Below are 288358 nucleotides of genomic sequence, written 5' to 3'. Positions count from 1 at the left end.
AATCCCATCAGCATTGAGCCTGCTCAATCCAATAATTTGTAATACCTTCTAATCATTTAAGGTTAAAATAAAACATAATATAAAAAGTAATCAATGAATTAAAACATACTACAATTACTTAATTGGAAGCCACAGAATCTGATTTAAGGTTGTTAATTAAAATACAGTAGAAAGTCAGTTATACAGAATAATTAATGTCCGACCTCTTCCAGATAGCAAAATTTTCCGGATAATCGAACATAAGGTAAAAGAAAAAGACTAAATGGAGTGAAAAAAAATGAATTTATTTAATTAATAAATTATAATAACTAAAAATTTGCACATTTACATATGTATGTATATTCAGATAGGTATTTTACTGCAAATTTTATGCGGAAAAAAATTCAAGGTAATTTTTTAAAATAATGTTCGATCATTTTTTTTTTTGTTTGTTGAACTTTCTTTTCTGCTGCAAAATCTCTAAAGTTCCTTAATAATATCAATTTGATTATATTGCATTCTTCCTGTGTTTCTGCCCATTTCAGTGCTGTTTCTTTCTATTGATATTTTATCGTAAAAAAAAACTGAGAAAAATAATAAATCACACAGTTTTGGGCTGATATTATTCTTACCAAATCTGGAGAGCTAAACTAAACATAACATGAAATGAAGAGAACAAAATATGTCATGAAAAATTGGGTTCACAGAAGCGAATGACTAAACTCATAGTTTCCGAGAAAACCCATTAGTCCTAATTCAACATTTCACCAGATACACGATGTAAAAAAAAAAAAAGCAGACAGAAATACTCTTGTAGCATAATAAACATTTGTTTCAAATACTACCATTAAGGAAAAAAAAAAGTAAAAATAAAAAAAAAATCAACCTTTCAAATTATTTTGGATAACTGACATTCTACTATATATAAGAGAACCATGCATAAGGTGGAAACAACTCACAACAGTAAAACTTATTAAAATCTTATATGTAAAAATAAAAAGATGGGCTAAGAAACCTAAACCAGTCAAGTCCACCCCCAGGTGATTTTGCTGGGTTTTAGATGCATCTGCAACTCATGACCATATTGTGCCACTTTGTATTACATCTGTAAAAATGTGTTCATGACTTGATTTGTATGTTGTGGGCTGAAAAATCTTCTGTTCTCTTCTGTTCTGTGCTGAAATAACTCATGAAGAAAGCCCCACTCCTTCCACCCGATATCACCTAACCATGGCCTCAATTGTAGAAACCTTAGAAATTCCTCCAGTCTATGATGACTCTCGAATTTCGAAACAAAACCTTTCAAAATAAGTAAAAAGTGGTAAAACCATTGTATGGTTACAAAAGATATTCCCCCAGTAAAGGCAAAAGAAGTAAATATTAAAAACAGTAAAAAACGAATTACACTAAAAGTTAACAGAATAAAAACTTGAGTAAACTACCTAAGAGATAAAAATTTAAATAAAACAAATAGTAAAATAGATTACAATTGTACTTAACTAGGGTACTATTTGTAGCATTAGTATAGGCACATGATGCAAGAAAGCAAGCTTATGCAGCATCAGCCAAAAAAAAAAAAAAAAAAAAAAAACAATCCCATTTCACCCCTCCGTTCGTTCCAAGTACATGTCCAGCTCAGCCTTAAATTTATTTAGGCTATCAACTTCAACAAAGGATGGAAATCTGTTCCAACCACCCACTGGCTAAAAGCAAACTTCCGCACATCTATCCTACATCTGTCTTTTCTCAATTTGAATTTATGCCATCTCAAATGATTATTCTGAGCAAGAGGAACAATTCCACCAGCATTGAGCATGCTCAAACCATTCAAGGCTTTATACACCTCAATCAGATCACATCGCAGGTGCCTAGTCTCCAGACACTGTAATTTGCAAAACTTAAGCCTTTCTTCGTAAGAGAAAGGCTTTATTCCATTCACTAATCTTGTTGCCCTTCTCTGTACTCGTTCCAACAGTCTACATTCTTCTTAAAATGAGGCCTCCAGACCTGTATACAGTACTCAAGGTGTGGCCTGACCATTGCCTTATATAAGAGGATAATCACCTCCTTATCCCTGCTAGAAAAATTCCTGTATATCATTGACAAGACACTATGAGCTACCCTTGCAGACCGTCTGCACTGCTCAGAAAACTTCATATCTGCCTGCACAATTACCCCCGGGTCCTTTTCGTTCTCTACCACTGTCTGTGGTACTACACTGAGTTTCTAGATCCTGTTGCAGCAGCGTACTGTCATTAGTGTCCTTAACAACCCTGCCAACCTTTGTATCGTCTGCAAACTTGTACATTAAGCTTGATATACCATCATCAATATCATTTATAAATACAGAAATATCATTATCAATATCAATATCAATATCATTTATAAATACAAAAAACAATGGACCCAATACTGAACCCTAAGGGACTCCTCCATGATGAGCAGTGTCCATTGATTACCACTCTCTGTCTTCTCCCACTCAACCATCCCTTTATCCACAGCAGCAATTTGCCTCCAATGCCACACTGCTCCAATTTGTGCAGCAGTCTTCCATGTGCAACAGTATCAAAAGCCTTTCTAAGATCCAAATATATGATATCAAAGTTATTCCCTGCACCCAGTTCCTTTGTGACCACATCATAGTATCCAATCAAATTGGTCAGGCAAGACTTTCCCTTAACAAAAGCATGCTGTGTCTGAGCTATAACTGTAGTCTCGTCTAGATGATCCTGCAGTGCTTCTTTAACCAGTGCCTCCATTAATTTTCCTGGAACAGAAGTTAAATTAACAGGTCAATAATTACTTGTGTTGCCCTTTGTGAATTGGGGTCACATTTGCACATCTCCAGTCCATGGGTACCTCCCCTGAGTTCAAAGAAGCTCTCATAATTATGGCTAAGGGTTTGCTTACTTCCTTTGCTGCCTCCTTTAATATAACTGGATAGATCCCATCCACCCCGGGTGATTTTTTTATGTTTACCTTCAACAATTTCTCCTCCACTTTCCTCTCAGTTATTACAAAATCGTCCAGCTCACTGCCAGAGTTTAACTCACCTCTGGCATTCCCCTCCCTGAATAACTCCTCATGGATGAATGTAGATGCAAAATACTCATTTAGTTTGTTAGCCACCTGAGCAGGATCATCAACAGTTCAACCGTCAATATCCAGTGGACCAATCTGATTCACCCTTTCCTTCTAGAGTTTACATAGGTAAAGAACTCTTTGTTGTTTTTCTTTGTGTCCTTTGCCAAGGATTTCTCATAATCTGCCTTTGCATGTCTAATCTCATTTGTGACTTGGTTACAGACCAGCTTATATCTATCATACGCTTCCATGTCACCCATTAATTTGTATGTATCCCATGCATTTTTCTTCTCTGCCACATGTCTCATTAGTTCATCTGACATCCATTGAGGCCTAAATCTAACAATATTTCTTAGTTGGTATGTAAAGCCCAATAGCTTCCAAGATAAATTCTTTGAATGCTTCTCATTTTGAATTTGCTGTTGGTAACATCATCAGTTGGTCCAACTGTATAGAATTTAAATACTGTCTCAGACCACAGTAGTCACCTTCACGAAAGCAAAAACCCTTCCCTTTACCCCTGATGGTAGTTACCTCTTAGAGTAAATCCCACTTCAGCACACTGTGATCACCACCACCTTGTCCTTTATCTGCAGATTCTTAGTACAAGAAGAATCACTACTGATAATCAGATGAAGAGTATTACTCCCTCTAGTTGCATCCCGAACATGCTGACGTAGAAAACAATCATCCAATAAATCCACAAAAGCCTTGCTAGTGTGTGAGTGACCAACCCACAAATTCCAGTCAATATTTGGGAAATTAAAATCCCACATTATAAGACTCTCTGATTTACTGGCTCACTCTATTTCCCTGTCTAGGAAATAAGTTGACTCATACACCAACCATTAAATGAATTTTACTCTAACTAAAATATTTAAAAAATTTTAAAATTTTAAATAAAAAAAAATATTTAGTTACATACACCAACATATAAAATTCATTTAATGGCTGGTGTATGTTGTCCACTCATTTCCTAGACATGAATTTTCCCGACCTCAGAGGCCTCTTTCAGGATGTTCTATTTCCCTGTACAGTTCCTTATTATACTCATCAGAGTCATTAGGCCTATAACACACTCCTACTCTCAATTTTGATCTCCCAATGCTTATGTTACACCAAACTGACTCGACACTGCACTGTTCAGCGATGTCGACTGGCTTCATTTCCTTGGATTTTACGTGTTTCTTAACTAATAGTATAACCCTTTCTCCCTTGTCTATCCTTCCTGTACACATTGTACTCCCCAAATTTCAGTTCTGCATTCCTTATATATGTAAGTGTGGTTGGGATATTTTATCATCTTTATGATTAATTAACATATTGAATTATGTTTTTCGTATAGTTTAAATACTCTTAGTCACGTTCATTAGCTTCTTTTTAAATTCTGCAAGCGATCTTGCAAGTTACGACTCACTACTTGTGTTTTGGTGCAAATATCATAGAACATATCACATTGTGCAGAAGAATAGCAGGGTTTCAATTGTGATAAATTAGTAACTCGAAAGGTTCTACTCACTTGTTGGGATATATCTATTTTATGTTTAGCTAAGGAATTTTTACTTTTTAGCAAGGATATAACTAATTTAACATTGCAATTGCTACAGTATAGCATAATGTATACGTATATCTCAAACTTACAGCATCAGTTATAATGTAAAACTAGATAGTGTAATACCATAACTGCATTTAGAAATCTGTTAGCTTATTGCAGTATTGTCAATTAATAAATTAAATTTATTAATTTTCATTGTAAAAATTAAATTGTATTTAAACAGAAATCATGCCCCAGACTAGAGCTGCAAAGCAACGGGCACAAACTACAGGAATGCTATGGCTCAAGGGAGAACAGAAGGGGGGGGGGGGTTGATTCTCCAATGCATTACAGTCTAAAAAAATGTGAGACTTGTGAAATGTTTGAAGACCTTTCAGGAACAGGCAATGATCTAGCCAAGGAGGATGTCTTTTTGTGTGCTGGTAGTAGAAGTTAAGAGTGACATATGATGCAAGAAAGCAAGCTTATACAGGATCGACAAAAAAAAAAAAAAAAAAATTCCCATTTCACCCAACCATTCACTCTAAAAGTTTGTCCAGTTCGTCCTTGAATTTATTTAAGGTATCAACTTCACAACGGCAAATGGAACTTTGCTCCAGCAATCAACTACCCGCCGGCTAAAGGCAAATTTCTGCACATCTATTTCCCAACTGTCATTCTGCAATTTGAATGTATGCCTGTCAGGTTCATAATCTGAGCAAGAGGAAGAATCCCATCAGAAGTGAGCCTGCTCACCCATTCAAGGCTTTATACACCTCAATCAGATCACCTTGCAGGTGCCTAGTCTCCAGATGCTACAATTTGCAGAACTTAAGTCTTTCTTGGTAACAGGACCCACATCATTTCACCTCACCAATCTTGTAGCCCTTCTCTGTACTCACTCAAGCAACTGTACATCCTTCGAAACATAGGCCTCCAGATCTGTATGCAGTACTCAAAGTGTAGCCTGACCATTGCCTAATACAAAGGGATAATCACCTTTTCCCTACTAGCAAAATTCCAGTATATCATTGACAATACCCCATGACCTGCCCTGGCAGCCTGTCTGCATGTACTACTCAGAAAACTTCATCATATCTGACCGCACAATTACTCCCAGGTCTTTTTCATTTTCTACCACCGTAAGTGTAGTACCAGACAGTTGGTACATTTCTCTGAGGTTACTTCTACCCATATGCAGTACTTTGCAGTTGTCAATGTTAAACTTCAGTTGCCACTTCTCAGTTCATCTGCCACTTTTCTACATCCGGTTGCAGCAGCACACTGCCATTACAGTCATTAACAACCCTGCCAAAATTTGTATCATGTGCATACCAGGATAGGAAGCCTGATGTACCTTCATCAACATCATTGATAAATATACAAAACAACAGTGGGCACAACACCGAACCCTGGGGGACTCCACAAATAATATTAATCCAAAAAAGAGATTAGTGTCCACTGATTACCACTCTCTGTCTTCTCCCACTGAATCACCCTTTTATCCATTGTAGCAACTTGCCCTTAATATCAAACTGATCCAATTTGTACAGTAGTCTTCCATGTGCAACAGTTTTAAAAGCTTTTCTGGAATCCAATTATATGACATCAAAATTAATTTCTGCATCCAGTTCCTTTGTAGCCACATCATAGCATCTAATCAAATTTGTCAGACAAGACTTTCCCCCTTAACAAACCATTGCTGTGTCTGAATTATTACTGCTGTCTTGTCTAGATGACCTGTTAATTTATCTTCTGTTCCCAGGAACAGAAGATAAACTAACAGGTCTGTAATTACTCGTGTCACCCTTTGATCACCTTTGTGAAATGAGGATACATTTGAACATCTCCAGTCCTTGGGGCCTTCCCGAGTCCAAGAATGCTCTCATAATTATGGCTAAGTGTTTGCTTACTTCCTTTGCTACCTTCTTTAATATAATTGTATAAATCCCATCCACCCCAGGTGCTATTCTTATGTTTCCCTTCAACAATTTCTCCTCCAGTTTGCTCTCAGTTATTACAAAATCATTAAGCTCCCTGTTAGAGTTTAATCAGCTTCTGTACTCCACTTTCCTGCAGAATTCATGTGTGAATGTAGATGCAAAATACTCATTCAGTTTGTCGGCTAACTGAGCAGGATCATTAACAGTTGACCCATTGATATCAAGTGGACCAATCTGATTCATCCCCTTCCTTCTAGAGTTTATATAAGCAAAGAAGTCCTTTCTGGTTTTCTTAGCATCCTTTGCCAAAGATTTCTTGTAATCTGCCTTCACTTGTATAACCACTTTTGTGACTTGATTATAGACTAGCTTATATCTATCATAGGCTTCTGTGTCGCCAGACAATTTATATGCATCACACGCATTTTTCTACTCTGCCACAAGTCTCATCAGTTCATCTGACATCCATTTAGGCCTAAACCAGGAACGACATTTCCTAGTCTGAATGAAATGCCAAGTAGCTTCCTCGTCTAATTTCTTGAATGCTTCCCATTTAGAATTTGCTGTTAGTAACATCATCGGTTCGTCCCACTGTATAGAATTTAAAACTGTTTGAGAGCAGTTGTAGTAACCTTCACGAAAACAAAAACCCTTCCCTTTACCATTGATGGTAGTTATATTTTTAAGTAAATCCTACATTGGTACACTGTGATCACTGCCACCTAATGGTTCTTTTATCTGCAAATTCTTAATGCAAGAATAATCACTGATGATAACCATATCAACTTTCTCTGGTTGCCTTTCGAAAATGCTGCTGCAGAAAACAATCATCCAAAAAAAACCTTGCTAGTGTGTGAGTAACCAACCTAAAGTTCTAGTCAATATCTGGGAAGTTAAAATCCTCTATTATAAGACATTCTGATTTACTGGCCCACTCTATTTCTCTGTACAATTGTCCATTGTACTCTTTAGAGTCATTAGGCCTATAACACGCCCTCTTACTCCCATTTTTGCTTTCCCAGTGCTTATGCCACACCAAACTGACTCAACATTACACTGCCCATCTACATCAGCTGGATGCTCTTCCTTAGATTTTATGTTTCTTAACTAACAACATAACCCTTTCTCCCCTTATATCATGTCAATCCTTTCTGTACACATTGTACTTCCCAAATTCTAATTCTGCACGGCTTATACCTGTGTGACACCACATCTCTGATATCCCAACAATATTCACAACAATATTGTTGGGATATCACTGATATCCCAACAATATTTACTCTTAGTTACCATAACACATCCCATGTATGTATTTGTTGCATGATGACTCCCATCAGTCTCTGAAAACTCTAGGCCACTGCTCATTCTAATAGAAGCAGTGGAAGAATCACTTTCACCTCTACTTGCGGCTACTGTTAATCTTTTAGTCTGGGAATCCCCCAAGTTACCAGTTTTCCAACCCACCTAACACTGCCTCAATAGCATCAACAAACACTCTTGCACCCCTTCTATTTAAGTGTATCCCATCCCTCTAGAAGCAGTCTTTCCTGTTAACAAGCACAACCCATGGTGAGAAAAATTCTACCCCATGAGCCTTGCACAATCTCTTCAGGGCTGAATTGATTGACAAGGCTCTCATCATGTACTCCCTCCTATTGTGTCTTGGCAGAAATGCAGACAGTTTCTAATTTAAATGAAAAAGACCTGGGAGTAATTGTGCAGTCAGATATGAAGTTTTCTGAGCAATGCAGACAGGCTGCTAGGGCAGGTCATGGGGTTTTGTCAATGATATATAGGAATTTTGCTAGCAGGGAAAAGGAGGTGATTAGCCCTCTGTATAAGGCAATGGTCAGGCCACGCCTTGAGTACTGCGTACAGGTCTGGAGGCCTTATTTTAGGAAGGATGTAGATTTACTTGAGCATGTACAGAAAAGGGCAACAAGATTGGTGAGGGGAATGAAGGGATCCTCTTATCAAGAGAGGCTTAAGTTCTGCAAATTGCAGTGGCTGGAGACTAGGCACCTGCGCGGTGATCTGACTGAGGTGTATAAGGCCTCGAATGGGTTCAGCACGCTGAATTCTGATGGGATCCTTCCACTTGTTCAGATTACGAACCTAAGGGGGTATAAATTCAAATTACGAAAGGACAGATGTAGAATAGACGTGCGGAAATTTGCCTTTAGCCAGCGGGTGGTTAATTGCTGGAACAAACTTCCATCTGTCGTTGTGGAAGTTGATAGGTTGAATAAATTTAAGGAGGAACTGGACAAGCATTTGGAGGGAATGGTGTGATTTTTTTTTTTTTCTGGCTGATGCTGCATAAGCTCATACATTTGCTTTCTTGCATCACATGCCGCCACTACTACTCTTAATGTCATTAGTGCCAATTTGTACAACAATATCACCCTTTATGCCCTTAAAAGATGATATCTGCTCTACAACATCATCAGCTTTTGCCCCTGGCAGACATCACTGCCACCTAATGGTTTCTTTATCTGCAAATTCTAAATGCAAGAATCCTCTTACCAAGAGAGGCTTAAGTTCTGCAAATTGCAGTGGATGGAGACTAGGCACCTGTCCGGTGATCTGATTGAGGTGTATAAGGCCTTCAATGGTTGAGCACGCCGAATTCTGATCGGATCCTTCCACTTGTTCAGATTACGAACCTAAGGGGGCATAAATTCAAATTAAGAAAAGACAGATGTAGAATAGATGTGCGGAAATTTGCTTTTAGCCAGCGGGTGGTTAATTGCTGGAACAAACTTCCATCTGTCGTTGTGGAAGTTGATAGGTTAAATAAATTTAAGGAGGAACTGGACAGGCATTTGGAGGGAATGGTGTTATTTTTTTTTTTTTTTTGGCTAATGCTGCATAAGCTCACATGCCACTACTACTACTACTACACCCTGGTCCTATTCCACCTATCCTTTTTACACAATATGTTACCTGTCTCCCTGACAATGGAGTCACCGACAATAACTAGCTCTTGTGGGACCAGAGCATTCTACCTTGGAGATTGCTGCTGTGTTGTCTGATGCACAAGAGTGAGCTCTGGCATTGAGTTGGGTAGCTGAGAGCTTGATGGTTTTCCCACTTTAATACCTTCGAGGGCATCTACCCAACTGTTCAAACTCTCATAGGCACTGATCAGAATGCTGAGTTGCCCCTAATTTCTTGACACTCTGCACCTAACACAACAAGAACATCCTCCTTGGCTAGATTGTGTCCTGTTCCAGAAAGGCTGCAAAACATTTCATAAATTGCACATTTTTTTAGGCTTTGATGTGTTGGAGAATTTTCCCTCAGTTCTCCCCCGAGTCACAGCACTCCTGCTACTTTGTGCCTGTTGTTTTGCTGCTCTAGTCTGGGGTATGATATCCGATTGAATACTATTTATCAACAAAGAAAATTAATAAATTTAATTAATTAATTATCAATACTATACTATCTAATAGATTCCTAAATGCAGTGATATGTATTAGGCTCTCTAGTTTTACCCTATAGCTACCTATTTACTACAATTAATAATTTGAATTCCCTACCCCTCTCTCTCTCTCTCTACTATAAAAATGGTCATAAGAATCGAATGAGACAACAGTTTTACTTATATTAAGTAGTGACCTATAAAATCTCTATCTAAATTAAAAATAAAAATAACAAGCATAACTAGGACTAGAAATATACTTATAAAGTACAATATAATATGACAATTAAGTAAATAAAATGGCAAAAAACTTCTGATTTCTTGGAGCTTGAAATTCACAGCTTGCGCTTGTAATAACACTCAATGCCCTGATGGGAGACTATGAGAGTTTTAAAAGGATGGCAGATGCCCTTGAAGGAATTAAAATGGAGGGCCCATCAAGCTCTCAGCTGCCCAACTCAACACCAGACCTCACTCTTCTGCATCAGACAACACAGCAGAAATCTTCAAAGCAAATTGCACTGGTCCCACAGGATCTAGTTATTGTCGGTGACTCTATTGTAAGGGAAATGGGAAATATGTTGCACAAGAAGGATAGGTGGAATAGGACCTTGGTATGTCTGCTAGGGGCAAAAGTAGATGATTGTGGAACAGATATCTTTTAAGTGCATAAAAGTTGATATTATTGTACGCGTTGGCACTAATGTCAGTCCATTGGTCCTGCAGCTTACTTAACAAGTACAGAGCAATGTTGGAAAGAAGTCACAAGTTAGGATTGAATTTAAAAGTGTCTCCAATTCTGCCCAGACATGATAGGAGGGAGTATATGTTGAGAGCCTTGTCAACCAATTCTGTTTTTTCAGGGATGGAATACATTTGAATATAAGGGATGCAAGAATATTTGCTGATGCTGTCGAGGCAGATTGGTGAACTAAAAAACTGCTAGCTTTGGGGGATACACAGACTAATATTTCAACAAGAGCAGCAGGCGGAGGTGAAAGTGGTTCTTTCATTGCTACTATTGGTATGCGAAGATGGGGGGGGGGGGGACCCCGAGTGCCATCAGACAACTAACACACTTTGATACTATTGGTATATGCAGCGGTCTGAAAAAGCAAAGGTGGGATTTCAGGTGCTGCTGTGGGTCATCATGGAACAACTGAATACACGAGATACATGCATGTTTACTTGCATGTACACTAATGCTAGCAGCACTATAAATAAATTTGATGAATTTAAAATACTGATTAAGTTGTTGAATGCAGACATTATTGGAATAGCGGAGATGTGATGCCACTCAGACATAAGTGATGCTGAATTTGGATATGGGGAGTACAATGTATACAGGAAGGACAGACAGGGCAGGAGTGGTGGAAGGGAAGGGTTATGCTCTTAGTTAAGAAGAATAAATAAATGATAAATTTTCTGTTTATACTCCGGGACGACCAAACGGTCAGAGGAGTTCACAAGATAGACAAAATATACGAAACAGCACCGTATTCAGCAGTCATGGGCTTGAACCCCGGTAACTCAAGGCACGTGTACTTATGTACCCACACGCCTGACCACTAGGCTACGGTGGCCTTTGAATATGAAATCTAAGGAAGTGCATCCAATTGACATGGGTGACGAGTGCAACCCATGTCAACTGGATTGATTCAGTTTGGCATGATATAAGCAATAGAAAAACAAAATTCTTCATGCATTAAGAATTTGCAAGTAAAACAACCAATGGGTGGCAGCCAGAGGCAGACTGGGTCAAAAATTCTTAACGGGGAAAACTTGTAGTGGCCTCATATTGGTGTTTCTGGCTATATTGTGAGGAAGTATGGGGGGGGGGGGGAAATTACAAATAACTACAGTAATTATCAATCATTAATTTTTTAATGAATTTTAAATATAAATCAATTATTTTATAAAAAAACAAAATATTTTTTCGTTTATTCAACAATACTTAACATAAATAAATGGTGACAGCTTCACAATCATAAAGCTTTATATAGTGAATTGTGGAATGAATGAAAGGGATTTAACATTCCCCTGAATTGTGGAATGTTAATCCCTTTAACTCTTAATTCACGGGTGGTTCAATTAACACAAATTACGAGCTACCATTCTACAATTCAGTGATGTCCATAAAATCTATACACCGCCTCACTCACATACTGTACTGAGAAGTCGCACTTGTCATAACCACACCACACCATAGCACAGCAGCCACACTACCTTGTATCAATATGTATGGTAGCCGCTAGTCGCAATGGAAATCTAGTAGTGCTGCTTTTATCAAACAAACTCTAACTGCAATGTTGCAACTACTGAACAGGCAAACAAAACATTTCCAAATGATTTGACTCGTATATTACTGTGGATAAGGAAGATTCATATTTTTCTTATTATGATTTTGGTGCATTTAGTTTTCATATATTAGTCAACAAATAGAATGTATCGGAGGTCAGAGTGCAATACTGAAAATCACACTGGCCTTCATCGAGCTCCGGCCCACCAGGGTTTTCCCAGTAAGTCTTATGGCCAGTCCGCCTCTGGTGGTAACGATCACACTGTACTAACGAAGTGCATCCAGTTGACATGGGTGGACAGTGCAATGTTGAGTCAGTTTGGTGTGTCATAAGTACTGGAAAAGGGAAAATGAGGTAGGAGTGCGTTGCAGACCTAATGATGTTAATGAGTACAACAAACAATTGTGCAGAGAAATAGAGTGGGCCAGTAAATCAGAATGTCTTGTAATGTGGGATTTTAACTTTCCAGATATTGACTAGAACTTGTGGGTTGGTCACTCACATGCTAGCAAGACTTTTGTGGATTTATTGGAGGATTGTTTTCTACAGCAACATGTCCGATGAGCAACCAGAGGGGTAGTACCCTTGATCTGATTATCAGCAGTGATGATGCATGCATTAGGAATTTGGAGATAAAGAAACCACTAAGTGACAGTGATCACTGTCTACTGATGTAGGATTTACTTAAAGATGCAACTACCATCAAACTAAAGGGAAGGGTTTTTGTTTTTGTAAAGGTGACTACAGTGGTCTCAGGCAGTTTTTGAATTCTGTATAGTGGGATCAACAGATAATGTTAAAAACAGTGAATTCTAAATGGGAGGCCTTCAGAGAATTAATCTTGGAAGCTACTAGACTTTTCATACCAACTAAAAAATACTGTTCAAGATTTAGGCCTACATGGAGGTCATTTTAACTAATGAGGATCCTGGCAGAGAAGAAAAATGCATGGGATGCATATAAATTAGCAGATGACAGATGCCTATGGCAGATATAAGCTAGTCTGTAATCAATCACAAAGGAGATTAGGCAAGCAAAGGCTGATTATGAGAAATCTTTGGGAAAGGATGTAAAGAAAAACAACAAAGACTTCTTTATTTATGTAAACTCCAGAAGGAAGAGGATGAATCAGATTGGTCCACTTCATGTTGGTGGTTCGACTGTTGATGAACCACCAACATCAAGATAGCTGGCAAATTGAGTATTCTGCATCTAAATTCACACGAGGAATTCTGTAAGGAAGGGAAGGACAGAAGTTTACTAAACTCTAACATGAGCTGAATGATTTTGTAATAACAGAGAGCAAAGTGGAGGAGAAATTGTTGAAGTTAAACATAAAAAAGGCACCCAGGACATATGGAATCTATCCAGTTATATTGAAGGAGGCAGCAAGGGAAGTAAGCAAACTCTTAGCCATAATTATAAGAGCATCCTAAGATTCAGGGGAGGTTTCCATGGACTGGAGATGTACAAATGTATCCCCAATTCACAAAGGGGGTTCAATGGGTGATGCAAATAATTATAGACCTGTTAGTTTAACTTCTGTTCTGAGGAAAATAATGGAATCACTGGTTAAAGAAGTGATGCAAGATCACCTAGACAAGACTGCAGTAATAGTTCTGAAATGACACTCAGGTATGGACCTGAGTGTCATTTCAGCTCAGCTTTACATTCTATTCTTATCCCAGAAGAGAATTAAAAAAAAAAAAAGAAAAAAAAAAAAAAAAAGAAAAAAAAAAAAAAGCATATTTATTCAGCTCCATTTCCACCAACAAAAAATATTTCACATTCAGAGCAGAACATTATCTCTTCAAAAAACAGAATCATTCCAAACCACAAGCGCCTTAATTAAAGCCCATTTTTGCCATGTATTAACGATATTATGAAGACATGTGAATGCTGGCAGGGTAATTAATGACAGAAATCAGGTTATGATTCTGCAACAATACCGAGAAGGGGTTAGCCAGATGGGTTGAGAAGTGGCTATTGAGGTTTAGCATTGAATAATGCAAGGTATCTGCATATGGGAAGCAGTAATCCCAGGATAACATAGCATTTGTGTGTTACCATACTCAAAAGATAAATAAAAAATTTAAGAGTAATTGTATAGTCCAATGTGAAGTTTCTGAGCAGTATAAACAGGCTGCCAGCACAATTTGTAGGTTCTAGCAATGACATTCAGGAATTTTTTCCAACAGGAACAAGGAGTTGGTTGTCCTGTTGTATAAGGAAATGGTTAGGTTGCTACATACAAATCTTAAAGCCCATTTGGAAAGATGTAGATCTGTTGGAATGTGTGTAGAGGAGAGAAATGAGATTATAATGGGAAAAAAAAGGTACTGTTACCAAGAGAGACTTCAGTTGTACAAATTGCAGCCTGGAAACTAGACACCTATGAAGAGATCTGATTGAGATGCTTAATGCTTTCAATGGATTCAGTAAATAAATGTTGATGGCATTGTTACACTTTCCAGACAACACATATAAGGGGACATAAGTTTAAATTGAAAAAGGATGGTTGTAGAATAAATGTGCAAAATTTTTCATTTGGCAAGAGAGTGACTGAATTGTTGGAACAAACTGCTGTCTGGTTTGTGGAAGTAGACAGTTTGAATAAATTTAAGGAAGAATCAGGCATTCTATTAGAATAGATTGAAAGGGGAGGTGTAAAGTTTTTTTTTTTTTTTTTTTTGCTGATGTTTGTATAAGCTTGCATCATTTGCTGCTATTAATACTAACAACTCTATTGAATCCATACCCATTCTAAGAAAACACCCAGTTCACTTAGCAGAAAATCCAGTTTCTTTGGGATGATTGTGGTTTCCAAATAAAATAAGTGCTTTATTTGGAAACCACAACCATCCCAAGAAGAGAGCGCCTGGAAGATCCAGAACAACTATAGCAGAACTCACCAGTATTTTTAGGGAAAACAGGATGTTCCTCTTAATTCTGTAATAAGTTTTTATATAGTTTTCCTGCTGATTCAGGGCAGTAGTAGTAGCAAATGAGGCAAGAAATCAAGCTTATATAGCATCAGCCAAAAAAAAAAAAAAAAAAAACACTTTGCCCATTCGTACCTCCAATAATTTGTCTAGTTCTCCCTTGAATTTATTCAACCCACACACTTCCACAACAGATACAAGCCTGTTCCAACAATCAACCATTCACTGGCTGAAAGCAAACTTCCACACATCTACTCTGAAACCATCTATCCTTAACTTGAATTTATGATACCTCATGTGTGTAGTCTCAGCAAGTGGAAGAATGCCATCAACATTCAACTAACTCAATCCAGTCACTGTTTTAAACACCTCAATCAGATCTCCCCGAAGGTGCATGGTCTCAAGACGCTGTAATTTGCAGAAGTGAAAAGGGTGCTTTCACCTTTCTAATCAAAGAAAAGCACCCTTTTCTTTGATTCGCCAATCTGGTTTTCCCATCTCTGCACCCATTCCAGAAGATCTACATTCTACCTAAAGTGAGGCCTCCAGACCTGTATACAGTACTCAAGATGCTGCCATCCTGGCCTTATACAAAGGGATAATCACCTCGTTATCTCTGCTAATGAAGTTCCTGTATATCATAGACTAAAACTCATGAGCTGTCCTGGCAGCATGTCTGCACTGATCAGAGAATTTCATGCCAGACTGTACAATTATTCCCAGGTCTTTTTAGTTCTCCACTACCCTGAGTTACCACACAGTTGATAAGTTACTCTAGGGTTTCTGCTGCCCATGTGCAGTACAAACAGTTCTGTTGTAATGCACATTTTGGCAATGTGAATTTGCTTCAACATGACTGATATATTAGGGAACAATGTGGGTATAACGCGATTTTCGCGTTGGCTCATGTCTGATTTTGTCTGCGAGTAACATCAGGTGAACGCAAAACCCGGCACCAAGCTGAACATAGCGACCTGTGCAGCAATACATACCGGTTCACAAAGCTTAAGAAATGTCATGTGTGTGAGAGCTATAGATCCCATTTACTGTAGTTGTATTGGTCAGAGACACACTGTTCTCATTTACTGTATTTCCTTGTTATTGACTGCTTATCTTTTTTACTGTTTTAAATTTTACAATCCAAAAAAAAATGTCAGTGAACACAAATATTAATTAATTAATTAGTATATATATATATATATAAATTTAAAAATATATTTATTTATTTATTTAAAACAGGTAAAATTAATAGTCAGAACAGATTAATGCCATCAGAAATAATTTAACATTACATTTGACTGAGAATATACAAATTCAATAGATATAGCATAAAATGGTATCTATCACGACAGATTAAAATTCAAAAACCAAAATTGGCAGTGAATATCTGCAATATATAAAGGACTCTATCAGCCTCTATATAAAGCATAGCTAATAATAATCATAATAATTCCATATTTACAAAATACAAATTCTAAAATACAAAATTTAACAGTTATTATTGAATAAGGCTTACACTGGAAAACACGTCAATATGGGGCTAGTGCCTCTCAATATATGCCATCAATAACAACCAAAACTATCTGTTTCTGCTAGTTATAATTATATTGACGCCTTTCAATGTAAGTCTTATTCAATAGACTATAAAGTGTTTAAGGGCAAAGGCCTCATGCTACGAGGTAGAATGACTATCACGTAGGTTAGTGCAAATACATCATTTTTAACATAGCTATCTACCAAAGTAGTCAAATTAATTACATTGGCATCATTTTGGTTATATCTCATATTGTGAATGCCTTCACAACAAGTTGCCATGGTATTGTACTACCTCGAATAAATAACACTTCACCAGTGGAGAAGACTTGTTATTTTTTCTCAGCGGATACCACCACCCATACGGCACCGTTTGAAAGCTTGTTGGCTTCTCTTCAGTGGGTGGGCAGGTACCCTTGTGTTGCAATAGTGACAACACAGTTATGAAGTATAACTTCACAATATGAGAGATGCTTGCTGGTGTGTAGTGATATAGACTATAAATTGTTTAAGGGCAAAGGCCTCATGCTACGAGGTAGAATGACTATCATGTAGGTTAGTGCAGATGCATCATTTTAACATAGCTATCTACCAAAGTAGTTGAATTAATTAATTAAATTGGCATTGTTTTGGTTATATGCATTTGCACTAACCTACATAATAGTCATTCTACCTCATAGCATGAGGCCTTTGCCCTTAAACACTTTATATCACTACACACCATCAGGCATCTCTCATATTGTGAAGTTATACTTCATAACTGGGTTGTCACTATTGAACACAAGGATACCTGCCCACCACCAACAACAAGCTTTGAAACGGTGCCGTCTAGGTGGTGGTATCCACAGAGAATAAATAACAATAGTCTTCTCCACTAGTGAAGTGTTATTTATTCGAGGTGGTACAATACCATACAGGTCACTGTTGAAAAAAAGCCATGAATTAGGGTTGAATTTGAAAGTGTCTGCAATTCTGCCCTGACACAATAGGAGGGAGTATATAATGAGAGCCTTGTCGATCAATTCGGCACTGGAAAGATTGTGCAAGGCTCAGGGGGTAGAATTTTTTTCAGCCTGGTCTGTACTTGTTAACAGGAGAGACTGCTTCTACAGGGATGGGATACACTTAAATAGAAAGGGTGCAAGAATATTTGCTGATGCTATCGAGGCAGTGTTGCATAGGTCTGAAAACTGCTAGCTTGGGGGATACAAGAACTAATAGATTAACAGTAGCCACTGGCAGAGGTAAACGTGATTCTTGCACTGCTTCTACTGGAATGAGCAGAAGCCTGGAAAACAAGATGCAGGATATTTCAGAGACAGCTGGGAGTTATTGCGGTACAAGTAAACACATGGGTTGTGTTAGGGTAGCTAAGAATAGGAACAGGTGCATGTATACTTGCGTGTACACCAATGCTATGAGTTTGGTAAATAAATCTGATGAATTTGAGGTATTGCTCAAAGCATCAAAGGCGGATATTGTTGGGATATCAGAGACGTGGTGTCACACAGATATAAGGAATGCAGAACTGGAATTTGGGGAATACAATGTATACAGAATGGATAGACAGGATAGGAAGGGAGGAGGGATTATGCTATTAGTTAAGAAACACATAAAATCAAGGAAGTGAAGCCGGTCAACATCGCTGGACAGTGCAGTGTCGAGTCAGTTTGGTGTGACATAAGCATTGGGAGATCAAAATTGAGAGTAGGAGTGTGCTATAGGCCTAATGACTCTGATGAGGATAATAAGAAACTGTACAGGGAAATAGAGTGGGCCAGTAAATCAGAGAGTCTTATAATGGGAGATTTTAATTTCCCAGATATTGACTGAAATTTGTGGGTTGGTCACTCGCATACTAGCAAGGCTTTTGTGGATTTATGGATGATTGTTTTCTACATCAGCATGTTCGGGAGGCAACTAGAGGGAGTAATACTCTTGATTTGATTATCAGTAGTGATTCTTCATGCATTAAGAATCTGCAGATAAATGAACCACTAGGTGGCAGTGATCACAGTGTGCTGAAGTGGGAATTTCTCAAAGAGATAACTACCATCAGGGGTAAAGGGAAGGGTTATTGCTTTCGTAAAGGCGACTACGATGGTCTGAGACAGTATTTAAATTCTATACAGTGGGACCAACTGATGATGTTACCAACAGCAAATTCAAAATGGGAAGCATTCAAAGAACTTATTTTGGAAGCTACTAGGCTTTATACCAACTAAGAAATATTGTTCAAGGCTTAGGCTTAAATGGATGTCAGATGAACTAATCAGACATATGGCAGAGAAGAAAAATGCATGGGATATATATGAATTAATGGGTGACATGGATGCCTATGATAGATATAAGTTAATCTGTAACCAGGTTACAAAGGAGGTTGCAGGCGATGGAAGATTATGAGAAATCTTTGGCAAAGGAAAACAGCAAAGAGTTCTTTACTTATGTAAACTCTAGAAGGAAGGGGATGACTCAGATTGGTCCACTTGATATCGATGGTTCAAATGTTGATGATCCTGCTCAGGTAGCTAACGAACTAAATGAATATTTTGCATTGATATTCACACATGAGGAGTTATTCAGCAAGGGGAATGCCAGAGGTGTATTCAACTCTGGCAGTAAGCTAGATAATCTTGTAATAACTGAGAGTAAAGTGAAGGAGAAATTGTTGAAGATAAACACAAGAAAGGCACCTGGGGTGAATGGGATCTATCCAGTTATAATAAAGGAGGCAGCAAAGGAAGTAAGCAAACCCTTAGACATAATTATGAGAGCTTCCTTGTACTCAGGGGAGGTATCCATAGACTGGAGATGTGAAAATGTGACCCCAATTCACAAAGAAGGATCAAAGGCTGACACAAATAATTATAGACCTGTGAGTTTAACTTCTGTTCCAGGAAAATTAATGGAGGCACTGATTAAAGAAGCACTGCAGGATCATTTAGACAAGACTTCAGTTATAGCTCGGACACAGCATGGTTTTGTTAAGGGGAAGTCTTGGCTGACCAATTTGATTGGATACTATGATGTGGTCACAAAAGAACTGGATGCATGGAATAACTTTGATATTATATACTTTGGTCTTAGAAAGGCTTTTGATACGTTGCACACGGAAGACAGTGCTGCACAAATTGGAGCAGTGTGGCATTGGAGGCAAATTGCTGCTATGGATAAAGGGGTGGTTGAGGGTGAGAAGACAGAGAGTGGTAATCATTGGACACTGCTCATGGTGGACTAATGTTATTAGTGGAGTCCCTCAGGGTTCAGTGTTGGGTCCATTATTGTTTTCTGTATTTATAAATAATATTTATGATGGTATATCAAGCTTAATGTCCAAGTTTGCAGACGATACAAAGGTTCGCAGGGTTGTTAAGGACAGTACTGACGCTATGCTGCTGCAACAGGATCTGGAAAGGTTGAGCAGATGGGCTGAGAGGTGGCAAATGAAGTTTAACATTAACAAATGTAAAGTACTACATATGGGAAACAGCAACCCCAGAGCAACGTATCAACTCTGTGGTACTACATTGACAGTTGTAGAGAATGAAAAGGACCTGGGGGTAATTGTGCAGGCAGATATGAAGTTCTCTGAGCAGTGCAGACGGGATACAAGAGTAGCTCATGGTGTCTTGTCAATGATATACAGGAATTTTTCTAGCAGGGATAAGGAGGTGATTATACCCTTGTATAAGGCAATGGTCAGGCCACACCTTGAGTACTGTATACAGGTCTGGAGGCCTAATTTCAAGAAGGATGTAGAGCTGCTGGAAAGAGTACAGAGAAGGGCAACAAGATTAGTGAATGGAACAAAGGGTTGCTCTAACGAAGAAAGGCTTAAGTTTTGCAAATTACAGTGTCTGGAGACTAGCCACTGGCGAGGTGATCTGACAGAGGTGCATAAAGCCTTGAATGGTTTGAGCCTGCTCAATGCTGATGGGATTCTTCCTCTTGTTCAGAATAATCACCTGAGAGGGCATAAATTCAAATTGAGGAAAGACATATGTAGGATAGATGTGCAGAAATTTGCCTTTAGCTAGCAGGTAGTTGGTTGGTGGAACAGACTTCCATCCCTTGTGGAAGTTGACAGCCTAAATAAATTTAAGGCTCAGCTGGACAGGTATTTCGAACGAACGGAGGGATGAAGTGAAAGTGTTTTTTTTTTTTTTTTGTTTTTTTTTGGCTGATGCTGCATAAGCTTGCTTTCTTGCATCATATGCCTCTGCTAATGCTAATGCTAACTTGTGAAGGCATTCACAATATCAGAAATAACCAAAACAATGCCAATGTAATTAATTAATTTAATTAATTAAATTACTTTGGTAGATAGCTATGTTAAAAATGATGCATCTGCACTAACCTACATGATAGTCATTCTACCTCGTAGCATGAGGCCTTTTTCCTTAAACACTTTATAGTCTATTGAATAAGGCTTACACATTGAAACATTGAAAGGTGTCAATATAATTATAACTAGCAGAAACAGATAGTTTTGATTGTTATTGATGGCATATATTGAGAGGCACTAGCCCCATATTGACATGCCTTCCAGTGTAAGCCTTATTCAATAATAACTGGTAAAATTTGGTATTTTTGATTTTGTATTTTGTAAATATGGAATTATTAACTTTGCTTTATATAGAGACTGATAGGTTCCTTTGTATGTTGCAGATACCGCCGTAGCCTAGTGGTCAGGCACGTGGGTGCCTAAGTACACGTGCCTTGAGTGACCAGGGTTCAAGCCCCTGACTACTGAATACGGTGCTGTTTCTTGTATTCAATCTATCATGCAAACTCCTCTGACCATTTGATCGTCCCGGAGTATAAACAGAAAATTTATTTATATTCACTGCCAATTTTATTTTTGAATTTAATCTGTCGTGATAGGTACCATTTTATGTTATATCTATTGAATTTGTGTGTGTATATATATATATATACAGGGTGTCTCAAAAATACACGGTATAACTTCAGGAATGAGTTCCTCATATGTAGACAATAAAAATATTTTATATCAACATAGTTCCGGAAATGCTTGGTTCCCGAGTTATTAACTGGAATGTTATTAACCAAAATAGTTATATCAGATGTTGGGGCTGAACCGCTGTTGCATGTGGGTTTTCCTCAGCATATACATATACATGCTGATTGTGAAAGTTTTGGATTCCGTCTTGTGTGAACTGTGCTTCATCTGTGACTATCACTAAGGCAGGAAAGTTAGGAGTTGTACCACACTGCTGCAAGAACCACTAGTAGAACATTACTCGCACAGGGTAATCTGCTGGTGACAAGGCCTGTACCAGTTGCAGATGGTAAGGATACAGTTGGTGTTCTCACAACACACTCCAAATAGTTGAACGTTTAACAGCCAGTTGCATTGCTATTCTGATTGTGCTGATTCCAGGAGTGGCATGCACAACATCCAAAATCTCCTCCTCTACTTCAGGAGTCGTAGATCTTGGTCGTCCTCTGTCGGCAATACGAGGTGTAAAGGTCCCATGTTCACAAAGGCGGTGATGGATACCTTCAAACGTTTTCCTGTCTGGACATCTTCTTTCTAGGAATCTTTCGTGGTACAAAGGACGAGCCTCAAGAGCAAACCGTACATAAAGTGCATATCCGATTGCTCCTGATTTGAGTACATGGTCGAAATGGAAAACAACCAGATTCTTTCAGTACCTTGTGATGAAGGAAATCACCTGTGGGAGATAAGACATTTCAGTTAATAACTCGGGAACCAAGCATTTCCGGAACTATGTTGATAAAAAAATATTTTTATTGTCTACATATGAGTAACTCATTCTTGAAGTTATGCCGTGTATTTCTGAGACACCCTGTATATATATATATTACAGTGCTATATTTACTGTAATATTTAAGTATTTATTAGAAATTTAAGAACATGTGTTAGCAATTTTATTGGGTTTAGCTTTTTTTAGTGTTTTACTTACCACACTGATGGTTTGTTTTTTTTTTTTTTTTTGAGTGCTCTGCCCCTATCCCTATTTTTCCCCATAAGCCCTGTTGTTTCAAATGTGCAAAATGCCATACCCCAGAGATTTTTAGGACACACGTACCACGTTATAGCAGAACTGACTGTACCTTGAATTTATCAATGTTAAATTTGAAGTGCCATTTCTCAGCCCGTCAACCCAATTTTCTTAGATCTTGTTACGATAGTTCACCTTGACGACTGTCATTAACCACCATACCAACCTTTGTATCATCTACAAACTTAGACATTAAGCCTGATATACCTTCATCAGTATCATTGATAAACATTGAAAACAACAATGAACTCAGCACTGAACTCTGGGAAACTCCACTGATAACATTAGTCCAGGAATAGTGGTGCCTGCCCATTAATAACTACTCTCTATCTTCTTCCACTGAACCATCCCTTGATCCATAGCAGTAACTTGCCGTTAATGCCACATTGCTCCAGTTTGTTCAGCAGTCTTATGTACAACGGTATTAAACAACTTCCTAAAATCCAAGTATAAGATGCCAAAATTATTTTTTTCATCCAGTTCCTTGTTCACTGGCACAGTAACCTACCAGATCAGTTAGACAACACTGCCCCCTTTACAAATCTATGCTATAATTACAGTATAATTACATGCCTGTCCAAATGGTCCTACATTACTTCTTTAATCAGTGATTCCATTATTCCCTGGAATAGACATTAAGTTAACAAATCTGTAATTACCCATGTCACCTTTCAGCATTAGCATTAGTAGATGCATATTGATGCAAGAAAGCAAGCTCATATAGCATCAGCAAAAAAAAAAAAACCCTTCCAATTTCACCCATCCATTCACTCCAAATGATTGCTAGTTCTACCTTGAATTTATATAAGTTTTTGACCTCCACTACGACAGATGGAAGTTTGTTCTAACTATCAACCACCTGCTGGCTAAAGGCAAATTTTTGCACATCTATTCAGCAACTGTTTCCCCTCAATTTGAATCTATGCCCCTGCAGGTTCATAATCTGAGCAAGAGGAAGAATCCCATCAGCATTGAGCCTGCTCTAACCATTCACAAGGCTTTATACACCTCAATTAGATCACCTTGCAGGGGCTTGGTCTCCAGATGCTGCAATTTGTAAAACTTAAGTCTTTCTTAGTAACAGCAACAATTTGTTCCACTTGCCAATCTTGTAGCCCTTCTCTGTACTCATTCCAGCAGTTCTACATTCTTCCTAAAATGAAGCATCCAGACCTGTATGCAGTACTCAAGATGTGGTCTGACCATTGCCTTATACAAGGGGACAATCATTTCCTTCTCACTGGTAGCAAAATTTCTGTATATCATTGACAAGACACAATGAACTACTCTTGCAACCTGTCTGCACTCCTCAAAAAATTTCATATCTGACTGTGCAATTACCCACAGGTCCTTTTCATCCTCTACTACCCTGAGTGTAGTACCACACAGTTGGTACAAAAATACTGTGAAGTTACTGCTCCATACGCAGTACTTTACATTTGTCAATTTTGAACTTCAGTTGCCACCTCTCAGCCCATCTACTCAACTCTTCTAGATGCTGTTGCAGTAGTATACTATCATTACTGTCATTAACAACCCTGCCAACCTTCATTGTGTACAAACTTCGACATTAACCCTGATATACCTTCATTAGTATCATTAATAAATACAGTAAACAACACTGGGCCCAACACCGAACCCTGGGGTACTCCACTAATAACATTAGTCCCCGAAGAGCAGTCTCCATTAATTACCACTCTGTCTTCTCCCAGTTAACCATCCTTTTATCTGTTGTAGCAACTTGCCCTTAATGCTATACTGCGCCAATTTGTACAGTACTCTTTGTGCAACAGTATCAAAGGCTTTCCTAAAATCGAAGTATATGATATCAAATTTATTTTTTGCATCCAGTTACTTTGTGACCACATCATAGTATCCAAACAAATTGGTCACACAACACTTCCCCTTAACAAATCTATGTTGTGTCTGAACCATTATTTTCCCTGAAACTGAAGTTAAACTAACCGGTCTGTAATTGCTCGTGTCACCATTTAGCATTAGCATTAGTTGGGGCATGTGATGCAAGAAAGCAAGATTATAGAGCATTGGCAAAAAAAAAAAAAAAAAAAAAAAACCATCCCACTTCACCCACCTGGTCATTCCAAATCTCCAAATGTTTGTCTAGTTCAGCCTTAAATTTACTAAAGCTATCCTTGCACAACAACAGATGGAAGTCTGTTCCAGCAATAAACTATCCGCTGGCTAAATACAAACTTCTGCACATCTATTCTTCAAATGTCTTTCCTTAATTTGAATCTATGCCCCCTCAGGTTCTTAATCTGAGCAAGTGGAAGTATCCCATCAGCATTGATCCTACTCAAACCATTCAAGGCCTTGTACACCTCAATCAGATCACCACACAGGTGCCTAGTCTCCAGATGCTGTAACTTGCAGAGCTTAAGCCTTTCTTCGTAAGAATACCCCTTTTGCTCCTCTCACCAATCTTGTTGCACTTCTCTGTACTCGTTCTAGCATCTCTACATCCTTCCTAAAATGAAGCCTCCAGACCTGTATGCAGTATTCAAGTTGTAGCCTGACCATTGTCTTATAGAAAGGTATAATCACCTCCTTGTCTCTGCTAGTAAAATTCCTATATATCACTGACAAAACTCCATGACCTGCTCTGGCAACACATCTGCACTGCTCAGAGAACTTCATATCCAACTGTGCAATTACCCCAAGGTCTTTTACATTCTCCACCTCCCTGAGTGTAGTACCACACAATTGGTACGTTTCTCTTCTGTTACTGCTACCTATATGGCGTACTTTGCATCTATCAATATTAAACTTCAGTTGCCACTTCTCAGCTCATCTACCTAACTTTTCTAGATCCTGTTGCAGTAGCATACTGTCTTTACTGTCATTAACAATACTTTCAACCTTTGTATCATCTGCAAACTTTTGATTTTAAGCCTGATATACCTTCATCGATACCATTAATAAATACGCAAAAAAACGATGGGCCCAAGACTGAACCCTGGGGAACTCTGCTAATAACATTAGTCCAGGAAGAGCAGTGTCCATTTATTTCCACTCTCTGCCATCTCCCACTCAACCTTCCTTTTTTCCATTGCAGCAACTTGCCCTTAATGCCATACCGCTCCAATTTGTACAGCAGTCTTCCGTATGCAACAGTATCAAAACCTTTCCTGAAATCCAAGTATATGATAAGAAAATTATTTTTTGCATCCAGCTCCTTTGTGACAACATCGTAGTATCCAATCAAATTGGTCAGACAAGACTTTTCCTTAACAAACCCATGCAGAGTCTGAATTATTACTGCTGTCTTGTCTAGGTGATCCTGTATCACCTCGTAAAATAATAGAGTCACTCGTCACCTCTTTAACCAATCACTCCATTATTTTCCCTGGAACAGAAGTTAAACTAATAGGTCTATAATTATTTGTGTCACTCTTTGAACCCCCTTTGTGAATTGGGGATACATTTGCATATCTTCAGTCCATGGGGACCTCCCCTGACCATAAGGATGCTCTCATAATTATTGCTAAGGGTTTGCTTACTTCTCTTGCTGCCTCCATTATAACTGGATAGATTTCATCTGCCCCAGGTGTCTTTTTTTTTATGTTTAATTTCAACAATTTCTCCTCAACTTTGCTCTCAGTTATTACAAAATCATTTTTCTTTGCGTCCTTTGTCAAAGATTTCTCGTAATCTGCCTTCGCTTGCCTAACCTCTTTTGTGACTTGATTACAGACTCACTTATATCTGCTGTAGGCTTCTGTGTCCCATGCATCCCATGCATTTTCTTTTCTGCCATGAGCCTCATTAATTTATCCGACATCAGTTTAGGCCTGAATCTTAAACAGTATTTCTCAATTGGTATGAAAAGCCTAGTGGACCCCAAGATTAAGTCCCTGAAGGCTTCCCATTTAGAATTCACCGTTCGTAACATCATCAATTGATCCCACTGCATAGAATTTAAAAACTGTCTGAGATCACTGTAGTCACTTTTACGAAAACAAAAACCGCGCCCTTTACCATGGATGGTAGTTACATCTTTAAGTAAATCCCCACATCAGTACACTGCAACCTAGTGGTTCCTTTATCTGCAAATTCTTAATGCATGAATAATCACTGCTGATAATTAGATCAAGTATATTACTCCCTCTGGGCCGACCGGGCTAGCTGGGTGGGTCAAGTCCCTACCTGGCAACCCAAAGGTCGCGGGTTCGATTCCCGCCTCGGGCTTGGATCAAAGTACTGCAAAGAGCTTAGGAGGTGCATTATGGCCACAGAAGCCTATGCACCAACAACTACAAAAAAAAAAAAAAAAAAAAAAACAACTCCCTCTGGTTGCCCCTCGAACACGTTGTGTAGAAAACAATCCTCGAATGAATCCACAAAAGTCTTGCTATCGTGCGAGTGACCAACCCACAAGTTCCAGTCAATATCTGGATAGTTAAAATCCCCCATTACAAGACATTCTGATTTACTGGCCCATTCTATTTCTCTACCCAACTGTTCACTGTGCTCATCAGAGTCATTAGGCCTATAACATACTCCTATTCTCATTTTCTCTTTCCCAGTGTTTATCCCACCAAACAGACTCAACATTGCACTGTCCATCCCTGCCAACTGGATGCACTTCCTTAGATTTTATGTGTTTCTTAACTAACAGCATAACCTCTACTCCCTTCCTACCCTGTCTGTTCTTTCTGTACACACTGTACTCCCCAAATTCCAATTCTGCACTGCTTATATCTGTGTGACACCATGTCTCTGATATCTCAACAATATCTGCCTTTGATGTCTTGATCAGCACTTCAAAATCGTCAATTTTATTTACTATACTTCTGGAATTAGTACACAGGCAAAGATAGAGTATTTTGAAATCTACATTCACACATGAGGAATTATTAAGGTTTGAAAATGGCAGAAGGTTATCAAATTGTAGCAGGATACTTAATGATTTGTAATAACTCAGAGCAAAGTGGAAGAGAAACTGTTGAAGTTAAACGTAAGAAAAGCACCTGGGGTGGATGGGATCTATCCAGTTATATTAAAGGAGGCGGCAAAGCAACTAAGCAAACCCTTAGCCATAATTATGAGAGCATCCTTGGACTCAGGGGAGGTTCCCACGGACTGCAGATGTGCAAATGTATCCCCAATTCACAAAGGAGGATCGAAGGGTGACACGAGTAATTACAGACCTGTTAGTTTAACGTCTGTTCCGGGTAAAATAATGGAGTCGCTGGTTAAAGATTCATTGCAGGATCATCTAGACAAGACTGCAGCAATAATTCAGACACAGCATGGGTTTGTTAAGGGAAAGTCTTGTCTGACAAATTTGATAGGATATTATGATGTGGTTACAAAGGAACTGGATGCAAAAAATAATTTTGATATCATATATTTGGATTTCAGGAAAGCTTTTGACACTGCTGCGCATGGAAGACTATTGTACAAATTACAGCAGAATGGTATTAAGGGTAAGTTGTTACAATGGATAAAAGGATGGTTAAGTGCGAGAAGACAGAGGGTGGTAATCAATGGGTGCTGCTCTTCTTGGACTAATGCTATTAGTGGAGTCCCACAGGGTTCGGTGTTGGGTCCACTGTTGTTTTGTATATTTATCAATGATATTGATGAAGGTATATCAGGCTTAGTGTCGAAGTTTGCAGATGATACAAAGGTTGGCAGGGTTGTTAATGACAGTAATGGCAGTGTGCTACTGCAACAGGATCTAGATAATTTGGGCAGATGGGCTAAGAAGTGGCAACTGAAGTTTAACCTTGACAAATGCAAAGTACTGCATATGGGTAGAAGTAACCCCAGAGAAACGTACCAACTGTGTGGTACTACACTTAAGGTGGTAGAAAATGAAAAAGACCTAGGAGTAATTGTGCAGTCAGATATGAAGTTTTCTGAGCAATGCAGACAGGCTGCCAGGGCAGGTCATGGGGTTTTGTCAATGATATATAGGAATTTTGCTAGCAGGGAAAAGGAGGTGATTATCCCTCTGTATAAGGCAATGGTCAGGCCATGCCTTGAGTACTGCGTACAGGTCTGGAGGCTTCATTTTAGGAAGGATGTAGATTTACTTGAGCTTGTACAGAGAAGGGCAACAAGATTGGTGAGGGGAATGAAGGGATCCTCTTATCAAGAGAGGCTTAAGTTCTGCAAATTGCAGTGGCTGGAGACTAGACACCTGCGCGGGGATCTGATTGAGGTGTATAAGGCCTTGAATGGGTTCAGCACGCTGAATTCTGATGGGATCCTTCCACTTGTTCAGATTTCTAGATCCTGTTGCAGAAGCGTACTGTCATTAGTGTCCTTAACAACCCGGCCAACCTTCGTATCGTCTGCAAACTTGGACATTAAGCCTGATATTATTATTATTACCCATATGGTGCAAGGAAGCCTGAGGCTTATGCTGTACCAGGCAAAAAAAAAAAAAAAAAAAAAAAAATCCCTATTACCCAGAGAGAGAGAGAGAGAGAGAGAGAGAGAGAGAGAGAGAGAGAGAGAGAGAGAGAGAGAGAGAGAGAGAGAGAGAGAGAGAGAGAGAGAGAGAGAGAGAGAATCACCAAGAAAGAGAAGAATGATGATATCCAGCTCAGGACCCTGGGTGTGTATATCATCATTGATATCATTTTTAAATACCGAAAACAACAATGGACCCAACACTGAACCCTGGGGGACTCCACTAATAACATTAGTCCATGAAGAGCAGTGTCCATTGATTACCACTCTCTGTCTTCTCCCACTCAACCATCCCTTTATCCATAGCAGCAATTTGCCTCCAGTGACACACTGCTCCAATTTGTGCAGCAGTCTTCCATGTGCAACAGTACCAAAAGCCTTTCTAAGATCCAAATATATAATATCAAAGTTATTCCCTGCATCCAGTTCCTTTGTGACCACATCATAATATCCAATTAAAATTGGTCAGACAAGACTTCCCTTTAACAAAACCATGCTGTGCCTGAGCTATAACTGAAGTCTTGTCTAGATGATCCTGCAGTGCTTCTTTCATCAGTGCCTCTATTAATTTCCCTGGAACAGAAGTTAAACAGGTCTATAATTACTTGTGACACCCTTTAATCCTCCTTTGTGAATTTGGGTCACATTTGCACATCTCCAGTCCATGGGTACCTCCCCTGAGTCCAAGGAAGCCCTCATTTACTTGTTAAGTAAATCTGCAGATCTCTTACTCTTAAGGTCATTAATGCCAACGTGTACAACAATATCACCTTTTGTGCCCTTAAAAGATGATATCTGCCCTCCAATGTCATCAGCTTTTGCCCCTGGCAGACATAACCTGGTCCAGTTCCACCTATCCTTTTTGCAAAATATATTTCCCATCTCCCTGACAATAGAGTCACCGACAATATCCAGCACATTCTGCCTTGGAGATTGCCTCTGTGTTGCCTGATGCACAGGAATGAGCTCTGCTGTTGAGTTGGGCAGCTGAGAGCGCTTGATGGGCCCCTCATATTAATTTCTTCGAGGGCATTTACCCTACACCTCAAACTCTTATAGACACCCATCAGAACGCTGAGTTGGCACCTAATTTCTTCACAGTCTCTACACCTAGTACACGCACACACACAAATACTAATCTAACAGATTTCTAATACAGTGCTATGTTTTTCGCTATCTAGTTTTACGTTAAACCTTATGCTATCGCGTATCATATAACAATGGCAGTAAGTTATAATCTATGGACACTAAGTATTAACTTTGAAAATCGCTATCTAAATTCAAAAATAAACCATGGAGCTTGGCTAGACCTATAACGCTACTTATAGAAAATAATTTAGTATAACAATTAAGTCAATAAAACGACTAAATAAAAATGAAAATTTAGCGTTCGCCAGAGCTGCAAAAATTTTGGTCAACGTCGTAATAACCACCTAAAAAGTTCCCAAAAGAAAACTGAATTTTACTGTATACTGGGCCTCTGGGATTGATTAGGTCCTTGGGCTTGATCAAAGTACTTTTTATCAAAATGGAAGTAACACAGTTACAATGCAGCTTCCAACTGTAAAGATGTTCATTATAGTCAGCCATAACACACTTCTCTCATCTTTTTCCACCCAATGCCAGGGCCACCGTGACCATATATGATGCCAGTAAGCAAAATCGAATTTTCAGCCCCAAAATATTTGGATTAAAAAATAAAGTAAGGTGTAAAAAAAAAAAATAGCATTCATTTATTGAAAAAGAAAAGAATTACAACAAATCTCACATATAATATAATGAAACAACAAACAAAAATAACAATCATTCTGAAATCCTGGAAATAAACTTTAAATTCTAAATCACAGTAATCGTATTCTATCACAATAATAAAATAAAAGGAAAATTATAATGTTAAAAAAATTATACCAATTTATGTTTCCTTGATTTAAGAAATGTGAATTTAATTCATTTATGTTTATTTTTTCCAAAAGGTCATTTTCTATTGAAATTATTGCCAAATTAGAAAGTCATTGAGACATTGTCGATCATAAATAATTAAAATTAATCAAAAGATTAATTTTGAAAAACTCCATTCACCTGAGGCAGCTGAAATTGGTAAAGTTAGAAAAATTCTTAGTGCAAATGCTACATTTGGAAAAGTATCTGTAAAATCGTTTTCAAAAATATATTGTAACAATTCAAATGGAGTAATATTATCTTTAAGGGTAGCGAAGAAGAATTTCTTCATACACTTTAAGGGCAGTGAAGAAGAATTTAAGATACATTAAATATGAATCATTTCATTCACCGTGTTTGGTTTTTTGTCTAACCTGTTGTTTGCTCACTCTCATAACCCAGAATCTGGAAATTACTGACGTCAGAGGACCAATTACAATCAGAACTTGTGAAGCTAATAATTATAGAACAATTTTATCAAGTAGAGAATTTGTTTACAGCACTGAGTGCACCTTCACAAGGTTCTTTGTGTGTGCTATATTTGGGAAAACCACATCTACATGCACACACCTCCAGGTCTGTGCAGGGCAATATCTGTTGTCGCTCAAATTTACACAGACGGGGTCAGACGACCATTCAGGCCACCTGGGATACAAACAAACACACGCTCTGGTTTGACTGCACAAACTTGGCCTGTGCAGGTAAGCCGGCATGTCTGTGGGCACCCTAATGCATACGAAGTTGGTAGTACTACCGCCAAATTTGGATCCACTAAAACTGCAAATAACAGAGCTTATATATTACCAAACAAGCCTCCATGCTAATTATTCAGTCACAGAACTCAGTCAACATTCGCATTCACATAATTATAATGCTCAAACAGATTGCACAGTAATATTAACAAAACTGAATTCCAGTTATAAACTATTATTAACACATGAAGCTTCAGCCATTGAATGATTTTCCGACTGAACCTCGCAGGATAACATCCTTAAAACATATAAAATTCCAGCGTGTGCATGTCAATCATGCACCACGGGAGCTAGAGTTAACCTTTATAACACTCATAATTTCTTTCCCGATTAAATGAAACAACTGATGACGAAACTGCAAAAGTCCAACGTTTGGATTCTTCTTATTCTTAGTTTCATAATCATTAATTTTTATGTATGACGATCCAAGCGGAAAAGAGTGCACTTTTTCCCCTTGGGGAATTCTTTTTTATATTTTTTAATTAGCCATTTTAATTTCTTCATTATATTTTAACCATACGAATTAGGAGATAAGTTTCATGATATTTGTAAGCAATGCTAGAAAACTGAAATAATATGAAGAATCGAAGCTATAAGCATATGCTAACAAATAAGTTGCACATGGTAACACAAAAAATAATTAACCCTGAGAAAAAATTAAAATACAGTATACAGTATAGTCAGTCCGCGTATAATACGCATTTACACTACACGAATTCGATCATACATGATTTATAAATATAGGAGGGAGTATATGATGAGAGCCTTGTCGATCAATTCGGCCCTGGAAAGATTGTGCAAGGCTCAAGGGGTAAAATTTTTTTCAGCCTGGTCTGTACTTGTTAACAGGAGAGATTGCTTCTACAGGGATGGGATACACTTAAATAGAAAGGGTGTAAGAATATTTGCTGATGCTATTGAGGCAATGTTAGGTGGGTCGGAAAACTGAAGGCTTGTGGGGGATACAAGGAATAATAGATTAACAGTAGCCACTGGCAGAGGTAAAAGTGATTCTTGCACTGTTTCTATTGGAATAAGCAGAAGCCTAGAAAACAAGATGCAGGGTATTTCAGAGACTGCTGGGAGTCATTGCGGTAAAAGTAAACACATGGGCTGTGTTAGGGTAGCTAAGAATAGGAACAGTTGCATGTATACTTGCGTATACACCAATGCTAGGAGTTTGGTAAATAAGTTTGATGAATTTGAGGTATTGCTCAAATCGTCAAACGCAGATATTGTTGGGATATCAGAGACGTGGTGTCACACAGATATAAGGAATGCAGAACTGGAATTTGGGGAGTACAATGTGTACAGGAAGGATAGACAGGATAGGAAGGGAGGAGGGGTTATACTATTAGTTAAGAAACACATAAAATCCAAGGAAGTGAAATCAGTCGACATTGCTGGACAGTGCAGTGTCAAATCAGTTTGGTGTGACATAAAATTGACAGTAGGAGTGTATAATAGACCTAATGTTTTAATCAGTATAATACAAAACTGTACAGGGAAATAGAATGGGCCAGTAAATCAGGGGGATTTTAATTTCCCGGATACTGACTGGAATTTGTGGGTTGGTCACTCACACACTAGCAAGGCTTTTGTGGATTTATTGGATGATGGTTTTCTATATCAGCATGTTTGGGAGGCAACTAGAGGGAGTAATACTCTTGATCTGATTATCAATAGTGATCCTTCATGCATTAAGAATCTGCAGATAAAGAAACCACTAGGTGGAAGTGATTACAGTGTGCTGAAGTGGGATTTACTCAAAGAGGTAACTACCATCAGGGGTAAAGGGAAGGGATTTTGCTTTTGTAAAGGCGACTACGGTGGTCTGAGACAGTATTTAAATTCTATACAGTGGGACCAACTGATGATGTTACCAACAGCAAATTCAAAATGAGAAGCATTCAAAGAATTTATCTTGGAAGCTACTAGGCTTTACATACCAACTAAAGAAATATTGTTCAAGGTTAGGCCTAAATGGATGTCAGATGAACTAATGAGACATATGGCAGAGAAGAAAAATGCATGGGATACATGAATTAATGGGTGACATGGAAGCCTATAATAGATATAAGCTGGTCTGTAACCAAGTCACAAAGGACATTAGGCAGGCAAAGGCAGATTATGAGAAATCTTTGGCAAAGGATGCAAAGAAAAACAGCAAAGAGTTCTTTACCTATGTAAACTCTAGAAGGAAAGGGATGAATCAGATTGGCCCACTGGATATTGATGGTTCAGCTGTTGATGATCCTGCTGAGATGGCTAACAAACTAAATGAGTATTTTGCATCTACATTCACACATGAGTTATTCAGGGAGGGGAATGCCAGAGGTGAGTTAAACTGTGGCAGTGAGCCAGATGATTTTGTAATAATTGAGAGGAAAGTGGAGGAGAAATTGTTGAAGATAAACATAAAAAAGGCACCTAGGATGGGTTGGATCTATCTAGTTATATTAAAGGAGGCAGCAAAGGAAGTAAGCAAACCCTTAGCCATAATTATGAGAGCTTCTTTGAACTCAGGGGAGGTACACATGGACTGGAGATGTGCAAATATGACCCCCAATGAACAAAGGAGGATCAAAGGGCGACACAAGTAATTATAGATCTGTTAGTTTAACATCTGTTCCAGGAAAATTAATGGAGGCACTCTTGCCTGACCAATTTGATTGGATACTATGATGTGGTCACAAAGGAACTGGATGCAGGGAATAATTTTGATATTATATATTAGGATCTTAGAACGGCTTTTGATACTGTTGCACATGGAATACTGCTGAACAAATTGGAGCAGTGTGGCACTGGGGGCAAATTGCTGCTATGGATAAAGGAATGGTTGAATGGGAGAAGACAGAAGAGAGTGGTAATCAATGGACACTGCTCATCATGGACTAATGTTATTAGTGAAGTCTCTTAGGGTTCAATGTTGGGTCCATTGCTGTTTTCTGTATTTATAAATGATATTGAGATGATGGTATATCAAGGTTAATGTCCAAGTTTGCAGATGATACGAAGGTGGCAGGATTGTTAAGGACACTAATGACAGTTTTTGATTGATTTGGTAGTTGTTGGCGCATCGGCTTCTGTGGCCATATTACACCTCCCACGGTTTTTGCAGTACTTTGATCCAAGCCCGAGGCGGGAATCGAACCCGCGACCTTTGGGTTGCCGGGCAGGTACTTTACCCACTCGGCTAGACACTAATGACAGTACGCAATGACAGAACGAAAAGGACCTGGAGGTAATTGTGCAGGCAGATATGAAGTTTTCTGAGCAGTGCAGACGGTTTGCAAGAGTAGCTCATGGTGTCTTGTCAATGATATACAGGAATTTTTCTAGCAGGGATAAGGAGGTGATTTCCCCTTGTATAAGGCAATGGTCAGGCCACACCTTGAGTACTGTATACAGGTCTGGAGGCCTCATTTCAAGAAGGATGTAGAGCTGTCTGTTGGAACGAGTACAGAGAAGGGCAACAAGATTAGTGAATGGGTTGCTCTTACGAAGAAAGGCTTAAGTTTTGCAAATTACAGTGTCTGGAGCCTAGGCACCTGTGAGGTGATCTAATTGAGTTGTATAAAGCCTTGAATGGCTTGAGCATGCTCAATGCTGATGGGATTCTTCCTCTTGCCCAGAATAATCACCTGAGAGGGCATAAATTCAAATTGAGGACAGACAGATGTAGGATAGATGTGCGGAAGTTTGCCATTAGCCAGTGGGTAGTTGTTTGGTGGAACAGACTTCCATCCCTTGTTGTGGAAGTTGATAGCCTAAATAAATTTAAGGCTGAGCTGGACAGGTATTTGGAACAAATGGAGGGGTGAAATGGGAGTGTTTTTTTTTTTTTTTTTTTGGCTGATGCTTCATATGCCTCTACTAATATTACTGCTATTGGGAAGAGTTGCTGTTTAATTGTTGGTAGCACTGATCTCTTTAGGAGCTCTAGTTCAGAGGATGAGACTGATTGGTCTGATGTCTTTGTTGCTTATAATGTTTTTGCATTTCAGTAGTGGAAAAAATTTGTAGTGAGCCCATTCGGAAGGGAAATAGTCAAAGTCTATATCCTTCAGAATATCATATACAACAACCCTCAGTTTTGGTTTTATAGGGTCTTCAACTTTTAAGCCAATATCCTTTATTTTATTGTAATCCCAAAATTTTTTCATGTTAGTGTCTATACTCTTTCTCTTGCCTTTCTCATACATTTTACCTTTATATTTCCTAAAACTTGTTTAACTGATTTTAACAGCTCATTCTGTACTTCATCACTCGATTTTTATCATTCCAAGTCCAGGTCCACTTTAATTATTAACACTTACCTCTACCCTTGCTGTTCACTTTCTTGTGCATTACTGATGCACAGGACCCTTTAGCTTCACTTCCTTCAATCTTTCTCTCATCTTATCTTGCTTAAAGGAAGATTCTGACTATTTCTATGTGGGTTCTAATTGCTTTAGCTTTATGATTTATCTTATTGTTGTCATCGAACAGCAAGTCATCAATTTGTTTATATAGTTTTTGGATATCTTCAAATTCTGGAAGTTATCAAATCTTAATTTCTTCTTATCTCCTCACTATCTTCTTTTCCTTTCGATAATTTTATTCAAAACACTAGATTTCACTACACTTACAGTTCCTTGCACAATCTTCCATCTTCTTGCATAGGTTCAACTTCCTTCACTTATTTTCCCATATATTTAATTATCGGAGTCATCACAGGCTTAAACTGGGAGGGTAAAGTCTGCTTCAACCAACTTTTATATAAATTGGAGGAGCAGACATCATTCTTTGTTCCTTCTTCAACTTGTGAGGACCAAGAATTTTTCCTACAACTAGCCATTTGTGCAATTTAAAAACCAAACTGAGAATCAAGTGAACTAAATCCTATAAATAAACACTGGACCATAAAACACCTTTTTCCATGGAAAATATTGCCTAAAATTCCACTGCATCACATGGTCTGAATGAATACTAAATGCATGTAATGAATTTTTTTTTTAGATCAGGCTATGTACTGCTGGTTTGGTCAATGCATGCATGTCATGTGCAGTTCTTGATAGTAGATACGTTAATTTTTTTCACCTACCAATGTGAACACAATCAGAAATGATTATCCAGTTTAAATTCCATTTTTATTACAAAAATATAACCCTTATTTCAACATAATGGGATCCAACAGTTCATATTTACTGCCTTTTATATTAATTTAATGGATGCAAGGCATTGCGAACTCCTCCCCATTGATTCGCTAGAAACAAATGTTTATTCATTAGCCTATATTAAATTTATTTTATAAACATAAAATTTTTTGTGTTACAAGTACTTAGCATAGTTAGCAAAAACATTTGGTAGGGCAGATCAGTAGTGGGGATATTGATTTCGGTAGCTTACGTACATGCTTTCTAGGTAGCACGCAACAAACCTTTCACTTGATATGCGTCACTACAGGGAAAGGTGGTCACCTCTCATTGTTGCATGGCATATCATTAAACTCATCCTTATTTAGCTTATTTCTATCTAGAAACCTTTTTCTGAAAAGGTTTTATGGGGAATTATCAAATAGCCTTACCTTCAATATATGATATACTAACTACCATTTCTCTACAACAAGCAGCTCAATCAATCTGAATTATTACCAGACTGATTGTAATGCTTAGTAATCATTTGACCTTATTCATGATTTTTTTGCATGGGTATAAGGCAGAAGAGTTTTTCATACACTGCTGGCTTCAAATTAAGGGTGTTAAATTATGCCAATGAACATGGAACAGGCCAACTGGAAGACATATTAGTCCTTCTCCTCCAACCAAGAATATGGTACTGTCACTTGTGAATTTTATTTCAAATGTTATGAAATAAAATATTTTATTGCATATTATTAATTGTTCTAAAATATGAGAGAATCTTATGGTCTGGTTATCTTAACACCTGATCGCCCAACAAATATAGTGTATAATAGAGCTATATAATACACATATATAGCTCTACAAAGTTTATAGAATGCTCAAACAATGCTGGTTTGGTCAGTGCATGCATGCATGCTACACAGAGCTCTTGTTCGTGGATACATTAGTTTTTTTTTGCTTACCAATTTTTATTGTCAAAAATATAACCCATATTTCAATAATGTCCTTTACCAAAAAATATACAATTCAAACTCATAAAAAGTGTATAAATGCATATACAGATAATAAATAAACTATACAAATGTACAATTCATAAGCAGAATCACCTACAAACTCTTCACAATCAGATATATACAATTAAAATCAATAAATTAACTATACAATATTTACAACCAGACAAATTTGTGTGAACTCTGTGCACTACAATATACACAATCTGAATATCTAGACATCAAAAAAGAAACTACAATATATAGAAGACTCTTCCCAATCAGAAAAAAACAAATTTGAATTCAGAGGACTGCCTAAGTTGAGGAACTCTGCACCTGACCAATTCTAACTCAAATGGCCCCTTGTCAAAAATGGATAAACAGACATGCTCGCAAAAATCACTGGATAAATACCACCTCCCCAAATCTCCAACACATGTCTGGCTCATTCAAGAGCATTGGGGATCAACTCCTACCACTCATCCCCCAGCTGCAAGGAGACAGAACCAACCAATGCATGAAAATACAGTACAATATATGAAGTTCTAAAATTCAATCTGTCAGCTATTGGCTAAGGCTTGAGCATTTTATGTACATCACTTGGCACTAGCCCTTTTTACTACTACAGAAAATTTGGCCACACATCTGATGCAACTGGTCATGTGACATAACTGATATTAGCTCTCAATGGTTTTAACTAACCATGTCAGAAAACTGGGCAACCCCCATTCTAGACGTTTGACAAAAATACTGCTCGAGAAATTTTTTTCTGTAGATCTCATGGTTAGCATTAGTAGAGCAATATGATGCAAGAAAGCAAGCTTATAAAAAAAATTTCCATTTCACCCAACCATTTGCTCTAAAAGTTTGTCCAGTTCCTTGAATTTATTTAAGCAATCAACTACCCGTTGGCTAAAGGTAAATTTCCACACATGTATTCTACAACTCTTTCTTCAATTTGAGTTTATGTCCCCTCCAGCAAGTAATCTGGGGAAGAAGAAGGATCCCATCAGCATTGAGCCTGCTCAAACCATTCAAGGCCTTATACACCTCAATCAGATCACCTCGCAGGTGCCTAGTCTCCAAACGATGCAATTTGTAGAACTTAAGCCTTTCTTGGCAAGAGGACCCTTTCGTTCCCCCCCCCCCCCGTCAATCTTGTTGCTCTTCTCTCTCTACTCGTTCTAGCAACTCAGCTTCCTTCCTAAAATGAGGCTTCCAGACCTGTACATAGTACTTAAGGCATGGCCTCCCCAGCGCCTTATACAAAGGGATAACACCTCCTTTTGCCTACTAGCAAAATTCCTGTATATTATTATTATTAGCCATATGGTGCAAAGAAGCCTGAGGCTAATGCTGCACTAGCCAAAAAAAAAAATTTTTCTGAATTACCCTGGGAGATAGAGAGAAAGAGAATCACCAAGAAAAAGAAGAATGATGATATCCAGCTAAGGACCCTGGGTGTGCCAAGCCCATACTCACCAGGTGTGAGCCCCTGGGGTTGTATCATTGACAAGACCCCCCATGACCTACTCTGGCAGCCTGTCTGCACTGATCAGAAAACTTCATATCTGACCGCACAATTACCCCAGGTCTCTTTCATTCTCCACTACCCTGAGTGTAACACCACCCAGTTGGTACTTTTCTCTTGGATTACTGCTACCCATAAGGAGTACTTTGCATTTGTCAATGTTAAACTTCAGTTGGGTTGTGTGATATAACTGATGTTAGCTATTAATGGCTTCACTAATTGACTGACAGCTAGGCATCTTCATCTATTCTACTTCTATGTTGCATTATATTAAGAAGTGGTGTGTGCGCGCGCGCAAGAGAAGTTGACCACGAATGACCACAGATATGCACCACTAGCACTCCTTTAATGCAGTGTGAGAAATGTAAAAAATGTTTTATTTCATCAACATGAAGTGACAGCCTTTCTTGTGAAGGAGGACAACTTGACAGCAGACGGCCCATGGACATAGCCATGAGTGTGAATGGTGTTAAAAGATGGGTCAAACATTGGAATATGGATATAGTCAGGAATACTAATATAGTATGTATACTGATCAATTTTCTGTTATGAGGGTGAACTACCAATGCTGCTCACTGCATTTGCACCACTAAGCTTCAATGTGCACTTTGTGTCAAGCATCCAGTAAATCTTAATGCATCATACAACACATCATCACATAATTGCAAAGTTTAGTGGGGAGGTGCTCCCCCCCCCACCAACTACCACCTGTTTGGACTTATTAAACATGAGTGGTATGTACTATGAGACAAGCTGTATGTTGTTAAGGGGAGCTAAAATGGACCTATACCATAGCACCATTTTAAAATTCCCTGGTGATGGCAGAAATGTGGATTTTACCAATTTTGTGAAGATTAGAAAAGTAAGTGTATAGTTATTTCTGAGACAATTTGCTTCTTCTTTTTCATCTTTTTTCCTGTGTAAAATTAAATGTGCTCATTACTTTTGGTATGACCCTTGTGTAAAACTTGGGGCATTTTATCTTATTTTTAATTTATATATTTATTTATTTCTATTTTTCAATGCTACATAAGCTTTGCTTCCTTGCATTGTTTTGTCACTTTAATAATATTCAATAGAGTACAAACATGCACATACAACAGAAATGTGTTGGGGTGGGGGGTCATAATCTTAAGTCGAAATAAACGTCGTCATGGTTGTAAAAAAATAGTATCCATCTGACGAAATAAAAGGTTCTGTTGCCATGAAATGGCAACTACAACGAACTTTAAAGCAGATACAAAGTAATCGGCGAATAAAAAAACATTGAGAGAAAAAAATTACTCACAGTTATGAAGTGTCTGACTATCCACGGTTTTTTTAAACATTGTAACCACGAACACCACACATTTCTGTGATGTATACGTTTGATGAGGCGGGTGATTATTCACATACCTTTGGTATATAGTTCATTACTTCTGAGATCTTCTTGAACATGACAAATTTACCAGCTACTGGGCGTACCCATAACTTTAAAACCAAATTTTGTTTTGCCAGTCATATTGAAAACAAACGTTCCTTACTGCGCATATACATCTTTACTATGTTGTGAGGTTACTACGAGTTCAGTTCAGTCAAAATTACAAGAAGGAAGAGTAAACATGAAAACGCACGGATTGCTATCGTAATGATGACTATAATATCCCGATGATACATCAATAACATATGACATTTTTTATTTAATCGAATCTTCCATTCTTCTACATGCCGATATCGAGAGTACAATAGGTTTTAATAGGTTTTTCTTCCCATCTTTTTTAATATAAAAGTACCAAAACGGATCATAAAAATTCTGATATTAGAAGTTACTTTTCCCTATTTCTTGGTACTTATCAAATATATACCAAATTCAATAATTTATATGGTTACGTCAGCAATTCGTTTTACTGGGAACGAGTATAAACGATTGTGTAGTAGCAGACGAGAAAGTGAAAACGATGGCGTCTTCTACTGGTGAGCCGTTTTTAATGTTTTAAATGAGGAAGCAGCATGTTCCTTGACCATTTTAAATATTGTTTTAATAAACAGAGAGGATTACATTAGAGTAAAGATATATTAATTATAAATTAGCTATTGTTTACTCCATATTTATGTAAAGAACACAATATGATACTGTCGGCTGCTTAGAATGAGTTTTTAAATCTAATGTTTTGACACCTGTGTGGCGCGTAGCTTTTATCACTGTACTAAGCTGCTTTACTTCTTTCTGTTAAACATTTTAAATTCGAGTATTTTGAGTAATATAATTTCTGAACACGCACAGCCAAATAAATTTACAGATTTCTTATATGCTTTATTTATAATATAATGTCGTTGCTCTAAACTTTACTGGGACTGATTTGTAGATGGAGTGAAGAGTACTATGTCACTAATTAATGCCATTCTGATAGCGACAGTTTGGAGTTTAATATTTATTATTACAATAGGAAGCACTGTAGTCTTTATAATATAGAATGGTGTTTTCTATTTTGTGAGACAACGAATTGTAGTTGTAATTGATGGTAATGTGCTTATAATTTTTTTTTTAATACTGTTTGTACCTATTAATATTTCTAGGTTTTCATAACTCTGAACACATTTACAAGAGCAACGTGAATATTATTATTATTAATATCCATATGATGCAAGGAAGCCTGAGGCTTATGCTGCACCAGGAAAAAAAAAAGTTCCCGAGTAACCCTGAGAGAGAGTCAAAAGTAGAAGGGAATCACCAAGAAAGAGAAGAATGATGATATCCAGCTCAGGACCCTGGGTGTGCCAAGCCCATACTCACCAGATGTGAGCCCCCGGGGATAAATATTATCAAAAATGATTTATACTTTTGTAGTTACAGCTTGCCAGTTATTTTTATAGTGATAAAAGCTACAAAAAAGTGCATAGTAGTTACAGGATGCGAATCTCTCAAATGTAATCACAAAATTTAGATCTATATATCTTTATATTGAAGCCCATTTTCATAGAATCCAAATGATATCAATAAATGCATTCACCGATATTTAAGGTATATATACAAATCTATATGCTTTATAGATTTGTAGAAGGCTTTTTATTGGGTAGATTGAACTAAATTATTAAATATACTGAATACAATAGGTGTGGACTGGGACAATGACTGGTAGATTATATTTGAGGGGAGGGTAATAATTAAGGTTGGAACAAGGTGAAACTGAAAGTGTAAAGATAGAAAGAGATATGAGACAGGTGTGTTATCTGTCCACAGAGAATTTGTTTGGGGGGGGGAGGTTATTGAGAATGTTAGATTTGCAGGCACTGATGGCAGATTTTGAGGAAAGATTGCAGAAATTAGTTAATAGTTAAAGGAAAGTTGTGATAAGTTTGCAACAAGAAATATTGAGAAGACAAAGGTTATAAGAGTGGGAAGAGATAGGTGTGTTAAATATTGGAGGAGAAAAAATACAACAGCTGAATCAGTATAGGTATTTGGGAAGCTTAATTGTGGATAAAGCAAAGCACAGCAAAGAAATAAGAATAGGAATGGTTAATAAAGATTTTGAGAAGTGAAGAAGAATATTATATGGAAGATTAGGAATTGGTTTAAGGAAAAAAATCGATACATTGTCTGGAGTGTGGTACTTTATGGTGCAGAGATTTACACTTTGGATGGAAGATATTAAAAGATTGGGAAGTGGTTGATAAAGTGAGAAATGGGGAGGTTTTGAAAAGAGTTGTTTGACTGAAATAATCAAGATGGCAAAATAAAAACTAATTAGAAACGTGTTGTGTGGTGAAGGGTTGATGAAGGATGCAATGGAAGGAAACGTTAAGGGGAAGAGGCACAGAGGGAGATTGAGGAAAACTATAATAGATGAATTGGCAGGGGAATGGTGGATATGGAGAAATGGAAAGGAGAGTGAGGATTGGGAAAAACGGAGTAATGTGTGGACCTGCTCTTGGCAGAGCACTGATGATGATGATGATATTTCATTTCAGTGTTTGAAAAATAAAGCTTCAATAAACAACAAACTCTAGCTTCTTACCAGCTAGAGCAGTTATAAGTTTTAAAATATTATTACAGGTTTTTTCAAAAATTAAAGCTTATCTCAGTCTATTTTCTTCAGAGGAGTGGAAAACTATCAAAAAAAGTGCTGAATGTGCACTTTTTTTGATAGTTGTCATTTCAAAAGACCATTTAATGATATCATTAAATGGTCTTTTGGCTCTCTCTCTCTCTTGCATCAGAATGCAGTGGCAAACTATGGTAAAAATTCTTAACAAGTCATGAAAATCAACTGATACATCCGATACCTAAGGAATGGACTTTGGAAGAAGAAATAAGTAATGACTTTTTGATTGAATTGGCTGCAGTATTCAGCATTTAGATCCAGTGTTTTAACCATCTACATTAATGATGTCCAACTTGAATTCCGATTACAATTAAACCATCTTGTTAAGGACCCAAATTTATCATATAATCAGACAGAATTCTTTGGTTCCGTATGGCAAGGGTGGAACCATGAAGAAAAGTGTACCAAGGTAACCTTTTCATGAAAATGTTAGAAATATTTGACTTCATTTTACTCTGAGTAGTGATTTAATATTTTATAATATGTTAATAAACATAGAAAGGCTTTGTGATTTGGTGCTGTATCACAAACTGGACAAATGATGTACATTCATAGATTCATCAAAGGCAAGGTTGTACTGATTGTACTTCCATATTGGAAATATTTACCCACCTTCCCTGGTTACATGCACTGATCATATGAAAGAATATGAAAATATACAGCTCCTTTTAGAGAGTATTCGCTTCCATAACAGTTCAGAAGTGGCCTGTTAGACTCCAGGATAGAAAAATGTGCTGTATCAGTTTTTTGAAACAGAGAGAAAAATTTTTTTGCTTCCACTCCATGTTAAACTTGCCCTGGTAAAAAAACTGTAAAAGTCATGAATAAGGATAGTTGTGTAGTTTTACATTTAAATAATTAAATTTGTGAGATTAATTATAGTAAAAATCAAAGAGGATAATTTTGTCAGTTTGCAAATTAGGCAACTTATTTAGGACAGTACATATGAAGCCATTTTAAATTTAATATGAAAAACAGCATGGGTCCCCTTCTGTAGATATGTTAGAGAAATGCCGGATGCCTTCAAAAAGTGAGATGTAGTGTGCCCTTAAAAATATTTCCTGCATTACATTTAGATTTTTTTTCCATCAGATTTGGGTGTTGTCAGTAAAGAGCATTGCAAAAAGTTTCATCACTATGAAAGGTAGTAAAGTAATTTTGAGTAGCAGCCTGTAAAAAGATTAAGATTATCTGGATTATTTCAAAGACCCCAATTAAGCTAAAATGGAAGGAGTGTGGTGTGGGGTTAGAAATCATGTTTATTTGAACCCAAGACTAATAATAAAAATTAAAATTCAGTTGTAAATTATACAAATAAATAAAGGGATAGACTTGAGGACTTCTCTGGCTATTAATTTAATACTGTAGTACAGTGCTTTTCGACCTTTTTTTAATAACGGCACCCATAAGTAATTTATTTTATTTTGTGGCATCTCTGCTCAATTTTCTGCCTGTTAGATCCGATTTTTTTTTCTCTCTCTCTCTCTCTGTATATATATATAATATTAAAAAATATATATAATATTAAAAAATATATATATTATATGATAGTTATTACAATAATATAATTATAAAAATTACATTTCATAATACAAATTATATATATACAGTATATAATAATTTTATTCTTTATATAGAGGTAAGCTAAGTAAAAATCAATTATAGATCACCACAAAATTAAAAAGATACTGTACACCTCTTTATAATGAAATAAACATATAAATTTTAAAAAAAGTTTAAGTAACTTAAACCCAAGTTACGTGGCACTCCTGGTGTGTTGTTGTGGCACCCCAGTTGAAAACCACTGCTGCAGTACATATTATAAATAAGGTTATACTACATGGTATTAGTAGAATTACATTGAATATTTTTTTGCTTTTTCTTGTTTTGTTTTTTTTCGGGATTTTATGAACAATCGATATAATATTCTTCAAATATAACAACTGTTTTTCTCGTTCCCATGGAGGGTCGTTATGTAGAACTTCCACTGTATTAATAATAAATAACTTGATTTAAGTTAAATTTAATTAAAACAATACTCTAATTATATGAGTAGGTTGTATTACAGTCTACTCAGTATGACTACTGCTCTGATTTTTATCATAGAAATTAGGCACAATAAGGAAACAGCGTCAGTATTGATATTTGTTATCATCATCTAGCTAGCTTAAAAGAGAACTTTGGTTTACTCTCCAGAGAACGGTGATTGGTTGTAATGATATGGTACAAACTTGTTTCCACCATTCTAAATGATTTTCTGAGATCCATATGCTGCTGTTGTTTTGGACTAAAGCAATTTGGCACTTGATGTTTTGTTAATTCTCTCCACTTAGGCTGGTGGAGGACTGGACTGCCTGTGTTAAAGAACCTTTGTCTTCAATTCAGGTCCTTCTGATTCCAACTTTGGGCCTCACTTGAGCTTTGAGTCTAGAGCTATTCAGTTCTTGAATGGGGCTAGATGGAGGATCAACTTTTTCTTGTTTTTTTGTTAAGGTTTGGTTTAGATGGTGCACAACCAAAACTTTATTCTTGTTATGAATAGTAGATGAGAATTGATTGCAGGAGGCTCATCTGGTAGTTTCTCTGATGGTGTGGCAGATTATTCTTTCATTCTTGTAGGAAGTTTTTGATATAATATTGTCCAGCATAGATTATAGTATTTTTTGTATGAGCAGTACTGTTGCTGATTTGTATGGGGGGGAGAGTAAGTTCCCCTTATCATGAAGAATGGGTGGAAGTGGTAAAGATATTAAAACCATGTGGTGTTGACCATCATTATGTAGATAAATTTGAGTGGATAGCAGCTGTGGTAAAGAATATTTTAAGTTCCTTGGGATGTATTTTTGAAACCCCTTTGGGCATTTGATTTTTGAGTATGCTGACTAGCATTTTTTTGGGGGCAATCACAATAAAAGTGTCGAATTTTTCTCATGGTTGCTGCTTTTCTGACCACCAATATGATGCTACTTTCTTGAATTATTAGTAGTGTCAAATGAATGAAGGAAAGCAAGCTTATAGCATCAGCAAAAAAAAAAAAAAAAAACACAACCAACATTTCTCATATTAATTGCCCATCTCCTCTAACAGTTTTTGTTTTTCATTGAATTTATTTAAATTTCCATCACTTCTGCAACACAAGCTGAAAGTTGTCTGTTCCAATAATCAACTACCAAGTGACTGAAAGAAAATTGCTGCACATCTATCCTTCAACCAATTCTCCTCAGTTTAAATTTTTGCTCCTTGTGTGTTGTCTGAGAAAGAGGAAGGATGCATTCAGCTTACTGAATCTGTTAAAAGCCGTAAACACCTCAATCAGCTCTCCATGTAGGTGTCTAGTCTCCAGATACTGAAATTTACAGAACTGAAGCCTTTCTTGGTAAGAATACCCTTTGTTTCCCCTCACTAGTCTTCTTGTTATTCTCTGTATTCACTCCTAGATCCACATCCTTCTGTAAATGAGGCTTCCACACCTGTATGCAGTACTCTTCTTCTTACCCATAATGGCAAAATTCCTGTATATCATTGACAAAACATCTTGGAAGCCTGTCTGCAATTTTCAGGGAATTTTATATCTGATAGCACAGTTTTATCCCCATGTTTTTTTTTTTTTTTTTTTTTTTTTTCTTCATTCGCTACCCTGAGGGTGGTACCACGCAATTGATACATTAATCTGGGATTATTGCTGCCCATGTGAAGTACCTTGCATATGGGTAGTAGTAATCCTAGATGATTATTGAGAAATCTGAGGTGATTATCTCATTGTGTAAGTCAATGGTTAGCCCATATCTTGAGTACTGCATATAGGTCTGGAAGACTCATTTGCAGTGGATGTGGATCTGTTGGAATGGATGCAGAGAATAGCAACAAGATTAGTGCGAGGAACAAAAAGGATTACTGCTACCCATATGATGTATCTTGCATTTGTCAATGTTAAACTTCAAATCTCACAACTCTTCAATGCCCATCTGCCAGTGCCAAGCATTTTAGTGATCAAGCATTTCTTGTGTGATTTTTATAAGAAAGTTAACAGTTTCATTTTCAATTGTGCTTCTCGCTTGCAATGTTACTGCATTACCTTTTTGCATCATATTACTGTCCTGCTTGCAGAGTGCTGCTATCTTGCTTGCATTGTACTACGTTTATTCATTCTCATTTGGGCACTGGTCCTGCCTCCATGTGGCAGTGCTGGAAATCTTGGAGGGGAGGATAGAGACTAACCCATAGGAGCTATTGTGAACAATTACAAATTCTATTGTTAGAGCCTCCTGCTGTTCAAAGATGCTGCAGACAGAAACTCCAACTTTCCTGGTGATGCACTCCTTATCTGCACACCCTGTAGGGAGACTATTACCTTTTCTAATTCAAAAATACCTAGAGTCTGTTGCTGGATTCCTGAAAATGGTGAAGTACCTTTGGTGTAAGAAAGAAGACTAGTTGATTGAAGCTGCTAAACCAAAACAATCTGAATGTTTACTAAAATTAATGACCTTTAATGGAATTCTGGTATTGGCCACTCCCATAATACTTTGAACACACCCAAAGCTGTTAACACTGAGTTGGATTTACTTACTATGGTTGAAGAGGAAATAACTCAGGAACTTGGTGAACTAAAGGTGATAACTCTGAGAAGAATTATGACAAAAAAGATGGCAATCTCATTCCAACTAAGTCCATCATCTTGACTTTAGCACTCTAATTCTGCAAACTGCAGTGAAGACAGCTTAATTAAGCTACAAGATCCATCCCAAATCCCATTCGCTATTTTAAATGCCAGAAGTATGCTTGCATTTCTAAAGAAAACATACTCAATCAGATTGTGCAGCTTCTGCTTCCATTTGCCCAGCTCCCAACTGTAGCAGAAGCCATCCATCTTTTTCTAAAGCATGTCAGCTTAAAAAAAGAATCAAAGTATAAAATTAAACAAAGTTACATATCCTGAGGCAGCATAAAAACAAGTTTTGCTAAATATGCCTAACTGCTTATATGCAACAGTCACTAAAAGCTATCATTCAGTTACAACCTAAACAAACGTTTCAGTTGAACCAGACAATTCTTTTGTTAACTGGGCCAAAACTGTATTAACAACCACCAAAAAGCAGGCAGCTAAATGAAACTAGCATTGGAGAGTTTAGCTAATTTCAAACTAGCATTTGAAATTAGCCAAATGAATACTGATTGGAGTACTCCACCACTTGCTTTCTCAGTTTTACATGAAATGATAAAACCAAAAAAAGTGTTGAAGTCCAGAATGCTGTTCAGCCATGTACTGGCAGCATGGAGTATATGGTTACTCTAACATGAATGACACAGTATTAGAATTGAATGTAGATACCATGGAATCAAGACACCTTACATTTCCCAGAAAAGAAAAAGAAAAGCAAGACCAACGGAAGTCCACCACTAATGGAAAAAAAAAACCCATCAGATTAATCTTCCTTAACCAAGCCCAAACAATGAATAAATTCATATGATGAAATTGCAGAGGAGTTCACAGTAATTTCGAATAATTGCTTATTCAATTCAGATTAATCTATTGGATTAATCCGAATAATCTGGCTTATACAGAATCATACTCTGTATAAGCAAGATGGGGTTACTGAGACCTGCCCACGGTGGGGATTGCAGTTCTGGTGAATTCTAATGTACCTTCCAGACATATTAAATTACAAACCTTCATGGCAGTTCATATTACAATAGGAATATCATTAACTATCACTTCATTTTATATTCTACCATCTTATCTTTGCACCCAGACCAAACTGGACAATCTTATCAGGCAGCTCTCACCACCTTGGTTTACTTGGTGATTTCAGCAGCTTCTATTTGCTATGGGAATATGGATAGAAGAGGTAAACTAATTGAAATATTTCTTCACAACCACAGCCTAACTATGGTTGTCAAGAAGTACCCATGTATTCAGCATCTGTTTCCCCCAAGTATGAGGCACCTCCGTAGAAAGGTCAGGGGATATGCAGTGGTCATTCCCTGACCTTTCTGCATCCTCCGTATTTGGTGGTCACAGGCTCGAACCCCGGACTAATCAAGAAGCGTGTGCTAAGCACTGCTGCTCCTGCGTTCGAGCCTGTGACCACCAAATACGGAGGATGCAGAAAGGTCAGGGAATGACCACTGCATATCCCCGGAGCAATATGGCCTTAGTTGCCAATGCTCCAAATAACAAAACACGAAACAGCCCCCAAGTATGGACTGGTCAGTACTTAGTGACCCATTCAGTAGTGATCATTTCCCCATTATCTGTTCTATTCAAACACAGGTTATTTCATACCCTACGGGATGTACTACTCAGAATTTCAAAAAAGCAAACTGGTATAAATATTCCACTTCTGTCCTCGACAGACAATGTGTACAGCAAATTGATGATGTAACTGATCACATTACTAGTTGCGTTTTTATCTGTAGCATAAGTCTCCATTCCAAAATGTATCCTAGTAAACATGTATACTAAAACCAGTGGTGGAATGCAAACTGCTCCAGAGATAAACTAGAAAAAAAAACCACACATGGAATCAGTTCTGTAGGTATCTAACTACCGTCAACCTAATTACTTACGTAAAACTGAAGTCGAAAGCTAGACAGATTGAATGGAAAACCAGATGAGACTCACAGATGACCTTTGTCTCAACTGTTAGAAAAAATACTGACTCTTGCCATATTTGTAAGAAAATAGAAACCTTGAGACTTGTTTTCTTCTGATGAGGAGTGTCAGAAAGTTAATATTAAAACATCTCTCACTTCTGATCAGCCCTTTCTCTGACAGAGTTCAAAGAATTATTAACCAAATAGTGCAGTGGGGCCTAGACAGTATTCACTACACTATTCTTAAGCATCTGTAAAACTGATCTTTGCATCTTATTGCTCTTCTACAACTGGTTCTATTCGGAGGTGATCTGATTGAGGTGTACAAGGCCTTGAATAGCTTGAGCAGGCTCAATACTGATGGGATACTTCCACTTGCACAGATTAAGAACCTGAAGGGGCATAGATTCAAATTGAGGAAAGACAGTTGTAGAATAGATGTGCAGAAGTTTGCCTTTAGCCAGCGGATAGATGATTGCTGGAACAGACTTCCATCTGTTGTTGCAGAAGTTGATAGCTTAAATAAATTTAAGGCTGAACTAGACAAACAATTGGAGTGTCTGGATGGGTGAAATGGGAAGGTTTTTTTTTTTTTTTTGGCTGATGCTCTGTAAGCTTTCTTTCTTGCATCGTATGCCTCAACTAATTCTAATGCTAAAAGGACACCTATCACCTCTAATGGAGCACTCTTTTATTTGGGCAATACCAGGAAAGGATCTTTCTAGTCCAGTACTACAGACTAATTTCAGTGAAAAGCTGCACGGACACAGTTTTTGAAAGGATGGTCTATGTGAAAATCACAAGGATTCTAAACTCAGAAAATATTCTCTCTGATTATCAGTATGGCTTCCATAAAAACAGATCTATCTCAGATGTACTAAAACTAGAATCCAACGTTTGATATGCATTTATCATGAAACAGCACCTAGTGATGGTCAACCTTGATATCGAGAAAGTGTATGACACTACATTGGCATCACGGTATTGTGATGGATATAGAAATTGCACCAATTGATGGATACAAATATACCAATTGTGCCAGTTGTTCGATATACAAATTACTGGCCCACTATGTATCTAGGCCTGATTCTAGATAAATAAAACTTTCAAAGTCATATGGCTCATCTTTAAACCATTTCATTAAAGAAGTTAAATATACTTTGATGTGCCTTATCCATTTCATGGGATGCTCGTCTCTGTAGCACTCTTATCAAGTCATGCTTTGGCTATGGCTCTCCAATATGTGACTCTGTAATGAAAAGTACTTTACAATGATTAAACACCATTCAAGTGATCTTAATATTGCCTTAATGATCTTAATGGGTGGTTTCAGAACTTCCCTCAGTTTTCACAGTATCTGCACCAAACCCAAGAACGTCTGTTACACATTCAAAGTAATACATTTTGTTGTACTCTGCAAAAATTCGCAGTCTTCCCATAAACCCTAATTGGAGATACTTGTATTCTATAATAGCAAACCAAGTGAAGACTGTCCTGTGCCACCTATCTTCCTCAAGCTTGGAATACTGAACTAAACAATGTAATTCAGGACATTACACTACCAAACCCACCTTGTATGGTTAGGCCCTGCCATTTTTGATGACTGCTTTCAATATTATAGAAACTTCACAGACTAATAGATTAACAGTAGCCACAGCAGAGATGAAGTAATTCTTGCAATACCTCTATTGGAATGAGCAGCAGCAGCCTGGAAAGCAAAGTGCTGGGGGCTTCAAAAACTGCTGGGAGTCATAATGGAAAAAGTAAATACATGGACTTTAGGGTAACCAAGAGTAAGAACAGGGCATATATACTTACATGTATGCCAATGCTAGGTATAGTAAATAGATTTGATGAATTTGAAGTTCTGGTCAAGACACCCAAGGCAGATAACATTGGGATATCAGAGTCATGGTGTCATACTGATATAAGGAATGCAGAATTCGAATTTGCAGAGTACAGTGTGTACAGAAAGGATAGGATGGGAGGGGGAGGGGTTATGCTGTTAATTAAGAAGAACATAAAAATCTAAGGAAGTGCATCCAGTTGACATATATGGACAGTATGATTAATGACTTTTGAGGTTATGATGAACATCGTGGCGAGATCCAATATTCCTTACATTTTGAGGGTACAGCTCTAAAACGGTGTTCGCAGGCCGACCGCTAGTTAGTACACCGGACCGAACCTATTGGTAACTCTCTAGGAGGCTTCTGGATCAGCTAGTGTATAATCTTGCTACCTCTACTCTGCCAGATAGTGACTGGAGGGAGTCCCAGTAGTGTGTATGCGGGGAGCATTGTCGAGGCCACGTTATGTCAAGGATCCGGGTATATTCTTACCACGTGTACGCCATATCCAAAAATTTCATTACTTCATGTCCCACCCACTTTTTCTTACTATTGAATACACCATGAATTATCAAACTAATAGAGCAAGCTTATCTGCGAAAAGATCTAAACCTCCCAAGCACTTCCTAATTCATTTCACAAATATACGTGGCCTCAATTCTAATCTCAACGATGTCCATTTCCACTTGCAGTCTGCCAAACCCCATGTACTTTTTCTGACAGAATCTCAGCTATCGGTTGATTCAACTACTGCTCATCTCAGATGCCCACATTATTCGCTGTATGATTCCTTTCGCCTCAAAGGTGGTACTTGTGCATATGTCCGTTCTGATATTCGCTGTCAGAGACTTGGCAATTTGGAATCTCCTCTCTTTGATCTTCTCTGGCTGAAAATCTCTCTACCTCATTGTGTCAAATTCATCTGTTGTTTGATTCAAGTGAGTCAAAGAGCTCACTTGGAGCTCTTTGACTTCCTCTCTTTGCAACTTGACTTTCTCCAGTTCAACTTTCCTAACAGTGAGGTAATTTTCCTTGGTGATTTTAATGTTCACAACTCCAGCTGGCTTCCGTTTTCTAGTTACACCGACCCAGCAGGTCGAGATGCTGAGGTTTTTGCAATTACTAATGACCTAGCACAGATTGTTCATTTACCTACAAGAATACCGGACAATCCCAATCATACACCCAATACGCTTGATCTTTTTCTCACAAACAACCCTTCTAAGTACACGGTCGAAGTGAGAGGAGGTCCTTTAGGCACTTCAGATGACAACTTGGTGGTTGTCTCTTCTCCAATGGAACATTTATCTCATGGCTATTCCCAACCTCGTGTTGTTTGGCATTACAAGAATGCAAAATGGGATTACCTGCGAGACTTCGTTTCTTCTTTTCCTTGGTCGGATTACTGTTTCAAAACTTCTGATGTCAACGTTTGCTCAGATCGTGTCGGTGAAATTATTCTTGCAGGAATGGAATCCTTTATCCCACACTCCACTTTAAAATCTCGTCCTTTATCTAAACCTTGATTTTCCAATAAATGTGCTAAGGCTGTTCAAGAGAAAAATGTTGCATATCGTAATTGGCTTGTTTCTAATTCTTCAGTTTCATTTTCTGCCTACACCAAAGCTCGCAACAGTTGTAAAGCAGTTATTAATCAGTCCAAACTAGAGTTTGAACAGGCTAAGAGTAGAAAACTTGCTTCTTGCCCTAATGGTAGCCGAGCATTCTGGTCTCTTGCCAAAGCTATTGGCCGCAACTTTTGCCCATCTCTGCTCCCACCTCTGTCCAAACCAGATGGTTCTGTTGTCACTTCAGCCAAGGATAAAGCTGACCTGCTAGCATCCCATTTTTCTTCCAGCTCATGTATTAATGATCTTGGTAAAACACCTCCCACCATTCCCAACACGCTCCATTCAATTCCTCCTGTGGTCTTCCGTCAAAAGGATATCAGAAGGATTTTGATGAATCTTGATGCTAAGAAAGCTCCAGGTCCTGAAGATATTTCTCAAAACCTGTGCTCCTGAACTTACTCCTATTCTTTGCCCCCTTTTTTCACTTTCTTATTCCAAAGGTGTTTTTCAAAAACCTTCTGCTTGGAAATTTGCTCATATCCAGCCAGTTCCTAAGAAGGGTGACAAATCCCTCCCATCCAATTATCGTCCCATTGCAATTACTTCTACTCTTTCTAAAGTAATGGAGAAATCAATTAACCGCCAACTCTTAAACTACCTAGAAACCTTCCGTCTGATCAACGATCACCAGTATGGATTCCGTCGATCCACTGGTGATATTCTGGCTTATGTTACCCATTTATGGACTAATTCAATGGAAAGGTTCGGTGAAACACAAGTAGTTGCACTTGACATCTCAAAGGCTTTTGATTGTGTTTGGCATAAAGGTCTTCTAAACAAGCTTCCATCTTATGGTTTGTCAACTGTTTTTAGTAATTGGTTATCCAGTTGTCTCTCTGATCGCTCACCGAGAGTGATGGTAGATGGCTCTGTCTTCTAACTTCTCCACTAATGCCGGTGTCTCCCACCCCCCCAAGATTCAGTTCTTTCCCACACTCTTTTCCTCTTGTATATTAATGACCTTCTTCCATTGACTGGAAATCCTATCCATAGTTTTGCCGATGATAGCACATTGCATTCCACTTTCCATTTTGAGAAACCTTGTCCTGCTCAATCAGCTTCAACTTCTCGAAAATCTGCTACCAATTCCTTAAATGCCGATCTTCAGGTAATTCTCCAGTGGGGCAAAGACAACTTAGTTGATTTCAACCCTTCTAAAACTCAGTCCTGTCTTATATCTCGCAAAAAGGATTCTTCTGCTCCTATGCTTATTTTTAGTGACACTCCGATTTCTAGGCAAAATGATATATCTCTTTTGGGGATTACCCTGACTTCTAATCTCTCTTGGCACAAGCACATTACAAATATTGCTTCTTCTGCATCTAAAAAACTTGGTTTTCTCTTTCGCTCTCGGCGTTACTTTTCTTCCAAACAACTGCCCACTATGTATAAATCGCAAATCCACCCTGCAATGGAATATTGTTCCCACATCTGGGGTTGTGCTCCCAAAACCTCTCTCAGGCTTCTTGATTCCATTCAGAAGAGGGCAGTTAGGTTAATTAATGATTCATCTCTAACAGAGTCTCTCCACTCGCTTTCTCATATACGCACTGTTTCTGCTGCATGCCTCTTCCACAGATACTTCCATGGGCACTGTTCTTCTATAATTCCCGCTCTCTCTTTCAAAACAGTCCGAACACGTGCCGCCACCAGCCAACATCCATTTACTATCCAACTTCAAACCCACAGAACCAACTTTTCATCTTCCTCATTTATTCATTCAACTTCCGTTTTCTGGAACAACCTTCCTTCATACATATTTCCTGAAAATTACAATCTACAGAAGTTAAAGTCCAATGTCAACAAATATCTTCTCAACCTCCAACCCAAGAACGGTACCAAGTACTATAGGTTCTAATACCTCTAGTGTTTGGGGTTCACATAAAAAAAATGTGTAATATTGAGTCAGTTTGGTGTAACATAAGCACTGGGACAGAAAAAAGGAGAGTTGGAGTGTATTATAGGGTCTAATGACTCTGATGAGTATAACAAACAACTGTATAGAGAAATAGTGTGCCAGTAAATCAGAATGTCTTATAATGGGAAATTTTAACTTCTCAGATATTGACTAGAACTTCTGGGTTGGTCACTTGCACACTGGAAGACTTTTGTGCATTTATTGAATGATTGTGTTCTACAGCAGCATGTGATGCAACCAGAGCAAGTAATACTCTGGATCTGATTATCAGCAGTGATTATTCCAGCATTAAGAATCTGCAGATAAAGAAACCACTATGTGGCAGTGATCACAGTGTACTGATGTGGGATTTACTTGAAGATGTAACTACTATCAAGGGTAAAGGGAAGGGTTTTTCCTTTCATAATGGTGACTACAGTGGTCTCAGACAGTTCTTAAATTCCATACAGTCGGTCCAACTGATGGTGTTATCAACAGAAAATTCTAAATAGGAATTACTTCCATTCAAGTAAGTAATCTTGGAAGCTACTAGGCTTTTTGTTTCAACTAAGATATACTGTTCAGGGTGTAGGCCTAAATGAATGCCAGATGAACTAATGAGACTCATGGCAGAGAAGAAAAATGCATGAGATACATATAAAATATTAGATGACAGAAGACTATGGTAGATATAAGCTAGTCTGTAATCAAGTCACAAAGGAGGTTAGGCAAGCAAAGGCAGCCTACGAGAAATCTTTGGCAAAGGATGCAAAAAGAAACGGCAAAGACTTCACTTATGTAAATTGTAGAAAGAAGGGAATGAATCTGATTGGTCCACTTGATATCAGTGGTTTGACTATTGTTGATCCTGTTCAGGTAGCTGACAAACTAAATGAGTATTTTTGCATCTACATTCACACATGAGGTGTTATTTAGGGAGAGGAATGCCATAAGTTTATCAAACTCTAACAGGAAGCTACAAGATTTTGTAATAGCTGAGAGCAGTGTAGAGGAGAACTTGTTGAAATTAAACATAATGAAGGCACTGGGGCAGATGGAATCTATCCAGTTATAATGGAGGCAGCAAAGGAAGTAAGCAAACCCGTAGCCATAATGATGAGAGCATCCTTAGAGTCGGGAGGTCCCCATGGACTCATGATGTGCAAATATATTCCCAAATTACAAAGGGGGGGATCAAAGGGCGACACAACTAATTAAGCACTGTTAGTTTAACTTCTGTTCTGGGGAAAATAATGGAATCACTGATTAAAGAAGCATTACAGGATTATCTAGACAAGACTGCAGTTATAGTTCAGACACAGCATCGGTTTGTTAAAGGGGAAGTCTTGTCTAACCAATTTGATTGGATACTATGATGTCACAAAGGAACTGGATGCAAAAAATAATTTTGATATCATATACTTGGATTTCTTTTGATACTATTGCATATAAAAGACTGCTGTACAGATTGGAGTGGTATGGCATTAATGCTATGGATAAAGGGGTGGCTGAGTAGGAGGAAACAGAGTGGTAATCAATGGACCCTGCTCATCATGGACTAATGTTATTAGTGGAGACCCCCAGGGTTTGGTTTTGGGACCATTGTTATTTTTTGTATTTATTAATGATATTGATGAAGGTATATCAGGTTTAATGTCCAAATTTGCAAACAATACAAAGGTTTTTAATGACAGTATGCTCTACTGCAACAGGATATAGAAAAGTTGGGCAGATGGGCTGAGAGGTGGCAACTGAAGTCTAACATTGACAAATGCAAAGTACTTCATATGGGTGGCAGTAACCTCCACAGTAACATACCAACTGTGTTGTACTACACTCAGGGTAGTGGAGAATTAAAAAGACCTAGGGGTTATTATGCAGCTGTATTATGAAGTTGTCCGAGCACTGCAGGCAGGCAGGCAGGTTGCCAGAACGGCCAGTGGAGTATTTTCAATGATATACAGGAATTTTGCTAGAAGGGATAAGGTGGTGATTACCCCTTTATATAAGGCCACATCTTGAGTACTGCATATAGATATGGAGGCCCATTTTTGGAAGGATGTAGAGCTTTGGAAAGAGTACAGAGAAGGGCAATGAGATTAGTGAGAGGAACAAAGGGTTGCTCTTACCAAGAAAGGCTTAAATTCTTCAAATTGCGGCACCTGTGGGGTGATGATTGAGGTGTATATGGCCTTGAATGGTTTGTGAAAGCTCAATGCTGATGGGATTCTTGCTCAGATTACTCACCTGAGGGGACAAATTCATATTGAGAAAAGATAGTTGCAGAATAGATGTGAAGAAATTTGCCTTTAGCTAGCAGTTGGTTGATTGCAGGAACAAACTTCCCTCTGTCGTTGTGGAAGTTGATAGCTTAAATAAATTCAAGGAAGAACTAGACAAACTATTGGAGCTAGTGGATGGGTGTAATGGGAACGTTTTTTTTTTTAATTAAATTAAATTTAATTTTTTGTTTTTTTTTGGCTGATGCTGTATATGCAAGCTGTTTTGCATGCCTCTTCTAATGCTAATTCTGAAAGAACATCTTGCCCCCTTACAGTATGAAGCAGTTGCATACAGCTCATTCTCCTTCTAAACCTGAGATCTGCAAAGTATATACTGATGGATTGAAATCTGATACTCTTGTAGGAGCTGCTGCAATCTTTCCCTGCTTTATCGCTTCAGCCTTGTTTCCTTCAAATGCAGTGTCTTTACTACTATTAAACTAGGACTGGATCAGATTATTGAAAATTCTACTATCGCTGTTCAAAAGAATGATCATAATTTTTCACTGCTTGCTATTTCTAGTTGATCTACAGAAATTAAGACTAAACCAGGCTGCATCATATAGTAACCAACAGTTGACTTGTGTAGATGGTGTGACTTTGGTAGTTGATCAAGTTTATGCCTGTTCGGTTTTGCCTACATAACAATGGATGTGACACACAAACTGTATGCTACTCTCAAGTTTTGTTTCTGTCTCAAGAAAACATTAGCTGAAGTATATGAAATATTAAAAGAGGCTTATAGTGAATCTGTGATTCCATGTAGCACAACTCACAGATAGTTTAAAATGTTTAAAGATGAAAGCGATTCATTCTCAAAAATGAGCAGTCCTCGAGCTTCAACCATTGCTGTCACCACAGAAACCATAAACACTGCTTCTGTAATCATGAGAGAAGATCGTCATATAACAGTAAGGCAACTGGCAGAGATATTGAGAATATCAATAGGAAGCATGCACTGTATTCTCCATGACCATTTGCATATGACACTTGTTTGTGCACACTGGGTTCCAAGGCTACTCACACCTGAGAAACTGCCAAGTTCACATGGAGATTTGTCAGGAGCTGCATTGGATGGTTACTGAAGATGGTGAGGTTCTGCACAAGGTTATAACGGCAGATGAGACATCATTTCGACCCAGAGAGTGAGCAACAAAGCTGTGTTTGAAAGTCTCCATCATTGCCAACACAGAAAAAGCAAAGTTGTGGCTTCTGCCGGAAAGATTATGGGCATCTCTTATTTTGACATTCAAGGAATGATTTACCAGCACGTTGTGCCACATCATAGGACTGTTACGGGACCTTACTATAGAACTGTATTGCACACTTTGCAGGATCACATTTGTTGTAAATGGCCACAACTGCACACACACACACACACACACACACACACACACACACACACACACACACACACACACACACACACACACACACACAGGGAGGTGGGGGTTGCAGCACATCAACGTGAGACCTCACAATGTTTATACTGTCATTGAGTACTTAGCCAGCGTTAATATCAGATGTGTTCCTCATCTGCCCTATAGCCCTGACCTTGCACTGTGATTTTTTTTTTTTTTTTTTTTTTTTTATTATTTCCAAAGTTAAAGAAGGAGCTGTGAAGAAAATGTTTCCAGTCATCATAAGAAGTTGTAATGACATCAGAGGCGATTCTTGAATGCATGTCAAAAAATGGCTTCAGCCATGTTTTTGAAAAATGGCAGAATTGTTAGAGTAAATGCATTTTAACCAAATGTGGGCAATTTTAAAGGTGCATTGTGAAATTATAATAGAAATTATGATCATTCTTTATTGAACAGCCCTCGTATCTTGTCTACCATAATATACAGTGAATCTCTCAGTGCAATCTCTGCCATAAGGGGCAACTCTCCTCTTCTCATCATACATTAAAAAGCATGCATACTCAGTTACTCTCTGTAAGTGAATCTAATCAAACTGTAGCATTTTGCTGGGTTCTAGGCCATTCTGGCATCGAGGAAACAAAAAAGCTGATTCTGCTGCAAAATAGCCCCATGACATTATTATTATTAGCTATATGGTGCAAGGAAGCCTGTGGCTTATGCTGCACCAACCAAAAAAAAATTCCCGAGTTACGCAGAGAGAGAGAGAGAGAGAGAGAGAGAGAGAGATAAATAGAAGGAAATCACCAAGAAAAAGAAGAATGATGATATCCAGCTCAGGAACCTGGGTGTGCCAAGCCTATACTCACCAGATGTGAGCCCCTGGGGTTAGCACATCTTTTAAGGGCACAAAAGGTGATATTGATGTACACGTTGGCACTAATGATATTAAGAGTAAGAGATTCAATCCTAACTTGCAAAAATTTGCAAGTTAGGATTGAATTTGAAAGCGTCTGCAGTTCTGTCCAGACACAATAGGAGGGAGTATATGTTGAGAGCCTTGTCGATCAATTCGGCCCTGGAGAGAATGTGCAAGGCTCATGGGGTAGAATTTTTCTCAGTGTGGTCTGTGCTTATTAACATGAGACTGTTTTTACAGGGATGGGATACACTTGAATAGAAAGGGTGCAAGAATATTTGCTGATGCTATCAAGGCAGTAATAGGTGGGTTGGAAAACTGTTAGCTTGGAGGGGAATGCACAGACTAATAGTTTAACGACAGCCATAGGCAGAGGTGAAAGTGATTTGTGCATTGCTACTATTGGTACATGCGGAAGCCTGGAAAGCAAGGTGTCCGGGATTTCAGGGCCTACTGTGGGTCATCGTGGAACAAATAAATACATGGAATGTGTTAGCGTAACTAAGATTAAGAACACGTGAATGCATACTTGCATGTATGCTAATTCTAGGAGCATTGTAAATAAATTTGATGAATTTGAAGTACTGATTAAGTCACCGAATGCAGACATTGTAGAAAAAAGTGGAGGTGTGGGGTCACTCAGACATCGAATATGGGGAGTACAATGTATACATGAAGAACTAGACAAACTGTTACGGCGCCTCCGTAGCCAGGTGGGAAGGAGCAGCAGTGCGTAGCACACGCTTCTTGATTAGACCGGGGTTCGAGCCCGTCACCACCAAATACGGAGGATGCGGAAAGGTCATTCAGCGAATGGCCACCGCATATCCCGGAGCAATATGGCCTTAGTTGCTAATGCTCCTACAAAAAAAAACCAAATAACAAATAACAATAACAAACTGTTACGGGGATGGATAGGTAATGTGGGACGTGTTGGCACTTTTTTTTTTTTCTAGCTTATGCTGTATAAGCTTGCTTTTTTGTATCATTCGCTACTACTGATGCTAATACATACGTATTGAAGAAACAGTTAATTGTGTAGATTTATTATTTTTTTTCATTGCTCACTACAAATCTATCTTTAGTTGATGAATTTGAAGTACTAATTAAGTCATCAAATGCAGACTTATAAGGAATAGGACTTAAGGAATAGCAGAAACATGGTGCCACTCGGACATACGTGCTGAATTTGAATATGAGGAGTACAATGTATACAGGGAGGAGAGGTGGATGGGTTATGCCCTTAGTTAAGAAGTATATTAAATCTAAGGCAATGCATCCAGTTGACATGCATGACGAGTGCAGCGTTGATTCAGTTTGGTGTGATATAAGCATTGGGAACACAAAATTAAGAGAGTAGAACTGTGTTATATGCCTGATGACATTGATGAGTATACCAAACAGCTATACAGAGAAATAGAGTGGGCCAGTAAATTAGAATGTCTCATGTTTTGGGATTTTAATTTTCCAGATATTGACTGGAATTTGTGGGTTTGTCACTCACAGACTAGCAAGGCTTTTGTGGATTTCTTGGATGATTTTTTTAAAGCAACATGGTAGAGAGGCAACAAGAGGAAGCAATACTCTCGATCTGGTTATCAGCAGTGATTCTTCATGCATTAAAAATCTGCAGGTAAAAGACCCACTGGGTGGCAGCGATTACAGTGTACTAATATGGAATTTAATTAAAAACATAACTACTGTCGAGGGTAAAGGGAAAGGTGTTTGCTTTCGTAAGGGTGACTACAGAGGTCGCAGACAGTTTTTAAATTGTGTACAGTGGGACCAACTGATGAGGCTATCAATAGCAGATTCTAAATGGGTAGTATTCGGGGAAGTAATTAAAGAGGCTACTAGACTTTTCATACCAACAAAGAAATATTGTTCAAAGCTTAGTCCTAAATGGATGTCAGAAGGACTATTGATACTCTTGGTAGAGATTAAAAGTGCATGGGATGTATATAAATTTTCAGGTGATACAAAAGCCTATGGTAGATATAAATTAGTCTGTAATCAAGTCAAAATGGAAGTTAGGCAAGCGAAGGCAGATTATTAGAAGTTTTTGGCAAAGGATGCAAAGAAAAACAGCAAAGGCTTTTATGCTTATATTAACAGTAGAAGGAAGAGGTTGGTGACATTGAGCAACTTGATGTTCATGGGTTAATTTTTGATGACCTTGCTCAAGTTGCAGACAAATTGAATAGGTATTTTGCATCTACATTCACACATGAGGAATTCTTTAGAGGGGGATACCAGAAGTTTATCAAATGCTAACAAGGAGCTAAATGACTTTGTGATAGATGAAAAGAAAGTGGAGGAGAAATTGTTGAGGATGGGCATAAAAAAAAAGGCACCTGGGGCAGATGGAATGTATCAAATTATATTAAGGTAGGCAGAGAAGGAAGTAAGCAAACCCTTAGCCATAATTATGACCATTGCCTTATACAGTGGGATAATCACATCCTTATTCCTGCTAGCAAAATTCCTGTATATCATGACAAAACCCTGTGAGCTGCCCTGGCAGCCTGTCTGCATTGCTCAGAGAACTTCCTATCTGACTGGATAATTAACCCTAGGTCTTTCTTATTTTCCACTACCCTGAGTGTAGTACTGTACAGTTGGTACATTACTCTGGGATTACTGCTACCCATGTGCAGTACTTTGAATTTATCAATGTTAAACTTCAATTGCCATTTCTCAGCCTATCTGCCAAAATTTTCTAGATCCTGTTGCTTTATCATACTGTCATTAACCACCCTGCCAACTTTTTTATCATCTGCAAACTTGGAGATTAAATCTGATATACTTTCATCAATATCATTAATAAATATTAAAAAAAATAAATAAATTGGGCCCAGCACCAAACCACAGTGTGGGACTCCACTAATAAAAGTAGTCTGTGAACAGCAATGTCCATTGATTACCACTCTCTGTCTTCTCCCACTCAACCATCCCTTTATCCATAGCAGCAATTTGCTCTTAGTGCCACGCTGCTCCAATTTGTACAGTAGTATATCATAAGCAACAGACTTGTTATGTAACATATATTTACTGTCACCACATATTCACATCTCTGGCCTTTAAGCAATTTGAGAATTTGTACTGTAGGAAGCACAAATTAAGAGCTAAAGGAATTACGATTCAGCTATTTTACGTGCAACAGTATCATAAGCTTTCCTGAAATCCAAGTAAGTCATCCCTCGTTTTGCACGGTTTTTTATTCTGCAGTTTCGCTGTTCCACGGTCAGGTATTTACTACCAAATTTTTTTAGATTGCATGGTGAGTTTTGCTACATGTGCAATTTTGTTTACAAAGCTTCAAAAATAGGAATGAAGAGCAGATTTTGAAATTTTATTTATGTTTTTACATGATTAAAGATTTCATTGAAGGAGAAGCACATTTCACCATAATAATGTAAAATCCCGCAGAATTCCAGCTGCCAGTATAATTGCAAATGCAATAAGATCGCGTTTACTACCTGTTTATGATTAGATTGCACTAACAGAAAAGCCCAATAAACCGGAAAGTGCAAATTGTTTTTATTGTTTTATGGTTGTGACCTCCAGAAACATGCTTTAGAAAAATATCACAAAGCTGTTCAAAATTGATTCTTATAACCAACCATAGCAATAAACGGTCGCCTGTTTGTCTGGTTACTTTTGAAACAACTTCCTCAGTCGGAGACCCCCCCCTTCATCAGTTATCCTACGTTAGCTGTTCAGACAGAATCTTTTTCTGGTTTGCACAACGTAAAGTGTTTTAATTGGTAAGCATTGCTTTTGTTGATTTAATATTTCTTGTCTATATAAAGTGTGTGTTTAATTAGTGCCTAAAATGAAGAAAGTTACAACACAAAAAAAAAATTTAATTTAGAGGAAAAATTAAAAATCATTAAGGAGTTAGAAAATAGCGAAAAGGTGTGACATTGGCCAAGAAATACAGCATAAATGAATCTAGCATTCAATGAATTAGGGAAAATGCTGAGAAAATTAATAGTTCAGTTATCTGTTCCACATCATTGGCTGCAAAAAAACACTACAAAAGTGAGAAATCTGTTAATAGTGAAAACCAAAAAATTTCTTTCTTTCTGTATAGAAGATCTTAATCAAAAGAGAATGCCTCTTAGTTCAGATATTATTCACGGCAAAGCACTGCAAATTTTTAATTGCTTACAAGAAGAAACCAGTCCATCCAATGTAAACGTCTTTTAGGCCAGTAAGGGTTGGTTTGAAAATTTCTTCACAATCTAAAATTAATGGGTGAAGTAGCCGGTGCAGATACGGAACTTGCTTCTTTGTATCTGAAAACTTTAAAGAATGTTATTGCAACTGAAGGCTATCTAGCAAGTCAGATGTTTAATGCTGATGAGACCGACTTATTTTGAAAGTGTATGCCAAGCTGAACATTCATTTCAAAAGAAGAGAAAATTGCCCCAGGTTTCAAAGCTGCAAAAGATAGGTGAACACTTTTGTTATGTGGCAATGCAGAGGGTGACTTTAAGCATAAACGGCTTCTAATTTATACATTTCATGCTCAGACTCACAACCACAACCCCCTCATTGACTCTGCCATTTCCATCATTAAACTAAAATCCAGCTACAGAATACTTCAATATGAAGCCCTAGCTATTGAATGGTACCGGCACCACTCTAACCTCAAAATTCTAAATTCCAAACTCCCCTTCAATCTTTCCCCAATTTGGAACCTCTCGTATTAAAGTTCCCACATGTCAAAAAGGCATCACGAGAGTATAATTTTTTATTCTTAAATACCATGCGCGTTCTCTCCCCACACATTGCCAACTGGAGACGTTTTTAACTGACGAAAGTCCTCGTAACGACTATTGGCTTCGCTGTATTCACTTATTTAGTTTTTAATTATTCTTTTACTTCAATGACAACCAAGGATTGGATGTGTACACTTCTGTTTCCTTGCACCTATTTTAACTCAGTCAACACTTACCTACTCCCCCCCCCTTTTTTAATTTTTTTCAATTTAACAATTCAACCGAAATATTAACCACACTGCCTAAGTAAGCCACCGCATTCAAGGTGAGTACCACTTTTTAAGTTTTCGCTATCCTTTACTACTTCTCAGTACTAAATTGCCAAATGGTAATTCCTTTAGCTCTTAATTTGTGCTTCCTGCAGCACAAATTATCAAATTGCTTATATTGCTTAAAGGTTTGTAAATGGAAAGTCTTGTTTGACCAATTTCATGTTACTATGATGTGGTCACAAAGGAAGGTCTTAAAGGACAGAGATGCAAATATGTGGTGCCAGTAAATATATGTTACATAGCAAGTCTGTTGCACACATGCTTTTTCATCTTTGCTTTGTAATTCAGTGCTTTCATGTAAACTTGGACGTGTTTTTCATTCTTCTGCTACTTTTTGTATTGCACGTTTCATTGTTTTTAAGGGGAAAAAAATATATTTTATTATGGGCGATTAGGTAATCAGAACAAAACGGACAAGGAGTGACAATATTGTTGCTACAGATACTTCAGAAGCTAAAAGGTAAGAAATATATGTGAAAATTTGGACACTAATGTTATTTCAAGTGTAGTGCAACCACCAATTTCTGGTGGAGAGCCATCCTATTCCAAATCAAAAGGAATAAAAAAGATTAGAAAATATAAAGGGGAATTTATGAAGTATGGCTTCACTTAGTGTTGTTGATGATGAGGAATGTCCTGTGTGTATAATATATTACAAAAAACTGGCTAATGGAAGCACGAAACCTATTAAATTAAAAAACACTTACATACGAAGCATCCAGAGCTAATGAAAAAAACGGAATCCTTTTTCAAAAGACACACCGATGCCATATAAGGTCTGAAAACTTTCATGATGAAATATACAACAGTTCCTTGTAAAGCTTTAAGAGCATTGTTGAAAGTTTCATATTTAATAGGAAAAAATTTGAAATCGCATACTATTGCTGAATCTTTTGTTCTCCCTACTGCTAAAAATGATTTCAATTATGCATGGAGAAAAGTACAGCAATGATTTAAAAACCATTACTCTATCCAGAGACTCAGTCTTGCGACGTATTACAGTTATTGGTAACAACATAAAATTAAATTTATTAAATTGATTGAAAGAAAGTCCACTTTTTTGCAATACAGTTAGATGAATCCACAGATATTTCAAACCTTGCTCAACTTATTGTACACACAGTGTGCCAGTTAAATAACGAGACTGTGTGTGTGCTCTGTGTTTAGTGTTAATGTAAGAGGCCAAAATAGTACATGATTAGATCTGCTAGAGTGTGCTCTTTCCAACGAGTGAAAGTTGAAACTTGTCCGTTCAGTAGTTTGTGATTTAATCCGGGAAGAGTAATAGTAGTTTTGTGCATGTCGTCAGAAAATTTAAAATGGAGCAAAGAGCAGTTATCAAATTTTATTGTAAATTGGGAAAAAGTGCTACGGAAACTTTTGACGATTTAAAAAAAGTTTATGCTAATGAATGTTTGTCTCGACCAAGAGTGTTTGAATGGTTTTCTCATTTTTGTAAAGGATGCGAGTCGTTAGAGGATGATCCGTGACTTGGCCGACCGATCTCTGTTTGAACACCAGAGTCACAAAGGTTTGAAAAATTGTGACTGAAGACAGGTCAATTTCAACAAGGTTTCTTGCTGAGATGATCGGTAGCAATAGGGAATCTGTACAAGAAATTCTAAAGGAAGATCTGGGTAAGAGAAAAATATGTTCCCGCTTTGTACCGCATTCATCGAGTTTTGAGCAACAAGAAAAGAGAGTCGAGTGTTGCATCGATTTGATGGCATGTGTTGACAATGACCCAACATGTTTGAGTAGAATTGTTACCAGTGATGAGAGTTGGGTATTTCAATATGATCCTGAGACAAAACGTCAGAGTTCAGAATGACATTCATCGTCCTCTCCCTGTCAGAAAAAAGTGCGGTTTGAAAAATCATGAGTGAAAACCATGTTGATCGTCTTCTTCGATGTCAAAGGCATTATCCATCGAGAATTTGTGCCTCGAGGGACAAGTCGTGAAAAAGTTCTATGAGGAGGTGTTGAAGAGGTTGTGGGATCGAATTTGTCAGGTGAGACGCAAAATGTTCAACTCCAAAAATTGGTGGTTGTTGCATGACAATGCACCCGCACATTCTGCCGTCAACATCAAGCAATTTTTGGCAAAAAAATCAATTCCCATCATTGAACACCCTCCATATGTATTCCAGATTTGGTGCCTGCAGAGTACTTTTTGTTCCCCAAAACAAGAACAGCCATGAAAGGAATGTGATATGGGAAGATAGAGGACATCCAGGCTACAGTGACCGACCAGCTGAAAACGGTACCAGAAGAAGAGACCCAGAAGTGTTTTCAAAACTTGTATAAAAGATGTAAACAGTGTGGACACATCAGAGGTGATTACTTTGAAAATATATAACCTTACTTTGCCGTTAGTGTTATTCTTTTTTTTGTAGTAGCATCAGTCTCGTTATTTAATTGGCACACTGTGTATGTTGGATACTGCTATGAGGGAGATATGGAAGATTTACTATTTTACAAAGCTTTGGAAGGAAGAATGACAGGTGAGATTTTTGATCTTATAAATATTTTCTTTCAAATAAATAATTTAACATGGAACAACTTGGTTTGATTTTTACTGATGGTGCAGCTGCGTTAACAGGAGAAAATAATGGATTAAAAGGCAAGGTAAAGGAAATTGCTTCAAATATAATTTTTAATCATTGTATTATACATAGGTAGGGAGGCATTAGTAGCAAAGGAAATGCAAACTGATTTGCACAATGTTTTGAAAGATGCAGTAAGTGTGATCAACTTTATTAAAGGTAAAAGCTTAAATAGCAGTCTTTTCACTAAATGGGATCTGCTTATGAAACACTTCTTTTATGTACAAAAGTCAGGTGGTGGTGGTAGTAGTAGTGGCGGCATGTGATGCAAGAAAGCATGTGTATGAGCTTATGCAGCATCAGCCAAAAAAAAAAAAAAAATCACACCATTCCCTCTAAATGCCTGTCCAGTTCCTCCTTAAATTTATTCAACCTATCAACTTCCACAACGACAGATGGAAGTTTGTTCCAGCAATTAACCACCCGCTGGCTAAAGGCAAATTTCCACACATCTATTCTACATCTGTCTTTTCTTAATTTGAATTTATGTCCCCTTACGTTCTTAATCTGAACAAGTGGAAGGATCCCATCAGAATTCAGCATGCTCAACCCATTCAAGGCCTTATATACCTCAATCAGATCACCGCGCAGGTGCCTAGTCTCCAGCCACTGCAGTTTGCAGAACTTAAGCCTCTCTTGGTAAGAGGATCCCTTCATTCCCCTCACCAATCTTGTTGCCCTTCTCTGTACATGCTCAAGTAAATCTACATCCTTCCTAAAATGAGGCCTCCAGACCTGTATGCAGTACTCAAGGCATGGCCTGACTATTGCCTTATACAGAGGGATAATCACCTCCTTTTCCCTGCTAGCAAAATTCCTATATATCATTGACAAAACCCCATGACCTGCCCTGGCAGCCTGTCTGTACTGCTCAGAAAACTTCATATCTGACTGCATAATTACCCCCCCCCCCCAGGTCCTTTTCATTCTCCACTACCCTGAGTGTAGTACCACACAGTTGGTACGTTTCTCTGGGGTTACTTCTACCGATATGCAGTACTTTGCATTTGTCAAGGTTAAACTTCAGTTGCCACTTCTTAGCCCATCTGCCCAAATTATCTAGATCCTGTTGCAGTAGCACACTGCCATTACTTCTATTTTCACTGAGTATTAATATATTTGTTCTCTGTCCTTGAAGACTTAAGTTTTAAATCAACACATTGCCACTGGTTGTCCAGTGGTAATGTGTTGACCTCAAACATGAAGTTTTATTGTTTTTGTCAGATAAAAATCAGAATCTTGCTCAATTGTTTACTAATTAAAAAAGGCTTGTAAAACTTAGTTATCTTGTTGATATATTTGAAAAACTTCATGATTTAAAACTTAAGTCTTCAAGGACAGAGAACAAATATATTAATACTCAGTGAAAATAGAAGCTTTCAAAAAGAAGCTTAATCTTTGGAAAACAGAATTTGAGTGTAATGATACTGAAATGTTCCAATGTTTTTCTGATTTTGTTAATAGCAATAATATTGACATTTTACAATTTAGGGATGTCATTGCTACCCACCTAACAATGCTAATTAAGAATTTTCCAAATGATTTAGTGTATCTCCAGAAAAATAGTTGCATTGGATTCGTGATCCCTTTGCTTTTGAAATTTCTTCATGCCCCGAAATTACCTTTCAGCAAAAGTAAGATCTTATCGGCCTGTCTTCTGACAAAGCATTATGTGCTCGTTTCAAGACTATTATGAAAAATTTTGGCCTTCTCTTCAAGACAAGTATCCAGAAAATGGCAATACGAATGTTGCTATCTTTCGAGTCTACATATTTGTGTGAGGTTGTTTTCTCAAAATTAAGAAAGCTATATAAACAAAAAGAGCATTCCAGATGTGATCCAGAAGATGACATGAGATAAACAATTTCAATTATTGAAATTGTTTATCTCATGATATTTGCTCCAAATATGGACCAAATATTATTGGTTAACCAGGCCCATCCTACTCATTAATTGTTTTGTTTTGTAATCTGAATTAAATAATAAGAATTTGAGTTGTTTTTTTTCTGTATTCAATTAAAATATTAAACAATTTTTTAATGTGTAAATTAAAAAGGAAACAATTTTTTTTATTCCTTTCTCAGTACTCGAATAAAATTTTCTACTACATAATTTATAAAATGCCATTTTTCTTCTGTAAAAATATGGTTATTCTACCTCGCGGTTTATATTGAGGAGTGGAGTCAATTTTATACTTAATAAAGAGGGTTGTGAGTGAAATAAATTTGCATATCACTGGTCTAGATGATCCCTCATTACTTCTTTTACTAATGACTCCATTATTTTCACTGGAACATAAGTTAAACTAACAGGTCTGTAATTACTTGTGTCATCCTGTGATCCCCCTTTGTGTAGATTTGCACATTTCCAGTCCACGGGGATCTCTCCTGAATCCAAGGATGCTCTCATCATTATAACTAAGGGTTTGCTTACTTCCTTCACTGCCTCCCTTAATATAACTGGATAGGTCCCATCCACCCCAGGTGCCTTTCTTTGTTTAACTTCAACAATTTCCCTTTCACTTTCCTCTCAATTATTAGAAAATAATTTAGCTCCCTGTTAGAGCTTGATAAATTTCTAGCATCCTCTTCCCTCAAGAATTTCTCATGTTTGAATGTAGATGCAAATTACTCATTGTTTGTCAGCAGTCTGAGCAGGATCATCAACAGTCAAACCATTGATATCAAGTGGACCAATTTGATTCATCCCCTTCCTTTTAGTGTTTACAGAAGTAAAGAAGTCTTTGCTGTTTTTCTTTGCAAAATATTCCAAAGGTTTCTCATAATTGGCCTTTGCTTGCCTAACATCCTTTTGACTCGATTACAGAGTGGTATATGTCTACCATGAAATATCTGCTATGAAAAAGACCTGGGGTAATTGTGCAGTGAGAAATGTAATTCTCTGAGCAGTGCAGACATGCTGCCAGGATAGCTCATGGGGTTTTGTAAATTACTTACAGTAACTTTACTAGCAGGGATAAGAAGGTGATTATCCCTTTTTATAAGGCCATGGTTAGGCTGCACCTTGACTACTTTATACAAGTCTGGAGGTTTCACTTTAGGAAGGATGCCTTTAGGAAGGATGCAGAGAAGGGCTACCAGTCTGATGAAAGGAACCAAAGGGTACCTTTCATCAGACTTTCTAGGTAACTCTTACCTAGAAAGGCTTGTGTTCTGCAATTTGCAGAACACACATTAGATCTCCCAGTAGTGCCAGTCTTGAGACTGGCACTGCTGGGAGATCTAATTGAGGTGTTTAAAGCCCTGAACAGATTGAGTAAGCTGAATGTTAATGGCATTCTTCCACTTGCTGAGACTAGCATTAGCATTAGTAGAGGCATTTGATGCAAGAAAGCAAGCTTATGTTATTGTTATTTGGTTTTTTTTTTTTTTTTTTTTTTTTAGGAGCATTAGCAACTAAGACCATATTGCTCCGGTGCGGTGGTCATTCCCTGACCTTTCCGCATGTTCCGTATTTGGTGGTGACGGGCTCGAACCCCGGTCTAATCAAGAAGGGTGTGCTACGCACTGCTGCTCCTTCCCACCTGGCTACGGAGGCGCCTGCAAGCTTATGCAGCATCAGCCAAAAAAAAAAAAAAAACCACTCCCACTTCACCCCTCTGTTCGTTCAAAATACCTGTCCAGCTGAGCCTTAAACTTATTTAGGCTATCAACTTCCACGACAAGGGATGGAAGTCTGTTCCACCAACCAACCACTCGCTGGCTAAAGGCAAATTTCCGCACGTCTATCCTACATCTGTCTTTCCTCAATTTGAATTTATGCCCTCTCAGGTGATTATTCTGAGCGCGAGGAAGAATCCCATCAGCATTGAGCATGCTCAAACCATTCAATGCTTTATACACCTCTATCAGATCACCTCGCTGGTGCCTAGTCTCCAGACACTGTAATTTGCAAATCTTAAGCCTTTCTTCGTAAGAGCACCCCTTTGTTCCATTCACTAATCTTGTTGCCCTTCTCTGTACTCGTTCCAGCAGCTCTACATCCTTCTTGAAATGAGGCCTCCAGGCCTGTATACAGTACTCTAGGTGTGGCCTGACCATTGCCTTATACAAGGGAATAATCACCTCCTTATCCCTGCTAGAAAAATTCCTATATATCATTGACAATACACCATGAGCTACTCTTGCAGCCCGTCTGACTGCTCAGAGAACTTCATATCTGCCTGCACAACCACCCCCCAGGTCCCTTTCATTCTCTACCACTGTCAGTGTAATACCACAGAGTTGATACGTTGCTCTGGGGTTGCTGTTTCCCATGTGTAGTACTTTACATTTGTCAATGTTAAACTTCATTTGCCACCTCTCAGCCCATCTGCTCAACCTTTCCAGGTCCTGTTGCAGCAGCATAGTGTCAGTAGTGTCCTTGACAACCCTGCCTACCTTTGTATCGTCTGCAAACTTCGACATTAAGCTTGATATACCATCATCAATATCATTTATGAATACAGAAAACAATAATGGACCCAACACTGAGCCCTGAGGGACTCCACTAATAACATTAGTCCACGACAAGCAGTGTCCATTGATTACCACTCTCTGTCTTCTCCCCCTCAGCCACCCCTTTACCCACAGCAGCAATTTGCCTCCAATGTTACACTGCTCCAATTTGTGCAGCAGTCTTCCATGTGCAACAGTATCAAAAGCCTTTCTAAGATCTAAGTATATAATATCAAAGTTATTCCCTGCATCCAGTTCCTTTGTGACTGCATCGTAGTATCCAATCAAATTGGTCAGGCAAGACTTCCCCTTAACAAAACCATGCTGTGTCCGAGCTATAACTGAAGTCTTGTCTAAATGATCCTGCAGTGCTTCTTGAACTAGTGCCTCCATTAATTTTCCTGGAACAGAAGTTAAACTCACAGGTCTATAATTGCTTGTGTCAGCTTTTGATCCTCCTTTGTGAATTGGGGTCACATTTGCACATCTCCAGTCTATGGGTACCTCCCCTGAGTCCAAGGAAGCTCTCATAATTATGGCTAAGGGTTTGCTTACTTCCTTTGCTGCCTCCTTTAATATAACTGGATAGATCCCATCCACCCCAGGTGCCTTTCTTGTGTTTATCTTCAACAATTTCTCCTCCACTTTACTCTCAGTTATTACAAGATTCTCTAGCTTACTGCTAGAGTTGAATACACCTCTGGCATTCCTCTCGCTAAATAACTCTTGTGTGAATGTTGATGCAAAATATTCATTTAGTTTGTTAGCTACCTGAGCAGGATCATCAACAGTTGACCCATCGATATCAAGTGGACCAATCTGATTCATCCCCTTCCTTCTAGAGTTTACATAAGTAAAGAACTCTTTGCTGTTTTTCTTTGCATCCCTTGCCAAAGATTTCTCGTAATCTGCCTTCGCCTGCCTAACCTCCTTTGTAACTTGGTTACAGATCAGCTTGTATCTATCGTAGGCTTCTGTGTCATGTGTTAATTTGTATGTATCCCATGCATGTTTCTTCTCTGCCATATGCCTCATCAGTTCATCTGACATCCATTTAGGCCTAAACCTTGAACAATATTTCTTAGTTGGTATGTAAAGTCTAGTAGCTTCCAAGATAAGTTCTTTGAATGCTTCCCATTTTGCATTTACTGTTGGTAACATCATCAGTTGGTCCCATTGTATAGAATTTAAATACTGTCTCAGTCCATCGTAGTCGCCTTTACGAAAGCACTAACCCTTCCCTTTACCCCTAATGGTAGTTACCTCTTTGAGTAAATCCCACTTCAGCACACTGTGATCACTGCCACCTAGTGGTTCATTTATTTGCAGATTCTTAATGCATGAAGTATCACTGCTGATAATCAAATCAAGAGTATTCCTCCCTCTAGTTGCCTCCCGAACATGCTGATGTAGAAAACAATCATCCAATAAATCCACAAAAGCCTTGCTAGTGTGTGAGTGACCAGCCCACAAATTCCAGTCAATATCTGGGAAATTAAAATCTCCCATTATAAGACTCTCTGATTTACTGGCCCACTCTATTTCCCTGTACAGTTTCTTATTATACTCATCAGAGTCATTAGGCCTATAGCACACTCCTACTCTCAATTTTGATCTCCCAATGCTTATGTCACACCAAACTGACTCGACACTGCACTGTCCAGCGATGTCCACTGGCTTCACTTCCTTGGATTTTATGTATTTCTTAACTAATAGCATAACCCCTCCTCCCTTCCTATCCAGTCTATCTTTTCTGTAGACGTTGTACTCCCCAAATTCCAGTTCTGCATTCCTTATATCTGTGTGACACCAAGTCTCTGATATCCCAACAATATCTGCCTTTGATGTTTTGAGCAATACCTCAAATTCATCAAATTTATTTACTAAACTTCTAGCATTGGTGTACAAGCAGGTATATATGCACCTATTTCTATTCTTAGCTACCCTAACACAACCCATGTGTTTACTTGTACTGCAATGACTCCCAGCAGTCTCTGAATTATCCTGAATCTTGTTTTTCAGGCTTCTGCTCATTCCAATAGAAGCAGTGCAAGAATCTCTTTCACCTCTGCCAGTGGCTACTGTTAATCTATTTGTCTTTGTATCCCCCCAAGCTAGCAGTTTTCCGACCCACCTAACACTGCCTCGATAGCATCAGCAAATATTCTTGCACCCTTTCTATTTAAGTGTATCCCATCCCTGTAGAAGCAGTCTCTCCTGTTAACAAGTACAGACCAGGCTGAAAAAAATTCTACCCCTTGAGCCTTGCACAATCTTTCCAGGGCCGAATTGATCGACAAGGCTCTCATCATATACTCCCCCCTATCGTGTCTGGGCAGAATTGCAGACACTTTCAAATTCAACCCTATTTCACGGCTTTTTTTCAACAGTGACCTGTACTTGTTAAGCAATTCTGCCGGTCTCCTACTCTTGATATCGTTAGTGCCCACGTGTACAACTATATCACCTTTTGTGCCCTTAAAAGACTACACACATGAGGGAGTATAAATTTAAGTTGAGGATGGTTGCAGGATAGATGAGTAGAAGGTTGCCTTCAGCCACTGGGGGGGGGGGTTATTGATGGAACTGGCTTCCTTCTGTTATTGTAGAATTTGATGGGTTGAATAAATTCAAGGAAGAACTAGACAAATTCTTGGAGGGTCTGGATGGGTGAACTGTGTAGGTTTTTTTTTTTACTGCTGCTATATAAGCTTGCTTTCTTGCATCATTTACCATTACTACCACCACCACAACAGGCTTCTGTGTCGACCAATAATTTATATGCATCCTGTGCACTTTTATTCTCTGCCATGAGTTTCATCAGTTCCTCTGACTAGCTGATTCTATATAAGCTCATACACTTGCTTTCTTGCATGACATGCCTCTATTACTTCCATTTAGGCCTATACCTTGAAGAGTATTTCTTAGTTGCTACAAAAAGCCCTAGTAGCTTCTATGATTAATTCCTTGAACTCTTCCCATTTAGAATTTGCTGCTGGTAACAGCATCAGTTGGTCCCACTGTATAGAATTTAAAAACAGTCTGAAACCACTTTAGTCATCTTCACAAAAGCAAAAACCCCTCCCCTTAATGGTAGTTACATCTTCAAGTAAATCCGACATCAGTACACTGTGATCACTGCCACCTAGTAGTTTCTTTATCTGCAGATTTTTAATGCTTGAATAATCACTGCTGATAATCAGATCCAGATTATTACTTGCTCTGGTTGCATCACATGCTACTGTAGAAAACAATCATCCAATAATTCCACAAAAGTCTTGCTAGTGTGCGAGTGATCAATCCACAAGTTCCAGTCTGTATCTGGGAAGTTAAAATCCCCCATTATATAAGACATTCTGATTTACTGGCCCACTCTTTCTCTGTACAGCTGCTCATTGTAGTGACTGGAGTCATTAGGCCTCTAACACACTCCTACTCTCATACAGTATTTGCTTTCCCAGTGCTTGAGTCACACCAACTGACTCAACACTGCACAGCACACGCTTCTTGATTAGACTGGGGTTCAAGCCCATCACCACCAAATACGGAGGATGCGGAAAGGTCAGGGAATGACCACCGCATATCCCGGAGCAATATGGCCTTAGTTGATGCTAATGCTCCTAAAAAATAAATAAATAAAAATCAACACTGCACTGGCCAGCTATGTCAACTGGATACACTGCCTTAGATTTTATGTGCTTCTTAACTAAAAGCATAACCTTTCCCTTCTATCCTGTCTGTCTTTTCTATATAAATAGGTAAAACCCTGGAGACCACCTATAATACAAGAATACTTTGTCCTTTCTGTATGCATTGTACTCCACATATTCAAATTCTAAACGGGACATGTTCAAGGAATTAATCATAGAACCAAAAATGAGAGTGGGAGTATGTTATAGGCCTAATGACCATGATGGGTATGACAAACAACCATGCAGAGAAATATTGAGCCAGTAAATCAGAATGCCTTATAATGGAATATTTTAACTTTCTAGATATTGGCTGAATTTGTGGTTTGATAACTCACACACTTTTGTGGGTTTATTGGATTACTGTGTTCTACATCACCGTGTTAGACAGGCAAGAAGTAGTTTTGATCTGATAACAACGATTTGTGATGCATTAATAATCTGCAGGTAAAAGACCCACAGTGTGTCAGTGATCAAAGTGTACTGATGTACACTTTACTTAAAGTAGTTTATTTTCTTAAAGTAGTAACTACTGTCAAGTGTAAAGGGAAGGGTTTTTGTGTTTCCAAGGATTACTGCACTGGTCTCAGACAGTTTCTAAATTCTGTCTGTGTGATGATCTGATAACGTTACCAACAGCAAAATCTAAATGGGAAGCATTCAGGAAAGTAATCATAGAAGCTACTAGGCTTTTCATACCAATTAAGAATTACTGTTCAAGGCTTAGACCTAAATGGATGTCAGATGATCTAATGAGACATATGGAAGAGAGGAAAAAAATGCATGGAATGCACATAAATTGTCAAGTGATGCAGAAGCTTATGGTAGATATAAACTAGTCTGTAATCAAGTCACAAAGGAGGTTAGACAGACCAATGCAGATTATGAGAAATCTTTGGCACAGGATGTAGACAATTGGTCCAAAGATTGGTCCACTTAATATCAATGGTTTGACTGATGATCCTGCTCAGATTGCTGATAAACTGAACAGGTATTTTGCATCTACATTTCACATGAGTGTTTGGTGAGAGGAAAGAAAGAAGTTCATCAAAACCTAACAGGGAACTAAATGATTTTGTGATAACTGAGAGGAAAGTGGAAGAGAAATTGTTAAAGCAGTGTGTACCCTATGTCTGTGGCAGCACTAGAGTAAAGCCGTTTAAATTTTTAAACGGTTTGATTGAAACTTACTTACACTACTTAGAAGGTTGATGTGATCAAAATCTTGAGAAGCAGATTTTATTAAAGTCTGCATTTTATTCTTGCATAATATTACTACCCGCTTTCTTGCATAATATTCTGCATTTATTCTTGCATAATATTACTACCTTCTGCTTTCTTGTATAATATTCTGCATTTATTCTTGCATAATATTACTACCTGCTGCTTGCTCAACCAAATCAGTGTTAGTGGTTGAGTTGGCATCATTTAGGAAGTGACTTCATTTCCATATTTTAGTATGAACTTGCTCTACTGAATCAACTACTTACTCTACCGAAAATCAATGTTAGTGCCTGAGTTAGCATCATTAGCGCCAATTAGGAAGTGACGTAATTTAAAATCTAACAGCCACCTAATAAGAAGTGACGTCAATTGCATCATTTCCATAAAAAAAATTTTGTTAACAATCAATTGCCTCATTTCCGTTACCGTAAGAAAATTTCATTACCGATCGATTTTACTCTAGTGCTGCCATAGATGTTTTCACATCAAAAAGGCACTTTGGGTGAATGGGATCTACTCAATTATATTCAGGGCAGTAACAAAGGAGCTAAGCAAACCCTTTGCCATAATTATGAGAGTATCTTTGAATTCTTGGGAGGTTCCTAAGGACAGTAGGCGCCTCCGTAGCCAGGTGGGAAGGAGCAGCAGTGCATAGCACACGCTTCTTGATTAGACCGGGGTTCGAACCCGTCACCACCAAATAAGGAGGATGCGGAAAGGTCAGGGAATGACCACCGCATATCTCGGAGCAATATGGCCTTAGTTGCTAATGCTCCTAAAAACCAAATAACTAACAAACCTAAGGACAGCAGATCTGCAAATGTATCACCAGATGATCACAATGGGGCATCAAAAGGTGAAATGAGTAATTACAAACCAGTTAGGTTAACTTCTGTTTCAGGAAAAAAAATGAAGTCATTGGTTAAAGAAATAATGCAGGACCATTTAGACAGGAATGCTCTTATACTGGAGTAACGACAGCATTATATTTGTTAAGGGGCAATCTTATCTGATAAATCTGATTGGACATTATTTGTAGCAACAAAGGAGCTGCTGGATGCAAAAAATAATTTTGATATCATGTACTTTGATTTCAGAAAGCTTTTCATACTGTTGCACATAAAAGACTGCTGTACAAATTGGAGCACTGTAGCATTAAGAACAAGTTAACTCCTCTGGATAAAGGGATTTTTGAGTGGAGAGGATAGCAAGTGTTATTAATAGACACTGCTCTTCATGGATTAAGGTTATTAGTGGAGCCCTCAGGGTTCAGTGTTTGTCCTATTTGTTTTCTGTATTTATTAATGATATTGATGATGGTATATTGGGCTTAATGTCTTAAAGTTTGCAGTTTATACAAAAGTTGGCAGGGATTTTAATGACATTAATCAAGGTAAGTTACTGCAACAAGAGCTAGACAAAACTAGGCAGCTGGGCTGAGAAATGGCAGTTGTAGTTTAATATTGACAAATGCATGGTATTGCATATGGGTAGCAGTAATCCCTAGTTAATATACTGCCTGGTGCCACACTCAGGTAATGAAAAATGAAAAAAACCTGAGGTTAGTTTTGCACCCAGATATGAAATTCTCTGAACTGTACACACAAGCTGCCATTACAGCTCATTGGGTTTTTTCCAGTGATATACAGGAAGTTTGCTACCTGAGATAAGGAGGTGATTATCCCTCGTACAAGGAAATTATTATGGCTCATCTTGAATACTGCATTAAGCTCGAAAGGCCTCCTTTTAGGAAGAATGTAGATCTGCTGTAACAAGTGCAGAGGATGGAAATGAGATTATTGAAATTAACAAAGGTGTGGTCTTACCAAGAAAGCTTCAGTTCTGCAAATTGCAGCATCTTGGAGATTAGGCACCTGCAAGGTGATATGTTTTAGGTGTTTAAGGCTTGAGTTGATTGAGGAAATTCAATGGTGATGGCAATCTTTATCTTTCTCTGGCAACACACATGTGAATTGACATAAATTGATGTTTTGGTAGGTGAGGAGGGTACCAGTCTAAGGAGAATGGTGTTTGAGATGTCTCCTTGGCCAGCACCTGAGATCAGTGAAGAGGGCAATCCAGGAGGGCTGGGGATCGATGTTTCTGATATTTGGCAGCTGTACTGTGTTGGATAGGCCAGGCTCCAGTGAACTCTCCAGGAACAATGTGGGTGCCCGACGCATGGGTCACTCTATCGCAGAGGTACTATATGAATTGTATTATCCCCATTCAACAGTATCAAGAATATGTCATTTCTGGAATAACATCTCATCGTGGACAGTGCTGTGGGCAGAGAAAGAAGATGGATGAACGTGGCTACCAACAGCTGTCTCGCATTGTTTAAGCCAACCGGAGAGCGACAGTGGCACAAATCACCACTGACTTCAACAAGCCAGGTGCCAGAAACGTCTTCACCATGTCCATAATGTAATTATTAGCTGCAATACTTTATGGGAGTCGCCTACCCACCAGAGCCGTGGTGACTAGGATATGGTTTGAAGAGCATTCAGCAGATTTTACCACTATGGAATGGCCTCCCTGTTCACAAACATGAAACCTGTGGAATGGCCTCCCTGTTCACAGACATGAAACCTTTCCACAGCATCTTAGGGATGCTGTGGAAAGGTCCATTCGAGGTTTGGATCTTTCTACAACACAGTTTCGCTCTAAAATGATTGATAAATTGCAGAAATCCTTACACAACACTGTACTTATATAACACGGTTTGAGAATTGCTTTAAATCTCACATAACACAGTATTTTTGAGCTTTTGTCCTGGGAAATCCCTGCTATTATGTTAGATGTAATTTTCAACGTTTCCATTCCTTTTTGTGAATCCCTGCTGTTGACTTGCTAGTTGTTATTGTCTTCATGGTATTTTTCTAAAGCACATTTCTGGAGATCACTACCATAAAACAATAAAAACAATTTGCAGTTTCTGGTTTATTGGTCTTTTCTGTTAGTGTAATCAGTTATAAATTGGTAGTAAACTTGATCTTCTTGCATACCAATAGCTGGAATTTTGTGGGTTTTCACGTTATTATGGTGAAATATGTTTTACTTCCATGAAATATTCAATCATATAAAAAACATAAATAAATGCTCATGAACTCATTACCCCGTGTCTTACTTGTGCATATCATGTTTGTTGCTACTTGTGCGTGTCATGTTCTTTAATTAAATGAACATACATTATCTGACATATAAGTATCACAGTTTGTAAGGTAAGATGTTTGTTCAGTTATTACTAATTAAGTTACTGCTATTATAAAAATAAAGTTAAAATGTTAAGTTATTACTGCTATAAAAATTAAGTTTCTGATAGTTATAAAAAAAAAAAAAAAAAATGGTGCATTTTTGTTAGCTTTTGGAACAGGAGAGACTGCTTCTACAGGGATGGGATATACTTAAATAGAAAGGGTGCAAGAATATTTGCTGATGCTATCGAGGCAGAGTTAGATGGGTTGGAAAACTGCTAGCTTGGGGGGATACACGGACTAATAGATTAACAATAGCCGCTGACAGAGATAAAAGTGATTCTTGCACTACTTCTATTGAATTGCAATTGAGCAGCAGCCTGGAAAGCAAGGCAATGGAAATTTCCAGGACTGCTGGGAGTCAGAGTGGAACAAGTAAATACATGGGCTGTGTTAGGGTAACTAAGAGTAGAAACAGGTGCATGTATACTTGCATGTACACCAATGCTAGAAGTATAGTTAATAAATTTGACGAGCTTGAAGTGCTAGTCAAGACATCAAAGGCAGATATTGTTGGGATATCAGAGACAAGGTGTCACACAGACATAAGCAGTGCAGAGCTGGAATTTGAGGAGTACAATGTGTACAGAAAAGATAGACAGGACTGGAAGGGAGGACTTATGCTGTTAGTTAAGAAACACATAAAATCTAAGGAAGTGCATCCAGTTGATGTGGGTGGACAATGCAATGTTGAGTCTATTTGGTGGATGGTTGTTTTCTAGAGCAGCATGTTTGGGGGGCAACTAGAGGAAGTAATGCTCTTGATCTAGTTATCAGTAGTGATTCTTCATGCATAAAGAATCTGCAGATAAAGGAACCACTAGGTGGCAGTGATCACAATGTGCTGAAGTGGGATTTACTCAAAGAGGTAACTACCATCAAGGGTAAAGGGAAGGGTTTTTGCTTTCGTAAAGATGACTGCAGTGGTCTGAGACAGTATTTAAATTCTATACGGTGGAACCAACTGATGATATTACCAAGAGCAAATTCAAAATGGGAAGCATTCAAAGAATTAATCTTGGAAGCTTTTCATACCAACAAAGAAATATTGTTCAAGATTTAGGCCTCAATGGATGTCAGATGAACTAATTAGACATGTGACAGAGAAGAAAAATGCATGGGATACATGTAAATTAACATGTGACACAGAAGCGTATGATAGATATAAGCTGGTCTGTAACCAAGTTACAAAGGAGCTTAGGCAGGCAAAGGCAGATTATGAGAAATCTTTGGCAAAGGATGTAAAGAAAAATAGCAAAGAGTTCTTTACTTATGTAAACTCTAGAAGGAAGGGGATGAATCAGATTGGTCCACTTGATATCGATGGTTCAACAGTTGATGATCCTGCTCAGGTAGCTAACAAACTAAATGAATATTTTGCATCGACATTCACACGTGAGGAGTTATTCAGGGAGGGGAATGCAAAAGGTGTATTAAACTCTGGCAGTAAGCTATATAATCTTGTAATAACTGAGAGTAAAGTGGAGGAGAAATTGTTGAAGATAAACACAAGAAAGGCACCTGGGGTGGATGGAATCTATCCAGTTATATTAAAGGAGGCAGCAAAGGAAGTAAGCAAACCCTTAGCCATAATTATGAGAGCTTCCCTGGACTCAGAGGAGTTACCCATGGACTAGAGATGTGCAAATGTGACCATAATCCAAAAGGAGGATCAAACGGAGACACAAGCAATTAGAGACCTGTTAGTTTAACTTCTGTTCCAGAGAAATTAATGGAGGCACTGGTTAAAGAAGCATTGCAGGATCATCTAGACAAGACTTCAGTTATAGAGTTCATACACAGCATGGGTTTGTTAAGGGGAAGTCTTGTGTGACTAATTTGATTGGATACTATGATATAGTTACAAAGGAACTGGATGGAAAGAATAACTTTGATATATATATTTTGATATTAGAAAAGCCCTTGATACTGTTGCACATGGAAGACTGCTGCACAAATTGGAACAGTGTGGCATTGGAGGCAAATTGCTGCTATGGATAAAGGGATGGTTGAGTGGGAGAAGACAGAGAGTGGTAATCAATGGACATTGCTCTTCGTGGGCTAATGTTGTTAGTGGAGTCCCTCAGGGTTCAGTGTTGGGCCCATTGTTGTTTTCTGTATTTATAAATGATATTGATGAGGTATATCAGGCTTAATGTCCAAGTTTGCAGACAATACGAAGGTTGGCAGGGTTGTTAATGACACTAATGACAGTACACTGCTGCAATAGGATCTAGAAAAGTTGAGCAGATGGGCTGAGAGGTGGCAAATGAAGTTTAACATTGACAAATGTAAAGTACTACATATGGGAAGCAGTAATCCCACAGTAACGTATCAACTCAGTGGTACCACACTGACAGTAGTAGAGAATGAAAAGAACCTGGGGGTAATTGTGCAGGCAGATATGAAGTTTTCTGAGCAGTGCAGACTGTTTGCAAGGGTAGCTCATGGTGTCTTGTCAATGATACACAGGAATATTTCTAGCAGGGATAAGGAGGTGATTATCCCCTTATATAAGGCAGTGGTCAGGCCACACCTTGAGTACTGTATACAGGTCTGGAGGCCGCATTTTAAGAAGTATGTAGAGCTGTTGGAACACGTACAGAGAAGGGCAACAAGATTAGTGAATGGAACAAACGGTTGCTCTTACGAAGAAAGGCTTAAGTTTTGCAAATTACAGTGTCTGGAGACTAGGCACCTGTGAGGTGATCTGATTGAGGTGTATAAAGCCTTGAATGGTTTGAGCATGCTCAATGCAGATGGGATTCTTCCTTTTGCTCAGAGTAATCGCCTGAGAGGGCATAAATTCAAATTGAGGAAAGACGGTTAGGATAGATGTGCGGAAGTTTGTGTTTAGCCAGCAGGTGGTTGATTGGTGGAACAAACTTCCATCTGTCGTTGTAGAAGTTGATAGCTTAAATAGATTCAAGGCAGAACTTGACAAACATTTGGGCCGAATGGATGGGTGAAATGAGGGGTTTTTTTTTGGCTGATGCTATATAAGCTTGCTTTCTTACATCATGTGCCTTTGCTAATGCTAGCATAACTCCTTTTTTGTACTGGTTCTTAGTCCCGCATAACACTATTTTGCATTATATGATTTTGTAGGAACCAAACTACCATGTTATACGAGGGTTACTCGTATCACACTAAACTAAGAAATATATAAGTACAATAATATCATTACAGTATTCCCTCTTATTTGATTGCAGTAGGTACTACTCTATAAAAATTATGCTAAGTATTACATTATGCAGATTCATTATCAAATGATGTTTGCATTATAAATTTTTGGTATACAGACTTAGAAACACTTATAATATTCGTTACACTCCTTCAGAATTACATAACTATGGTAAATAGTGTTTATATCATTCTCATATCGATAAATGAATACTCAACAATGAATTCTCTCCTACTTTGACATATGTTTTTGAGGAATTTCCATGCCAAATATTTTTACCTGCTTTATGAGATGAACGCAAGTAATAACCACATTACTAATTTGAAACAAAAAGACAACAAACAACTATTTTTATGTAATAAAATAAGTCTACTTAGCAGCATTCAAAAATGGAATCAGCTCAATGAGCCGTGTAGTGAAATGTGCTCTTCACTGATAAATCTCTCTCTCTCTCTCTCGCATCCAGTTGATATTGTTAAGAGTAACATTTGGAGGTGATGGTTTAATGATGCAGGTTGTTATCACTCTCATTAACCAAATCTCATGTTTTTAAAATTTCTGTGCGAGGAACTTGTTACTGAAAGTTAGCAAGATGAGATCCTTCAACCTTATGTTTGGCATTTTGCAGCAGTAATTTGCCTTGAACTTTCTTTTAAATATGTTTTTGATTTGTTCAAATGTGGTAGTGCACCATGTGTTTTTGTATCTGTTTTTGTTATGGACACAAATATTCACTAAGCTTAGTATTATGTGATTTTCCCATAAAACAATGGCTTTTCTTTAATCATGATTTGGCTACAATGCACTAGATGATTCTCCTTTTATCAGTTCAATAATTAACAGCATCTGCTTTACCTTTCATGTGAATGCATAAATGAAGATACTTTTGGCAGTTTTTGGCGATTTTATTGAAAAAAAAATCTGCTGTTAAATGGTTAATAACTAGTGCACAGTATCACTGTATTCCACATTTTAGCAATTACAGAAATATATTTAGCAATATATTTCTAATTTTTATTATTTTGAACAAATCAGTTGAACAAACCAGAAACAAATTTGAATTTGTTTTCTGCCTAAAATTTCTATAGAGGTATTGAAATAATTAAGTCTTTTGATTAAAAAATTCAAAGGATAAGCAAAGGAAAATGAACAGTTTATTGCAACACCAGCTCTGTCAGCAGTGTGTAGAACATGTCAGCTGCATTAGGGGCCCAGTTCTTCTAGCAGTCAGTTTGGTCAAACCATGTATTTAGTGGCATTCTTCTGTCTATCCATCCATTTTACTGAATAACATGACTCCAGTCACTTTGGTCATATATAATGGCCAGAAACTGAAACAGAGGTGCGAGGATGTATGGATATGAGCTTTAATTTATTTTGTATTAAGATAAAAATTGTTTTCATAAATTTACAGTAGAAGAATTTCAAGAAAGAGTGATACTAATTGCATTACTTCTGAGAGCTTCCAAATGTTGAATCCCAAATAAACTTTGAACAGTGAATTATGATATCAGGCAGTTATATGAATTTCTTTGTTGTGGACTGTAATGGGGATTTTATTGCACTGTGCTAGACTCAGATGATTGACTATATACAACATGTATTTTCAAAATGCAGATATGCTGTAATTTTCATACTTATATTTTAAAATTTACATAATATTATAATTTAGTTAATTAAAGGAAAGTATCTATTTTTTACTTTGATTTTTGTTATAATGTCCACTGTGCCAACTGTGATTTTACTGTGAATTTATTATTTCTGTGACTCCCTTCACAATGCTTGCTTCTCCCCCCCCCCCTTTTTTTTTACTCTGATTTTGTACATCTACATGGAGCTCTCCTAGTGAACCAGTATTTTTAACCCACATAGAATGGCCATTCAGGTCTTTAACACAGTCTAATGAGCATACCTGGGATGCTATAGATCAGTGGTTCCCAACCTTTTTGACTGCGAACCCTTTTCAACATATTTTTTATCGTGAACCCCTTTCAATGTAAAATTTTTTTTTTAGTGAACTCCTTTCAAAGTAATATTTTTAAAGTGAACCACTAAGCCTATATTCTCTGAAATTGTATAATATTTCTGAATTTTTATTATATTTCCAGTACTACATTTTTATAAGTGACATAGCATAATAATAAAAATTATTATTAAGTATCATTTTTACTTTGTAAAGCAGTTATTAATCAGTCCAAACTAGATTTCGAACAGGCTAAGAGCAGAAAACTTGCTTCTTGTCCAATGGTAGCCGACCATTCTGGTTTCTTGGATCTTTTCCCACTTCTGTCAAAACCTTCCAGTTTGGGAAACCTTTCCCTGCTCAAACAGCTTCAACTTCTCGAATATCCATTACCATTTCCTTAAATGCTGATCTCTAGGTAATTCTCTGGTGGGACAAAGATAACTTAATTTCAATCCTTGTAAAACTCAGTCCTGTCAAATCTCTCATAAATGATTCTTTGGCTCCTATGTTTATCTTCGATGACACTCCAAGTTCTAGGCAATATCTTGGGGATTACACTGACTTCTAATCTCTCTTGGAATGAAGCACATTACAAATATTGCTTTCTCTGCATCTAAAAAACTTGGTTTTCTCTTTTTCTCTTGGCGTTACTTTTCTTCCAAACTGTTGTTGACTCTGTAGAAATCCGGCCAACCACGGAATATTGTTCCCACATCTGGGGCAGTGCCCCCAAAACCTCTCTCAAGCTTCTAGATTCTGTTCAAAAGAAGGCAGTTAGGTTAATTAATGTCTCATCTCTAACAAAAAAACAAAACAAATTATGATATTAGGGTCACCCGTAAATGATTACATCTACCCATATATTTATTGTGTCTGAGACCAACTAACTCAGTCACTGAGTAAAAAAAGCCCATTAAAATTCCTCGTGTCATCGACAGGATTTGAACCCGGGCCTTTTCCAACTAGTGTGGGGAGGATGGTGATGATACCACTGTGCTACCTGCGCAACAGTCTCATCTCTAACAGAGTCTCCCCACTCTCTGTCTCACAGACCTTTCTATAGATACTTCTACGAGCACTGTTCTTCTGAATTGGCTTCTATAATTCCCGCTCTCTTTTTCAAAGCAATCCGAACACGTGTTGCAACCAGTCAACATCCTTTTACTGTCCAACTTCAAACTTACAGAACCAACTTTTCTTCTTCCTTATTTATTCACTCAGTTTCCATTTTCTGGAACAACCTTCCTTCATACATATTTCCTGAAAATTACAATCTGCAGAAGTTCAAGTCTAATGTCAACAAGTACCTTCTTTCAACTTTTCAACTTTCAGCCCATGCACAGTACTAAGTAACTGTACTAAGCACAGTTCTAAAAAAAAAGTACCTGCACATAACAATGGTCTTTGAGAATCAAAAAAAAAAATTAGCATGGAAAACATATTTATTTAACATGATATACTGTAAGATAGTAAACTAATTATAAGGAATTGTGGGAGATAAGGTTTTTCTTTCTTTCTTTGGCAATTCTTTACTTTTTATTTAATTTTATTTTACTTTATTGTTTATTATTAGTTATATTTTGTAGTTTACAATAGGCACCTCCGTAGCCAGGTGGGAAGGAGCAGCAGCAGTGTGTAGCACATGCTTCTTGATTAGACCAGGGGTTCGAGCCCGTCGCCACCAAATACGGAGGATGCAGAAAGGTCAAGGGAATGACCACTGCATATTCCCGGAGCAATATGGCCTTAGTTGCTAATGCTCCTAAAAACCAAATAACAATAACAGTTTACAATAATATACCTATGTAAATCTAAACAGACACCATTATAGAATTTTTAGTGCGAACCCCCGGTTGGGAACCGCTGCTATATAGATGAAGGGCCAGTCACAGGCCCTGTCCCTGAAATCTTACTGAGCTTGTGTCAACACACTGAATCCATGTCATGTCTCATTCCTACTCAGAGATAACATACCTAACTAGAATATGTTTCCATGGGTTATTGTCATACTGTATTTGGTCAATCATAAACTTATTTGCATAATTCTAATTTTAAATTGAAATTGTTTAGTTTTTGCATGTTATTAAGAATAAATCATAATCTAATCAAAGTTTTTTATTTTTTTTTATTTAAATTTTTTTTTTGTTCCTTGGCGTTGAGCACCAGCACAGTAAGTCCTTGCTGTTTGTTGTGGTTATGTTTATAGAAGATAAATATTATGTTCATTGATATTTATAACTAACATTGTCATTACAGGTCATTCAATATGTTTGCCATTCAAAACTACAGAAGGGGATTCATTTTCCACAGGAAAGGCCTTCTCTTCTGTACCTCTTTTACATATGCTAGCTGAAGTGGCTTCAGCAACATTGCAAAACGATCCTACCTTGTCATCGGCTTCTGCAGATCAGGAATCTTCATCTAAGGTAAGCTTTACATTTTTCTATGCTACAACATAGTCATCACTATAATGATCTATAAAATGAAATGACATCTGGAAGTTTACCTAGATTTTAATACTTTTTTTTTATAAAAAATTGCAACACACACACACACACACACACACACCATTCTTCAAACTATCAATTTAAATTGAAGAATCTGAGTTATTATAGGTTCTCTCAAGGTCATATTAATAATGCAAGTTATCTGTTAATTATTCAGACAAGGCATTTTGCTGTATTGTGAGACCACTTATGATTTACTAACAAATTAGTAACCTTTAATAATTTTAACTAATAGTTATATTTTTCTGAGAATGTTCTTGCCCTTCTTTAGTAGTTTTATTAATTAATGAAATAAGGTAAATTGTACATGATGAATTCGATGAATACTTCTTAGCATGATAGCATTGTTATCTCTGATTCTGGCAGATTACAGTTCAGCTTCTTGTTCAAATAACTAATTCCAGTTATTTGTTTTTTCTCATTCTCTAGTCAAATTTTTATTTGCATTATCTAGAGTCCAAAATTTGGCCTATTTGGGCAATTCTGGGCCTTTCTGAGAAAGCATGTGTTTCCCCCTTACATTCCTTCATGTGCTCCTACAAACTATCATAAAATTCCACTGGATTTTATTAGAATGTGATTAATTTCTGCCAGTTTTGCTGTTAAGAGCACAGCCTTTGAATTTTTTTCATATGCATGAATGGCTTCTTTATAGTACTATACAGTCCAGTATAGTATAGCCTTCCTGTTTTTGATAAACTTAACTGTGACTTTTTGATTTGAAATGGAAATGGTGATTTCTCAGTTTTCAGATTCAAGACTTAATTCTGATAATTCTTGCAATGCATTATGCAAAAAACCAAGATCAAGTATAAAAGTTAATAGAAATATATACTGTATATTATTTTACTTTTTTTTCAGCAAACCTTCATTTACATTGCTCTCTGTGAAGATAACATGGTGTTGTTAGTCTTCCGTGGCTTCAATAAAATATCTGACCAAAGCCCTTGTAATACTTCCACACTGCTTTAATAGATAGGAAATTTGGACTAAGGTAAAGAAAGTCAACAAGAGAATCACGGGAAACTTACCAGACAAACTGGTTTGCTGCTATCACTGCTTCTCCCTAAACAGATGGTACATGTTATCAGCAGCAGCAGTAGAAGTCAAGAATTATATACTGATTGACACATAGGCATGACAGACGATGTAATGATCAGTTTTTTCCTCATTATTAAAATCAGATTATTGGAGTTCGTGAGTGTTTTCGCTATTAAAAAAAAACATATTACTGATTTCTTTGTACATTTTTAAGGTTAGGTTTCCTAACCTTAAAAATGTACAAAATGTAAAAATGTTTCCTAACCTAACCTTGAAATAACAGGAAAAGATAGAAAGATTCTTTATATATATACGTATCATAAAGTTAATTAATGCTATGATGTTATCTTCTGTTGTGTTCACACACCAATCAGTACATCGTCTGTCATGCTTATGTGTCAATCAGTATATCATTCTCGACCTCTACTGCTGATACCGATAACACACACCATCTGTTTACCGAGAATGCAGGGAGAAACTAGGGTAGCAGCAAACCATTTTGTCCGGTAAGTTTCCCTTAGTTTGCCTTGGTTCTTGTGTTGACTTTCTTTACGTTCACCGAAAGTTGAAGCTGTACATCTTTTTCTGTGAAGTTTTCCTATCTTCAGAATTGAAATTTCAAGCTGATCAGCACACAAATTTAATTTACTGATAAACTGTACATTGTGTGCCATCAATCTTTTTGGAAGATTGATTGATTAACCACCGTGCCAACCTTTGTATCATCTGCAAACTTAGATATCAAGCCCTATATACCTTCATCAGTATAATTAATATATATAGAAAACAATAATGGGCCCAGTACTGAACCCTGTGGAACTCCACTAATAACATTAGCCCATGAAGAGTAGTGAGAGAAGGATCTTCTCTATCTTCTAAATACATTTCAGTGCCATCAGTTAAATGCATCTAAAATCTTGTTTACAAATTCATTCCAGGTAAGTGGTTTCAACACTATGTGATTATGGTTTTATAAATAATTCGAGAGTGGATTTTATCTTTAAACTGATTTGAGTAAAATACCTCCAGGGTCTTTGTTACCATTCTATTGTATAAATATTTCCAAGTCTCAATTTTTCCAAACTCAGTTTGACTATTTACAATGGCCTTATTATATGGTCTTTTAAGTGTTCTGTAAATGATTTTCAACTGTTCTGCCTATGCAGGAAGCCCAGAATGCCTGCAGCACTGAAACCTCGTGTGTATGCTTGGTGGACTGTGCACACCTGGTTTCAGTTAAGTCCCTATTTCACCAGGGAATTATTTTGTCACAATTAATTTTATTTTTAACAGATAAATTGGCTGCTTTAATAATAGAATTTTGTACATAATTCACCAATTCCATTGTAGAAATATTTTCCAGTTTTCCTGCATCTGTAAAAGCAATTGTTAATGCAGAATGAAATTTCTCCAATTTAACACATTTATTAGAATATCTTGCAGTTCTATTAAGAGAATTTTGTGCAACTTTAGGTGGAAATGATATACAAAAGTCAATAGCATGGTGATCAGAAGTGACCCAATTTTTGTATATATGCTATGAAAAAACATATGGTGTCATTGGCATTGTAGCAAAGGTCAGGTCAACAATTTTTTGACCTAGAAAATTCAAAAGGGCATATTAGGTTTATTTAATGTAACCAGATCATGTTGTAATATAAATTATTCCACTACATGAGTCATTTTAAAAACTTTTTTCAAATGTCTCATGCATTTACTGCATGAGTCATTTGAAAAATTATACCAAGCAACATATTTTGTATTAAAATCTCCACAAATTGCAATTTTAGTACTTAAAAAAGTCTGATTGCATTTTCTGAATAATTTAACAAGTATTCCACATGTGTTAGGAAACAATAAATTGAGAAAAATTAAGCACCATCTAATTTTTCTGTAATATGTATGCAACAAAAGGAGAACAAAGACCAGTAACCACTATAACATCCAGATCATCATTCACGACATTAATAGCCAAATGAGAATGTTTCTCACCAGTTTGAATTCTTCTTCTTCTTCTTTTTTTTTTTTTTTTTTTTTTTTGTTAATTGCCCAGAATTTTACCAATCAAGTAATATGGTTCTTAGATTAGAGCTAAATTTTTTGGTCATCTTTTGGCATTGGGGCAGGTACCCAAGGGTACTGGTATCAGAAGGGCGCTACTGACAGGCCACATCAGTTCCATGCCAAGCTATTTCGACACCCGAGGCTATTTGAGTACATACTGCATAGCAGGATAGATCTATTTTCCATCCAGAATGTAACTTTGAAGGGACTAATCAGGCGACCCCTTCATCAGCACATGCTTGAAGGTATAGCAGTTCTCAATTCACATATTGTGTACTTTGTATGATACTGAATAAGTTAGAAGTTATAATGTGTTTTATGGTGTTTTTATGCTTGCTGTATAAATGGGTAATTGTAGATATTGTGATTTATAATTTAATTAAAACAACAAAAGCCCAAAGGAAAAAAGTGGAAGCGCAGGGAAGGGGGAGATTCAGGTAGTTTATAAAACTGGCTTACAATAAGCGACTCCAAATCTGAAAGTGACATCAAAAACAAACATAATTTGAATGAGGATGAAACAAATGATGATGCCACTGAAATGGAAATCCAAGAAAAACCCAAATAGTTAACATTATTTTAAAAGAATTAACGAACAACATTGGCAGAAGAAAATGATGACAGCAATAATATTAATACAGAACATGTAAGTCTGAATTTTAATGATCCAACCATATGGAATTTTAATATCCATAAAAACAGATCTCTTATAGTGCAACACAGTCCTGAATATAGTGTTTAATACGTATCCTGTCACTTATGGCCGATGTTTTAATAATATGTGGAAATACAAAAATGAAGGTATCGAAAGCAAGAGAGGAAATGGTTATTTTATTTAAAAACAAAAATGCAATATATTGTTTTCCATGCCTCTTTTTTGTATCTGGCACAAATAATGTTCCATTTTGCAGCTTAGATGGATTTAAGGACTGGAAATATCTAAAACAAAATGTTCTATTTTGTGAGAATTCGTTACAACACATAAACAATTTCACAAAATGGAAATTATTAGAAAAGGGCCTTCAAAAAGGTGAGCTAATTGACGATGCACAAGCAGCACTAAGAAGTGAAATTTCGAAATGGTGCCATATATTGAAAATATAATATTAAAATGTATGTTGTTCTGTGCTGAAAATAATTTGCCATTTCTTGGACATGCTAATAATATCGATACTGAAAAAAAATATTGTGGTATATTTTTAAACTTGATCAAATTTATCAGCCAATTTGATGTTGGTGTGAAAAATGCACTGGAATCACATGGTAAACACCACACTAATTATTGCCAGAAATTGTGAATGAATTTATTAATTTGTTAGCATCAAAAGTACAAAGTGAAATAATAAAAGAAATCCAAACAGCTAAATATATTATAATATTTGATAGCATTCCAGATGTATCACCCAGAGACCAGTTAACAGAAATTATTTGGTATGTAAAATTTTCAGACGATAAACATACAATTGAAGAAAGGTTCATCGATTTTGTAAACACAACAGAAAAAATGGGAGAGGAAATTGCATCATAAATTAAGGAAAAACTAATTCAAGATAGCCTTATTAATTTGAAAATATACATGGTAAAAGATAATGGTACCAATATGTCAGGAAAGTACAAAGGTGTCCAAGCCATATTTTAAAAGGAGAATTATCCCTATCAAATCTTAATTTGATAGGCGTACATGCAGCCAGCATTAATGCAAATGTTGTGACATTTTTCAGAACTGTACAGTCATTGTAAAATTTTTTCTCTTCGTCCCTAGCAGATAGGAAAAACTATTATTGGTCATAAAAATCAGCCTGAAGAGACATGCTGATACAAGATAGTGTTCAAAAGTAAATGCCATAAGTGCTGTATATGGGCAACTCAAACCAATTATTTTATTATTAAACAAAATGAAAGATGATTATTTACTTGGTGACCCATTATCTCTTGCTAAATCATTGCAACGTCAAATGAGTAGTTATATTGTTTATTACGTTTTTAAGCCTGTGGAATTTGATACTGGGAAGGATAAATAGTCAACATATCACTGCAAAAACAGATCAGGATATTTATTGATCATCCATATTAATTAAAGAAATTGTAGATTATTTTAAAGATCTAAGAAATAACGAAATTTATAATGTTTTTACTGAAATTCAGGAAACTTGCAAAAAATGAAACTAGTACCAGTTGACAAGAGGAAGGTGAAACAAAAGAAAATTGCCAGGTTTGCATGCTGAAAATGAATCGTCGAACTTTGATGGAATAAAAATTTCTTGTTTTTCAATAATTGATTCTATTATAATGCAGTTCAATGAAAGATTTGAATCTATAAAAAGATAGCAGAAGACTTTAATTTTTTGACTGGCAAAGCATTCCATTCAATGACAATTGAGGATTTAGAAACTAAAGCTATCTTATTGTCAAGAAAATACCCTGAAATTAATCAAGACCAATTTAAATTAATTGGTCTTGATTAATTTGAAATTTGAAATTAATCAAGACCAATTGTTTTCTAATATTTCAATTATTTGGTGTAAACACCAAATAATTGAAATATTAGAAAACAAAAATCCCCATACAGTATATCACCCATACAAGAAACCTATGTAGTATTGAAAAAGCTCTTAAAATATTTCTTACAATACCAACAACAGTAGTCTGCCAAAAGGAGGTTAAGCAAGTTTAAACTTGTTAAGAATTATTTGAGATCAATATCAGGACAAGAGATCATATCGTTTTATCACAAATTTTGCTAACACTAAAGCAAGAAAAATTAAGCTTTGATATAATTTTAATAATTTTATGTTCCTATATAATAACTTTATATAAGAACATACATTTTTTTTTTTTTTTTTTTTGAAACTGTCCAAAGTGTCGGTTTGTTAGTAGATCCCTGGGTTAGGTTCTGTGCTATTGAACTTGTGCTTGTTTGAGACCATAAAAATTTGACTTCAAAGCAGGCAGTTAGTGACTTTTAAAGAGAGCAGAATGTACACGAAATCTAGATGATGCAGAAGAGATTTTGCTTAGCAGTGATGAAGGGGAAGAAAATTAAATGAACGTATATTATCTGACATAAGTATCACAGTTTGTAAGGTTAGACGTTTGTTCATTTATTACTATTTAATTTACTACTATTATAAAAATAAAGTTAAAATATTAAGTTATTACTACTATATACAAGTGGGGCTTAGAGGGGAACAGGTATCCTGTGTGTTATCAGACACTCAGCCTAAAACACTGATGGATCCAATATCTCTCTATTACAGAAGATTTAGGAGAAGTCCGGTTGGCCTGCCTCCCTAAAATCCACTCATGCACACCTTCTCGATGGTAAGCCCTGTTACGTCACTTAGGTGGCAACGAACGTGTAGAGTGGTTCTCTTCAAGACGCCTGGTCAGCGTGAAGAGGAAAAGACCAAACCCTCCAGCAATGAGAGCACAACAATACAAATGGCCCTCAGTCCCCAGCAGCTTTCACTCTCCCTCTTACGGCAGCGAGAGGATCAGAGTGGAAGCAGAGGGTGCTAAGAATCTCTGGGTACGACCAGGCTGCCATGCACGGAAATTGAACTTGGCCTGTTATAACGTACGATCACTCATCGGTGAAGACAGGATATTAGAACTGGAAAAGGAATTAGAAAATGTGAATTGGAATATCATTGGTTTGGCTGAAACAAGAAGAAGAAATGAATCACTTATAAGTTTATCAAGTGGAAATCTGCTGTACACCAATGGAAACAGTGAAAGGAGTGAAGGTGGAGTTGGGTTTCTGGTCCATAAAGATTTTAAAAACAACATTTTGGAATTCAAAAGTACATCACCAAGGGTGTCAAGACTAATACTCAAGATTTCTAAGAGGTACAAGCTAAAGATTATAATGATTTATGCACCAACATCGAGCCATGATGATGAAGAGGTTGAAGAAATGTACACTGAAATTGAGAGTCTTGTAGATGAGCAGAAAACCCACTACACTATTATCATGGGGGACTTCAATGCTAAGGTTGGAAAAAGGCAAAACAGCGCAGAAAGAGGAACTATAGGAAATTTTGGAATTGGTGAAAGAAATAAAAGAGGTGAAAGACTTGTGGAATTTGCAGAATCTCAAGGAATGTCAGTAATGAACACTTTTTTCAAGAAAAGGGTGAACAGGAAGTGGACATGGAAGAGTCCAAATGGATCAACAACTAATGAAATCGACTTCATCCTCACTAACAGAAGATATATTGTGAAGGATGTTACCGTCCTGAATAAGGTAAATGTTGGAAGTGATCATAGAATGGTAAGATGTACACTTGATATAGATGTAGGAAAGGAAAGGAAAAAACTGACTCGAGTAAATAATACAAAGGTCTTTGAAATAACAGAGGAGGAGAAAAAGCAGTATGTACTGGAACTTAAGAACAAGTTTGAGCTTCTGCAGACTGCTCAGGACCAAGATATCGACTAGGAATATTACAACTTTCTGAAAGTGATAAAGCCCAAGAAACCTATAGGGAAACAGAAATCCAAAGAAGAAAAAATTAGTCAAGAAACACTTGTCATGATGAACCAAAGACGACAAATGAAGAGCAAGAAAAACACTGACAGGGAGAAAATTGAGTATACTGAGTTATGCAAAGCCATTAGAAAGAGACTCAGAGAGGACATAAGAAGATTTAACACAAGAAAAGTAGAACAAGCATTAAGGGAAAACAAAGGATTTAAATCAGCAGCCATGAGCAGTAATACAGAAAGACAAATGATACTGAAACTGAAGAATAGCGATGGTGTACTTATAAACAGCAGAGAAGGCATAATTCAAATAGCAGAAGACTACTATAGAGAATTATACAAGGAGCGAGGGAATGATACCAGCAGTGGGGAAGATGGATTGCAAAGTAGCAACACATACGACATACCCGATATTCTTCCTGATGAGGTAGAACATGCATTGAAGAAAATGAAGAATCGGAAAGCCCCGGGGGAAGATGAAGTTACTGTAGAGTTGTTAAAATTGGGAGGAAGAGACATAACACAAAAACTGGCAAGGCTCTTCACAAAGTGCATTAGAAAAGGTGTGATGCCTAAGCAGTGGAATAATGCAATCATAGTTTTGCTGCATAAGAAAGGAGATAAATCAGAAATTGGAAATTATAGACCAATTAGCTTGTTATCCCATATCTACAAGTTGTTCACAAGGGTCATTACTAACAGATTAGAAAGAATACTTGATGAGAATCAACCGAAAGAGCAAGCTGGCTTTAGGACAGGATTCTCAACTATGGATCACCTTCACGTAATATCACAGCTAATGGAGAAAGCAAATGAATATAAAACACCATTATGCCTGGCATTTGTGGATTATGAAAAGGCATTTGACTCCATACAGCATAAGGCAATGTTTCGGGCACTGGAAAGACAAGGCATAGATACTCCATATATTATGATTTTGAAGAAAATATATGAGAGTGCTACATCCTTTATTAGACTAGACAAAGACAGTAGCAAATTTAAAATCGAGAAAGGAGTTCGACAAGGAGACACATCTCCGAAGCTGTTTACTGCTGCCCTTGAGGAAGCTTTCAGATTAGACTGGTCACAGAAAGGAGTCAATGTGAACGGAGAGTACCTAAACCATTTACGATTTGCAGATGACATTGTGGTCATAAGCCACAATCCCAAAGAATTAGAGGAAAATCTTAATCAGTTATGCACAGTTAGTAAGGATTTTGGACTAAAGATGAATATGGCTAAAACAAAAGTAATGATGAACAAGTATGCCACGGAAAGGGAAATAATGATTGAAGGAGCAGTAATTGAAAAGGTGGAGTCATATACTTATCTGGGACAAGTTATTAGCTGTAATAATGATAAATGGCTGGAAGTCAAGAGAAGAATAAATTTTGGATGGATAGCATTCAGGAAATATAGTCACATACTGAAGAGCAATATCCCAGTTTCTCTGAAACGTAAAATAATGAATCAATGTATACTCCCCACCATGACTTATGGAAGTGAAACTTGGGCACTCACCAAAAGAATGGAAGAGAAGCTGAGAACTACACAGCGAAGAATGGAACGAATTATATTGGGAATCAGACTGTTAGATAAGAAGAGAAACACATGGATTAGGCAGCAAACTCAAGTAAAGGACATTCTTATCAAAACTAAAGAACTAAAATGGTCTTGGGCAGGACACCTAGCTCGAAGACATGATGACAGATGGACTAAGAAAATAACAGAATGGTACCCAAGAGGAGCTAGAAGAAAACCTGGAAGACAAAGGCGGAGATGGATAGATGAAATTCATGAGTTTTTGAGTAGTAAATGGATGGCCAGTGCTCAAAACAGAAGGAACTGGAAAGTTGCTGGAGAGGCCTTCATCCTGCAGTGGATTGAAAATGGCTGATGATGATGATGATGATGATGATATACAAGTTAGTGCAAATGCATCATATTAGTACACAGCCAAATCTAGATTAGCAAATTATTTGCAAAAGCGGCATCATTTAAGTTATATCTCATATTGTGAATACCTTCACAACGAGTTGCCATGACATTGCACTACTTCAAATAAGTAATGCTTCATCTAAAGGAGAAGACTATTATTACTTATTCTCAGTGGATACCACCACCCAGACGGCACCGTTTCAGGGCTATTTGTCCCTTCTTCGGTGGGTGGGTAGGTACCCAAGTAATGTAATGAAGGCAAAACAGTTATGAAGTATAACTCCACAATATGAGAATGCCTGATGGTATATCAGATGAATTAAGACTATAATTCATTAGGGCTTATGCCTCAAGCTGCAAGAGAGTTAGACTATGTACAAGTTAGTGCAAATGCATCATATTAGTACACAGCCAAATCTAGATTAGCAAATTTCTAGATTAGCAGTGGCATTAAGGGCAAGTTGCTACAATGGATAAAAGGATGGTTGAGTGGGAGAAGACAGAGTGGTAACAATGGACACAGCTCTTTGTGGACTAATGTTTTATTAGTGATGTTCCCCAGGGTAATATAAAAATTAAGTATTTGATGTGTTTGTGGTAGTCTCTGGTAACATCATGTGGCGTAAGGTTTAATTAAAAATGAAAATTCAAATGAATGTCCATTATAAAATAATTCATGCTGTCACCAACAGAACTGAAGGAATAATGTCTTTATATGCAATTGAATGTAATTGCATTCAATTGCAGCAGATCATCACCACATGTCATGATACACATGAAACCACATGGCTTGAGATTTCATATCTGATGGTTGATTGGGGGAAGGGGAGAAAAAGCAAAAGAGCCCAAAAGGTGAGGGGGGGGGGAGAATGGGAAAAAATAACGAAATAAAATAAAAGTAAATGAAAATTAAGAAATACCTATTTGTCTGGCTTTGGATAAAACTGATGACTCGTACTGGCAACTGTTATACTTCTGCACATCTATTTTACAACTGTCTTTCCTCAGTTTGAATCTCTGTCCCCTGAGGTTTGTAATCTGATCAAGAGGAAGAATCACATCAGCATTAAGCCTCCTCAATCCATTCAAGGCCTTATACACCTCAATCAGATCGCAGATGCCTAGTCTCCAGAAGCTGCAATTTGCAGAACTTAAGCCTTTCTTCATAAGAGCACCTCTTTGTTCTCTTTACCAGTCTTGTTGCCCTTCTCTGTACTTGTTCTAGCAACTACTCTACATCCTTCCTAAAATGAGGCTTCCAGACCTGTATGCGGTATTCAAGGCGTGGCCTGACCATTGCCTTATACAAGGGGATAATCACCTCCTTATCCCTGCTCACAAAATTCCTGTATATCATTGACAAGACCCCATGACCTACTCTGGCAGCCTGTCTACACTTCTCAGAAAACTTCATATCTGACTGCACAATTACCCCAAGATCTCTTTCATTCTCCACTACCCTGAGTGTAACACCACATAATTGGTACATTTCTCTGGGGTTACTGCTACCCATATGCAGTACTTCATTTGTCAATTTTAAACTTCAGTTGCCACTTCTCAGCATTTCTACCCAACTTTTACAGATCCTGTTGCAACAGCATACTGTCATTATTGTTATTAACAACCCTGCCAACCTGTGTATCATCTGCAAACTTGGACATTACTACATACTGTCATTACTGTTATTAATAACCCTGCTAACCTAAAAAAAAAATAAAAAAATTAAACCTAAACAAAATTATGCTAAAATTAAAGATTTAATTTTAGTGTAATTTTGATTTTTACCTTTTATTTATTTTAGTATTATATTGGTTTTGTTTTTTATTATTTATTTATTTTTTTGGTCTCTGTCGGGTCGGCTATGATGTATATGTCTGCTCGCTTTTTCTCTCTGCTATGTATACAGCAAACAGAAACAGAGGCCTTGCTTATTGGTGTGTTTCCTTTGGTTTCGGCTGGCAACCATTGATGACACAGTTAAAATCTTAGGACCTATAGCATTAAGTACTATTTATATATTTTCATTTAATTTTACTTGAAATGTTTATATAATCTGTTTTTATTTTTCAGGCACTTTTAATTTTTTCCATCGTTACTACACCTGACAGGTCAGCACCCCTACCCATACATTTATATAATCTTTTTGCCTATATTTTGGTTGCTGGGCATTTCTGCTATTACTAGCAGTGTCCCAGATCCATAACCCTTTATAATATATCATTATTATTTTTTTGTTCTTTTTTAGATGTTCCGCTTTATCACTACAACTTATTATTATTATTTATATAATATATATATATATAATTATCTATATGTTCAACTTATTGTGGGATGTTTACGATTAATGGCGTTTGACTATAGGTATTAATGTGCTTACGGATCAGGTAATCAGGTTAGTCCATTAAGGCTATCTTAATTCTGTAGGGCCTATAAACATATTATATTTATGTAGCTTATTACCTAATGGTAAGGAATTTTCATTACAATTGCCTGATGAATTTTCATTACCTGCAGCTAACATCTTATCAAAATTAATAATTATGCATATAAATATACTAAATTCTAAATTACAATGCAATTTAATATTATACATTCCATCACGTGGTTAACAATTTGAGCAGATTGATGGCCCATCTGATCGAATGCCTCATACATACCCGTTTCTGTTGTCCCTATACCAGTTTTGCTATTCCTTAATTTATGTATAGTTATATTAATTATATTATAATGTTTAAATTTATTTTTGTATTAAAATTTTTGGTTCTTGTCAGCGTTCTATGCAGCAAACTGAGATAGGTGACACAAAGCCCTACAGGTATGTATCCGAAAATGGGAAGGTACATACTTACCGTTACTAGTCCAGTGCCGACCGGGCTAGCCGAGTGGGTAAAGTACCTGCCCGGCAACCCAAAGGTCGCGGGTTCGATTCCCGCCTCGGGCTTGGATCAAAGTACTGCAAAAACCTTGGGAGGTGCAATATGGCCACAGAAGCCGATGCACCAACAACTACCAAATCAAAAAAAAAAAAAAAAAAACTAGTCCAGTAGATGTTGTAGTTTATAAAGGGGGAACTACCCACCTTCAAATCGTTTTATATGTAGCAAAGTTTTGTCATGCAGTCGCACATACTGTAATCAATGGCGTGATGGTGCTTCGGGCCCCGTTATCCTATGCTAATGCTTGTGGTGTGTGGGGAGGAGGTTGTAAGTGGTTGAGTGCAACTTTGGTGATTTGGTAGTTATGCTGTTAATTCTTTATGAAATATGTTAACATTGGAATTTATACATGTATTACATAAATGTATTTACATTTGCTTTGCCATACCTCGGACTGTGCCAGTATAACTTTTCTTAGGCATAACGGCATGTATGTGTCCAAAGGTATGGCTATTTACAGCCTCTTACTAGGTGATATTATGTCGGTATTTTTATTTTTGTCTGGAGGGTATTTTTTTGTATTGGTTTGTAGTGCAGTCAGACGACGAGCCTCGTCTCAGTGCAATAAACCCATTTAAAACATGGGATAAAATAATTTATTGCTTTGGTATTTTTAGAATATTTTCAATGAATGTATGTGGGTTGACATTAGGGTGGTATGTTCTTAGGTTAGCGTGTATGGCTGTTTTTATGTGATGCCTGCTGTAATGGATGGGTATTTTATTTATCACGAGTGTTTTTATGAGTTTTTGAATGGCTTCTTTTGTGCTATTTATATTGTTGCATATTTTTAACAACCTGTTTGTTTGATTTCTTATGGTGTTTCCATGCATGTGTTTGGCTATATTGTTTTCCCAGTAGGCGAGTTTTATTGTAGTGAAGTCGAAGAGGTCTCTCTTATCATAGTGATGTGTATATACTATTTTTTGGTTGATAGTAATTTCGCTGTCTAAGCAGACGGCTTGCTAGTTATTATCTGGATTTGTGCGTTCGATTGTCAGGTCTGTTGGGTAAATTTCTTGTGCTACTGTTCCAAAGTTGTCATGGTTTATCACTAGGACATCATCTATATATCTGTAATATGTAATATTATCTATGATTCTGCTTTCATAGTGGTGCAGGTAAAGGTTAGCTATGGAGCAAGAACTGCTAGAACCCATAGCTATCTCCCGGCTTTGTATGTATATTTTGTCACCCATGAGTACATAGTTGCCTTTGATACTGAGTTTGATGAGGTCATTCCAATATTGTTTGTTGCATTTAATAATTTTGTGATATTTTTCGTAGTGTTGCTGGAGTACTTTGATTAGGTTGTCGTGAGATATGCTTGTGAATAGGTTTTTAAAATCGTACGTGTATATACTTTTGATGATATTGTTTTGGTTTTTGATATATTCCAAATATTTTTTGTTGTCGGTGATGATTCTGGAGTTCTTGATTTCATTGGTTATGTCTTTTAATTTTTCTTCCATTATCTTACTAGAGTACTTTATGTAACTATTCTTGCCTGATGTAATAAATCTTTTTCCGGTAGGCACCTTGTGAAATTTAGGTATCCAATATATGTATGGGTATTGTGTCCTGTCTATTTTTATTTTGTGCTTTTTGTGCATAGCCAAGATTTTTTTGCTGATGCAGTTTGGATTAGTGTTTATATATTTGTATGTGTCATTGTGATTCAATTCCTCTTTGACTGTCTATGTAGAATTTTTTACAGATAATGCTGAAATTGTTGTTTGCCTTATCTGTGCTTGTGATCACATTTATTTTGCAATTCTTTTACTTTGCGGTTGTAGTTTCCAGGTTTATCTTGTTTATCATATTTTTGCAGTGCTATGTTTTCTCTGAAACCGGTTAGTATGTTTTCAGTGGTGGTGTTTATCCATATCCATCATAATAGTCTTGCTTAATCATTTTATATTTATAGGTTTGGTGTCCCATTCTGTGATGAGTTTTTCAAAGTCTTTGATGTTTTGTGGTTTTTTATAGTTGTTTTCGTTATGCTCTTGCAATATTTTACCATTCTTAATCCCGTTAATACTCCAATTTTTATTGATCTGAAAAACAGTGTATGTGCATTGTTCGGGGCTATTGTATGTGAAGTTTCTGCCATTAAACCGATTGTTTAGTCCATAAGGGTAAAAGGATTTATATAGTAGTATGAACATGCCTTCCACGATTTCTCTTTTGGCTTTATTTGCTATAATGTCCAGGATGGCAATGGATGTGTTGGTGAATTTGTTTTTGGAAATATTTATATTTGATTTCATTATTGAATTTGTCTGCTTTACTTGATTTTCCATCTTTTGTGGCGCTTTCTTCGTATTTATTAATTTGCGAGCGATGAAGGTTCATACGAATGCGGAGCTCTGTACTAGTTTGTCTTATGTATTGTATACCGCATATCTTACATGTATATAATTTTTTATATTTATATAATTATAAATATAAAAAGCATCCACAATACCCTATTTGCTATCAGATTAAGCAAGCTAAAAGCATTAAATAAGATTTACCAAAAGCACAGAACACAGAACAAAGACCTCAACATTACCCTAGAAGACATATTTAAATTCAGAATTGGCATAGACTTTGACGACAAACCCAAAATAGAATACTGCATAATCAAATTCCTAAACAGATCATACGACTATATCAAAATCAGTGACATTATCAATAAAAATAAGGATTACCTACCAATAAAAAACATCCAAATTAAAGTTAGAAACAGCTACACCAAGCCTATAGGACTAGCAATATGCAACTACAAAAACACTATTAGCAATATGAATGAAGCAGACCAACCCTGTCACTGCCAGGAAAGTAAATATAAAGACTACATTAATACGTATTACAACCATATAATCATAGGCAACCTCAACATTATTGAAGATAGCACACAAAGAGAGACCATGAAAAAAAGGTACTAAATTCAAACCTAACACCCCAGCACACTAAGAGAGAGACCATGAAAAAAGATACTAAATTCAGACCTAACACCTCAGTCAGTTTGAAAAACATACGAAAATCAATATACACAGATCTACTACAATTCGCATTTAAAGCAGCATACAAACACAGCGAACCTATAGAATATTTTCAAAGCTGGATAAACACCACCACTGAAAACATACTAACCAGTTTCAGAGAAAACATAGCACTGCAAAAATATGATGAACAAGATAAACCTGGAAACTTCAACCGCAGAGTAAAAAGAATTGCAAAATAAATTTGTGATCACAAGCACAGATAAGGCAAACAACAATTTCAGCATTATCTGTGAAAAATTCTACATAGAAACAGTCAAAGAGGAATTGAATCACAATGACACATACAAATATATAATTTTTAAAATAACTAAATGCACAAGGCATAATACATTAAGAGTTTAATATCTATATAATATCGGTGTGTAGATACACCATAGACAACTCTAAAGAAACTACAAAGTAGTTGTTGTAGGCATCATTTGCTCTTTCTCATATTGTGCTCTGCCTTCACGACGAGTTGCCATGATATTGCACTACCTCGAATAAGTAATGCTTCACTAATTGGAGGCTAGTACGGGCCAGACGTGTTCAAAGCCACTAAGTGGATTTTTCTTATTTATTGATTTGAAATTATTGTTTTTCTAAAACTTTTGATTTAAATTTAGTAGTATAGCATTATTTTGAGATATTTCTGATTAATCTCGTGTATTTATTCTTTACTCGGCCTTGTAATTGCATAAAAGTATCGGTAAGGGTATCAAATCCACGTGTTACAAGTTACAACTCCGCTGAACGAGAAGTTTTTTTAGCCAAATTTAGCCGCTTATTGAATATCTTTTACATCAAATTATTTTTTGTAAGTAGCTTATAGACCTAGTAAGGATCGTTGGTTTATTCTGAATTGGGACAGCGAGATTTGAAAGTTAATTAATACTTAAGTGTCCATAGATTACCGTTCGTAACTTCCGCCTTTGTCTTTGTCATACGATCGTTATATATCGAACCTAGATAGCGTTAGTATAGTATACGTTATAATATTTTCAGCGATCGGTAAAATCTATTAAACTTGTTCAACTTCGTTGGCATTTAAATTGCACTTTTAACTAAATACATATACCGACTTAGATTACAAACGTAACATAATTAATTAATACATAACTGATACGGAAGTTATATAAAGGGAACTCGGAGATAATTAATACTTGACTGATTCATTAATACTTGACGCTAAAAATATATATCCCGTTATAGCTGTGTTGGGAGATAAGTTAGGGTTATAAACTGAAATTGAAATTTTATTTAAATTAAAAGTAATCATGACTCAGACCAGAGCAGCAAAACAAAAGGCTCAAGCTAATGGAAGTGCTGTGGCTCAGAGGAGAACTGAGGGGGGCAGTTGCCTTCTGAGTCACAGCCTTCTAAAATGCACAGCTTGCATGATGTTTGTGGAGCATTCAGGTACGGGACATGATATTGCCATGGGGGATGTCTTTGTGTGTGCATGATGCAAGGAGTATATCGAAATCAGGCAACAACTCAGCGTTCTTATGGGCCTATATGAGAGCTTGAAGAACAGGGTGGATGCCCTCGAAGGAACTAAATTGAGGGGCCCATCAAGCTCTCAGCTGCCCACATCAACGCCAGAGCTTGCACTTGGTCATCGTGAAACACAGCGGCAACCCCCCAAGGCAGAATGCGCTGGTCCCAAAGGAACTAGTAGTTGTTGGTGACTATTGTCAGGGAAACGGGGAACATGCTTTGTAAAAAGGATAGGTGGAACAGGACCAGGGTATGTCTGCCAGGGGCAAAGGTTGATGACGTTGTAGAGCAGATATCATCTTTTAAGGGCACAAAAGGTGATATAGTTGTACACGTGGGCACTAACGATATCAAGAGTAGGAGACCGGCAGAATTGCTTAACAAGTACAGGTCACTGTTGAAAAAAAGCCGTGAAATAGGGTTGAATTTGAAAGTGTCTGCAATTCTGCCCAGACACGATAGGAGGGAGTATATGAAGAGAGCCTTGTCGATCAATTCGGCCTTGGAAAGATTGTGCAAGGCTCAAGGGGTAGAATTTTTTTCAGCCTGGACTGTACTTGTTAACAGGAGGGATTGCTTCTACAGGGATGGGATACACTTAAATAGAAAGGGTGCAAGAATATTTGCTGATGCTATCGAGGCAGTGTTAGGTGGGTCGGAAAACTGCTAGCTTGGGGGGATACAAAGACAAATAGATTAACAGTAGCCACTGGCAGAGGTGAAAGAGATTCTTGCACTGCTTCTATTGGAATGAGCAGAAGCCTGAAAAACAAGATTCAGGATATTTCAGAGACTGCTGGGAGTCATTGCGGTACAAGTAAACACATGGGTTGTGTTAAGGTAGCTAAGAATAGAAATAGGTGCATGTATACTTGCGTGTACACCAATGCTAGGAGTTTAGTAAATAAATTAGATGAATTTGAGGTATTGCTCAAAACATCAAAGGCAGATATTGTTGGGATATCAGAGACTTTGTGTCACACAGATATAAGGAATGCAGAACTGGAATTTGGGGAGTACAACGTCTACAGAAAAGATAGACTGGATAGGAAGGGAGGAGGGGTTATGCTATTAGTTAAGAAATACATAAAATCCAAGGAAGTGAAGCCAGTGGACATCGCTGGACAGTGCAGTGTCGAGTCAGTTTGGTGTGACATAAGCATTGGGAGATCAAAATTGAGAGTAGGAGTGTGCTATAGGCCTAATGACTTTGATGAGTATAATAAGAAACTGTACAGGGAAATAGAGTGGGCCAGTAAATCAGAGAGTCTTATAATGGGAGATTTTAATTTCCCAGATATTGACCAGAATTTGTGGGCTGGTCACTCACACACTAGCAAGGCTTTTGTGGATTTATTGGATGACATCAGCATGTTCGGGAGGCAACTAGAGGGAGGAATACTCTTGATTTGATTATCAGCAGTAATTCTTCATGCATTAAGAATCTGCAGATAAATGAACCACTAGGTGGCAGTGATCACAGTGTGCTGAAGTGGGATTTACTCAAAGAGGTAACTACCATTAGGGGTAAAGGGAAGGGTTATTGCTTTCGTAAAGGCAACTACGATGGACTGAGACAGTATTTAAATTCTATACAGTGGGACCAACTGATGATGTTACCAACAGTAAATGCAAAATGGGAAGCATTCAAAGAACTTATCTTGGAAGCTACTAGACTTTACATACCAACTAAGAAATATTGTTCAAGGTTTAGGCCTAAATGGATGTCAGATGAACTGATGAGGCATATGGCAGAGAAGAAACATGCATGGGATACATACAAATTAACACATGACACAGAAGCCTATGATAGATAAAAGTTGATCTGTAACCAAGTTACAAAGGAGGTTAGGCAGGCGAAGGCAGATTACGAGAAATCTTTGGCAAGGGATGCAAAGAAAAACAGCAAAGAGTTCTTTACTTATGTAAACTCTAGAAAGAAGGGGATGAATCAGATTGGTCCACTTGATATCGATGGGTCAACTGTTGATGATCCTGCTCAGGTAGCTAACAAACTAAATGAATATTTTGCATTGACATTCACACATGAGGAGTTATTTAGTGAGGGGAAAGCCAGAGGTGTATTCAACTCTAGCAGTAAGCTAGAGAATCTTGTAATAACTGAGAGTAAAGTGGAGGAGAAATTGTTGAAGATAAACACAAGAAAGGCACCTGTGGTGGATGGGATCTATCCAGTTATATTAAAGGAGGCAGCAAAGGAAGTAAGCAAACCCTTAGCCATAATTATGAGAGCTTCCTTGGACTCAGGGGAGGTACCCATAGACAGGAGATGTGCAAATGTGACCCCAATTCACAAAGGAGGATCAAAAGCTGACACAAGCAATTATAGACCTGTGAGTTTAACTTCTGTTCCAGGAAAATTAATGGAGGCACTAGTTAAAGAAGCACTGCAGGATCATTTAGACAAGACTTCAGTTATAGCTCGGACACAGCATGGTTTTGTTAAGGGGAAGTCTTGCCTGACCAATTTGATTGGATACTATGATGCAGTCACAAAGGAACTGGATGCAGGGAATAACTTTGATATTATATACTTGGATCTTAGAAAGGCTTTTGATACTGTTACACATGGAAGACTGCTGCACAAATTGGAGCAGTGTAACATTGGAGGCAAATTGCTGCTGTGGGTAAAGGGGTGGCTGAGGGGGAGTAGACAGAGAGTGGTAATCAATGGACACTGCTCGTCGTGGACTAATGTTATTAGTGGAGTCCCTCAGGGCTCAGTGTTGGGTCCATTATTGTTTTCTGTATTCATAAATGATATTGATGATGGTATATCAAGCTTAATGTTGAAGTTTGCAGACGATACAAAGGTAGGCAGGGTTGTCAAGGACACTACTGACACTATGCTGCTGCAACAGGACCTGGAAAGGTTGAGCAGATGGGCTGAGAGGTGGCAAATGAAGTTTATCATTGACAAATGTAAAGTACTACACATGGGAAATAGCAACCCCAGAGCAACGTATCAACTCTGTGGTATTACACTGACATTGGTAGAGAATGAAAGGGACCTGGGGGTGGTTGTGCAGGCAGATATGAAGTTCTCTGAGCAGTGCAGACGGGCTGCAAGAGTAGCTCATGGTGTATTGTCAATGATATATAGGAATTTTTCTAGCAGGGATAAGGAGGTGATTATTCCCTTGTATAAGGCAATGGTCAGGCCACACCTAGAGTACTGTATACAGGCCTGGAGGCCTCATTTCAAGAAGGATGCAGAGCTGCTGGAACGAGTACAGAGAAGGGCAACAAGATTAGTGAATGGAACAAAGGGGTGCTCTTACAAAGAAAGGCTTAAGATTTGCAAATTACAGTGTCTGGAGACTAGGCACCAGCGAGGTGATCTGATAGAGGTGTATAAAGCATTGAATGGTTTGAGCATGGTCAATGCTGATCGGATTCTTCCTCTCGCTCAGAATAATCACCTGAGAGGGCATAAATTCAAATTGAGGAAAGACAGATGTAGGATAGACGTGCAGAAATTTGCCTTTAGCCAGCGAGTGTTTGGTTGGTGGAACAGACTTCCATCCCTTGTCGTGGAAGTTGATAGCCTAAATAAGTTTAAGGCTCAGCTGGACAGGTATTTTGAACGAACAGAGGGGTGAAGTGGGAGTGTTTTTTTTTTTTTTTTTTTTTAGGCTGATGCTGCATAAGCTTGCTTTCTTGCATCAAATGCCTCTACTAATGCTAATGCTAAGACTATTGTTACTTATTCTCAGTGAGTACCACCACCCAGACATGTTTCAAGGCTATTGGCCTATCATCAGTGAAGGCAGAGCACAATATGAGAAAGAGCAAATGATGCCTACAACAACTACTTTGTAGTTTCATAAGAGTTGTCTACACACCGATATCGGTGTGTAGACAATAATATATTTATATTTGTATAATATCGGTGTGTATCTACACACCGATATTATACAAATATCGGTGTGTAACAACGGTGTGTAGCAAAAAAATCTTGGGTATGCATAAAAAGCTCAAAATAAAAATAGACAGGATACAATACCCATACATATATTGGATACCTAAATTTCACAAGGTGCCTACCGGAAAAAGATTTATTACATCAGGCAAGAATAGTTACATAAAGTACTCTAGTAAGATAATGGAAGAAAAATTAAAAGACATAACCAATGAAATCAAGAACTCCAGAATCATCACCGACAACAAAAAATATTTGGAATATATCAAAAACCAAAACAATAACATCAAAAGTATATACACGTACGATTTTAAAAACCTATTCACAAGCATATCTCACAACAACCTAATCAAAGTACTCCAGCAACACTACGAAAAATATTACAAAATTATTAAATGCAACAAACAATATTGGAATGACCTCATCAAACTCAGTATCAAAGGCAACTATGTACTCATGGGTGACAAAATATACATACAAAGCCAGGGGATAGCTATGGGTTCTAGCAGTTCTTGCTCCATAGCTAACCTTTACCTGCACCACTATGAAAGCAGAATCATAGATAATATTACATATTACAGATATATAGATGACGTTCTAGTGATAAACCATGACAACTTTGGAACAGTAGCACAAGAAATTTACCCAACAGACCTGACAATCGAACGCACAAACCCAGATATCAACCAGCAAGCCGTCTACTTAGACAGCGAAATTATTATCAACCAAAACGTAGTATATACACATCACTATGATAAGAGAGACCTCTTCAACTTCACTACAATAAAACTCGCCTACTGGGAAAGCAATATAGCCAAACACATACATGGAAACACCATAAGAAATCAAACAAACAGGTTGTTAAAAATATGCAACAATATAAATAGCACAAAAGAAGCCATTCAAAAACTCATAAAACACTCGTGATAAATAAAATACCCATCCATTACAGCAGGCATCATATAAAAACAGCCATACATGCTAACCTAAGAACATACCACCCTAATGTCAACCCACATACATTCATTGAAAATATCCTAAAAATACCAAAGCAATAAATTATTTTATCCCATGTTTTAAATGGGTTTATTGCACTCAGATGGGGCTCGTTGTCTGACTGCACTACAACCCGATACCAAAAAAATACCCTCCAGACAAAAATAAAAATACCGACATAATATCACCTAGTAAGAGGCTGTAAATATGTAAATAGCCATACCTTTGGATACATACGTACCGTTAAGCCTTAGAAAAGTTATACCAGCACAGTCCTAGGTATGGCAAAGCAAATGTAAATACATTTATGTAATACATGTATAAATTCCAATGTTAACATATTTCATAAAGAATTAACAGCATAACAACTACCAAATCACCAAAGTTGCACCCAACCACTTACAACCCCCCCCCCCCCACACACACACCACAAACATTAGCACAGGATAACGGGGCCCGAAGCTAATACACCATCATGCCATTGATTACAGTATGCGCAACAAAACTTTGCTACATATAAAACAATTTTAAGGTTGGTAGTTCCCCCTTTCTAAACTACCACATCTACTGGACTAGTAACGGTAAGTAAGAACCTTCTCATTTTCGGATACATACCTGTAGGGCTTTGTGTCACCTATCCCAGTTTGCTGCATAGAACGCTCACAAGAACCAAAAATTTTAATACAAAAATAAATTTAAACATTATAATATAATTAATATAACTGTACATAAATTAAGGAATAGCAAAACTGGTATAGGGACAACAGAAATATGTATGTATGAGGCATTCCATCATATGGGCCATCGATCCGCTGAAAGCCCCTGACGAAGTAGGGGATTGTTGACCACGTGATGGAATGTATAATATTAAATTGCATTGTAATTCAGAATTTAGTATATTTATATGCATAATCATTAATTTTGATAAGATGTTAGCTGCAGGTAATGAAAATTCCTTACCATTAGGTAATAAGCTACATAAATATAATGTTTATAGGCCCTACAGAATTAAGATAACCTTTATGGACTAACCTGATTACCTGATCCGTAAGCCCACTAATACCTATAGTCAAACACCATTAATCGGAAACATTCCACAATAAGTTGAACATATAGATAATTATAATTACAGGCACATATAATGTCCAATTGGCATATATACAATGGCATTAACGTTGCACAAATGAAGGTGCATCCGTAGCCAGGTGGGAAGGAGCAGCAGTGCGTAGCACATGCTTCTTGATTAGACCGGGGTTCGAGCCCTGTCACCACCAAATACGGAGAATGCGGAAAGGTCAGGGAATGACCACCGCATATCCCGGAGCAATATGGCCTTAGTTGCTAATGCTCCTAAAAACCAAATAACAACAACACAAATGAATTCATAAATGAAATATGTTAAAATCTAACAAGATTAGCATTAAGCATAAGTAATACTATGATAATATCCAACATGATAAACTTTATACATACTATATATATATATATATATATATATATATATATATATATATATATATATATATATATATATATATATATATATATATATATATATATATATTATTTCATATAATATAAGTCATCTAGCCTGTTAACTACCTGATATCTTTTATCACCATTCGGCAACGTTTAACAGGCAGATGATATCAGAAACGGATAGCTCAGTTAATTATAGGAGGACACATTGAAAGGGTTAGCCCTTGAAAAAGTCCCTTTCATTGTGTTACTATCTCCTATAATTAACATACCATACTTATTTATGTTATCTTCTACCTTTATGATTTATCTATTATATTATATTATTTTCTCTACTCTATTCTATTTATATGTATCCTTTCCAGGTTTGAACTAAGGACCAGTAATGGCTAGTATAGCGTTCTGTTGCCACTAACTTATCTATTACTTGCTTTTAACATATTAAGACTGATGTAATGTTTTATCATGTTATTTTTGATGGCATTAATCAGCTCTTCTCCTTTTAGTATTTTTAGTATTTCTCTCGCTCCTAGATTCTATTGTTTAGTTATTTATAAATTCTGTTCACGTATTCTATTTGCTCGCTATATATATATATATATATATATATATATATATAAAATTATGAATTTAATTTAATTTACAGTGTTTGTAAATATTATAAATGTAAAAAAAAAAAAAAAATGCTCTCAATATCTTGTGTTTTCAGGTAGTCTCTCTGAAGAGGACATATCACGGAGCAGATTCTTTAACATTGGATCAAATAAGAGTTCTGTCTGATAAAATGTTACTTGAAATGTTTTCTGAATTGACGAGTGATGAGATTCGAAAAAATTATTCTTATAAGTGTTATTTGATGCCAGAGAAATGTTCCCAGGATTTTAGTAGTTTTGGAAATGAAGATAGGGCTCGTTTACAAATGAAAGCACATCTTCTCACCCACATAGCTGAACTGCTTGCAGAAGCTAATGGTGAGTATTTCTGTTAAACATGACATAGATTTGGTAATAATTTCTGATTCAACATTTAAAAAAAAAGGAACTGATCTAAAAATTGTACAGTAAAATCTGGCACTTTACATCCCAAATTATTTAAAATTCAGTGCATTATATGAAAAAAATCAAAATTTTCAATCCAGAAATATCAAAGTAATCTGGCACTTGTGTCAGTGATTGCATTGGTCTTTAAGAATCCATGCAAAAAAAGTTGCATTTCTTTTTTCATATGATTCTTACAAGACTGTCTTATCCCTTGAATTGGAGCAGAACAAGCTTACCTTTGCAATGAGTTTTCCTCGTATTGCACTGTCAAACAGATAGCCTCCTAAAAGTTAATTGCCATTTGTTTCAGGATTATTTGATTTCTCATTAGATTGCAGGTGATCTCTAGTGAAAACATAGTCAAAACAGTTGTAAAGAAGTTGTTTGTAGTATACAAAATCAGTTTTGAAAGTTGTAATTGTTATCCATGCTGTTTAAGTCTTGCTATCTGCACAAACAGATGAAGATAAGATAGTCATTATAAATGTTTACATATATAAATAAGTTCAGTTATTTTTGCTTAATATGTTGGAAATGTGTGCCTCTTAAACTGCCCAACCACTAGTTATAATTCTCTAAAATGCAGAAAATTTTAAAATCTTGAGAGTGCTGGATATCAGAGTTTACTATATTATTTTTACTACATATTTAGTTGTAGTCTTCCATTGTGATAAGCTGCCCTACTGTTTTATTAATGTGTGCCCTCATATTTCTCTCTCTCTCTCTCTCTCTCTCTCTCTCTCTCTCTCTCTCTCTCTTCCCCCCCTCACCTGAACAAATGGCAAATACAGTCTGTTAACATAGTGTTTCATTTTTTAGGTCATTCTGTCATTACATGCATGCTTATTTTATATTGATTGGCTGTGTATAAATGTTTGTACATTACTATGGCAGACAAGCTGACACCAAGATTTTAAATATAGCAGTATATCTCTAACATACTTGACATAATTTTAAAATCAAAAATGAATATAATTGTTCTCTGCTATAGTGTAGTTTGAGTGGCACTGATTTGATAGCACTGTACATCTTGATACCTTCTCCAAGAGTTGAGTTCTGTTCATCTTAAATGGCAGTTCACCCCAAATGCTTTGGGAGTCACTTTGTATGCAAGTGCTTGGGGGTTTGACAGATCTCTGTTGAAAGATAATTCTTTACATTTCTTCAGCCAGATTGTTCACTTAACTGTAACTTACAGTACTTTCCAGTAAAAGTGTTTCCTTTGATTTCTTTATTAAAAATTTTGACATTTATTAATTATTAGAGTAAATTAGAATAGACATAGTGATATAGTTACAAATTAATTTATGACTTGGGAAAAATTGTTTGAAAACTGCCCATGATTAAAGTAATTTTTTTTGGTACAACAAGGTAATTTACATCTCCTTATTAATTATTCACATTTGCATTATGTGTGAAAACTTCCCCACCAGTTTTAATCAGTTACCATTATGCCTATGGTTGCTGTATCTAATTATTAGCAAATCTCTTGCCCATATCCAATAAATGCAACTGCCATTCAAGTGATGGTATGGGAGGGTACAGTAGTACATGTTTGAGTTGATTGTAAGACTAGCCCACTTGATTGCTAAATATGGCAATGTTCATGTATTCTCTATGCAAACTCCTCTGGCCCAGTGTGTCCATCTCAGAGCATAAGCAGAAAATAATATTTTATTTCTTTTGCCTTCATTTACCCTTTATTTTTTTACCAAAACAAGTTATCAAAATATAATTATTATTGCATCACTCTCCAGTGTATATTTGACCAAGTGGGGGGAAAAAATCATATATAAAAATTTCTATTGAAAAACAAACAAGTTTCTGGATTTAGGGGTTTGAGAACAACATTGTTTACAGAGTACATTTCTACACTATGCATAACCAGTTTAAAAAAAAAAAAAAAAAATCAAGCAGAATACTTTTGGTTGTTATACTGTATGCAGGTCAGTTTATTGCATAAAAATTGGAAGCATTTGTTACATTAGAAAATATATATGAAAGGTACTTTTCAATAGCAAAGGCACATGATGCAAGAAAGCAAGCTTATATAGTATCAGCCAAAAAAAAAAAAAAATCACCTTTATTTCACCCATTCACTCGCTCCAAATGTTTGGCAAGTTCTGCCTTGAATCTATTTAAGCTATCAACTTTTATGACAGATGGAAGTTTGTTCCACCAATCAACCACCCACTGGATAAACACAAACGTCTGCACATCTATCCTACAACCGTCTTTCCTCAATTTGAATTTATGCCCTCTCAGGCGATTACTCTGAAGAGGAAGAATCCCATCTGCATTGAGCATGCTCAAACCATTCAAGGCTTTATACACCTCAATCAGATCAACTCGCAGGTGCCTAGTCTCCAGCCACTGTAATTTGCAAAACTTAAGCCTTTCTACGTAAGAGCAACCCTTTGTTCCATTCACTAATCTTGTTGCCCTTCGCTGTACTCGTTCCAACAGCTCTACATCATGGCGCCTCCGTAGCCAGGTGGGAAGGAGCAGCAGTGCACAGCACACGCTTCTTGATTAGACCGGGGTTCGAGCCCGTCACCACCAAATATGGAGGATGCGGAAAGGTCAGGGAATGACCACTGCATATCCCGGAGCAATATGGCCTTAGTTGCTAATGCTCCTAAAAAAAAAAAAAAACAGCTCTACATCCTTCTTAAAATAAGGCCTCCAGACCTGTATACAGTACTCATGGTGTGGCCTGACCGTCGCCTTATACAAGGGGATAATCACCTCCTTATCCCTGCTAGAAAAATTCCTGTATATCATTGACAAGACACTACGAGCTACTCTTGCAGACCGTCTGCACTGCTCAGAAAACTTCATATCTGCCTGCACAATTACCCCAGGTCCATTTCATTCTCTGCCACTGTCAGTGTGGTACCACAGAGTTGATACATTACTCTGGGATTACTGCTTCCCATATGTAGTACTTTACATTTGTCAATGTTAAACTTCATTTGCTACCTCTCAGCCCATCTGCTCAACTTTTCTAGATCCTATTGCAGCAGTGTACTGTCATTAACAACCTTCCAACCTTCGTATTGTTTGCAAACTTGGATATTAAGTCTGATATACCATCATCAGTATCATTTATAAATACAGAAAACAACAATGGGCCCGACACTGAACCCAGAGGGACTCCACTAACAACATTAGTCCACAAAGAGCAGTGTCCATTGATTACCACTCTGTCTTCTCCCACTCAACCATCCCATTATCCATAGCAGAAATTTGCCTCCAATGCCACACTGCTCCAATTTGTGCAGCAGTCTTCCATGTGCAACGAAGGCTTTTCTAAGATCCAAATATATGATATCAAAGTTATTCTTTGCATCCAGTTCCTTTGTGACTACATCATAGTATCCAGTCAAATTAGTCAGACAAGACTTCCCCTTAACAAACCCATGCTGTGTTCGAACTATAACTGAAGTCTTGTCTAGATGATCCTGCAATGCTTCTTTAACCAGTGTGTCCATTAATTTCCCTGGAACAGAAGTTAAACTAACAGGTCTGTAATTACCTCTGTCTCCGTTTGATCCTCCTTTGTGGATTGGGGTCACATTTGTACATCTCCAGTCCATGGGTACCTCCCCTGAGTCCAGGGAAGCTCTCATAATTATGGCTAAGGGTTTGCTTACTTCCTTTGCTGCCTCCTTTAATATAACTGGATAGATTCCATCCACCCCATGTGCCTTTCTTGTGTTTATCTTCAACAATTTCTCTTCCACTTTACTCTCAGTTATTACAAGATTTATCTAGCTTACTGCCAGAGTTGAATACACCTCTGGCATTCCCCTCGCTGAATAACTCCTTGTGTGTGAAATGTCGAAGCAAAATATTCATTTAGTTTGCTAGCTACCTGAGCAGGATCATCAACAGTTGAACCATCGATATCAAGTGGACCAATCTGATTCATCCCCTTCCTTCTAGAGTTTACATAAGTAAAGAACGCTTTGCTGTTTTTCTTTGCATCCTTTGCCAAAGATTTCTCATAATCTGCCTTTGCCTGCCTAACCTACTTTGTAAATTTGGTTACAGACAGCTTATATCTATCATAGGCTTCTGTGACACATGTTAATTTATATGTATCCCATGCATTTTTCTTCTCTGTCACATGTCTAATTAGTTCATCTGACATCCACTTAGGCCTAAATCTTGAACAATATTTCTTTGTTGGTATGAAAAGCCTAGTAGCTATTCCAAGATTAATTCTTTGAATGAATTTTGAATTTGCTCTTGGTAACATCATCAGATGGTTCCACCGTATAGAATTTAAATACTGTCTCAGACCACCGTAGTCATCTTTACGAAAGCAATAAAAAAGAAAAGATATTCTTCCAGTATGATAGGCTAGGGCTTTCTACCTGTGGGTCTAAAACTGATGGAACTGATATTCAGGTCCCACTTTTGGCTCAAGTGGACCAAATTTTTCTGAAGTCCATTCTGTGACAACGAAATCCTTTTCTTGCATAGTCACAATGTTAGGATTATTAGTAATCCTAGGTATACTTCCCCCAGTGCAAACTCTGCATCTGTTATACTGGTGGTGTTCCTGAAGTGTGAATAAATGTAAAGCATTAAGTAAATGTAAAGCAGTGTCCACATCACACAGATAAATCTGCTCCTCTGTGTCACCTGGCAATATCAGGTGATAGACGACTCACCATATGGTGCAGCACTACACTTTGGAAGCATGCATGAAGTGGTGAAGCACACGTTTAGCCTCCATGGCAGCTCTCATCTCTTCTATCATGCAGTATGAGGATGTCTTTTGAGGTTATGATGGGTATCATAGACAGATCCAATATTCTTTACATTTTAGGGATTTAGCTCTGAAACAGTCTTTGCAAGCCAGCTGCTGGCTAGTCTACCAGACTGAACCTGTTAGTAACTCTTAGGAAGCATCTTGATCATTCAGTGTTTAATCTCACTGTCTCTACTCTTCCTGGAGGGAGAGTGGAGGCAACAACTGGACTCAGTTATTGACTTAAGGGAGTCAGAGTGGTGAATAGGCAGAATACATTATCGAGGTTATATTATATCAAGAAATTGGGTGTATTCCTGTTGTGTGTATTTCATATCCACAAGCATTAATTTATATCTCCCCTCACCTCCACTTTCATTTTATATACTGACTGCATCATGAATATTCAAACTAATAGAATAAAGTTATCCAAAAAAGATCCTGGCTTCCCAAAAACTTTCTTGTTCATTTCATAAATATACGTGGTCTCAGTTCTAATTTCAATGTCCATTTGCAATCTATCAAGTACCACTTAATTTTTTCTGATAGAATCCCAATTATCTGTTATGGCAACCACTACTCAGGTCAGTCACCCTAATTATTTGCTATGTGATTCCTTTTGCTTCAAAGGTGGTACTTGTGCATATTTGCACTCTGTTATTCCTTGTCAGAGTAGTAGTAGAGGCATTCGATGCAAGAAAGCAAGATTATGCAGCATCAGACAAAAAAAAAAAAAAAAATCCCATTTCACACATCCATTCCCTCTAAACATTTGTCCTCATTGCTTTTATTTTGGCTATTAACTTCCACAACGACAGATGGGCATTTGTTCCAACAATCAACTACCCGCTGGCTAAAGGCAAATTTCCACACATGTATTCTAGAACTGTCTTTCCTCAATTTGAATTTATGCCTCCTCAGGTTCGTAATCTGAGCTAGAGAAAGAATCCCATCAGAATTGAGCCTGCTCAATCCATTAAAGGCCTTATACAGCTCTATCAGATCACCTCACAGATGTCTAGTCTCCAGATGCTGCAACTTGCAGAACTTAAGCGCTTTCTTCATAAGCGCACCCCTTTGTTCCTCTCATCAATCTTGTTGCCATTCTATGTACTCGTTCTAGCAACTCTACGTCCTTCCTAAAATGAGGCCTCCAGACCTGTACGCAGTACTCAAGTCATGGCCTGACCATTGCCTTATACAAAGGGATAATCACCTCCTTTTCCCTACTAGCAAAATTCCTGTATATCATTGACAATACCCCGTGACCTGCTCTAGAAGCTTGTCTGCACTGTTCAGAAGACTTCATATCTGACTGCACAATTACTCCCAGGTCTTTTTCATTTCTACCACCCTAAGTGTTGTACCACATGGTGCATTTCTCTGGGGTTACTTCTACCCATATGTGGTACTTTGCATTTGTCATTGTTAAACTTCAGTTCCCACTTCTCAGACCATCTGCCCAACTTTTCTAGATCCTGTTGAAGGAGCACACTGTCATCCTGACAACCTTTGTATCATCTGCATACTTGGACATACTTTTGCCCCTGGCAGACATACCCTGGTCCTATTCCATCTCTCCTTTTTACACAATTTATTCCCCATCTCCCTGACAATAGAATCACCGACGATAACTAACTCCTGTGGGACTAGCGATTCTGACTGAGGGCGCCGACTCTAAAAATTACAGCTGTGAATTACAGGCTCCGAAAAAGCGATAAGTGTTTGCCATTTTATTTACCTAATTGTTATTTTATATTGAACTTTATAAGTAGCCATATAGTTCTAGATACAATGGTTATTTTTAATTTAGATAAGAGTTTTTGTAGATTACTACTTAATATACATAAACCATTGTTTCGTTCGAACCTTGCAGCCATTGTTTTTGTATAGAGTGGTAGGGATTTCAAATTTTTAATTGTGGCAACTAGGTAGCTCTAATGTAAAATTATATAGCGTAATTTGCATCCCTGCATTTAGTATTCTATTTGATAGTGTAGTGTTGACAATTATTTAATTAAATTTATTTATCTTATTAATTTAAAATATCATGTCCCAGACTAGAGCAGAAAAGCAATGGGCACAAAGTGGCAGGAGTGCTGTGACTCGGGTGAGAACTGAGGGGGGCATTCTCCAACGCATCACAGCCTAAAAACATGTGCAACTTGTGAAATGTTTGCCGAACTCTCTGGAACGGAACATGATCTAGCCAAGGAGGATGTCTTTGTGTGTGCCAGGTGCACAGTGTCTAGAAATTAGGCGTCAGCTCAGCATTCTGATGGGTGTCTATGAGAGCTTGAGGTGTAGAGTAGATGCCCTCGAAGAAATTAAGGAGGGGCCTGTCAAGCTGTCAGCTGCCCAACTCAATGCCAGAGCTCACTCCTGGGCATCAGGCAACACAGCGGCAACCTCCAAGGCAGAATGCGCTGGTCCCACAGGAATTAGTTATTGTCAGTGACTCTATTGTCAGGGAGACGGGGAATATATTGTGTAAAAAGGATATATGGAATAGGACCAGGGTATGTCTGCCAGGGGCAAAAGTTGATGATGTAAAGCATATATCATCTTTTAAGGGCACAAAGGGTGATATTGTTGTACATGTTGGCACCAATGACATTAAGAGTAGGAGATCTGCAGATTTACTTAACAAGTACAGGTCAATGTTGCAAAAAATCATGAATTAGGGTTAAATTTGAAATTCTGCCCAGACATGATAGGAGGGAGTACATGATGAGAGCCTTGTCAATCAATTCGGCCCTGGAGGAAATGTGCAAGGCTCAAGGAGTAAAATTTTTTTTAGCCTGATCTGTGCTTGTTAATAGGAGAGACTGCTTCTACAGGGATGGGATAGACTTAAATAGAAAGGGTGCAAGAATATTTGCTGATGCTATCGAGGCAGTGTTAGGTGGGTCGGAAAACTGCTAGCTTTGGGGGGGGCGGATTCACAGACTAAAAGTTTAAAAGTAGCTGCAGGCAGAGGTGAAGGTGATTCTTGCACTACTTCTATTAGAATAAGCAGCGGCGTGGAGTGAGGAGTGTTGTTGGGTTTCAGGGACTGATGGCAGTCATCGTGAAAGAGGTGGGTATATGGGATGTGTTAGGGTAACTAATAATAAGAATAGGTACATGTATACTTGCATGTATACCAATGCTAGAAGTATAGTAAATAAATTTGATGAATTTGAAGTGTTGGTCAAGACATCAAAGGCTGTTTGATGTCTTGATGTCAATTGTTGGGATAGCAGAGACGTGGTGTCACACAGATATAAGGAACGCAGAACTGGAATTTGGGGAGTACAATGTGTACAAAAAGGATGGGAAGGGAGGAAGTGTTACGCTGTTAATTAAGAAAAACATAAAATCAGAAGAAGTTCATCCAGTTGATATGGATGAACAGTGCACTGTTGAGTCAGTTTGGTGTGACATAAGCACTGCGAAAGCAAAAATAAGAGTAGAAGTGTGTTATAGGCCTAATGACAAGAATGAGTACAATGAACAATTGTACAGAGAATTAGAGTGGACTAGTAAATCAGAATGTCTTATAATGGGGGATTTTAACTTCCCAGATATAGACTGGAACTTATGGGTTGGTCACTCGCACACTAGTAAGACTTTTGTGGATTTATTGGATGATTGTTTTCTTCAGCAGCATGTTCGAGAGGCAATCAGAGAGGGTAATACTCTTGACATGGTTATCAGCAGTGATCATTCGTGTATTAAGAATTTGCAGATAAAGGAACCATTAGGTGGCAGTGATCATGGTGTACTGATGTGGGATTTACTTAAAGATATGATTACCATCAGGGGTCAAGGAAGGGGTTTTTGCTTCTGTAAAGGTGACTATAGTGGTCTCAGACAGTTTTTAAATTCTGTACAGTGGGACCAACTGATGATGTTACCAACAGCAAATTCTAAGTGGGAAGCATTCAAGGAATTAATAGTGGAAGCTACTAAACATTTCATACTTATTAAGAAATATTGTTAAAGGTTTAGGCCTAAATGGTTGTCAAATGAACTAATGAGACTTGTGGCAGAGAAGAAAAATGCATGGGATGCATATAAGTTATCAGGCGACACAGAAGCCTATGATATATATAAGCTAGTCTGTAATCAAGTCACAAAGGAGGTTAGACAGGCAAAGGCAGATTACGAGAAATCTTTGGCAAAGGATGCTAAGAAAAACAGCAAGGATTTCTTTACTTATATAAACTCTAAAAGGAAGGGGATGAATCTGATGAATCTGGTTCGACTGTCGATGATCCTGCTCAGATATAAAACAAACTGAATGAATATTTTGCATCTACATTCACACATGAGGAGTTATTAAGGTTTGAAAATGTCACAAGGTTACCAAATTGTAATAGGGTGCTTAATGATTTTGTAATAACTGAGAACAAAGTGGAGGAGAAATTGTTGAAGTTAAACATAAGAAAGGCACCTGGGGTGGTTGGGATCTATCCAGTTATATTAAAGGAGGTGGCAAAGGAAGTAAGCAAACCCTTAGCCATAATTATGAGAGCATCCTTGGACTCAGGGGAGGTCCCCACGGACAGGAGATGTGCAAATGTGTCCCCAATTCACAAAGGGGAATCGAATGGTGACACGAGTAATTACAGACCAGTTAGTTTAACTTCTGTTCCGGGTAAAATAATGGAGTCACTGGTTAAAGATGCATTGCAGGATCATCTAGACAAGACTGCAGCAATAATTCAGACACAGCATGGGTTTGTTAAGGGAAAGTCTTGTCTGACAAATTTGATTGGTTATTATGATGTGGCTACCAAGGAACTGGATGCAAAAAATAATTTTGATATCATATACTTGGATTTTAGGAAAGCTTTTGACACTGTTGCGCATGGAAGACTACTGTACAAATTGGAGCAGAATGGTATTAAGGGTAAGTTGCTACAATGGAAAAAAGGATGGTTGAGTGGGAGAAGACAGAGGGTGGTAATCAATGGGTGCTGCTCTTCGTGGACTAATGTTATTAGTGGAGTCCCACAGGGTTTGGTGTTGGATTGACTGTTTTTTATATTTATCAATGATATTGATGAAGGTATATCAGGCTTAGTATCGAAGTTTGCAGATGATACAAAGGTTAGCAGGGTTGTTAATGACAGTAATGGCAGTGTGTTACCAACAGGATCTAGAAAATTTGGGCTGATGGATTGAGAAGTGGCAACTGAAGTTTTCCCATGTAAAATGCAAAGTACTGCATATGGGCAGAAGTAACCCCAGAGAAACGTACCAACTGTGTGGTACTACACTTAAGGAGGTAGAAAATGAAAAAGACCTGGGAGTAATTGTTCAGTCAGATATGAAGTTTTCTGAGCAAAGCAGACAGGCTGCCAGGGCAGGTAATGGGGTGTTGTCAATAATATACAGGAATTTTGTTAGCAGGGAAAAGGAGGTGATTGTCCCTCTGTATAAGGCAATGGTCAGGCCATGCCTTGAATACTGTGTGCACGTTTGGAGGCCTCATTTTAGGAAGGATGTAGATTTGCTTGAGCGTGTATAGAGAAGGGCAACAAGATTGGTGAGGGGAAATGAAAGGATGCTCTTACCAAGAGAGGCTTAAGTTCTGCAAATTGCAGCAGCTGGAGACTAGGCACATGCGAGGTGATCTGATTGAGGTGTATAAGGCTTTGAATGGGTTGAGCATGGTGAATTCTGATAGGATTCTTCCACTTGTTCAGATTACGAACCTAAGGGGGCATGAATTGAAATTGAGGAAGGACAGATGTAGAATAGATGTGCGGAAATTTGCCTTTAGCCACACGGGTGGTTAATTGCTGAAACAAACTTCCATCTGTCGTGGAAGTTGATAGGTTAAATAAATTTAAGGAGGTACTGGACAAATATTTAGAGGGGATTATTTTGTATTTGTTTTTTTTTTTTTTTTTCGCTGATGCTACATAAGCTCATATGCTTGCTTTCTTGCATCACATGCCACTACTACTATTAAGCCCCTTAGATACCTTCATCAATATCCTTGATAAATATAAAAAACAACAGTGGACCCAACACCGAACCCTGGAGGACTCCACTAGTGACATTAGTCCACAAAGAGCAGCATCCATTGATTACCACTCTGTCTTCTCCCACTCAACCACCCTTTTATCCATTGTAGCAACTTGTCCTTAATGTCATACTGCTCCAATTTGTACAGTAGTCTTCCATGTGGAACAGTATCTTACTAGTAGTCTTCCATGTGCAACAGTATCTTACTAGTAGTCTTCCATGTGCAACAGTATCTTACTAGTAGTCTTCCATGTGCAACAGTATCTTACTAGTAGTCTTCCATGTGCAACAGTATCTTACTAGTAGTCTTCCATGCGCAACAGTATCTTACTAGTAGTCTTCCATGCGCAACAGTATCTTACTAGTAGTCTTCCATGCGCAACAGTATCTTACTAGTAGTCTTCCATGCGCAACAGTATCTTACTAGTAGTCTTCCATATGCAACAGTATCTTCATAATAAGCTTCCATGCACAACAGTATCAAAAGCTTTCTGAAATTCAAGTATTTGGTATCAAAATTTATTTTTTGCATCCAGTTCCTTTGTAACCACGTCATAGTATCCAATCAAATTTGTCAGACAAGACTTTCCCGTAACAAACTCAAGCTGCGTCTGAATCATTACTGCAGTCTTGTCTAGATGATCCTGCAGTACTTCTTTAACCAGTAACTCCATTATTTTCCCTGGAATAGAAGTTAAACCAATAGGTCTGTAATTACTTGTGTCACCCTTTGATCCCTCCTTTGTGAATTGGGGATACATTTGCACATCTCCAGTCTGTGGGGACTTCCCTTGATTCCAAGGATGCTCTCAAAATTATGGCTATGGGTTTGCTTACTCCCTTTTCCACCTCCTTTAATATAACTGGATAGAGATTTCTTCCACCCCAGGTGCCTTTCTTATGTTTAACTTCAACAATTTCTTCTCCACTTTGCTCTCAGTTATTAAAATCATTACCCTTCCTTTTTAGAGTTTAATAAGCTTCTGTCCTCCACTTCCCTACAGAATTCCTCATGTGTGAATGTAGATGCAAAATACTCATTCAGTTTGTCAGCTATCTGAGCAGCATCATCAACAGTCAAACCATCAATATCAAGTGGACTAATCTGATTCATCCCCTTCCTTCTAGAGTTTATAGAAGCAAAGAAGTCCTTGCTGTTTTTCTTAGCATCCTTTGCTAAGAAAAACACCAAATATTTCTCATAATTTGCCTTTGCTTGCCTAACCTCCTTTGTGACTTGATTACGGACTAGCTTATATCTACCACAGAGCACAAGGAATATCAGAGTGGACGAAAAAAGGTTATTGACTATCTAGATGCCTTAGCATAAATAAAATCTGAATAAATTTTAAATCCCTGGCTGAACTACCCTGAACCTCCTTTTATGAGGGAGGTAAAAAAACATGTTCTTGTTTTACACTTCCCACAAAAATCAAAAGTGTATTAAGCCTTATGTGGAAATATATCCAGTAACTGTACAAATCAGTTCAGAGTTCTCTAGTTTTGGACAGTTCATCAAGTTGTCATTAGGTCATTCATGTTTTGTTTGTAGCAAAGACCTGACCAGAATTTATTTTTGCATAGTTTGTCACATTGAAACCTCTTTGACATCAGACAATTTATGTAAGTGATAACTGCTGTTGCTTCACTAAAGAAAAATTTATTAGACAAAAAACCATACAGATCAGCATTTCATTGCTTGCTACACGTTAGCTAACATTTTTAAAATATAAGTCTAACAATTCAATTAACTTATTTTCAAAATTATGAATTTTTAACACTGCAACAGTAACTATATTGCTGGTTAAAAGTTAAGTTAGAACTTTAAAATCTGGAATTACAAAAAAAATGTTTTTAATTCTGTCAGATCTTTTTTTTAGAAGATTTTTATTGTAATGCTCAATTTTTATTAAGTTTCAACATTTGTGAATCATAATTGTGAGACCATGACTGCCCAAAGCAAACTTCCATTCCTACATAATTTAGGCATTTGATAGACATGAGAACTCTCACAAAGTTCTCTTGCCATTCACAAACCTGATGATAAGGTCTTCTATGTAATGTACTTCACTCTCTACAAGAGTAGATATTAGCATACTGGGAGGGTCCTCAGAAGAAGAGGAGGAGAAGGCTGATGTTCCCAAATTTTCTTCTTAAAGTATCACAGACTTATTTAATTGGATTCAATTTTAGAGAGCTGGCTGGTCACTCAATTCAAAGAATATTTTCACTTTAATGGAATTCCGTGATTTGTTGAGGCCTATATATGGGAGAGTATTATCATCTATAAAAATGAATCAGGTCTGTGATGAGTTTGAAAAGCCTCACAAAGGACCCAGTTTCATCCCTGTCTTTTCAAGCAATCAAGGTTTTCTTCCCTCAGAGAAGTATAGATCAGCATAGCTTTTCATTCTTAATACCTTTTACATGCCCATTATGATAGTTATCCTTTTCCCTAATGGAGATGTTAGCAATTTCCATGTTTTCTCCACGTTACACTCACTTTCAATTTAGAATCCTGACTCAGATGTAAAGAGATCATTGAATTCAGTGGACCTTGCTTCAAAGATGGTACTGTCTGCAACTATTCAAATACCTCTCCTGTAGGTGGGGATTGAAAAGAACCCAAATTTTGGAACTTCTCGCATTGTGTCCTTACGAGTCGCTTTACTAAGCTGCTATCCCTTGAGACTGATATGACAACTAGCTCTCTCTCTCTCAAGTTCAGGAGAGGAAAAGCTGCCTAATTATCATCTCCTATGATATTGATTTTAGGGAAGATTGTGACCATCGTGGAATGTAACTCTTGGTTGACCTTGGAATTCCCTTTGAGGTGCCACCCTTCCTGATGGTGGTATAATCTTGAAATTGCTATTGATTCTAACCACCTCAACTTGTGGTTGCTCTGCCAATAGCAATTTTTCTCTTGAATATCCTAAGCATCTATGTTTCATTTTGAAAAGTGAGCAAATCTAATCAGGTGTATTCAAAATGAGTTCCCCATTAACATCTACAGAATCACAGAAGCCAATGATTTTCTGTATAAAATCCAGAGCAATATGATTCCCAAAAACTGTTATTGAGATCTGGGTTATTATTTTGAACCAGAAAGCAAGAGAACAACTTTGGCTGGGAAATTCCCTGAATTAGTAATACCCAAATATTCTAAACTCTGCCAACTTTTATTGACAGATTTTTAGAACTTTAGTTAGTAGCTGATTTTTTAGAATAGCAAATAGTGAAAGATACCATAATTTTTTGGAATGTTATGTAAAGCTTGCCATTCAAATAGAAATGATAAGGAAACTTTGCAAGAAGTATTTCATCAACACAATGTAAAATCTCATATATGGCCTACGGAACTTTTTAAATTAAAGAAAAATTAATATCTGAACTTTCAGAAAATCCACTCAGTATGAGCCTGATTTGGTGTTATTGGATGTTCATCCTTTAGGACTATTTAAGGAGAACTTGCATGAATACTACTTGAAAACTAGCCACTTGGTGCATGAGTAGCTATATAACCAAAAAAGAAATTTAACAGACTTCAGAAATAATGAACAGCATTCACCGAACCAAGCTTATCATCTGTATTTACTAAGGGCAGTTAGTAACTGACGGTAAAACATAAGTTAAAATCCTTTAATTGACAATAAAGCATATTTAACTCGCAGATAATGAGGAGGCTGACATTACTTTCGTTTATCAATATAGTAGGTAAAGGTAAACTGCAGCCATTATCAACCCACTGCAGGATGGAAGCTTCCTTAACAATTCATGATGAGGGAAATGGACCATAATCTGCCACGCTGGTCCAGCGCCGATTGGCAGATCAACCGTATTTAGCAGTCAGGAGCTTGAATTCCGGTCTACTCAAAGAGCGTGTGCTACTGCACTCCCACTCCTGACCATTGGGCTACAGAGGCTGCTGCTTACCTTCTTACCTATCAATATAGTATCAGATAGAAAAGCTGAAATGTTGCATGAAGCATTTTTGTTTTTCTTTTTTTTTAAAATAATTTGTGGAAATGTACTTAAGTTGTGTTTACAGTTCCTGCTATTATAATGAAACTGAAAGCAAAACCAGATTCTTGTCACCCTCACAAGATTCACATAGTAGAGAGAGAGAGAGAGAGTGCGCATGGGTGCCAGGATTTTCCTTGTCATCACTTTCCATCACTGTCATGTATGCCAGTCATCAGTAGGGTAACATCTGATTCTAAAGCAAGAGGACTTGATAGCGCTTCACTCTCAGTAAGCTCTAGTCAGAGTTTCACTGTTGCTATATGACACACCAAAATATCAACTCTTCTATTCTACACAACTGTTAAATATGGTGAAATACAGTATTGCAACATTTACATTTTTCTATTTTATAGTACAGCACTTTTTATAACATTTTAGCAAATTTATCTATTTCTTTCAAGTTTAACAGACAGTTATATTTGGCAGACAAGTTAATGTCTGCTAAATAAATTAAGGTTTTACCATAATCCTTTTTTTTTTTTTTTTACACACTATTTACAATACATCAAAATCGTCAAACTAATACCACATTTAAAGAGCATATAAGGTGATAATTAGAAGTCCAAGTATTTAAAATTTACAATTTATTTTAAAACAATTTCTTTCTTTTATGTTAGCTCCAGGAAAGTCACCAAAAACAAAGTTTACAGCAGAACCACTCCATGTACGGCAGAAAAGACTTCAGGGTATACTTTTTACTTTTGATATTGTTGCATATAATTCTAAGTTATGCTTTAATATTTATCAGCTTGGGCTTATTTATTATTATTTTTAAAGAAACCTTTTATTCCTGCATGTTTGTATAGGTGCTAATGATTGTATTAAGTTGTATAGAGCAGCAGTTTCTAAGTAGGATCTGTGGACTGTGTAAGACTTTTCAGGGTGGTCCACAGAAAAAAAAAAGAAAAAAATGTAATGAAGCCAAACTTTTATATAACACTAGTGCAGTGGTTTCCAAACTCTGAGCACAACCCAGAATTTTAAATTGCATTGTGTTTTAATCCAAATGATGCTCGTATTGCTTACCTAGGAAATTTCCAGCTAAAAAGCATATCAAAACTAACAATATGGGGATGGGGGGGAAAAATAATAAATATATATATATATATACTGCTGCCACTTTATTAGGTACACCCCCGCTGTGCACACAAATGGTTTGTCCCACAATGTTGCAAGTCACATGACCACATCAGTTGTGGATATAGATGCAGCAGAACAACCTTTCTAGTATTAGTTAAGCATACAAACCGTAGCAAGAATGAGGAAAAGGAGTATGGACTTCGAACATGGCATGGTAGCAGTTGCAAGATGTGCTGGACAAGGCATCTCTGAAACGCCAGTTTTCCTGAACTTTTCCCGCACCATAGTTTCAAGGTTGTATTGAGAATGGTGCAACGAACAGAAAACATCCTCTCAACGGCACTCCTGTGGAAGAAAATTGCTTGTTGATGAAGAGGTCAGAGGAGGATGGTTAGAATTGTGCAAGCAAACAGACGGGCCACAGTGTTGCACATCACATCAGAATACAACCTTGGTGCGCAGAATAAAATATTGCAATTGTTGCGAATATTGCTTTGTTGCAAATGGGCTACAATAGCCAACGGCCACATCACATACCTTCGCTATCAATGAAGATCAAGAGAGCACGTCTCCTGTGGGCACAGCAACACCAGCACTGGACTATCGAGGGTTGGAAAACAGTTGCTTGGTCTGACGAGTTGAAGTTCCTGGAGCATCACGTTGATGAAAGGCTCAGAATTTGGTAAAAACAACATGAATCAATGGACCCGTCATGTCAGACGACTACTGTGCAAGGTGTGGAGAACGTTTTCTTGGCACACGTTGGGTCCATTGATACCCATAGATACACGTCTGAATGCCACATCTTACCTAAACATAGTTGCTGACCAAGCGCATCCGTTCGTGTTGACAGTTATCTTCAGTCAGATGGTTACTTCCAGCAGGATAATGTGCCAGTGCCAAAGCCCGAATCACAATGGAATGGTTCCAGGAACATAACAATGACTTTTCTTTGCTGCAGGTGCCCGCTCATTCCCAGATCTCAATCCTATTGAACATCTTTGGGATGAGCTGGAAAGGGCTGTTCGCTGCAGGCCTACACTTCCATCGAATCTCAAGGAACTGCGTGACACACTCATGTCTGCATGGTACTCCATTCCTGCACAACGTTTTCAGCATCTTGTTCAATCCATGCCTAGATGAATTCAGGCTGCTTTGAAGGCTAAAGGAGGCCCAACATGCTACTAGGTAGGTGTACCTAATAAAGTGGCAGCACTGTGTGTGTGTGTAGACTAAATCACTTACTTTATTCAAATTTTAATTCTTCAACGTACAAGTTAGTGCGAATGCATAATATTAGTACACAGTACTCTAAATTTGCAAGAACGGCATCATTTAAGTTAAATCTCATATTGTGAATACCTTCACAATGAGTTGCCATGATATTGCACTATTTTGAATAAGTAATGCTTCACCTAAGGCGAAGACATTGTTACTTATTCTTAGCGGATACCACTACTCATTTCGGGCTATTTTGTATATGTGTGGGATAATAACTCGACTATCCACTTGTCCCTATTAGACTTAGAAAAGCAAAAAGGTAGATGGAAAGTGATAGTAAGAGTGGAAGAGGAAAAGAAACGTTGTAGAAGAATGAAAGGGACAGTAACTCCTTCAACTCACACCACTCAAAAACTCAAACTCCTAGAATAGGCAGTGCTTCTCCAGTGGAGAAGGCTGTTATTACCTATTCTTGGAAACTCCGGACATCATCAGGCTCCCCCTGGTGCCGTTTCAGGCCCTTTCTTCGGTGGGTGGGTACCCAAATCGTTTCGGGGCTGTTTGGCTGTTCTTCAGTGGGTGGGTAGGTACCCTGATGATGCAATAATGACAAAACAGTTATGAAGTATAACTCCACAATATGAGAGATGCCTGATGGTGTACAAGATAAATTTATACGGAAATGCTTTAAGGGCTTAAGCCTCATGCTGTGAGAGAATTTGACAATGTACAAGTTAGTGCGAATGCATCATATTAGTACACAGCAAAAACTCTAATTTGCAAGAACGGCATTGTTTAAGTTAAATCTCATATTGTGAATACCTTCACAAGTTGCCATGATATGCCCTACTTCAAATTAGGTACCTAGCATCACCAGGGTACCTACCCACCCACCGAAGAAGGGCCAAGGAGCCCCGAAACGGTGCCACCTGGGTGGTGGTATCCGCTGAGAATAAATAATGTCTTCTCCTTAGGTGAAGTGTTACTTATTCGAAGTAGTGCAATATCATGGCAACTCGTTGTGAAGGTATTCATAATATGGGATTTAACTTAAATGACGCTGTTCTTGCAAATTTAGAGTTTTTTCTGTGTACTAATATGATGCATTCGCACTAACTTGTACATTGTCAAATTCTCTCACAGAATGAGGCTTAAGCCCTTTAAGCATTCCCGTCTTAATTCTTCTTAACAAAGTTTAATTTATCAGGGCAACTTGTTGTGAAGGTGTTTACAATAAGAGTTGTAACAAAAATGATGCCATTTCACCTACTTCGGTGATTTACTATGAACTAAAATGATGCTTTGTACTAAGTTGTTTGTCAAAGTTTAATTTTTAAACTGGGTACATGAAAAAAACAAAAATACACCTGCTTAGTCCACAGAAATTATAGAAGTGTTTCTAAATTGATTTAAAACAAAGAAAGTGGACAAACTAACTTAATTTAAATAAAATTATAAACATTGCTGTCTCTTCAGCCGATTGTTAATATATATTAAGTGAGAAAGAAACAAGATCATGAATTATTTGACAAATAATTTATATCTGCAATACTTTGTAAACTATTCAGTGGGACCACCTGGTGATGTTAACAAGAGTGAATTCAAATTGGGAAGCATTCAGGGTAGTAATTGTAGAAGCTTCTAGGCTTTTTATACAAACTAAAAGATATTTGTTCAAAGCTTAGGATAAATGGATATCAGATGAACTAATGAGAATAAAAATACATGGGCTGCATATAAATTATCAGGTGATACAGAAGCCTACATTTGGCGAGTGCCCAAGTTTCACTTCCATAAATCATGGTGGGGAGTATACATTGGTTCATTAGTTTATGTTTCAGACAAATTGGGATATTGCTCCTTAGTATGTGACTATATTTCCTGAATGCTATCCATATTGAAAGTTATCCTTCTCCTGACTTCCAGCCATTTATCATTATTACAGCTCATGACTTGTCCCAGATAAGTATATGAATTCACCTTTTCAATTTACTGCTCCCTCAGTGATTATATCCCTTTCTGTGGCATACTTGTTCATCATTACTTTTGTTTTAGCCATATTCATCTTTAGTCTGAAATCCTTACTAATGCATAACTGATTAAGATTTTCCTATAATTCTTTGGGATCATGGCTTATGATCACTTTGTCATCTGAAAATCGTAAATGGTTTAGATACTCTCATTCACATTGACTCCTTTCTGCAACCAGTCTAATCTTCTGAAAGCTTCCTCAATGCAACAGTAAACAACTAAGGAGATATTGTGTCTTCTTGTCAAACTCCTTTCTCAATTTTAAATTTGTTACTATCTTTGTCTAGTCTAATAAAGGAGGTAGCGTTCTCATATATTTTCTTCAATATTGTAATGTATGGGGTATCTATGCCTTGTCTTTCCAGTGCCCTAAACATTGCCTTATGCTGTATGGAGTCAAATGCCTTTTCATAATCCACAAATGCCAGGCATAATGGTGTTTTATATTCATTTGCTTTCTCCATTAGCTGTGATATTACATGAAGGTTGATTCTCATCAAGTATTCTTTCTAATCTGCTAGTAATGACTCTTGTGAACAACTTGTAGATTATTATTATTATTAACCATGTGGTGCAAGGAAGCCTGAGGCTTATGCTGCACCAGCCAAAAAAAAAGAGAAAGAGAGAGAGAGAGAGAGAGAGAGAGAGAGAGAGAGAGAGAGAGAGAGAGAGAGAGAATGTGGGACAATAAGCTAATTGTATCTCCTTTCTTATGCAGCAAAATTATGATTGCATTATTCCACTCCTTAGGTGTCACTCCTTTCCTAATGTATTCTGTGAAGAGTCTTGCCAGTTTGTGTCATGTCTCTTCCCCCCCCCCCTATTTTAACAACTCTACAGTAACTTCATCTTCACCCAGGACTTTCTGATTCTTCATTTTCTTCATTGCATGTTCTACCTCATCAGGAAGGATATTGGGTATGTTGTATGTGTTGCTAATTTGTGATCCATCTTTCCCACTGCTGGCATCTTACTCATATAATACAGTCCATTCCAGTTATTTGGGACACATCGGGACTAGTGCATTTTGGCCCGATTAAGTGGCTGCCCCAGCAGTTTCACGTAAATAGTTAAAAATATAATGTACCCCCCCCCCTTTTTTTTTTTTTACAATTCGTTCACTGTACGATCAAATCACGTTACGACGAACTCAACATAGTAAAGTACCGTTCACTATATGATGTGCAGTAAGCTTCGGTCATTGTGATCACGTTTGTGAATTGAATTTTAATTCTATTAAACAGCGATTCTAATTAGCAAAAATAGGCTATAAAAGCAAAGATATATTAAGCAGAAATTTACCCTTTATTACCTTACCAATTAAAAAATACGTAAAAATCGGAAGAATATATGTGATAATCAGAATAATTAATATGTACTGTAATATGTACATACGAACTAGTTGACATTTCTGTTTACTGACATTTGTGGGTGGGGATTAAAATTTAAAACAGTAAAAAGATAAGCAATCAATAATAAAGAACACAGCACACACAAAGTGCAAGTAACACAATATGTGCAAGTGAGAACAGAGTAACAAGTTACAAAGCTTTAAAAATACGAATGAAGAGAAGGCCTGAAAATTAATTTTTTTATATGATTGAAGATTTCATGGAAGTGTAAACACATTTCACCATAGTAACCCACAGAATTCCAGCTGTCGGTATTATCGCAAATTCAGTAAAATCGAGTTTACTGTCCATTTATGATAGATTTCACTAACAGAAAAGCCCATTAAACAGGTGACTGCTCATTGTTTTTATTGTTTTATGGTTGTGACCTCCAGAATTTTGACCAAACCACGTGGTACCGTCGGAGACAATCGTAGGGTAATCTCCAGTGCTGCGGTCTCCTGTCCCGCTTAAACGGCATGCTATCCCAGTTAAGCGAAGTAAACCCTGGCTTTTTTCTTGATTGGTTTCTGTCATTTAAGATTTGCCCCAAATAAATGGCTGCCCCGATTAACTGGTGGCCCAAATAACCGGAATCCACTGTACTTTATAGTATTCTTCTGCTATTTATAAGTACATCATCACTATTTTTCAGTTTCAATATATATATTGGCGCCTCCGTAGCCAGGTGGGCAGGAGTGACAGTGCGTAGCACACGCTTCTTGATTAGACCGGGGTTCGAGCCCGTGACCAACAAATACGGAGGATGCGGAAAGGTCAGGGAATGACCACCGCATATCCCCGGAGCAATATGGTCTTAGTTGCTAATGCTCCTAAATAACAAACATAAGCCTTTTTAGTTTCAATATCATTTGTCTTTCTATATTACTGTTCATGGCTGCTGATTTAAGTCCTTTGTTTTCTCTTAATGCTTGTTATACTTTTCTTGTGTTAAATCTTCTTATGTCCGCTGTATCTTTTAAATGGCTTTGCATAACTCACTATACTCAATTTTTTCCTTGTTAATGCTCTTGCTCTTCATTTGTCATCTTCTGTTCATCATGACAAGTGTTTCTTGACTAATTTTTTCTTCTTTGGAATTCTTTTAATTATAGTTTTCTCGAGCTTTATCACTTTCAGAAAGTTTGTATTCCTTGTCAGTATCTTGGTCCTGAAAGGTCTGCAGAAGCTCAAACTTGTTCTTAAGTTCCAGTACATACTGCTTTTTCTCCTCTTCTATTATCTCAAAGACCTTTGAATTATTTACCCGAGTCAGTTTTTTTTTCCTTTCTTTTCTTACATCTATGTCAAGTGTGCATCTTATGTTGTTGTTTGGTTTTTAGGAGCATTAGCAACTAAGGCCATATTGCTCCAGGATATGCGGTGGTCATTCCTTAACCTTTCCGCATCCTCCGTATTTGGTGGTGACGGGCTCGAACCCCGGTCTAATCAAGAAGCGTGTGCTACGCACTGCTGCTCCTTCCCACCTGGCTACGGAGGCGCATGTGCATCTTATCATTCTGTGATCACTTCTGACATTTACCTTGTTCAGAACAGTAGCATCATTCATATTATATCTTTTGTTAGTGATGATGAAGTCTATTTCATTAGTTGTTAATCCATTTTTTGCTCTTCCATGTCCACTTTCTGTTCACCCTTTTCTTGAAAAAAGTGTTCATTACTGACATTCCTATAGATTCTGCAAAGTCCACAAGTCTTTCACTTCTTTAATTTCTTTCACCAATTCCAAAATGCCCTATAGTTTCTCTTTCTGCTGTTTTGTTTCTTTCCAGCCTTAGCATTGAAGTCCCCCATAATAATGTAATGGGTTTTCTGTTCATCTAGAAGTCTCTCAACCCATTCAAGGCCTTGAATGGGTTGAGCACGCTGAATTCTGATGGGATCCTTCCACTTGTTCAGATTACGAACCTAAGGGGGCATAAATTCAAATTAAGAAAAGACAGATGTAGATTAGATGTGCGGAAATTTGCTTTTAGCCAGCTTGTGGTTAATTGCTGGAACAAACTTCCATCTGTCGTTGTGGAAGTTGATAGGTTGAATAAATTTAAGGAGGGAATGGTGTGATTTTTTTTTTTTTTTTTTTTTGGCTGATGCTGCATAAGCTCATACACTTGCTTTCTTGCATCAAATGCCACTGCTGCTACTACTACTACTACTATTTCAGTGTACATTTGTTCAACCTTTTCATCATTATAGCTCGATGTTGATGCATAAATCATTATAACCTTTAGTTACACTCTTAGAAATCCTGAGATGCAGTCTTGACACCCTTGGTGATGTACTTTTGAATTCCAAAATGTTTTTTATATCTTTATGGACCAAAAAGCCAACTCCACCTTTAATCTTTTCACTGTTTCCATTAGTGTCTCAATGCTTACATCACACCAAACTGACTCAACATTGCACTAGCCATCCATGTCAACTGGATGCACTGCATTATATTTTGTTTCCTAACTAATCCTTTCTCTATATGTTGTACTCCCCATATTCAAATTCTGCATCCATTATATATGAGTGACACCATGTCTCTGATATTCCTACAGTGTTTTCATTTGATGACTTGACCAGCACTTCAAATTCATCAAATTTATTTACTGTGATTCTAGCATTGGTGTACATGCAAGTATAGCTGAACCTAGTTGTGCTCTTAGTTACCTTAACACAGCCCATGTATTTCCTTGTTCCACAATGATCCACAGCAGGCTTTGAAATCCCCTCTTACCTTGCTTTCCAGGCTGCCGCTTGTTCCAATAAAACCAGTGCAAGAATCACTTTCACTTCTGCCTGTAGTTATTGTTAATCTATTGATCTGTGTGTTCACCCCAAGCTAGCAGTTTTCTGACCAAGCTGGCATTTCTTTCAAGCTAGTAGTTTTAGAGGAGTCGAAACTAAAAGTTTTCTTTGCTCCATTTGAGATTTATCTGGAGATTAGCAATTTAACAAATTGGTTGCAGGTATTAGAGAAGTTGTAGCTATTTGTATTGGACAAGGTTTCTGAAAGTAGACAGTGGGTGTAGTGTGCTATCATCAGCAAAATTGTGTATAGAATTTCCACTTAGTAGAAGAGGGTATACAAGAGGAAAAGAGTGGAAGAAAGAACTTAACCTTGGAGAAAACTAGCACTGGTTGAGAAGACTGAAGTCAGTCATCCTCTATTGCCCACAATAAGTGGCTGGAAAGAAAACTGGCTATCGGTTTACAAAAAAAAGTAAAATTTCTCATATCCAACTATCAGATTCAATTCAACCTTGTCTGATCCATTTTTAATGTGAATATGAATTCTTATATCTTGAATATAAATATTTAAATATTATTATTTTATTCAATGCTCAACCCCCCCCCCCCTTTTTATGTCACTTTTGTTCTAAAAGTAATTGCTGATGCAGCCTCAGTTCTCTGCCACATATTGTGCTGATTTCTATTTCTGTACACCAAATGTTATTTTTATCGGTGAAATATTGGTTGATTTTCTGTAGTGTCAGTCCTTTCATTCTATTCAGACATGAAGCAGCCTAGAAAGCAAGGTGTCGGGGATTGCAAGGTCTGCTGAGGGAGGGATCCTCATGGAACAAGCAAATACATGGGTTGCGTCAGGGTTACAAAGAGTAAAAACAGGTGCATCTTCTCATCGTACCTATCTTTCCATGTAACACTAATGCTAGGAGTTTTTTCATCAAAACAAATTTGATGAATTTGAAGTACCATCTAGGTTATTGAATGCAAACATGGTTCTTCTCAGACATAAGGGATGCAGAATTTGAATATGGAGAGTACAGTGAGTGCAGATATAGGGCAGGAGGGTGGGGGAGAGGACTTATGCTCTTAGTTAAGAAGCATATAGATTATAAGGCAGTGCACACCCAATTGAAGAAGGTGGCCATTCCAATTTTGAGTCAATTTGGTGTGACAAAAGCATGGGGAAAATAAAAATGAGAATCTGAGTGTTATAGGCATTATTACTGTGATGAGTGTAAAGAAAAATTGTACAGAATAGTGGGCTAGTAAATCTTATATTAGAGATTTTGGCTTTCCAGATACTGTTGGCTGGTTGGTCACTCACACAATAGCAAAACTATTGTGGATTTATTGGATAACTACTTTCTACACCATTTAGAGAAGCAATGAGACAAAGCAGTACTTTAGATATGATTATCAACAGGTCCTGAGCTAGATATCATTATTCTTCTCTTTCTTGGTGATTCCCTTCTACTTCTCTCTCTCTCTCTCTCTCTCTCTCTCTCAGGGTAACTCGGGTATTTTTTTTTTTTGGTTGGTGCAGCATAAGCCTCAGGCTTCCTTGCACCATGTGGCTAAGTAGTAGTAGTATAGTAGTAGTAACTCTCCATGCATAAAGAATCTGTGGATAAAAGAGCTACTAGTTGGCAGTGATCACAGTGTACTACTGATGGGGAATTTAAAGATCTAACAACTGTCCAGGGCAAGGGAAAGGACTTTCATAAATGTGACTGCAGGGGTCTCAGGTCTTTTTAAATTAAAGGGGACCAACTGACATTCTAAATAAATTCTAAATGGGAAGCATTCAAGGAGGTATTTGTAGAAGATGTTAGGCTTTTTAAAACAATTGAGAGATACTGTTATGAGCTTACACCTAAATGGATGTCAAATGAACTTAAGAGACTGGTGGCAGATATGAAAAATACGTGAGATGGATATAAATTATCAGATGATACAGAAGCCTACAAAAGAATAAGCTAGTCTGCAATCGTTACAAAGGAGGTTAGGCAATCTAAGGCAGATTAGAAAAGTCCCCAGCAAAGAATGCAAATCAAAGTAGCAAAGACCACTAGTAAAAAGAAAAGGTTGAATCTTATTGGTGTGCTAAATGTGAATGGTATAACTGTTGATGATCCTGCTCAAATTGCTGACAAGCTAAATAGATAATTTGCATCGACAATAATATATAAGGAATTTTGCAGAGATGAGAATGCCAGAAACATATCAAATTGTTAGGAAGCTAAATGATATTATGATAACTGAAAGGGAAGTGGAAGAGAAATTGGTTGAAGCTAAACATAAAAAAGATACTTGGAGTGGATGAACCTTTCAAATTATATTAAGAAAGGTAACAAAAGAGGTGAGAAAACCTTTAACCATAATCATGAGAGCATCTTTGAATTTAAGAGAAATCCTATGGACTGGAGAATTAAATGCATTCCCATTTCACAAAGGGGAATCAAAGGATGATATGAGTAATTAAAGACCTGTTACTTGTCTTTCATTGCAAGGAAAATAATGGAGTCACTGATTAAAGAAGCAATGCAGGACTGCCAAGGTAGAAATGTAGTTACACATCAGTCAAAACATGAATTTCTGAGGGGAGAGCTTGTCTGACCAATCTGATTGGACACCATCATACAGTATTGAAGAAAATGTATGCAAAACTAATTATGACATATACTTAGATTTCAGATAATTTTTATACTGTACCAATTAAAAAGACTGCTGTAGGAACAAGCAATATGGGCAAGCTACTGATATGGAGAAATGGTTGATTAAGTGGGAAAATATATGATGGTTATCTTCTGGCACTGCTCTACTTGAACTGATGTTATTAGTGGAATCTTCCAGAGTTCAGTGTTGGGCCTATTATTGTTTTAATATTTGTTCATGATATTGATGAATTTATGAGTCTTAATTTCTTAGTATGCAGATAAAGGTTGGCAGGGTGGTTAAAAAACATTAAGCAGATGGGCCAAAGTGGCAAGTTTAATATTGACAAATGCAAGTTAATGCATATGGGGTAACAATAATTCCAGAATAACATACCAAACTGTTTGGTATCACTGAGAGTAATGTAGAAAGAAAAAGACCTTGGGTCACCGTGCTGCCAGACATGAAGTTCTCTGACCATTGTAGACAGGCTATAGGATAGCTCAGGGGTTTTGTCAATGATATACAGGAATTTTTCCACAAGGTGGTTTTACTGCTGTCTAAAGCAATGGTTGGGCTTGGTCTTGGTCACTGCATATAGCTTTGGAAGCCTCATTTTAGGAAGGATATAGATCCATTTGAAGAGGTGTAAATGCATTCCCATTTCACAAAAGATTAGTCATAGGCAGAAAAGGATTCTCTTATCAAAAATAAGACTAAAGTTCTGCAAAATGGTTATCGGCATCCGAAAACTAGTTATCTGCAAAGATATCTGATTAAAGTATATTAGCATTAGTAGAGGCATATGATGCAAGAAAGCAAGCTTATATAGCATCAGCCAAAAAAAAAAAAAAAAAAAAAAACCCATTTCACCCATCCATTTGCTCCAAGTGTTTGTCTAGTTCGGTCTCGAACCTATTTAAGTTGTTGACCTCCACTACAATAGATGGAAGTTTGTTCCAACTATCAACTACCCACTGGCTAAAGGCGAATTTACACACATCTATTCTACAATTGTCTTTCTTCAATTTGAATTTATGCCCCCTCAGGTAAGTAATCGGAGCAATAGGAAGAATCCCATCAGCATTGAGCTTGCTCAAACCAATCAAGGCCTTATACACGAGGATGAGGTGATCTAATTGGCCTCAATTAGATTATCTCGCAGGTGTCTAGTCACCAGACGCAGCAATTTGCAGAACTTAAGCCTTTCTTGGTAACAGCAACCCTTTGTTCCACTCAACAATCTCATTGCCCTTCTCTGTACTTGTTCCAGCAGCTCTACATCTTTTCTTAAATGAGGCCTCCAGGCCTGTATACAGTACTCAAGGTGTGGCCTGACCATTGCCTTATACAAGGGGACAATCACCCCCTTATCCCTGCTAGGAAAATTCCTGTATATCATTGACAAGACACCATGAGCTACTCTTGCAGCCTGTCTGCACTGCTCAGAAAACTTCATATCTGACTGCATAATTACCCCCAGGTCCTTTTCATTCTCCACTAGCCTGAGTGTAGTATCACCCAGTTGATACGTTACTCCAGGGTTACTGCTACCTGTATACAGTACTTTACATTTGTCAATGTTAAACTTCAGTTGCCACCTCTCAGCCCATCTGATCAACTTTTCCAGATCCTGCTGCAGTAGCGTACTATCATTACTGTCATTAACAACTCTGCCCACCTTCATATCATCTGCAAACTTAAACATTAACCGTGATATACCTTCATCAATATCATTGATAAATACTGAATGGGTTGAGCACGCTGAATTCTGATGGGCTTCTTCCACTTGTCCAGATTACGAACCTAAGGGGGCATAAATTCAAATTGAGGAAAGACAGCTGTAGAATAGATGTGCGGAAATTTACCTTTAGCCAGTGGGTGGTTCATTGCTGATACAAACTTCCATCTGTCATTGTGGAAGTTGATAGGTTAAATAAATTTAAGGAGGAACTGGACAAACCATTTAGAGGGAATGGTTGTGTGAATTTTTTTTTTTTTTTTTTTTTGCTGATGCTCATACGCTTGCTTTCTTGCATCACATGCCATGATTACTATAACTGTTAAAGTTTACTATTGAAAGTGCAGGTTATAAACTAAATTGTAGCAGTGAAGAGGGGTTGGGGTGAGTCAGCTACCCAGGTCTTGTACATTGAGTAGTGTTCTGGACTATTTTCATGAGTTACAGAAAAGAGGAATTGGAGGAGAAAGATGGAATCAGTTAGGGTGTTTGTCCTAGACTCCTATGCTAGTTTTTGACATCCTTGGGACTAAATTATTTGAGATGTAGATTACAATGTAGATTCTGACAGCATTGGATGTGGTGATCATGATTGTTACAATGATGACACAAGAATAAGTTTTTGGTGAATTTTCACTAGTCATGCTAATGATGTGTATGTAAACAGATCCACACCTTCCTTTTAAGGATATAGCACTGTTTGAATGGGTGCAGAGAAGAGCAGTGAAATTAGTGAGGGGAACAATAGAATAGTTTTACCAAGAAAGGCTTCAGTTTTGCAAATTGTGTAAGGAAACTAATAAAATTTGAATGGATGGAGAAAGCTAAGTGCTGATTAGATGTGTCTACTCTTTCTTGGGTCACACACACACACATGCACACAGGTAGATATAAGTTTAAAAAGAATGGTTGCAAAAGAGGTGTGGAAATTTGCCTTCAACCAACCTGCACTTCCATATGTTATAAAACTACTAGTTTCTTATGGGACATACCAAGATTTAGGAATGTTTCCACTAAGTGTCTGCATTGGCGCATTATAGCCCTAATTGCTGATGTGCCATTAAAACCCAAACAACCAAACCAAACCTAAGTGTGTGCATGGCATTTTCACTGATTACTCACCCTTTTTTAAAAGAGTTCGTACCCATGTGACAGACAATGGAAAATTCCCACTTTTGCTAGATCTTCATTGTTGTGTTGCTTCTGACCCACACCTTGTTTCTTCCATAATTAGTAGTGAAGAATAATAGGTATAGCTATGACTAGGAAACAGATGCTCAGCCATCTTGATGGAAAACTCAGTCATCCCTAAGGGCAAGACAATATCGATGAAATGTAAAAATCATATACTTATTGTATTTTTTGACTTACGGGGTATTGTTCATTAAGGGTTTTAAGGTGTTTTTTTTTTGTGTTGTTTTAGAGTTTTAGGCGCATTAGCAACTGTAAGCCGCATTGTGCTGTATTTCAGTACCCCCGTGGAATGAGGTGGAAACCACACTTTGCAGTAGAGATCCAGACAACCATCTGTTTGCCACAATTGTGGAAGTAATTGAGTACTTTATTATTATATAGTAGGCATGCCTAATAAAGTGGGCACGAGTAAATAAACCTGTAAATATGCATGTATAAATAAACTTCGACATCTACAGATGTTGAAGTTTATTTATACATGCATGTTGATTTGACTAATCTGTATATGCTTTTTAGAGAAAGTATTTTTGATTGAAAATACGACTGGCAGACATATTATCAAACTGAAAAAAATATGCAGGGTGTTTCAATTAAAAGGCACTGGCAATCTATTTTGCTTATTTTTAGGTTTAGGAGTTATTTATTATCTTGATGTTTCTTGTCATATTTGGGTTGAAATTTTTGAATTTTATCTTAAAATTAGAACAAATATTATCTGTTACTTTGAAAATTAAAATTTTGCCTAATCAACTGCCTTTTTCTCAGTAGGAAAGCTGTTCTCAGCATTCAGTTTAGTCTAAAAATCTTCTAAAATGAGCATAAACTGATTTTATGTAATGGAAAAAAAAAAAAAAAAACAAACACAATGACTGCATGCAATGTTTGCTCTTCACTATATGCATTTGATTGTAAAGCAAAGGCTGTTTGTGTTTGTATCTCCCCTCGCTTCAATATTTATTTTTCATCAAATAACATCAGTTTATGTTCATTTCAGAAGAACACTGATGATGTTTTCAGACTAAATCAGAGTGGGAAACAACTTTCCCCAATTGAAAAAAAAAAGCAGTGTTAGGCAAAATTTTAATTTAGAAATCGTAGAATCTAAATATAAATTTATTAACCTTATTAATTTTCACTGTTAATTAATGACATCATATTTAAATGGAAATCATGCCCCAGACTTATCAATGATGTTAATGAATGTATATTAGGGTTAATGTCTAAGTTTGCAGACAATACGAAGGTTGGCAGGATTGTTAATAACAGTAATAGCAGTGTGCTATTGCAACAGGATCTAGAAAAGTTGGGCAGATGGGCTGAGAAGTGGCAATGAAGTTTAACATTGACAAATGTAAAGTACTGCATATGGGTAGCAGTAACCCCAGAGTAACATACCAGCTGTGTGATACTACACTAAGGGTAGTGGAGAATGAAAAAGACCTGGGAGTAATTATGCAGTCGTATATGAAGTTTTCTGACTAGTGCAGACAGGCTGCAAGAGTAGCTCATGGGATATTGTTAATTATGTACAGGAATTTTGCTAGTAGGGAAAAGGAGGTGATTATCCATTTGTATAAGGCATTGGTCAGCCAAGCCTTGAGTACTATGTACAGGTCTGGTGGCCTCATTTTAGGAAAGATGTAAAGCTGCTGGAGGAGTACAGAGAAGGGCAACGAGATTGGTGAGTGAAACAAAGGGTTGCTGTTACCAAGAAAGACTTAAATTCTGCAAATTGCAGCTTCTGGAGACTAGGCACCTGCAAGGTGATCTAAGTGAGGTGTATAAGGCCTTGAATGGTTTGAACAAGCTCAATGCTGATGCGATTCTTCCTCTTGCTCAGATTACTCACTTGAGGGGGACATAAATTCAAATTAAGGAAAGACAATTGTAGAATAGATGTATGGAAATTTGCCTTTAACCAGCTTGCTGTTGATAGTTGGAACAAACTTCTGCATGTTTTAGTGGAGGGCAACAACTTAAATAAATTCAAGGCAGAACTAGATAACATTTGGAGTGAATGGATGGATGAAATGGTAAAAGTGTTTTTTTTTTTTTTGTCTTTGGCTAATGCTGTATAAGCTTGCTTCCTTGCATCATATGATTCTACTAATGCTAATAATACTTAATTCAATATTAATACCAAATTCAAAATATTTTGCCCTTATTATGACAAAAAAAGTCCTGATCTTTCACACGGATCTTTTCTTCTGTAAAGATCAGTGTGAAATAGTCATTCAGTTCGCATTAGCTGGATTATTTAAGACTTTCCTGCAACCATTATGTCTGGTTCTGATCTGATTTGTTCTTTTCTTTTCTTTGTATTCACATACGTGAAAATTTCTTGTCTCTTCATTCTTTGCTCTAGCAATTCCTCATAATCAGTCTTTGCCATCCTAACTCTTTTTATGGTAATTACACATCAGCTTATGGCTGTTGTAGGCTAAGGGTCCTTAGCCTACAACATTCATTCAGTGTGAAATAGTCATTCAGTTCACATTAGCTGGATTATTTAAGACTTTCCTGCAACCATTATGCCTGGTTCTGATCTGATTTGTTCTTTTCTTTGTATTCACATACGTGAAAATTTCTTCTCTTCATTCTTTGCTCTAGCAATTCCTCATAATCAGTCTTTGCCATCCTAACTCTTTTTTTATGGTAATTACACATCAGCTTATGGCTGTTGTAGGCTAAGGGTCCTTGTTTGCCCTCTCCCATCCACCCTATAATGCTATCAGAATTGTGTGTGATGATCAGATTCAGAATATTCTTGACCCTAGTACTTTATATGACAAACTGTTATAAATGATAGATTTGAAAATTGCACAGCTGCTATGTTGTGTTTCTCTGCCAATTGCCTCAGTCAGTAGGGACAAATTGAAATTCCCCATAACACTTTTACACATATACAGAGTTGGTTTAAAACAGCTAAATCTTGAGAGCTAATTTATAGAGAAAATAATTTAGCATGTTTTATTTCTTGAACAATTCTATTTTGCATCACTCTTCCAATTGCATATTATTTTATTCAGTGTATTTTTTTGAAGAAAACATTATAATGAAAATATGAAATAATACAATAATTATTAAAGGTATGTAGTTTTTATACTAATTAATTGGATAACAGAAACTGTCATATTTTTTAAATGAATTATGAATTCAGTTATTCTGAGGGTTTTCTTTAACTGCATTTGCCATCTATAGCCAGGGCCACATTTGCCATACTTTAGTTATGTCTCTGTTCTTGCATCTCTTCTATTTAGGTGTGTTATTTCATCTCTAAACATAGTCCCTCCTATCAGTAGGTGTAGGCAGTGCTGATTGAATGGATGCTGTTGTACATTGTTGAGATATTATTGATTTCTGACTGACTTTTTCTCAAAAATTTTGTGCCCATAAAAGATAATTGTTTTGTGTTGTCATTAACTTGCATCCCTGTAGACATATCTGATTCTTTTCTGTCCATTCTTGATGCAAAACATATTCCCTTGTTTTCTGATAATGGAATTTTCCAGAATTACAGTCTCCTGTGGGAGGCTAGTACTTTCTTTTCCTGATGATCCAAAGAATCCAGTGTTCATTTGGAGTTGTTGAACTTGAATTATATTATAAAGATACTTAATTTTTTTTATTTGTTAATGTATTTTAATATATTTATTGTTAAAAATTTTATTCTTACAGCAGAAAGGAATGGGAAAAAAAAGAAGCGGGCTTGTAAGCAGTATTCTGTTCTGCAGAAACATATAAAAAATCCAATGATACATGAGCCATTTAAAACAAATACTATTAATAATAGAACTCTGAAGAAAACAAGATCTAAAATAAGTCAAGTGTTTGTTAAAAGAGATGTCTTACCAGGTAAAAACAAGATTTCTTTGTGTCCTCAATTACATCCTTCGAGAATGTCTGATTCATGTACAAGGGAGACGGATCAGGAATCTACTCTTCCACACCCAGAAATTTCTAAGAAATGTAAGGTGTTACAAAAGAGGACAAAATTTAAAAGTGTTTCCTCTAACTGTAATGGTCTTCTTTACAAAGGTGTACAAGGAATAAAGGTTGACAAAACAGAGTTTAACAAAAGAGAAAGAAATGGGTTAAATAGAACTAGAACTGAAGTTCATAAATCTCTGGAAATTAATTCCATTCGCTCAGTAATTGTAACTAGATCAAAGTTAGCAAATGCCAAAGAAAAAATTGGAAACATTAATGATTTTTCTATTTTTCATGACATTCCAGCAGCTTTGGGACCTGATACCTTAATTCTTTCAAGAAAAAGTGCAAAATTTGTGGATATTAAAATAAATAATAATAATAATGGTAATAATAATAATAATAGTACTGGTAAAACTAACAATAATTCGAAATCTGGCCTAAAGTATGTAGAAAAAGTCAAGGAGAAAAGATTTTCAACTGTTTTATGCAGAAAAAATAATCAAAGTACTCATAAGCTTCTTGCTAATAATTGTAAATTATCATCTGATGTCTTATCTGAAACACCTCCAACAAGGGAAATAACTGAAGAACAAATTGGCACTTTTGAACAGCCTTATCATGATCATTGTTATACAACAGTAATGGGCAAAAAAAGAGGCATTGATATTTTCCATTTTGAGCTTGATACGTCTTCAGAAGAGGAAGATACAAAAAATATTAATTTTGTCCAAAACAAAAAATTTAATATGTCACATACCTTCTCAGAAATGAAAATTCCGACTCCTGCTTTTCCATTTGTTTATGTTCCACATCTCCCACATATTGCACAGATAATTGAACTTGGACCCTTAAGTGAAACATCTGCAGTCTGTGGTAAGTATGCAGTTTATTGTATGTTTTTTATTTTATATTAACAAAGTAGAAATGCAACTTCTTTCATTTCTAGATAATGATATAGTGTTGAATTCAATTATAATGATCACAGATATAAGCTTATGGCTCTATCGACAAAATAAGGAAGTATTCAGAAACAGTATATTTTAATAGCAGTCTTTCATTTTGTACTGAGTATGGTAATTGTGTGGTACTTCATGGAAATAATAAACAAAATGAAAGACTAAATATTTTGTGTGAGGGTAAACAGCTTTTTTTTTTTTTATTACAAAAGAATTAACTCCATTTAATTTAATACTGTAGCTTGATCATAATGAGCACAAGGAAAGCTCACTGTCTTTCAGATACAAAGCGGCTCTGGCCCCAAAGAAAAGTGAATGTGATATGTGTTTTTTTTTTTTTTTTTTTTTTTTCCTTTTACCATGGGAACTGATATACACATGCACTGTGTAGCTGTTTTATCAGGATCATGGAGCTTTAAGCAAGGATCTGTTCAAAGAGGTTGTGTAAATGCAGAAAAGTGTTATAAAGCCTTATGACTTAGCTTTTCACCAAATTAGTTCACTGCCAATGCAGAATGAGCAGGAGCTCACAGACTTCCAAAGAAGTATGAATTTTGGTAGGCATTTAGTAGGTGTTTCAGTAGAGAGGATAACTGCACTTGTTAAGTGTTCAAAGATCAGTGTTATGCAAGTTTTTAATGAATGCAAAAAGCCTGGAAAACATTCATGAACAGTTGCTACTAGCTGAAAATGTAAGATGACAGAACGAAGTGCTTGAACAGTGGAGCAGATTGTCAAGTGTAATCATCATCAGATGATAGAACAGTTAACTTTATTTTGTGTTCCTGCACTGAATGTTTAGCTTTTAAAATACAATTTTCAGGGCATCACGGCGCCTCCATAGCCAGGTGGGTAGGAGCAGCAGTGCATAGCACACGCTTCTTGATTAGACCGGGGTTCGAGCCTGTGACCACCAAATACGGAGGATGCGGAAAGGTCAGGGAATGATCACTGCATATCCCCAGAGCAATATGGCCTTAGTTGCTGATGCTCCTAAAAACCAAATAACAACAACAGGGCATCACAATTGATAAATAAATGAGCTTCTTAAGAAATAATTCTTAATAATTCTTCTTAACATTTTGTGCACCACACTATACAAGCAGTATCTTTTTACTTCATTTTTGTATAGACCCTAATTTTAAACATGTGTACTTAGTGTTTAAGAGTTATCTTTCAGTTTTAATGTTTCTTATTATATCATTAATTAATCATTTTTGGCCTTTGATTTGTGTTGATGTTTTTTTATTTTTGCAAGTGTTTTTACACACACACACACATACCTGGCCAAAGCAAAAATAAATAAATAATAATAAAGCATTTTAGAAGTTAAAAGAAAGCACAGCTAATCTAGAAGTGAAAGATTTCAGCTTAATCAGTAGTGCTAGTATTGGAATTGTTTATCCAACTGGCTGTGGACTGATGAGTCATGTTCCCCCACGCCCAATTAGAATTTTAATTGATAAATGTTAATTACTAAAATGGTCGTAAACAGGTTTGTTGTTTTTTTGTCAAAGGTTCATCCAGCAAATGTAAATGTTATGCACTAGCTCTCTCTGGTTCTGACATTCAGATATCTTGATTAATTACAAATGCACTTAAATTTATAATATAGGATGAGCATCTTAAAGATGCTGAAAAATTTTTTGGGGGATGTCTAACAACCAGCATATAACACTTTGCATATAATTAAAAAAAAAAAAAAAAACAGTAATCTTATCAATTTATGCATTTGGAACTAAACAGGCTTATTAAATTATGTAGCTTGCCTACATAATTTAGTTCCTACCTACTACTGTATAATGTATAGTTTATACATTTTGGCTGAATTATACTTGTTATTGCTTATTAAAAACTTTTTAAATTACTTTGTACATAACATTTTTATTTCACTTATGTAATGATGAATATGTACAATAATAAGTGAATCCAAAGCACCTATTGAAAAAGCTGGATTTCTATTATTTTGGACAGTCCTGTTCACCTCGGATAATCTCTCTCTCTCTCTCTCTCTCTCTCTCTGTCCTGTCTGTCCGTCCATCCATCTGTCTGTTATGGAAATATATAAATTAAAAATTTATATATTTTAATGCTTGTCTTGTCTTACTGTCTTTTCATACTTTCTTCTTTTATTCTTTTTTTATTATATTATTGATTCAAGGTTATTTTTTACATTCACGCACAATTTATTTTTTTTAACAGAAAAAGTCCCTAGAATGATTTTTAATAGCTACTGCTCTATAATTGAATAAAATAAAATAAAAGTAATTTTAGAATATAGAGTACTAGCTATAAAAGAAATTATTTCATTGTAAAATAATTTCTCCTTGTCGTATGACCTCTGTTAATTACTATAAATAATTTGACAAAAGGTTGTGGTGCTTTCTGCGTGACAACAAAAAATGGATCTGTATTAAGAGGTGTACAGATTTCAGTTTGTCAGAGTTCACAGGCACCATTAGCATTATCTGATTTATATATTGCCATGTGCAGTATGAGTTTCATCAAGTCTTCTTTTTTGGATCTGTTCCCCCCCCACCACCCAAGTGCCTTTCATTTTTTTTAAGGATGATATTCATTCCAAATTTTATCTCTGTGCAATTAATCATTTTCCTTCCATAATCATCCAAAGTGATGGCAGTTTAATTATAACTACTTTCTTTTTACTCTAGTTAGTCCTGCTGCATTATTAAAAACATGTTTACTTGCATGCTCGTAATAAGAAACTGTGGTTAAATCATTGCAAAACTAGCCATTCATTTGCAGAAAATTTTTTGAAACCTTCCTAGATTGTGTGCTAGGCACACAAATCATTAATTGTTTTAGGTAGCAGTAGAGGCATGTGATGCAAGAAAGCAAGCTTATGTAGCATTAGCCAGAAAAAAACCATTTTACACATCTATTCCCCCTAAAAGTTTGTCCAGTTCCTCCTTGAATTTATTTAAGCTATCAACGTCCAGAGCGACAGATGGAAGTTTGTTCCAGCAGTCAACTACCCGCCTGCAAAAGGCATTCCACACATCTATTCTACAACTGTCTTTCTTCAATTTAAATTTATGCCCCTTCAGGTTCGTAATCTGAGCAAGAGGAAGAATCGCATCAGCATTGAGCTTGCTCAACCCATTCAAGCCCTTATACACCTCAATCAGACCACCTCACAGGTGCCCAGTCTCTAAACACTGCAATTTGCTCTGCTGCAATTTGCAAAATGCACTGCTGCTCCTTCCCACCCGTAGCCGGGTGGGAAGGAGCAGCAGTGCATAGCACATGCTTCTTGATTAGACTGGGGTTCGAGCCCGTCACTACCAAATACGGAGGATGCGGAAAGGTCAGGGAATGACCACTGCATATCCCGGAGCAATATGGCCTTAGTTGCTAATGCTCCTAAAAACCAAATAACAACAACAACTTTTTCATCATTACTTTTGTTTTAGCCATATTCATCTTTAGTCCAAAATCCTTACTAACTATGCATAACTGATTAAGATTTTCCTCTAATTCTTTGGGATCGTGGCTTATGACCACAATGTCATCTGCAAATTGTAAATGGTTTAGGTACTCTCCGTTCATATTGACTCCTTTCTGCGACCAGTCTAATCTTTCGAAAGCTCCTCAAGAGCAGCAGTAAACAGCTTCGGAGATATGTGTCTCCTTGTCGAACTCCTCTATTTTAAATTTCCTCCTGTCTTTGTCTAGTCTAATAAAGGAGGTAGCACTCTCTTCAAAATCATATGTGGGGGCCTCGGGTGCCAAGCGAATCTCGAGGCCAAGATCTTCCCTGCGACTTCTACTGTGATTATATTAGCAAGATAAGCTTTTCACTTTGAGTTCACACGTTTTTTCTTCCTTTATTCAAATATATAATAAGAGTTCTCTTTCTTAAAGCATAAGGAAGAAGTTTCAGAAAGGAAAATAACCTTTCTTAATTTTTCTGTGTAATAACTTCTATTTTACTCGCTTGGTCACTTGGTGGCACTACTCCTGCCTCCCCGTGGCGGGGCTGGACCTGGGTGAAAAGACATCACCCAGGACTAAAAGGAGTTGAAAATGGACCAAAAAAACAACACAAGATTGGAGAAAGTTAACTCCAATAAATGTGATGACTTACAGCTGAACATGTCTCAGGCTAAGAGAATGAAAATAAACAGCTCTCAGCCTACTGTTCCTTTTTTTTTTGGTGATACATTCGTTATCATCACAACCCATTGGGAAATTATCCCCTTTCTTAGTTCAGAAGACTATAGAGACCAAGTAGCAGTAAGAATAGCCATCGGAATTTCTATCACAATCTCGTCCATTTATCTTCCACTAAATATCCCCCTCTCTCCAGATCGGAATTAAACGATCTTACTATGCAGCTTCAACCTCCCTATTGCCTTATGGGAGATACGAATGCCCATCATCATTTGTGGGGATCTGCTCACACAGACAGTAGAGGTGATATAATCGAAACTTTCATAGAGGATCAACAACTGAATTTACTGAATACCGGATCTCACACTTATATCAGTTTGGGTACAGGTATCACCTCTGCAATAGACTTAACAATATGTTCTCCATCAATTTATCCTAGTATAGAATGGTTCGTGTTAAATGATTCTTACAACAGTGATCATTTTCTGATAGTATGTTCCATACAGACACAATCGACTCTTACAGAAGGAACCAGAACAGTATGGAATTTTAAAAAAGCTAATTGGAGTAAATATATGCAATTAATCAAACTGGATAAGCAATTAATAGAATCCCTGCCAATAGATGATGCTGTCTTATATATCAACGATCAACTATTAGAAGCTTCCAAAGCTACAATACTTCAAATAAGTAAGGCAAGGCAGACACGGTACAACTCTTGGTGGAATGCAGAATGTGCAACAGCGAAAACGAAACAAAATCGTGCATGGAATAGGCTCCGAAAATATCCAACTTCCCTCAATTTGATTACATATAAAAAAGCCAAAGCTGAAGCGAGGAGAATTCAGAAAAAATTAAAGAAAAATTCTTGGATTGTGTTTGCTTCCACACTTACTAGGAACTCGAGTACTGGTTTGGTGTGGAAAAAAATTTGGATTTTAAGTGGAAGATATCCAAGCACACAATCTCCAATCTTTCATTGGAAAGGGCAGGACGTTTTTGCAACAGAGCAGATATCAGAAATTCTGGCTGACTCTTTCACTTCCATATCAGCAGTTACAAGCTATAACACTGACTTTCAAAAATATAAAGAGCAAGCTGAACGGAGTAAGTTGAATTTCTCTACCAAGACATCTCATCCCTATAATCTACCATTTCTAAAAGAGGAATTACTTACAACCAATAAAAAATTGCCTAATAGCGCACCACTTCTCAATGGCATTTATTATACTATGATCCAACACCTAAACTCTGATTGTCTGGAAATCCTACTAGCTCTATATAATAGAATTTTTCTGAACAACCTGTATCCATCCATATGGCGGCATGCAATTGTCCTCGCATTTCCCAAACCCATAAAAGATCCTTCCTATACATATAATTATCGCCCGATTTCACTGACCAGCTGCTTAAGGAAAATCCTTGAATGAATGGTGTATAATAGACTTACATGGTTGCTGGAAAAAGATAATGTTTTATCACCCCACCAATTTGGATTTAGAAAAAAATAGATCGACACTTGATCTACATGTCAAAGTGGAAACAAATATTAGAAACTCATTTATAAGAAAGCAGCATATGGTGATGGTAAATCTAGATCTTGAAAAAGCTTTTGACACAACATGGAGATTCGGAATTCTACGAGATCTATTTCAATTAGGATACAGAGGACAACTTCCACAATTTATAAAAAAATTCCTTGCTGACAGAACATTTCAGGTATGATATAAAGGCTATTTATCTACAATATATATACAACAGGAAGGGGTTCCCCAGGGCTCAGTATTAAGTGCAACCCTGTTTGCACTGCGTGTGAACAATATCACAAAGTTATACTACCATCATTGGAAATCTATATGTATGTAGATGATCTTTCCATTTCATTTCAATCACAAAGCATGAACACAATAGAACGACAGCTCCAATTATCCCTAAACAAAATAGAAGTATGGACTAAAAATAATGGATATAGAATATCTGAGAAAAAATCAGCTGTTATACACTTCTGTAAAATGCGTGGTCTTCATCCTGAACCGGTCTTATACTTAAATAAAATTGCTCTACCTGTTGTTCAAACTTTCTCCTTCTTGGGCTTAACATTAGATAGAAAAACTAAACTTTCATGAACATATACTAAGACTTCGAACTAGTTGCCTCTTAAAACTTAATATTTTGCGCACAGTATCTTCAATGGCCTGGGGAGCCGACAGGTCCATCCACATTATTACTATTATATAAAACTTTGATTAGATCTCGTTTGGATTATGGATCTCCTATATATGCTTCAGCAAGAAGGAACATCTTACGTCGCCTAGATGCCATTCACCATAATGCTCTCCGCATGGCTCTAGGAGCATTTAGAACTTCACCAATTTACAGCCTGTATGCAGATGCATCGGAACTCCCGCTGCACCTTTGACGAGATTATCTACTGTGCATGTATGCGGCAAAAATATACAGTCAGCCATCACATCCAAATTGGTCCATTATTCATGATCCACCATGGACAAGGAATTATGATTCCAAGTCAAATGAAAATAAGCCAGTAGGACTGCGTCTCAGACACTTAGTTCAATTTTGGGAAATACATTTCCAGCGCATTTCTGCAGTAGATATAAACTCAGAACCTCCTTGGATTCTGACTGTGCCTTTGTCCGTATCACATCTTACAAACAGGAATAAAAAAGAGATCTCTCCAATCGTTATACAGAAGCTTCATGTACTGCACAGTTTTGAAAATAGAAACAGTCATCAGATTTACACGGACGGTTCAAAATCGAACAACTCAGTAGGTGCCGCAGTAGTTTTACCGGAATATATTATATCTGTCTCCTTGCCTCATGTTTTCAGTATTTTCATAGCAGAATTATATGCTATTAAACTATCACTGGATGATATTACCAAGCATCAACTTCTACCTGCTCTAATCTATACTGACTCCCTTATTGCAGTAGCAGCTTTACAGAACAGCAAATATTCCTCAAATTCCTTGATTCAGCATATCAAAAAACAACTCGGAGTTTTGCATAAAGTAAGAAAACAAGTGTCTATCTGTTGGATTCCCAGCCATGCTGGAATCCCAGAAAATAATCATGCAGACCAAGCCGCAAAAAATCCAGATCTTAATATACAAGATAACTTTCAGTTTGTACCATTTACAGATTATAGGGATGTATTTCGTACCAAATATACTTCCATCTGGAAACAACTTTGGAGGGATCAATCGTGCAATAAACTTCGCAGAATAAAAAAAGATCTATGTTCGTGGCGTTCTAGCTCGAATAGACAGGAGGAAGTTATATTAACAAGCATTGGGCATACCTTCCTCACTCACAAACATTTACTTTTAAGAGAAGATCCCCCGCTCTGCTCTGTCTGTCAGATACAACTTAAAGTAAGGCACATCCTGATTGATTGTCCAACCTATTCAGCTGTTTGTACCACATCCTTCCAATCATTAGCAAAATTGCAAGCTCCTCTAACCCTGTCTCATGTACTTGGTGACAAAGCAAACCTAAGTGAGCTCTTTATATATATTAAACGTCTAGGAATAATAAATACACTCTGATATATCCATCCTAAATCATTAAAATGAACGTAATGACGCTGACAGACACATATTGGCCACAGTTGCCCTTGTGTCGTGAAACTTTCATACCAACAACATAATATGTGGGGTATAAAATAAATAAATTTTCTGTTTATACTCCGGCACGACAACCAAGTCAGTAGAGTTTACAATAACTCGTCAATACAAATATTTATCGTATTTAGTAGTCACGGGCTTGAACCCCGGTGCACTCAAGGAACGCGTGCTATGCACTCTAGCTCCTGACCACTGGGCTACGTTAGGCCCATGTATGCCTTGTCTTTCCAGTGCCCTTATGCTGTATGGAGTCAAATGCCATTTCATAATCCACAAATACCAGGCATAATGGTGTGTTTTATATTCATTTGCTTTCTCCATTAGCTGTGATATTCCGTGAAGGTGATCCATAGTTGAGAATCCTGTCCTAAAGCCAGCTTGCTCTTTCGGTTGATTCTCATCAAGTATTTTTTCTAATCTGTTAGTAACGACCCTTGTGAACAACTTATAGATGTGGGATAACAAGCTAATTGGTCTATAATTTCCAATTTCTGATTTATCTCCTTATGCAGCAAAACTATGATTGCATTATTCCATTGCTTAGGCGTCACACCTTTTCTAATGCACTTTGTGAAGAGCCTTGCCAGTTTTTGTGTTACGTCTCTTCCTTCCAATTTTAACAACTCTACAGTAACTTCATCTTCTTCCGGGGCTTTCCGATTCTTCATTTTCTTCAATGCATGTTCTACCTCATCAGGAAGAATATCGGGTATGTCGTATGTGTTGCTAATTTGCAATCCATCTTCCCCACTGCTGGAATCATTCCCTCGCTCCTTGTATAATTCTCTATTCTCTTAAATCAGCAGTTCATGGCTGCTGATTTAAGTCTTTTGTTTTCCCTTAATGCTTCTACTTTTCTTGTGTTAAATCTTCTTATGTCCTCTCTGAGTCTCTTTCTAATGACTTTGCATAACTCAGTATACTCAATATTTTCCTTGTCAGTGTTTATCTTGGTCTTCATTTTTCGCCTTCAGTTCATCATAACAAGAGTTCCTTGACCAATTTTTTTTCTTCTTTGGATTTCTTTTTCCCTATAGGTTTCTTGGGCCGACCGGGCTAGCCGAGTGGGTAAAGTACCTGCCCGGCGACCCAAAGGTCGCGGGTTCGATTCCCGCCTCGGGCTTGGATCAAAGTACTGCAAAAAACTTGGGAGGTGCAATATGGCCACAGAAGCCGATGCGCCAACAACTACCAAAAAAAAAAAAAAATAGGTTTCTTGGGCTCTGTCACTTTCAGAAAGTTGTAATATTCCTCGTCGATACCTTGGTCCTGAGCAGTCTGCAGAAGCTCAAACTTGTTCTTAAGTTCCAGTAGATACTGCTTTTTCTCCTCTTCTGTTATCTCAAAGACCTTTGTATTATTTACTCGAGTCCGCTTTTTCCTTTCCTACATCTATATCAAGGTACATCTTACCATTCTGTGATCACTTCCAACATTTACCCTATTCAGGACGGTAACATCATTTACAATATATCTTCTGTTAGTGAGGATGAAGTCAATTTCTTTAGTTGTTAATCCATTTGGACTCTTCCATGTCCACTTTCTGTTCACCCTTTTCTTGAAAAAAAGTGTTCATTACTGACAATCCTTGAGATTCTGCAAATTCCACAAGTCTTTCACCTCTTTCATTTCTTTCACCAATTCCAAAATTTCCTATAGTTCCCTTTCTGCTCTGTTTTGTCTTTTTCCAACCTTAGCATTGAAGTCCCCCATAATAATAGTGTAGTGGGTTTTATGCTCATCCAGAAGACTCAATTTCGGTGTACATTTCTTCAACCTCTTCATCATCATGGCTCGATGTTGGTGCATAAATCATTATAACCTTTAGCTTGTACCTCTTAGAAATCTTGAGTATTAGTCTTGACACCCTTGCTGATGTACTTTTGAATTCCAAAATGTTGTTTTTTAAATCTTTATGGACCAGAAACCCAACTCCACCTTCACTCCTTTCACTGTTTCCATTGGTGTACAGCAGATTTCCACTTGATAAACTTATAAGTGATTCATTTCTTTTTGTTGTTTCAGCCAAACCGATGATATTCCAATTCACATTTTCTAATTCCTTTTCCAGCTCTAATATCCTGTCTTCACCGATGAGTGATCTTACATTATAACAGGCCAAGTTCAGTTTTCGTGCATGGTAGCCTGGTTGTACCCAGAGATTCTTAGCACCCTCTGCTTCCACTCTGATCCTCTCGCTGCCGTAAGAGGAGGAGTAAAAGCTGCTGGGGACTGAGGGCCATTTGTTTTGTCATGCTGTCATATGCTGGAGGGTTTGGTCTTTTCCTCTTCACGCTGACCAGGCATCTTGAAGAGAACCACTCTACACATTTGTTGCCACCTAAGTGACGTAACAGGGCTTGCCATCGAGAAGGTGTGCATGAGTGTATTTTAGGGAGGCAGGCCAACCGGACTTCTCCTAAATCTTCTGTAATAGAGAGATATTGGATCCATCAGTGTTTTAGGCTGAGTGTCTGATAACACACAGGATACCTGTTCCCCTCTATCTTTCATTCTGATTCATCCATTCTTCTTTCATTCTACATTGCATCCCTTTGCTATTAGCTTACTGATATTTTTCAGCTAATCTGCTTCCCTGGCTGCCTTACATCTCCCTCCCTATGTGGTTACTTATTTGGCATGGAGCCTCCAGGTTCCTACACATGGCAGGGTATTCCTGGAGAGGTTTGTCATGTCAGGTTTCTGTCATGGTGCAGAATACTGTGGCGCCTCCATAGCCAGGTGGGCAGGAGCAGCAGTGCGTAGGACACGCTTCTTGATTAGACTGGGGTTCGAGCCTGTGACCACCAAAAACGGAGGATGCGGAAAGGTCAGGGAATGACCACCACATATCCCAGGGCAATTTAATTATTGATTAATTGCTGGGGGGGGCTGAATTGCCATTTTTTGGATAGTTCTGCGCATATCGAATACTTTCTGCGTGAAAAATGTAAAGGTTTTATAATTTGACTCTTCTGTGATGAACAGATGTTATTCTCCCCTGGGAAGGGTGCTATTTGCTCTGTTCTGGGGATGTCATATATTATACATTTATATAGAATGTGTGCCAGTCTTCACTCTCGCCACAGGTGCAGTTTGGGTCATCAGTCAGGCCTAAAGAGGTTAGTTTTGCCTTTAGGGAGCCATGACCTCTCAATATGAATGTTGCAAATAAGTCCAGGGGCATACCACTTAGGTGGCCTTGGGCTAGCAATTGCCACCCATGGTAGAAACCGTTTGGTAACCAGACCTCTGGTTTCCTGCTCCCACTTTGTTTGCCATAAGTCATGGAGCTTTGTGGCTATTCTTTTTTTCATCATTGAAGGTTTTGGTTGTATCAAGAACTATCCCCAGAAATTCTGTGGGTATGCCCTTTTTAAATCTATAATTAGCCTCTTTTGGCTAATTCCATGTAAAGTGGGAGAGCTGTGGCCAGCAACTGTAGCGCAGGTGTGCTTACTGTGAGACATGCTCTGGTAATAGTGAGTAGTATTGTCCTTTGTATTGATTCTAATTTATTCCTATTTCTTACTATGGCCGAGTGGGTGAACCACGCACCGGCTCCATAGGTGATAACAGGTAGGAACATTGCACGGTATATGATTTCCAGTGCCGTTCTTTTGAGCCCCCAGTCTGCTCGACTGATCCTGGCAATTATACCTGCATAATTTCTCACTTTCTTCGCCAAGTAGATCAAATGGGGGTAAAAAGTTAATTTTGAATCAAAGACCACTTCAAGGTATTTTAGTTCTGTTACCATTTTTATAGTGGTTGTGTTAATTTTGATTTGTGGACGTTTTCTTATGTCCAAATTGCCTTTTAAAAGTATTTGTTTGGTTTTTTCAGCCGATATTTTGAGCATGTGCATTTGTACCCACTCCTGCAGCTGCAAGAGGGCGGCATTTGATCTATGCTCTACAACCACTTGCGTGTTGTAGAAGTACCGTGTTAGCATTAGCATTAGTAGAGGCATTTGATGCAAGAAAGCAAGCTTATGCAGCATCAGCCAAAAAAAAGAAAAAAAAAAAAAACTTCCACTTCACCCCTCTGTTCGTTCAAAATACCTGTCCAGCTGAGCCTTAAACTTATTTAGGCTATCAACTTCCACGACAAGGGATGGAAGTCTGTTATACAGGGTTGCTTGTAAAAGCAAAAACAAAAAAAAATGTTTAACAAGCTATAAACAGAAATAAGTGTTGTGTTAATAGCCCACAGTTCAGTCAGTGTTCCAACAGAATCGAGCACTTTATTTCATGTGCCTTTACTTTAGCACCATTCGTATGTTGACTGCATAAGAATGACTGCCTATATGCATTGTACAGTGCTTCAGTTACTGTTGAATGCTCATCAGATGCACATGGTTTGAATAGTATTTTTCAAATTAATTAATTTCATAATAAAATACAATTTATACTTTAACAAAAGGTTAAAATTACTTTTGTGATTAAAAAAAATTTTAGTCATTAATAGATGCAACCACACTTGTGTTTCAATTTGTGATACATTGGCAGAAGGTTAAAATGTTTCACCTCATATAAGTAGGCAAAGCAACATTAGGTATGCTGTGTTCATGTCGGATTTCTTGTAATAAAGTTTTATCTCTAATAAAACATAAATCTTTAATTAAATCCTTAATAAGCTGTTCTTATTTTCCTTTGATTTGTGGTTAGTGTTTATTTGCTACTTTGAATAAATAATGATAGAAATGATTTGTTTTTCTAAACCAACTTCTATATCCTATCAAGTGCCCGTGTTTTACCCTACTTCAGTTTATCTTTAGGCTCCATCAACTACACTTGCTTTAGTCTTGCTATAAGGGAAAGAAGCATCAAGGAAGAAAAATTTATTTGCACAACATTCTAAAATTGCTATTTTAGTTCAGATTTCTAGCTTGAGAGAAGTACATTTTTATTGTTTCTATGAAGACATTTGAACCTTGTTAATAAATTTATAGAGTATCTACTTGTATTGGCTTACATTGTAGCTTGTAGTATCAAGAGCCAATACTGACCCCACAGTAAAGACCCTTGCCAAGCTTCAGGCTCATCCTTCCTCTTTAACTGGAATTTCTTTTTCCCGTCTTTTGATGCCACTGATTGTAGCATGCACACAAACTTGATAGATGCTAGTCGAGATTCTCTCTCTCTCATAATTCAGCAAGCACTTGAGGAATTGTTTTGGATAATAGCTGTATAAACAAGTCCAATATAATGTAATTGTTATTGGTGACTTCAGTTTTCCTTGTTCTAGTAGTCAATTTAATGGAATTACAGTGTACTTCAGTTGATGTCCCCCACCTACTGCATGGTATTTGTTTAAATGTTTGTTTAGATAGAATTTTCTTCACTTGCTATATGTTTGAGATGTATTCTATAACTGAATTAATTTTAATCTGATTATTGTCCTCTTATTTCTAAATTGTGAATGTCTTCTGCAGTTTTATCAGCCTTTTCAAGTAAAATATCCACCAATCTCTCATACTACTTTTTCATTGAAATTTAATATTGAAATATCAGGAGTTGATGTTATTTTTATTTATTTTATATATATGTCCTGCATTTGATATGTGTATTGTTCCCCTCTACTGGGTGAAGGCCTCCAGCTCTGGTTAAATCCTATTGTAAGTCTGTTTTCTAAACCATAGTTATTCCTTGCCTTTTCTAATTTTTTCTCAATGTAAACTAGGTGTCCCTCTTCTACATGTCAGGTTTTGGGTTTAAACTGGAAAGTAGTTTTATTGGTAAAAAAAATGTCTTCTTTGAATGATTATTTAAATTGTAAAGAAGTTAAGACTACCATCAAGACTATCAGTGGAGCAGTAGGGGTGGGCAAACTGTGCCTAATGTATCCTTAACAATCACTGGTTTTTGTCTTATTTGGATATTTTAGTTTCTCTTTTAAATTGTGCCATATCTCATTATTACATTCCAGAAATATGGATAGTGTATCAGTCGGTACATATCATTTGTTCTGTATTGCTAGATGAGAAATTATTTCTTCAACTTTTGACTGCACATATTTTTCTAACTAATCCATATGCAATTTACTGCCTTCCATTACAGATCTACTGAACAATGTTTAAGTCAATTTTTAAGATTCACATGGCTTGCAGGTGGGTGTAGCCTTACTATTTTTATGGACTTGTCATGAGCTTTGATTCAGGTCGGATAGCCTCTTTTCTTAATTTAGAATTTTCTTTGATAGGAGGTTTTTAATTTTTTTGTAGTTAGTCTTATTGAGCAGGTTTTTATTGTTTTCTGATAAAGGAATAAAAAGGCTAAAAACCTTAATGATTTTGGCTTTTTTTTTTATGCTCTCCCCCTCCCCCCTTTAAGTTTAAATTCTAATATATCTATTAGAATTGCATTGGTGGAAATTTTAATGTGTGTGTGATAATCTTTTTAGTTGTATTCTTTGTCATTTATTATTTTATTATTATTTATTACAAAGTGTATTTGTAATAAATCTATTTTGTTGTTCAAAATGCAGTTTGTGCCTGCCCATAGAAAATCTTTTAGTGTTTTGGTTTTTCCTCTGATTTCACCTGCCCCATTATGTGCATTGGAAGTGGTTTTTTTTTTTTATTTTTGATAATAGGACTGCAGTTTCTAAAGGTCTCATTTGCTCTTATTTTTCAGTGTCACAATTTTTACGTTTACATTTAAACTGTTTCCCAAAAGTATCAAGTGTTACACAGAGTGCAACTATACCTCTGTTCATGTGAGCAGCATAGTTTTTTGTTGTTCTTTTTTAGTCATTCCCACTTCATGGTCAGTGTTCAGAAATTTCTATAAGAATTTTGTAAATATGCCAATTTTTTTGGATTTTAATAGTGCTTCCTGAACTAAATACGTTTTCTCAACGGCTACAGAATTTTTACTTTAAAATTGATTATTAACAATTAGTATCTCGTGCTTTCTGAAAAAATCTAATTTTTAGAGATAAATTTTTCTCCAAATATTAATTTTTAGTGGGTGATTTTGCTTTTTAGATTAAAGGCAAGAGAAAAAGAGACTTCTAGCCCTTTAAAGTTCATTTAGCTACTATTTCAGATATCAGATGGACTAGTACAGGATCTTTCATAAAGGATGCAATTGTATTATAGGAATTTTAACAAATCATACAAAAGGGAAATAAATTATACATACTTTTACCATTACAATGGAAAGAAATTACACAACCTTTACAACAAGTGTTGGAAATGGTTTCCACTCGCCTGGATGCAGGTTCATATCCTTTTCAAGACATTTGCAGCCACATTACGTAATGTTTGCAATCTTTTTTTAATGTTAGCCTTCAATTCATCAAGAGTATGAGGATTGTTGTGAAACACTTCACCTTTTAATTGTCCCCAAAGAAAAAAAATCTGGAGGTGTTAAGATCTGGAGATCTTGGGGGACACAAGTTTTTTGAGTTCAAGCGATGTCCAAAAAATTCCTGTAACATGGCCATTGTTTCATTTGCTGTATGGCAGGTCGCACCATCTTGTTGAAACCAATATTCTCGTTCATTCACCTCCAACAATGCAATAAACTGTTGGATTGTGTCATGATAAACTTCTCCATCCACAATTTTGTCAAAAAATATAGACCCTATAACACGACAGTGCGAGATGGCACACCAAACTCCAATTTTCAGGGTATGTAATGATCGTTCATTATGCGCATGTGGGTTTTCCCTGCTCCATATTCGGCTGTTCTGACTATTCTTTAACCATCCAAGTGTAACCAAGTCTCATCATTAAAATAAACATGATCCAACACCTCAGTTCCATTTTCATCAACAAAAGAATGAAACCAACGACAATACCATACACGTTTTTCATGGTCAGATCCTTTCAGTTCCTGAACGACACCAATACAGTAAACATGCAATTTTAATTTCTTTGTAGCCCTGAAAACAGTAGTTGGTGACAGTCTGGTTTGAGAAGATAACTTCCTAAGCGTTTTTTTGGTGAGTGGGTTAAATGCTCATTCAGAACGTTCGCAGTTAACAGTGATGGCCGGTCTGGGCTCTTTTTGTCCTCCATGCTCCCAGTCTCACTAAATTTCACAATTATATGCAATATTGTTGACTTGTTGGGGACAAATGACTGAGGAAATTTCATCTGAAACTCGTCTTGCACACATTTCTAAGATTTATATGTGAAGTAAGACTCCACAATAAACACATGCCTATTCTTGGAAAACGACATGGCCGACACAACACAATGGACTGGATGTCTGACCGAGACTAATGCATGTCACGGTCATTCAACTGCTTAGCTCGGGTAACCTTGGGTGCAGTGCTGCCACCTACACTTCAAACTTGACATAACATTTGCCTGCCTGCCTGTAAGTTCTACCTTCTTCATTTTAGGGTTGCATCCTTTATGAAACACCCTGTAATAACTGCAGCATTTTATCCCCAATTTATTTTTCAGTTTTGAATCCATGATAATTTAGAACAATTCTTCAAGCCAGAGAAATTTCTGTATCTATATACTGTAAGTGCTTAGAGTACTTGCAGTACTTACATCAATTACGGTATGTTGCTGTAGAATTTTGGATCTTTAAAATGGTGCTCCTCAAAGCTCACCTTCCTTACACTATGTTATGGCTAACTCTTAAGTCCACTCATATGTCATTTGTGGACCTAGCAAGCATGTAGAACCACCAAGATCTGTTTTGGATATTTGGAAGTACTTCGGCAAAAATAGTGTTGCTGTACTTTGTATGTGTATGTATATATATTTACAGTGCCTACCCCAAATAGTATAAAATTATCCCAGAATACAAAAACATTCCTTCTTTTAAAGTGTGTATAGTGACATGTATAATTTCCCATTGCATCATATGATGTGGATTTATTACTTAATATTATTATTATTAATTTAGAAGGTACATTCCACCTGGAGGGATGGTCTGTACTAAAAGGTTTCCAGTTTTACCTCTCTAAAATTTGGCAAGTATGGGCATGCATTATTTCTGCTTCACCCATCAAAAATATAAATTCATGTTGCTAATTGTACTGTAGATTTAGAATTTTTCATATGATTAAGATTGTAAACAATAAAAAATGCTTATCAACATTTAATTCTGAATAAATTTTCATGAAGGTCTAAATTAGTATACAATGCATTTTTTAGGCGAGTTACTATCTGTATGTCTTTCTGAAAAAAGCAGCACATCTAATACATCTGATTTAGTACATTCCCAAGAAACAACAGAAGATGAATACCTGTTTGCACCAATAACAAAACAGACTCGAGTGAGACATGTTAACAGAGTCATTGTTCCTGAAGAGTTGGAGTCTGATAGTGAAGAAGAAAATATACCTTCTTTAAACACAGTTCATTCTTCAGAAGAAAGCTACGAAAAGGAAGATGCAAGTCGAACACAAGGGGAGTTGCTAACCTCTGTAAGAAGAAATTTTGGTGTTGACGAGGAAACCTCACCAGAGTGGGAAAGGGTAAATATGTAATCTAGTAGAAATCAAATTTTTTATTGTTTATTAGGTAGTGTAGTCAAACCTCCTAAATTTGGCAGCCTCAGGTCCTGATCCTTGCAAAGTCTTGGAATTTTTAAAATTTTGATGATTATGTTATAGTTATTATAAAAAAAACAAGCACACACATACACTGCATTTCTGTACTGCAATTTATGTATAGTACTGTAGAAATATAGTGTTTTTTCAAAAGAAAGGAGGCATTCATTAAATAAAATTAAAAGCATTCATTAAACAGCAAAATAAAATTATTTTTCCTAAAATATGCTATACTGTGTGTTAAATATTTTGGAAGGAGAAATAATTGCCACAATTGTTGCTCGTGTTTAATGCACAGTGAGGTAACTAGGATTTTTGACCCTTATGACCAAATATCAGAAACATGCCTTTGCTTTTTTATTGCTATGACAAAACTTTTCACTTAATCCGACATCAGGCTTCTTTAGCAATATTACCTTTTTCACAATAGCTAATAACGTGTATATACCTTGATACCCAATTCACAAAGGAGGATCAAAGGCTGACACAAGTAATTATAGACCTGTGAGTTTAACTTCTGTTCCAGGTAAGTTAATGGAGGCACTGGTTAAAGAAGCACTGCAGGATAATCTAGACAAGAATTCAGTTATAGCTCAGACGCAGCATGGTTTTGTTAAGGGGAAGTCTTGCCTGACCAATTTGATTGGATACTATGATGCAGTCACAAAAGAACTGGATGCAGGGAATAGCTTTGATATTATATACTTGGATCTTAGAAAGGCTTTTGATACTGTTGGACATGGAAGACTGCTGTACAAATTGGAGTAGTGTGGCATTGGAGGCAAATTGCTGCTATGGATAAAGGGATGGTTGAGTGGTAGAAGATAGAGAGTGGTAATCAATGGACACTGCTCTTCGTGGACTAATGTTATTAGTGGAGTCTCCCAGAGTTCAGTGGTGGGTCCATTGTTGTTTTCTGTATTTATTAATGATATTGATGATGGTATATCAAGCTTAATGTCCAAGTTTGCAGATGATACAAAGGTTGGCAGGGTTGTCAAGGACACTACTGACACTATGCTGCTGCAACAGGATCTGGAAAGGTTGAGCAGATGGGCTGAGAGGTGGCAAATGAAGTTTAACATTGACAAATGTAAAGTACTACACATGGGAAACAGCAACCCCAGAGCAACGTATCAACTCTGTGGTACTACACTGACAGTGGTAGAGAATGAAAGGGACTTGGGGGTGGTTGTGCAGGCAGATATGAAGTTCTCTGAGCAGTGCAGACGGGCTGCAAGAGTAGCTCATGGAGTATTGTCAATGATATACAGGAATTTTTCCAGCAGGGATAAGGAGGTGATTATTCCCTTGTATAAGGAAATGGTCAGGCCACACCTGGAGTACTGTATACAGGTCTGGAGGCCTCATTTCAAGAAGGATGTAGAGCTGCTGGAACGAGTACAGAGAAGGGCAACAAGATTAGTGAATGGAACAAAGGGGTGCTCTTACGAAGAAAGGCTTAAGTTTTGCAAATTACAGTGTCTGGAGACTAGGCACCAGCGAGGTGATCTGATAGAGGTGTATAAAGCCTTGAATGGTTTAAGCATGCTCAATGCTGATGAGATTCTTCCTCTAGCTCAGAAAAATCACCTGAGAGGGCATAAATTCAAATTGAGGAAAGACAGATGTAGGATAGACGTGCGGAAATTTGACTTTAGCCAGCGGGTGGTTGGTTGGTGGAACAGACTTCCATCCCTTGTAGTGGAGGTTGATAGCCTAAATAAGTTTAAGGCTCAGCTGGACAGGTATTTTGAATGAACAGAGGGGTGAAGTGGAAGTGGGTTTTTTTTTTTTTTTTTTTTTTGGCTGATGCTGCATAAGCTTGCTTTCTTGCATCAAATGCCTCTACTAATGCTAATGCTAATATTGTTTACAAACATCAGTCTAAAAGCTCTAAAAATATTTACTAAACGTAAACATACAGTGAATTGTTACCTTAGTCTTTCATGTACAAATTGCAAAATTCAGAAACTGAGTAATTCATCACATCTAATACATGTAATATAAATGAGTTGCTAATCTTGTTTGCAAGTAATAATTACATATTTTCATTCTGACAAATTTTTCAATGTTGTTGGAGCTTAAAACTTTTGTGGCTCTGAGATGATATATCCACCTCGGAGCCACAAAAGGTTTACAGTTGTTCAAATGTTTTACTGATATGGTGCACAATAAGTTCTGACCATCTCCTTTGGTTAATAGCTAATCCATGACAGTGCATAATGATTTTTCCGCTTGTCACTCATTTGATAGGTCTGGGTTCAAATCTTTGGTATGGGAGGAATTCTTAAGCCACAGTTGGGCCGAGATATCTGATATCAATAGAGGGAGTACAGTTTTACTGCAAGGGCTTTTTAATATTCACAATGTGCAAATTTGCCAGTGAGCATTCTTCTGTAGGCATAATGCACTGGCATAATAAACAGGTAAATATGGCATAAGATGATTGTGTACCTTAAAACCAAAAACAACAGAGAACCAAATCTGACAGTTCTTGGTTGGTTTGCTGGATTCATTCATTTTCCCAAACATAGTCGAAAAATGAGTGGTGTCACATAATGGATTGACTGATTTAGGAGGTTTGATTGTAGTCATTTACTGATATATATATATATATATATATATGTATATATATTATTCTTTTGTAATATGATAATTCATGTTGTATTTTATTTTTAATATGCTTTTATAGTAGTTTTACTTAATTTATTTCTATCTCTAGCTTTTTCTGTTGTCCCAGTAGCTGTTTTAGCAATGCATGGGTACGAACAGAGTACATATTGTTATTCTTTTTGTATTATCATTCTATTGTGGTTTATTCCGTCTTTGTTCATTTTCTTAATTACAGGTATTTTCTACACATAGGTATTATAGTTAATACATTACTGGTCTTTAAGCTAGCCTAATCTCGGTTATCTTAATTTCCCATGGCCTATACATTCAGGATTTTTCAACTTGTTACGTATTGCTAAAAAAGTCATATCAATTATTGATGAAAAACTGTAGCAATACTATTTTAAAACAATATGATATAATATTAAACATATTTGTACGTTTTTGTATTACATCTTTATACATTTTTGTATTACATCACATGGACGTCAATCCCCTACTTCATCGGGGGCTTTGAGCGGATTGACGGTCCATTCGATGTAATGCATTTCTTACTTACCCGTTTCTGTTTGCATCTATCACAGCTTTGCTATTTTATCCAATTACTAAATTCTAAGTTTCTATTTTTAATTTTTTGGTCCCATGTTTATCTTAATTGTTATTAGTTAAATCAGTATTATTTATTATAAATTTATTATGAACCAAATTAATTCCCCATAATTTCTACAGCAACTGTGATAGAATACACAAAGCCCAACGGGTAAGTTTATTTAATATATTGCAATAACATTACTTACTTGATGTGTTTCAATAGAGGTCGTAGAGTCGAAGAGTCGAAAAAGGGAAGATTCCCGCCCTTAACTTGTTTTAAGAATGGCTATTTTTATTGCGCAGTCGCATTGACGTTTCAATGTGTTACTTCCATTAGGTTTCACGTTTCACTTCCATTAGGTTGCGTGCCGATGGTGTATTGGCCGAAGTCCCCGATCTTCAGGCCAATGTCTATAATGGTGGTTTTGTAGTTGGATTTCGATGAATTTACTTAGTTGTGTATTTACATAATTTTTACATTTATTTTTATTTTTACATTTATTTTATGCCTTACCTCGGACAGTGCCGGTACCGCTTTTCCAAGGCGTAACAGCACTTGATTGTCCAGAGGCAAAGCTATGTACATATATACAGCCTCTTACAATGGGTGTGGGGAGGGGGGGGTGAATTTTGGCAATAGGTCGTAGTGCAGTCAGGCGACGAGCCTCGCCTGAGTGCAATAAACCTAATAAATAAGGGGATACTCTTCTGAGCAAATACTATTATATTTTTAGCTGGCTTTTGATAAATGCATGTGGGTCTATATTGGGATGGTGTTTTCTACTATTTGCGTATATGGCAGTTTTTATGTGATATCTACTGTATTGTTTGGGAATTTTGTATAATGAGTTATAATGAGTTTTTTAATAGCTATAATTACGTTATTTATATTGTTGCATATTTGTAATAGTCTGTTTGTCTGATTTCTTATGGTATTACCATGTACATGCTTTGCTATGTTACTTTCCCATTGTGTGAGTTTTATTGTTTCGAAATTAAAATGGTCTCTTTTATCATAGTGATTTGTATATATTTTGTCTGGGTGGATGGCAATTTCGCTGTCTAAGTAGACAGCTTTTTGGTTGTTGTCCGGATTTGTACATTCAATTTTCAGGTCTGCTGGGTAATTGTTCTTTGCTACATTTATAAAGTTGTCATGGTTGAACACAATTACGTCATCTATATATCTATAGAATTTTATATCATCCGTAATGTTACTTTCATAATAGTGCAGATAGAGGTTAGCCATGGCGCAAGAACTGCTGGATCCCATAGCTATACCCCTGCATTGTATATACGCTTTGCCTCCCATTAGAATGTAGTTCCCTTTTACACTGATTTTAGTAAGGTCATTCCAATATTGTTTTTTGCATTGTAGTATGCTGTGATATTTTTGGTAATATATCTGTAGTACTTCCATTAGGTTGTCGTGTGCTATGCTTGTAAAGAGGTTTTTGAAGTCGTACGTGTTTATACTTTTAATATTATTGTTTTGTTTTTTATTAACATCCAAATATTCTTTGTTGTTGTTGATAATTCTGGTGTTTTTAATTTCTTTGGTGATGTTTTTTAATTTGTCTTCCATGATCTTACTGGTATACTTGATATAGCTGTTTTTGCCTGAGGTAATGAATCTTTTTCCCGTAGGAATCTTGTGATATTTTGGAATCCAATATATGTAGGGGTATTGTATCTTGTCTATTTTAATTTTAAGCTTTTTATGCATAGCCAATACTTTTTTGCTGATGCTGTTTGGATTGGAGTCTATGTACTTGTATGTTTCATTGTCATTCAATTCCTCTTTGATGGCTTCTATGTAGAATCTTTTGCAAATGATACTGAAATTATTGTTTGCTTTGTCGGTTCTAGTGATAACAAATTTGTTTTGTATTTCTTTGATTTTATTGTAGATATTTTTTAAATTTAATTGATTGTTATTTATATGATGTTTTTTTATGTTTTCCTTGAAACGGTCTAGTATGTTTTCAGTATTGGCATTTATCCAACATTGGAATGATTCTATGGGTTCATTGTTTTTGTATGCAATTTTGAATGCAAATTGTAACAGATCTGTGTATATTGATTTTTTAATGTTTTCCAATCTAATTGGGGTGTTGGGTCTGAATTTTGTACCCTTTTTCATTGTTTCTCTTAGTGTTTTGTCTTCGATGATATTGAGGTCTCCTGTTACTATATGATTGTAATGTGTATTGATGAATTTTTTATATCTGCAGTGACCTTCGTATGAACCTTCACAGATCACAAATAAACAGATTTGATGAAAACGCTGCAATAGACGCTCAAAACAGGACAGACAAATACAATAACGAAATCGAATACAGACACTTCAAAAAGCATGACTTCGCCAAAGTATCCATTGCCATTCTAACCATCATCGATAACAACACACAAAGAGGAATCATGGAAGATATGTTCATTCTTTCATATAAATCCCTATATCCCTATGGATTAAACAATCGATTCAATGGAAGGAACTTCGCATTCACCAGCCCAGAAACATGTACTTACAACATCTTCCAGATCAGCAAAAACTGGCAATATAACGGGATTAAAAACGGAAAATTACAGGAATACAACAAAAACAACAGCAAAATACCAATAAATATAAATGATTTTGAAAAACTATTAACAAAATGGGACACAAACCCAATAAACATCAAAAATATACACAACATACTTTTCTCTATTAAAATAAGCAAACTTAAAGCACTTAACAAAATATACCAAAGGCAAAAGACACAGAATATACACCTCAACAATATACTTGAAGATATATTTAAATTCAGAATAGGCATAAATTTTAACAAACGCAATAAAAAAGAGTACTGCATAATTAAATACCAAAACCGTTTATACGACACAGTTAATATAAGTAATATCATAAATAATAACAAATGTTACCTACCCATCAAAAACACACAAATAAATATTAGATACAGATACACCAAGCCAATAGGACTAACCATATGCAATTACAAAAACACCATTAATAATATGAATGAAGGAGAACAACCTTGTCACTGCCAGGAAAGTAGATATAAAAAATTCATCAATACACATTACAATCATATAGTAACAGGAGACCTCAATATCATCGAAGACAAAACACTAAGAGAAACAATGAAAAAGGGTACAAAATTCAGACCCAACACCCCAATTAGATTGGAAAACATTAAAAAATCAATATACACAGATCTGTTACAATTTGCATTCAAAATCGCATACAAAAACAATGAACCCATAGAATCATTCCAATGTTGGATAAACGCCAATACTGAAAACATACTAGACCGTTTCAAGGAAAACATAAAAAAACATCATATAAATAACAATCAGTTAAATTTAAAAAATATCTACAATAAAATCAAAGAAATACAAAACAAATTTGTTATCACTAGAACCGACAAAGCAAACAATAATTTCAGTATCATTTGCAAAAGATTCTACATAGAAGCCATCAAAGAGGAATTGAATGACAATGAAACATACAAGTACATAGACTCCAATCCAAACAGCATCAGCAAAAAAGTATTGGCTATGCATAAAAAGCTTAAAATTAAAATAGACAAGATACAATACCCCTACATATATTGGATTCCAAAACATCACAAGATTCCTACGGGAAAAAGATTCATTACCTCAGGCAAAAACAGCTATATCAAGTATACCAGTAAGATCATGGAAGACAAATTAAAAAACATCACCAAAGAAATTAAAAACACCAGAATTATCAACAGCAACAAAGAATATTTGGATGTTATTAAAAAACAAAACAATAATATTAAAAGTATAAACACGTACGACTTCAAAAACCTCTTTACAAGCATAGCACACGACAACCTAATGGAAGTACTACAGATATATTACCAAAAATATCACAGCATACTACAATGCAAAAAACAATATTGGAATGACCTTACTAAAATCAGTGTAAAAGGGAACTACATTCTAATGGGAGGCAAAGCGTATATACAATGCAGGGGTATAGCTATGGGATCCAGCAGTTCTTGCGCCATGGCTAACCTCTATCTGCACTATTATGAAAGTAACATTACGGATGATATAAAATTCTATAGATATATAGATGACGTAATTGTGTTCAACCATGACAACTTTATAAATGTAGCAAAGAACAATTACCCAGCAGACCTGAAAATTGAATGTACAAATCCGGACAACAACCAAAAAGCTGTCTACTTAGACAGCGAAATTGCCATCCACCCAGACAAAATATATACAAATCACTATGATAAAAGAGACCATTTTAATTTCGAAACAATAAAACTCACACAATGGGAAAGTAACATAGCAAAGCATGTACATGGTAATACCATAAGAAATCAGACAAACAGACTATTACAAATATGCAACAATATAAATAACGTAATTATAGCTATTAAAAAACTCATTATAACTCATTATACAAAATTCCCAAACAATACAGTAGATATCACATAAAAACTGCCATATACGCAAATAGTAGAAAACACCATCCCAATATAGACCCACATGCATTTATCAAAAGCCAGCTAAAAATATAATAGTATTTGCTCAGAAGAGTATCCCCTTATTTATTAGGTTTATTGCACTCAGGCGAGGCTCGTCGCCTGACTGCACTACGACCTATTGCCAAAATTCACCCCCCCCCCTCCCCACACCCATTGTAAGAGGCTGTATATATGTATATAGCTTTGCCTCTGGACAATCAAGTGCTGTTACGCCTTGGAAAAGCGGTACCGGCACTGTCCGAGGTAAGGCATAAAATAAATGTAAAAATTATGTAAATACACAACTAAGTAAATTCATCGAAATCCAACTACAAAACCACCATTATAGACATTGGCCTGAAGATCGGGGACTTCGGCCAATACACCATCGGCACACAACCTAATGGAAGTGAAACGTGAAACCTAATGGAAGAAACACATTGAAACGTCAATGCGACTGCGCAATAAAAATAGCCATTCTTAAAACAAGTTAAGGGCGGGAATCTTCCCTTTTTCGACTCTTCGACTCTACGACCTCCATTGAAACACATCAAGTAAGTAATGTTATTGCAATATATTAAATAAACTTACCCGTTGGGCTTTGTGTATTCTATCACAGTTGCTGTAGAAATTATGGGGAATTAATTTGGTTCATAATAAATTTATAATAAATAATACTGATTTAACTAATAACAATTAAGATAAACATGGGACCAAAAAATTAAAAATAGAAACTTAGAATTTAGTAATTGGATAAAATAGCAAAGCTGTGATAGATGCAAACAGAAACGGGTAAGTAAGAAATGCATTACATTGAATGGACCGTCAATCCGCTCAAAGCCCCCGATGAAGTAGGGGATTGACGTCCATGTGATGTAATACAAAAATGTATAAAGATGTAATACAAAAACGTATAAATATGTTTAATATTATATCATATTGTTTTAAAATAGTATTGCTACAGTTTTTCATCAATAATTGATATGACTTTTTTAGCAATACGTAACAAGTTGAAAAATCCTGAATGTATAGGCCATGGGAAATTAAGATAACTGAGATTAGGCTAGCTTAAAGACCAGTAATGTATTAACTATAATACCTATGTGTAGAAAATACCTGTAATTAAGAAAATGAACAAAGACGGAATAAACCACAATAGAATGATAATACAAAAAGAATAACTATATATATATATATATATATATTTTTTTTTTTTTTTTTTTTTTTTTTGCTTATCACATGTAAAGGTATATTAAGAATTACAATTTAATCTTAATATCAAACGTCATGTAAAAAGAAAAGCAGTAAATTCCCACTTAATGATATGTGCTCTTGAAACATGCTGTGCACAAAACCATGTTGGGTGAATATAATTTTCCCATGAGAGATAATAGATATAGCTAAGAATAGATGCATGCAACATATAACCCTAACTATTTTTATTTATTTTTTATAAATGCTATTTGATATAATAGCACTAATATTGGATGAAGAATGCAAGTCACGTCAGAGAAATCTCCAAATCTTTAAATGAATCTGTCTTGGATTGTCTCCATGTATATAATAAATAAATATAGTTACAGTGTATCAAATACTTTCACTGAAGAACAATGGTATACATTTAAATGCTGTATAAATGGTATATTGTTACAGGCTGGCCTCGTTTAATGCAATTAATTCATCTCGTGAGCACAAAACAAAGCACGTTAATCAAATATAATAATCAATAGGAAAAATTATAATTGGTCCGTGACCTTCAGGAATGTCCATAAAAAAAATTTTAAAAATACCTTTTAAATAACTGTTTAACTGCATACCATATAAAAGATAATAAAAATAATTATAGAATTAAATGTTTATTGCATAAAATATATAATGAAGAAACTATTTGCTACAAAAATATACGAACACAGTCGTTTGAACAGTTTTGTCTTTCTTTTTTGTATCATACAATTTCTAATAACCAACAACAAGCTTCTCTAGGCCCTGGCAAAATAACAGGCTTCTTTTCTTTTGATGTTAGGATCAACATCCATTACCTTTTGTTTAAGGTTCTCTGTAATACGAAAGATTTCACCTAGTTTTTTTTACCGCTATCTCCTTTGCAGTAACATTTTCATCTGGCTCACAATATTTTTCTTCAGCTTCTTCGTACACATGCTGTTCCTCTATTTGAAGGAGATCATTGTCACTTAACTGTTCTGAATGTGAATTCAGTGATTCTTGAATGTTAGCCATATCCAAGCCTTTGAAACCAAGGTCATTACGAATATTAGTTATGTCTTCAATAACTTTTTGAACTGCATCTTTGAAGCCAGTAAAATCATTTGTGTAATGGGGTAAAAGATGCTTCCCAACTGCTCTTATATTGCTGGCTGTATCGCTCTTATATTGCTCACTTATTCCCATGCTGCCTGAATGTTTTCAATGGCCACTCGTATGTTATATTTTTTCCAAAATTCTGGTACAGAAATTGCATTGTCTCCTGTTGTAGCTTCAAGCGCCTATGCAAATGTTCTAAGGAGATAGTAAGCCTTGAAAGTTGCAATCGTCCCTTGGTCCATGGATTGCAATAACGAAGTTGTATTTGCCAGTAAAAAACAACTTTCACATTTTCATTTAAGTCACCAAGTGCAGAAGGATGTCCAGGTGCATTATCTAAAAGTAACAGAGCTTTAAAAGTAAGATTATTTTTCTTGCAATAGGCTTCAACTGTTGGACAGAAATGAGATATAAACGAGTCTTCAAATAGGACTTTGGTCATCTATGCTTTTTTATTTGAACACAAAATGACTGGAAGAGTTCGATGGCTGTATCCTTTTAAAGTTCCAGGATTTTGTGTATGGTACACAAGCATAGGCTTCAATTTAAAATCACTTTCAATGTTACCTCCTAATAAAAGTGTTAGTTGATCTTTTGAGACTTTATACCCAGGTTGTGATGCTTCATTTGCAGCCAAATAAGTTTTAATTGACATCCGTTTCCAAAATAGGCCAGTTTTGTTTGCATTAAATATTTGCCAATCATCGTATTCACCATCCTGAATGATTTCCTGCAATTCTGCAGGAAATTTGGCTGCAGCATCTTCATCAGCACTAGCAGCTTCCCCTGTTACTTTTTTACCTTACAATAAAGATCATATTTATTTATTATGCAGTCCTGCTCGATTTTTGAAATGTTCAAACCACCTTGAACTAGCAACAAACGTTTGTCTCCCCTTGATATTTTGTTTCCTTGAGCTTAGTAAAAATGTTAATAGCATTGCTCTGAATATTGTTCTTAGATAATGGAATTCTTTTTTGATTGCAATCTTCTATCCAAATTGATAAAAAACTTCATTTCAATCATTATTGGAGTTCTGGTTCTGGTATTTTGTAAAACAAAAAAAGTTGAAACTTTACCTTTCTCTTTATATTCATCCTTGCAACTCAAGATAGTTTGTATGGTAGACTCACTGTATCCTAGATCTCTTATGATTTTCGCATGGTTTGCACCACGTTCATGTTTTTTAATAACTTTGTTTTTCATCTAAAATAACAACGTCAAGTTTTTTTTATTGCAATCACGTTGTTTTTTACTCTTTCTTTTATCTATAATTAACAGGAATAGAAAATTGAATTTTTAAATTCGTCTGCACGTGACTTTATTAGCAGGAGACAAACAAGTAACATGTCTACTTCCGATGGTTGATGGAACACACTAAGGCGGGCAAACGCTTGTTTATTAGCCATCAGACGCTTAGCGCAGGATTCGAATCTTTTTCAACTATAGCATAAATAAGATTGTGTGTGTGTGTGTGTGTGTGTGTGTGTGTGTGTGTTTCAAGGCCATACCAAATTATTTTTCAGATTGAATTACAAATCTTCCATTAAAGTTGTAGCTGATTGTTACAATTACTTAAAAACACAGTTTACATGAATGGCAGCATGAAAATAGATTTTAAAATCATAGGAGGAAATGGCGCCTGTTAGCCTGTGTCTGATTCTGGCTTTAACAAAGCTGAAATTCTCTATAATCCAGAACCAGAGGTTAATGAACTTTTGTAATTTTTTTTAAAAATTCATGTTTGGTCTAAAGGTCTTCTAAATAAGCTTCCATCTTATGGTTTTCCAACTGTTTTTTGTAATTGGGTATTCAGTTTTCTCACTGCAGGTGCTGGCTCTCTGTCTTTTAACTTCTCCACTAATGCTGTTTTTTCCCAAGTTTCAGTTCTTTTCCCGACTCTTTTCCTCTTGTATATTAATGATCTTCTTCCATTGATCGGAAATCCTATCAATAGTCTTGCCAATGATAGCACATTGCATTCCACCTTCCAGTTTGAAAAACCTTGACCACAAAAACAGCTTCAACTTCTTTAATATTGGCTACCAATACCTTAAATTCTGATCTCCAGTGGGGCAAAGATAACTTACTTGATTTCAGTCCTTCTAAAATTTGGTTTGTCTTATATCTTGCAAAAAGAATTCTTTTACTCCTATGCTTATCTTCGATGACACTCTGATTTTTAGGCATGATCATATATCTCTATTGGGGATTACCCTGACTTCTAATCTCTCTTGGCATATTCACATTACAAATATTGCTTCCTCTGCATTTGAAAAACTGTTTTCTCCTTTGCTCTCGGTGTTACTTTTCTTTGAAACAGCTGCTCACTCTGTACAAATCATAAATTCACCCTACCACGGAATATTGTTCCCACAACTGGGGCAGTGCTCCCAAAACCTCTCTCAGGCTTCTAGATTCCATTCAAAAGAGGGCAGTTAGGTTAATTAATGACTCATCTGTAACAAAGTCTCTCCATGCTCTGCATCATAGACATTCTGTTTCTGTTGGCTCCCCTTTCTGTAGATACTTCCATGGGGACTGTTCTTCTGAATTGGCCTCTGTATTTCCCACTCTCTCTCTCTCTCTCTCTCTCTCTCTCTCTTCCAAAGTAATCTGAACCTATGCCACAACAAGTCAACATCCTTTTATTGTCCAACTTCAAACTCACAGAACCAACTTTTTTTCTTCCTCAATTATTCATTCAACTTCCATTTTCTGAAACAGCCTTCCTTCATGTGTATTTCCTGAAAATTAGAATCTACAGAAGTTCAAGTCTAATGTGAACAAGTATTTTCTTTCATCTTCTCAACCTTTAACCCATGCATGGTACTAAGTACTATAGGTTCTAATACCTCTTGTGTTTGGGGGTTTCATAAAAAAAAAAAAAAAAAATCAGATTTCAGTTTTTTTGAAATAGTTTTATTCTACTATTGGGCAAACAAGCCAAAATAAAGACATATTAATACTTAAAAGCATTCAAAGCTTCCATTTTTTTCTAAATTTTCGAAATTTTGAAAGAGTTTTAAGAAACAACCCTCCCAGGTCTCGTGCATTGCTTATAAAGTATTATTTCTTAGTTTGCTAAGAAAATTAAAAATAGTATCTTGGGGAGTGGGGCTGTTGACATAAATGTGTGAACTAATTTGGCTTTATCTTCTTTCTTGTGATGAACTTCATTCTTCAAAAGAAAATGAAACAAATATTAATTTTTTTTAAAAATGAAGCTGTTTTATTTTGTTTATTTCAGACATTCCATCTGAACAGTCTGTGCACTTTTGCATAGACTGTTTTGATCACTGTAAAGGCACATTATCTTCTCTTTCACTGAATTCACCTTTAAAATTTTCTTTATCTTTTTTAGTTTGTCCATCCCAATGTTATAGTGATTTCATGTTTGTCACCCATTGGTAGAGGTGTGGGTTTGAATTTTGTTGACCCCACCTCCTTTCAGTCCAGACTGCATCCTGGATTAAGGAATTCAGTTGCATTGAAAGGTGGGAGATATTCATATCCCCCCACCTTTCAATTGAGATATTTAAAGCTTTGAATGGATTGAGAAAACTCAGTGCTGATGGGATTCTTCCTCTTGCTCAGGCTATGCACATGAGATGGCATAAATTCAAATTGAAGGATGGTTGCAGAATAGATATGTGGATGTTTCCTTCAGCCAACAGGTGGTTGATTGCTGGAACTACTTCTATCCATTGTGGAAGTGGATAGTTCAGGAAAGGACTAGGCAAACTATTGGATGGGAGAAGAGATAGGTGATATGGGAAGGTTTTTTGTCTTTTTTTAATGATGCTGTATAAGCTTGTTTTCTTGCATGATTTCCCACTACTAATATTAATATCAGACCTAGCAGATTAGAGAGTGGCAAGTTATTAATGACTTTTTATGTCTGAAGTATTAAAGAAAATATTCTGATAAAACACTACCACAAGCATTGGCGGGGGAAAACAGATTTGTTACAAAATGATCTTCAAATCTACCCAAATGCTAAAACCATGCTAATGGATCAGGAGACAGGGAGTAACCAGCCCTAAAATATAAAATATTTTTATGATAGACCAGGCAGTTTGGCTTTAATTTAGTTTTCTCAAAACAAGATAAATACTAGGGCACCAGAAATAAGTACACAGCAAAATTAGTAAATCAGTAGGTCTGAAGTAATGGCCACCAAAATAAAAAAATATGCAGTTGCAGAAAAGTTAAAGATTATTGAAAGAGTTGAGTGGCATAACAAAATGCAGTATATTTTGCAATTGTGGAATTCCAGAAGGAGCCATCCACATTTCGATGAAAGAGGAAGAAAATTTGTGTTCATTCGTAGACTCTGTAGAAAATGAAATAGGCCTCCACAGAAAGAAAACTAGAATGTGAAAACAGTGATGTGGACCAATGCCTATACAAGTGGTTTCTACAGAAGTGTAGTGCAGGATTGCTGAGAAATGTGGTAATTTTGAAAGCATAGGCACTTAAATTTCATAAGCTACTTGGTGAAGGTGATGACACATTTAAAGCTTCTGAAGGGTGCCTTTGCAGATGGAGGGCTTACCATGGGATATCCCAGGTTAGACTTATAGGTGAATCTGCATTTGGTGACATTACCACAGCAGAATCAGCATTCCTGAATTTCTGCATAATGTGAGTCAAGATGGTGAATTCACAGATGAACAGTTGTACAACTATGATAAAACAGCGCTGTACTGTAAACTTCTCCCTGACAGGTCACTGGATATTAAAAAGGCACTCAACAAAGTGGATATGAAAACTAACAAAGAATTACTAAGTTACTGTGCATAAACAAGACTGGAAATCACAAGTTAAAACCATTGTGCATCAGTAAAAGTCCCAAGTGCTTTAAGCACGTCAGCATGAAATCTCTACCTGTAATTTATAAAAATAGTTTTAATGCTTGGATGACAAGTGATATTTTTGCTTCATGCTCTGAAAGTGAGTTCATATCAATGGTGAGATCTCATTTTCTTTACAAAAAAACTTAAAGAAAAGGCTCTGTTACTGTTGGGCTGCCCAGCCCATCCTTTGGCTGATGCCCTGAAATTGAAAAATGGCAAGATCAGAGTTACATTTCTGTCAAGGAACTCAGCTGTACTAATTCAACCCACAGATCAGCATTATTCGAGCTTACAAAACCTGCTATCATGGTGAGCTACTTGCTGGTGTTGTGAACTCAGAAATTCAAGTTCTAGAATTCTGAAAGCATTAACACTGAAAGACATTGCATACAGTATTGGATTGGTGTGAGAGAAAGTAAACTCAATAGCAATTGAAAGCTGCTGGAAAAAATGTATTGGAAGAATCACCAATAATAACCTTGAATTAGCAGCATTTTAAAACAAGTAGCAGAACCTGCTTGTAACATACTTGGTGGCAGTCTTGGAGCAAATGGCCTGGCTGATTGGATTGAGGTGGATGCATAAGCTCCAGATGCGCATTACCTTAGCGAGGAATAAATTGCAGCCTCTGTGAATAGTGGAAAGACGATTGACAAACAGCAGGCCAGCGACATAGGGAGTGACTCAGAATATAATGTGAATGACTTGTGTAAGGAAAAAGAAATAGAAATTAACTAAGTGCTTAAAAACATTAATGTGGTGGTATAGTTAGGACATCAGAGTGATAGTGGACATCTTCATTTATTGTATCTGACCACTATTAAGAATTATGTGCTGAAAAAGTACTGTCATCGGTTCAGGCAAAACTAAATTACATGACTATTTCAAAACATTATTTATGAGTATTTAGAGTATATATGTTAAAAAAAAACCAGGGAGAAAATGATAAAAAAATTTTTGGCTATAATATGTTTCACTTATAACAGGCATTAAAGTTGTCACCTGACACCTGCATTATATTGAGGTTCGACAGCATTTTTCTTTTCTTAAAAGTGGTGAAAGCTGTGTATGCTTAATTTGAATTATGGTCACTGTGGATTTTTTTTTTTTTAATGTAGAGCACATGCTTATGAGAAAATCTTGCATTCAGTTTGTCATTCCATTAGCATTGGATGTAACTTAATAATCAAGCATGTGACTGGCATTATTTAGTTTTATCTATTTAATGATGTGTTTTTCCAAAACTTATATTTGGCAAAATAAACAGTCTTAAAATAAGCAAATTGGTCCTTTTTTTACAGTCTGAATAAATGTTATTAAAACAGATAGCCTTGCTTAGGGGAAAAAAAATGACTGTTCAAAAACTGTTGTTGACTTCTGACATTTTCAGCAATTAGATGAGATGCAATCATTACCAGAGTCCCAATTTTGTGGCAGAGAAACACAGAACAGGAATGACTTGCAATATTAAACACTTTTGGAGGACTTAAACCAATTGGTTATGAGAATATGCTTTGCATATACTTTCAGGCAAGGAGATCAGGTAATATCACAAATTTCTATTGCTCTCTCTCCCTCAGTAACTCTCCCCTAAAGGAGATACTTAAGAACACAATGAGTAAAAGACTTCCTCTAAGATTGTACTTTGATTGTACTTTGTTTACACTACACCGTATTGAGATTGGAAAAATTTTTAGAGGCATTTACAAAAATAAGGTTATGAGAGGTGGTCAGCAAGTAAGTTTACATCATCATCATTCTACTCTTCCATTTGGCACGGGTTGAGTCCCTATTTAGATATCGTCCTCCATTGTTGTCGATCTCTTGAATCTTACATCATTTGTTGATAGCTTTGAAAGCTTGTTTTCCTTTAGGCATTGCAGCCATCCTCTTTTGGGTCTTGCTGGTGGTCTCTTATCTCCAATTCTTCCTGTCAGTACTACGTTAGGCAGCCTGTGTTGTTTCATCTGGTTCACATGTCCAAACCACTGAAGTTGTTTTATGTAGATCTGCTCTATTATTCTGCATTCAAAATTTAAATCTCTCCTTGTTCGTTAGTTTTATGTTCTCTCCAGTTTGTTTTATTGATTTTTCTTAGACATCTCATTTCAAATGCCATTAATTTTTGCCTTTCTTTCTTATTTATTCTCCAATTCTCTGATTCATAAGTTGCTGTTTCATATAGTTTAATTTTTAGACTTTGAGATTTTATTGCTCTTCCATATGATTTTCAGTTTGTTCATGTTTGTCCATCCGATGTTCAGTCTGCGATTAATTTGGTCGATATTACTTAGGTTTCTGGTTATTAGAGCGACCAGGTATACAAATTTTTGTACTTGTTCTACTTGTTGATTTTGGATGTTTATGTCTTCTATGTTTTTTACAATTTGCATTACTTTGGTTTTATTTATATTAATATTAATTCCATAATTGTTTCTTGCTTTATCGATGTTTGTTAATATTTCTTTTAGTTGTTGTTTGGTTTCTGTTAAAATTACAATATCATCTGCATATTTTATGTGGTTTTATATTTTTTCCATTTATTATTGTGCCTCTGTTTTCTTCAGTTGATTTCATTAGTTTTAGGTAAATATTAAATAGATATGGAGATAAAAGGGCATCCCTGCATGATCCCTTTCTCTATTTCAAATTACTTTGTTTTAAGTTTGAATTTTACTATTGCTTTTGTATTTTTGTAGAAATTTTTTACAAACATGATTATTTCATAATCAAGTGACATTTTTTTGTAGTTGCTTCATTAAATTTTCTCTGTTTACAGAGTCAAGTCAAATGCCTGCTTGAAATCGATGAAGCACAGATAAAGAGGTTTCTTCTTTTTCCAATATTTTCCTGCAGTGATGTTTAGTGTGAATATTTGGTCTATTGTTGATCTGTCTTTTCTAAATCCTGCTTGTTCTTCCCCTATTGTTTCTTCACATATTTTAAGTATCCTATTTTGTAAGATCCTTATAAATATTATATATATATGGTTTAAAAGGGTAATGGGTCTATAATTCTGACAATTTTCTTTATCTCCTTGTTCGTTAGAACAAGGAGATAAAGAAAATTGCCATATAGGTACTATTATTAATTGTCATATAGGTACTATTATTCCACTTTTCCAGTCTTCTGGTATATCACCTGTAAATAAAATTAGATTAAACAATTGTGCGGGGTGTTTTAACATTGCATCGCCTCCAAATTTCCATAGTTCTGCTTGGATGCTATCATTATTTCCGGGTGCCTTGTCATTCTTCATTTGGCTAATTGCTTTCTGAACTTTTTTTTTTTTTTATGAAAACCTCCAAACATAAGAGGTATTAGAACCTATAGTACTTGGTACCGTGCTTGGGTTGGAGGTTGAGAAGATGAAAGAGGGTATTTGTTGACATTAGACTTCTGTAGACTGTAATTTTAAGGAAATATGTACGAAGGAAGGTTGTTCCAGAAAACAGCAACTGAATGAATAAACAAGGAAGATGAAAAGTTGGTTCTGTGAGTTTGAAGTTGGACAGTAAATGGATGTCGGCTGGTGGCAGCACGTGTTCGGACTGTTTTGAAAGAGAGAGAACAGGAATAATAGAAGCCAATTCAGAATAAAACTGCCCATGGAAGTATCTGTAGAAAAGGCATGCAGCAGAAACAGTACTTCTATGAGACAGCGAGTGGAGAGACTCTATTAGAGAGGAGTCATTAATTAACCTAACTGCCCTCTTCTGAATGGAATCTAGAAGTGTGAGAGAGGTTTTGGGGGCACCGCCCCAGATGTGGGAACAATATTCCATGGTAGAGCGGATTTGCGATTTGTACAGAGTGAACAGCTGTTTGGAAGAAAAGTAATGCCGAGAACGAAGGAGAAAACAAAGTTTTTTAGATGCAGAGGAAGCAATATTTGTAATGTGCTGGTGCCAAGAGAGATTAGAAGTCAGGGTAATCCCCAAAAGAGATATATCAACTTACCTAGAAATTGGAATGTCATCAAAGGTAAGCATAGGAGCAGAAGAATCCTTTTTCTGAGATATAAGACAAGACTGAGTTTTAGAAGGATTGAAATCAACTAAGTTTTCTTTGCCCCACTGGAGAATTACCCGGAGATCGGCATTTAAGGAATTGGTAGCAGATATTCGAGAAGTTGAAGCTGATTGAGCAGGGAAGGGTTTCTCCAAATGGAAAGTGGAATGCAATGCGCTATCATCGGCAAAAACTATGGATAGGATTTCCAGTCAATGGAAGAAGGTCATTAATATACAAGAGTAAAAGAGTGGGGGAAAGAACTGAACCTTGGGGGACACCAGCATTAGTGGAGAAGTTAGAAGGCAGAGAGCCATCTACCATCACCCTCAGTGAGCGATCAGAGAGAAAACAGTTGGTTTGCCAACTGTTTTTTGTAATCGATTACAAAAAACAGTTGGCAAACCATAAGATTAAAGTTTGTTTAGAAGACCTTTAAGCCAAACATGATCGAAAGCCTTTGAGATATCAAGAGCAACTGCTTGTTTCACCAAACTTTTCCATTTCATTTGTCCATAAATGGGTAACATAAGCCAGAATATCACCAGTGGATCGACACCGACAGACTCCATACTGGCGATCATTGTCAGTCAGAAGGTTTTTAGGTAGTTTAAGAGTTGCCGGTTAATTGATTTCTCTGTTACTTTAGAAAGAGTAGAAGTATTGCAATAGGATGATAATTGGATGGGAGGGATTTGTCACCTTTCTTAGGAACTGGCTGGATATGAGTAAATTTCCAAGCAGAAGGAAAAACACCTGTGGAATAAGAAAGTGAAAAAGGCGGCAAAGAACAGGAGTAGGTTCAGGAGCACAGGTTTTGAGAAAAAGTGGAGAAATACCATCAGGACATGGAGCTTTCTTAGCATCAAGATTCGGCAAAATCCTTCTGACATCCATTTTGAAGGAAGACCACAGGAGGCATTGAATAGAGTGTGTTGGGGATGGTGGGAGGTGTTTTACCAAGATCATTAATACACGAGTTGGAAAAAAATGGGATGCTAGCAGGTCATCTTTATCCTTGGCTGAAGTGACAACAGAACCATCTGGTTTTGACAGAGGTGGGAACAAAGGCGCCTCCGTAGCCAGGTGGGAAGGAGCAGCAGTGCATAGCACATGCTTCTTGATTAGACCGGGGTTCGAGCCCGTCACCACCAAATACGGAGGATGCGGAAAGGTCAGGGAATAACCACCGCACCGGAGCAATATGGCCTTAGTTGCTAATGCTACTAAAAAAAAAAAAAAAAAAAAAAAAAAAAAAAGGTGGGAACAAAGATGGGCAAAAGTTGCGGCCAATAGCTTTGGCAAGAGACCTGAATGCTCGGCTCCCATTTGGGCAAGAAGCAAGTTTTCTACTCTTAGCCTGTTCAAAATCTAGTTTGGACTGATTAATAACTGCTTTACAATTGTTGCGAGCTTTGGTGTAGGCAGAAAATTAAACTGAAGAATTGGAAACAAGCCAATTACGATATGCAACATTCTTCTCTTAAACAGCCTTAGTACGTTTATTGGTAAACCAAGGTTTAGATAAAGGACGAGATTTTAAAGTGGAGTGTGGAATAAAGGATTCCATTCCTACAAGAATAATTTCACTGACACGATCTGAGCAAACATTGACATCAGAAGTTTTGAAACAGTAATCCAACCAAGGAAAAGAAGAAAAGAAATCTCGCAGGTCATCTCATTTTGCATTCTTGTAATGCCAAACAACACAAGGTTGGGAATAGCCATGAGATAAAGGCTCCATTGGAGACGAGACAATCACCATGTTGTGATCTAAGGTGCCTAAAGGACCACTCACTTCAACCATATACTTAGAAGGGTTGTTTGTGAGAAAAAGATCAAGCGTGTTGGCTGAATGGTTAGGATTGTCCGGTATTCTTGTAGGTAAATGAACAATCTGTGCAAGGTCATTATTAATTGCAAAAGTCTCAGCATCTCGACCAGCTGGGTCAGTGTGACTAGAAAACGGAAGCCAGCTGGAGTTGTGAACATTAAAATCACCAAGGAAAATTACCTTACTGTTAGGAAAGTTGGACTGGAGAAAGTCAAGTTGCAAAGAGAGGAAGTCAAAGAGCTCCAAGTGATTAGTGGAGTTGGGAGAATGGTAGAGACAACAGATGAATTTGACACAATGAGGTAGAGAGATTTTAAGCCAGAGAAGATCGAAGAGAGGAGATTCCAAATTACCAAGTCTCTGACAGCGAATATCAGAATGGACATATGCACAAGTACAACCTTTGAGGCTAAATGAATCATACGGCGAATAATTTGGGCAGCTGAGATGAGCAGTGGTTGAATCAATCGATAACTGAGATTCTGTCAGAAAAACGTACGTGGGGCTTGGCAGACTGCAAGTGGAAATGGATATTGTTGAGATTAGAATTGAGACCACGTATATTTGTGAAATGAACTAGAAAGTGTTTGGGAGGTTTAGATCTTTTCGCAGATATGCTTACTCTATTAGTTTGACAATTCGTGGTGTATTCAATAGTAAGAAAAAGTGGGGGGGGGACATGCTGTGTGAAGTAATGAAATTTTTGGATATGGCGTACACATGGTAAGAATATACCCAGATCTTTGACATATCATGGCCTCGATGATCCCCCCCCCCACATACACACTACTCAGACTCCCTCCAGTCACTGTCTGGCAGAGTAGAGGTAGCAAGATGCACTAGCTGATCCTGAAGCCTCCTAAAGAGTTAGCAATAGGTTCGGTCCGTTGTACTAACTAGCAGCCGGCCTGCGAACACCGTACCCTCGAAAGATTGGATCTTGCCATGATGAGGAAGATTGGATCTCGCCATGATGTTCATCATAACCTCAAACGTCATCAGTCATACCGCATGATGGAAGAGATGGGGAAGGGTTGACCAGAACTTAGCTCTGGAGACTAAACATGGGTTCCACCACTTCAAGCCTCCAATAACAAAGTGGTGGTATTGCACCGGTTGATGAAAGTCATCTACCACCTAGTATTGCCTGGTAACACAGAGGGGCAGCATTCCTCCATGTGATGTGGGTGCCACACCTAGACCCCTGCTTATGTTTTGTTAAAACCTGGATGGTCACCCACAGTGCTTGTGCATGAAAGTTATACCCAGAATTACTAACAGTCCCACCATTGTGAAGGTGCAAGCAGAGAATTTGGCATCACAGACCGCCCGGACTTTGCTGAAATTGGGTTCACTTGACTTGAATGTCACCCGAATATCAGTTCCATCAGCGTTTTAGACTCCCAGGTAGCAAGTACAGCTTGTCTGGCATATATGTGAGAGAATGTCTGTGATAACTTCAAGGACTCTATCTCTTCTATTATTGTTTTTTTTCTTTCCCCTTTGAACAGGGTTTGTAATATTCTTTCCATATTTTTTAAAATTTCTTGCATGTTTCCTGTTTTTATATTGTTTTTCATCGTCAGTGTTTTCGGGATGTTTATTTTAGATAGTTCCTTTATTATCCGGTAAGTTGTTTTAGAGTTGTCTTTATTTGCCTCTTCGGACTGCTTTGCTTTGCCTTCCAACCATTACCCTTTAGCAGCTTTACCTAGGTTGTCTATTTTGTTTTTTTAGGGTTTTATATTTTTTCCTTTTTTCTTGACTATTTTCTTTGTTTAGGAGATTTTTCATTTGTCTTTTTTCTGTCCATACATCTGAAATTTCTGCTGTAATCCAAGGATTATTTGGTTTTGTACCCAAGGTTTCTAAGGCTGCATCTTTAGTCATTTGTTTAGTTTTCTCCCATATATTTTCCATAGATGATTAATAGTTTATATCTTTTAATTTTTCTTGTAGTGTTTCCCATAAATTTCCTTTATTTTGTCTTCTTCAAATCGTGATATATTTAATGTTGCTCTATTGTTCTTTGGCTTTGTATTTTTAAATTTCCATTTAATTTTTGCTGCTAGCAGTTCATGGTCGGTATCAAAATCTGTACTTCTAAGTGTTTTAACATTTTGAATGAATGATTTCCAGTTGTTATTTATTAAAATGTAGTAGATGCAGTTTTTTGTATTTCCTTCTGGTGATGTCCATGTATACTTATGTTCAGATCTGTGGTGGAACAGTGTGTTGATGATGAATAGTTTATTCTCTTTGCAGAAGTTCAAGAGTTCTCCTCCTCGCTCATTTCTGTTTCCTATCCCAAACTTTCCTAATACATTGCTAAAGTCTGTCGAAAAGCCTCCAGCTTTTGCATTACAGTCTCCCATTATTATTAAAATATCTTTTTTGTTTGTGTTATCTATGGTTTCTTGTGGGTCTGAATAGAAGGCAACTGTCTCTGTATCATCATGTGAGGAGTTTGGGGAGTCGGTTGCTTTCATATTTACTATGTATGTTATCCTTCTCTGTGTATGTTATCTTTTCTCCCTGTGTAAAATATTCTTCCTTCTGTCATATCCAATGTTCCTTCTTCTGTCCTATGTGTCTCTGACATTCCTACAATATCCCATTTGATCTTTTTCAGTTCTTCTACCAATTTTATTTTCCCGGGCTTGTAAAGCTATCTTACATTTAGCGTTGAGAGATACATTTGAGTTTTGGCTGACCATATGCCTTTCTTCTGTAAGTTTACAAGATGTTTTTATAATTTTGCAGCTAAATGACCCACACCTATGTTTGTTATGCCAGGGAAGGGTTTGTTAATCATTTATAATACTGTACCTCGATTTACTTGCTGTCTACTGCACATTGTGTGTACAAGTTAGTGTAACATGGCATCTTGACTAGAATGGTAGTTTCAGAGTGAAGTTTTTTTCATGCTGTAATGAATTCAAGAAATGTTTTGGTGGCAGAAATTTATTGCCAGCTTGTGGAAGTTTATGGCAAGAATACTTTGAGCTCACAAGGTGCAGCTGAGTGATATGCATAATTTTTCGGCTGAAAAGTCGGTAGCAGATTATGGAAGGAGCAGCAAAGCCATAACAGCAGGAAATGTGATGTGAATTGATGGAAAATGCCATTAACAAGAAGAAGAGGAATACAGTGAGTTAACATCACTTAAATAATTTATGGTCAGTTTAGTCATTTCATATTTTTTTGTGACAGCATAACAGCAGGATTACAATCATTGAAGAAACAAAAAGGGCTTTTCTTGTAAAAAATAAACTTTCAAAATTCTACAAAGATGATAGATATGGAATAATTCCCACTGAGGAAGGGATTTTTTTTAACAATGGCATGAACTGTACAAATTTAAGGCTATTTTCATATTAAAAGTATACATAGTATTATTAATTACATACAGTTTTTTTTTATTAAATTTTATTTTTAAAGTTTACAACTTCTGGAACAGTGGACTACCAAAAAAATAATAATAATTAAAAAAAAAAAAAAGCCCATCACAAAACCTCAAATTTTTTTTTTTTTTTTGATTGAGAGACTAAATCAGCAAGAAATATTTATTTCCAGCTGCACTATAGCAATTTCAAAACAGCCAATTTGATCCAACATATGTATTTTTAGAAAAATGGAAATTTTTACATTTTGCACTTAGTCTGTCAAGTTTTAGGAACTAGAGAAAAAAAATTTGAAAATTACTGAAGAGTGACTGCACACTATAAACATTTAAGATCACTTCATGATTTACTTCAAAGATACTTTTACCATGTAATGATAAATTATATTTTTATTTTCATGTAGAGAAGCATTTATTATTTGATTTTTGCCTTTTTTTTTGTTGATAATCTATATATTTTTTTGAAGTTTGTTATATACATTTGACTTAATTTTCTTTCTCTCCCCCTCTCACCACCAATCCATTAGAAATTGGCATTAAAATGTATCCGAGCACTACGTACCAAGAAGAAAGAAGATAGGGGTCCTTTAACTTGTAAAATATGCAAAAACAAAACTTTTACAGCACAGGCAACTCTAATGTATCATTATCGAAGCCATGCAGGTATCGATTTTAGTTTTGCATTTTTATGTTTTGTAATTTTTATTAATCTGTGAAACATCTATCACAGATTATTAGCAACACAAAGTTTTTCATTATGTTTGACTTTGATATTGTTATAGTCATGGAAATGTGGTTTTTAGCCAGGAATTTAAATATTATATGTGTGCAAGGTCCTTAACAACAACAAAAAAGATCTCTTTGTATTACTGACCTGTAAAGCTGTTCACAGCATTGTAAGTAAAACTGTTAGACTAATTAATGAAAATGCACTTGTTAAAAAATCACTTCTTTGCTTATATGCTTTTAAGAATTTTTAGCATTAATTATGGAAAAATGATTTTTTCTACAACTCTTTGTCCCAAAAGTCCTGCAACTGATTATTAAAAAAAAAAAAAAAAAAAAAAGTTATGGAAGCTACTTATCAACTAGTGGTGCTTTTTTCTCCCTTTTAAACATCAGAAACATCAGAAGTCATGTTGTTAATTCACAACTGTTTAAATGACTGTTTTGAACTGTGGGAACAGGAAGAAGCAAAGGGATAACAATTCTGCCAATTACATTCTATACAAAACAGTGACCTGTCTTTCTGACCAAAAACCATTGGTTAGACAGCACATGTTATCATGCAAGGGGAACTAATTTCTGGATTCCTGCTTCTGAGGGAGGTAGCGACAAATATAAGTGCTGTATGGAATTACATTTGTAAAACTTGATTAACAATTACTTCTGCAGGACAAACTTCTTATGTACAATCCCTTTTGCATCGAAACAGTGATCAGATCAGTGGGGATATTAATATTGTTACTTCATTGAAGGGTCATGCTGGAATCACCAACTTTTCATCTCCAGCAATAATGGAAATAATGAGAGTCATAATGGATCATGGGTGCAATGCGCCTCTGCCCATTATTTGTGGGAGCTCCTTATTATTTTGATCGAATTGTACATTTGTTTTTATATTTCACTGCTCTCTTCTCCCCAGTACTGTATATATAGAAACACAGTCAAGTACTGTTTTTCAGAATTTGCACTTGGGCTCCTGTGCTGCATGCAGTGGAACAGTGGCCCAGGAGTATCTTTTACCACACTTTAGAAAAATAAATAATTATAATAATAAAAAAAAAATTTTTAAATCAGTCCTGGTACTTTTGGAACATACCTTGCATAACAGGTATGTTAGCAAAGGATCCAAACACTAAAGACATCGGCGCCTGCGTAGCCTGCTGGGAAGGAGCAACAGTGCGTAGCACACGCTTCTTGATTAGACCGGGGTTCGAGCCCATCACCACCAAATTCGGAGGATGCGGAAAGGTCAGGGAATGACCACCGCATATTCCCGGAGCAATATGGTCTTAGTTGCTAATGCTCCTAAAAAAAAAAAAAAAAAAACCAAAACAACAAAACTAAAGACATCAGCAGCTCATCATATAGGTTCAAATCTCTGAGAAGGCAGAACCATCTCATTAACTTAATAAAATACATAATTGTGCTGTTTTTGGTAAATTTCATTGAACATCCACTGTCAGTGGAGTTCATTGTCCAAGACCAATATGAAAAGAATATCATAATTAACCAGGCTTTTGATGGATGGAGATATTACTAGATTATGGTTGAATCAGCTTTCTAGACTACCATTTCAGTAAAGTTAGGGATCTCATCATTGGGGAAGTTAAGCATTTGGATATGAACCTTCCTTGTGAATAGGCTCCATGTTATACCATTAACACGATGAGTAGAATAATCATAGAGTAATGATACCCAAAAATAAACTGAAAGCAACAATGGTGGATGGAAAGACCTTTAAATATGCTATATAATGCCATATTTGTTCCCATTTTAACTTGTGCAGTAGTGCGGTGGCTAGTACTATATGCCCCAATAACCGTTTATTTTCTTTCTTCTAGTCTTTTTAACATCTTATGTTAAAAATATAAAAAGGTAAATAGTTTGAGATCATCATTATTATTATTGTTTGTCAGCTTATAGTTTATTTTTTTGTTTATTTAAAAAAAAATTTTTTTTGCTGACAAGCTTATACTTTTTCAGCAAAAGAAAAACCCACCTCATCTGTCCATACCATCTAATAAAATATGTGTAATTCTTTCTCAAATTTATTCAAACTACCCACTTCATTTCCAGATAGTAGTTTTTTCCAGCAATCAGTTACTCTCTAGCTGAAAGCAACATTTTCACATATCTATCCTGCAGCCATCCTTTTACAATTTCAGTTTATGTCCCCTTGTTTGCATTGTCTGAGAAAGAATTAGAATATGTTATAATTAAGTTCACTTAATTCATTTAAAGCCTTAAACACTTAAATCAGGTCTCCTTGCAAGTGCCTGGTTTCCAAGCACTGCAATTTGCAGAACGGAAGTCTTCGGTAATTAGAATACCCCTTTTGTGTTCTTGGTTAATCTACTTGCACTTCACCCATTCCAAGAGATCCACACCTCTCTCTTAAAATGTGGCTTTCAGACCTGTATGCAGTAATCAATATGTGACCTAACCATTGGCTTATATAACAGGATAATCACCTCTTTGTCCCTGCTAGCAAAGTTACTATATAATATTGACAAAACCCCATGAGTTGTTCTGGTAGCCATTTGTTCTACTTAGAGAACTTTGTGTCAGACTAAGATTCCCCTCAGGTCTCTTTTGTTCTCCACCACCTTGAGTGTGGTACCACCTAAATAGTATGTTATTTTAGGATCACTGCTGCTCATATATAGTATTTTGCATTTACCAATGTTAAACTACAGTTGTGACTTCTCAACCCATCTGTGTAATTTTTCTAGGGTCTTCCTTCAGTAATATGCCTTCAGTCCTGTCATTAACACCCTTCCAGCCTTGTATTATCTGCAAATTCAGACAACAAGCTTGATATGTCTTCATCAGTATCATTAATAAATACTGTAAACAATAAAAGGCCCAGCACTGAACCATGCAGGACCACACTAATGTTGATGTTAATCCAATAAGAGCAATGCCTATTTATATTCACCCTCTGGCTTCTGCCCTCAACCATTCCTTTATCCATAGCCATATCTTGCTCCTAATGCTACACAGCTCCAGTTTGTACTAGTGTAGCCTTTCGTGTGGAACAGTATCAAACGCTTTGCTGAAATCTAAATATATGATGTCAAAATTATTATTTGCATCCAGTTCCTTTGTTACTACATCATAGTAGCTAATCAGATTGGTCAGCAGAACCACTCTGCCTTAATGAGCCCATTAATTATTGATTTCTATATAATTCCAGTAGTGTTAAAATGATCCTGCATTTTATAAATAGCCCTCAAATGGTTAAAAGAAAAAAGAAAAGATTGCAAGAAGAGACATAATATGGCAGACTACATGGAATGAATCGATAAGGGTGGACAGATCAGTGTTGAATCAGTTTGGTGTGACAAACACTGGGGAAACAAAATTGAGAGTAGGCACTTGTTATTGGACTAATGACCCTGATGAATATATTAAACAACTGTACAGAGAAATAGTGGGCCAGAAAATCAGATTGTCTTATAATGGGGATTTTAATTTCCCAGATATTGACGGGAATTTGTGGGTTGGTCACTCATACGTTAGCAAGGCTTTTGTGGATTTATTGGATGATTGTTTTCTACAGCAGCATGTTGAGGAAGCAACTAGAGGAAGCACAACGCTTGATCTGATTATCAGTAGTGATTCTTCATGCATTAAGAATCTGCAGATAAGGAACCACTAGGTGGCAGCGAACACAGTGTGCTGAATTGGGATTTACTCAAAGAGGTATCTACTATCCAGGGATAAAGGGAAGGGTTTTTACTTTCGTAAAGGTGACTACGGTGGTTTGAGACAGTTTTTAAATTCTATACAGTGGGACCAACTGATGATGCTACCAACAGCAAATCCAAAATGGGAAGCATTCAGAGAATTAACCTTGGAAGCTACTAGGCTTTTCGTACCAACTAAGAAATATTGTTCAAGGTTTAGGCCTAAGTGGATGTCAGATGAACTAATGAGACATGTGGCAGAGAAGAAAAATGCATGGGATACATATAAATTAGCAGGTGACATGGAAGCCTATGATAGATATAAGCTCGTCTGTAACAAAGTCACAAAGGCGGTTATGCAGGCAAAGGCAGATTACGAGAACTCTTTAGCAAAGTATGCAAAGAAAAACAGCAAAGAGTTCTTTACTTATGTAAACTCTAGAAGGAAGGGAATAAATCAGATTGGTCCACTTGATATCGATGGTTCAACTGTTGATGATCCTGCTCAAGTAACTAACAAGCTAAATGAGTATTTTTCATCTACATTCACACATGTGGAGTTATTCAGGGAGGGGAATGCCAGAGGTGTATTAAACTCTGGCAATGAACTAGATGATTTTGTAATAACTGAGAGCAAAGTGGAGGTGAAATTGTTGAAGATAAACTTAAAGGCACCAGGGGTGGATGGGGTCAATCCAGTTATATTAAAGGAGGCAGCAAAGGAAGTACACAAACCCTTAGCCATAATTATGAGACCATCCTTGGACTCAGGGAAGTTACCCATGGACTGTAGATGTGCAAATGTGACCCCAATTCACAAAGGAGGATCAAAGGGCAACAAGCAATTACAGACCTATTAGTTTAACTGTTGTTCCAGGAAAATTAAAAGTAGATACTGATTAAAAAAACACTGCAGGGTCATCTAGACAAGACTTCAGTTATAGCTCGGGCACAACATGGGTTTGTTAAGGGGAAGTCTTGTCTGACCAATTTGATTGGATACTATGATGTGGTCACAAAGGAACTGGATGCAAAGAATAATTTTGATATCATATACTTGAATCTTAGAAAAGCTTTTGATACTGTTGGACATGGAAGACTGCTGTACAAATTGGAGTAGTGTGGCATTGGAGGCAAATTGCTGCTATGGATAAAGGGATGATTGAGTGGTAGAAGATAGAGAGTGGTAATCAATGGACACTGCTCTTCGTGGACTAATGTTATTAGTGGAGTCTCCCAGAGTTCAGTGGTGGGTCCATTGTTGTTTTCTGTATTTATTAATGATATTGACGATGGTATATCAGGCTTAATGCCTAAGTTTGCAGATGATACAAAGGTTGGCAGAGTTGTTGTTAATGACAGTACGCTTCTGCAACAGGATCTAGAAAAGTTGAGAAGATGAGCTGAGAGGTGGTAACTGAAGTTTACATTGAGAAATGTGAAGCACTGCATGTGGGAAGCAGTAACCGCAGAGTAACCGTATCCACTGTGTGGTACTACACTGACAATGGTAGAGAATGAAAAGGACCTGGGAGTAATTGTGCAGTCAGATATGAAGATTTCTGAGCAGTGCAGACAGTCTGCAAGAGTAGCTCATGGTTTCTTCAGTGATACAGGAATTTTTCTAGCAGGGGTAAGGAGGTGATTATCTCCTTGTATAATGCAATGGTCAGGCCACACCTTAAGTACTGTATACAGGTCTGGTGGCCTCATTTTAAGAAGGATGCAGAGCTGATGGAATGAGTACAGAGAAGGGCAACAAGATTAGTGAATGGAACAAGGGGTTGCTCTTACGAAGAAAGGCTTACGTTTTAAAATTACAGTGTCTGATGACTAGGCACCTGCAAGGCAATCTGATTGAGGTGTATAAAGGCCTTGAATAGATTAGATTGATCATGCTCAATGCTGATGGGATTATTCCTCTTGCTCAAAATAATTGCCTGAGAGGGCATAAATTCACATTGAGAAAAGACAGTTGTAGGATAGATGTGCAGATGTTTTCCTTTATCCAGTGGGTGGTTGATTGCTGGAACAAACTTCCATCTGTCATTGTAGAAGTTGATAGCTTAAATAGATTCAAGGCAGAACTAGACAAACATTTGGAGTGAGTGGATGGGTGAAATGAGAAGTTTTTTTTTTTTTTTTTTTCCTTGGCTGATGCTGTATAAGCTTGCTTTCTTCCATCATATGCCTTTACTAATGCAGATGAAGGAACTCATACCTAGAGTCGAAGTATTTGGGTAAAAATTGAAGTTATTTGTTTGTTATTGAATTTGTTTATTACAGATATAGTTATCTTAATTTCATCGAAAATGAAGAAAAATTGCATTTCTCTAAATGGATGCCAAACCACTCCTTAACTGATATCCATCAAGTATGTTGGGGGGGCAGGTATCCAATTTTGGCAAACCCATTCTGACCCCCAAAATCTTATTCCTGTCAACCATGGAACTGCAGTGTGACCATATTCTATTTAGTAATGCTTTGGCAGTGCTGTATAGATTCCCAGAGTATATAGCAATCTGCATTTAACTGGCATTTACATATGGGCTTTCTCTCAACTTGACAGTTCAGCCCCAGATCTTAAAGAGATCCTCATTAGTTTTCATTGAAAAACAAACCTTGAATAGCATACACAAGTATGAGGGTACTGTATTAAATATTCTTACAAAGGGAAACATATGCTGACTTAACAAATCTCTGTTTATATCACAGTATCTCACAATGCAATTGATGCGTTTGAGGGTTTCTGTATTTATGAAATAAAATGAAAAAAAATAAAGGCTGGAATGCAACTAAATCAAACAGGGATAGATTCTGTCTATCAGGATTCTATCACATTACAAATCAAAAGGCACTAGCATCCTGAAAAGTCAAGGGACAACATTTCAGTAACCTCTGAACCTGCCATAGGACTTGGGTAATGTACAAGCATATATTAACTGATATGGTTGATCTATTAAAAACTAAACCTGAATTGATGTAATTTGAAGCATAAGCAGTCTGAGAAAAATAAAAATTACTTTCTGTCAGAGAGGCTGAAATATTTGAAATGGCTAAATCACAAAAAAAATTATGTACATATGCTTGGATGTGTGAATATTTGAAGCACAAAGTTTTGTTGTAACAAACTTTGAATTTGTTAACATGATCTTATACATTAGCTAAATTTCAGTGCAATAAACTTCAGAGAAAGGGCACGAAACCAACTTATATAAACTAGTAAGAAGAGCATCCACTTATTCTTGAGCATGCCAGAATTGCAAAGAAGAAGAAATATGGAGGCATAAAGCAGGCCTGCATTCATTCTCTCGCTCACTATACATTGAGATCTCAAAAGCTTGTATAAAATATTCTGTCCCTCCTCCACCTGATTACTAAAAGCTATTACATAGGAATAGCAAGATGTGCAGCCTCTACATGATCTTTAATAATTATACCAAGAATTGATATCAAGAATACATATATGGCCTGGAGATTTTTTTTTGAAAGATCTTTAAAACTTTCTTCTGAGGGGAATGAGATGCTTTTCCCTTTTTATTAAAAAATATTTGATCAGAAATGACATTTTAAGTATGGATCTTATCATCCAAAAATCTGTTTTAAGCATCATATTCTACTTTAAGGATTAACTTGATCAAAGACCAGCTTCCATCAGTGGTTTTAAATGCTCTTTCTGTTGATGATTGAGAATCTTCTCCCAGTCATGCAGTTGCTGGTAACTGAATGATAACAGTATCATTCTGTAAACTAACTAAGTGGGCGTTAGTTAATGGATTTTGGATATGAATCTAATTATCTAATATGAATTTAAATCTGAAGTTAAATTATTTTAAATTATATTTAACAGAAAGCTGACCTTATTATAATTGCAAAGTTACAGACAGTGCTTAAAAGGGATTAACATTTTCCATTGTTTCCTCCACTATTTGAGGCATCATACTCTGTTTGAGTGATCCAAATTAAATGAACTATAGTGCCCAGATATACCCCCCTGCCAAAGAATGCATCCTTCAGTGGCATGGAAGAAAAGAGTCATTTGAATTTCCAATCATTCATTGCCCCAAGATTTTTTTTCATGAGGTCTGCACTCTATTACAATGGACATACTTTGTATGAGATTTTTTTATAATTTTATTATTATTATGCCTTTTTCAGCCTCACTTTTATTGATTTTACTTCCACTCTATTCTTAAATATGAGCTGGTGGGTCTTCTGTTAGCATTTATAAAGCTTTATGCAGTTCTACTTTGCTTTACTTATTTAGTTTTGAATTATTTATTTTTTATTTCTTAGGAGTTTTTAATTTTTGCATGAGTACATAGCTTTTCATGAATTTGTAGTTGATATTATATTGAAATGTTTATATGTTATTATTTATGATGCATTCCATTATATATGTTTTTTTTTTTTTTTTTTTTTTTTTTTTTAATATTCCTAGGAATTAAACCATTCACTTGTTCTGTATGTGGTGCAACATTTACTCGGCAACACAGTCTAAATTATCATATGTTAATTCATAACAACAAAAGTAGATTTGTTTGCAGTGATTGTGGACGTAACTTTAGACATCCTAGTCATTATAAGGAGCATTTGAGACGTCACACTGGAGAAACACCTTATCAGTGTGGTGATTGTTATTTAAGGTAAGAATTATATATAAACAAATATATATTAGGTCAAAGTTGCGATTGATTTTTGTTTTGCGAGTGATAGTGAAAATTTTTATTATTTTGGGCGGAAGGCATTACTGGTAATTAAGGCCTAACTAACTGGCTAGCCATTGTTGTTCTAGCAGTTGTTGATTCACCTATAGTTCTATGTTAACAGTTAACACGAACTCAAGTTAAGAAATATATAAATGTAAAGTTTGAAAAGATTAGAGGTTTAACAAACAATAATTATAATAGGAGTTCTCATGCTGACCCTGGCTACATTAAACCCCATACTAATCCCAACGCTTTATAGCACTAACTTCACTGGATATTATAAATTTGACAGCAAAGTGATATAAATGGCAACAAAAGCAAATATGCTACACCTGGTCTTCAGCTCATAAAATCCAAAGCACCACAAGGTTACACCAATGGGGGGGTATGTAAATATGTATATTGTTATCCCACTGGGCACACACATGGGCTGTAGATAGGTTATACCAGTCCTTGTCCAGTGGATAACATTACCATTTTGATTTGTCAATAAAAAAAAGAAAAAAAGTGTAATCTTAAAATGTATTAACATAAACATCCATATAGGTATTCACCGTAATTCCTAACCATCAATTACAAAATTTAATACAGGTCGCATAATCACAAACAAACCAATTAACCAATCCCTTAGGCATATATAATTATTACCGATAGATTAACCAACAAAGCAGACTGGATGGCGCTCCAGCCTCCTATAAAACGGCTCCCGGGCAGATTGAACATGCTTTCTCATACAAACCACCAGCCATAGAGTTCGCAGGTAAATATACTTTTTATATTTACTCCGATGCATACCCATTGGACTTTGGGTCCCAATCCCAGTTTGCAGCTAATTATAATCCAAAAATTTTTAATTAAAATAATAAATTAACAATTATAATTTTTATTTGCCTTATTACATTATGCCATCCATAAGTAAACATGAGTACTTACTAAGCAAAACTGTTATTGAGACTACAGAAATGGGTAGGCAGGAGACATTCTTTTAGTATGGCTATCTGTCTACTCAAAGCCCCTGAGGAGGTAGCAGAGAGACGGCCATGTGAAGGAATGTTACCTTCCTAATTCTTCCTAGCTATTTTCCTAAATTTTATTGATTTAATCTTCAATAATTCCCTTTATTTCCTTTCTCCTCTAACTGTAAACCTCTAATCTTTTCAAACTTTACATTTATATATTTCTTAACTTGAGTTCATGTTAATTGTTAACATAGAACTATAGGCGAATCAACAATTGCTAGAACAACGATGGCTAGCTAGTTAGTTGGGCCTTAATTACCAGTAATGCCTCCCACCCAAAATAATAAAAATTTTCACTATCACTTGCAAAACAAAAATCAGTTGGGACTTTGACCTAATATATCAATGCACATATCATATTTAATTGTTTAATCCTACGATAGCATTGACGCCGTATAACTGCAGCATTATCACAACTGAAAATTTAATAAAAATAGAACATAGACTTAAAATTAGAGTTAAAAAAAAAAATATATATATATATATATATATTGGGATTATGTCTGAAGACAATTAGATTTAAATATTAAAATTTTTTAATAGCGTAAATGTGGATATTAGGTGCTACGTTAATGCTATTGTACAGTGACAATTAGGCATTATACGTGCATGGGTTATATATTTACTTAACTTATTTATATATTATTACTTTTTATAATAAATTTTGGTGCTACTTGGGAGCATCAGGTTTGTAGTGACCCCAACCAACCTGCTAGTTATATATAAATCTAGCCCTGGTATGGATAGCCATATATATACCATAGATACATGGTACATATAAATACAAAAAATGTATAAAATAACAAAATTTAAAGAAGATTAGAGACTTTTAGAGAAAATTGGAGAATAATGGAGAAAACTGTAGAAAATTAGAGAATACTGGAGAAATTTGAGAAAATTAGCAAAAATTAACATTCTCCCTCATGCCATACATCTGCTACATATAGCCACACTAGAAGAATGTATTATACATACCCGTTTCTGTAATCTCTATACCAGTTTTGCTAGGTTAATTTTAGGTAATTACTTGGAGAATAAAGAGAGTAATATTTTGAATATATGTGCTTAATTTTTAAATAAACAGGGTGGTTTACATATATGACAGCAAACTGTGATAGGAAATTCAAAGCCCTATGGGTCAGATTAAAATATCATTGTACCTCACCTCCATATCCTGTGGTGGACAGACTGAAAATGTTCAATTTTCCTGCCTTTAGATTTTATGTGTATAGTACCATTTATTGTGCAGATGTATCAGGTTTAATCTGTGGCGTGATAGTTTAACTTGCCATAGGCAAAATCTAATGCTCTGCATTCCTGAGAGTGGACAGGCCTGACGTAGCCCAGTGGTCAGGAGCGAGAGTGCATAGTGCGCGTTCCTTGAGTGGACCGGGGTTCAAGCCCGTGACTACTAAATACGATATATATTTGTATTGACGATTTATTGTAAACTCTACTGACTTGGTTGTCGTGCCGGAGTATAAACAGAAAATTTATTTATTTTATTATAATTTAAAGCTTGGGATATGGCCCTTAATATTTATATTTATGTTTAATGCATTAAATTAAACTAAAATGAGAAATAATAGAAGTGATAGATATCAACCTCTATTTGCACTTTTATGAAAATAAGAGTGCAGATAATCAACTATACAGATTTCAACAACATGACTAAGAAAATTTATCCCAAAGAACTGACTATAGAAAGAACCAACACAGAAAGCAACCTACAAGCCACCTACCTTGATAGTCAAATCTCAAAAGCAAATGACTTAGTATACACAAGACACTACGATAAAAGAGACCAGTTTAGCTTCCCAGCTATTAAACTAACAAACTGGGAAACCAATTTAGCCAAGAATATACATGCAAACATGATCAGAAACCAAACCAACAGAATATGCAATAACCTAGAAAACATGATGGAAGCTTAAAAAAAACTGAAAAATACCCTCATCCAGTGCTTTTTTTTGGGACGGTATGGTGTACCGGCACCTTTATTAACTGTGACATTTACATGCAGTGCACTTCGAAATTTGTAATATTTCGTAAATTTTTTTTCATGTTTACCTACTACTCAAATAAGCTTAAAATTATTTAACTAAATTTGCATTTTTTACTGTCTATTGTTAATTTTAATTGTAATTTTAGTTTTAATTTTCTATATAAAACTGTATGACCATTTTTATAATTCTAAGTTATTCAGTCGGACCTCTGTTTAACGAAGTCCTTTTATAGCGAATTATTTTGAATTCTCCTTGTAAGTTACATTTAAAATAATTTCCGTTGAGTGAAGAAATTTTTCATATAGCGAACGGATTAGGTGAGAAATAACTCAGTACACACTGTTCACATTTCTGGCTTTCAGGCAATTTAGACAAATAATGCTTCTGCGTAAATTAAGAGAGCTAAAGAGATTACCATTCTCCAACTTAGTGGTACCTGGTATAACCTATCCGACCGCCTGTCCCACATATGGAGAAGTTGCGCTAGTCAAGAGTGAGCAGATCAAGGTGTATTCCCAATGGGCTCTGGCCAACCTTCTACTGCAGTGGTATCCAACCTTTTCACTTACAGGGGCCATATTCAAAAAAATTCAAAGTTAGATTTCTTTAGTGTGTTACATTTTCCATATCTTGTTGCATGTAAAAGTAAAATTTAAAATATTCGAAAATTTTATTAAGTACAATACACAATTACACTTACTGAACAAAACATTTAATGAGAATTTTTTTGATAATTAACAAATTTTAAAATGCTGTTTTAGTTCACTTTCCTCGCGGGCCTATGGCCCGCGAGGAAAGTGAGCTAAAGTAAGTGCCCCGTTCAACGTGCAGTTGCTAGTATCTTGACAACAGCCATTGTGGTTAAGAGTTCCTATTCTGTGGTGTCACAAGTTTACCATGACTGGCTCAACAGCAGTTGAACAACCAGCCAAAGGTCATGTGGGACAGCAACATGTGGTCAATGCCTGTGGTGAGCATTGTGTATGCCATCTTGTAACACAGCAACACAGTACAGTGGCCCAGCTATCCACACAGTACAATTTAGGAAAAGCAAGACCAATGTCCACATGGACTATGCACCAGACAATTAGCTTTATGGCTATTGAAAGCTGTCACAGGTACTTATGTTCATTGCGAGACACAAGAAACTGCACCTTGCATGGCCATGTCGGCACCTACTTGTGGAAATTTCTAGTCTGATTAATCTTGTTTCTAACTCTATCATGCTGATGGGCATATCTGCATTTGCAGAAAGTAACATGAAGCCATGGTGCCTGGATGTACTGCAGGCTGGAGGTGGTGGTATGGTTTGGGGACTGTTTTTCTGGAATGTTCCTGGTTCTCTGATCAACATCTCAATGGGAATGTCTACCTTTCTATCATCGCTGACTAAGCACTCCCCCTTCATGATGACAGTGTATCCAGACAACACTGCCATCAATCAAAAAAACAGTGCTCCATGCAACAAGGTCCGACAGGTTGCTATCTGGTTTCATGAACATGACAATGAATTCTCCCTCCTCCCATGCCCACTTAACCCAATTGAGCATGTTTGGGACCTACTGGAAAAGGATGTTTGATGCTATGACTATTTACGCCGATGGCAGGTGGGTAAATACCTGCCTAGCAACCCAAAGGTCGCGGGTTCGAATCCCGTCTCGGGCTTGGATCAGAGTACTTGCAAAAACCTTGGGAGGTGCATTATGGCCACAGATGCCGATGCGCCAACAACTACCAAAAAAAAAAAAAAAAAAGACTATTTACTTGACAATGTGTGGGCATTATTGGACACATTGTGCAATGCTTGGGTAGCACTCTCACTGGACACCCTGCAACACCGTGTGGTGGAGTCCATGCTAAGACATGTACAAGCCATATTATAGACAGAAGGTGGACCCCACAAGGTATTAGGTAGGTGTTGCTAATGCAAAGTCAACTTGTATACAGAATTATGTGCATACATACTTAGGAGTGTATATTGATGAAAGATGCAATATTTGCTGAGCTCAATGAGTACGATACAAAGTATGATCAGAAAATTTCATGGATTTCTACCTTGAAATTGTGGCATTGTAGTGAATCAAGACACTTGTAGCAGTGTGTTTCATGACTCACCTGAACATAGTAGCAGAGGTCACCTGTTTAACTGTAGTCAATCTGAATTAATGCTTTGGTATAAGGTATTTTATGGACTTCATCCTATTTACTTCTATTCATTACTTTTACCCATTAAAAAGCATGGATAAAAGTGATAGCAAATACAACTCTTGCTAAATCAAGAACTTACCAGAACAATTATTAAAAAAAAAAAAGACATTTTAATTACCTGTTTCAGTAACATATATGGACTCCACCCCATAGTTGTTAAGGTTGAACTACTTTACATATTTCAGCTGACTTAATTGTATAAAGGTTATCACCAATATATAAATCACAAAAATCACAAACTTAACTGAGTGGAAAGCAGACAAACTTATCATGACTGACCTTCAATCAATACTGCATTCCTTCTTTAGCTGTGGCTTACTTTTAATGGTGCATCCAGTAAAGTGGCTTACCTAATACTGCAAACTTGTTGACTGTTTAACTATTGTGCAGCTGTTATGCTGAAAGCAGTGCTAATATTGAAGTAGAGAACATGATAAGTATTTATTAGATTGTGTAGTTGTTTGTTATTTTTTTATTTTTTTATTTTTTATTTTTTTTTTTTTAAGAGCATTAGCAACTAAGGCCATATTGCTCCGGGATATGCGGTGGTCATTCCCTGACCTTTCTGCATCCTCCGTATTTAGTGGTGACTGGCTCGAACCCCGGTCTAATCAAGAAGCGTGTGCTACGCACTGCTGCTCCTTTCCACCTGGCTATGGAGGCGCCCAGATTGTGTAGTGTTAGAGAATGAAATTTTACTTCATGTTTCAAGTGTTATACTACTTTTGGTTGAGGAATTTTCTATCTTCCTTTGGTTGTATTGTTGACATTCATCTTACTTGTCCACTTTTTAAACCTGTCTTCAGACAAAGAAGCGTCCTATAACTGTGTTGGTGCAATTTATATCTGCTTGAAGTATAAGTCATCTATCCGTGATTTATGTATAGGATTAAAATAATTCAAAAAATCTAAATCACACTATAAATGCCCAGAATTTATGGTAACAAGCACCACATGGATTGGATTTTTCAACCAAAGTTCTAAAGAATGAAAACAAAACACTAATAGCTGAGACAGACCCAGCTTTGAAAGTGAGGCTTCTACCTGCTCATCCTCAAGATTGTTTTACCACTAGCTTACTATTTGGACTAATACACTCATCAGTCAACCTAATGAAATTATTAACTTTCTAGAAGAATTGAAGGCATTCACCATTACTTTCAAAATAAGGAGCATTTATATTGGACCAATTTCATGCACCTATTAGGAAAATTTGATCATTAATGTAATATTGCAACAAAACTGAAGTGTAATTATTCTTGTCTCATTAAGAAATTCAACAAGGTAACAGAAGAGTTATTGATTTGCAAATCACAAAATCTTGGACTTACTGCTGTTTGTTAAATTTATCAAATGGGAACTATGAATTAACGCTGAAATTTAAAAACTCAGTAATTAGCCTAAATAATCAAAAATTGGAAGACATTTCTTCTGGCCGACCGGGCTAGCTGAGTGGGTAAAAGTACCTGCCCGGCAACCCAAAGGTCGCGGGTTCGATTCCCGCCTCGGGCTTGGATCAAAGTACTGCAAAAACCTTGAGAGGTGCAATATGGCCACAGAAGCCGATGCGCCAACAACTACCAAATCAAAAAAAAAAAAAAAAAAAAAACATTTCTTCTGAGCATCCAGCTTTGAAACAATACTATTAGAGTTTTCCCTGATAATGCCTGTTTTAAGTGTATTACTATTAATACTCAATGCTCAGTCATTAAAAAACGCATTTCCTTTTTCGGTTAACTTCTAAGCAAGAGCATGACTCTTAAGAAATTCCAAAAATGATGCACTTTAGTTCCCAGTTACATAAGGCAGGAGCCTGAACATAAACTGTAGAATTAAATAACATAATGTAAATGTCAATGATATTCAGGAAAACACTTATAAAATTTTATGCAAAATTGTACTAATGTTATTGATAAGGATTTTCCTCTTTACTTTTTTTTTTTTATTCCAGCAACACCAACTAACCAATCAGCCAGTATTGTTCAGCTGTCAAATAACCATATTTCCAGACAAAAAGGAACATATACTGAAGTAATCTCATCCCCTTCCCGTCTGCTGAAAATCCTAACATAAAAAAGTACAAATAGCACAAACAAAAGACATAAGATAATTGACCTATTAATCGTTAAGAATTATTGATTTTTCTCGTACAGTTTGCATTGCTCAAACTGCACTGTTAATTCAAAATGCAGACTGTTAATTCAAACAATAACTGTTCAAACTGTGCGACCATTACTCCAACTTACATATTACCATCATTCAGCATCTCGATATTTATGTTTAATGCACCCATTCCAGTTTTTAGTTTCTCCCAAACTTCAAAATGCTGCCTTTTTCCTGCATATAGGTTTCCATGTCTGCTACTATAAGTCATTAATGAACTTTTGATGGAAAAACCACTTCTGCCACTTATTTGTTGTTTTTTGGCTGTGTGTACAAGATAACAGTATCGAGAGATTTTGCAGTGCTCAGAGATTTTTCAGCTCCTGAATTTTTTTGATTGTCCAAAAATTTTGTATTTGTAAATTTTTGTTGAACTCCTCAATACACCAGCATAGTAAGTTACTTCATTTTGGTTTTGACAGACTCTTAACAGGAATGTCATTTTCAACTTTTTTTCATAACAAAATGATTTTCCACCCAACAGCACTTCTACTAGTAATTTCCTCTGCAGAAAGTGCTATAAATGTGTGGTAGGTCTTGAGATGTAGCACAATCACTGCCACTTAAAAGTTCACAAATTTTCTAGATATTTCTAAGAGTTTTGTGAATCAACAACCATCACTTGCAATAAGATTCTATATTATGAATTTATAATGTTTTACCTAACAGCATAAGCAAGGGCACTGCAAATATACATAAACTATAAATGGATGGGTTTTTAAATATATAATAATCATTTGATCAATTCATTTTTAACCACTTAGCATTAGGTTTTTTAATATACTTTCCAAAACTGCGCGCACCAACCAAACAACATATTTATTTACAGTCTGACAAAACCAAATTTACCACAAACATAGAGGGAATACGTGATCTCCCCATTGGCACTATTTTAATTTTTATTTGGCACTTTGCACATTCCTATCCTCTGGACAACACCAGAGGATAGGAATGTAAACTCTGTCAAATGCACCCTCACCAGGTGTACCTGATAGATGTGCTCTCTCTCTCTCAACTTTTCTTTCGAACTGCCATCTTGAAACAGAATGCTAGCCACTGGATTTATAGATGAACCTATTTGTGTTTACACTATGATCAACATTAAATTTGGGTATTAGTAGTGCTAAATGATGCAATAAAGCAAGCTCAGTAAAGCAAGTAATGTAAAGCAAGCTATACATCAGCAAAGAAAAGAAAAAATCTCATTCACCTGTCCCTCCCCCATTTAATAATTTATCTAGTTCTTCCTTGGATTTATTCAAACTGCTCACGTCTACAACACCAGTGGAAGTTTTTGTAGACAATTAACTACCTCCTGACTGGAGGCAAATTTCTGCACATCTACCCTGCAACCATACTTCCTCAGTTTGAATTTATGCCCCTTCATATATGTAGTCTGAGCAAGAGAAAGAATTCCATCAGCAGTTATTTACTCAATCCATCGAACACCTTTAAATACCTCACTCAGATTTCCTTGCAGGTGCCTAGTTCCAAGACTGAAATTTGCCAGAACCCTTTCGTGGTAAAAGAACTCTATTTTTTCCCTCACTAATCTCATTGCCCTTCTATACACCTGTTCCAACAGATACACATCCTTCCTAAAATGAGGTATTCAGACCTGTATGCAGTGTTCAAGATGTGGCCTACCTATTGCCTTATACAAAGGAATAATCACCTCCCTATCCTTGCTGGCAAAATTCCTATATATCATTGACCAGATCCCATGAGCTGTCCTGGCAGCCTATCTGCACATATCTGACTCCACAATTACTCCCAGGGCCTTTTTAGTCTCCACTGCCCTGGGAAATGAAAAACTTGGGCGTGGTACCACACAGTTGGTACATTAATCTGTGATTACTGCTCCCCACATGAAGTACTTTGCATTTGTCAATAGTAATCTTCGATGGCACGTGTTATCCCATCCTGCCTAATTTTTCTAGATCTTATTGCAGTAGCAGACCCTGATTATTGTGATTAACCCCCCCTCCCCCATCTGCAAACTGAGACATTAAGCCTGATATGCCTTAATCAGTATCATTAATGAATATAGAACAGAACAATGTGCCTAGCACTGAACCCTGGGGGACACTGATAACATTAGTCTAAGAAGACCAGTGCCCATTTATAACTGTCTGTTTCTATCTTCTTCCATTCAGCTATCCCGTTATCCATAGCAGCAAAAGGTTTTCTGAAATGTGCTTACTAGTGAATATAATTATAATAGTCAATTTGTATATTGTCCACTGAAGGGATTATCTCCAGGGTGGGATTGGTATGTATTGTTTTTCTAATGAACGTATGTATGCATAGTGAAGAGAAAACATGCAATTTATAAATAGAAGATGCTCCACAAACTTAAATGTTTTGACATATTAATAACAATTATGGTTTATTAATCCCAAAGATTCAGACGAACTAAAAACTTAATCAGCTCACCATTACTGTTAGGAGTAGCAGTATGTATGATGCTGTATTCAGCCAGCACAATGTCTTCACTGTGCAACACCAGCACAGTGAAGACATTGTGCTGGTATTGCACAGATGACCAAAATAGCTCCTTACCTTAGCATGAATGATGATAAAGCTTAAAGGCTTTGTCACTATTCAAGCCTCAAAACTTGATGCTTGAATAGTGACTGATATATGTACTTTAACTTCAGTAAAGCTTTTGCCATTATTCCACATGCAAGATTCTTGCACAAATTGCAGCAGTGTGGCACTGAGGGCAAGTTACTGCTGTGGATGAAGGAATGGTTTTGTTGCAGAGGATGGCACTGTTCCTCTTAATAATCCTGCAGTTTTTCATTCATTTTATTTCTAATCTTTCCACAATGAGAATTTAACTAAAAAATTAACAGAAGTGAGTTCTTACATTAAGTAAGTTATGTTGTTTATAAGTATGATGCAGTAGCTAGAAGCTTCCCAGTCCTAACATCCCACTGGATGATAATGCTCAGCCACATCATACCAGATTGGTTGATTGTTGTCTGGAATGGAATGTAATTATATATGTAGCAAAGCCAGTGCAAGCCCCCCATAATCCCAGAGAGCATGCTTAGGATGCTCTTGGGAGATTATTGAAACTCTTCTTCTACCCACATAATCTCTCTTTTCCCTCCTGTGATATTAACAGCACAAGGAATAATCATTTTATCTTTAGAAGAATTTTATAAAGTGTGTACAAATCCAAGGAAACAAACTGTGAAGAGGTCTTCTGTTCATAAAAAAGATCAAGAAACCCAGTGGCCTGAAGTTAGCTTGCCATTTGTGGAATTAATCTAATTCTTCTTCTACCCACATAACCTCTCTTTTCCATCCTGTGAGAGAGTGATGTCATCATGTCCAGTGGGAATCATTGCCTCAACCAGGCTTGATGGTTTCATTAACTGTAAGCAGCATTGCTGTTGATTAAGAAATCTCAAATGTCTTGTCAGCTACTTTCCCCTATCAAGAATCAGTTGGTATCCTATCTGTGACTTTACTCTTGACCAGTTCGTTGTTCTTCATGATTTGTGCATTTTTGTTCATTGCCATTTTCTGTTTACCAATCTCTATACTAATTTAAGATCATACACTTGCAAAGTTACCGTTGAGTATTTCCACAGGTTCCCACAGTACGCTCTATTTTGTGACTGTTGCACAAAATGCCATTCTAAAACATTTATTGTATGATTAGCAAAAACTTTTTTTTTTTTTAATTTATTGGTAACATTTAATTTTAAGTACTTGTCACCATTCAAAATATATTTTATTTATGAAGTGCTTTTGTCAAATGAAATTACTGTAATCACATCATATGTACATCATACATACTGCTACTCCTTCTAACAGTAATGGTGAGTTGATTAGGTTTTTAGTTGGTCTGGATCTTTGGGATTAATAAACCATAATTGTTATTAATATGTCAGAACATTTAAGTTTGTAGAGTATCTTCTATTTATAAATTGCATGTTTTCTCTAAAGATAATGTGCCTATTTTGCTGAGCACAGATTTCCTATCAAAAACTGTTCCACTTTAGACAAATCAGCTGAAAAGATTCTTGATTCATTGAGAGTGAGAGTGAGTGAGTGTTATTCTTGAATTTCCAAGGGTCAAGTATCATGAAATGCATTCATACCAGATTTCCTTATTTAATATGCTCTCTAGGTTCAAGACAAGAAACACTTATAAACGGCATCTGAAGACACGGCATGGCAAGATATTAACAGCACAAGGAATAATCACTTTATCTTTAGAAGAATTTTATAAAGTGTGTACAAATCCAAGGAAACGAACTGTGAAGAGGTCTTCCGTTCGTAAAAAAGATCAAGAAACCCAGTGGCCTGAAGTTAGCTCGCCATTTGTGGATAATGAGGAACAGTTAACAGATAAAGTGGAATGGTGATTTCTTCGTATTATCTTACTAAGTATATATTATTATGTACAGAAAATGCTTTATATAGAATGAAATATTCAGCAGCTATTCATTTGTATATGACGGTTCTTCAAAACTTAATTTTTAATATTTAAAATTTTCTGCATAGTAGTGAGATACATATTTTTTAGAATGTTTTCTATACACTTTGAAGGTATATTCATATGAATTGTTTTTGTTTGTCATTTATTCAGAAATGAAGAATCTGAGAAATGTAATAACAATCTTTGAATAAGAAATTACCTTAATTTTTGATGATTTTTGTGTTGAAAAAAGTTCCACTGAAATAAAAAAAAATCCATGCATTTCTTTATTATACAATAATATTTCAAAATCATGCTTTGCATTTAAAAAAAAAAAAAACAACTGAAATTTTAATGTTGACAATTTTTTTTTTTTTTCTATTTCTCACTTTCTTGGAATTAGTCTAATTTACAGTTAAAAGCATTTTCCACCCACCATACAAGTAACTTTAGACCATTGTATAAATTCAGTGAAATTTAGTGTTGTTTCCTAGCACATATTTCATAAAAGAAAGTACTGTAACATGTTTTGTAATCTGTTAGAATATATTTTTCTATCCTATATATTATATAGATGTCTTGCTTAAATAGATTGTGACAATTTAAAAATTGCAGTATATTACTTGTCAGAAATAGCAGAATTTTAGTAATGTTATTTTCAATTTTGATTTAAAATAGAAAAAAAAAAAAAATTTTGGAAGTAATGAGTTATTCATCATGCTTTTAAATTTAAATACCATTCCATTTATTCCACTATTATTTATTTGGAATATTCCAGAATCAAAGAAGTTTAAAAATAAGTTGCCTTATTAACATTATGGAACTGAATCATTTTGTATATTAAAACACACAGTAGCATCTCATACTTATTGAGTGCCTGTTGTGGCCTTATGTAGCATTTGCATAAAGCTTCTAGGGTTTTACTATGCCTGTCTTCACTGGATTATCTTTGTGATAACTGCTGAAACTTCTCTACCTTGTAAATAAGATGTTTCAGTTGGAGTTCTTAGTTTATTCTTTTTCATATATAGATCATTGTTAATCAATAAACTAATTTCATATTTCAAACAAAATTATTTTATGTGTAATTATTACACATAGCAGCAGTATGTACAGTAAAACCATGTCAACTCAGAATACAAAAAATAGAAAAAATATGAACTTCAACTTAAGCAACTGCGATTTCAGTTTTTTTTTGTTTTTTTTTAATTATTTCTTTCTTGTTTTCCACCAATGCTAAATGCTCAGTATCATCCAAATCTATCGTCTAGTGGGTGTAAAGCTCACCATAGATCATTCTCCTTTTAAGCTGATTTGACAATTTACTATTTTTATTTAAATTTTTAGTTCTTAGAGTAAGTCCTCTTTTTTTCTAATACATGCTCAACACTTTCAGTCTGCCTTCCTCTTGCTCTCACCTCTATGCCTATTACTTATAATTTTCACTTGAAATATCTGTTTAGTTCATGTCCTTTCACTCACTGTTCCTGTGTGTATTTGTACTTTAATTGGATTATTAGTTATCCTAAGATTTTTCCTTATTTCCTCAGTTGTAATATAGTTTCCATTTATTCCATCTGTTAATTCCATATATTTTTCTTTAATTTCTAGTTTCCAGTAATTCATTTATTACTTATCAACAACTCTCAGATCTGTAAGTTAAAATGGATTTAAAAACTGTAGTAAATAAACTGTAATAAACAGCACTAAATACGGTGCTTATGAAAAAAACTTGAATTTGCAAGATTTACTATTTAAAGGGGGAAAAAATCACACTTCCAAAGGAATAAAGCCTCAGTTATAATGTAAATAAGGTCAATTAAAATAGTATAATAAAATGACAAAGTTTGCATATGTCTGTCTGTTATATGTTGTAAAAATTGAATGGCACATTCAGATTTCTTAATCTCTACTCATTTCTAGTCACAAAGAGTAATTTACGTCTGTGTTAATTATCTGCAACAGTGTTCAAAAATCAAATCAAAATCCAATGACTTAATTTAGTTAAAATCATGCCTAATGACTGACCACTGTTTACCGATTACTTTTTGTCTTCATTATCCATGGTTCTAAAACACAAGAAAAACTCTGCTTTATTGATTGCTTTGTTCCTCCTCTTTTTTAATTTTTATTAAAATGAGCATCTCTCTCTCTCTCTCTCTCTCTCCCCTCCACTGTTTATGGATCTATTGAATAAAAAAATTGAGAAATATTCATCAATTCCCTTTGTATAATTAGTCTTTTTAGAGAAGTGTTTCTCAGCTATCTGTTTTTGGCCAACCTGTTCGTTAGTGAAAGAAAATCCTCAATCATTCTCCAACCCTCTTACTGGTCATAAAATACTTAGTTCCTTTCTGTGAGTGGCCTGCTCTGCTACATCAATGCTGAAAAATAAATGACAAGTGGTTTTTGCATAAAATTATATGATTGCTGTATAATTCCTAATTAAGAATACCTGGTGTAGGTGAATAGAATATAGTCACACTTTGTTCTATTAGTCTAGCTCAGGGCAATTTCATACTTTTTTTCCCGTAAGCTTTAATGCCATACCCTGAATTGTCTTTAATTTTTTTTTAAGTATGCAAATTATGGTCTTCATTTGAAAGGGGGAAAAAACTAACCTCTGACAGTCTTGTAAAAATGTACACAACTTTTTCAGCAGTTATTGACTGTACAGTTTATAATTACAGAAAATACATTACTTTCCTTCACTTGAGATATCAGTATTACTTTAAATTTATATCCCATGAAATTTGTAATTTCATCACAAATAGGATTTGAGAAGTAAGCAGGCCCTTGATATCTTTCATTAATTGGTTCCTTAAAATTGTGATGGATAAGGAGCAGTAGCCTTGCATGTTATGATGGCAGTGGTTCCAGAAAAGTCACATTGATCAATATACCTAATTTTTAGGATAAAAAAAGCATCAGTGAAGACTAGTTTAATGATGTTCTACTGATTTAAATATACAATATGCAATCAGTTTATTCCTTGAAGAGTAAATCACTCTTGGTTGACATGCCACAAACTAAAAAAGTTGAGGGCTGTGGAAGTATTGTTCTTCTTCCTGAGAAAGAATCTAGTTGATTTGTATCTGAGCTTTCTTCCTCATAATTAAAGACTTCCTTATAGCAAAGAAGATCTCTGCACTGGAGTACTAATCTAAAGCTCCTTACTTACCTCCTGTTCTGGAAGAAATCTATCAATGTTGAAGTTTTTAGTTTCTCCAGTTCTTCACCAGGTAACTCCTCCGAGGTCTTGAATTTACTTATTGAACAGGTCTTGAGTATTGACCTTTCAACGTGTGCGCCAAATAGTTCAACATTACAGGAGTCTAATTCCAAACTAAACAGTCCTTTCCTACATTTTTTTTTTTTTTCCAAATGTCTCTTCTTGGAACTTAGGGAAATCCTCAAACATTCAGACCATAACTTCCTTCATATAGCACTCATACATTAAAAACTATTTTCGTCACAGATGATTGCAATGTTTCATTTGTTTCATTGCATTCTTGACATTGAACATGTCCAGCATTCTCTTAAAGTGGGCTTTCTTCATTAGTTGCCTCCAAGCATTTAGTGAATGTAATTATAGTAGTATTGCTGAATTAGCAATCACAGTCTAGTTCATGGGTTGTAACAATTTCATATTGAGGAAAAGAAGATGGACTCAATCATTCCATCTCCACCATCCCATCACTAATTTATTTCATCAACATCATCTGGGTGAGCTGAAGCTTTGTTGATGATCCATAGTGCCTTATCTGACATACTGAGGTAAATATTTACCGCAGATATTAGGTTTTGTATGAAAAATATATGGTTTTGTTCTACAATTCCTAATTAAGAATGCCTAAGTGATCAGATTAAAAAAAAAAAAAAAAAGAAGAAAAAAAGGGCAACTTATTGTTTGACTCTGAACACTTTAATTTAGGTGTTCATAGCATGACTTGTGAGTAGATTTCTCTTTAAAATCTTATCTTGTCAAATAGACACTGGCAATGTCTATTTGACAAGATAAGAAGTGTGAAGCATGTCCCCCCATCCTCAGCCTATTGATGGAGGTAAATATCTTATATACAAATTCTTGTTTGTCTAATAGACAAACAGGATTTATAGATAAGATATTTAACTCTATCAATAATCCATGTACTTTTTTTTTACTATCATATGCTCATAGCACAACGATCATGGTGACTCCAAGTATTTTTCCACTCAAAGCACACTTGAATTTTGCTGCTCCTTTAAGACATTTGCTAGAATTCTTCCCTATCCCCACCTCCTTCCCAATGCCAAGAAATCAGGGTATTGAGTACATTTCAAGGAGAAAAGGTGGTCCCACGGTTCATTCCCAGAAAATGCTTGAATTTAACATAATTCATATAGAGTAACTTAAAATATATAAAATTACAAGAAATTTTTTTTTTTGGGGTATTTTTTTAGTTATTTTCAGACTTTTATTGCTCTCCAAAGTCAGTGCCTCACTGGCTCTGATAGCCATTTACGAAAACAGTATTTCTTATTAATTTTTTGTACAGTCAATGATTTTATAAATAAATAAATTATTTATTTATCATTATAGAATATCATTGTATTTAGCAGTCACATAGGCTAGAACCATGTTCAACTCAAATAGACCCTCATGTATGATACTTGGCTGCCACTTATTACAGCTAATTGCAACATTTAATGGGACTTATATTTACACAAATGCACATCACAACCAATCAGAATTTTTTAAAAATTTTAGCAAAAAAAAAAAAATAAATAAAAGCATCGGACCTGAAGTGTTTCCGCCATCCCCAGTCTATCTAATTTTGAAGTGAGCATATCATAAGCATATACCCCATACAAATGAACAATAAAAAACCAGTCATTTTAAGCAGTTCACATAATTTAGAAAGGGGAATGTAATTTAAATTTTTCTAGATTGTAGTTTTTAACCAAGTAAACTCAAAGTGAGATTTAACATTGGCTCATTTTAGAATTTGCAATTTAACCAATAAAATTGTTTAAATTAGTTTTTCAGTCATGCACCATATCATAATACTGTAATTGGCAATAGGGAGGCCATAATATATTTTGGAATAATCAGAGGGTTAGAGATATGAATCAGATTCTGTTTCAAGATTCCATGCTGCTTTAATGTTTAAATTGTAGTATTTAAGAGGCATGTCTTAAACAGTAATTTTGTATCAAGGTGAATAACTAGATCCATCAGTTCAACTTTTTGAACAAAAGTGTTATTAAGAACAGGAAGCATCTAAAGGGTTTATATCTCTTTTGTAATAGAAATGAGAGATTTGCAACCATTTAATTTAAGTCCACAAAATAATCATATATAAGTTGGAATGTGTTGATCATTCCAGTTGGCTTCTCTACTGTATATTGAAATTAAGGTAGAGAACAACAGAGCCCAGTGTCCTTTCCCATCCTTTGAGTGATAATCTGACAATGTATATTTAGTAAGAGTTTGGTTACAGTATTTTAGAACTTCTTTGTGGTTATGTTAAGTTACCACTAAATTTTCAAAGATCACCAGCAACAGCATGCTGGCCATGAAATAAAGAGAGAAAGATGCTACAGTTTACTGATTCAGATGTGGGCAGAGCACCAAGAAATTTAGGTAACCTATATTCTCTCTACTTATCAAAATATGTTTTTTCGAAGGTAGTAATTAAATATATTTGTCAAAGTTTCAAGAAACATTGGGACTGGTGGCTCATTTCATCAGAACAATAAGGTTGAGACCCAGCAGCATTTTTTAAAATAAATTTTATAATGGCTTTTTTGATTTTTCCAATGATCAGTCTAAAATAATGCACAAATGTGGGACCAAACACACAATGTTGTCAAACTGTTCCTCAGTTTTCTCAAAAGGCATGAATATTGATGTGAATAGGTTCAAAATTGTTTTAATTTTTTGAATATGGAACTTTAATTATTACTGAATAGTTCATTTTTAGAGATGTGAAAGCTGCTCTGAATAATTCAAAGTGCTCTTAGTACATTGGATCTTGTTAGTCATAAATTATTTCAGCTTAATGTTTTATTGAGATCAGCATCCCACCATCCTTTGACAATGGGAGAGATCTTACATTATTTAGACATAGAATTAGGAATTCTCTCTGTGACAGATTGTCATTTTTTTGGATAGGTCTAGGTTCCACTGTCAATTTTTTTTTTTTTTTTTTTTTTTGAGAGAGATCTGTGTTCAAATCATCGAAGACTGAAGGAATTCCTACAGCCTCTTCAGTTGGGCAGTTAGCTGATCTCAGGCAGAAAGAATAAGTGGTTTGTCAATAAGTTACTCCAAGTTTTTCAGACTGCACAACATGCAAACATCATAGACTAGTGCAGTATGTCCCAAAATGCTAATGAGCTGTGAAATTAACAGTGGCAACATTCTTTAAACACAGCATATTTAGCTATGAAGACCAAACAGATTAACTCATCTGCAAGGTCAACTTGGACCTCATCAAGAGACATGAAAGTTCAACAACTTTAGATCTATTTTAGTTCTTAATGTAGAAGAGTTGAAAAAGAGCTAAAGTTAGTTTTGTGTTCTAAATTTTGGCAAAAAAAATAGGAGTTATAAATTGGGAGTAGTAATGGTCTGCATAATAAAATCAGTGAAGAGATATACTAGTTAGCTTGGGAAGGGGGATGAAAATATCACAGCATTAAGAGGGAAAACATTATATTTAATCTCAATAGCATAATAGAGTGTGCTGCTTTAGTCACTTTTAAAATTTTTCTTTTATAAGTGTTTGTAACCAGCCGTTTTTGGAATAGCCAAATGAGTGGACTTATCACAAAGCTACAGCTAAGGGATATTACATCATACAAAGACAAAAGCACTATGTCTTCAAAAATCTGATAATTTATTCTCTAAGTTCTATGTCAAAAGCACTATGTCTTCAAAAATCTGATAATTTATTCTCTAAGTTCCTAATATTTTGGCTAAGAAGGTTCTATTGATATAGCTGCTAATCTGATAAAAAGTTGCCAGACTTAATATGGTATAAGTGGTCCCCAATCTTTTGTCATTCAAGTCACATTATAAGTTAAAAAAAAAAGCATATTCACGGCACACCTAAATAGCAATTGCCATTGAACTCAATGGAGGTTTTCCTGATCTCCCAGTACACTTGAAAATGGCTGCAGCATATCAGTTGAGAGCCACTGATTTAGAATACAAGAGTAGCATGGTCTTCTGATCTTCTGGTTAACTATAACAGAAATTTTATTAAAATAAATGTAGTATTCATTTCCATAAATGGTGATCTATCTTTCTATGTTAGCAACATATACTTCTACCTTCAGTACTGGCATATCACTCCCAAGGAGTTGGTAAGCATAGTAGCAATGATATCAAATGATGGGTATCCATTGTAACTGTGTCTAAGATTGAAGGACTTCTCTAAATAGCTATATATATATATATATGTAGCTATTTAGAGAATTTTTTTTTTTTTTAATGAGCAATTTATATACACAAAATTTAAGGTGTTTACAATACAGCTATATGAATATCATTTTATTTCAAATTTTTTTTTTTTTCCCTAGTAAGATATATATTAAACATGGATGCTGTTTACTAACTTATATTTGAAAACTTGTCAGATAAATAATAAAAAAAATATAGAATGTGGAAGGTCTGTCAACCATCATTTTGCACTTTGGTATCTCTTTGCATGATAATTATCAGTTATTTTTTCAAATAGAGAGAGACGATTTATTATACTTTTCTTAAACGGTACTGAGTTGTAGGCAGCATGCTGAAGTGCAGAGGAAAAATATGGCTAGACTCATTTCCTCTGGATTCTTTAGTTAATTGCAGAATAGTATATGTAGCATTTTGTGTTACAAGAAGAAATTTGTAATGAATTATGTTTGCATAATTGAAAACAATTTTCGTATTAAATCATTTTTACTTTTTCATTTTTCTTTAAATGAATATTATACACCAGAGTCTACCAATGATGGAATAGACCAAATATAAATTTCACTTTAACCAGTTTCCACTGTACTTCTCTGGAGATGTATGGAAAGGTGAATGGGAAGTAAATAGGTAAGAGAGTTCACAGAGAACTTTTTTTTTTTTTTTGTAAGAAATTTTGCATAGGAAATATTTAAAAAAAAATACATAGTCATTTTCTATCCCTATGTACTATGTAGATTTGGATTTCTGTGACCTTTGATTTAGACCAAAGAAGTTTTAATAAAATTAAAACAATATCTCATAGAATTGAGAATTAGACAGTTTACTGCCACAGAAAAGCTGAAATATGGGAAGAAACTTGCTCTCCTTTTCTTGGCTAATTATTACTACATTGCTTATAGCCACAATTATATAGTATTAAATTTCTTAAAAAAAAACTTTGAATAAGTAGAGGAAAATCTACCTTCCCATCAAAACCCAAACCTATGTTCCTATCTGGGAATGTTTGGATTTGTATCATTGTAATTGTGATGACAGCTAATAAATCTGTCTAAGTTCCTAATATAATTTTTCTGCTAGCTTTAACATGATTAAAAGACTGTTTTTTTTTTTCAAATTGCTGTGACACAAACAGGTAGTTTTTTAAATTTATATATACACTATATGACCAAAAGTATACAGACATACAGGTAGTTGCATGAGAAACTTTTTATACAAATTACATTTGGTACCAATATTTGTCACTTAACAGCACCTTCTGCCACTGTTCTAGAGTCGATGAATATGGGGAATGACAGCTCTCCAAATACCATTTTGCATTTGTGACTGTTCCCTGTTGCATTCAAGGCTATACTGCTTGCAGCTTCCTACTGGTGGTTGATGTACTGACAGATATCCTGTGGCCTTAAGGATCTTCTCAGTGGTGTTTTATGCCAGTGACATGCATGAGTCATGAACTACCCACTTTATGGTTCATTGAACATGTTCCACCAGTTGACAAAACCATCCAGCTTTTTTTCCCTTCCTATCATTGCTATTATTTATGGTCTGCCATCTTTATATAGTATCTACTACAGTAGATTTGGAAGTTTCGAAAAATCTTAGTTGCATGCACAGAGAAGTTACTGAAATGGCATCCATCCACCATTCCACACTGAAAATATGGAAGTTTGATCTGTTACCTATACTGACTTTTAATTTCTGATGCACAAGGCTGATCTGTAAGGTTTGGTGTGTCTGAGCTCATTATGCATGTGTGTGCGTGCGTGCGTGCACCCAAATACCTTCAGTCATATAGTGTATATATTATAATAATTAAGAATAAAAAAAAAAGAAAAGAAAGTGATAAAAATAAAGCTTGAAGTATGATTAGCATTGGCAGATAATTACCAAAATAAAGCAGCAATTACAAAATACCATCAATATACAATGTTGGTCTGTGAGTAATGCCTCTTTAGCCATAAATGATATTAATTTCAACTTTATACAAAGTTAAAATTTATATCATTAATTAAACAACCAATGAGAAGCGTATATACATTATTTTATATATTCACCTTCGTTTATCATTACATTTTTGCCATCATTGTTCTTTCCAGTGAAGTAAAAGATGAACCCTGTGTTTAAGCCAGCCTGTCAGTCTTTTTCAGCTCCTCATTACTCAAAGTGTTTTATAAAAATATCTCTTCATAAGTCCGAATAAAAAATAATCATATAGAGCCAAGTCTGGATTTTTTGCAGGATGAAGCAAAACTCTCTGCCATAAGTCTGTAGTTTTCATCTGAGTCGTATGGAGAGTATGTGTCTTGTCATTATCGTGGTGTAATGTGATTTATGTCTTGTCAGAGCTTTCCTTTTTTGTTTTTTTTGCCCTGTTATGCTAAACAGGTGTTTTTTCTTTCCTTATTTATAATATGACATTCCTCTAAAAAATCAACCCTTATCCCCAAAAATACTGGCCATAATTTTTTGTGGTGATCAGGCAATTCAAGGATTTTTGATCATTGATATGATTAATGTGTCCATTTCACAGACTGGCATTTAGAATAAGGGTTGTAATGGAAGATCGAGGTCTGATCACCTGTTATCAGAACTTTAAAAAAATTTCTTGAAAGTTATTGTACTCCTGCAACAGGTCTTTGGCAGATCACCAGTCTGGAGAATTTCATTTCCTCATTTCCCTTGTAAACAGTTTAGGTACCCATTTGGAGCATATTTTCCTATAATCTAGTGTGTCTAAAATGATTAATATACTTCTCTTTGAAAAAGAAAAATTTGGTTGTCATCCTGTCTTTTTGAATCATTTTATCCAAATCTTAGTACTTTCTTCAGTGCACAGACTTTGCTCTTCTGCTCCTTGGCTGGTCACAAATATCGGTGACCCTCAATGACTATAAAATGTGCACGCTAAAAATTGCTTATATCAGTATTGTCTTATTGCCATGTTCTTGAATTTTTCATGAATCTGAGCAGCTGTTTATCCTGACTTGAAAAGGAACTCTATCACCAACTGTTTGCAGAAACAGACATCAGTTTGATTGTTCATAACTTCAGATCTGCAATAGACAGAAATTTTATTTTAGCACTTTATCTTAATACATATACTAACAATATATAAAACTTCATGATGCTAACTCAATTACAAAAAATTTTTACACCAAAGAGGCATTACTTTAATGATTAACTCTTGTATGTACACACTAGCATTGCCTGTGTGCAATACACATACCACCCATCCTCACTTCCACTCCAATAAAACTAATAATTGCCACCTGCAGTGGTTCAGTTTTATATCAGTATATTAATTTTATATATTGATAATACTGATATACTTTATAATTTTTTGAACATCATTTGAAAACAGCTTATATATATATACATACTTATACATGCAGCTTATATATACTTATATATACACAGGCACAACACACAGACTCTCTGTTCTCTCTTTTATATTTGTTATTTATCCAGTCTGTGGATCATAAGTCATATCCAACTGCAGATGTTTTTATCAAAGTACACAATTGAAAAGTTTTTTTTTTTGACAATTCTGTCAAGAGGAGAAAAGATAGTGGCCGGTATTAAAGAGAGGAATGAATTACTTAACTCTCAGAATCAATCAAGTTAAATTTATTTCATGTTGCATTATATATTACATCTTGTAGCACTCAAAAAGCAGCATTCAGTTATTCTAGGAACCGAAATAGGAGGGGAGTTAGTCATATAAACATGCCTGATTCTGATGGCCACAATTATGGAACTGTGGCTGTTTGAATTTGAGATGGAGTTTTGTATGTTAAAAAATGAAAACAATAATTAAAAAAATGTAATAATAAATAAGAGTAAGTATATACATACTTAGTACAAATAAATATTTCACTGGAGGTGTCTTCATATCCTTATTTATTTTTTGTTATTCTATTTTATTTTATTTATTTATTATTATTTTTTTTTACCATTCTGAAAGCTCTCTAACCACCAGTGTCAATCATGTGTTTTTGATCTTTTCAGGCTTGAATATGTCTCATAATTTTTTGAATATCCTTTGGAAATAGCTTATATATATACATACTTATACATATACATGCAGCTTATATATACTTATATATACACATGCACAACACACAGACTCTCTGTTCTCACATTTATATTTGTTATTTATTCAGAATGGAGATTTTTTCTGAACAAGAATTTAATGATGCAGCTTTTAAAATTTTTCCAAATGGTTTCAAAATCACTTTAAAAGAAGAAAAAAAAGTAAAATTATTCAAAAGAAAAAAATTAAATGTGAATAAAAACATTGACATTTTTATTGTTAAATAATGTTCCTACATTTCCTTCCAGTGAAGTTAGTGACAGTGACAATATCAAATAACTTTTTTACCTCTCAATATAACAACCCTCATAGTCTGTGGATCATAAGTCATATCCAACTGCAAATGTTTTTATCAAAGTACGCAATTGAAGATAGGGTGTTTTTTTTTGTTTTTTTTTTTTGACAATTCTGTGAAGAAGAGAAAAGATAGTGGCCAATATTAAAAATTATATCATAAAATGTACTATTTAAAACGGCTGCAAGTTGGAATGAAGTAAAACAGAATTCAGTAAATGCTTGGAAAAGCTATTAAACAAAGCTATTTTTATTTGTTTAGATTGAATTATGGATAAAGAGTGCCAACATTTGTTGCTCAGCATGATGAAAAAAAGATATTAATTTTCAGTGATATAACAATGTGGCTAGAGGATTAAAAATCAGTAGCATTTCAAGGAGAAAAATTTAAGTGGGGAAGTGAAGAAATTGAAGAATAAGTAAAAAATAAAACATTAAATTACACAAAAGCAAAAGATGAATGAAGAACAACATTAAGAAAGGCAATACAGTAGCAGTAATTACTATAAATTTCAAGAAATATGCTAAATATTATTACTATTATTATTAGAAATATTACTAAATTTATAGTAATTAATATTTAACAAAATTAAATTTTGTATAATGGTCATATCATTTGTGTTCTGTTTGATTTCAACTCTTGTATACCATTTTCTATAATACAGTATAAACATTTTATCTTATATTTGTGTCCTAATACCTAAATTAACATATGTTGCCGTATTGTGAATAAATTTTATTGTTTTTATGAGCTACGATTTAAAAATTACCCCTTTCTCCTCCTTCATTCTGAATTAGTGAGGTTTTACTGTTCATGATATACATGCACTGCAGTCATCTCTTGACTCAAGTTACAATGGTATCTATCCATGTAGCTTAATCACAAAATTCCCTGCTATAACACTCAAATAAATTTCATTTTTCAGTAGAATCCTTTGAATTCAATTTCATTACTTAGTTGTATTGACTAAACATGCAAATAATTATAAATAATAAACAAATATATTCGGAATTTTATGTTATATTACTTAAATTAAAATTATGGTTGTGAATTATCAATTTATAAAAAATTGCACTAGTATACCTCAGCTACAAAGGTTTATTTCACAAAATTTTTTGAAGTTACAAAATCATAACATGAAAACAAATTTGATAACAAAATTTTTGTGGACATTATGAAATTTTGGATACATATAATAAGTAATATGCACAACTATAATAATAAATGTAAATAAAATTATGTATACTGAAATATTACATATTGTAAATAAATGTATGAGTACCTGCAGGCCTGCAATTTCACTAAATTGTAAACTTTAAGAATGTTTTGTATATTAATTGATAAAAAAATAGAGTAGGCTCTGTATGTGTGTGTGTTTTTTTTTTTTTTTTAGCATGTAGAGGTTACATACACATTTGATGCTTGAAAAGTCACCATTTGTGTAGGTATAACCAGAAACTATATAACTAAAGTAAATTGATAAATATGTACCTGAAAGCATTATGATTTTGTCTGACAGTGCAGAGTTGCTTATATTCATCTCATAGATACAATGAAACTGATTTTGTCTTTGAAGGGACCAAGAAATTGTATTGTAAAATTGAAAATACTATGAAATGGACCTTAATCATATGCACGTGAATTGTTGATAATAGGGATGAATGAGAAATTACTTGGATAGCTGCAAATAGCTTGCTAGTATCTTAAAGATACTGTAACAAAAGGTACATTGTAACACTATAATGCTTCTTGATAAATGCAGTGTGAACTTTAACATTTATATACATAAACTGTGCATTTAACATCACCATAGTTAGGCGCATTATGGCCTTACTAACCTTGCACCGTAAAGCCCATAAACAAACAAACAAACAAACAAGCTTCCTGATAAAAGTGTCATTATTAGAAAATGGTGTTAAAAGTTGAAGTGCTTTTTCTTAGGTGAAAAACATAACTAAATGCAAAATTTGAGGATACTGAAAGCAATCATGATATTTTCCCCATGAAAATTTAATGTTGTGGTCTTTTTGTTGGGAGCTGATAAAACAATATTAAAACCATGAACACAATTTCAGATTATAAAATTAAAATTTCACTATACATTATTAAATCTCTTTTTGTAGTTTATATTATTTGCTCCTTCATACTCTATTTCATTGCTACATTTGATCATTGATTTCCAGTTTTTATTTCAGAATTTATTTTGAGTGTGCCTACCTGTTACAGCATTATATATTAATATTTTATCACAAAAATATTGCTAACATATTAAATGAGAGTTTAAGAAATGATTTTTACTTTTAACATTGTTTATTATATCCTTGGGCAAATTTTGTTTTTTTTTGTTTAAGAACATGTCTCAATTACATAATGGAAGTTATTGCAAAAATAAGTTTAATTTAAATGAGAAGTTTGAAATAGCAGTTAATGTCACTGCTATTTCAAGTTACTTTGTTTTTCTTAATGCTAAGGTTGGCCAAATGCAAGTTCTCATCTAGGACAATACTCAGAAATAATAAATATTAAAGAGTAAATAAATATTAAAAAATTTAATATAAATGTTAAAGTGGAAAAAAAAAATACTGCCATGTATAATAGTATTTGAATGTTTTTTTTATAAAAAAATTTATATACAAAGTAAAGAGTTTATTTGATTAAGTAAATTTAATTGTTTTTCTTTCAATCTAAAATTTCCATTATAAACATCCCAGTATTATTATATGCCGTGATATGTTTTCTCACTCACTGTCCTGTAACCTATGTAATTACAGCTTGAACAACTTTTATATCTGGTTAAAAAATAAAATTTAAAACAGTGAAATAGCTCCATTTTAATGTTTCTCTTGGGTAGCATTTGTCAACCCATGGATCAAGAAAGGATTTGAGGGTCCCAACGATTTTTCGGATTGCTTTGCAGTATTTAGACACATATATTTCAATTATTAGTAGGTAAAGAACCCTATTTTGTTTATTCATGTTTTTACAATGTTTATATTACACTCCCTTCCCATTAACAAAAAATGCATACTCTTCAATCAGAGCCGTAGGTAGCCAATCTGATGGACAGAGTAGGGCCTCCCCTCGTTAGTTTTATCAGGTTTTTCTGCTGATAGAATTTGCAGAATTGCCTGTGGATACAATTGTACAGAGATATGTCTTGAGATACTAATTTGCCTATATAACAATGACCCCCACAAGTGCCGACCGGGCTAGCCAGGTGGGTAAAGTGCCTGCCTGGCAACCCAAAGGTCGCGGGTTCGATTCCCGCCTCGGGCTTGGATCAAAGTACTGCAAAAACCTTGGGAGGTGCACTATGGCCACAGAAGCCGATGCGCCAACAACTACCAAACCAAAAAACCCCCACAAGTGTGTATGATTTACATGGAATGCGATAAGTAGACTCTAGAAATTGTTTGAAATTGAGGTGAAAATGAAGTTTGAAGATGAAAATATAATTTTAGATCTTGAAAAGAACTGAACAAGAATGTATACATAGCTGTCCTAATACGAAAGGACAGTTATGTTTATATTCTTGTTCAATTTATATTGTTTACGATATTTAATTGCATTAGTGTAAAGCCTACTTTCAATAACCAATTTTTGAATATCGAATTGTTAAATTTCTTTCCCATACTACAGATAAATTGCAGTATAACAGCAAAAACTAAAAATACAACTTACCATATGGTTTAGGCATCCATTGATTTACAAAAGATATGTGAGGATTGTATTTTTCACCCAAAAATTTGCCATTCTAAACTACTGTATTAGTGTATTTTCTTTCATTTCAATGCATTAAAAATATTAATAACACTAATAAAAACACTGCATAAGTAAATTTATTCACTTTTATTGAATTTTATGCACTGGCTAAAAGTGTGAGGTGCAAGGGATTTTCCAAGTCTCCCATCCTCTCTTGTTATAGCTTCTTATAAAACCATGTCTTCAGTTACAGCTACAGTGAACACTAATTGTTTCGTTTTTGGGTCATTATCCTTGAATTTGGCCTTGACTTGTTAAACAGAAAAATGCTTTGGCATGCCTCTGTCATCAGCTATTTTGGTGGTTGTAGTGATGTATTGCTTTCTTCTTTGGTAGTTCTCTCTTGTTGGAGTTCTAGAAAGTTTGTGTTGCAACTCCTTGGTATGAGACAATAACAGTTCCGCTAAATTATTTATCATTTCTCCTTCTCCTGTTATCTTATTTTTGAAACTAATTATGTTTTTGTGGTTTTTGGAAACATCAGAAATTCCATGGCAGTCATATATTTTAGTCATTCTACCATGCAGTTTTCATTGTAGACTTTTTTTTTATTTCATCCCATGAAGCACAGATGTGGATGGCTTTTTTATTGGTGTAATGCTGCCATAATTTCTGGATATTTGGTCTATTTGCATTGTCCACATCACTGATCGTAAACCTTATGATATATCACAGATATGGTTTTAATGTTGCACCAACGGTGTGGTCCATTGGTTGAAGCAAAATAGTGGTGTTGAAATGCAAGAACTTCACTTCATATTGTCATGTGGTGTGTGGGGACTATGGGTAGATGAATTATTGATGAATAGCAAAGCTTTTTTTTATTAAGGTTATTTTTAGACCAATCATTGCAGAAGAAAAATATTTTCTTCTGTAAACAGTGGCTCTACTAAAAATAAGTTGATGTAGTAAATGACTTCTATCATCAAAGCATTGCAGTTAGCACACTTGTGTGACCAGAATACAAGCATGAAAACCAAGGTAAAATAAATACACCAAAACAATTTGTCGTGTGAGATAATAGATACATAACAGAAAATTAGGCATCATTTGGAGAAATTTTTAAAGTTTCAATCTGTAAAATACAAATACAGTATTTTTAAAAAAGCTGTTTTTCAGAAATATATATATTTTTTAATCATTAGCATATAAAATAGGTATATAACATTACAAATAACATTACGTAATTATCAGATTATGCAATAAAGTAATTATAAGTGATTATAAACAAAATTATAAATGTTTAAAATCCCCACCTTCTTGAATATGTGCACAGACCTTTAATTCTCCAGTGTGTGGATTATTTCTGTATGCTTTGCCTTTCAACAAGCTCCATAAATAATATTCTGGCAACATGAAATCTGAGGATCTTGGGGGCCACAAATTTTTAGAAATAAGACTATCACCAAAATTGACACATCAGTCCATCTTGCTGAAACCAACAATAATGTTGGTCTCAGTAAGTTTCCATCAAGTGCATGCCCAAAGAAAAGATGTCTGGTTACAATTTTTTTTTTTTTAATATGTAAGGGCATTTGGTGAAAAACAGTTCTCATTACTCCATATCTTTTGCTGTTTTGATTGTTGATGTAACTACTCAAATGGAATAAATCTTCATCGAAAGAAAACTTTGTCCAAAATGCCAATTACATTTGAATTAATAAAACTGAACAACTAGCCACAATAATGCAATCTTTCTTCTTCATCAAGTTCTTTCAGTTCATGCCCTTCATAAATATGGTAGGGCCCAACTTTTTATTTTAACATCCCTTTAACAAAGAAATTTTAAAATTCTTTAGCATTTTTTGTTCATTCTCTCACAAATGAATTAGAGATATTTGTGATGAAAGTCATCTTCATGATTTTTTTGGGGACAGTGTTAACTTAGTAAATGTTTATTAATATCAAGTTTTTCTTTGCTTAGCAGTGAAGGGTATCCAGTTCCACTTTTGTTACAAAAGCAATTTACTTATTTGTGAAAATGGTTGATTTTTTTTAAACTGTACATGTTTAGATGGAATATGTTATTGATGGCTTTGTCACAGACAAATTGGTATGGATGACTGTGTCAGTGTAACCTAACAACTGCCTTTTGTGTCTAGTCTATTCTCATTGTCAGTCTATAAATTTGGTTCATTATTGAAAAAAATACTCTTTAAGAAGAGGCATTACTTCCTGGAAGAGCAGATATAAACAATAGATTTATTATTCTCACATGGAATTCTTTTTTTTTAAAATGCCCAAATAATAAAAACCCATTTTCCTTAATGGGAATATTTTTAGTCCCTTTTTATTCTATATTAACAAATTTTCTGATACACTGCATTTCATCATATAAATTCTTTTCATTAGAAATAATTTTATTATATAAGTATATTGTACTCATATATTGTTGATAAAAGGGCAAATTTAAGTCCATTGTACCTTGAATTTGAGAATACTAATTTTTATGAAGGACTTGCCTTTTTATTTTTCTCAAGGTCTGCTAAAAATAACATTGAATTAAAACTTAGGAAAATGTGAATTTTAGTGCTCTAAAATGCTAAAATTCATATTTTTGTAAGTTTGAATCTGTACAGTACCTTGAGTAAAATAAAGAGGTAAGTTATTTAATTTATAAATTAATTTTATATATATATATACTGTTAACTTTTCTCAAGTAATTTCCACACAGATTCATCCACAAGTGACATCTAATTAAAAGGTTTGAATTTTTGATATTGATTGTGCCATTTTTTAATATATATCTCCTTGATAATACTTTAATAAAGCATTTGATATTGTACATCGTGTACCGTTGTATAAATTGCAGCATTAGGGGGCAAGTTACAACTGCCATAACCCTTTCAATGTATGGAAGTAATGTCAAGGTTTTTGTTTGAGTTCTAAAATTTATCCCCCAACAGAAATGAATTCGATTTTGTTACATACATACACAGCTCAAGTTGTGTATGTATGTAACAAAAAGTTCCTTCTAGTGTTGCAGAAATGAATGGTTTGAATAAATTAAAGAAGACAAATGAAGAGGTCATGGAATAGTGTTATGATTTTTTTTCCCCCTTCTTTTTTGGTTTGATGAATCAGTCATGATTGCTATCAGGTTTCTAGTTCTTTATTTGATTTATTACAAAAGTGTCCATTTAATGCATGCAAACAGCTGCTGTGTCATTAATTCCTAACCTTGTTAACAATGTTTCTCCACAACTAAATTTTTTTTTTGTTCTTTTTTTTTAAACTTATTAGTTCCATATATTTTATATCTGATCATTCTCCACAACCTATGAAAAATATAGCACTGCATTCTGAGTACCAAACAAAATTATTACAAAATAATCACATTTTTAATAACAGAAATAGTGGCACAACTAGTGGATAACAATATTCTATTTTTGTTTGCATTAGCAAAGAATAAAGAATATGTAATTTCCACCAGTTTCCACAAGACAATGTTTAGATATACATATGACAATACTGATATATAGTGGGCATAAATTCAAATTAAGGATGGTTGCAAGATATATGTACAGAAATTTGCTTTTGAATAAACTCAAAGAACTAGGCAAACTGATGGACAAATGGAGAAATTTTTTTTCTCCCTTTGGCTGATGCTGTATAAGTTTGCCTTCTTCTACTAATACTGAATATTGATTAACTAATACTGATTAACTATGAGCAGGTATGCAGCTGTATTTGGTATATCTAAATAATGAAGTTAAAAATTAAAATATCTGTTAAAGTGATGTCACTGTAAATTTTAGTATTCATCATAGGTTTGATTTTCAATTTGCATCATTAATTGTTAGAATTGAAGAATTCGGCTTAATTTTGCTTTACTGTGAACACGGTTGCAGGAAAAATATTCTCTTTAAACAGCCCTTTCTACAAGTAGTTCGTTTCAATTTACAAATATCTGTTATTGTATATTAAGTTTGATCATTAGGAAATGCTAATAATAAAGAGAAAAGCACTTAAAAGCCTTGGTAAAAATGTCTTTTTATCCACAGCAGCTGCAGTAAGAAGAAGCAGTTAACATATGCATGCATGAAATAGGTTAAATAAGTACCAGTAAATTTTAGTGAATCAATTCTTCACAAATTTTTAGATAAGAAGTAGAAACGTACAAGTATTTCACGAAATTTTTATTTCGTGAGCATTTAAATATATTTGCAATGCTTTAGATAATGAATCAGGACCCACTTAAATTCTGCTTATGCCACTTCTTTCCCTCCTTAAATCCATTGCTTATAATTTATTATGTAATTACTGAATGAAAAAGTAAAAAGCAAAATGAACATTTTGTGTGTTCATGATCATGGGGAGATGTTCATGTAGCAGATTTGGTTTTATATTATTTAATGGATTAAGTATTTATTGCTTATGTGGTTTATTGTAGGTACAATAAAGTGAATTTTTTTGTATAATTTTGCTCTTCTAAAGATGGTCATAAAAAGTTTAATTCAATCATGCAGTTCTCCTTTTCTGAAGGTCATAGGTATATATATATATATATATAGTACTTTACATATGCAAATTCCTTAGCAAAATTTTTAAGATGTAGTACAGGTCATCCCAAAAAGGATATCATGTTACTGTTAATACTAATAGAAATATGTCATTGTGTTGAATATATCTCTTAGTAAACATTTCTGGAATTATTTCAGAACAAATTCTAGATTTCTATTTACTTTACTATAATTTGAAAAAAAAAAAAAAAATAATAATAATAATGAAAAAAATATGATCATGTTGATACCTTCAACTAAAATATATTGCACTGAATCTTCAAGGAGGCTATTTGTATTCTTATGTGGATTCCCTGTGCTCTCTATGAAGTTTAAGCTTTATAATAATTTAATTGCTTAATGAGACCAATGATCAAGTGTAAAGATTTTGTCCCAGTAAACCTAGAACCCTGCGGAGATGGGGGAAACCCCTGGTGCCGTCAGACAATTAACAATGAACCTAATACCCCTAATTAACAATGAACCTAGTCTTAAGAAAAACTTATTTCTTATGAAATGTACCAGAACTACAAAGAATAGATTCCTACACAGTTTTCATATATGAACTAAATCTTTTTTTTCATAAATGAGAATCATTAACCACCTACAAGGATATGTATTGAACTAATCTATAACCCCAGAAACCCCTTCCTCCTTGTTCTGAACTTATTCTGGGTGACAGTAGTTTAACTGGAATAGTAATTTGATTGATTTTAATAATGCATCTTATCAGCATTTCTTCATTTTGATTGAATGTAGGTTGAGATTACTTTGCTCATTATTCAAAAATAAGTCCAATATTTATGCAGCTGAGTTGGTTTTATGTATTACAGAATTGCAGTAATTTTTTATAATTTACAGTTAAAAATATATGAACTAGTAGTTTTCAGCTTTATGAAATGCATTTGAAAATGAGCAGCTCCTAAGATCTGCAACTTAAAAGTATCTATTGCTTAAAATTCATGGTTTCCATGTTATTTGACTTAACTATAGATTTCCATTTGGTATATAAAAAAAAAAAAAGGTGCATCTGTGTGGCAGGTAAATGTTTTTACATGAATACTAAGGACACAACTATTGTCAATAAATTATTCCATTTTTATTGAGAATTTTTTTAATAATATCATGTACAAAATTGCAATATATATATATATATATATATATATATATATATATACACGGTGTATTAGCATCATTCAGATACCTCCTTTATGCTAGAATCTTCATTTTGTTGATGCTTTGATATAACAAATGGGGGTGAAAAAGTCACTAATTAGCTTGGTATATGAAGGGATATATTTTACATATTGAAATGTATTTTTTTTTTTTTTTTTGTGGAAAATGAAATATAACTGCATGTTTTTAATGGTTTCATTAATTTCGTTTTTTTATATCTAGGACCAAATTTTATATACTGAAAATGGTATCAAAACTGTATTACATTGGTGACTTAAAATATATATTTTTTTTTCATTCTTGGCAAGTATTTATATTTGAATTTTCATCATTCCTAAAATTCCAAGTAAAATGATTATATATATTGAATGTTTTAGTTGAAATCATTTATCAAACTCCAGGAATATATTCACAGTATGTGTAATTGAGAGTGTAAACAGCATTGTACAGCATTATCTGTATGTAAATACCAATTTCTGTATTTATGCACTTGAATAAATCATGTTATTAAATTCTCTAAATAACTATGCTTTCTTTTTGTTTTGGTTTTTGTTTGCTAATTTTTCTCTTATTATAAATTACATTAAAAATAGAGCCATCAGCCTTCACCAGTGTTAAAAGATGACAACTGCACAGAAAATAAGAGGAAAGTAAGAAAAAATAATTCCAATAAGAGTGGTAACATACTTCTGAATCGCCTTATGCAATTATCTGAAATGCTTTATATATGCAATTGTGGTTTCTGAATTTTTTTAGCCTACACTGTCAAACAACACTTGATGTTTTGTTGTTTGGTTCCCCCATTAAAATTTCTCACTAAAAAATCCAAGGGATTAATTTACAGATTGGATGAGTAAAGAAGTACATGATTAGTCACTGGTTAAATCATGCTGGAGCCTGGAATTCTTAATTTAAGCTTGTGGACACACACTGCACAAATGTGTACTATCCTCCAAAAATATCTGGATACCAGTTTCACATTGATATCACTAACTCACTTCATTAGTGTGTTGTTGTCCATCCCCTTTGGCTGCTCTGACAACTCCATTCTCTTCAGTAGGCTTTCCACCAGTGAATGATAGACTGTAGCATTAGATATAATTTGAGAAACAGAAATCCTAATGTCACTTATAAGCTAGGGAAGAACTAAAAGTGGTTCAAGATGAAAAAGACTTAAATATTATGATTCAATCTAAAATGAAATTTTCCATGCAGTGTGAATGTGAACAGGCCAGCTAGGAAGGCATATAGCATCCCATCTATGATTTACAGGGCCTTTGTTATATCATCATTTGTCTTTGCAAGACTGTATTTGGAAAATGGTCTTGCAGAAATAGACATAGAACTTCTGTGTAGTTATTTTATGGAGAAGATTCAGAAAGGCAGCTAGAGTGGCAATGAGTGCAAAGTAATACACATATGAAGAACAGCTTAGAAGGTGTGGACTATAAATTTTGACAACTAGATATTTAATTGAGGTGTATAAGGCACTGAAGGTGTGTTCTACCTTGGTGCGAGATACAAACCAGGGGATCCAAATACAAAATCTCGGGGAAATAAGAGATTAGATCTCAAGAAGTTAACGTATGAGCAGTGGATTGCCTTTGGCAATCATTGGAATGAAGTTGCTTCCCAACGTGGAAGAAGTGAGTTTAAGTAAGTTTAAAGCAGAATTGAATGATTACCTTGTGGGAGTGAAATGAAAATTGATTTATTTTATTTAGTTTTTGCTGATGCAGAAAACGTTTGCTTCCTTACATCATTTGACTTTACTAATACTAGTCCATTTCTTCTGCAAAATAACCACTAGCTGAGCTATACTGAGGGATTTGTTGCTCTGTCACCTGATATTTCAATTCATTCCCAATGGGTGTTCCATAAACTTCAAACTGGAACTCTGTGCCAGACATTCATATTCTGGGCGAGAGAAGTTTAACTGGAATAGTGATTTTGATAATACATCTTATCAGTATTTCTTCATTAAAATTAAACTGGTGGCATCTTTTGTGGAAATAGAAATCTTTAATGCTGCATTTTAATTGAATGTAGGTTGAGATTAGTTTTGCTCATTATTCGAAAATAAGTCACATCAAGGTTTTCAGCTTTATGAGATGCATTTGAAAATGAGCAGCCTCCTAAGATCTGCAACTTAAGGTAGTTTCTCTATCGCCAGACATTCCAAATTTGGCTATGAACTAAACTACCTGGGGCAAAAGTTAATGACGTTGAGCAGTAATCCTTTAAGGGCCCAAAAGGTGATATTGTTGTATACGTTGGCACGAATGACCTTAAGAGTAAGAGATCTGCAGATTTAAGTAACAAGTACAGGTCAATGTTGAAAAAAAAAGTCACAAACTAGGGTTAAATTTGAAAGTGTCTGCAATTCTTCTCAGACACAATAGGAGGGAGTATATGGTGAGAGCCTTGTGGATCAATTCGGCCCTGGAGAGATTGTGCAAGGCTCATGGGGTATAATTTTTTTCAGCATGGTCTGTGCTTGCTAACAGGAGAGACTGCTTCTACAGGGATGGGATGCACTTAAATGGAAAGGATGCAAGAATATTTGCTGATGCTATCGAGGCAGTATTAGGTAGATAAAACTGCTAGCTTGGTGGGATTCACAGACTAAAAGATTAACAGTAGCCATAGGCAGAGGTGAAAGCGATTCTTGCATTGCTTCTATTTTAATGAGCAGCAGCGTAGAGAGCAATTTACTGGGGATTTCAAGAGCTGCTGGGAGTCATCATGGACAAATAAATACATGGGCTGTGTTAGTTTAACTAAGAATAAGAACAGGTGCATGTATACTTGCATGTGCACCAATGCTAGGAGTATAGTAAATAAATTTGAATTGGAAGTGCTGATCAAAGGCAGATATGGTTGGGATATCAGAGATATGGTGTCACACATATAAGCAGTGCAGAATTGGAATTTGGGGAGTACAATGTGTACAGCAAGGATAGGGGAGGAGGGGGTTATGTTATTAGTTAAGAAACAAAATCTAAGGAAGTGCATGCAATTGACATGGGTGGACAGTGCAATGTTGAGTCAGTTTGGTGTGACAAACACTGGGAAAGGGAAAATGACAGTGGGAGTGTGTTATGTGCCTAATGACTTGATGAATACAACGAACAATTGTGCAGAGAAATAGTGGGTCAGTAAATCAGAATGTCTGTAATGGTGGATTTTAACTTTCCATGTATTGACTGGAACCTGTGGGTTAGTCACTCACACGCTAGTAAGACATTTGTGCATTTATTGGAGGATTGTTTTCTACAGCAACATGTGAGGGCGCAACCAGAGAGGGTAATACTTGATCTGATCATTGAGCAGTGATGACTCGTGCATTAGGAATTTGCAGATAAGGGAACCACTAGATGACAGTGATCAGTCTACTGATGTGGGAATTACTTAAAGTTGTAACTATCATCAAGGGTAAAGGGAAGGGTTTTTGTAAAGGTGACCTGAGGCAGTTTTTAAATTCTATACAGTGGGATTTACAGTGAATTCTAAATGGGAAGCCTTCAAGGAATTAATCTTTGAAGCTACTAGGCTTTTAATACTAGGAATTTTTCTAACAGGGACAAGGAGGTGATTATTCCCTTGTATAAGGCAAGGGTGAGGCCACACCTTGAGTACTGTATACAGGTCTGGAGGCCTCATCTTAGGATGGATGTAGAGCTGCTGGAGTGAGTGCAGAGAAGAGTAACAAGATTAGTGAATGGAACAAAGGGTTAGTCTTACGAAGAAAGGCTTAAGTTTTGCAAATTAGTGTCTGGAGACTAGGCACATGAGAGGTGATCTGATTGAGATGTATAAACCCTTGAATGTTTGAGGATGCTAAATGCTGATAGAATTCTTCCTCTTGCTCAGAATAATCACCTGAGAGGGCATAAATTCAAATTGAGGAAAGAGTTGTAGGATAGATGTGCGGAAGTTTGCCTTTAGCCAGCTTGTAGTTGATTGCTGGAGCTGACCGGGCTAGCCGGGTGGGTAAAGTGCCTGCCTGGCAACCCAAAGGTCGTGGGTTCGATTCCCGCCTCGGGCTTGGATCAAAGTACTGCAAAAACTTTGGGAGGTGCATTATGGCCACAGAAGCCTTTGTGCCAACAACTACCAAAAAAAAAAAAAAAAAAAAGTTGATTGCTGGAACAAACATCCATCTGTCGTAGAAGTTGATAGCTTAAATAGATTGAAGGCAGAACTACACAAACATTTATAACGAGTGGATGGGTGAAATTAGATTTTTTTTTTTTTTGGCTGATGTTATATAAGCGTAATGCTAATGTTTGTGACAGTGAATAAAAATGTGTGGGATGCATATAAATTAGCAGGTGACACAGAAGCCTGTGTATATATGGCAGATATAAGGTAGTCTGTAATCAAGTCATAAAGGAGGTTAGGCAAGCGAAGGCTGATTACGAGAAATCCTTGGCAAAGGATGCAAAGAAAAACAGACTTCTTTACTTACGTAAACTCTAGAAGGAAGGGGATGAATTAGATTGGTCCACTTGATAATCCTGCTCAGATAGCTGACAATGAGTATTTTGCATCTACAGTCACACATGAGGAATTCTGTAAAGGGGGAGGACAAAAGTTTACTAAACTAACAGGGAGCTGAATGATTTTGTAATAACGGAGAGCAAAGTGGAGAACAAATTGAAGTTAAATATAAAAAAGGCTCTTGGGGTAAATGGAATCTGTCCAAATATTATTAGAGCATCCTTAGATTCACGGGAGGTCCCCATGGACTGGAGATGTGCAAACGTATCCCCAATTCACAAAGGAGTTTCAGAGGGTGACGCAAATAATTATAGACCTGTTAATTTAACTTGTATTTTAGGGAAAATAATATAATGTCACTAGTTAAAGAAGTGATGCAGGATCACCTAGACAACACTGCAGTAATAATTCAGACACAGCATGGGTTTGGTTTGTTAAAGGGAAGTCTTGTTTGACCAATTTGATTGGATACTGCGATCTGGTCACAAAGGAACTGGATGCAAAAAATAATTTTTATATCATCTACTTGGATTTCAAAAAAGCTTTTGATACTGGTGTACATGGAAGACTGCAGTACAAATTGGAGTGGTATGGTATTAAGGGCAAGTTGCTGCAATGGATAAAGGGATGGTTGAGTGGGAAACGGCAGAGAGTGATAATAAATGGACACTGCTCTATGTGTTATTAGTGGAGGCCTCCAGGGTTTGGTGCTGGGCCTAATATTGTTTTGTGTATTTATTGATGATGAATATCAGTCTTAATGTCCAAGTGTGCAGATGATACAAAGTTTGGCAGGATTGTTAATGATAGTAAAGACAGTGCGCTACTGCAACAGGTTCTAGAAAAGTTAGGTAGATGTGATGAGAAGTCGCAACTGAAGTTTAACATTGACAAATGCAAAGTACTGCATATAGGTAGCAGTAACCTAAGAGAAACTTACCAACTGTGTGGTACTACGCTCAGGGAGGTGATGAATGAAAAAGTCCTGGGGGCGCTTGTGCAGTCAAATATGAAGTTCTCTGAGCAGTGCATACAGGTGCCAGAGCAGGTCATGGAGTTCTATCAATGATATATAGGAATTTTGCAAGCAGAGACAAGATGATGATTATACCTTTGTATAAAGCGATGGTCAAGTACTATGTACCAGACCTGTACATAGTACTTGAGTACTATGTACAGGTCTGGAGGCCTCATTTTAGGAAGGATGTAGAGTTGCTAGAACGAGTACAGAATAGGGCAGATTGGTGAGGGGAGCGAAAGGGTCCTCTTACCAAGAAAGGCTTAAGTTCGGCAAACTGCAGCAGCTGGAGACAAGACACCTGCGAAGTGATCTGATTGAGATGTATAAGGCCTCGAATGAATTGAGCATGCTGAATTCTGATGGGTACTTCCTATTGCTCAGATTAAGAACCTGAGGGGTATAGATTCAAATTGAGGAAAGATAATAGTAAAATAGATGTGCAAAAGTTTGCCTTTAGCCGGTGGGTAGTTGATTGCTGGAACAGACTTCCATCTGTTGTGGAAATTGATAGCTTAAATAAATTTAAGGCAGAATTAGACAAACATTTGGAGTGACCGGATGGGTGAAATGGGAAGATTTTTTTTTTATTATTTATTTTTTGGCTGATGCTCTATAAGCTTGCTTTGTTGCATCATGTACCTCAACTAATGCTATCTATTCTCAAACAGCAGGGTCAGTATGCCAATGGCCTTTTTATTCTTTTGAAACAAACCAATGTTTCAAAGAACCATCACATAAGAGAGGCTGGAATTATCAGCCTGTGGATATCCATGCAACCACCAAAAGGCCTAGGACATATGTGAGAAACAAGGCTACATCATAACTACATCTTTCCTTAACTTTATTTTTGGAACATATGCTCTTCAGGCATCCATTCCTACACATCTGTTCAAACTAGTATGTAGCAAGATTTGTCACTCCCTAGAATGGATTTCTACTGTTCTGTGGACCATGCATGGGAGAGCAGCAGGGCATAAATGCTGCTCGCCCATAAAAACCAAGACCATGGAGCTCTATAGTGTGTTTGTAGAGCCTTCAACCCCTGATGAAACCTTAAACTACTGATTTGCTATTTTGCACAGATGTCTGAGAAGATTATCGTACTGTCCTTTTGGATATCCTTTTCACATGGAGTGAGCTACCAGTTGGTAGGATTACTGCCCTCCACACACAAGTGGAAAAGACCTAAGTTCGAATCCCGTTGATGACGGAAGGAATTTTTATGGTTTTTTTTCACAATGTGGCCGAGTTGGTCTCAGGCGAGGGTAGCACGGTTTTTCCTCCAATAAACTTTTAGGTTTTTTGTCCAAAAAACATAAAATTAACCCCAGAACATATGTAATTTACAGGCAATATACACAGAGAAACATGGCCTTAGTTGTCGATGCTCCTAAACCCAACAACAAAAATGATAGAGTGAAATACTGTGGTCTTCCTGTGAAAATGCAAAATTATACAAAAGAGATTATTACATAATCAAAGAAAGGGAAAAAATAGGGAATTAACCATTAAAGTTAATAGATATCCAGTCCAGCAATTAATGTCCAATCAGTTCAAGACATGAACAGGTGTTCAACATAAATTTTACAAAGTAATTACACAAATTATATTATTTTCAATCAGATTTCTTAATGTTCAAGTTGTGATTAGAATCAAATAAACATTGAAGGTGGTAAAGAGCATACTTTACCACAAAATCTAAAGGAAAAAAAGGTGATATTTAAATATAAACTTAATCACTATTTACAAAATATGAACATAAAATGTCAAATCTGACGGTAAAAAAAATGTGGAGCAGACAATTGAGTTGTATGTTACAGTTTATACAATTTGTGCTATCAGGCTGATATCAACAAGTAAGTTTTTGAATACATTACTTAAAATAAAGAATTTAAGAAATTTAGGGAGTAAGCGTGGTGAAGTTCTGAAAGAATTTGGGAAATATATACGAATTTAAGAGAGAATATACGAGTTAATTAGTATAGGTGTTTATCGATAAATACAAAATAGGTTTATAATTCAGACGATAACTCGTCTTTTAAGAAAGACAGAGTATGATCAATTCTGAAAGGACTGAAAGAAAGGAGAGGAAATGAAGACAGATTCCTGATCAGGAGTAACAGGACCAGTGACACACACACACACACACACACACACACACACACACACACACACACACACACACACACACACACACACAGTAACTGTGAGCGAAATTCATTGTGAATAGCACAAAAGAAAAGAACATGGGTAGAATCCTCAACAGAACCGCAAAGACAAATTTCTGGAGTTGGAAAGATGGAAATAGGTAATTTAAGGAACCGTATCCTGTTAAAATAAAGCTAGAAAACGTGCTAGGAGGAAACCATTTACGAGTGTTGATTTTAACAATGCAACTTCTAGAATAAATAATTTTGTAATTAAACCTTTATGGGAATCAGACCAGCGAAGTTGCCAACAGTCATGAAGAAATTTTAAAATTCATTGCTTTTCTTGTTTAGGACTGGAGGTCACCTCAATTTGATTTCCGTTGAATTTTGCAGTGAGGCCTTTACGAATGAAGTAAGAAAATCCATGGTAAATTAAACATAAGTTTAAAGGTAATGAACCAGATATAACTTGTAGGGCAGAGTTAGAGACAGTTCTACACACCCTAACTAGTTCTAGGAGGAAATTGCACTGGATTGAACCAAGCATGGACTGAACTGTAAGCAATATAGTGCATCTAAACCATGCTGCAGTAGCATAAGTGGCAATTGGTAAACCAGCTTTGTATAGTGTATGCAAAATCTTATGGTCCTGATAGGAATGCGAACTGTTTGAAAGAGAAATTTTCTCATTTTGTCAGACAGATGATTCAGATGGGGAAGAAAGGTAAGACAAATATCAAGCAGTAATCCGAGGAATTTTGTGGTAATTACAAAAGGGGGAGATTTAACATTAATTTTTATGAGAGGAGGAAGAGTTGGCGAAAGGGCACCTTTGAAGACTATCATTAAAGTTTTACTGTGAGAAATAGTAAGTTTGTTAAGCATTGACCAATCAGAAATTTGTTTAACATAATTGGCGTTTGCTTTTAATGAATGATGAGATTTTAAAGTTAAAAAACTGTCATCCAATAAATCCACAAATGTTTTGCTAGTTTGTGAGTGACCAACCCACAAGTTCCAGTCAATATGTGGAAAGTTAAAATCTACCATTATGAGACATTCTGATTTACTCGTTCACTCTAATTGTGTGTACACTTGTTCACTGTACTTATCAGAGTCATTAGACATATCACACTCCTACTCTACTTTTTACTTTCCAACTGCTCATGTCACCCCAAATTGACTCAACATTTCACTGGCCACCCATGCGAATTGGATGCGCTGTCTTACATTTTATGTGCTTCTTAATTAAAAGCATAACCCCTCCTCCTATCCTGTTTGCCCTTTTGTACACATTGTACTCCACATATTAAAATTCCGCATCCCTTATATCTGAGTGACACCACGTTCTTGATATCTCAACAATGTTCGCATTTGATGCCTTGAACAGTACCTTAAATTCATCAAATTTATTTATTATGCTCCTAACGTTGATGTTCATTCACGTGTTTTTAATCATAGTTACCCTAAAGCAGCCCATTTATTTACTTGTTCTATGATGATCCCAACAGTCCTTGAAATCCATGGCACCGTGCTTTTCAGGCTGCTGCTCATTCGAATAGAAGCAGTGCAAGAATCATTTTCAACAACATTGGAAATAATCTTTTATTCTTGGCAGCCATCTTCCATTCATCAGCAATTTCTGCATGAATACAGTCCTACAAAGGAAATCTCACAAGCAGGGGAAAAGATGTCCTCTCCACCCTGTTGTTTTTCATCGCGCTCAACCTCTCCAGTTATCCCGATATACTCTCATATGTACACTAAAAGGACTGGATTTATAGGATACCTGGTTCCTGGGCAACGCGACGCTGTCACCCCTTTTGCTAGTGGGCAAAAAAAACCACCTTGGCAGGTATACAGGGTGTTTCAGTTAAATTTCAGAACTTCTAAGAGGGGTAGGGTACATCCTGACAACTCGAAATCATATAGCAATGTGGGGTCGGAAATGCTTTCCTGAAGCGGTGTTGTACACAGAAGCACCAAAGAAAGAAAAGAGACCGTAAGTGAGAAATCGTTTTAATAATACATGAAAAGAAGCAAAAGGTACATGGATTAAAGTAAGTGTTCGAAGTTTCTTCCACGGGCTACAATGCACGCCTCACATCTCCGACGCATGGACATCCGAACATTTTGGAATACTCCAGGCGAATTTCGAATTTCTTCGGCAGCTACTGCGATTCTTGCAACCAGCTCCTCAGCATTGTCAACAGGAGTGTCATAAACTAGCGATTTCATATGACCCCAGAAATAAAAATCAAGACATGATAGGTCGGGTGACCGAGCAGGCCAACGCACGGGACCACCACGTCCGATCCACTGTTGACCAAATGTGACATCCAGGTAGTTACGAACATCTCCGCTATAATGGGCAGGGGTTCCATCGTGTTGGAACCACATTGTCTGTTGCGTCGATGCAGAAATCTGTTCATCTCTCAAAAGTTGTGGCAATACTTGCTGCAGAAAGATCAAGTAGATAGGTCCGGTTAGACGACACGGTAACAGGTAAGGTCCGATGAGGTGATCTCCCATAATACCGGCCCATACATTGACCGAAAATCGAATCTGTGCTGCACGACGTCGCACGACGACTTCTGTGTACAATACCGCTTCAGGAAAGCATTTCCGACCCCACATTGCTATATGATTTCGAGTTGTCAGGATGTACCCTACCCCTCTTAGAAGTTCTGAAACGTTTAACTGAAACACCCTGTATAGGTAGGCTGAATCATTGCATTCACATAGACGGTAATTCGATGTCAGTATGGATAACCGTCTTGAGTTAACCGACTTTGAAAGATGGATGATAGTGGGTGCCTGACACATGGGTTTGGGAGGTGCTACAGAAATTGCACCTCAAGAGGGTATTGGGAATACGCCATTTCCGGAATAAACCCCAGGAGCTCACATCTGGTGAGTATGGGCTTGGCACACCCAGGATTCTGAGCTGGATATCATCATTATTCTATTTCTTGGTGATTCCTTTCTACTTCTGACTCTCTCTCTCTCTCTCTCTCTCTCAAGGTAATTTAGATTTTTTTTTTTTTTTTTGGCTGGTGCAGCATAAGCCTGTCTTCCTTGCACCATATGGCTAATAATAATAATAATAATAAATTAAATAATAAATGAATAAATAAAATAATAATAATGAAAGGGGTATGATGGCCCAGTAGTTACGACACTGGACAACCACCATGATGGACCCGGGTTCGAGTACCACCTTGGCGGAAGCGAACGCGGCTCCATCACGCTGGGAGACCGGTATAATAATAGTAATAAATATAGAATAATAATAATAAATAAATAAAAATTTAATAAAATAAATAAATATTGTGAAAGTTGCTCCAAAGGACCTACCTACCCCAAGGTCGGAGTGGGGGCTTAGGCAAATTATGGCGCCATCTGGCGTCACACGCGAGAACTACCACTGGACATAAGCCGAAGCTAAACAGGTCCATCATCCACAGATGGATGATGGATCTGTTTAGTCCATCATCCATCTATGGATGTTGGACATCATCCAGTTATGTCCAGTGGTACTTCTCGTGACGACCAGGTGACGACCAGGTGACGTCACGAGAACCGTGACGACCAGGTGACGTCACGAGAACCACTGTGCTACCCGTGCAAACACATCATCCATAGATGGATGATGTGTTTGCACGGGTAGCACAGGTAGCACACGGGTAGCAAACACATCATCCATACACGGGTAGCACAGTGGTCGTCACCGTCCTCCCCATACCGGGTGGAAAAGGCCCTGGTTCGAATTCTGTCAATGACGCAAGGAACTTTAATGGGCTTTTTTCACTCCGTGGCTTGGTTAGTCTGTCTCAGGCGTAGATAGCAAGGTTTTTCCCCCAGAAACTGGAGTTTTTCGTCCAGCAAAAATTCTATGTCAGTTTTTTCCCAGTAATGCGAGGTGAACGGTCGCACCGTTTTGTGCTCTGCTGAACGTAAGGTAAAAATAATGATATTTTCAACGACCAGATGTCCATTTGATACTGCCGGAATCCTTGTGCCAACACGCATCTAAATACAGCCATATCATGGATAATAGTCGTTCAGGTAAATAGATATCTTATATTATTATCATGTTCGAATGCTCTTTATGACGATTGGCACTCGCATGTTCTGCATAGCTTCTGTTAACTGCACTTATCCTCAGTTATCCTAGCCTACAGCGATCGTAGCATTGTCTCTACTGAGGGAAGTAGATACGAAATTGAAAGCTCACAAACAATAGTGGCCTTCCTTCTTTGTGTCTGCTCTAAAAGAATTATGTGGAAGTCACTGTAAAAGAATTCGGATCAACGTTAAAATTTGCTGCCTTCAAATAGTAGCAGTGAAATAAGCAATATGCAGGTGGAAGATTGTATACACACTTGTCAGGCCCGCCTGAAGAAGGTCAAACATACTAATATGCAATAGTGACTGCGGCTGCTCCTTATGCGGAAACTGCTCTGGACGGTCATAAATATTTAAAATGTCAAAGTCAGCTAAAGAGCGTTACGTTTGTGCTCATTGCCGGAGGGTATCCCCAAGGAAATCTGAAATCTCACCAGAGAAACCCGGTTCGACGTCACAAGACGTGAATCGAGTTCAGAAACCGGAGGGCACACAGCCAGCTACTTCGACCACTGATACTGAAAGTGCCACTCCGTTCCACGGACTAATTGACTCTGAGGATACTCCCAGTGAAACCAGTAACGCTAAAGAGATCCCCACGACCAACTGCACCATCGGAACACAGCACGATCTCAATCCTACCTCTCACGTCAGCACTGCCCCACATACTGAATGGACCCACGCACCAGAGGCCGCCGCGTCGATTTGGATGGCAAGGCGTGTCAGCATGTACCCTGATGCGGAGGTCACAACGGAAACGAATAGGCAGTATTCAATAGGGCTGCGAAATAAAAACCCTCCTGTTCGTTCCACCCAACCTCATTTAACTGATGTGTTCCTGTTGCCAATGCTGAGTAACTTCAAGGCTGCACTGCTAAAAAAAACGTGTACAATCAGAGTTTGATACATTCTACGATAAGTGTTACGAGCTTTTCTCTAGCAAAATTCGTGAGGATGTGAAACGCAGCAAAAGTCATCCTATTCCTGCCTCACAGTGCTGTGGAAAAGGTGCAGAAAGCGATCACTACACAGAAAAAATTTCGCATTCCCATGCAAAAGGCAATAATATACCTGCAGTACGGTCCTCAACTGACAATAAAGGTAAAAATTCCACCGAGTGAGCATTTTATGTCCCTTCCAACCAGCCGTAGCACAGCCATCATGAGGGCCTCACAACCTATACATGTGCACAATTCATGCAGTCGTGAAGAAAGTCCAGAAATTATGCCATCGGTACGCACGAGAATTGCACCAAGAAGTGACATCAGCCATCATACGGAACCGCTAGTTCACGATGCTGAAATTCGTCCTAATAAAAAGGCCATCAGAACAACATGGGCAGGGATTGTGGGTAGATCTCAGCCCCATCCCACTCACAACACTCCATCACCAAGGGTCAAACAGTCACACGAACCAGTTACGCGAATGAAAAATGCATGTGTAACAGGCACGTCAAATTCTTCTAGGCTCAGACCCATGACGCCACATCCCAACAAAACATCTAAGAATTTCTTCATTTCCAGGATGCATCCCCTAACAACTCCTGAACAAGTAGCTAACGTCCTCCTTCAAGACCTCTACGTCAGTGCGGAAGTCACTAAGCTACCTACCAAGAGCAATAAGTACGCTTCATTCAAGTTATCCTGTGAAGCAACGTCCGTCGAAGCTATCAGTAACCCCTCTTCCTGGCGATTAGCGTTATTGTCCGACCGTTCTACCAAAGCAATAGCGTCAGAAGGATAAACATCGCGGAGCACGCATCGAACTCTCGACTAAATGGAAGCTGACTCAAGAGCCAGACTTTACATTGGTCGTTCCCCTTATGCCATACACAAAACAAGACAGTCGATTCAACCATCGCAATAGACAACAGCCCCATTTTATCCCATAGCCCAAATTCTCCGAGCAAGCAAGACAAGCTACGTTGGCCGATCCCAACCGTGATCACAATGAGACACCCACGACCTCATGTGGTACTTCCTCTTTCGAGGTCTAAAAATTTAATTCAAGTGTTCCGCTCTGATACCGTAAGTGTAATGTATCAGAACGTTAGGAGTTTGCGAAATAAAATGGAGACTACGGAGCAAATTCTGCTAGGAGGCGAATTCGATATTTTAGCCATATCCGAAACATGGCTTGAGCACGAACAACAGAATATAGTGATAGCTACACCAGCAGGCTATGTGGCTATGTGTTCACCTCCAGGAGGAATAGAAGCGGAGGTGGTGCCGCTATGTTCTTCAAAGACGCGACCTTCAAATTGATCAACACTGTCTACAGCGACTCACTAAATTTCGAAGCCCTAGCCGTGACACTGCTTAGAAACGCATCCACAATAGACATCTGCGTAATGTATACCCCGACCACAATTGATATCATTACTGAGGCGGCCAACCGGGCAATCACTCACTTTCACTCCTCAGCTCACCATATCGCCATCGGAGATTTCAACCTCACTCTACAGCTCACTCCCCCACAAGAAGATCCTTGTTAACTACATGAAGTCAGCAAATATACACTTAATCGATCACTGCCCTACTAGAGGAGAAAACCACCTTGATTTGCTATTTTCCTCCTTAGCATGTATGATTGAAGAACCACCTGAGATGCACTACAAATCGGATCACGACCCTATCTACGCAAAATTAATTATTCCTACTCGGGGACCACCTGCCCGAAAAAACGTTCAAACCGCCATCATTGTCAGCCCCAAGCTCCTTAACATCCAAAAATGCCTGCAAGCTGCCACTCTTATACCTTGACATGTCCTTGAAACGTGTAATGTCCCGCTTGCGGTAACACTATTAACAAACTGGGTAAACACCATTGCACAATATTCCGCATAAAAAAAGATAAGGATCTCATCTTACTCCAAAGCCTGGTAGAATCCAACTGTACACATGGCCTTCCTGTTAAAGTAGCAGCTACACCAGATCTGGAAAATAACTCAACAGACTTCCGACAGGATATCTTATTCAAGAGCACGAGCGCAATTTAATAGGGCGAAATCACGAGCAATAACAGCACACCTAGGCGCCTAACTTCAAAAAAGGAAAATCCCATACCGCTTCAGGTCCCATATCTTTCCTAGTCAGCTGGACCCAACTCAATAGTTAGATCATATTACCAGATTCAATACGCGTGCAGATCAACTAAACTCTCTTTTATGTCCAGATAATGAATTACAACAAGACATCTTGCATTCCATCACCATCTCTACACACCAGCTGACAGCAAAAACTTTAAATCTGAGTTTAAATAGTTAAAAATAAGATCAGAGAGAAAGGTTCGTGAAAAATTATATTGATAGAAATTGCGTTACAGAATGATATAGATAACCTTAAAAGCTGTAATAAATTTAAAGAATTAAATTTGTCTGTGGACCTACCAAAGAAACTCAATCCTAAGTTAATAATTTATGACACCAATAAAGATGTCTCTGATTCTGATTTATTAGATGATTTTTACGACAAAAACTTGTCTGATCGTGGAATTACAGTAAAAGAATTTAAGCGCACAGCAAAAATTAGATTTAAAATCAGATGGCGGAATAAAAATAATCTACAATGGATTATAGAAACACCCGGTATTATTATAAAAATTCTTATGGGTTTGGGTGTTAAGGTGTACTTAGGCTGGTCCGTGCACGGTGTTAAAGACTTTTTTAATCGCTTCGCGATGTTTTAAGTGCTTAAACTACGGACATTCGTCCAAGAATTGTCATCAGGAACAAAGTACCTGCGGACATTGTGGCGACCAGGGTCATCAAATTGGAGAGTGCCCATACAAGGAATCTACTGTCTTTTGTCCAAACTGCAAGTTGTGAAAGCATAAGTCTGACCATTCTTATAGAGATATTAAATACCCAGAATTTATAAGAGCTCAGGAAGCCACTGAATTTAGAACTGACTATGCTTAGTACACCAGTTAATAGAAATATTATTAGTGAAAACATTGCAATTGAATTGTCAGCATGCAATTGCAGTTATGGGTGTTTTGTCAACGCTCATTGTTGGGCATAATATCAAACTTCTTGATTTATAGGAGGTATACACATATAAAGGCATTGTGAAAGGCTTACCTTCTTGTTGTAGAGTTATTCCATCAGTTGCAGAAACTACTAGAGGAGTTGGGGTAATGCTACTACTATTACTAGAGCTTGGGCTGCATTGCTGGTGGCAGATCCCAGGTTTACGGTCACTAGGATGGATAGCCTCTGCAGTACTCATTCTGTTTGTGCGTGTTTGAACGGTCCATTTGGATTTATTTGGTTCCATGTATGCACAGTGTAACCAACACCACCAGGCTATAGAAGCTTTTCTTAACTATATTAAATAAATCTTAATCAGACTGTCTGGCAAACGAGTGCTTATTATGATGGACGCTAAAGCTTCATCCACTCTTTGGAACAGTCCGGTGACGGATCCAAAGGGAGAACTATCGGAAGGATTATTTAGAACTAACAATCTAACGTTGTGGGACTCTTATGTTCATCCACCCACTTTTGTTTCATCACACGGCCAGTCGTTTATCGATATTACAATTTCAAACTCAACGTTTGGGCAATGTGTTAATAACTGGATGGTCCACACTTCGTGGGCTTCCAGTGACATTAATGCCCTAACTTTTGACATTGCTACCAATTGTGACTTTCGTTCCTTGAGATGTTCTTTTAATTTCTCTCGTTATAAAACTAAGGAGGCAGATTGGAATACTTTTGACACTATTTACGTGAATACACTTCTCCAAACGATATTGGAAATATAGGGCGGCTAACTGCCATTGCGCAGGAGGTGGAAGTACAAAAACTTATAAGCAAAGTTTGTGATGCCTCATTACAAAAGAAAAAACGTAAGAAAAATTTTGTTCCCTGGTGGACCCAGGGACTCACATCTCTCAGAAAAAAAAAAATTAAAGACAGCTCGAAGAAAGTACAACGTGTTAAAAGAGGTAATAGATCTCGGGTGGAGGTCGAGTGTCTCGAGGAACTGTATAAAACGGCAAGGAGAGCATACTTTAATAGTATCTACAGGGGAATTGTATTACATAAGATCAAGGTATTGACAGGTACAATTTTTTGAGAATCACCAAAAATGTCTGGGACCTTAACCCCGCTACCCTCAAATTGTATTCTACAGTACTTGCTTATTTTTACAATAACTTGCTATGCTGCTGGTGTCTGAGGCTCCAGAGTTAATCATTGTTCAATTAGAAAGCACCTTTTGCAGGCGCAGCGCTTTTTTCTTTTGGCTGTATCCAGGGCCTGCAGAACGGTTTTGACCTTGGCTCGGCAGGTCCTCTGTTGTAGGATACCCGTATTATCACAGAGTAACATGGCGGAGATAAACTACTGTTCCTGGAGCCGCTGTACAGAAGATACTATACTTGTTTACAGTACAGTAGGAGGTAATTTTTCTATACCTGCAGTATCATCGTAGTAAACATCTACTGGCTGGTGTGGGGAATTACTTTCTGAATCTCGATTTACCGGAAAAAAATGATATTGCTAGGCTTCGGAGTGAATTTTTAAGAGATTTGCAACAAGACTGGAGTGAATCAGAGTTAGGTAGAATTACAAATAAATTCATGTCTCGGAATATAATAAACAGATGAACTGGTTTAATCCTGGTCTTCATGTTACGTTTCTGTTAACAGGACACTGGAACCTTAACAGCAAGTTATTCTCTTTTGGTTTGGTCAACTCTCCTCTCTGTCATTGCGGTGCTCCTGAGACTGTGGGGCATCTGTTATTTAACGGCAACATATGTTTGGATATTAGACGTGAGCTACAATTCCTAACTGTGATTTTTGATTCGTTCAACTGGACTCAGTTCTTAGAGAACAAGGATAATTTTATGGCTTTATCTGAATATGCAGATAAGCTGTTTAACAGAAGAAAATCTATAATGAATAGAGATATACCTTGAAGTGACTAACACGATTGTGGTGCATTACTTTATTAGTATGTATTTGGATTCTAAGATTAATAGTAGACAATGATTGGATATGACCTGGTTGTTTCATGAATGGAACATTGTACATAGTTGTAAATAATCTTTGGACCGAAATTAAGGTTGTTGTTCGTTTGTTATTTGGTTTTTAGGAGCATTAGTAACTAAGGCCATATTGCTCCGGGGATATGCGGAGGTCATTCCCTGACCTTATTTAGTGGTCACTCGCTCGAACCCCGGTCTAATCAAGAAGCATGTGCTACGCACTGCTGCTCCTGCCCACCTGGCTACGGAGGCTCCCGAAATTAAAGGTCCATGTTTCTGTCCAGATTAATGATTCTGGAATAAAACTTGGAAAGATTATTAAATGTATTTTTGTTGTATTGCAAAATGTTAAACTATAGTTCTAGTAATATTAGGACTGAATCAGACAGATGATTGGTCTTATTGGCTCACAGAAGTATTGTGGGAACTCGTGATTGGTTTGTCCAAGTTGTAGATATGGCAGTTGTGGATGAGACAAGATCATTAGGTCTCTGTATCTAGCTAGCTTAGTGTGAGTAATAAATGGTTTTTCTTTTTTTTATTTTTATTTTGGTCTTGAGTTGATTGTAAGGACCAAACTTAGAACAAGGTTTGATTTGTTTGTGTTCATTGTTGTTTTGTTGGGCAGTGTGAAACTTGACGATTTAAGCATGGAAAGGATACATGCTGTATGTTTATGTTCCCTTTTAGATGTATGTGTGTTGGTTAACCTGCTTGATAGGGCTAACGAAAGTGTATCCTCTAAAATGGATGCAGTTTACATGCTAAAGCTGATTTCATCATTATTACTTCGTTATAGAAGTGTTAGAGTTTTCTTTACTGTATTATCAAGGATGTTCTGATTTCTTCGCATAAGTACAGAACTGAAAGCACCCTTCCTACAAGGGCTAAATTAAATTAATCTCCAAAAGTGATTGTAGCTTTGATAACTAAATATGGTATTTATTTATTGGTGTAAATAGTGATTTGTCTATTCTTCTCTAGTTGAGAGAAATGTTAAATTGTTGGCTTTGTAAACAATGTGTATATTATTTTAACTTTTAATTTGGCTATGTGGCTTTACCGAACTGTGTAAGCTTTGTCCACTAGTATCTTTTAATCTTGAATCTCTTGCTGGGGATGCCTATTTCCTTCATCCCCTTGCTTTTGCTTTCCTTTTCTTTCCCATCCATTCCTTACCCCTACTTCTCACGCTATGTTCCTTCCTTTTCATTTTTCATTGTTTATTGGGATAACAAGTTTTCTTGTTATCCCACTAAGAGTCTTTCTTGTTTGTGGTCCCTGGCACGCCTCCACGTGGCATGGGATGGGAGTCAGGGGGTAGCGGACCAGGTGTTCACTGCCCTCTGGCTGCGAAGTTGCCAGGCGCCAGCACTCAACATTCAACGTAACACGCGCATAAACTTTACACACCAACCCTTATTCACACTTGCCGACTTTGGCAAATTTGCTTTTCAGACGCTACTGCGGTACATAGTGGGAACCCTGGAGACCGTCTCAAAAAAACAGAATACCTTAAATTCATTAACCCAAAACACCGCAGAGCTCGTCGAAACTGGTGCTATGAACATGTCAATTGGAGCCCTGGCAAATGGGGTACAGTTCTGTTCTCTGATGAGTCCCATTTTAGCCTGAAAACAGATTATAGACATTATTTCATCTGTAGACAACGAGGAATGCGGTACCATCCCTCTAACACCAGGGAAAAGGACACTTACAGTGGAGGCGGTGTTCTCGTGTGGGCGGAATAATGATTAATGGCTGCACCCCTCTTCATGTTTTTGATGGGGGATACGGTAACTGCGCAGAGGTACCGAGGAGAGATCCTCAAATTATACGTGCAACTTTTCAGGGGTGCGGTTGGCCCAGATTTTCTTTTCATGTCCGACAATGCCACATATAGAGCTGGGGTGGTGGAGGAATAACTTGACAATGAAGATATCCAACGACTGCCGTGGCCAGCACAATCACAGACTTAAATCCAATCGAACATGCGTGGGACGCCCTTGGGCGTGACATTGCACGGCGACAGCCAACTCCTCAATCACTTGGTGAGCTTGGTCTGCGCTGATGGAAGTATGGGTTTTGTTACCATAGAATCTTATACACGCCCTTATATCGAGCATGGTTAACCGCTGTCAGGACCGTTTAGTCGTTGGAGGGGATCATACGCCGTACTGATGTCATGTGATAATATTTTCGAGCATCTTGCATCGACTTCTGTAATGTGACCTTTTTGGTAATTCTTATATAACCCCTATAAATGTCCCTTATACCTGTCCAAAGTTTCTCGCTATCTCCTCATTTCACCGTTCTTCTATGGTACCATATCAAATTTTGCCCCGCTTCCCGAGTTGCACCACGGTTTCGATGTGTTCTGTTAAATTTGCCGAGGAGTGTACTATTGTATGAACTTATGCGCTATATTATATGTTTATAAACATATACTATGGCAATTTTAATTATGCTAGTTAATCAGAACAGGTGTAAAATCTGTAACTCCTAGCGCAAACTCTGTACAGGAATTAACACTGAATAAATAAAGTATCCATATATTATTAGTTTAACATACAGCTTTCTAATTATTACTCTACCGTAGTTTTCAGAGTTTTTTAAATTTTAATCTGCTACTAATACGATCCCAGACATTAAACTTAGAGTAAATTTAACCGTAACGTTGGAGAGTCTATGGCGGGAGCTCTATCATGGCAAGTTGCTTGCAAAAAAGAGTATTACTCGACGTTTAAATTGTACATCAGTGGAAGATTATTGTTGCTTGGTGAGAGTGGTGGCGAAACTACCATATTGCTAGATTTTGCGCATAGGGGATTAGGATGTAAAGTCAAAGAGGCCCGATAGTGGTTTGGTATAGTTTTTAAAGATCACGTGGGACAGTTGGGAAACCTGGTGATGGTTGGGGGGGGGGGAGAGTTTATAATTTTCCCACTGATCCAATCTGAGTTTCCGATTCGAGACCCATGGATATATAAGTGGAAGATTTCTGTGGGGATGATAGGGTGTTTATAATGTTGTTTTCTAACCCGAAATAACCAATCACAAATGAAACGGCGAAGTTTTAACTAGAGCAAAATTAAATGAAATAAAAATTAATAAATTTATCGAATGTCTGGAAGCCATAGCTGAAATCGTCGTTAATTCCATGAAAATATTGTACTGCTTAAAATGTGTGCGTGTTAAGGTGAGATATTTATTTATATTTGTGTATTTAATCTATTTTTATATTACGCCGATGACCTTTCCTTTCGAAAATTTTGCATTTCACGCTCTGCTTTGCATTACACTTTATAACGTGTCGCGCAAAGCATTTTGCGTGTAGTGAAAATTTAACTGAAAACGAAATAAATGTTTGTAATTTTTTGAAATGAGTTTTTGGCATAAATGAGGAAAGAGGGTCTGTGTACCCCCCGCTTTCGGGAACTTCTCACACATCTTAATTGTGCCTGATTTTGATTATTATTGGCCCCTGTCAATAAGAGTATATTTTGCTTTCTAAATTATTGTAATATACGTGTAATTTAACCTAACCATTAACCTTAACTCTGAGACTTTCGTATAAAATCAGAATATAATACATATAAGGAATTATACGTACAAAAACTGTTTACTGTATAAACAACATCCTGAAGTGCCAAAAAATGGAATTTTTTAATGAAAATATTTACTAAAAGAAATTTTAAATTGATGTGGAGGCTATCAGGATCCATGTGACCAGTGTGCAGGTCGAGAGGTACTGATCTGCGAATTTATTGACCAGCAATGAAATAAAGTGTGTGGCTTTTCTTTTTTCTAGCTATACCTCTCACATTTCCGGAACGCCCAAGATAACTATGGTAGGAGTTCGAGGAAAGAAAGTAGGCACGTTTTAAGTTAACGACGTTCAATAACGAACACAACAGGAAATCCTTCTGGACCGGCAAAGACGTTCTGCGGAGGCAAGAAGTTTATGATTTAATAAAAGGAAAATTTCTCCGAACAGCAATTTAAGAAATTAAATCACTCTTTTTAGTAACTACATCACCGGCGTTCGTTTTATGAGAAAATTTTATCAGTATAGAATCCTGGCTGTCACGAAAAGCTAAATAATCTAACGATAAATTGAATGCTTGTTTGAAGGACTGTCTCGTGTATTTCAAATGTTTAATTACTGGCAGAAGAGTGAATGTAAGATAGTAGCAGCAGCACTGCATAACAGCAGCTACCGATGAGCCAGCGAAATCTAAGAAAATTTTCTAATTCGAGATCCACCGACAGTTTAACTGTCAGAAAAGCTCAGTCCTATTAAAGCAAGTGCACGAGATAATTTCAAAGATATCAAAACTCAACCTCTCCTTTGGAAGATTAACAAAAGGCAATGCAGAAGAAATGTCGGAAATTGTGTACTTCGTATGGACCCCCCCCCCCCTTCCTTATACCAATGGTGAGGTTAAACGTTGGAAAAATGACTTCTATAAATCTCGTATTGGTGTAGTGGGAATCGGAACAGACCTGCACTCAACTCAATTAGTTGATTCAAAAAGTTTACGAGATGACAGATTCATATTTCTAGTTTGTTGTCAGTTAAAAATAGCACCCGAGAGGTTACTATTTTTAATATGACTGTTGTTTGCTGTATAGTCATATTAAAAATATGGTTTACTGTTTGGTTACTATTTTTAATGCGACTCAATATCTCGGTTATCTACACCGAGATATTCAGTCGCTTCTGTCGTGTTAGTTAATGATAAAATTATGATATTACAATTTAATTAAGAAACTCGAATTTAATTTCTTAATCAAATCGAGAAATTTAATTTAAAAAAGAAACGCAAAACTCCAAAATATATAAACTGGACAAGGTTACAGAAACTAAGCTACATGAGTTATGACAAGTAATTATAGCGAGTAATATTTAGTATTACAGTTAAAAGTTTATTTACTTTTTAATCCATTTGCGAAGCAGTATTGTAAATCTTACAAGACGGTACCAAATAACCGTGAATATTTATTAATAATGTAACTGTCATTGTAATATCAAGTTGAATTTGTATTGCCTATTATTAGGTTGACAACCCGCGTTACCAATGGACCGCATACACTATAGCCGTCTACTATTCGGTCTAGACTCTGATGGTTGTGTTACCAACAATTTTTTTAGTTCCTTTTAAAACCCGTGGCTTTAAGGCTGTGATGGGAACTGTGTACAGACCTTCCCTCGTACAACAACGAAGACTATTTATAAATAAATATTCATGCAATGTTTGCCAATATGCGAAATCAAAATATAATATCAGTAAAGATTCTTCCAATAGTGGTTTCGGTTTATATGTGAAAAATTCCGGAAATGTTCTTGACACATTAAATTACAGGGTACAACACAGTTGTTGAGTAGTTCACTATTTTTAAAATTTAGTTGCATTTAATGTCGATAGATGGAGCGTACGTTTCAAATAATACGAGAACATCTAAACACCCCCTAGTTTGAATTGCATGTGCTTTCTTTTTGCTTCTTAACTCTTTCCTGTACAGCAGTCCTTACAATATCACGACACACACATGAAGAAGGAGGAGTTTTTATTTATGTGAAGAAATTTTCAATGCGTGAGAACAACTCCCTTCTTATTACAATAAACCGTATAGTAAATTGCAAATAAAAACAATACTGTAGAATGGAACAGAATTGTCATAAATAACTAACTATACAATAGTAGTCAAGGGCAACGTACTCAATCCCAAATTTCGTAACTGAAGAATAACGGTTATTTTTCAAAATGACTGTTATTCTTCTATGGTTAGGTTAAAGAAATTTCCTAAAATATCGAATACAGAAAAGAGAATCAGTGTTAGCTAATGAATGCGGTGCGTTACATTTCAGGCGCGTTAAAAAAATAGTAATAATTCATGATTTATAAAGGGAAAATAAAACCCAAAAGCAACGAATTTTATGCGAAAAACGAGAACATTTTGTTTCTGCGTATCCTCCACATTGATCGTTCATTCCTCCAATTAGTGCACGGTACAAACGTAATACCAGTGCTTCAGCCACAATATACTGTATATGGATAGGCTATGTGAGATGTATGAAAAAAATAATAAAAAAAGGAAAATAATAATTGTCGAATTTCTATTGGTTCCATTTAAATGAAATTTGGAAAGGCTCGAAAAAGTTTTCTAAAAGAGTTAAAATTTATATAAATCCATTCGCTAGGAGTCGAATTATTACATGTAGACGGACATCATAAACACGATAGATGCTTTACACATATATCCTAATTTTATTTATTTTATTTTATTTTATTTTATTTTATTAAATAAAATAAAAATAAAATAAAGTAAAATAATAATAAAATAAATAAAATAAAGGTACACAACAGGTAACCATTAAGAGTGCATCTGAGACCAGAACAATGAACACAATAACAATAATAAGAGATCCAACAGGAAGATAAACATTGATATAGATTCAAACATTAAAATCATATGTACAAAAGAGGATTGCATTAAGTTGAGTTTCCGGTAAAACAAGTAATAATTAATCAGAGAATAGAAAAATAATAAAACACATAATAATAATAAACTACAATAATTTGATCAGAACTAGTGACTTTGCAGTTTAAGAGAAGAGGCAAACTTGTGGATGGAATTCATCAGTGGTTGGGAGTTGTCAAAGAAGTGAATGAGAGAGTCATTTGCTGATTCTGTTCAGTGGACTGAACTTCACAAAGTCCGTGGTGGCAGAGTCAAGGCGAAACGGTGTAAGGTTTCTGACTTGTCTACAAGGAGTATTGAAGGTGATTTTGCTAAGGATATCAGATGCTCCATAAGTTCCAGTGATTACTTTGGCTAGAAGGGTGATGTCAGCAGTAACTCTTCTGGTGCACACAGGCCTCAGATGAAAGTAATCACACAGCGATTCATAATACACTGAGTGACAGAATAGAGAATTGCGGTACGTAAGGTAACGGACAAAATTTTTTTGGACTGTTTCAATTTTGTTAGTTAAAGTCTTTGTGTGAGGATTCCAGATGGGTGAGGTGAACTGAAGGATTGGTAGTACAATAGTTTTATAAAGGATAACCGCATATCTGTAGTTTTTGAACTTGTATGCGTTCCGTTTGATGAATCCCAGTGTTTCGAATGCTTTGCTGGTGATTTTAAGGACATGAGCATCGAATTTAGCACTGCTGGAGAAGAGAGTCCCCAAGTCGTTAACTTGGTCACACCTTTCGATGATCACAGAGTTAATACTGTACTCCATATTTATTAGTTGTGGAGATCTGGCGGATGAGAAAGCGATTACTTTGCACTTCGAGGGGATAGCCGACAAGCCATTCAGAGATAGCCACAGAGAGAATTTATTGAGAGCACATTGAAGCTGTTCATAATCGATAATCTCCTTCACTGCTGAGTAGATCTTAAGATCATCTGCATAGAGAGCAACTTGAACACTGGAGATACAGATGAAAGATGGAAGATCATTTACGAAAACAATGAAGAGAACAGGAACTAAGGGGGAGCCTTGTGGTACTCCACTTAATGATATAAAACAGTCTGGGTTCACTTGATTGATGATAACGCTCAAGGAATGATGAGTAATGTAGCTGCGTAGCCATGAGAGCAAAGGGTCACGAATACCATATAGCTTAAGTTTTTCCAGAAGTTGTTCGTGCGGGACTTTATCAAATGCCTTAGATATATCTGTGTGGACTGCATCAACTTGAAGGTGGTTATCAAGAGCTTCAGAGGTGTATTGCCAGAAAGGAAGCAAATTTGTGACTACTGACTTGCCACTGCAGAAACCATGTTGATTCTGGTCAATGAAAGGCCTGAAGAATTCGAAGAGATGTTTGTGTACTGCTGTGTCGAAGAGTTTAGCCAGGCTGTTTTGCAAAGATATGTGTCTGTAATCAGTTACATCATATTTATCACCTTTTTTGAAAATAGGAACTATATTGACCTGCTTAAAGTGCTTAGGATACGTCCCCACCCTATATGACCACCCCTAGTGTTTTAGCAATCAGCCGCTTCTCTCTGCCTGATGGCACACGCGTTGGTTAAAAAAACCGATAAATGTGATACTGTAGGTTCGTGGTATGCGGCCCATACGAAGTACTTGATCGACATGGGTAAGGGGGGGATGATCTGACTGATTTAGAAAAAGGAATGATTGTTTGCTGACGGTTGAAGGATGGCAGTATTACGGAAACTGAAAATCTTGTAGGCTGTTAGCAGAGTGCTGTGGTTAAAGTGTTCTAGAGTGGACGGATGGCGGACAGAGCAGCAGCCCCCGGGCGAATAGCGGCGCCCACTCTTCATGATTGTCGTGGTGAACGTAGGCTGTCCTCTCTTGTGAGAGCCGACAGACCGATAAACGGTGGAATGGCTGATAATGGACTTTAACCACAGACGAGTAGTGGTCTTTTCAAGGTCACAATCCAGCGAACCCTCCTCCCTATAGGCTTTCGGAGTAGGTGCCCAGTCAAAAATACCCATGCTTACAGACACTCATCGCCAATGACTCCTAAACTTGGAACCTGAACGGCATTATTGGACTATTGATGACTGGGAAATATTTTCCTTTTCTGATGAATACATTTCTTGCTGTGTCATCAGAGGCGGACTGGGTCAAAAATTCTTACTGGGGAAAACTTGTAGAGGCTTCATACTAGTGTTTATGGCCGTATTGTTTAAGGCCAAAATCACACCGGCCTCCATGGTTCGCGGCCTTCGACCCACCGGGGTTTCCCCAGTAAGTCTTATGGCCAGTCCGCTTCTGTGTGTCATGTGGACATAGATGGAGGGTACGGTGACAATCTGCGGTGAGGAATCACTTCGATGTCCTGGTCCAATGAACGAAATGAAGGTGGTGGCAGTGTTTTGGTATGGGGGGGGTGCTTTTCTGATAATCTTTTGGAGCTCTCATACCCCTAGACCGCCCTCTGAATGCTAAAAGGTACACCCTTTAGCATATACTTCGCTGAAGTGGGTTGAAATATGTTGTGAACAAGTTAACGGTGAAAATGTGAGAAACTACAAGTGCAACTTTAGGAAATGGAAAAACGAATCTCTTCCCCTAAGCCATTAAAACCTTCTGCTGCTACTGACGACTTCCTCCCCCCCAGACGCATATTTCAATGTTGCTGTCCCCTCCGACTATCTCCTACTACTAAGCTACGCTGTTGCTGTCCAGATGGTTCATTGATGACTGGTTCTCTTCAGACTGCCATAAGGGAACATAGTCAAGATATCCTGAAAGCATCCGAGGGATCGTCCTTAGCTACTAGTGCTGCTGTGCGGAGTGACGTGTCCAAAACGTTTAAAGAAAGCCATCGGGAGGTCAAGATTAATAGAAACCGCAAAGGTTGCTTCGCTCCCTGCACTCTCAGAGATGCGGATGACCGCTAATCCACCGAAGAAGGCTGATCCAGCCATATTAATATATGACCTCGACAAAGAAACATCAAAGGATGACATTTTAGAAAATTTGCATATCGAAAATTTGAGTGACTTTGGGTGTTCCCTCGAGGAGGTCAAGAAAGAAGTTGTTTTCCGTTTCACCACGAAGACCAATAATAAGAGCTCTGTCCACTAGGTTTTAGGACTATCCCCTATGTTGCATAAAATTATTATAAACTTGCTGCCTCTTTATCTGAGCTGGAGGTCCCATAAATTCCGTTCACTTATGGTTGTAACAAAGTGTTTTACCTATTTGGGCTTTGGCCACACCACTCAGACATGTCTCCAGGAGTCCCGACATGTGGTCATTGCTCTCGAAAGAAGCATGTGATGAACGACTGGCCTGACAGGACTGATCCTCCAATTTGTGCCATTTGTCGAACTGGAAAACGCGACTCTAAGTAATCTATTAGGCATCTAACCTGCACAGAATATCTTCCTGTACAGGAAGTGGTACGCTTGAGAACAGACTATGACAGACTATTCTACATCTAATTCCTCTGCTCAAACTGATGCTGTATTAACAAATAAGATTAATACCATTAGTCTTAAGATACTACGTTCCAGACTTGTTGCCGATGGGGTCACAAATATCTTGATGCTGTTAATTTTAATGTAATATCACTGTAGGAGCCATACTACTGTGGTGGAAAGATGCTGGGATATCCGGTTTCTTTGAGAGTCATGCAATCAGATCATTTTGACCCACATTTGGCTATTATTTTAACTAATAACGCTCTAGGCGGTCTGCATCGATGTTTCAGGATCATTTGGTTCCCTGTTCCTTAATGCGTCAGCCATGATTACTAAACCAGAAGTTCCCTGTTGGAACTTCTCGTTTAGTAATCATGGCTGACGTCAACACTAAATCCAGTTTCAGGTTCTCTAGTGCTACCGACTCCTAGGATCTTCAGCTAGAAGACTTCTTGTTATCTCATGAACTTGCTGTTTGCCCTCCACTTTTAGTTCCTTAAATGGGGAAAGCAACATTGATATTACTGTCACTTCTCAGTATATTTCCTCGCTTGTTGTTGATTGGTCTGTGGTTGAGGAACTCTGCTCTAGTGACCAGCGGGCTATCACCTTTTCTGTTACCTCTAATGACGATAGATTTAGTCCTCCTCTTCAAGATCTCCGACGCTTTTCGTTAAAACGAATTCTGTGGAATCGCTTTGAAGCGTCTATTAATTCTGATTTTCCTTCTGACTCTTTAGGTTTTCAGAACACTTATTCTGCTACCGATTTCGCATTCTTTCTGACTTCCTCTCTGTATCCTACCCGTTACCCCGCTGCTAGAAAAAAGATGCTCTCTAAACATTATGTCCCGCGGCGGAACCATGAACTAACACTCCTACGTCGCTAGGTTCATCGTGCACGGAAGCCCTTCCAGCGACACAGGAGAAGTTGGGTGTCCTCCGAGGCCGATCGCCTTAGGCGGAACTACCATGAAATAAAAAGGCGCTATGTTAAAACCATCAGTGACTGTTAAATCAAATCATCGCAGGAACTTGTTAACACCACAGGTAATCAGGACTAACCCAGAACTGACCCGGAACAACGTACATTCACCTACTGTTAAGAGCTCAGTAACTACTAGCTCTACTGAAACCACTACTTGGCACGAGACCGTTAATTCTACATTTGATGTTCTCTTGCCTACAATAAGCCAGATAATGATCTTCTTGAGCGTTACCAATTCGTATTGATAACTGTATGTACTCTTTCGTGGCTACTACTGATCCTCTCACTCAAACTGAAGTTAATCTTGCTGTTGCTAAAACGAACAGCTCTAGCTGCCCTGGTTTAGATTTTATTGAGGGAATTTTTATTAAGAGGTATCATACACTTCATCCGACTGTTTTACTAACATTGTATAATAAACGTTTGAATGAAGTTGGAAGTCTTCTCTGCTAAAATTAATCCATAAATTATCTGGTGCAACAGCAATGAATTAATCATACAGACCTATTGCCCTTCTGTCCCACTTAGGCAAACTTCTTGAACGGTTGATCTCTATAAAGCTCACTTCTCTTTTTGTAGACAAATCACTTATCTCTGTCGATCAATATACGGCTTCGCCCAAAGCGTGGCACTGACGAAGCTCTGGCTGAGTTTCTTTCGCGTGTCCAAGATTGTGACTTGAATTAAGTGTTTGCCATCTCCGTCAACTTTACTGACGCCTTTGGTCATCTTTAGTGACACACTTTGTTTCCTCCGTTGCGTCAAGCATTTTGTCCAGTCTCTTTATATAACTAACTAAAAGCTACTTTGAAGACCGATCTGTTATTGTTCTCTCAGGTTCCAGTGGCCGTGGTTGTTCACTAGTCCTCAACCATGTCCTGGATGAGTGGCTCCTTAATATTGCTCATAACATCTCTAAACTGGCATACGCCGATGATCTCACGCTGCTTGTAAAATGATCTTCTCTTCCCTCAGTTGAATCTGATGCAATTGCTATTATAACCGATTTATCTCAATGGTGTACCATCAACAAGTTTTCTATTTCATCACCTAAGACTACAATGATGATGCTAAAGGGATCGCTTGATTGCCTGTGGTAGTCTTTTATAAATTGCTCTGTATGATTTTTGACTCTAAACTCAATTTTATTAAACATTTGACGTATCTTCGTGAAAAAATCAAAAAATATACGTCCATGTCGCATTTCCACACAATCTTGGAGTTTGAATTGCCACTCTCTGCATTTCATGAATAAAGCTGTATTTGCCTTAATTTGTACCTATGGCGCTGGCGTCTGGTTATGGCATGCTCATAAAGTCAATGTGCAGAATATGCTATCTTCCATCCAGCAGTCTATGCTTATAGCGATATGTCGGACCTGCAGAACTGTATCAACCCCAGCCCTGCAGATCCTTAACGGTTGTTTGCCCCTTGATTTACTGTTTATTTTCTGTGGTATTAGTTTTTATATAAGATATGGAACTACTATTGAATTTTTGGGTTTTACAGTTAATCGTGCCATTGATCCGAAGGTCGAAAAGTCACGTTGTTGGGTGTTTTTGATTCGGCGGTGGCAAGACAACTGGAATAACTCCCCTAAGGGACGGTAACTTACAATTTCATTCCAAGTGTTCTTTTTGCATCTGTGGAAGATTATCCCTGATTTACCTCAAACATATGCGTTGTTTCTTATTTCTGGGTGTTGGTCACTAAACACCAAACCGGCTGAATTCCATCTTACAGCTTCACCTTTGTGGCGATACTGAAATTGGGAACATGTCCTTTTCCATTGTCACCTGTATGCGGATTTGCGGCTGCGTATGGTACACCTTTTGCCTTCGCTTGCTCTCGGTCATGAAAAAACTGTGCTAAGCTCCAATGAAAAATGTCTATTTGTTCAGGACTTAGGCTTTCAGTCTCCTAAAACAATTGCTTGCATCTAGACAACCATCTACTGGCCACTATTCATGCTTTGATCCAACTACATCCAGATTCCTTCTCATGGATCAGCCTATGCAGGGAACTTCACAATCCTAGTTCGCAGATAATGAGGATGCTGACATGGACATTATCCACTGGAGTATTCTCTCTTTTTCCCCTTTTACTCTCCCTAAATCTAAATCCCCCCCCCCCTTTTTTTTTCTTCTTTTTTTTTTCTTCCTCTTCCTTCCTGTACTTGAGGTGAAATCTTGCTAGTGCCCAGGTTGGGGCACCAGCAAAAAAGCATTGATGGAGTGTGAACAGCGGATAGCAGCCCCTGCTATCCACTGTTCACACTCCTTCAATGCTTTTTTTTTTTTTCGCTGGCCGCTTTATTTTATTTTACTTTAGTTTTTCTTTTTTGAGGTCCTGCCTGGGTTAGAGCTCCTTGGGAATGAAACAGCTGGTATCAATGGTCTTGCATTCCACCTTTTTCATATGTATACATAAGGGACTTATTTTATTTTTTATTTGTTTTTTATTATATTTTATTATTATTATCTTTTGAATGATCCCAAAGTCCCTTTCGGCATTAACTTCGGGATTATTAGCGCCCACGCTTAGTTGTGGCCCACCTCCTCGTGGTGTAGACGGACACTGGGCAGACTTTCCAGGTGATCGCCTTCCTGGTGACAAAGTGGCCAGAAACAACACAACAACACGCATAAACATTAACACAGATTTCTGGCCTTTTACAGAGATCTGTGATCATCTCTGTTCCAAGGCGGAGTTGAACTGATATTCAGGTGCTGCTCTACATAAGATATTATACATGTCTATCCCCTTCATGGTGACTGTTTTCCCGGATGGCACAGGTGGGTTTGCGTGGGTGACACAGTGGTATCGTCACCGTCCTCTCCACGCCGGGTGGAAAAGGCCCGGGTTCGAATCCCGTCGATGACGCGAGGAACTTTAATGGGCTTTTTTCACTCTGTGGCTGAGTTAGTCGGTCTCAGGCGTAGATTGCAAGGTTTCTTCCCCCGGAAACTCGGGTTTTTCGTCCAGCTAAACAGGCGGATCGACGATAGAACACACGCAATTTACTGACATAATACACAATGCAATGTAGATGAATTTAATTATTCGGGTGGCCTAAAAATAATAGTTTTTTTTTTTTTTTGGATGGCACAGGTGTGTTCCAATAGGATAAAGCGCCCTGCTGTGTTGCTGGTATTGTTCGAGAGTGATTCGCTGAACATGAAAGTTACTTCCAGGTGCTACCTTGGCTGCCGGATATGAATTTCATAGAACATCTCTGGGATTACGTGGATCAAGTTCGGCCTTTGGATCTTTCGCCGTGAAAAATTGCGGATCTACGGGACGCAGTCCTCGAGGCATGGTACAACATACCTCCTGCACTTTCAGAAGCCTTATTAGAGTCCATGCCTCACCATGTGGCGACGGCACTGGAAGCAAGAGGAGGATCCACCTACTCCTAGGTAGGTGGTCATAATGTTTTGACTGGACAGTATATGTATAGATTCAATACTGTAGTATGAAATTTATCAGGAGTTTGAAGTAGTACTACAATTAAGAATTATTATGAAGTACGGTTCCCTATATTTATATTAAAAATATGCAGTGTCTATATTGTCGATGAGTTCATTCCGAAACATCCTGAAAGATGAAGTTCCCTCCCGGAGATGGAAGCACTACTTTGTGAGGCCAGTGCCAAAAAGGAAGAACCCTAAAGACCCTTCAGACTTTCGGCCCATATCGATCAGTTGTTCTCTGTTAAGGCACTTTGAAAAAGCCATCTTCCCTGCTTTAACACACCAGTGCTGTGCTCACAGGCCACTCCACTCCACTCCACACCGTAGCACGACGAAGATCTACTACTACTAATTTGTTGGAGACCATCTTCAGAGTGCAACAAGCTTTAAATGAAGAGGCCCAAATTTATATCATATTTTTTGACATAAAGATAGCTTTTTTGATAATTTATCATTACTCGCACTCGAAAATATATTTCCGCATTGATGGAAAACTATTACAGATTATCAATTTGAACCTAAGGCACCTTAATTGTACAACATCAAGAGTTTCGTGCAGAATACACCCTCACTTGCGGTATCCCCCAGGGAGGTGTTTCATCAGTATATTTACTTACTTACTTACTATCAGTTTATTAACACAAGGTTCACCCCCTGTATAACAAGTGGGCTAGGAGGGTGTACAGAAATTTTAAAATATACATTATACACTTTTGTAAATTTTCAGATTTTTACAATGTAATTATTGCATAATAATAACTATTAAATAGATATATACATTTGCTTAATTGGATTCACTTTGAAATAACATACGGTAGATCTTGATAATTGAAGAGTTAAATACATAGGTTGACTTCTTTATCAGCAACTAACATAACAGATTTATTTATATCCATTACATTATTGCATTTAATTGTTCATATCCTCAAATTTCTAATAAAAACTGCTCGATTTTCACAGCAGTCCTGGTGATTTAATCCAGATTTGGTCTATAGTTTGGCTTCTGTAGGTTTTATTGACTTCAAACTTTACCGTATCAATGGAGAAGGTGTTGACGTGTTCAATGGTGTTACATAGGAACATTCCTTTTAGGGAGTCCAAGTTTGATAGCTTCATCCTAAGCGGGTGATGGCTTCTATTTCTTCCTCTTGTTAGTACGATGATATCGTCTATTGATGGGGGCATCAATATGGCGAGTTAGCAGCTTGGTAAGCGTTGACAGATTTTTTTTGAGGACAATGAGCTTCCAGGTCATGCCTAGGTTGACTAGGAGAATGGATTTCGAGATGGTGAAGGGGTTCCCTCCCAGACGGTTCAGCCACCACAGAATCCAATATTCCATTTATATGTTGAAATGGTGTCCAAAATTAGCAGTCCCTTTCATTTGTTGTAGATTGAATTTAGATTCCAGCTCCAGCTCAATATCGTAATATTGTACACCAAGAATGCAGATCCAGAGCAATGCCAATCTTTAAAGAGACTTCACTTCTCAACGTGATAATTCGAGAAGTATATCTATCGTAGCATTTGAGACAATTAAAATAAATATATCATCATTTGTTAGCAAATAAAGGGGTGTAGACTAGACATCGTTATGCTCAAGAAATATTGTCAGATACCCGTATAAAAACATCCGAATTTTAAAAGGACACCAACTTTCTATTGAACAGTTGCTTTGTGCCCGTTCTTGAATAGGAAATTGTGGTCTCTGTATTTAGGGCAGTTCATGAAACGACGTTTTCCGCTGCATCTGAGGGACTTTTTCTGCATCGATATTAGGCAAAGGGTAAGAATAAGCGAGAAAAGACTCGCGCCTACTTTCAAAGAGTGGAAAATAAAATGCGAATACCTCTGAATAGGACGGACGTTACATCTCATCGGTAATACACTGTTTACAATGCAAAACTTGCCACTGTTTATTTTCTCTTTTTATCTGTCCAACGCGTGACATTTTCTGAGAGTAAAATGCGTCAGAACGGTAAAGTAAACTCCCTTTTCCAATAGCTGAGAAGTTAAAAGAAATCTTTGCTCTGTTCCTTCAAGAAAGCCTCTGTCCTGTCCATCCAGATCTCTGCTGGGAAAGCAAAAGCATGTTTTAGACTTTAAAAGGAGTCCTTCAAAAAAACAACACCATTTTTCGTTCTCTAATCTTACGCATAAGTAGAGATGTCCAGAAAAAAAGTAGTCCGTTTTTTGCAGTCTCTGCGGATATTTATTTGGTATTATCTTAATAACAGTTTGGTTTTTCTCGAGGTGTTTGTTTATTATCTAATGACATGCAAGATAGATCGCAAGGAGTTTATTTTAAGAACTCATCCATTTGAATTGAGATTTTTTTCCCACTCTATTTTATTATATCTTTTGCTGAAGTACAAAAAGTTCTTTCACTCATTCTGCAAAAACTTTCGTATAATTTCCAGGATATTGTTGATAGTATTTTTGGCGTCTTCTTCTCCAGTTTTTTTTGGTAAGTGTCTCTTAAGTTTTAAGCGATCTATAAGCTATTTATTGTGAGTTTATTGAACGGGTTAGTGCAAAGCATCACTTTAGTTCGTAGTAAATCGCCGAAGTTGGTGAAATGGCATCGTTTTTGTTACATCAGCAATGCCTTCACAGCGAATTGCCGTGATATCGCACTAGCTCGAATAAGCAACGCTTCTCCAGTAGAGAAGACTAATGCTACTTATTCTCCTGGGATACCACCACCTAGCCGACACCGTTTGGGCTCCACATAAAGTTTGTTGAACACGTTGAAGCATTGAGATTGTGGGAAAACGAAATGGTAAACAGAATGCTATGCAATTCCCATGATTTAGCGAGCAAGGAATAAGCAGTGGGATGTTAAGGTCTGGCCAAAGAGGTGCAGTTTGTTCGAAGGACATAGATCGAAGAACATAGTTCATAAACCACTGGTAGACCCCCAAATTGTCCTTCTTCCAAGATTCTGAAGGGGAGGCGGAATGTCAACACGATGGCTGACTATTGATGGATGCTGAAGAGGAACTGTAGGGTAGAAGGATCTGCAAGAATCAAACAAATGAAATCATAAACCACTGGTAGACCCCCAAATTGTCCTTCTTCCACCACTACACATCAAACTGGGTTTGATGAACAATTTGTGAAAGCTCAACTAAAAGGAGGTCCCTGCTTCAATCACCTTTGTACCAAATTCCTATCGATATCCGAAGAGAAGTGAAAACAAGGTATTTTTGTTAGACCTCAGATTCGCAAACTGATGAGGGACCGATATTTTAAAGGAACTATAAATAAAAGAGAAAAACAGGCATGAATGAGCTTCAAGTCTGTTGTTGAGTTCTTAGGGAACAACATTCATGTTGAACAAAATGTGCAACATGAGTGTCGCACAAAATATAGGAAATGTTGGTGAAGAACAGGGTGAGAGGTTTCACCAGGACATTAAAGACATGGAGATGAGGTACCGGGGGAGGCGAAATGTCAACATGATGGCTGACTATTGATGGATGCTGAAGAGGAATTGTAGAGTAGAAGGATCTGCAAGAATCAAAGAAATGAAAATTTGACCCATTGTAAATCAAGTTTTGAAATGAAAAGGGATTGTTTAGTGGACTATTTAATGCTACCTTTTTAATAGTGTTTTCAACATGTATTCAGATATAACAATCTGGTAAAAAGTAGCATTTTGTTATAATTTCAGTGCACAAATTCTGCGAAAATTAATAAACATTTGTGAAAAATCAAGTTTTCTTGCGTGCTTTTTGTAGGAACCTGAGATGATAAAAATAAATGGAAGTCATTTTTGAAATCATCATTACAAAATGATTCTGAAACACCCTTTTCTGAGAAAACATCAATGAATTTTTTTCAAAATGCAGAGTAGTGATAATATGCCCTCTTAGGTGGCAAGTGCAGGTTTTCACACGTGTGGTAAGAGGCCTAGGTTCAATTTCGTCTGGAACTCCCAAGGTTCCTTTTTCACACAACTGCAGCAAGTTGGTCCTGAACTTGCGTTTTATGGTTCCCCATTCCGGAATTCGTTCGGAATTTCCATTTTTACTGTAGAATAACACGCAGGTTACACACAGTCTGCTGATTCTTCAGAGCAGCAGACTTGGCGTAATTTAGCAAATGCGGCTAAATTCTTATTTTGCTGCCTCGGATATTTTGATCTCAATAAGCTAATAAAACGTTTTTCTTTTTCTAAAAATTTGGTACAAACAATGTTTGCTTTAAAAATTGTTTGCGCACTTCATAAAAAATGGATCATTATATTTCATAATTTTTGTTCTATTGCTCTATACAGATTCGTGTTTGTTTTTTTGTTTTTGTTTTTAATAAATTGAAAAATGAAGATGTAAAGATACGAGGTAGAAGAAATATGCAAGCTTTTCTTTCCCGGCTAGAATTAAGAAATATAGGTATGCGAAGCAATTATGACAACGGCATTAGCAGTAACTATTATAATAGTATGCACTGCAAGACTAGTGTAATCAGTATTCAGCCGTAGGGAAGGTATTCTTGTAGCACTTTATCTTCTGCGCTACTTCACTCTTAATCTGGGAGACTCTTGTGGGGTCCAAATTTCTTTATACTCAGAATCGCGAGTGTATATTAAGAGTAGTGCAAAGTGAAGGTCCTGTGACCACGTGGGTAACATAGTTATTATAATCATCGTCTTCCCCACACTGGGTGTAAAAGCAATGATGCGGGAAATTTTTATGGGCGTTTCTCACAAAGTGGCCGAGTTAGTCGGTCTCAGACTTTTTTTTCTCTCCTGGAAACTCGGGTTTTTCTTCCAGCAAACAGCAAATCGACCACAGAACACATGCCATTTATAGACATATGTTGTTGATGCGCCTAAAACTGTACAACAAAATAAAGCAGTGGAATGATAGTTAAATGACACCATTACGAGACGTCAGCTAAACTTCATTGAGCGCTTTACTGATAGAATCGGCACCGTTCACAAACATGTGAATCCACTCAGAAGTAATTCTTACAAATGTTGAAAAATGCCTCGAGCTGATCGTAAAATACAAGCGCAAGTTCCAAAACAGCATTTTCGTATGCCTAAGGCTTGTTCTTAAGTAATTCTTATATCTGCCAAATTAGAAATCTGAAGTTTGGTCTTCGCGTAGGTTCTTCAAAGAATGTCGTACTTCAACATCATTGAGAGACGATAAGCGAGCATGTTTCAATGAAGAAATCACAGGATCTGGGTCAGCAGTGCAGGGTAGATGAGTAGTTTAATGCTTGAAGCTGCGTTCTTTAAGATTAGCTGTTGTAAAGAAGACGAACCTTAATTGTGATTTTGCAACGTTTTTTCCTTTGACTTCAAAGCATCACTACTAGCATCATACCAGATTCCATTTTTCAGTCTTCACACGCCTTCAGATATGCTTACATTTCATGCGAATGTTGAACTCTGATTTATATTCGACTTGGTTTCGACAATTATCCTTATTCGTGCCAAGTTTTTCGGTTTTTATATTTTAATTTTTTAACAAAAAGGATACACTAAGTGGCCTCTTTATTAGGTACGCCTACCCTTTTCATGAAAGGGAGCCTTCCTTTAGTAACATCACGTATTCGTACAATGCGTTATAAAGCAGGTCGACGGATGCGAAGGGATGCTTACGGTTCAGTGCGAGAATCGGCAAGATTTAAATGACTTCGAACGTGACACAGTAGTCGGAGCCACATACGCGGGTATTAAGTATCTCGGAAACTTCAACCCTCCTGGGTTTTTCACGCAGAGTGACCGAGTTGGTGCAATATTCAGCTGACAGCAATCCTGCGATTGGAAATAGTTCGTTGATGATGCGAAAGGCCAAGATAGAGTACCGGAAAGGATGAAATGAATCAAATAACAACCTGGTCCAACAGTGGTAATTAAGAGGGCATTTCAGAACTCGTCGTACCGTGTCATGCACGGTTTATTGCAGTTAACGACCGAACTGGGTTCCCCTCCTGTCACTGAAAAACAATAAAGTACAGTGACAGGGAACTCAGGAACACTAACGCTGTAGGGGAAGATGCAAGCAGGTTTAAATCTAGTAATAAAAGGATCTAGGTCACAAGTGCAGGTGACCTAGCTCCTGGAAAAAAGTTTATAGTCTCACCAATTCCGGTTTCCGTTGTTTTAGGCTGATGAGAAGGCCAGAATAAGGCAAAAACAGTACGAGTCCATCCGTCGATCCGGCTGAGTGTCAACAAATGCAAGCTGGTAGTGTAAAGTATTTGATGTCTAAGGGCACCAGGTTGAGTTGAGTTTTGGATTGTGTTAATTTTAGGCTGGGGCTAACGTACTCCGTTGCGAAAGCTAGAGTTGGGGGGGGGAGATTGAAGAAGACTGTGGAGGTGATAGTTAGAAGTATGGAACAATAGGGAAGGCGCCCCCAGGTTTGGCAGTGGATAATACACCAGAGGAGAATGGGTTGGCGGGAAGGAGGATAGAAACTCCCCGCCTGGGAAGAGGGCAGTTGCTTGTTTAGGAGTTCTGCTGGTGAGGTAGTCTACACTCTTTTGTCGTTTCCGTCTTAGATATAGGTTCAGTATGTCATCGGAGAGCTTCCATTTCTTTATCAAGGCTGTTGTGTAAGGTTATGTTGTTGGGAAATCAGATTGCTTCTTCGCTTATAAAGGTCTTTCGTGAACTTGGAAAATGCGGCGTATTCCTGTGGATAAAAAGTTAACTCTGGAGATTAGCTGGCAGCGGAGGTCATCATAGAGCTGGTATTCATGCATTAGGGGGTGACAACTCTCCAACTCTTCGCAGCAGCAGCAGCAGGCAGGTCCATCTGTGATGCCCAAGGCTGTGAGCTTCGCCCTGAAGGCCTCGTGACCAGTCAGCAGGAAGGTTGAATGTAATCCTGGTGAGAACTATGGCGGCGCTTTCGGAAGCAGTTGATTTGCATTTGGGAGAAACTTTTTGGTGATCTCTCTTTTCGTGGTGTTGTTCCATCTGGATTGCCAGATTTGTGTGAGATGGGCGGTGATTCTCTTCTTTTCCACAACGCGACTTCCGGCAGGGTCAGCAGTGAAGCCCATGATGCCGCATGCCTTCGCTTTGGATAGCTCAACAAGCTGATAGTATGATGACATGGGACACATTGTGCCTTATCGATACCAGTGGGAGAATTTTGGATGCCACAGACATGGGCGCCGGCAGGATATTTTTCAGGGTGCATGTGGGAATAATTTTTGTTCATCAAATTTTCGAATACATGCAATATCTTATGCTTCAATAAATTAATGAAAATATTAAAAATTGTATATTACTTCGAAATCCCTTGCACCACCTTGCACCTTGCTTCCGGCTCCTATGGCCACATATAATCTGGAAATTATTTTCGACCAAGGACATCCCTTCATAGCTGCAGGTTATCCATCTGGGTTCTTGTGAAATGTGGTGGAACCATTTCTTGACAGTAAAGTTCATCAATCACGCAGTTTAACAGAGTTTTAATCATCTAGTTCAGTGTTTCTCAACGTTTTTTTTTATTATCGCCTCCAAAGGGCTTTTTTTAGACAATTTGTTTCCTAATATTAAACAAGAAAATACTTTATACTTACTCTTTTTATTCAATGAGATCCCTGAGCCTGATGCTTTTTAGCTAAAAGTTCAATGTTCGGTATGATGTTAGTAAATTTAATATCTTCTCTTGAACATATATCAGTTCTGTTTCTTTCCTTTGTTAATATTTTATTTACTGATCTAAAATCACTTTAAACCATATTAGACGTTGGAAAACAAAAAAAAGTACTTTGGCCATTTCAGAGCACACTGTTGGATAAAGAAGTTTAGTTGTTTTTGATCCCACAACTCACCCATTCCACCTTTTTCGAATTTATATTTGCATTCTTCGTTATATTTTAATTTAATGAGTTCTTGAATTTCTTCACTAGCAGACTCGGCATCACATCCAATTGGAGCTAACATCTATGGCTTGAATTCAAAAGAAAATAAATCCGAAAATCTATTTTTCATTTCACCTTTAAAGAATGCAAATGATCTGAATAATTCTTAAGATCATTTTCGGTGAGAGATTCATTGATTTCAGCTAACTGTCTTATTTCTTATTCTTGATACTGTTGCATACCATGAAACTTTTCTCATTAAATTGCTTTCAAATATTTCCAGTTTCAGTGAAGGCTTTTAATACGCTTTTTGCAGTCTATCACCGTAATAAATTTCCCTTTAAGTTGAAGTGATACTTCATTAAGTTTTCGAAAAATCCAAGCCATATAGTATTCGTTATTTTTGTGTTTGCTGATCTCCTTTGCTAAATTTTGTCTCCTTCGCTTTCCAAAAAACTAATTATCGTATCAAAAAGATTTACAAATCTTGTTGGACAGTTTCCTTTAGAAATCCATCTGACTTCTGTATGTAAAATACGCCTCGCATACTGTTGTTCATTATAAACACAATTTTCTGAAAAGGCGATCATATTTGCAATGTGACTTTATTTTATCGATGGTTTTAATAACTATACTCAAGAACTGGACTAATATTTTTTGCAACCAGATGATGTCGGTGCACAATGCAGTGTATTGCAAGAACTTCAAGACATACTTCCTTTAGGTGGCCTATAAAATCTTTGTCTTCTAACCATGGTGGTATCACCTTCAGTGGCACAGGATACCAAATTTTCCAATGGTACTTGTTTTTCATCAAACCATATTTTTAAAGCAGCAAAAATGGATGCTCCGGTACAGTCAGTTTCTATAGATTTTACAAACAACGTCTTGCAATTTACAAGCATCATCGAAATAACGAATATGCCAATAGAAGGGCCTTATTGTCAGTAACTGTGGATTCGTCAATCTGAATAGAAAATGTTCTCGTTTTTAGTTTGCCAATTAGCTGCTCACCTCTCATCGATTCGACTTCGAATTCAATCGTTGCTCAATGGCAATGCGTTTAAAATACTTGAAGGATTTTGATGCATCACTGTTGAAATTACAGTCTCTAATGCGCGTCGTATAACAGTCTCAGCAACTATATGAGCACTACCAGTTATTGCAATGATTTCTGCAATTTTATAAAAGGCAATCATTCCATCATCATTTGTGTGTGTGTTCTTCTTAAATAAGGAAGTAACAGTGTTATGTTGCTCAAAATTCTGTTCTAAATATTTAAAATTTACGATGTTTCATTTTTAAGTGACCTAAAGGTCTTGATGGTTTCATAGACTCATTTGAAAAAGAACTATTGCACATAAGTCACATAGGTTATCTTGAGTCGAATGGGCTTTCAATAAAACCATAAACTGGATGTTCATCCAGATACTGTTGACACTTGTTTTTTTCAGCACTTTACATGATTGATGATGAGTTGAATAACTACAAAGAATTAAATAATAAAATATAAACTATTTATATCTAACTCTCACAGACCACATCACTCATTATGTCACTCACAAAAGCACTGTGGATCAAGAATAAGCAACTTCCACATGGAAACAATAAATCAATACTAATTGTCGCTTAGGAAGTAGAAACAATAGACCAAAACATATCCTCACCCCATCCATGCCTCATATATTGACCAACGAAACAAAAGAATAAATAAATAAACCACACTCACCATGCCCCCACCAATAAAAGGAGCAAACGGCAACGATTACTGAGACATTATCTCTGAAAGCACTTTAGGCATTTAATGCTGTGAAAAGCAAACATGGTTGAGTTAAATCACGCCCCCCACTGTCTTCCTGTTATCAAATTTTCTCTCTCACTCCTAATATAATATACCTCTGTGTTAAAAATCAGTTGTCTCAGGGGAAAAGAAAACCAAATGAGAGAAATTAAATATTAAGGAATAAGATGTCGTCTGGTTGGGTTGAACTTTGGAGGACCACAAACCATTGTAATACCCACGATTTTTTCGCTCTCCAAAAACCAATTTTCTCCCCGTTGAGAATCCCTGATCTAGATTAACAGAGTTGCGCAATCGTCCGGTTTGTAATTGGACGATTGCGCAACTCTGTTAAGCCATTTCGACACCTTTGAGTCCATCGCACGGCTGTTTCTGATGGCTAAGTTGAATCCGGGCTGCTCTGAGAATTAAAGGGAATACACTCTCTCTTAGTTAGTTGTACCTCATAAATGGCCTGGCGTATGGTCACCGGAGCGGTTAAGCACAAGAATGCAGTAGTATACGCGTTTTTATTGACAGTGATTTGAATCTACATGACTGCTAATACGCTTAACGATTGTATTCACTGTCAAAATGATTAATTGTAAACTCTTCTGATTGTTGATCCCTGTCAACGAGCCCGATGACAGGGATCATTATTGTCTTGGAAAATCCCGTTTCTGTCCTGGCAAAAATGCAACATGGCAGGATGAATTCGGTCTCCTAAGATCTGTTATATTTATATAATAAAGAGATGCTGACTGTTAGCCCACACGATTGCAATTATGTAATGTATTTAAAAATTATAGGCAATTGTAATTATAATGAATCTGAACCGAAAAATTATTTGATTTTCGTGGGAAGACAAAAAATAAATCCTCACCTTGTTAAATGTATTTTTTTACTTATTTCGATAGAATGAGGAAATGTTCGAAACATTAATTAACAGGTTATTGCGAGAATAACCACGTGGCCAATTGTACTACTTCTAAAGCAGAAATAGCAGAAAATGATGTTGTAGGGCGAACTGCTTTTATTTCGATATTTACTTCAATAAACGTGAAACGTGCTATTGAAATATCATATCTTCATCATGTTGCCAACTGCAATAAAGATTCGTTATATCAGAAGCTGCTGGATAAAACGCTAAGAAAATAAATATAACGCTACGATAAGGCGATAATTACATCAAATTGATTTTTGTAAATTGGGACTAGATATGCGTGGCCGAACCCGCACCTATATACACTGAGTGATCACTGAATTATGACCACCCACTTAATACTTCGTAGGTCCACCTTTTGTCCTCAGTATCCGACATTTAACAAGATGTCGAAAGCATTCGGGAGGTATGGCCAACCAAACTGTGTGTAATGCGGTCAGCAATGCAGTTATGGAGGTGATTGGTGTATCCAGACGCCTGATATGCCTTTCCATAGTGTCCCACAAGTGCTCTATGGGATTGATATCGTGGTGCGTGTGTGGGGGGGGGGAGTTCGGAGGCCAATCGATATGCTGGAAGTCAGAACTGTGTTCCTCAAACCATTCATGCATAAGAAGTGCCCGATGGCTCGGCGCATTGTCATCTTGGAAGACACCATCGCCATTCGGGAAAAAGTGTAACATAGCGGGGTGTACACAGCCAGCAAGCAGTTGACGATAGCGGAAACCACTGATATGTTGTTCCACATGCACCAGCTGTTCAAGTTCCTGCCAGTGAAATATGCCCCACACCATACAACCGCCTCCACCGGCCTGCACTTTTGATACGATGCATGATGGATCACGAGCCTCATGTTGCTGACGCCAAATCCGTACACGACCATCCACAGTGTGGAGTAAATAACCGGGCTCATTCGACCAGCACACCTTCTTCCAGTCTTCTAACGTCCAACTTGCATGCTCTTTGCACCAGGCGAGTCTTTTACGCCGATGAACCTTGGTTAGGAGAGGATGCCGTAGAGGGTCGTCTACTGGTATAGCCTACGTGCGAGCGTGCGACGCATGGTCATGCTAAATATTGTTTCGGGTTGGCCCACGTTGTATTGGGTAGTCAACTCTTCGATAGAGCTGCGCCTGTTCGCCTGTACGAGTCGTCAGACCCGGCGCTAACCTCTAACACTAACCTTTCGCTGACCTTTTCAGTTTTGTCGTCGGGACCATTTTGACGCCAGTCGTGGTACACTTTAACAACGGCGGCTCTCGAACACCCCACCAGTTCAGCCGTTTGGGAAATCGAGGCACCAGCTCGTCGAGCACCCATAATCTGTCCTTTATTAAAGTCAGATAAATCTTTCTTTTTGCCCGTCACGCTTGGAATTTTACTACCTACTGAACCACTGACACCTTATCTATGCTACGTAGGTCGACTAACTCCGCACTCTCGTACCTCACGTGGTCAACGGGTTGCATTCAGTTTTCATAGGGGTGGTCATAATTCAGTGATCACTCAGTGTACATCACTACAAGGTTAAAATGGAGGTAGAAACCCTAGAGGTAAATGATAATTCACTTAGTAGATGAGCAACTACTTAAGGGACAATATTATTAAAAATAAAGCCAAATAAGGAGCTAATGTAGATGAAGTTTTTTTCTCACAAAAGCAGAGATCTCTTTGCTCTCGCGGTAGGACAGTTGTAAGAATCGCTGTCCTTCCTACACCGGGCGGAAAAGACCTGAGTTCGAGTCCCGTCAATGACGTGACGAATTTTTCACAACGTGGCTGAGTTAGTCGGTCTCAGGCGAGGATATAATGGTTTTAGTCCTGGAAACTGTTTTTTATCCATCAAAACAGAAAATCAACCAGAGAACACACGCAATTTACAGATAGTATAAACGGAGCAATATGGCTTCGCTGATGCTCCTAAAATCCTACTACAACAACAGCAGAGATCTCGTCAGATCCCTCAGCCTGGTCCTTAAGGATTTTTCCAAAACTCCAACTTCGTTTATATGATCTTTGAAAAGCTATAATTTGATTAAAATTCTTAACTAGATTTTAATTAATCTTCTTCTTTCTTTCACTGTAGTTTATATACCTTGAAAACGGAGAGCAAAGAGACTTCGAAACGTTGAATAATACGTGCTTGTATCGTTTGATTTCAGTAATTTGCACGAGATAACTATTTAGACTATTAAGCCTAATTTTACGTGAGTTGTTCTTTTTAAGAGTAAAAACTACGCATTTCTGGTGTTAAGACTAAATCCGAATCGAAGGTCAGAGTTCAAGAAGTTTTTTTTTTCTTCCCCTTCCTAATGATTGAACAAGAACCGTAATTGTTGCAGCTAAGCCGTACAACTTCTATAATACGCTGTCTTAGAAAGGTGGGCGGCATCCCTTCTTGCTGACAGTTCTGATGTCATACCTTCTTCGACATCGTCACTAGCCCGGAGCTGTTTTCGTGCACCTTGGTGTTCGGAGGTCTCGCTGAACGAACTGTGAGTTTGGCAGATGAGACGGCGTTGTCTTCTCGATAAGTTTGTCATTTTAGCCTGTAACGTGACACGAGCTTGTCAGGGTTCTTGTTGATGGAAATACTTGATTTGCCCTTTTCTTGTTTCGTTTGCTGCGGTGTAAATTCTTCATAATTTTTAAACTCTTACGATATTTAACGTCGGATAAATTATATTTGAAAGCCCCTTTCAAAGGTCAGAAAGGAAACAAGAAGTAAGAGCGAAAAGAAAATATCGAAAGTTCGCAGTACTAAAATATGATCTCAAAAGAAAGAAATAAATTCATGCCACATTTGACGTTAACTCTATTTATTGTCCTGTTAGGAGTAAAATATGGAAGGCAGTCTTTTATATTTTAAAATAATAACGCCTAGTTCGTCCCACATAAGTCTGGCTTTTTGGATCATATGAGGCTCTAGAAGAGCGACAGAAAAATTCGTCTGAATGGCTCCAGTTCTCGCAAATCTTTCCTTTTCACTACCCGAACTCCAGGGCTGTTCACCGCCATATTTTTCACGACGCCATTTGTGAGAAAACCTGTTGTTATAAATGCTCACGTTTTAACCTATAAAAATAAAATAAATAAGAGGTCAGAGATCCACATCGGTGGCGGGACAGTCGATGGATTTAACACTTAGAGATTCTTAGACTAATAAATATCGCAACTGTTTTCCTTTTCAGACTGACAATCAAAACTTATGATGAATTTTTTTTAATCCTAAAGAATTATTGTTCTTGAAAGTCTCACTGAAACAAGTCCCACCGAAAATTTGAAATTGATAAAAGTTTGAAGGTTTTTGCCAGCTGAATTCATTTAAGTTCATGAAAGCCATTTAGACAGAAGTTCAAATCAACAAAACAGTTAACTGAGGAATTCTGTGGAAAGTTGTTAAATATTTCTAGTGGGTTGTACTTTCATTTGTTGGTGGATCCTCAGTTTGTCTGTGGTACATAATTTGGGACTGATCTCTTTTGGTGAAGTTGCACGATTTCCCAGATTCATTTTTTTGCAGACTCGATTCTCAAATCCGAATTGGAAGGAGGTGGGTTGGCCCTTAAACACCCTTATTTATCCTTTTTGTTTTCTTTTTCCCTTTCAAGTTTTTAATTTATAATCGCTTATGTTATGTCATTCGGTATCAGACTTTCTTAACATTTTCTTTTACCCAAAAGATAAAGGAATTCTCAGTTATGTTTCCTGGCAAGGTTTGACAGACTATTCTTAGTACCTTGTTATGAGGAATGTCATTTACCTTTCACGTTAGTGTGTTTACCTCATTTTACACTATCAATGAGCACCCGAGATATTTCGAGATCCCGGTAGTGAAGTTTTGGGACTGTGGCACAAACATAAAGTGATTTACTCTAATCCTAAGACAGGGCAGCTCTCTGAATGAATGTGACATCTCCCTAAATAGACTGCCGAAACAATAACTGCATGCATTTCGATGGTTACTGACCCATGGTTAATGAAAAACGTAATCACGTGTATAGAAGCTCATTGACACTGCATGTCAACATCCCTCTCTTCTGTTTTTAAAAGGATCAAAGGCTGTTTCAGGTTATTTATAGAACACCAACATCCTCTGAGAGGTTTTTTAATCGAAGATGGAATGGTCGTAATCAGCAGTCTTCAGTGTTGAAAAATATATTCGAAGTCCACAGTACTTTGGAGCTCAGTCGTGGTCTTTACTTATCGAACTAATCCGATTATGTCAAGGAATTCGTCTGAAGACAGAGGAGATAAGATTTAAATTAATAAACGAAAATGATAAAATGTGAATCTAGTTAATTATTTATTTTATAATCGCTTTCCATTAATGCGAACCTCTCTGTTCTAAGAGGATTGACTTTTGAGTAGTGCAACGAACGCAAGCAGCTCTAATATTGTTTTCTGAGACTCATTGATTCCAGAATTATTCGATTTGGTTTTTCACACCTCTGTATATGCAGAAAATTCTGGTACGTAATCCAGGTTCTCAAATAAGAAAGGAAGTAATCTAAACAAAAGATGTTCGATTCTGAATCGTTACAGAGCTACGGTTGATCGAATTTAAAAACATGACCACGGAGTTCTGAATGGTAAAAATAATGGCAATAATAAAAATTAAAAATATGAACGACAGATTATATATTTTAAGTTTTTACCATTCAAAACTCAACAGCCATTTTATTTAAAAAATTCAAACAGCCATAACTCCTTAACCATTCAGAATTGGACGACTTTTTTCTTATTTTGGATCCTAGAAGACGTTCCAGAATTCCTTCCTCTTTCCTCCGTGTATTATTTTAGGCCTGACGCAGCGAGTGATCAAGAGTGAGCGTTGCTCCTGATCATAATACGCTCTTTGAGTGGACCGTGGTTCAAGCCCGTGACTGCTAAATACGATTAACAATTGTATTCAAGACTTATTGTAAACTTCTCTAACCCGGTGGTCGTTCCAGAGTATAAACAATAACATTCAGAGAAGAATGCAAAGTATTGTTCTTGGCATTCGTCTCTGAAGTTCAGGGAAATCAAACCAACGGTGTCAATAAGGAAGGGGGGATATTTTTGCTTAAGCTGAAGAAATACAAGTGCTTGGGGTCAATCCTGGGAGTGTGGATAATAGGCAAAAGAAGCGAAAACACAGGAGTTCGTCCTATGAGTGCTGGTATAACAGAACGAAGCGCTACATGTATCAATTTAGCGTCTTATTTCACGTTCTTGTGTAACTGCCTTGAGACATTCCTATTTCTCAAGACAGTGCCTTTTGTTTTATAACGAAAGCAGCCTCTTGTGAAATAACGGTAAGGGTCAAACCCGTACAGATTCTTGCAAACCAATTACTGCCGCTATGTGTGTGTGTAAGGGAAGAGAAGATCGGTCGTAAAGGAAGAATATAATAAGACAGAGTTCTTTGTCTGCTTCCTCCTGGTTAATCATGTTTACGCATTCGACTTTTCTGTGCTCTTCATGAGCTCTGCATTTTACTGATTGGGATATAATTGGGCATTTGCTTACTGCAGTTTATGCAGGAATGGGCACAAATGCACATGCTCAAAATATCGCCTGAAAAAACCAAACAAATACTTCTAAAAGGCAATTTGGACATAAGAAGTCCACAAATCAAAATTAACACAACCACTATAAAATGGTAACAGAACTAAAATATCTTGGAGTGGTTTTTGAAACAAAATAAACTTTTTACCCCCATTTGATCTACTTGGCGAAGAAAGTGAGAAATGTTGCAGGTATGATTGCCAGGATCAGTCGAGCAGACTGGGGGCTCAAAAGAAAGACCCTGACAGTCCTATACCATGCAGTGTTCCTACCTGTTATCACCTGTGGAGCCGGTGCGTGGTCACCCGCTCGGCCATAGTAAGAAAGAGGAAATAAATTAGAATTGATACAAAGGACAATACTACTCACTGTTACCGGAGCTCTCCCACTTTACCTGGAAGTAGCCAATAGATTTAAAAAGGGCATACCCACATAATTTCTGGGGATAGCCCTTGATACAACCAACACCTTCAATGATGAAAAACAAAATAGCCACAAAGCTCCATCAGCTATGGCAAGCAAAGTGGGAGCAGGAAACCAGAGGTCTGGTTACCAAACGGTTTCTACCATGGGTGGCAGTTTTTAGCCCAAAGCCACCTAAGTGGTATGCCCCTGGATTTTTTGCAACATTTATATTGACAGGTCACGGCTCCCTAAAGGCGAAACTAACCTCCTTAGGCCTGACCGATGACCCAAACTGCACCTGTGGCGAAAGTGAAGACTGGGCACACATTCTATATGAATGTATAATATATGGCATCCCCAGAACAGAGCTAATAGCCCCTTTTCAGGGGAGAAGAACGTCTGTTCATCATAGAAGAGGAAAATTGTAAAGCCTTTACATCTTTCACACAGAAAATATTCGAAATGCGCAGAACTATCCAAAGAATGGCAATTCAGCCCCCTCCCAGTAATTAAACAATAATGAATAGTTAAAATTGCCGAAGTTTCCCACCACGCCCAGACGATGACTTAAAAACTGTCAGGATAGAAGTATTCTGCGCCCTGACAGAAACCTCACATGACAAACCTCCCCAGGACTATCCCACCATGTGTAGGAACCTGGGGCCCAAACCAAATAAGTAACCACTTAGGGGAGGGAGATGTACAGGCAGCCAGGGAAGCAGATTAGCTGAAACATATCAGTAAGCTAGAAGCAAAGGGATGCAATGCAGAATGAAAGAAGAATGAATGAATGAGAATGAAAGACAAAATGAATAGGCTGTACACTGAGTAACTAGGAATTATGATAAAAGGGAATAAATGGCAGTTTTGGTGAAATAAAGAGTGACCTATCATGAGAGAAAGAGAGAGTGAATGGGAATGAATGGGAGAGCAAATGTAATTCGCCGAAAGAATACAAAATTAAAAATAACTTAGATTACTTTATGTACAAGATGTCTCCAAAATATTGGTAAAAACGTTTAGGGGAGGTAGGTAACATCTAAAGGAATGTGAATCGCATAGGAATCGATAACCGGAAACGTCACGGGAAAGTAGTAGCAGAGGCACAAGAAGGAGGAATGATACAAGACAGTAATTAGTGGCAAACATTTATTTGACATAATATTAACAATTGAGTACGAGATGGATGCATTTCATGATGTTACAACAGATGCTCCAAGGTTCCACCATGAGACGCGATGCATGCGTGACATGGATTGGCGGACACGGTTGAACACACCTGGAGTTTCTTTGACAGCAGCGCAGACGAGTCTCGCCACGAGATCCATTTCCGTCTCCACAGGCGATTCATACACGATAGATTTCAGGGCCCCCACAGAAAGAAATCAAGGCTCGATAAATCAGGTGAGCGTGGGGGCCAGGCAACGGGTCCACCACGGCCAATCCATCGACGCTCAAAACACCTGTTCAAATGGTCACGAACACACCTTCCATTATGGGCAGGCACCCCGTCATGTTGAAACCAAATGTTGCGTCTCACATTTGCTGGAACATCGTCAAGTAACCCTGGTAGAAATTGTTCAAGAAAGATCCGATATTTAGCGGAGTTCATGCGGGATGGTAACAGGTATGGGCCGACTAAGCAGTCACCGACCATACCTGCCCACACATTTATTTCGAAGCGATGTTGTGCCGCATAGGGGCGCACACCGTGTGGGCCCTCTGCTAATCCATACACTAGATGCATGTCTGCCAGCTCACAGTTCGTATATCGATGCACGCTCTTCGTGCGGCGACTACTGCTTGAATGAGTAAACCAGAAATTTTCCCTCTCGCGAACTGATGAGCAGCGCCGTGTACTGACTTACGTTGACGTTTCCGGTTATGGGTTCCTATGCGATTCACATTCCTTTAGATGTTACCTACCTCCCCTAAATGTTTGTACCAATATTTTTGAGACACCCTGTATACTAAAAAATAAACATTTACTAACAGCACAAACACTATCACTGCATGCTCCCCTGGCTTGCAAAAAACTTGCAGCTAGGCCTACACCACAACTGAAGAATTACAGTAAGTTGAGGTGCCCAGAGAGGACAGTGCAGAAAGCAAGAGTCGAATAAATGAAATGAAAGCCAGGAGAACGAATGAAAGTGTATGTGTGTGAGAAAACGAACACAAACCATAAATGCTACAGTCATCATAATCATCATCTTCAGCCATTTTCAAGCCATCATCCACTGCAGGATGAAGGCCTCTCCTGCAACTTTCCAGTTCCTTCTGTTTTGAGCACTGGCCATACATTTACTACCCGAAAACTCATGAATTTCATCTATCCATCTCAGCCTTTGTCTTCCAGGTTTTCTTCTAGCTCCTCTTGGATACCATTCTGTTATTTTCTTAGTCCATCATGTCTTCGAGCTATGTGTCCTGCCCAAGACCATTTTAGTTCTTTAGTTTTGATAAGAATGTCCTTTATTTGAGTTTTCTGCCTAATTCATGTGTTTCTCTTCTTATCTAACAGTCTGATTCCCAATATAATTCGTTCCATTCTTCGCTGTGTAGTTGTCAGCTTCTCTTCCATTCTTTTGGTGAGTGCCCAAGTTTCACTTCCATAAGTCATGATGGGGAGTATACATTGGTTTATTATTTTACGTTTTAGACAAATTGGGATATTGCTCCTCAGTATGTGACTATATTTCCTGAATGCTATCCATCCAAAATTTATTCTTCTCTTGACTTCCAGCAATTTATCATTATTACAGCTAATAACTTGTCCCAGATAAGTATATGACTCCACCTTTTCAATCACTGCTCCTTCAACCATTATTTCCCTTTCTGTGGCATACTTGTTCATCATTACTTTTGTTTTAGCCATATTCATCTTTAGCCCAAAATCCTTACTAACTGTGCATAACTGATTAAGATTTTCCTCTAATTCTTTGGGATCGTGGCTTATGACCACAATGTCATCTGAAAATCGTAAATGGTTTAGGTACTCTCCGTTCACATTGGCTCCTTTCTGCGACCAGTCTAATCTTCTGAAAGCTTCCTCAAGGACAGCAGTAAACAGCTTCGGAGATGTCTCCTTGTTCATTTCCGTTCTCAATTTTAAATTTCCTACTGTCTTTGTCTAGTCTAATAAAGGAGGTAGCACTCTCATATATTTTCTTCAAAATCATAATATATGGGGTATCTATGCCTTGTCTTTCCAGTGCCCGAAACATTGCCTTATGCTGTATGGAGTCAAATGCCTTTTCATAATCCACAAATGCCAGGCATAATGGTGTTTTATATTCATTTGCTTTCTCCATTAGCTGTGATATTACGTGAAGGTGATCCATAGTTGAGAATCCTGTCCTAAAGCCAGCTTGCTCTTTCGGTTGATTCTCATCAAGTATTCTTTCTAATCTGTTAGTAATGACCCTTGTGAACAACTTGTAGATGTGGGATAACAAGCTAATTGGTCTATAATTTCCAATTTATCTCCTTTCTTATGCAACAAAACTATGATTGCATTATTCCACTGCTTAGGCATCACACCTTTTCTAATGCACTTTGTGAAGAGCCTTGCCAGTTTTTGTGTTATGTCTCTTCCTCCCAATTTTAACAACTCTGCAGTAACTTCATCTTCTCCCGGGGCTTTCTGATTCTTCATTTTCTTCAATGCACGTTCTACCTCACCAGGAAGGATATCGGGTATGTCGTATGTGTTGCTTATTTGAGATTCATCTTTCCCACTACTGGCATCATTTCCTCGCTCCTTGTATAATTCTCTACAGTAGTCTTCTGCTGTTTATAAGTACACCATCGCTGTTCTTCAGTTTCAGTATCATTTGTGTTTCTGTATTACTGCTCATGGCTGCTGATTTAAATCCTTTGTTTTCCCTTAATGCTTGTTCTACTTTTCTTGTGTTAAATCTTCTTATGTCCTCTCTGAATCTCTTTCTAATGGCTTTGCATAACTCAGTATACTCAATTTTCTCCCTGTCAGTGTTTTTCTTGCTCTTCATTTGTCGTCTTCGGTTCATCATGACAAGTGTTTCTTGACTAATTTTTTCTTCTTTGGATTTCTTTTTCCCTATAGGTTTCTTGGGCTTTATCACTATCAGAAAATTGTAATATTCCTCGTCGATATCTTGGTCTTGAGCAGTCTGCAGAAGCTCAAACTGGTTCTTAAGTTCCAGTACATACTGCTTTTTTTTTCTCCTCTTCTGTTATCTCAAAGGCCTTTGTATTATTTACTCGTGTCAGTTTTTTCCTTTTCTTTCCTACATCTATATCAAGTGTGCATCTTACATCTACAGTTAAGTACGCACTAACCCTAGTTTTAATTAGTATTTCAATTTATTAGTTAGTTTAATTTATTTAATTATTTTAAATTAGTATTTAAATTTACATTATACTTCATTGCATCCTCCCCTGGTGTGTGAGAAAGTGATGAATGAGTGTGAGTGAAAAAAAAATAATATATGAAACTTAAAAGAAAAAAGAATAAAAATAGAATGCAAGTAAAGTGAGCATGCAGATTATGATCGAAGTAAATGTGTGTCTCTCCCACCCCTTCGCCTGGTGGGTTAACCACTGCTAACTAACATATCCCGCCCCCAGAGCGGGATGGGCAGCTTGACCTTTATGACCTACCTACCGGATTTGACACTACTTGGACATGACACCGACGAAGACATTCTGTGGCTTTGCTGCCACAGAATGTCTTCTCTAACCCGGTTCGCTTTAAAACCTCATCCCCGGGCAGGGTAGGGAGGAGACAGGTCTCTGTCTCCTTTCCTCCCTGACTACCCCCAAAGAGGTCAGTAGAGACGAGCCTGATGGGGCTCGTCTCCACTGACCTCTTTGGGGATACTTACTGTATCGTCACTATTCTTCCATCTATTTTCCCCTCAGTCTTCAGTCTCCCCCTCTCACTAAGCCGACCGAGTACACCCCTTAACGATGCCGCCAAATTCTAATCAATGTCCAAATTCTACTGTTTTCTTGTAAATCTCTTTGGCAAAATTCTAGTGTACACCCCTTTTTTTAAGCCTTGCCACTGAAATCCTTGGAAATTAGGTGGTAGAACCTGCCAGAATACTTATATAATCTACTGGGTGCTTGACTTGCCTCCTCGTGGCAAAGTGTGGGCAACGGTGGTTCCCAATAGGGGTCCAATGGCTAAATGGTCAGAGAAACAACAGAACATGCTACAAAACAGACCACTCCCCACACACTTTTTAAATCTCTGGCCTCCACAGAGTTCTGTGTCACTCACAAAGAATATAACGCGGAGATGAGGGGGAACCCCTGGTGCCGTCAGACAACTAACACACTTTACGCTTTGCAGTTTATACTTTCGCTGCGTAGGATCGTCATTTATTATTTCTCCGTTTGTAATTTCAGTCCGATGATTTTAGATCTTATTTATAGTCGGTTGACCTTTATCCCCTGGTCACCGAATACGCCAGCGTTACTACGGCAGTCGCAATGTGTGCTCAGTGCCAAGGACGTCTATAAAATTCTAACTGAAAGGAGCCTACATGCCTTGAGATTGCTGGTGAACTCTCAGCCTCCCCTGACAACATGAGTTCGGAGCTAAATGTTTTCATAACTCCTAGACGCAAACCAAAAGAAGAATAGGACCAAGAGAAGAGTATTTTTCCTCAGATAACCTGAAATTTCATCGCACAAAATAGCGAACCACATTTGAACACGTGTATCAAAGCTCCATAACCTCGGTTACTTTCGGGCTTATTCCAAAGAACTAAACCTCTGAGAGAGCAGACCAACTGGATCATCTGCTGGAAATATCTAGCGACAGATGGAAGTTCATTGACCACTCTTCGCCTAAAGCTGAGGATTGATTTCTGGTGGAGTGGAACGAAACATCAGCTGCATACTACTTTAAATTGTTTAAAAGTTTCTTCAAAATCATCACGGCTGTCTAAGGTTAGTTCCTACGTTGATTCCTTGAATAGTTGATTCCTACGTTGATGCTCGAATCTCCCCTCTTTCCGGAAAATCTTCCCATTCCCACGTCTGCTGGATGGCCAGTGAACTCATAACAACACGAAGATTGGCGACTGAAGTAGAAAAATGCGCCACATTAATTCTCTCGCATGTTTACTACCTCACATTGCACATTGGGTCCGAGCTCTTCTAACGATTTTCCATATATGCTTCAGGGCTTTAAGGTTGCTGGCCTTTCGCACGATTAAGTCTTAATGGGCGGCAATTATTACATTTATTTTAATGATTTTCAGCTCTTCGGGCGAAGTGCTTAACCACTGAGTGTGTCCCGATAAGTTTTCTTAATAAGCTATTACAACAGTTAATGATCATAATGGAATCGAGATCAACTGTGACCAGAATTGGAAGTACTGTAAATCACTGGTGGATAATCGTAAAGGGGAGCCACTAACAACAACACTTCAACAGATTTGCGCACGTCAAGGGTTGTAGGACGACGATTATGTTCTAATGATTATTCCAAAGAATATTAACCCTAACGGAAATAACCATGCGCGTGCTACATAGTCTGACGAAGTTTGTCTTATTTAATGACCAACGTTTTAAGTACTTAAATTAGCGTAATTAGTTTCAAATTATTCAAACAAGCACCGAAGGATGCGCCCCTCACACTCTCTTTTCTCAGCGAAATACCCCAGCCCAATGAATCGAGCAACCGTGGCAAAAAAATGCGATGAAAATTATTGACAAATCAAAGCAATACATGCATTTTGAAACCATGCTTCTGTTGCAGAAATTACCTCTGCTTTGCCAAAAAACCCTTTCTATTAAAAAATGATGTCAGTTGCGGAAAGAGGAAGAAACCAGAAGTTGCCAAGTCAGGAGAATAGAGCGGGTGTGGAAAGATATTGAGTCCCACCTTCCGGGAAAGATCAATGGTTGGGACAGTAGTGCGGGGTGGTGCGTTGTCGTGATCAACAGCACGGCTTTGCTGAGCATTCCGGTTGCTTTTCCTTAATGCCTCATGTAATTGTTTTAGTAAGTTGCTGTAGTAATGTGCATTGATAGTGGTACCTTTCTCCAGGTTATGTGAAAACAATGACAATCTCATCCCAGAAAACTGACAGTAAGACCCTTCCTAAAGATGGTTGCACTCTGTCCTTTTGGGATTTGACGATGATGGATATTTCCATTGTTTTGAAATCTGTTTTATTACTGGGTCGAAGTGAGGTATCTGTGAATAATCCATGGTTATCAGTGGGATAAAAACAGGTCAGGATAGTTGTCAAACCTGCCGATCAATTGAGCAGAGCAGGCCTGCCTGCTTTCTTTCCGAAGGCGTGAGCAAGGGAGGAATCCATCTTTTTGATTCATCTTCAAATCATCGTGAATTATGCTCTCCATTCATCCATAGCTTATCCCATACTCAGCAACTATCTGTTTAATTGTTATCCGGCGGTCATCGAGAATCGAGACGATGCTCAATTTCTACACGAATTCAGGAGTGTGAGATATGGAATGGCCGCCCGCTTCTTTCCTTATCATGGACGTTCTCCCGGCCGCACTTGAACTGTCTCCACCAATGTTTTACAACGTCATACGATGAGTAGATATCCCCCATACACCACAGACACATATTCTTGGATAGTTCTTGGCTGTTTGTCTTACAAAGAGAGGAATTTGACAATGGATCGATATTCCTTTATCCAAGATAAAGGAATATCCCCCTCCCCCATTATCAAAACACAGCTTTCATACAGAAGAAGGTAGGGGAAAACTTTTTGATAGTCCTCGTACATGTGGGTTTTACCTGCCAATGGGCAATGCTAATTACTTCCCGTGTTTGACTCATGCATGATTAACCAGGACGAACTGCACGTCTAAATTCGCATAGACATTACTCATTTCATGTTTTCTGGATGATTTTCTTCTGGTCAGTTTAGTTTAGTTGCATCTTTTCGTCCACAGTTCATTTGCCCACTCTCTTTAACAACGAGGAGAATTTTTTTGGAATCAGTAGCTCTTTGGCCAATTATAGATTAATAAAGTTAATTAAAATAGCGCCAGGATTAGATAATTATAGATTACGTGTGCGTGCGTGAAAGTATGACGGCTGTCAGAGGAAGAGCAGCATTACAAGACATCAACGGTTTCTTGTTAAGTAATGTAAGACATTAGCAGCAGCGCTGGGCTAACAGAGAAAAGGAGTCGGACGGTCATCTTGGTTGTTTGTTTCGTGTAACCATGCTAAAATAGGATGTTACCGTAATCTGTGCTTATTTCCCCAGGCGAGGGGAATCTATTTGGAGAAGGGGGAACACGGCGACATCCCACCCACGACATGATGACATACTGCCTTAAAGGGAGAGTGTTAATTAAGCTCAATTAATATCTGTTTAGGTTAGGACAACTCGTAGTTAGAGAATAATTACACCGGCGATATGCTATTTCTATTAAGCTGCTTTCTGAAAGGTAAACTATGTGTAGTGTCAATTAATCAGTCTTAACGATGATGTAGCGTCCCGTGGTCGATTCGTACTACTCCCTTAAGGTGAGGCAGAACACCACTGCGGCTTCATTAATGTTTTATGTATCGTCTCTGGTTCTAAATTTGGCTAATAGCGCGTCTCTCTTTCCTTCCTTCATTACTGTGTGGGTTTTACCAAGGTTTAGTTGAATTCTGGCAGTTGAAAACGTGGATAGGTCAAGGATAAGGCAGTGAGTCCTCGTGAGCGAACTTTCAACAAACTTTAAGTTCATTAACATCAAAGAGAAAGGCTATGCTAGTTAAAATATTTAAAAAAAAAATCAAATTTTATTTAAAATGAAGTTTTTCAATCTGTTTGTATCTTAGCAGGTTGTAGTACTTATTTTGTGTGGGACTTTGTAGTACTTAAATGAGTTTTATTGAAATAATATTTTAAAGTATTTAACTATATTTAAAATTTCTAACAGAGAATTACTGAGTCTGCAAAAAGTTTTCAGGATGGGCTCCGTATGATAAAAATTGAGCCTAAATTTTCCAAGATGACTTTTTTGATGAAATTCCCAATAATGTGAAAAAACTCGTACTTTTTTTACACTAAACTTAATTCAGTTTCTGTAGTTTATAGTATACGAGGGGTGGGCAACCTTTATAACTGGCGGGCCAAATAATATGTCTGCGAGGTACACGCGGGCCAAATTTTTTTTGGCTTTCCCCGATTTTTAGGATTATTAAAATGGTGGATAATGAAAAAATTGTCACGAGCAGCTTTATGTTATTTATTGTAATATTTATACACGCACGTACATATAATTAATTTTATTAATAAGAAAAACGAAATACAAATTCGTGATAAAAATACAATTAAGGTAATAAAAATTGCATAAATTATTTTTAAACTATTTAATGAAAGATTTGATATTGTTTATTTTTATCAGTGGATAAATATTTGTAATAGCGATGCGCAGCGTATTTTCTAAATTTAGTCGGAAATTCCATTAATTAAAAAATATGTACAATAAACGACGAGCCGTTTATTGTATATATTTTGAAAACCACTGCGGGCCTGATTGCCCATGTTCGCGGGCCAAACATGGGCAATCAGGTTGCCCACCTCTGCTCGTATACCATACACATATACTGGATAGCGACTGAGTGTTACAGTG

At 36.8% G+C, this 288358-nt stretch overlaps 2 protein-coding genes across 5 annotated transcripts in view; one reads left to right on the top strand and one right to left on the bottom strand.

Annotated features, from left to right (window-relative positions):
- Positions 1–41238, bottom strand: part of Ehbp1 (Eps15 homology domain containing protein-binding protein 1) — a 524539-nt gene extending 483301 nt beyond the window's left edge. For 3 of the 4 annotated variants that reach the window (XM_090376583.1, XM_090376585.1, XM_090376586.1), the window contains exon 1: positions 40855–41238. The gene's annotated coding sequence lies outside the window, so the exon portion shown is untranslated. The remainder of the gene's footprint in view (positions 1–40854) is intronic. The other variant, XM_090376584.1, reaches the window with a different exon arrangement.
- Positions 41239–88005: 46767 nt separating this feature from the next.
- LOC150084741 (uncharacterized) lies at positions 88006–208710 on the top strand (the record flags this gene model as incomplete). Its single annotated transcript, XM_090376343.1, has 9 exons — positions 88006–88056; positions 112258–112519; positions 128015–128083; positions 145146–145742; positions 146166–146273; positions 163264–163586; positions 188333–188468; positions 196662–196866; positions 208473–208710. Coding segments are annotated over 9 exons (1989 nt in total), but the record flags the coding sequence as incomplete, so codon positions are not given.
- Between the last annotated feature and the right edge of the window lie 79648 nt (positions 208711–288358).

Source organism: Mastigoproctus giganteus, chromosome 6 (genome assembly GCF_048544385.1).
Source record: "Mastigoproctus giganteus isolate SK-2022 chromosome 6, ASM4854438v1, whole genome shotgun sequence".
NCBI lineage: Eukaryota > Metazoa > Arthropoda > Arachnida > Uropygi > Thelyphonidae > Mastigoproctus > Mastigoproctus giganteus.
The sequence above is the reverse complement of the archived record's forward strand: the minus strand, read 5'-3'. Positions and strand labels throughout refer to the sequence as shown.